General features: G+C 39.7%; 6 protein-coding genes across 20 annotated transcripts in view; 4 read left to right on the top strand and 2 right to left on the bottom strand.

The window, feature by feature from the left end:
* The window catches only part of LOC144021004 (uncharacterized), a 38,680-nt gene extending 14,587 nt beyond the window's left edge, over nucleotides 1-24,093 (top strand). For all 4 annotated transcript variants that reach the window (XM_077524964.1, XM_077524968.1, XM_077524967.1 and 1 more), the window contains 37 exons: nucleotides 1-210; nucleotides 332-370; nucleotides 449-475; nucleotides 556-582; nucleotides 738-800; nucleotides 899-1,003; nucleotides 1,076-1,129; nucleotides 1,268-1,321; nucleotides 1,986-2,039; nucleotides 3,235-3,297; nucleotides 3,383-3,409; nucleotides 3,507-3,542; nucleotides 3,708-3,743; nucleotides 3,835-3,942; nucleotides 4,036-4,137; nucleotides 4,241-4,321; nucleotides 6,578-6,628; nucleotides 6,702-6,755; nucleotides 6,860-6,919; nucleotides 7,330-7,356; nucleotides 7,452-7,496; nucleotides 10,478-10,510; nucleotides 11,178-11,297; nucleotides 11,391-11,513; nucleotides 14,468-14,563; nucleotides 14,648-14,773; nucleotides 15,337-15,381; nucleotides 15,468-15,587; nucleotides 15,676-15,813; nucleotides 16,280-16,441; nucleotides 16,723-16,860; nucleotides 16,992-17,141; nucleotides 17,247-17,396; nucleotides 17,476-17,625; nucleotides 17,741-17,821; nucleotides 19,224-19,268; nucleotides 19,633-24,093. The exon at nucleotides 1-210 is cut by the window's left edge and continues 63 nt beyond it. In XM_077524964.1, the coding sequence (XP_077381090.1) occupies nucleotides 1-210; nucleotides 332-370; nucleotides 449-475; nucleotides 556-582; nucleotides 738-800; nucleotides 899-1,003; nucleotides 1,076-1,129; nucleotides 1,268-1,321; nucleotides 1,986-2,039; nucleotides 3,235-3,297; nucleotides 3,383-3,409; nucleotides 3,507-3,542; nucleotides 3,708-3,743; nucleotides 3,835-3,942; nucleotides 4,036-4,137; nucleotides 4,241-4,321; nucleotides 6,578-6,628; nucleotides 6,702-6,755; nucleotides 6,860-6,919; nucleotides 7,330-7,356; nucleotides 7,452-7,496; nucleotides 10,478-10,510; nucleotides 11,178-11,297; nucleotides 11,391-11,513; nucleotides 14,468-14,563; nucleotides 14,648-14,773; nucleotides 15,337-15,381; nucleotides 15,468-15,587; nucleotides 15,676-15,813; nucleotides 16,280-16,441; nucleotides 16,723-16,860; nucleotides 16,992-17,141; nucleotides 17,247-17,396; nucleotides 17,476-17,625; nucleotides 17,741-17,821; nucleotides 19,224-19,268; nucleotides 19,633-19,682 (3,050 nt within the window). In that variant the 3' untranslated portion in view covers nucleotides 19,683-24,093. The remainder of the gene's footprint in view (nucleotides 211-331; nucleotides 371-448; nucleotides 476-555; nucleotides 583-737; nucleotides 801-898; nucleotides 1,004-1,075; nucleotides 1,130-1,267; nucleotides 1,322-1,985; nucleotides 2,040-3,234; nucleotides 3,298-3,382; nucleotides 3,410-3,506; nucleotides 3,543-3,707; nucleotides 3,744-3,834; nucleotides 3,943-4,035; nucleotides 4,138-4,240; nucleotides 4,322-6,577; nucleotides 6,629-6,701; nucleotides 6,756-6,859; nucleotides 6,920-7,329; nucleotides 7,357-7,451; nucleotides 7,497-10,477; nucleotides 10,511-11,177; nucleotides 11,298-11,390; nucleotides 11,514-14,467; nucleotides 14,564-14,647; nucleotides 14,774-15,336; nucleotides 15,382-15,467; nucleotides 15,588-15,675; nucleotides 15,814-16,279; nucleotides 16,442-16,722; nucleotides 16,861-16,991; nucleotides 17,142-17,246; nucleotides 17,397-17,475; nucleotides 17,626-17,740; nucleotides 17,822-19,223; nucleotides 19,269-19,632) is intronic.
* Nucleotides 24,094-25,929: 1,836 nt separating this feature from the next.
* On the top strand, nucleotides 25,930-35,905 carry LOC144020295 (uncharacterized). Of its 4 annotated transcripts, none has more exons than XM_077523620.1 (15): nucleotides 25,930-26,258; nucleotides 26,845-26,964; nucleotides 27,061-27,183; nucleotides 27,467-27,562; nucleotides 27,647-27,772; nucleotides 28,791-28,835; nucleotides 28,922-29,041; nucleotides 29,113-29,250; nucleotides 29,377-29,538; nucleotides 29,618-29,755; nucleotides 29,887-30,036; nucleotides 30,141-30,242; nucleotides 30,967-31,047; nucleotides 32,147-32,190; nucleotides 34,654-35,905. In XM_077523620.1, the coding sequence occupies exons 1-15, from the start codon at nucleotides 26,207-26,209 to the stop codon at nucleotides 34,693-34,695; spliced, it is 1,539 nt and encodes a 512-aa protein (XP_077379746.1). In that variant the 5' UTR covers nucleotides 25,930-26,206; the 3' UTR covers nucleotides 34,696-35,905. The 4 variants fall into 4 exon arrangements, 2 of the variants coding, with proteins under 2 accessions (XP_077379746.1, XP_077379745.1); XR_013283845.1 differs by lacking the exon at nucleotides 32,147-32,190 and adding an exon at nucleotides 30,322-30,472 and having other exon boundaries at nucleotides 25,933-26,258; nucleotides 34,654-34,819; XR_013283846.1 differs by lacking the exon at nucleotides 34,654-35,905 and adding an exon at nucleotides 30,322-30,472 and having other exon boundaries at nucleotides 25,933-26,258; nucleotides 32,147-32,165.
* Nucleotides 35,197-63,768, bottom strand: LOC144020294 (STE20-like serine/threonine-protein kinase). The gene is made up of 18 exons (XM_077523618.1): nucleotides 62,879-63,768; nucleotides 57,436-57,600; nucleotides 53,856-53,904; nucleotides 53,567-53,716; nucleotides 51,446-51,518; nucleotides 51,095-51,289; nucleotides 47,941-48,022; nucleotides 47,519-47,650; nucleotides 44,074-44,748; nucleotides 43,821-43,951; nucleotides 43,554-43,677; nucleotides 42,711-42,890; nucleotides 40,910-41,039; nucleotides 40,126-40,250; nucleotides 39,515-39,706; nucleotides 38,425-38,550; nucleotides 38,233-38,346; nucleotides 35,197-36,829 (listed from the first exon to the last, which is right to left on the bottom strand). Exons 1-18 carry the CDS (start codon nucleotides 63,026-63,028, stop codon nucleotides 36,683-36,685), a joined length of 2,940 nt encoding a protein of 979 aa, XP_077379744.1. The 5' UTR covers nucleotides 63,029-63,768; the 3' UTR covers nucleotides 35,197-36,682.
* On the top strand, nucleotides 63,545-72,933 carry stn1 (STN1 subunit of CST complex). The gene is made up of 9 exons (XM_077523621.1): nucleotides 63,545-64,254; nucleotides 64,369-64,464; nucleotides 64,639-64,710; nucleotides 65,461-65,631; nucleotides 70,008-70,119; nucleotides 72,105-72,255; nucleotides 72,343-72,465; nucleotides 72,551-72,623; nucleotides 72,714-72,933. The coding sequence occupies exons 1-9, from the start codon at nucleotides 64,110-64,112 to the stop codon at nucleotides 72,869-72,871; spliced, it is 1,101 nt and encodes a 366-aa protein (XP_077379747.1). The 5' UTR covers nucleotides 63,545-64,109; the 3' UTR covers nucleotides 72,872-72,933.
* A 1,574-nt stretch (nucleotides 72,934-74,507) lies between these two features.
* sh3pxd2aa (SH3 and PX domains 2Aa) lies at nucleotides 74,508-217,647 on the top strand. 9 transcript variants are annotated; one of them, XM_077524142.1, is made up of 16 exons: nucleotides 74,508-75,372; nucleotides 99,948-100,028; nucleotides 124,821-124,896; nucleotides 125,927-126,003; nucleotides 142,428-142,519; nucleotides 161,663-161,688; nucleotides 167,927-167,971; nucleotides 178,165-178,293; nucleotides 194,440-194,553; nucleotides 196,300-196,383; nucleotides 206,041-206,158; nucleotides 207,310-207,716; nucleotides 207,823-207,837; nucleotides 208,027-208,076; nucleotides 209,042-209,161; nucleotides 210,625-217,647. In XM_077524142.1, exons 1-16 carry the CDS (start codon nucleotides 75,220-75,222, stop codon nucleotides 212,626-212,628), a joined length of 3,591 nt encoding a protein of 1,196 aa, XP_077380268.1. In that variant the 5' UTR covers nucleotides 74,508-75,219; the 3' UTR covers nucleotides 212,629-217,647. The 9 variants fall into 9 exon arrangements, with proteins under 9 accessions (XP_077380268.1, XP_077380272.1, XP_077380270.1 ...); XM_077524146.1 differs by lacking the exon at nucleotides 99,948-100,028; XM_077524144.1 differs by lacking the exon at nucleotides 167,927-167,971.
* Nucleotides 217,648-225,781: 8,134 nt separating this feature from the next.
* On the bottom strand, nucleotides 225,782-262,902 carry neurl1aa (neuralized E3 ubiquitin protein ligase 1Aa). Its single transcript, XM_077524541.1, has 6 exons — nucleotides 262,612-262,902; nucleotides 252,837-253,087; nucleotides 251,568-251,889; nucleotides 238,557-239,279; nucleotides 230,246-230,395; nucleotides 225,782-228,386 (listed from the first exon to the last, which is right to left on the bottom strand). The coding sequence occupies exons 1-6, from the start codon at nucleotides 262,643-262,645 to the stop codon at nucleotides 228,145-228,147; spliced, it is 1,722 nt and encodes a 573-aa protein (XP_077380667.1). The 5' UTR covers nucleotides 262,646-262,902; the 3' UTR covers nucleotides 225,782-228,144.
* Nucleotides 262,903-288,358: the final 25,456 nt, after the last annotated feature.

Below are 288,358 nucleotides of genomic sequence, written 5' to 3'. Positions count from 1 at the left end.
CATCCAGGACCAGTCGTCTCTCCGGCTCCTCTGACATCAACATTGTTGATCCCCTGGATTCCAAATTCACCGACAGGAGTTATTCTGGTTCCACACTGACTCACTCTGATAACGGAATTGGTCTAGGGACTGCAAGAGGACAAGGAGAAGACTTGCAGAGAATTGTCCAGCAGGTGCTCAGAGCTGAACTACGCTCTGATGCTTTTAGAGGTCAGGAGTAGATATATTCATACGACAACAACAATGATATACGTTGTTGATATATTCATCTGAAATAAAAAGGTAATCATTAGTCGTGATATGATGTTAATCAAATGTCATTTCTTTATAGACTCCCTGAAAGGAGCTAAAGGAGATACTGGGATGAAAGGTGTGTTTTCAAAACGTTTTTTATTTTCACTAAATTGTTATTTTTACATGCATCATGAATCACATTATTTATTCACAGGCGATCCAGGTGTTCTTGGGCTTCAAGGTGAAATTTAAATCACTCTTAAATATTTGTGTAGTCAAATCTGGTTCAGAAAAAAAGATTTAACATCAAATTACTTGTAGGTGATGCTGGATTTCCCGGCCTACCAGGTAAGAACCTGGGGCAATTTCCTTCCTGAATTGAATAAATTAGTCACAGCCCTCCATTCTCTTGTCACGGAGTGGGTGTGTTCAAATATTAACATGCCAGGGTAGCCTTAATAAAATGAACTGTGAGCATACATCAAACATGTTATGTTGCTCAGGTCCTCCTGGGCGGGTGGGCAACCCAGGAACAGAAGGACCCAGGGGTCCAAAGGGAAGCACAGGTAATTTGGATAATGTGTGATGTCTGTGTTTTGACTTTATTTTAATGTTGGGGGTTAAGTCATGGTTTGGTTTACCTACAAAGTATCTGTATGAATAGGTGATCCAGGTCTTCAGGGGTTACCAGGTCAGAAGGGCTTCGATGGACAGATGGGCCCTCGAGGAGAGCCTGGACTACCTGGTTTTGGACCTAAAGGAGACAGAGGTAAACAGAGTTGAATCTAGTCAACATTTTTAGAGGTGTTCAGTCTTTAATATCAAAATTCAATTTGGGCAGGATCTCCTGGTACTCCAGGACCAGTTGGTGCCCCTGGACCAGTTGGGCTGAAAGGTAAGAGGTATTGGAAATGACAATGGTAAATGATTGACAGGAAGTAATAACTAGTCATGGAAATGGAATGGAAATCATTTTTCAGTTGCATAAAATGTTTGATTCAGACAGAATGATGTTCACAATAATTGTCTGCAGGTGCTCTTGGTCAAAAGGGTTCCCAGGGTGATAGTGGATATCCAGGACAAAAAGGTTCACATGAATTATAATTTTGTATATCCTCCTGACTACCAGGAAAAAAAAAATTGTACAATCATGTTTATTTTGATATTCTCCAATCTTTGTGAAGTAACTGGAATACTGCAAAAAGTTTTGAAAACAAAAAACAAAAAAAAGTTTTTATTTTTAAGCAATGACGTGTCTACTACAGAGGACATTTTTTTTTTAAACTTAAATGCTAGGCTCAAATACAGTTAAAATAATTCAAACAATACTTTAATGTGTTCATAAGAGTCTTATAGAACACATGCTAACAACATTTAAAGCCTAAATTTTTTCAATAAAAAGTATACACTTACTTTTCCTCTTCCCTAAAAAGTGCTTGCACTGAGGGAAGACATTTTCTTTTATGATGCAATCAAAGGTAGCAAAGCCCTACACATTTGGTAGGCTATCATTGTAAAGCTCTAAAGAGCACAAAAGTAGTTAATTCAATCGTATGCACTGGGTGGGAGATATTCTGGTTTTAAAAGGTCCACTACAGAGGACAAATTTGAATTGCTGGTAGTCAAAGAGGATACAGTACTTGCATACTGTGTTGAATCTTTGGTAGTTATCACCAGTATTTGATGAGAAAAGTGTATTGAAAAACTAAATACTAAAGCTTTTGTTTTATTTTAATTGATTTACACATTAGGATCACCAGGAATCAAAGGTGGCATGGGAGAAAGGGGACCACGTGGCCCAGAAGGTATGTCTCTGAGAATCTCACTCGCGAAATACTGCAAGGACCATTGTTTTTTCAGAAGTGTTAAAGTGACAGTGTGTAATCTTTAGCACCATCTAGTGGTGAACTAATAATTCATTCAATTAAAAATCCACTATTGAGTTAAATAATATGCAAAAACATATGTTCTATCACATCAACTTTTTTTTTTTTTTATATATATAATCATAGGTCTTGTAATCACTAATTATATTAAATGGCTGGAGCCTCACCTTACTAGAGGCTGGCATGTTTTGCCGCCATCTTCCTGCTATGGATGCCCAAAGGACAACTTTGCAAATGTAGTCAGCCCAGATGGTGCTGGCATCAAGTGTCAGATGAAAATGGGTGGACTACTGTTTACCTTCCACAGTTGGGGCCTGCAGATGGTCGTCGCGAGTCCCGTGGCTCATGTTGGTTGTCACCTTCTGTTTTCCTATCGCAAGCTTTTACTAGTCTTTTTATTTTATTTTTTTATTTATTTATTTTTTTTTACACTAACTTGTTCCGCTTGCCATTCTTGTTAGCCAGTCCAGCCTATGGCACGGCTAACTCCTGGTAGCCGCTCCTGTTAGCTGCTCCGGCTATTGCTAGCTCGGTCTTTCTGTGTCGCTCACCGGGCTTCACACTGGCTGCCAAGTCACCATCACTCGCCAAGATGCTCGTTCACTCACACAAAATAAGAGTGTGTGAGAGTAGTGTGTCTGCTTCGGCTCGATTCTATGATACAGCGACATCTAGTGGTCACGTATTACACATTGTCCATGTATGAATGTCTTAGGGAGGCCATTTTTGACTATTTAGTCATGAACTAACATCTTTTGAATGTGATTCAATATCTGATATCCTGCTAGCATCATTGAACGCACAGAATATCACATTTGGCTAAACAAAAATCAACTTTCTTTGGCTTATGTGTTTATAAAGGTGAATCTCGAAGAGATGGACTAAAATGGTTCCCAGGGAATTGTAGGCGAACAAAAAATGTCATCTTAAGACATTCAAACAAGCATAATTACCCAACATATTATTTTTCACTCAAGAGAGTAACTTATAGTGTTTTTCCATTCCCAGACTTACCATGTTGCCACACCTACTTTAAAGCTGCTGGGGGGAAAAAATGTTATCACTGTGCTATTTTTCTTTTAGTCCTTTGTTAAAGCTGCTGTACAAATTGCAGGTGCTGCAGGTTTAATGGGAGCTCCTGGGGTGAGCGGACGACCTGGAAATGATGGTCTTCCAGGTGCCCACACTGTCAAACATACATCTTTTCCTTTGACCACAATCACAATTTGATTCCATTGCCTTGAAAATGCATTTTTTTTCAGGTGCTCCTGGAAATCAAGGACCAGCAGGTGTGAAAACTATTCAAATATGAATCTGTCTAGTCCACTTAATAATTCCAATATGTTTTCTGTTTTGTAAATGAACTCTAATGACCTATTTCTGCAGGTGTTCCTGGACTTCCAGGACAGCCTGGTGCAAAAGGTAAAAGACAAATATTTTTGCTCCTAATATTGTGTCATTAAAGTGTGACTGAGGCATTCAATATCTTTCTATAAAAACAATGCATTCACTGTTGTACTTTCCCTTATCCAACCGTATAAATGTAAAACAGGCTTTTGGTAAAGAATTATGAAATGTGTCATTCAGGTGAAATGGGTCGAGCTGGTCAAGTCATTTCTGCAGGTAAGACTTTACTAGGCTTATTCCGGTGCAAACACAAAGAGGAATGAATTTTGTAAGTGCAAATATTGCTTGTTTCTTAATTTGCTTCTAGCTGGCTCTGAAACGGTGGCCGTTCCAGGACCACCAGGACCGGCTGGACCTCCAGGTCCTGCTGGAGTTCCTGGTTTGTCTGGTCCCACTGGTCCAGCTGGGAATCCTGGTAAAATACAATACGTGGATTTCAATTACAACAGATGAAGGAAAGATTGTGTGATTGTCACTCTTATAACACCAGTATGCTATAATCTTTAAGGTCAAAAAGGAGACAGAGGAGACAAAGGGGACAGAGGTGAGAGAGGAGAAGCTGGCCTCAGCGTCTCACGTTCAGAAACTGTCAGTGCAACACGAACTGGAAGTAAGTACTGCACTCTTTCCTTGGTTCTAGTACTACCCAAAGTCTTTATCAATATTAAAATATTGCATTTCTATAGCTAAACTCCACCATTCTTTTCCATCAGGTTTGTCTTCATCGGCTAGTGTTACGGGCCCACCGGGACCTCCAGGTCCTCCAGGAGCTCCAGGTCTTCAAGGTCCTCCTGGTAGGGTCGGAATCTCAGAGGTTGAATTCCCCAATAGTTCTAGTCATAGTTCAACAGACCTTATTTTTCCATCCATCCATCCATCCATCCATCCATCCATCCATCCATCCATCCATCCATCCATCCATCCATCCATCTTTACAGTTCTTGGCTGATTTCAGGCAAGATGCGTGGTTATAATAATTTTTGGATTTTTCATTTTACATTTGATTTCTTTTTGACTCTTTAAAATTATGTTAGTTTCAATTATTTTTTAGAACCAGATTGTTAGGGGTATATTCACTAAGAATGCGCTGCGTCCAGTAATAGCACGAAATATTGCACCACAACTGCACCGGCAGTCTGCGCCCAGTTACCCACCTATTCACTAAGGATATTGCTCTAATCATATACCGGCGCAAACACGCCCACAAAACTGACAGCAATTGGAGCAAATTTGCACCTGATTTACCACACATGGCAACGGATTTGCGCCAAGAACATGGTTGTTATACTAACAGTTGCGAGAAAGATGACATTATCAGAAAGCGAGGTTGGACCAAGAGTAAGCGTTTAGAGCGCCATTAAGCAGAGAGGACGACAACGACGTCATTCTTTCATAAAGTACAAATTATTGGTGCGATCGTGTTTCAAAAATATAGTGTATTTTCAGAGGTTGGCGTGGCCATACAGTATGCATCTGGCACGTAAAAATGATCGGAAAATGCCTCCCCGCTATTGGCGATCAGCCCGGGTTACGCGATGTGTCTTAAACTAACACGGAAATATTTCCCCCTCGCTCTCTTTTTCTCTCTCTCTCTTTCTCTTCTCTCTGCGTGAACAGCCGCGCATGTTGTGCGGCAAATGGCATGAACTGCCGGAGATCGAGGTGCGTCAGGCTAATACATGTTTTCCAAAAACGTTATTTGCCTCACGCAAACGAGGTGTGGCTATTTGCGCTGGCGTTAGTGAATTAGACGCTGCATATCAATGAGCCTCATTTGCATTGGGGTGGGCATATTTTGCGTCAAATGTATGCAAATGACCTAATTTACATACGCGCAAATAACACCGGCGCACCGTGACGCAATCTGTTCGGCAGAGCACTTAGTGACGGATTTCCCCATCTGTGCGTGTTTAGTGAATTAGGTGCTCCCTAAATGCTCCATTTTTGCCGGTTAGCGCGGTGCAAAGGCGACGCAAACCTTTAGTGAATAGGCCCCTTAGTTTGTATTAATTTTTATATTTCAATAATGCTTGGTCTTAGTTTAGTTTTTATGTGTTTTAGTATTAGTTTAGGTTTTTTTGGATATGAAGTATTTGTTGAGTGCAAGATTTAAACAAAACAAAAAAAACTTCACTACTTATGATGCAATGAAGTAAATTACATTTCCCAAATGACAGTTCGACCAACATACTTTTAAAATAAACCCCGAAAACTCATGTATGACATCAACTGACAAACACCACAAAAACAGACTACAATTATAGCAAGTTTTTATTTAGTTTTATACATGTAAAATGTAGTTTGAGTAAGTTTTTATTTTAAAATTTTTTTTTTTTTTTAGCACTGCGTCTTTTTTTCTTTTTTTTTGTTAACGATGTTGCATGTTTGTAAAATTTTATTTTTAGTTACTTCTCTATAGTTTTTGTTAACTATGACAACCTTGGTGAGTTGTGTTTAAAACCCTGGACTGGTTGCCACTCACCCGCAGCCCACAATCAAATTCAAACCTTTGGGCAATTTAGATTCTTCAATTAACCAAACCAGGCATGTTTTTAAGATATCGGAAGAAAGCCCAAGTACCTGGAGAATACCCCAAGCAAACACGCTGAGAACATGCACACCCCACACAGGAAGGTTTGAGTTGAAAGTCGATCCAAACCTCAGAATTGTGAGACAGACATGTAAACCAACACTTCACTGTGTTGCCCTTCTGGGAAAAATGCCTCAAGAATCTAACAAAATCTGGAGTCCAAACTATCATCATACGGGACTTGAGTTTAATCAATTCATGAACATCTCAAGCAGAAGCAGGTCTCCTCACCCATGGTTTGAAACGTTTCCCTCCTCCAACTAGGCTGATTCTAAAGATCAGGATCATTATCAGGCTTCTTGCTGATCAGCTGATCATATGAATCATCTGTGTTGGAAGACGGAAACACCTGCACCTGCTTTATACGCTACACTGAGGATACGATGAGTACCGTTTTTTTCATGAGCAATGGAGAAGTTACAATATAGTGATGCTGGTTCTTCTTTTGTTGTCACCATAGGTGACACAAGACAAGGGCCCCCTGGGCGAAGAGGTCCACCTGGAGAACCAGGTACAGAAAGATGGATATGAATACATTACTTTTATTATTTCATGTTACTTAGTGACTTAAAATGGGTTAACAGGTATTGGAGCACCTGGGCAAAAAGGAGAGCCTGGCAACTTTGTACCTTCATCAGGTTGGTGAAGTATTTTTTTCATTTATTGGAAAAAAAACAAACAAAAAACATACTGTACTGGTCACATTCAGCTACGATTGCTCACTTCTTTTTCTTTGTCTCAGGAACCTTCTTTGCTGGACCTCCAGGACCACCCGGACCTCCTGGGCCCCAGGGCCCACAAGGTACGCTTGACATTTAAGCCATGTTCCTAACAAGTGCTTCATTTTAGTTCACATGCAGTTCTTTGTCCTGGTCTAATCCATTGTCATTTTTAAAATGTCATATTTTGTTTCCTTCCCATTTCAATTCATCCATGAAAATGACACGGGCAACCAAATAGGGGACAGCATATGCTGCCATCACTGTTCTGTATTACAGTACTGTGTTGGGAATTTTGGTTATCTTTTTAACTTTTGATACCAAACCCAACTATACTGTTTGGCTGAAAATTATTTTATGAGTCATCTGAAATGTGTTTCAAACTTTGTTTATTGAACCATTATAATGGATGGCAACTCTATGTGGATTTTTTTTTATACTATAGTAAGATACTTTGATTACTATGTAACTTGTTTCTTATCATCATTATAAGGTGAGCGAGGATTCCGAGGTTATCAAGGTACGAAGATGAACATTCCTACTCTACCTATATAACAACTTTACTCTGAAAGTATTTCACATAATACAGCTTCTATTGAATTTGATTTGTTACAGGAGAACCAGGTCAGCCAGGTTTGGCAGGAATTCCAGGAGAACCAGGTATTAACCGTAGGGGTGTGCTCAAAACATCATTACGAGAATTTATTATTGTGGGCCTCTTTACAATACCCCATATTGATACAGAGTTATCAAAACCGATATTCACACATTCATTCATTCATAAAGTTTCCCGGCACATCTTTAAAAGCTGCAGTGCGCGCTCATTTTTAACAGGCAGCGGTGCTGGCGGTAACCGGAATCACTGCTAACATGAGAAGAGGGAAAGATATTTGCCATCCAGCATAATAAAAATAGCATTTGGATATACATAGAGTATGACTGTTTTCATAAAAATGTATAAGTAATGTAAAATATCAAGATATGTATTACCTTGAAGACCGTCCAGCGACCTGTTGTATCACAGCACGTATCATATCATGACCCGTGGCTGTGTCGTGATACACATAGTATCGTCAGCTTGTTGGCAATACTTAACACTGTTAATAGGTTTGTACAATGGAGACCTGACTTCTGAGATTTTCAAGATACTAGCCATTATTTATGTGTGTATTTATTTATTTTTGCTTTGACTTGCAAGCTCCGACTTTAGATACGAGAGCTGTATTCTGGCAGTGAACCCAATTTAACTTTACAACAGGCACAATTTGGCAGATAAAAAAATAATTCTTCAAAAAAGATGGTGTTAATAGGCGCTTTTCTGCCGCAGGAACCTTGGGAGAACTTTTCAGTTTATCTTGGTAAAATTCAGTTTGGGCGTTTTTCCACCAACAACAATTACCAGGGTAATTAAATTCCCCAGGGGGCATCCAAGTACTATCTCAGCAACAGGGTCTTGCTGAACCAGGCAGGAACTTTGAGGGGGCGGGCTACAATGACCACGGCTGATTGGTCAAATTTGGGGGCGTTGTTTTTATATCAGCTGGACTCAATCAAACTCATTTGAATTAATTACAGAGAACTCTAAGGCTGTGGAAACAATTCTAAATTCCCTGCTGAACTTTTATAACCAAGAACTCCCTTTACCCAGAACTCAAAGTTCCTGGGCTTGTTGGTGGAAAAACGCATATGACACAACGTGCAAGGGAGGACTCGGGCGCAGGGAGACAGTTGGCCTCAAAGGCTGCAGTTTATTCTCAAACATAAAATCACCTCTTGCATGGGGGGGAACACAAAAAGCTCCAAACTAGAGAAGACAACAGGGCACTCAAAAAAGGGACAACTAAAGGGGCTCCACTCAGGAGGAAAAAGGGCACAAAAAACAAGGTGTTAGGCAAGGCAAGGCAGGGGCTATGGATCAAGGACTGTAGGGCTGCTTGCATGCACAAGGTGTGACACTTCGGCACTGGGAGGTGGTGGAAGGAGTCTGTGCAGAGCAGGGGGGGCTCCGTAGGAAAGTGACCTGAGGTGAGAATAGTGGTTAGTCCTTTCAAAATACAACCAGAGATGGGTGGACAAAATAAAAGCAACACACGCCCGCTTACTGCGGCGTGACAGTTAATCACCATTTCCTAGTGATGTTTACTCCAAATCTAAACATAAAACTAGGAGAATTACAATTTACATTCTGTATTTCCATTTTCTCCTCATACAAGGAAAGTGAGAAGTTTATTTGGCACATATTTTATTTATTTTATTTGACAATTAGAGATCCAAGTAGGGGTGTGCAAAAAAAAATAAAAAATCGATACAGCAATATGTCGTTGCAGGCCAATACAATACAATACAATACAATACACATATCGATACGCTCGTTAACTTTAAAGAGGCAGTTAATGATGCGTTGTTTGCGCAGGGCTGTACAGCTTCTTTGAAGTTGCGCAGGAGAAGTGGGAGCAGAAGAGACACAGGTGTCTTTGCAGCTTGCATTGTCCCAAAAAAAAACAAAAAAAACAAAACAAAACAAAAAAAAACAGTAGCTTGAAGTTAATTACGTTCAATTAGTGCACGTGTGGCGTGCCATGAGAGGGCGGAAGTGGCTCCCTGCAGTGTCCCAGGTAACTGAATAACTGAATGCTGAGTAATTCTGAGTAACTGAATTCTGTTCTAAAAAAAAAAATTACGTGATTGGACACTGTGTCTTGCTAAGAAAAATTTAAAAAGAGGAAGAATATCAACATTTATTGACTAATAAACTTAACTTGGTACATGTTTGTTAATGTACCAATTTTCCTATATTTTGTTTAAAAACTATATAGAATGTGTTACATGAAGAAAATGCTGTTTTTATTGCCCCCAAATATTTAAAATAAGCACATTTTGGAGCTGTAATTTTAATACCTTGATATTTTTGCTCATATTGACCCATGCCTATTCATAAAATTTCCAGTGTGTCTGTGAAAGCTGCTCCTTGCTCTGCCAGTGCGTGCAAATTTAGACCAGGAATGCCGCTTGGTGGTAAACCAGAAGAGCTGCGAACAAAACCATTTTTGCGAAACAGCATCATAAACATATCCTTTAGGTATACATATGACTGTTATAATAAAATGCAAGTAAATTAATGTAAAATATCGGGATACGTATTGAGGATCTTTTATTGGGATATATATATATATATATATATATATATATACACATATATTGTGATCCGTATCGTATCGTGAGGTTGTTGGCAATACCCAGCCCTAGATCCAAGTGATTAGAGTTACAAGTGTGGTTATGGAATGAATTAAATTTGTATCTCAAAGCACAACTGTACTATATTGCACTGATTCACAAAGTGTGGTACAAATACCACGAGTGTGTGGTAAATCACACTGCCTAATGTCATAGTGGCTTTACCATTTTTTAAGCTGGCACGGGACATTTGTTAAGTACAATTCAATTCAATTTACTTTTTAAATATGATACAATGACATTGTAATATTTGTTCCTGAAACACAATTTAGGTACTGTTGGTGAGTCAGGTATTTTTGAGGTGGTACTCCGTGTAAAAAGCTCGAGAACAAGTGCTATTTTGTATTAAGTTTTCAAAGAAGAACGAATAAATAAAAAAAGCTAAAACATTTGTGCATTTCTCACAGGAGGTGATTCAGGATTCTCTGGAGTCTCCCTCGGTAAGATTATTCTAATATTTGTCTGTCGTGTAATGTCTGGTTCCATTACAGGACCATGCTGAAAAAACATCGCATTTTTCATGGAGAAATAAAAGTATTTGGTAGTAGTATTTGGATTCAATACTAAGTTTTTACTAATATGGCAACATTTTTAAGCATTCATTCTATATATTTGTGCACTGCATTATCTAGGTACTAATACAGTCTTTATCCAATTCAGTGAATGAGTAGAGCAACCAATGGGCACTAGTAGAGCAACACTAGTGACATTTTCTTCTATTGCTGTCGTTTACAGAATGATTGATGAGGACAAAGAGCACATTAGTACATAGACAAGTCAGCACAGCACGCAAGTGTGATAGTGGATAATGCTAATAAGGCTTGCCATAAACGTGCAATTGATATGAGAATGGTGCACTTGTCTTGTGAAGTGTGGAATATAAATTTGGCGCTCCTGCCAAGCAGAAAAAAAGTTTTAAAGAGTATGATGATGGCAAAAAATGTCCGACAATACCAAATGCCCAATAAAGTTACGTAGTACATAACTAGAGCTGCACTATACGAAACCATCTGAAAACGTCTGCACTTGAGCTGCGGGACAGCAACAATATACAAGGAGCACTTTTCGGCACTTTCACAAAGTTGTTTCTTTTTGTATTTGCACAAGGAAGTACATCAAGACGAGGACTGCCCGGACCTCCTGGACCACCTGGTCCACCTGGAAGAGATTGGAGTGCATCAGGTTCAAGAAGTGAAATGGGCCAGTACATTGCAGAGTACATTCAGAGTGAGATGTTGTTTATTTATTCACAATGTCACTCTATTACTATGTTAATGTTAATGTTAATGCATAAACCAATGAAACTATTTTGACATACAGATGGAAACTTTAAGCAGTACCTGGTGGGGCCCCCAGGACCTCCAGGGCCTCCAGGGGTCTCAGCGGCCTCCGGTGCGGAGATGGTGGATGATGTCGCAAACAGAGTCATCGCCTATATGCAGAGTAAGGATGGAACACTCTTGTCTTATTTCTTTAAATATTTTTGATGGGATAGAAACGTAGCCACGAGGGGGCACAGCCACAGAGGCTTGTGCCGGTCCCAAGCCCAGATAAATACAGAGGGTTGTGTCAGGAAGGGCATCCGACGTAAAACTTTGGCCAAACCAAACATGCGAATCAAATATATGACTTCCATACTGGATCGGTCGTGGCCCGTGTTAACAACGCCCGCCATCGGTGCTGTTAACCTACAGGGTGCTGGTGGAAATTGGACTACTGTTGGCCGAAGAAGGAGAGGAGGAAGGTGTGTTCGTAGGAAGAAAGAGAAGGAGGAGCACAAAGAGTCTAGGACTTAGAGTGGGGACTTTGAGTGTTGGAAGTATGACAGGAAAAGGTAGAGAGATGGTTGACATCATGCAGAGGAGGAAGGTGGACATTCTGTGTGTTCAGGAGACCAGGTGGAAAGGGAGCAAAGCTAGAAGTTTAGGAGCTTTTTTCAAACTGTTCTATCATGGTTTAAATAGGAAGAGAAATGGAGTAGGAGTTATTGTGAAGGAGGAGTTTGTTAAGAACGTCCTGGAGGTAAAAAGTGTCAGATAGTGTGATGAGCCTGAAGCTAGGAATTGAAGGTGTGATGATCAATGTTGTTAGTGGGTATGCGCCACAGGTAGGATGTGAGCTGGAAGAGAAGGAGAACCTTTGGTTGGAACTTGATGAAATGATGCAGAGCATCCCTAGAAGTGAGAGAGTTGTCATTGGTGCAGACTTCAATGGACATGTTGGTGCAGGAAACAGAGGAGATTAGGAGGTGATGGGCAGGTTTGATACCCAGGAAAGGAACATGGAAGTACAGCTGGTGGTTGATTTTGCAAAAAATAATGTAATGGCTGCCGTGAATACTTTCTTCCAGAAGAGGCAGGAACATAGGGTGACCTACAAGAGTGGAGGTAGAAGTACACAGGTAGACTACATCTTGTGTAGACGGTGTAATCTGAAGGAGATCAGCGACTGCAAAGTAGTGGTGGGTGAGAGTGTAGCCAGACAGCATAGGATGGTTGTGTGTAGGATGACTCTGGTGGTGAGGAAGACAAAGAGGGCAAAGGCAGAGCAGAGGAAAAAATGGTGGAAGCTGGAAAAGGAAGAGTGTTGTATGACTCTGGATGGTCAGGATGTGCTCCCAGATGACTGGACAATTACAGCAAATGTGATCAGGCAGACAGGTAGGACAGTCCTTAGTGCGTCATCTGGAAGGAAAGGCGATAAGGAGACTTGGCGGTGGTATGAGGAGGTGCAGAAGTGAATCCAGAGAAAGAGGTTAGCTAAGAAGAAGTGGGACATCGAGAGGACTGAAGAAGTAGACAGGAGTACAGGGAAATACAGCGTAAGGTGAAAGTAGAAGTGGCAAAGGCCAAACAAGGGGCTCACGATGACTTGTATGCTAGGTTGGACAGTAAGGAGGGAGAGACTGATCTATACAGGTTGACAAGGCAAAGAGACAGATATGGGAAGGACGTGTAGCAGGTTAGGGTAATAAAAGATAGGGATGGAAGAGTGTTGACAGATGCCAGCGGTGTGATGGGAAGATGGAAAGAGTACTTTGAAGAGTTGATGAATGAGGAAAATGAGAGAATGAAGAGTCGAAGGGGCGACTGTTGTGGACCAGGAAGTAGCAAAGATTAGTAAGGATGAAGTGAGAAGGGCATTGAAGATGATGAAGAGTGGAAAGGCACTCTATCCTGATGTACCTGTGGAGGTATGGAAGTGTCTAGGAGAGGTAGCAGTAGAATTTCTGACTGGGTTGTTCAACAGGATCTTAGATAGTGAGAAAATGCCTGAGGAATGGAGGAGAAGTTGCTGGTGCCCATTTTTAAGAACAAGGGAGACATGCAGAATTGTGGCAACTACAGAGGAATAAAGCTGATGAGCCACACAATGAAGCTATGGGAAAGAGTAGTGGAAGCTAGACTGAGGGCAGCGGTGAACATTTGTCAGCAGCAGTATGGTTTCATGCCAAAAAAAAAAAAAGAACGATGAGAAGAGACCAAGAAGGTTGAGGAGTTTAAATATTTAGGGTCAACGGTTCAGAGCAATGGAAGAAGCGTGTGCAGGCAGGCTGGAACGGGTCGAGAAAAGTGTCAGGTGTGATGTGTGATAGAAGAGTTTCAGCTAAAATGAAAGGAAAGTCTGAAGTCCTGCTTCATTGCTAAGTACTGTACTGAGCAATGCTACCCAAAAGAGATGCCGTAGCGGAGGTCTGCTTCTTGCTCAAGTGAAATAATGGTGTTCTATTAAATTGTCAGGATTGAGGTGTGGTGGTGGACCCAAATGCAGGGAAGCTGGGCAAGGAGGCAGAGGTGAAGGCAAAATGGGATTTAATAGAACAAAAACAAGGAGGTAAATAAGGTACTGGTCAGAAACAAAAAAAACTCAAACTAGGCAAAGGCAAACTAGGGAGGCACTATGGGGCAAAAATCCGGCAGCATGTCAGGAGGAAAAACAATGAATCGGCGCGGACACCGGGGAGACAAGAAACTAAATACACACACTAATTGACACAATTAGACACAGCTGGGAAAGACACAAGTGGCAGAGGATGCTGATTGGTTGACACATTAGCAAGGGTAGGCAAACGCAGGTGGCTATGACAATGCTTGACAAGACTAGAGAGGCACACAAGGACAACAAAACAAAACAGATCATGGCTGAAACTCAAAGAAACATGAGGATAAAGACAAAACACAAACTAAACCTGAACTGTGAAAAAAAGTAAGATAAAAAACTAACCAAAACCCAACCCAAACCATGATATATAATGATCAACAACTCATGCTGGTTGCACTAGTGCAGTCATTTCTGATTCAAGATCCTATGAAACTCAATTGATAAAATTCAATACTGACCTGAATGTGTTATCCAGTGGTAAAACTGTTCCAACTAAAGCATGTCTAATGATCCAGGTCAAGGCAGAGGATTGGGTGGGACTTCTGGCTCTCTTGGGCTGGCTGTTCAAAGTGGCTCCATATCTGTCGATGATCTCATCGCCCTTCTGCAGCGTAAGTCTTACGAGACAAATAGTTCAATAGTCAAAAATGTGTCACTAATACTGTTAAATAACATGTTTGATTATATGATTACAGGAGATGATGTGAGAAGATATGTTGCTGGTCCTCCTGGTCCGCCAGGGCCCCCTGGAGCTCCAGGTCATGGAAGCTATAGATTTGGAATCCAGGAGGTGGCTGAACGTGTTCTCAGTCTGATGAAAGGTATCATAAAATTCTCTGCAGTTGTCATTACACTACAACAAATAAGACAACTAAAAAAATAAAATAATTCTAAAACATTACAAAAAGCTTTATAACGTTAAAAATGTTAATTAAATTACAAGCAAAGACAATATTAGGAATGTGTTTTGGCGTCCCCTCCGCCCCTTTTTTTTCCTCTTGAAGCTGGTATCAAACAGGGCTGGACAGGCCATGTGGCAAACAGGGCACATGCCTGGTGGGTCGTTTGGGTACAATGCAGTGCATTTGAATAATTTTCCTCCATTTTACCCCAACAAACTGGTACATTAATCCATGTTGAATATAGATATCAAATTGATCCAACATCAGTGAATAGCAGATCTATCTATGGAATATTGCAGGTCTATGGTTTAGGCGGACTAATCAGAAGTCAGGCCGGGCCAGGCTAGAGGGCTGAAATCAAAATGCCAGAGCTGATTATTTTTTATTTATTTATTTTTTTTGTGCCAGTCCAGTCCTGGTATCAACTATAACATTTAAAAGTTACGCTGTGATGTCTAACTGTGATTTCTTTCTGACATTAGAAAGGGGCATGGTGGGTGCATCTGGACATGGAAATAGCTTCTCAAGTAAGCAAAAACATTTATTCACAGCATTTATCCATTAAGTAGTCTTCTTATCCTAACAGAGATGTATTTTTTTAATGGCCAATCAGCTGAGTATCATACTGCTGTTGGGCCCCAGGGGCCACCCGGTGTGCCAGGTCCTCCTGGACCACCTGGAGCACCAGGAGGTGGAAACTACTTGACCTCAGAAGTTCGTCAATACTTGCAAAGTGAGTAGAAAAATCACTTCACTCGTTGAGAAATAATTTTATCAAATACTTAACATGTGATCATCAAACATTGATGTGCTTTCCAAAGGTATTGCTGGTAGGGGTCTTCCTGGTCCACCAGGTCCCCCTGGACCCATGGGTCCACCTGGTTCGACCACTGAACTTACCTACATTGGCGGCGCCAACGGCGAGACGATCACGTCAGACCGACGGGAATATGTCAGCAGTGAGTACACGGCATTTCTGGTACCAAATATTGTCAGGATCGTGGTAGAGGTTGTGGACCCAAATGCAGAAAGACGTCCGGGAAGACAGGTTTGCTCACACAATGTTTCATAGACTAGACAAACAGACAGGATTACCAGTATAAGTGGTGACAGCAAACGAAATGATCCAACAAGAACTGAACACAAACCAGTAACTAAATACAAGCAAAGCAACAAGACAATTAGCAAGTGGCTGAGGGATTGGTAGACACAGGGGCTACAAACAGGTGGACACAAAACCATAACGAAAGACATGAACCACAAGAAAACAAGACATAAATTGAAGCAAAACTAAATCCGACACTAAACAAATATGGATCATGACAAATATGTTTGTTAATCTGTGAAGTACTTGTGGAGACGTCACCATTCTTGGATTATGGCCCCTGTGAATAATGCTATAACATTTGGGAACTGTCTGAACAGGTGACAGGACAAGGGGAGGTATGTTTGGCATCCCTGGTCCACCTGGGCCTCCTGGACCCCCAGGAGAGAAGGGAGATTCGGGTGTATCTGGTGGAATGAACTGGAACGTGGATACTGGAGACTATTCCAACATGGCTGCCAGAGTAACAGATTACATCAGATGTAGGTGACAGAAGAACCACATCACGTATGATACAATGGGGTATATGCCACAGAAGAGGCGGGACGTGATTTTGCACAACAGTTTATTTCCGGTCCGGGTTGCGAACGCGCAACCGAGGGGCACAATGTCAGAAGCACAATTATTTTTGACGCAGCCCACACATCGCAAACCCAACCGAAAACAAACTGATGTGCAAAAAACAGTCCCGCCTTTTCCGTGGCATATACCCCATAGAATTCTCTTCATGTCTTTTATTCTCATCGTCTTTGTCCGCGTGCAGCTCATGGCCTGCTCCGGGATGCTGTGAGGGATTATGGTGGTGCTGTTCAAGGGCCTCCAGGACCTCCTGGTCCTCCTGGATACAGCCAATGGTATACTTCGCAAGATAATGTTGTGGATGTGGTGGAGTACCTCAGATGTGAGTAAAAAAGTTCCCCGCAAATTTAGATGCAAACTTACAAGACTGCGGGAATTGTCACTACATTTGAAAACGTTTGGATCATCATCATCTTGATTGTGAAGCATGGGACTGTCTTCTGTAATCCTCAGCGCAAGGTCTGTTGTACGACTCTGGGAGAGATCAATATGGCCGTGCTGGCCAAGGACCCAGAGGACCACCAGGACCTCCAGGAGCGCCAGGGTCCACCCGTTGGTACGGTTCTCAAGGAAACGCAACAGATCTGGTGGAATACATACGATGTAAGTCAAGAATTTGATCACAGCCTTCCAGACTAAGCAGGTTTTGTTAGATTGAATTTAATCTTCACTATGAACACTTTGTTACCATCTCTCTCTCATTTGCAGCTAACGGCGTGTTACATGACATCATCAGGGATTACAGCAATCATATGTTCCAAGGACCTCAAGGCCCACCTGGTCCTCCAGGTGCTCCCGGCTACAGTCAAGGGTTCGGTTCCAGTGCAAATTACACCCATCTTGTGGAGTACCTCCAATGTAAGCAAGTAGTCTATCAATGGGAAACCATGTGCAAACGTTGATTGGCATCTTACATGGGGATGAACTGCTTTTCTAGCACATGGTCTGATTGGGGACAGGAGATGGAACAACTATGACCGCAGTGTTCAAGGGCCACCGGGACAACCTGGGCCTCCAGGAGCTCCCGGATATAGCCGAGTGTTTGGCTCCCAAGAAAATGTCACTGATTTGGTTGAATTCATCAGAGGTAAACGTCTGCTTTTCAACACAACACTGCACATCTTATTGCAACAAAAAAATAATTTTGGATGATTTTAAATGCACAACTTGATACAGCTGACAATGGAACTTTTTTCCTACAGTACATGGCGCCATTGTCGGAGCACCAGGGCGACCAGGACAAAAAGGGGAAATGGGATACCCAGGCCCAAAAGGAGACAGAGGTACTCATTTGACTCCAAAATAATGATACAGTACTTTGGTATTAGCTACAATCATGAATTCAGATACCATAGTAATATTAAACAGTTGTTGACGTTTTCTAAAGTTGGTTGTTGTTTAGCAGCGTTACTTAAAGAGCCTCTGTAGCTAATGTAGTCTCGCTAGTCACAACAGCAGCAACAACAACAACACGGTTGTGTTTGCCTCTCTCTGCTCCTCGGAAGAACACTCCCACTCTCAGAGTTGTACGTTGTTTGGGTGTCGGAGTGAATTTCCAAATGCACCCAATAAGTGCAGTGAACACCATGGAAAAATACTAACAGGAATGAAAAGAAAGGTGGAGAGAGAGATCAGACCAGTATTAAAGCGATAGCTTGGAATTTTTGACATTAATCTCTATGACATCCTCACCTCCAGTGGTGTGAGATCAGCACTGACTTACCCCTGACAACGTTCTGTGACACGAGTTCTGGTCCGGTGTTGGTCGAGAGGACAGTCGTCCGGCAAGTTGGCTTGGGTCACGGAAATGAAGCGTTTTTCTTCTAAAAACAATTTGTGTTCAAAAGTGTGACACATTTGCATCACGAAACTCCTTTCTGAAAAAAGTCAGACGCCATTACCGGGCACTATTTTACTGTTCATTCGTATCACTGCGTGTCGCCCTGTAGACAGCTGATCGACGCGCTGCAGACAGCTGATCCGCGCGGCTTCCGCCTTCGAAAAGACAACTTGTAGATTAGTGCGCGTCTATCAGCTGTCTAGAGGGCGACGCGCAGTGATACGAACAAACAGAAAAATAGTGCCCGGTGGTAATGGAGTCTGACTTTTTTTCCAAAGGGAGTTTTGTATGGAAATGTATCACTCTTTTGAACACAAATTGTTTTTCGAAGGAAAACGCTTTATTTACTTGACGACAGCCAACTTGCTGGACTATATTCCTCTCGAGCAAAACCGGACCAGAACTCGTGTCACAGAACGCTGTCAGGGGTAAGTCAGTGATGATCGCATAGACTAGAGGTGAGGATGAAATACAGATTCATGTCAAAAAATCCAAACTATCACTTTAAATCGCTCACTGAGTCCGTCAAAAAATGTTTATAATTTAAATAAGTATTTCAATTTTATTTTAATTTAGGCAAATGTATGCACTTTAAATGTTTTTGTAAACATCAATGTTAATAAAGTTATTCTTTGTTGTAAGATGATACTTCATTTTCTTTCCCATTCATGTTAATAAAGTCAAGTAATCTTTGGTGCAATATTATACAAAAAAATAAATAAAAAAAATCTAGAGTTGATATCATTTATAGTCATGATCCACTGCAGAGTTGTGAGTAAGTTATGGGGCATTCTTCTTGCTATTTTTTGCCACCATAAATCCTAAATGTGTTTGTCTGGCTGCAGGTGACCGCGGTGCTCCAGGGCTACAAGGACCCAAGGGAGAAAATGGTGAGTGGTCAGCCTGCCTGATGGTTGGCAGTTTGTGAAATGCCTCCAGTTTTCAATTCTCGGTGCTATCATATGTCTGACTTTTATTTGACTTTGTGAGCCTGATACACCAAAAAATAAGTGTTACATACTGTACCACTATTTCAGTTTACAGTAGCCATTGATTTAGTTTAGTCACATCTTTCTGACTTTCTGAAAATAGTTGAGTAAACTGTGTTTATACAACACAGTATAACAACATACAGTACTTTTATTATCCATGTGCTGTTTCTCACATTGTTTGACGTATTTATTAGCACAATTAACACATTTTGAGATCTGTCTGCAAAATTTGATATCAACTAAACATAATGTTGCTTTTCAGGTGACTTCTCCACGTTTTCAAGGAGAGCGAGAAGGCATGCTGGTGTCTGAGCATGAAGATGCGAGTGCCCCGGTGTTCTGATGCACACTGTTCTTTTTGCAACAATATTTTTTTGCATTATAACTGTATCTGCTTTGCTGTCAGGGATCATAATGAATATGAACTTTTTAAGCAATAGCCCAAACTTTTAGTTACTTTACAAGTGTGGATTTGGACGTAGCAACTAGTGTTATATTAAGAATGTGTATATAGTTTGTACTTATGTGCAGTTGAATGTAGCTTGAAACTAATTTAGCGGACCAACTCAACAAAGTTAGGGTTTACTTACAGGTTTCATCTGTGGAATGCTTAACAGGCGGGTGCAAAAGAAGGTATACAGCTAACCCTTGTCAAACAATGTCACTTCAATGCATCCATCCATCCATTTTCTTGACAAGGGTCGCGGGGGCTGCTGGAGCCTATCTCAGCTGGCTCTGGGCAGTAGGCGGGGTACACCCTGGGCTGGTTGCCAGCCATTTGCAGGGCACACGGAGATGAACAACCACCCACACGCACAAGCAACACCTAGGGACAATTCGGAGCGCCCAATTAACCTGTCATGCATGTCTTTGGAATGTGGGAGGAGACTGGAATTCCCGGAGAAAACCCAGGCAGGCACGGGGAGAACATGCAAACTCTACCCAGGAAGACCGGAGCCTGGACTCGAACCCGAGTCCTCAATACTGGGAGGTGGACGTGCTAACCAGTCTCCCACCGTGCCACCCCACTTCAATTCATCATACTGAAAAAAAATTCATTTCACCTACATACTATTTACCCACTTTTGCACCCCCTGTATATATACATATATGCCATGGGACTTCTGACTTTCACATATTACTGTAGATCAAAACTATTACTACATTTCTTATTTAAAAAAAAAAAAAAAAAAAGCAAGACTAAGTAGAGCAGTACTACAGAGAAAACTTTATTTACAGAAAAATGAAAATCTAGACAACAGGCCACCTGAAAGCTATACATTAAAAAAAAAAAAAAAAGCATTATTCTGATAAGAATTATTAAATTGACATTCACAACAAAATCATTTTACCTACTCAAGACTTGATTTCAAAATTACAGTTCTGGAATACTCAGCAGCAGCAAAATGTAAGGATGTAGCAGGTTTTACTTAATAGAGATAGTACTGAGTTATCATGTCATCGTGCAAAAAGGTGCACAGCACTCCACTTTGCTTTTTGCGCCTTACTATTAAATACCTTCAGTAACACTTCATAGAAAGATACCAAGAAACGAGTCGCTAAATCAAGAAAGCCTAAACCAGTCAGGCCCACATTTTGCATTAACTTCATTATATATCACTGTCATATCATATTTACCAAAGAACAAACAAACAAACATGCAAAGAGCTCAGCTTTTGTTTCTTTGAGTCCAGAGACAATTTATGCATTTCAGGATCTGTTTGCACAGTCTGAGCAGGTGATTTGAAGCTCAAATTAGCTTTTCAAAAGCATTACGGCTATTCACGAGCAACCACCTGACACCTGAAGATGAAATGTTTTATGTGGGGGATGCAGGGCCGGCCCTACATGATTTGGTACCCTAGGCGAAAATGTACATGGTAACCCCCCCCCCCCCAATCCCATAAAAAAAAACACACAAAAAAAAAATTATAGATATATTATATTTAATAGCACACCACACAATAAATACCAAATTCCACAAACAAATAAAAAAAAGAAAAATAACAAGTACAATGCAATGCAACTTTTTATTACTATTCACTATGTACATTAATAATTGTGTACAAAAAATAGTTAATGTATCAATATACAAACGTCGATATATCGTAAAACTTTGGCAATAAGGTGATTCACAGATAATGTGAACAGTGTGCAAAAAAACTTCACTAAATAACTTAGGAACTTAGGGGTGTTAAAAAAAAAAAAATCGATTCGGCGATATATCGCGATACTACATCGCGTGATTCTCGAATCGATTCAATAATCGGCAGAATCTTTTTTTCTTTTTTTTTTTTTTTTTTTTAGGATTCACACCTTGAGCATGGAGGAATGTTATATGAACGGAACATTAAGCCTTAATATTTTATTTTAATGCTGTTCAAACATGAAACAGATTACAACCTCTATAAGACTGAAATTTCAGATAAATAATACATTTTCATATAAATCTTACACTCTACAAGCTTACTGATTAGTATTTTCTAAATTTGAATGAAAAAAATCGCAACAATCGACTTATAAATTCGTATCGGGATTAATCGGTATCGAATCGAATCGTGACCTGTGAATCGTGATACGAATCGAATCGTCAGGTGCTAGGCAATTCACACCCCTATTAGGAACATAACGGCAAATACTTAAAATAGTGCACGCCGGGACCTCCTTGCAGCAAAGGCATCAATTGGTGCGTCAAAGGATAGTTGCCTGGATACTTCTTGATTGATGCTGATAAGTGCCAGTCCAGTTAGCCGTTCTTGTGACATGGTAGACCTTAAATAGTTTTTTATTAGTTTAAGCTTGGAAAAGCATCTCTCAGCTGATGCTACAGTCACTGATATGGTAGCGGCCACTCTGAGTGCTACCCACATGTTGGGATAGATTTTTAGAAGTTTTTTCTCCTCTAGAAAAGTTAAAAGTTCCATGGTTGACATATTGGATTTTGGCCAGGTAGGAAATGACTGCATCTCTGCTAAGAGTGTTTTGTGTGTTTTTTAAAATTTATTAGAGTACATATTGCACAAATAAGTAGACCCCGAGAAAAAAGCTTGTTAATTCCAGGCCTAGCAGACATGTTGCTACCCATAACAGTCATGGAGATCATAGAAAATACTAGATGTAGTCGTTTTTGTTGTGGGTTGCATTTTTATTTTATTTTTTTTGCATTAGTTAATTTGATTAAATTGAAGATTTTGTAATCTATGCATCCTATTACAACCTTACTTTCATGTTGTGAGTCAAGTGTGTATTCTACAGAAAACATTTTGTCAATATTTTGGAAATTGTTCTTATGTTTATTGAGATATTGAACATCCATCCATCCATCCATTTTCTTGACCGCTTATTCCTCACAAGGGTCGCGGGGAGATATTGAACAAAATCTTTACATTTTTCAAAGGGGGTATACTCATATATGCTGAGCACTGTACATGATGCAGCAATAGCTGATATAACTGAAATAGTCACCTGGATCTAGAAGATCGAGCTTTGTGTCACTCAAAGTACTGCTGATTGGTGCTTGACTGGCTGTTGCTTCAGCTGTACATTAAACAAAATACATCACTTCAAATTATTTTGGTGTTAAAGCAGGGAAAACAAATCCATTTGCATTATGATAGAATACAATGTAAGAAATTATGGCTGTTTGTATTAAATGCACCATTCATGCACTTACATTCAGTAGCCTTTGGTGAAGATGACACTGAAGGATTGTTTACCACAGCTTCTGCAGGTGCTTGTTGTGGCTGCAAATATTTTCTCAGTGCATCTAGTTAAAAAAAAAATGCATTCACTATATAGATTTTTACATTAAACCAGCACATAATTCTTATTTTCAATAAATTAATGTGGTTATGTGAAATAATGACTTATGCAAATCCATTTGCAGGTATCTGGACTTACTGGCTGTTTTAGTTTAAACTCAGCAAGCGTTGCCCCACTCTTGTGTGCAAAGTAGCTACTAGCATGGATGTAATGGTGCAGTAAACAAGTTACAAGCAAGCTAAGAAGCTAACGCTATTTTCGTGTTTATTTTCTAAACAATGATGATTGACTGACATACATACCTCCTACCCTGGGCCCGTTTTTCCTCCTCCTCCTTTCGCCGCTTTCTTAATGCAGCACTTGAAGGCTTGGACCTTTTCATTGTTGTCGATGTCAATGTATAAACAACACAAGTGTGCCAACCATCTATCTATCTTTCTAAAGTGCTGCCACTACACTCTGAGATGATATACGACCCGGTCGACCCCTCCCCCTACCTTTCATTCATTGTAAGCGGCAGCAGCGGGTCAGGTTCAGGGCGCCAGGACAGCAGGTCGTGAACTCACAGTCATTTATTTGAAATAGAAGTAATTAAAAAAAAAAGGAACTTAATAAAATATATTTGCTATATAACATATTTTATGTTAGAAAACACGAGGGGGCGGGGGGTATTGTGTTTGGGTTTTTTAAATTTTATTTTTTTTCCTTTCTGCAATTTGGCGCCCCCTCCACAAGATGGCGCCCGAGGCGACCGCCGAGCTCGCCTGTAGCCTCGGCCGGCCCTGGGTGGATGATTAGGAAATCACAAACGATTAAGCTCGTAGATAAATGTTCTTGTCGATGAATATGTACACATAGCAATAATAAAACGATGCCTCGTAAATTATGATCATTTTACCCATATCCGAATAATGCTGATTGCCTTACCGGTGAATAAATGCTGGTTCATTACTAAAACACAGTGGTGCTGTCATTTATGGGACACTGCATATCAAATTCTCAGTGAAAATGTTTTTTTTTTTTTAATGTGTGGTTCTATCTAGCTGAATAATAACATCTTCCTCTACCTTGTCCATTGTGTTTGCGTCAGTGAAAAAACGGCACCTGCCATTTAATGCAAGAGGCTCACACCTTGAGACCGAAAGGCATTCAGGGAGAAAAAAAAACAAAAAACGTGAAGGGCTCAATTGGAATCATCAACCTCAGAATCATCCCTACCTATCATATAATAGGATTTACTGTAGCATCATTGACTAGTCATGATTATGATTTCATCAAAACATTTGATCAATTTTGACAATATGTTTTTGAATGGTTTTCAAATTGTATTAATGGGTTTGTGCAAATGTATAAACCAGAAAAAAAATGGAGCAACACAACATACCATAATGCAGTGGTGTCCAAACTACGGCCCGGGGGCCATTTGCGGCCCGCCATCCATCTTCTAGCGGCCCTCAGCATATCAAAAAATTACTTTTGACACAGCCTGCTTTTCTAGATATACAAAGAAACTATTTAAATCTAAAACAGAAATATTTCTCTTTGTAATTTCATGAATTAAGTCAGATATTTCAGTTCCAGGAGCAAAAATGTTTTCTTCCATGTTCCACTGTCTGTGTCAAGGTCTAATTTGTGAACATATCACATTAATGATAAACTAAGATCTTCAAGTAAAAACTGCTTTAAAATTTGTCATTTTATTACCGCTTACTCTTGGTAACTTCTGAATGTGGAGATTGATTCAGGGCTGGGACGGATCTATTATTGTGGGATACAGGGGTGTGGGCCACCCCCCCCCAAAAAAAAAAATCCAAACTGTCCTGTTTAAAAATAACTTAAAAAACACACACCCACACACCCACACCCCCCCCCCCCCCCCCCCCCCCCCACACACACACACAAACAAACAAACAGCTAAACTATAGTACATTGTCCATTATCCATCCATCCATCCATCCATTTTCTTAACTGCTTATCCTCACAAGGGTCGTGGGGGGTGCTGGAGCCTATCCCAGCTGGCATCCGGCGGTAGGCGGGGTACACCCTGGACTGGTTGCCAGCCCCCTGCGACCCTTGTGAGGAAAAGCAGTTAAGAAAATGGATGGATGGATGGATGGATATTAAACACGGTGAAACAATGTACTATAGTTTAGCTGTTTTTTTAGTTATATATATATATATATATATATATATATATATATATAGAGAGAGAGAGAGAGAGAGAGAGAGAGAGAGAGAGAGAGAGAGAGAGAGAGAGAGAGAGAGAGAGAGAGAGAGAGAGAGAGGTTGTTGGCAATACCCAGCCCTAGATCCAAGTGATTAGAGTTACAAGTGTGGCCATGGAATGAATTCACTGTGTATCTCAAGGCACCGCTGTACTATATAGCATTGATTCACAAACTGTGGTACAAATACCATGAGTGTTTTGTAAATCACACTGCCTGATGTCATAGTGGCATAAACATTTTTTTTAAGATGGCACAGGACATTTGTTGAGTACAATTCAATTCCATTTACTTTTTAAATATGATACAAACAATTACATTTTACTATTCCTTTCTCAAACACAATTTAGGAACTGTTGGTGATACTTGGTGGGTCAGGTATTTTTGAGGTGGTACTCCATGTTAAAAGCTCGAGAACTGTCATGACTTGTGTCATGAAGGAGTGATGTTTTTGTCTCATGTGATGATTTTTTTTTTACAACCATCATCAAGTTTCAACTGGAGTGAGGTTTGAGTGATGTTGCTGTCTCATGTAACAATCATCATTTTTTTCTACTTGTTTTGTGTTATATGATGTATGAACTATATTAGTGTCAGGAATCTTTGGTACTGTGTGATGTATGGGTCGACAGCCAATCGGAGAATTTCATGTCATACAATGTCTTGCCACGATCTATGATGAGATCGCTAGATTCCCTGTATAAGCTGTCTGAGGCGTATGTAAATAAATAGATCAAATCTTATTTATGTCTGCGCTTGGGATCCAAACCTTCTCAGCACATAACAGAAAACAAGTGCTATTTGTCTTAATTTTTCAAAGCAGAACTAATAAATCAACAAAGCTAAAACATGTGTGCATTTCTCACAGGAGGTGATTCAAGATTCTCCGGAGTCTCCCTCGGTAAGATTATTCTAATATTTGTCTGTCATGTAAAGTATGGTTCCATTACAGGACTATGCCCTAAAAAAAAAACGCATGTAAGAATGTATATTAACATATGTTGACTTTCATGGAGAAAATAAAAGTAGATCGTTTAGATTTGGATTCAATACTAAGTTTTCACTAATCTGGCAACATTGTTAATATTTTGCACTGCATTGTCTCGGTACTACTACAGTCTTTATCCACTTCAATGCACTAGTAGAACAAATAATGGGCAATTCAGCACATAAGTGTGATAGTGAATAAATGCTTCAACGGCTTGCCATAAACTTTCAATTGATATGAGAATGACACATTTGTCTTGTGAAGTTTGGAATATAAATTCGGCGCTCCTGCCAAGCGGAAAAAACTTTTAAAGAGTATGATGATGGCATAAAATGTCTGACAATACCAAACTTCCAATAAAGTCAAGTAGTACGTAACTAGAGCTGCACTATACGAAACCATCTGAAAACGTCTGCACTTGAGCTGCGGGACAGCAACAATATACAAGGAGCACTTTTCTGCACTTTCAAAAAGTTGTTTCTTTTTGTATTTGCACAAGGAAGTACATCAAGACGAGGACTGCCCGGACCTCCTGGAACACCTGGTCCACCTGGAAGAGATTGGAGTGCATCAGGTTCAAGAAGTGAAATGGGCCAGTACATTGCAGAGTACATTCAGAGTGAGATGTTTATTTATTGACAATGTCACTTTATTACTATGTTAATGTTAATGTTAATGTTAATGCATAAACCAATGAAACTATTTTGACATACAGATGGAAACTTTAAGCAGTACCTGGTGGGGCCCCCAGGACCTCCAGGGCCTCCAGGGGTCTCAGCGGCCTCCGGTGCCAAGATGGTGGATGATGTCGCAAACAGAGTCATCGCCTATATGCAGAGTAAGGATGGACCACTGTTTTCTTGTTATTTCTTTAAATATTATTTTTGATGAGATAGAATATCACTCCAAAAGTTCTGAACTCCTGCTTCATTGCCAAGTACTGTACTGAGCAATGCTACCCAAAAGACATGACGTAGAGGACTTCAACAACACATGGTTGCACGAGTGCAGTCAGTTCTGATTCAAGATCCTATGAAACGCAATTGATAAAATTCAATACTGACCTGAATGCGTTATCCAGTGGTAAAACTGTTCCAACTAAAGCATGTCTAATGATCCAGGTCAAGGCAGAGGATTGGGTGGGACTTCTGGCTCTCTTGGGCTGGCTGTTCAAAGTGGCTCCATATCTGTCGATGATCTCATCGCCCTTCTGCAGCGTAAGTCTTACGAGACAAATAGTTCAATAGTCAAAAATGTGTCACTAATACTGTTAAATAGCATGTTTGATTATATGATTACAGGAGATGATGTGAGAAGATATGTTGCTGGTCCTCCTGGTCCACCAGGGCCCCCTGGAGCTCCAGGTCATGGAAGCTATAGATTTGGAATCCAGGAGGTGGCTGAACGTGTTCTCAGTCTGATGAAAGGTATCATAAAAATCTCTGCAGTTGTAATTACATTACAACAAATAAGACAACTAAAAAAAAATAATTCTAAAATATTACAAAAAGCTTTATAACGTTAAAAATGTTAATTAAATGACAAGCAAAGACAATATTAGGAATGTGTTTTGGCGTCCCCTCCGCCCCTTTTTTTCCTCTTGAAGCTGGTATCAAACAGGGCTGGACAGGCCATGTGGCATACAGGGCACATGCCTGGTGGGTCGTTTGGGCACAATGCAGTGCATTTGAATAATTTTCCTCCATTTTACCCCAAGAGACTGATCCATTAATCCATTTTGAATATAGATACCAAAATTGAACCAACATCAGTGTCATGACTCGGGGTCATGCAGGAGTAATGTTTGGGTCTTGTCTCATGTCTGGGGTCACGCCTGGGTTGTTTGAGTAGAGTTCATGACCGTGCGCCAGAGTTCACAAGCCGTTACGTGTCTGTTTTGGTATTGATGTAACAGCATCCAGTTTCAACTAGTTTTAGGCTATATATATAATGTCTGGACTATGTGTCAGGAATCTTTTATGCTATATAATGTTTGTTGATGTCAGGGACTATGTGGAATTACTGGGCTAACAGCCAATCAGAGATTTCCATTTACTGGTACTCACATGTCTAGCCACAACCAATGAGTTTGATTGACTGTCTATATAAGGGTCTGAGAATTGTGTGTGTTGCAAGCTATTGCTCAAGAGGGGCTTGGCGTGGCGTGATTCTCGACGCTCTTTGTTTTTAGTTTTGTCAAGTTATGAAAATAAATAGTTAAAACCTTATTTGTGTCTGCGCCTTTGGAATCCAACCTCCCAGCACACAACAATCAGTCAATATCAGTTGCAGATCTATGTTTGAGGCGGAGTGGTCAGAAGTCAGGCCGGGCCAGTTTGGAGGGTTTAAATCAAAATGCCAGAGCTGATTTATTTATTTATTTATTTATTTGTGCCAGTCCAGCCCTGGCTGTGATGTCTAACTGTGATTTCTTTCTGACATTAGAAAGGGGCATGGTGGGTGCATCTGGACATGGAAATAGCTTCTCAAGTAATCAATAACATTTATTCACAGCATTTATCAATCAAGTAGTCTTCTTATCCTAACAGAGATGTATTTTTTTAATGGCCAATTAGCTGAGTATCATACTGCTGTTGGGCCCCAGGGGCCACCCGGTGTGCCAGGTCCCCCTGGACTACCTGGACCACCAGGAGGTGGAAACTATTTGAGCTCAGAAGTTCGTCAATACTTGCAAAGTGAGTAGAAAAATCGCTTTACTCGTTGATAAATAATTCTATCAAATACTTAACATGAGGTGCTTCCAAAGGTTTTGCTGGTAGGGGTCTTCCTGGTCCACCAGGTCCCCCTGGACCCATGGGTCCACCTGATTCGACCACTGAGCTTACCTACATTGGCGGTGCCGACGGCGAGACGATCAGATCAGACCGACGGGAATATGTCAGCAGTGAGTACACGGCATTCTGGTACCAAATATGTTTGCTGATCTGTGAAGTACTTGTTGAGACGCGTCACCATCTTGGATTATGGCCCCTGTGAATGATGCTATAACATTTGGGAATTTTTTCAACAGGTGACAGGACAAGAGGAGGTATGTTTGGCATCCCTGGTCCACCTGGGCCTCCTGGACCCTCAGGAGAGAAGGGAGATTCGGGTGTATCTGGTGGAATGAACTGGAACGTGGATACTGGAGACTATTCCAACATGGCTGCCAGAGTAACAGATTACATCAGATGTAGGTAGAACCACATCACGTATGATGCGATGGAATTCTTTTCATGTCTTTTATTCTCATCGTCTTTGTCCGCGTGCAGCTCATGGCCTGCTCCGGGATGTTGTGAGGGATTCTGGTGGTGCTGTCCAAGGGCCTCCAGGACCTCCTGGTCCTCCTGGATACAGCCAATGGTATACTTCACAAGATAATGTTGTGGATGTGGTGGAGTACCTCAGATGTGAGTAAACAAGTTCCCCGCAAATTTAGATGCAAACTTACAAGACTGCGGGAATTGTCACTACATTTGAAAACGTTTGGATCATCATCATCTTGATTGTGAAGCATGGGACTGTCTTCTGTAATCCTCAGCGCAAGGTCTGTTGTACGACTCTGGGAGAGATCAATATGGCCGTGCTGGGCAAGGACCCAGAGGACCACCAGGACCTCCAGGAGCGCCAGGGTCCACCCGTTGGTACGGTTCTCAAGGAAACGCAACAGATCTGGTGGAAAACACACGATGTAAGTCAAGAATTTGATCACAGCTTCCAGACTAAGCAGGTTTTATTAGATTGAATTTAATCTTCACTATGAACACTTTGTTACCATCTTTCTCTCATTTGCAGCTAACGGCGTGTTACATGACATCATCAGGGATTACAGCAATCATAACTTCCAAGGACCTCAAGGCCCACTTGGTCCTCCAAGTGCTCCCGGCTACCTCCAATGTAAGCAAGTAGTCTACCAATGGGAAACCATGTGCAAATGTTGATTGGCATCTTACATGGCGATGAACTGCTTTTCTAGCACATGGTCTGATTGGGGACAGGAGATGGAACAACTATGACCACAGTGTTCAAGGGCCACCGGGGACAACCTGGGCCTCCAGGAGTTCCTGGATATAGCCGAGTGTTTGACTCCCAAGAAAATGTCACTGATTTTGTAGAATTCACGAGAGGTAAACATCTGCTTTTCAACACAGCAAATCTTATTGCAAAAAAAAAAAAAAAAAAAAAAAGATTGATGATTTGAAATGCAGCCGCACGGTGGAGAGTGGTTAGCATGTTCGCCTCCCAGTTCTGTGGACTCGGGTTCGAGTCCAAGCTCCGGCCTTCCTGGGTGGCGTTTGCATGTTCTCCCCGTACCCGCGTGGGTCTTCTCCGGGTACTCTGGTCTCCTCCCACATTCCAAAGGCATGCATGGCAGGTTGATTGGGCACGCCGAATTGTCCCTAGGTGTGCGTGTGAGTGTGGATGGTTGTTCGTCTCTGTGTGCCCTGCGATTGGCTGGCAACCAGTCCAGGGTGTCCCCGGCCTACTGCCCAGAGCCGGCTGAGATAGGCTCCAGCACCCCCGCGAACCGCGAACCTTGTGAGGAATAAGCGGTCAAGAAAATGGATGGATTTTAAATGCACCACTTGAGATAGCTGATAATGGATCATTTTTCCTCCAGTACGTCGTGCCACTGTCGGAGCACCAGGGCGACCAGGACAAAAAGGGGAAATGGGATACCCAGGCCCAAAAGGAGACAGAGGTATTCATTTGGCTCCAAAATATTGATGGAGTACTTTGGTATTAGTTACAATCATAAATTCAGGTATTATAGTAATATTAACCCTCTGGTTCAATTTGAGCCAAGAGTTGACACCCTCTTGGAAGTGTGATAACTAAATAATTTCTAAATATTTTTATTTTTTTTTGCTTTTGACCCCTCAAAATGTTCCGTGGCATCAGACCCATCCATACATGTATTGTTCTTATTTATGTATTTATTTATTTTAGATGCCCTGTATGGACAATAAAAGCAATATTGTTCTAAGAGCAAATCTATGATCTATTTATACTAAAAAAAAAAAAAAAAAAAAAAAAAAAAAAATTCAAATTGGTTTACAGTATTCAATATGACCAAATGAGGTCCTTGAGAATGTTAAAGTTATTGTTGTCAGTTTCGGTGTGGTGGAGATGGACCCAAGTGCAAGGAGGCAAACACATGGCAGGGGTGCTTTTAAATAAGTTTCAATTTAACCAAAACAGAGTGCAACATAAGATACAAAGAAACAAAGCGGGGAATAAAATTACTAATGGTAAACACAAAAGGCAGGACTCGGAGGCACGGGAAACAGGGCAAGAATCAGGACAAAAACAGGCAGCATGACAGCAAGAAGACAATGACAGCAACAATGAACCAACAAGAACTGAATGGAAAACAGGTGACTAAATACACACAGACTAATTGACAATGATTAGACACAGCTGGGCAAGACACAAGTGGCAGGGGAAGCTGATTGGTCGATACAATGGTAAGGGAAAACACACGCAGGTGGACAAGGTTAACAATAACCAGACCAGGGAAGACAAACCAGAAAGCAAAAACAGAAACATGACAAACTCAAAACGCCAAAAAAAGCAACAAAAACCCAAACCATAACAATTGTTTGTTGTAATATGATATTTCTTTTTATTTTTTTCATCCATATTAATAAAATCAAGTATTCTTTGGTGCAATACTATACAGTGGCGTACATAAAATAAAAAAAAATCTCGACAATTGATATCATTTATAGTCATGAGCCGCTACAGAGAGTTGTGAGTGGTGGCTAAATAACTCCTAAATGTGTTTGTATGGCTGCAAGTGACCGTGGTGCTCCAGGGCTACAAGGACCCAATGGAGAAAAAGGTGAGTGTGGTCAGCTTGATGGTTGGCGGTTTGTGAAATGCCTCCATTTTCCAATTCTCTGTGCTATAATATGGCTCACTTTTATTTCACTTTAGTGAACCTCATACACCAAAATTAAGCGTCTTCTTCTTCTTCCAGCTTTTCCCTTCAGGGGTCGCCACAGCGAATCAGTTGCCTCCATCTAATCCTGTCCTCTGCATCCTCTCACACCAACTACCTTCATGTCCTCTTTAACTACATCCATAAACCTCCTCTTTGGTCTTCCTCTCGATCTTCTGCCTGGCATTTGGAAACTCAGCATCCTTCTGCCAATATACTCACTCTCTCCCCTCTGTACATGTCCAAACCATCTCAGTCTGGCCTCTCTGACTTTGTCTCCAAAGCCTCTAACATGTGCTGTCACTCTGATGTACTCATTCCTGATCCTATCCATCCTGGTCACTCCCAAAGAGAACCTCACAATCTTCATCTCTGCCACCTCCAGCTCTGCCTCCCGTCTTTTCCTCAGTGGCACTGTCTCCAGACCAAACAACATTGCTGGTCTCACCACAGTTTTATAAACCTTTCCCTTGATTTTAGCTGAAACTCTTCTATCACACATCACACCTGACACTTTTCTCCACCCGTTCCAGCCTGCCTGCACACGCTTCTTCACTTCTATTCCACACTCTCCATTGCTCTGGACTGTAGACCCTAAATACTTAAACTCCTCCACCTTCTTGGTCTCTTCTCCCTGTAACCTCACTCTTCCACTTGGGTCCCTCTCATTCACACACAGATACTCCGTCTTGCTACGGCTAACCTTCATTCCCCTCCTTTCCAGGGCAAACCTCCACGCCTCGAGTTTCTCCTCCACCTGTTCCCTGCTCTCGCTACAGAACACTATGTCATCTGCAAACATCATAGTCCATGGGGATTCCTGTCTAACCTCAGCTGTCATCCTGTCCATTGCCATAGCGAACAAGAAGGGGCTCAGAGCTGATCCCTGATGTAGTCCCACCTCCACCTTGAACTCCTCTGTCACACCTACAGCACACCTCACCACTGTCTTACAGTCCTCATACATGTCCTGCACCACTTGAACGTACTTCTCCGCCACTCCAGACTTCCTCATACAAAGCCACAGTTCCTCTCTGGGCACCCTGTCATAAGCTTTCTCCAGGTCAACAAAAAGACACAATGCTCCTTCTGACCTTCTCTGTACTTCTCAATCAACATCCTCAAAGCAAATACAGTGTTCCCTCGTTTTCTGCTGGGGTTAGGTTCCAAAAAATACCCGCAATAAATGAAATCCGCGAAGTAGTTAGCTTTATGTTTTACAACTCTTATAAATGTTTTAAGGCTCTAAAATCCCCGACCACACAATTTATACACTTTTCTCATTGAGGCATTTACATGTTCTCACATTTCTCTCTTGTTCAAACATTGACAATGTTCAAACCTTCATAAATTTTTATAAAATGAGTATATTACTGTAAAAAAATATGCAAAATTGCACTTAAAAAAAAAATCCGCGATACAGCGAGACCGCGAAAAGTGAACCGCGTTATAGCGAGGGAAGACTGTACTGCATCTGTCGAACCCTTTTTTTTTTTGGCATGAAACCATACTGCTGCTCACAAATGTTCACCGCTGCCCACAGTCTAGCTTCCACTGTTCTTTCCCATAGCTTCATTGTGTGGCTCATCAGCTTTATTCCTCTGTCGTTGCCACAATTTTGCACGTCTCCCTTGTTCTTAAAAATGGGCACCAGCAACTTCTCCTCCATTCCTCAGGCATTTTCTCACTATCTAAGATCCTGTTGAACAACCCAGTCAGAAATTCTACTACTACCTCTCCTAGACACTTCCATACCTCCACAGGTATATCATCAGGACCGAGTGCCTTTCCACTCTTCATCATCTTCAATGCCCTTCTCACTTCATCCTTACGAATCTTTGCTACTTCCTGGTACACAACAGTCGCCCCTTTGACTCTTCGTTCTCTCTCATTTTCCCCATTCATCAACTCTTCAAAGTACTCTTTCCATCTTCCCATCACACCGCTGGCATCTGTCAACACTCTTCCATCCCTATCTTTTATTACCCTAACCTGCTACACGTCCTTCCCATATCTGTCTCTTTGCCTTGTCAACCTGTATAGATCAGTCTCTCCCTCCTTACTGTCCAACCTAGCATACAAGTCATCGTGAGCCCCTTGTTTGGCCTTTGCCACTTCTACTTTCACCTTACGCTGTATTTCCCTGTACTCCTTTCTACTTTCTTCAGTCCTCTCAGTGTCCCACTTCTTCTTAGCTAACCTCTTTTCTCTGGATCCACTTCCGCACATCCTCATTCCACCAGCATACTTTTATTATCCATGTGCTGTTTCTCACGTTGTTTGATGTATTTCTTAGCACAATTAACACATTTTGAGATCTGTCTGCAAAATGTGATATCAACTAAACATAATGTTGCTTTTCAGGTGACTTTTCAAGGAGAGCGAGAAGGCATGTTGGGTGTCTGAGCATGAAGATGAGACTGCCCCGTGTTCTGATGCACACTGTTCTTTTTGCAACAATATTTTTTTTCATTATAACTGTATCTGCTTTGCTGTCAGGGATCATAATGAATATGAACTTTTCAAGCAATAGCCCAAACTTTTAGTTACTTTAAAAATGTGGATTTGGACTTCACAAGTACTGTTATATTCAGAATGTGTCTATAGTTTGTACTTATGTGCAGTTGGTGGACCAACTTTACAAAGTTAGGGTTTACTTTCAGGTTTCATCTGTGGAATGCTTAGACAGGCGGGTGCAAACGATGATATACAGCTAAGCCTTGTCAAACAATGTCACTTCAACTCATCATACTGAAAAAATAATAATTTCACCTATATAGTACTGTTTACACACTTTTGCACCCCCTGTATATATACATATACGCCGTGGGACTGCTGACTTTCACATATGACTGTAGATCAAACTATATTTCTTATTAAAAAAAAAAAAAAAAAGACTAGGTAGAGCAGTAGTGCAGAGAAAACTTTATTTACAGAAAAATGAAAATCTACACGATACAGGCCACCTGAAAGCTATACATTAAAAAAGAAAAAAAAAAAAAAGCATTATTTTGATATGAATTATTAAATTGACATTCACAACATTTTACCTACTCAAGACTTGATTTCAAAATTACAGTTCTGGAATACTCAGCAGCAGCAAAATTTTAATGTGGCAGGTTTTACTTAATAGAGATAGTACTGAGTTATCATGTCATCTTGCAAAAAGGTGCACAGCACTCCACTTTGTTTTTGCGCCTTACTATTAAATACCTTCAGTAACACTTCATAGAAAGATACCAAGAAACGAGTCGCTAAATCAAGAAAGCCTAAACCAGTCAGGCCCACATTTTGCATTAACTTCATTATATATCACAGTCATATCATATTTACCAAAAAACAAACACAAACATGCAAAGAGCTCAGCTTTTGTTTCTTTGAGTCTAGAGACAATTTATGCATTTCAGGATCTGTTTCCACAGTCTGAGCAGATGATTTGAAGCTCAAATTAGCTTTTCAAAAGCATTACGGCTATTTACGAGCAACCACCTGACACCTGATGACGAAATGTTCTATGTGGGGGATGATTAAGAAATCACAACGATTAAGCTCATAGATGAATGCTCTTGTCGATGAATATGTACACATAACAATAATAAAACGATGCCTCCCTGAATTATGATCATTTTTACCCATATCTGAATAATGGCAAAATGCGGACTGCCATACCGGTGAATAAATGCTGGTTCATTACTAAAACACAGTGGTGCTGTCATTTATGAGACACTCCATATCAGATTCTCAGTGAAACTTATCTTTTCTTAACGTGTGATTCTATCTAGCTGAAGAATATCTTCCTCTACCTTGTCCATTGTTTTTCCGTAAGTGAAAAAAAAAAACGGCACCTGCCATTTACTGCAAGAGGCTCACACCTTCAGACTGAAAGGCATTCAGGGAGAAAAAACAAACAAACGTGAAGGGCTCAATTGGAATCATCAACCTCAGAATCATCCCTACCTAACAGATACTGGTATGTAATAGGATTTACTGTAGCATCATTGACTAGTCATGATTATGATTTCATCAAAATATTTGATCAATTTTGACAAGGATATGTTTGAGTATTTGTTTGAATATTTTCAAATTTTATTAATGGGTTAGTGCAAATGTCTAAACCAGAAAATGGAGCAGCACAACATGCCATAATGCCTACAACGTCCAATTCTACAGGCACTGGGCTGTATGGGAAAAATTTCATGATAAGAAGGTCAGACAATGTATTACTGTGCTTTAGTGACTCTGACATGGTAGATGGGGAAATTAAATGCAATAGCAAACAGGTGTTAAAGAGGGAAAACTTGATGCATCCTTGGCTGGTGGTCCAAGTAGGAGAGGAAGGCACACAGGCTCAACCGCATCGGTCCATCTGCCGTGTGGACAGCGGACGGTTGGTCTAGAAACCGGTGGACTGGACGCTGGGGATTGGGTAGAACTTGGAAATGCGACTCTGTGTGGACGGGTTAAGGCACTCGGACTCTCCGCTCATCTTAAAAAACATTTCCTGTTCCTGCAACTTCCTGGCAAACTCTTCTTCCAGGGCCTGTGGGGCATAAGAGAAAACATTTTTGTACATGTCAATAGATTTTGTGGACCAGTACTGTACATTATAATGATGTATATCACTATCAAATTTACATTCCTCAGTTTACACTCATTGTATAAACACTGCTGGAGCCTAGTGAGATTATATCTATAATTATTCCCAATCAAGTACTTATGAGCAACACCATGTTTACATTCACATTACTTTTAATTTCTCCTCATTGCTCCTCTTTAGATTTTGTGTGTTCTTTGTTTCGTCTTGGTTGAACGCGTTTTAATAATTAATACTGTATTTTTTTATTTTTATGTCGCTCTAGTCATAAAGAAGAGAAGGGAAAAAAAAATCATTAAGTCATTCAAAAACTTAAATAATAAGTCAAAAAGGAGTTGAAGTCACTTTTTTTGGGGGGTTTTACAAAAACTGAGACCAGCATCTAGAATGTGGTGGTAATGCACCAAAACTATTTGTCAACCGCCAAAAGCAAGTACGAGTAGTAGTCATGGCGACTAATATGTTACATATCGCTAGCTTAGCATGCAGAATACACCACAACAAAGATTTACTATTTACAGCACCAAAAGGTGCAATAACAGACAATATGATGCAATTTGGTTGCCATATATACAGGTTGCACCATAGTATGGACCAATCAAACTACAAAAAAAAAAAGTATGACATAGTTCAAAATATATAAGCGCATATGTACGAATATTTCATCTGTGATAACTTAATTTTTCTCACAGGATTGCCCATTATTTCCTGTATATTTCCCATTTCCCAACTTGAATGCGGCACCTAGAAAGTATTCACAGCACTTTCTCACATTTTTCTAAAAAAAAAATCTCTACACATGACACCCCACCACGAAAATTGGAATAAAGTTGTTTACATTTTTTCCAAATCTATTTCACTAAAAGATTGAGATCTCCCTTGTGCGCCAGTCAATAAAGAATGTTGTGCCTTGCAAACAAAAGCTCCACTTTTGTTTCACCTGTCCAAATGGTTATCAACCACCCAGAAACTTTGTCAACATGTAGGTTGGCAAATTCCAGTCTTGTTTTGATGGCTTATTTTCAACAGTGGTTTCCTCCTTGGTCATCTCCCATGAAGTCCACTTTGGCTGAAATGATGACGGATGTGGTGCAACATGATACTGATGAACTTTGGCCTTGGAGTTCACCTTTAAATTGTCTGTTCCAGGCTCTTTTGTTACCATTGGAATGATCTTACATTTCTCAATATGTGCACTTGTTGAGGAAGAAAATTAATTGCTCAACTGAAGCGTTGTGAATACTTTCTGGATGCACTTTGCATTGTCATCAAATGTGATGTTTTAATGAAACTTGGGGCCCACAGATGTTCTTTTTGAAGTGAAATGATCATCCGGTGTCAAGTGTTACCTTCTTTCTGGGTCGTAGCTTCTCCCTCCATTCCTTCAGCTCCACGATATGCTCCTCATCCAGCTCCTTCAGTTTCTGCGTCTCATGTTCGATCAGCAGATGACACTTCTCGTTCTGTGAACACAGCGCACAGGTGCTGTCAATGTATGTCGCGTTAATAGTCGCAGCGGAAACAACAGTTCGAATGCGCACCTGCAACTGCTGCAGCTCTCGGATGTTGGCGTCACACTGCAGCTGTAAATCTCGCATCTGGTTTTCATGTTTCTGATGCTGGTGCAGTCGCTCGTTCTTCTGCCTCTTTTCTTCTTGAATTGCAAACTGAAAAAAAAAGACTACATTTTAAAGAAGTCTTATGGGAAATTGATGTTTTAATAGCTTGTTTAATTGTGTTCTTATTTGTTTTATAGTACAAGTTGGTGTGTCTCTGGAGAGACTACACACTCAAGTGTGAGGTTAAGCAACCAAATATACATATTTGGGGTGTCAAAATTAGTGTGTTCATTTAAAGTTCCTTTAGTGCAACTAATCTTTTTTTTTTTTTTTTTTTTTTTTTTTTAATGCGCAATTAATGACCACCCCTTACTTAGAAAGCCTGTACCTAGCTTTCTTTATATGCATTTCACATTGCTCGGCACAGAGCCAGCCGCCATTCTACGTCACTACGCACAGATTGTGTTGCAACGTAAATAACAATGGCGGCGGACATCCAAATAAAGTTTCTACAAAACGTATTCAACTGGAAATGATTTTTGAAACATGAACCTCACAGTTATGCTTGTAACAACCAAATAAACAATAATGTGAAAACTTGTCATTCCAGTTGGGGTTCCTTTTAACATTTTTTTGTCACTTCTTTTTTTTTTTTTTTTTTTTTTTTTTTTTTTTTTTTTTTTTTTTTTAATTAGAGTATGAGCATTTAGAAAACAATATTTCCTGGTACATTTTATTGAACAGATAAAATTTATTTGAGATTGATCGTGAGTTAACTATTGAAGTCATGCGATTAATTATGATATTATGATTACAAATTTTAATCGACTGATACCCTTTATATATACTGTGGGCATAAGGCTCAGCCCCGGTTGTCATGGTAACAAAAGCCAGACAACCCAGTGGCCCAGCAGTAAATGAGGTGGACTGATTATACAGTTGCTCACTATTTTTAGCAGGAAAAAAAATAAAAAATGGTGCGATATAATTTTGACCAAAGCACGCCACATTCTTTATTGAAACCTCCAGAAATGACACTAATACATTTTAGTCCACATTGTTATTACCGTACCTGTTTGACCTTCTCTCTCTCCTGCTCCGGGGTGATAACCGCTCCAGTGATGCGAAGACTTTTCTTGAACATGGCCATGCGAGTCTTGGCCTCACTGCGCTGAATCTTTGGCAGTCTGGCTCTTTCCTGAGTCTGCTTGTTCTTCATCTCCTCAATCAGTCGCTGGTTGTAGCGCTGCATTTGCTCCATCTCCTGCAGGGGAAGACGTCAAAAATGGAGAGAGAGAAAGAAAACTTTGCATGTAGAATCATGAACAATATAGAGGGACATTAAGTTCATTTATTAAAGTTAAGGGTGAATGTTTTTTTTCAACACTATTTAACTTTTTTACACTTGTGTGGAAAGAATGCTATAACTATTACTACAACTATAACTACTATATTTTCCCCATTTTAACAAATTGAATTTTGCTCCAGTCCTCGAAAAACAACATAACTGTTGCCAAGCAAACTGTGTTACAGGTCAAGTGAAAACTGTATTTATTTCAATTTAATTCTAAATAAGAACACATTGGTGGTCAATCAGTGCCTTGAAACGGATCGCGCTGATCTCAAGTTCCACTATAAAATAAACATTAAGACATTACTTGCAAGTGGGCCGATGAGGCACACCTTTTCATGTCTTTTCAGCAACTGGTGTCTTTGCATGAAGTACTGGTCTTTCAGCTGCTGCTTGAACAGCTGGTGCTTCTCCTGCAGATGGCGCTCTTCCAGCTCCCACATGGCAGCCTCCCTTGCTGTGTGCAGACAGACACAAATGTGTAAAGGTCTGAGCAAAAAAAAGGGCACCAAAGACTGATTGACAGTTTGAAAATCTTATCTGATATGTGTGCAGACACCATCAAAGAGTTTTGAAGCCGTGAAGTCACCTTTTCCTAAACTACTGTTCCAGACTCCCATGACTAGTTTTTCTCAGAAGTGTTTTTGTGTGCAAAAGTCCCATTCTTGCTTCATATGCAATAACAAGATACTGTTCACGAATCAAAGTGGGAGGGGCGCCACGTGGATAGCAAGAATGTGGTTACAGAGGTCCAGTTTTCCTCCATAGAGAGGGATTACTGCTTATCTAACTGGAAGCAAATGCCACGCTGAATACCAGAAGTCACAGTAAAGGGGGGGGGGGGGGGGGAATAGCTCCTGTGGTCTATACAAGAAATGCTGGAATTGAATGAACAAAATAAAACCACTTACACATTCCCAACATTTGGTACAATTATAACGTAAGTTTTTTTTTACATTCATTTGCAAACAAATGACATAGCTAGAAAACAAATGATCTATTGTCTTTTCCTGACTTGAAGTAACGATGAAAAAAAAACAAGCCCCGATCTTCCTTCTTCCATTTGGTTCTGGCACGAAAACCACATAAGCAGACAGAAGCAACACTTATCATTACCTCGAAGAAGTTGCTGCTTGTGGTTGAGGCAGTCTCTCTCGATGGTGGCCAGCTCATGTTTGTGTTGCTGGATTATTTTCTTCAGAGCACTGTCAAGATCCTGCTGCTGCTTCTGAAGAAACTCTTGCTCCTAAGTGACGGTATAAACGATCTCAGTAAATATTGGTCATAATGCTGCCATGCTCTAAGTGTAGCCCTCGAGTTGAAGTAACCCAACATAAGACACCGATGTATACCATATATAGAAAAAGAATGGACAGTTTAAGCTGACGAAACAAACAATAACCTGCTTGTAAACCACTGCATTCTAGTCTACATGGTTCATAATACACAATAAATATACAACTATAACACAATGTTTGCTGATTGACAGCCTCCCGAACAACCTTCTAAAAGAAAGTATTCATCTATCACAGTAAAGTGTTCGATCAAATATGCAGTAAGTATTGTTATTTTAACACTGTAAGGATAAAACGTTACACTGTCAGAGTAAATTTCATTGAGTCTTGGGGTGTATCTTGAATGTTAAATTCACCAATGACCACACCCTCATTTCTGGTGGAGAAACTTTCCAATTTTCCAGGGCACTTTTGACAGGAGCCGTTTTAATTAAGAGCGTTTTATTTCAATAGCATCCAACAGTGCAATGAACTCACAAGTGTTTAATACTGACACTAGTGTAGAGTACTTTCAACACTACTCAGTGTTTACTAGTGTAGATTTTTTTTAACACCATACAGAGTTGGAGTAACACTGGTTAAGTGTGGAAAAAAGTAACCCTTTGAAATGTGTAATATTTACACTCATTGGTTTGGACATATAAACACTGTACTAGTGTTAGATTTAACACTCTCAGTGTTAATCTAACACTGGCGATTTTGTTGTATACTATATATTCAAATTGAAAACTGAGATTAAGTAAGATTGGTGTTCTGTGCACACACAAGCTAACAAGCCCATCTTAAAGCCACAACTGAATGTATTCTCATTTCGAATGTGAAAGCAGTCAAAAGAAAATGTACACAGGTGAGTTGACTTACATCCTGTACAGGTGCATTACACAGGGTACAGGAGGATAACTGAAAGGACTGAATCATAACATGGGCCACTCCCTGCGGATCAAAGTGCTGCGTTACGCTTCTACAAATTGCACTATGCACGACACACAGGTCACCACTGTACCCAACAGAGCAAACGTGCAAGTGGGAAGTTTGGAGGAGGGAAAAATTAAAGGTATATCATCAAAATAATATTTTGCATGCAAACAGTTCACGTAAGAGTTGAGAAGAAACAAGGCCGACAGTTAACAGCCCACCACAAATTGCACGCTTATTACCTCCTCAGGGCGTGCTCGTGTTATATCCTTTTTAATATGCTTCATAATAGCATTTCTCACATGCTTTGGAGTGAGGCTCACTTCCTGTTTGGCCAGGAAGGGAAGTAGAGAAATAATAACACAAAAGGTGTGGAAAGGGACAAAAGACTTCAAGATGTTGTGTTTATTATTATGTTCAGAAATGAATAGATTAGACATTACAATACACTGGCTATTTTCATTTTGTTTTTTTCCATATGACAAAAAGTTCACATTCATACCCTTTCCTAATACGAATACTGTGGTGCCTTGAGATACAAGGTTGGCAGCGCACTTAATGACGGATTTCCCCATCTGCGCGTGTTTAGTGAATTAAGTGCTCCCGGATTGCTCCATTTTTACCAGTTAGCGCCGTGCAAAGGCTACACAAACCTTTAGTGAATCTACCCCTCAGTATTGTACTGTCTTACTTGTTAGTGTACTGACCTCCTTCTTCCGGTTTTTCAGCATGTTCTGATACTTGGACAACTCTTTGTCCTGCTCAGATTTGATGCGTTTGGCCTCATCCCTCAGTCGGTTGGTGTGTTCCTGTTCCAACCTCTCGATGGTCTGTTTCTGCTGCCTCTCTAGGTTCTCTACCTCCTGGTCATACTGACGCTTCTTACTCTGGAAGCACAAAAGACTACTGTGAATAGAAACCAAATGAAATAAGAAATCATGCAAAATAGAGTGGCTGTCAATCGTTTACATTGGGGGGTGTGGTGCACATTACAAGTCACCCACATTACAGTCCATACCTCGGCTTTTGGGATACGGTTTGGTACATTTTCACTGAGTCTCTTGTGTTTAAATAAAAGTGTTTTTCTCTTAAAATGATCCCCTTATTTCAAACTATTATTTAAACAAACCTCTCTCTCTCTCTCTCTCTCTCTCTCTGTCTCTCTCTTTTTTTTACTAATTGTGTGCACATCACAAAACAGTAATACAAAATATGTACAGCAATTTCAAATATAGAAATATATAAACAAAAAACAGTAATTGTATAAGAATTTGGAAATTTAAATGTAGGTCGATGCAGAATCCCACTCTGCTGGCATGACCAATCGACAAGGTTAATTCATCAGTTAAACATTTTTGTGGTCGTTGAAATTGTACGGCAGAGCAAGGGGGGAATCAACATATAGGTGAATCAGTAGGTGCCAAACAGCAAGCATTCTGGGGTTCACTATATAAAAACCCTACAAAAAAGATCACTTACAAAAAAAAATTTAAACAAAAGATGTTGCGGTGGCGTTAACAGACGAATCGGGATACACTGTAGCAACTCACTGTGGTCTCCTGTTCAAAGCGGCGGTATATCTGCTCTTTCTGCTGGTGTAGCTTATTGCTGAGCTGCTGCTGGGCCCTCTGCTCCTCCTTCTGCAGGAGACGCAACTCCCTTAGTTCCTGGCGTCTGGCAAAGTAGAGGATCATAGGAGTGAAGTAAGAGAAAAAGACAGATATATTAAAAACATTTACTATTGTTTGTAGGGAAGGTTTTTTAAAGCAGATTTTATGTATATAATATGTGAATAATAGCTGAAGTCAGGTTTATACCTCAGGAATCTCATTTCCTCATTCTTTGTGTCATTGTCGGTAATAATCTTTGATGTAGTCACACTAACTTCCACCCCATCAACAATAAATTTGCGTGTCTTTTTCAATGTCTTCTTCTGACGCTTTGTCTCCTGGGAGAACAGGACATGAATAATCAAGGCTTTATTTATCAGTTTGCAACTTTTTCACAAAGTTTGATCATCCAAGAGTCTTACAATAAATACATATATGAATATCAATGATAATGTGGTACCTGAATGGAAACTGATCCAGGCTCTTTTGTCTTGGACAGGAAGCTTGAGATGGAGAGATTCAGGTCCACACTACTATTATCGGCAGTTGAGCTCCTACCAGAGTCTGAATTGTCATCTTTAGCCCGGTCTGGAAGAATCTTCTCATCTTCTGTATTCACCTTTGCTATAGGCTTCTCTTCATCCCGACTTGGTGAAGTCACCTTAACATGGTTTTGTGAGTCTTCTTCTGCTTGTGTGATGGACTTCTCTAGAGTAATCATTTTTTTCTCTGGAGAAGCTGCATCCTTTGGAATCTCTGGAGTAGCCTCTGGACTGGCGGGAACCTCAGCGGTGTCAACTTCCTTTTCGTTTTCAGATGCTATATCAAGTTGCTCTATTTCCTTCGCAGGTGGGATTGGCAAGGCCTTGCCAGTTTCTTCCTCTTCTGACACCTTTTGCTTTCCCCCAACGTTAGCTATAATGTTTTCTGCATGCTCTGTGGATGCAGAGGTAGTGGAACCCTCCACAAAGCTCGAGACCAAGACATGGTTCGCCACAGGGATCTCATTGGGTGTAGTGAAGGGCAGTCGTGCTTCACTTTTCTCAGGGACAGATTCCAAGATGGTGGGGGAGAGTGGAATCTTCTCATCCTCCGAACTGGCAACACTGACATCCGAGGGAGCACGTTTATGGCCCTGCAGTAGAGGGAGATTTTTACAAAGAGTTTTACAAAGTAGCACTTATTTTTACAAACCACTTGGCGTGAAACAATCTGCCTTATTGATGTTGGGAGATACAATTATTTAATCTAGCATCCATTCATCAGCAAATGAATTTCATTTTCCTATCACATTTTGAGAATTTACTATACTCTTTCTAATCCCTTAAGGCAGGGGGGTCCAAACTTTTTCATTTGAGTGCCACATACAGAAACTCAGAAGGATGCAAGGGCCACATAATGTTATGAAGAGAAATTGTGTTTAGTCCTAAAAATTGTACAAATAATTGATTTGTGCTTTTGCATATTTAGACAAATACTACAGTATATAAACCATTTTATTTGTAATATGGCAGTAGAGTTATTATAGTTTTGGAATTTTTTATTTTAGTTATTTTTTATTAGTTTTCAGGGTGGTTCTGTTAGTTTTTATTAGTTTTAGTTCTTTAATAAATGCTTAGTTTTAGTTTCAGACAGTATTATTATTATTATTTTTTTAAATGTGTATTACTTGTGCGCAATATTTAAAAAAACACCATGGGAGTGACATCATCTGAAGGTGCTTTTCTATTGGCTGCTGGTAGATGACGTCACTTCTGTGTGACATACTTTCAAACGTCAATATTCCGGTTTATATCTAAATAAATCTACAAAAAATCACACCCAAGACTAAGACGAAGGACATTTTTGCTATAATTATAATTTTAGTTAGTTTTCGTTTTTTAAAAAGCATTTTCGTTTGTATTTTATTTCGTTAACCAAAATGTTTTTTTGAATTTTAGTTTTATTTCTTTCGTTAGCTTTAGTTAACTAAAATAACCTTTAATAGCGCTTGTGTTTTTCGACACCCTCCCGTCTTACTTTGACCATCTCCAAACATTTTTGTTTTTATTTTATTTGAACAGACTCAAATGCCATTTTTAGCATATGTCGCGGGCCACTAAAAAATGGACGGCGGGCCGCAAATGGCCCCTGGGCCGTAGTTTGGACACCCCTGCCTTAAGGAGAAATCAAGCACATATGCACACCACACAGAGAAACAAATCACACGGATGTCAGAGCCAAAGGGTGTACAGTAATGAGGGTGTTCAGTGCCTTGCCCAAGGGCAGCTCGACAGACGCCGGGAGCAGACTAACATGTCTTAAACAACAAGTAGCCATTTTTACATTTTTGTCCGCAGTGGGACCGTGAGCTCCTGATTACAAAGTTGTAACAGATGTGCTACTGCCACCCCAAACGATTATCAGGGTACGTTTTTATATAAAGCTACTATATGGAGGATTTCCCCCAAAAATATCTTAACAATAGCCTTTTTATTTGACCATTTATGACTGAAACATATTCTAATAAGTAGATCAACATCTTAGCTGTTCACAATGGGTACTCCTACAAGCCTCTAGCCAATATTATTTAGGAAGTGTCCGGTCCGAATCCTTTGACTTTCCCACCCTCTGTCTGCGGGATGTGATGTCATGCGCGTCCCCATCAGTTGTTTCCTGTCGCGCGAAGATGGAACTAGTACAGATTTTCGCGGAAGGCTGCTTAAAAAAGAAAAAAAGAAAACAATGTCAAGTGCCACGAAAAAAAAAATAAAAATCTAAACTTGATAGTGACCGACGCCGGGCAAGAACGAGAGTGAACATTGGTTTGACATTTCAGCGGTGGAGAGCGTTGAGATCGGACTTGGATTAGAAAAGTGATTCACAGCTGGCTTTCTTTTTACTCCAAAAGGTAAGAAGCGAGTATCTTGACATTTAGAAGAAAATGTGTTGTTTTCAAATAGCAGTAACCTCAAGATCGATCACTTCTCGGTCGTAACTATTGGGGTGAAAGTGAGGTGGACGGCAACATTTAGCGTGAAAGGGGCGGCAAAGTTGAATGTAATAGAACAGAATGACTTTATGAAGAACAGACGTGCCATTCCGCGGCGTTTCAATCAGGCTAAATGCTGCCTTATTTTCCTCCGTGAAAAAAAGCCTATTGTAGCTACATTATGCTAACGGGATGTGAACGGTACTACTGAATGGCGATAACATTCACGGCCGTAACACACTATGTAGTGAATGGGTCGATATGTTTTTCACAATCGTCAATTTCCATAACTGACATCCCACCTTTTGGCTAATGCACAATGACGCTAGCCTGGGGGCGACATACACTAATAATGACTAGAATGAGGTTGACGTCCGTCGAGCGGGGTGACAATATGTAACTGCATATTAACATCGGAATGAGGTCCAATTAATTGACGTAATTTGCACATCGTTTTGGAGTACAGCACAGGACTGGACTTCGACCGACTAAAGCAATATGATCTGCACGTCCCGTGGACATCAATTGTTTAGTGGGGATCGAGAGTCTCATTCCGTGAAGTAGCCAGCTTTGTAAAACATTATAAAACTTCTTACCTCTGAAAACAGTTTAATTGGATATGAAGAGCCAGTCTTCAGTATTGAGGTTGTGCACGTACGAGTGCGCGCAGCAGTGTGTACGAGCGTGCAGTTTGTTTTCGGCCACAGGTGGCAGTAGCGATTTGAAATTTTAAATCTTCCATTTAGCTGCTTTAATTTCTCAGCCAACTTTTCCAATGTAGAATACATGTAACTTCACTTCCTCGTTTCAGTTCTTTCTGTCCCCTTTCATTTCTTTTACTTTAAAGAATTAAATAAAATTAAATTGAATTGAATTGATTGATTGATTAATTAATTGTGTAAAAAACTCAACAGAGATGAATGAAGTTACACACCATGTTTGGTTCTGTTTCTTCTTCCTCCTCTTCCTCTTTGTGTTCTTCAATCTCCTCAGTCACCTCAGCCTTGGCTTCGGCTATTATCTCCCTCAGAGGTTTGCTGTCCGTCACATTGGACACAAATGAATGCTGCATAAAAGACAGAGATGGATAAATAAAAAGTATGCAACTTTACAGTCTGCCATATAGATATTTATTTTTAAAATGAACAATGTATGTAATATTGTAGTGCATTGTATGCATTGTTTCATATTGGGATGTGTTTTTAATATTTTCTTTGTTTGTAGGTGGTGAAGAAAGATGTAAGTAGTATTCATGATTTCATGTACAAATATTTTTCATGTACATTTAGTTTCTGTGACAAATTTGTAACTGGGAGAAATGGAAACATGTAATGAGAGTTTTCACTTGGGGGGCACCTGCAAAAGTTGTGCTGCACTCCATCTGTTGTCCACATTTTTGTCCAGACAACGCTTTAGGAAATCATTGAATTCTGGGGACCTAAAAGAGTCAGCATCAAATAGACAATTGTTAGTCCAACAGTATAACAGCAAATCACAAACATAACTGCTGGTTTTCACCATGAAACCTTTGAAAGAGCACTGCAAGTGCAAAATGAACTCAACTCAGCTTTATTTATAGAGCACTTAAAAAAAGAACAACCACAGCTGAAACAAAGTGCAGGGCATAAATAGAATTGAACAAAAATTACACATAAAACTGAGGCATTGCCTCAGGGAACGGAGGTTCATCCCACACTGAGAAAGCCGAGGCGGACAGTGGCACATTGAATTGAGGGATAAATCCAAGTTATGTCTGAGGAAGCAGCAAAGTTTCTGTTGAACAAAGGAGGTGAAGCTCCCTGTTTGCTAGCCGTTTTTTCATCGACCATAATGATCAAAGGAAGGAATGCTTTAATTCTCTCATCCTTCTCACTCACTCTCCATATTGCCTCCAGCAAATGCACAGAGGGGACGGGAATGTTAGAAGGGGCGTAGTTCCTCACAGCTGTAGGACAGCATCGGAAACAAAGAAAAAAAGTCCCAAGCGTAGACACTCTCTGCCAGGATTATACCACAGCGAAAATGCTGCAGTAACGCAACCAATTTAGTACGACACAATGAGAATACTAAATGGTAAAAAAGGGGGTGGATGAGTACAAATAAAGGAGAACGTTTCAGGACCTGTTGTGACAGGCTGCCGCCGCATGATGCCTCTTTGATCAACTCAATCAAAAACCAGTTACAAGTGATGGAATTTGATGTGTCAGCGGTACTGCTAAGATGCAGAAAATAAACATCATCATGTCTATAATTTTAGGGAAGCCACTAGGGGTGTTAAAAAAAATCGATTCGGCGATATATCGCGATACTACATCGCGCGATTCTCGAATCGATTCAATTAAAAAAAAAAAAAACGTTTTTTTTTTTTTAAGAGCTCAGAATTGTTCATTCGGTAGTCTTACCGATTCAACGTCTTATCATCATTGCCTTTTTTTTTGTTTTTTTTGTTTTTTTGTGTGTGTGTGAATCGATTTTTAAACTTCCATTTTTAATGGAAAAATATTCAACAAAACGTCTGACTTCGGGTTAGGATTCACACCTTGAGCATGGAAGAATGTTATATGAACGGAACATTAAGCCTTAATATTTTATTTTAATGCTGTTTAAACATGAAACAGATTACAACCTCTATAAGACTGAAATTTCAGAAAAATAAATAATACATTTTCATATAAATCTTACACTCTACAAGCTTACTGATTAGTATTTTCTAAATTTGAATGAAAAAAAATCGCAACAATCGACTTATAAATTCGTATCGGGATTAATCGGTATCGAATCGAATCGTGACCTGTGAATCGTGATACGAATCGAATCGTCAGGTACTAGGCAATTCACACCCCTAGAAGCCACCAATGGCATACAACGTTAAAAGTGAGCCATATTTTGTTGGATTGAACTCATCTCTGGTGCATGACAATTGAATGTAGGTACCCATCCTGCATCACATTGTGTTTCAAACATAGCACAAACAAAAAAATGACCAGCACCAACTGTCACAGTGTGTTGAAATGACACTGAAATGATGTAAGAAACGCAGAGATGCTTCAAACAGGAGGTGCTCTGTCCGGAGTTCCATGGTACATCTAGATGTACCATGAAATAAAAGCTGAAATTCTGAACTTTAGAAACCAAATACTGTAAATGTCTTTAGTAGACAACAAAAACAAAGGAATTGAGCTTGCCAGTTGCCATAAAAAATACTTTTGGGACTGTATGTGCCACATAATATACAATTGATCTGATATTTAAAGATATTAGATAAATGCTCAACATTCAAAAATTTTTGCCACCTCTGACCCCGGGCACGCAATTAGATTCCATTCATTCGAATGGTGCAGTTTACACCGCTTGCGTGTGCGTTGCGTGTCGACTGCGTCTCAGCTGCGGCGTGCCGCAGCCCTTCCGCAAGGATAGCCTATTTTCTATTTTTGCCGGACGCCGCAGTGGTAGGCCTCCGGCAAATGGCAAGCTAGCACAAAACACATCGAGCGGGACAGGAAGACCGACGCAGTTTCAAAATAAATTTCCGGTTACCTTTCAAGATAACGTGCGAGGTGCTCATTCACGGTTTAGACACCAGCGAACATGGACGAGGAGAGGTTTATATTGGAGGTAGAAAGCCACAAAATAATAAAAGTCCACCTCTCTTTCTGCTTCTCTGTTGAGCACAGACTTTCTGTGTGTTTGTCGTTGTTTTTAATGCCACATGATCGCCGGTCATGCGGTCATGCGAGACACGGCGGGAAGTGTTTGGCGACGGAGCTGCCGGACTGCAGCTGTGCGGAGCCGGTGTGGATTGGCCAAAAAATTGACGCGTCCGGAGCACGCAGTCAAGACGCACCGCACCGCAGCCGCACCGCACACGCAACCGGTGTAAACCCGGGGTGAGGCAACAGTAGGAAAAATTGGTAATTGCACCACAAATCTCAGAGTGAGACAAGAGCAAAGATGAGCAGGCAGTGTTGTACATTTAAAGCAGCGGTGTCTAAAACTGAGTCATTGAGGGCCGGAGTCCTGCAGGTTTTGGATGTTTCCCTTCTCCAACACACCTAAAGCTCATCAGCAAGCTCTGCATAAGCCTGTTAATGATCCTGTTCATTGGAATCAGTTACGTTGGAACAGGGAATCATCCAAAACCTGCAGGACCCCAGCACTCGAGGACGAGTTTGCCCACCCCTGATTTAAAGAGTTCTTCTCACAGCTTATGTTTTCTGCATTTGGTCATGTGACGTTCGCAAGCTGAGCCGCAATTGCTCGATATCTGAGAACTGTGTAACTGTGTTGTCATTTTCAGTCGACACCAAGTTGTAAAATGGCCGCCCATTGAGATGGACAAAAATGGGTGGACTTTGCTACTTAACTCATATTCAATATTAATGATAATCAGAATATCGTCCGTCTTTAGACTAGTGGGGCTGCATAGAAGATATTATTGTAAAGACAATTTTGCGGTTGACTTCCTCTTTAACTGACAGAATTTACATGCAGGTTTTATGCTGTTACTCACCAGCGTGATGGCTGCATCAGCGTCGGGGGGTCCGACTTGGCAATTTTCAGAAGGACTCTCATGGGGTTCATCTCATGATTGGGTGGCTCGATTTGTGCCAGCTCAATCAGGGTGACCCCGAGTGACCAGATGTCGGCTTTGTAGTCGTATGGACGGTCCTTAGATGTCTCACACATGACTACTTCAGGGGCCATCCTGCAACGGAACAAGTTGCAGCGAGAAAGAAGTTGTGAAAAATATATTTGGAGTAATAAATAACATTTCTGTTACCCAGAATTAGCACACAGACATTTGTTTTGACAGAACTCTCAAAAAACATTTATATACATTATTTTCACATTTTACACTCACCAATATGGTGTCCCAATGAATGAGTCTCTCCTCTGCAGTGTTTTGGTGTTTCTAGCAGAAACACCAAAGTCAGCTGGAAGACATTTAATTGAAAATCAAAACAGAAATTAGCCACAAGAAATATACATTAATTATATACATTTAAATGCTGTATTATAGTCAGAAGAAAATGCTAAATTGAAGAGCTATACCTTTACCTTTCGCATGTGTACACACAAAACTGAATTGATGCGTACGGGTTACAATGAGTATAAATGTTCCCTGGTTATTCCTTAATTTGTTTTAAGGCATAGTGGTTGACATCTCATGACAAATAAGATATATTTCTGTTTAAATGTTTGTAGTTTGTATTGCTCAAGGGAAATATATGTGCACAGTGAGGTATCTGATCTAAAACGCCTACACTATATATTAAACCAGCTTTCTGACAACTCCATTCACTCCCAAAATGAATAAACAGCTGTTTTATTAATTTCTCTGACGTAAAGTATTAGTATTAGCTAGCGATCGAAGATGGCGGGATCTTCTGCGCATGCGTGTCGCCGATCGTGCGAGACCTGTTGCGGCTCAATATTGATCCATATACAAGGCACACTGGATTATAAGGCGCATGGTCAGCTTTTGAAAAAATTGAAGGCTCTTAGGTGTGTCTTATAGTGCGGAAAATACGGTAACTTGCCAACAAAATGAGCAAGTTAGTATTAAGGTGTGTCCAAAAAAGGAGTTGGAAAAGAGTATTTTCTAGGTAGATTCTGAGACTTGCTATTTATATCAAAGGCAGAATTTGAGCCAACAATTCTTACTATTACATTTAACTCTTACTATTATTATATTTTATTACAGTATTTAATAATATTAGTAATTGTCTACAAATATCTGTGAACCATTTTTATTTGAATCGGAACTTTGGTTATGCACAGTAAAATGACCGTAATAGTACTGAGCCCTGATGAGTCATGTGAACATAGATAATCCTCATAAAAGAAAAGAAACATACCTGACTCAGTACTATACAGAATGTGTGCATGGTAGGGGTGTGCTCAAAAAAATCGATACAGCAATATATCGTTACGGGCCTCATTACAATACACGTATCGATACGCAGGCGTCAGAATGGATAATGCTCATTAACATTAAATAGGTAGTTAACGTTTGCCTTTGCAGCTTGCATTGTACCTAAAAAAATAAAAACCAGCAGCGTCTTTGAAGTTAATTGCCTTAAATTAATGCAAAAATAGCTCACCAGTGATTGGACACTGTGTCTTGCTAAGAAAATTTAATGCAGAGGAAGAATATCAACATTTATTTGCTTATAAACTTAACGTTGCACATGTCGTAATGTACCAATTTTCGTATATTTTGTTTAAAAACGAAATAGAATGTGTTACATGAAAAAAAAATGTTTTTATTTCCCAAATATTTCAAATAAGCACATTTTAGAGCTGTAATTTTAATACTTTGATATTTTTACTCATATCGGCTCATGCCTATTAATACATTTTCCCGGTGTGTCTGTGAAAACTGCTCCTTGCTCTGCAGTGCATACACATTTAGACCAGGCATGCCACTTGGTGATAAACCAGAAGAGCTACTAACAAAAACGTTTTTGTCATACAGCATAATAAACGTACCTTTTAGGTATACATATGACTGTTATTATAAAATGGAAGTAAATGAATGTGAAATATCGGGATACGTATCGCCTGAAGATCAAGTATTGGGATACATATATATCGCGATACGTATCGTATCGTGACCCCTGCATCGTGATACGTATCATATCGTGAGGTTGCCGGCAATACCCAGCCCTAGTGCATGGTGGTATCACTGTGCATTACTGTGCTATTTCCAGAATTTATATCTCATACGCTGAGAAAAACATCTGGAGATTACTGCCAAGTGCACACATAACCCCCCCAAAATAAAAAACATTTTACTATCAAATTATAATCGATTATGAATTTTTTCCTTTGTAAATTAAAAAGAACACATAACTACAATATAGAATTATGATATTTCACATGGGCAAATTGGGCATCATTCTCTATGGGCCGTTTGCAAGAATGTTTGATTGATGAAACCACTCTCCTTGAAACATGACAAGATTTGACAAACCCTTACCCAATTTAACATCACCATCTAGAGTGAGCAGGATGTTGCCAGCTTTCAGGTCTCTGTGGATGATTTTAATGTCATGGAGGTAGACGAGGGCTTGTAGAGTTTGCCGGCACACCACCTTAATCTGTGGTTCTGTCAGAGGTCTCTCCAGTTCTGTGAGAAAGATGGCGAAAAAAAAAATACAGATAGCAACATTTAAAGAGATTAAATAAATAATGGTTGTACAGATAAAGGTGTATGTAATACATTGCATATTGGTGAAAAAAATAAAGAATGTAACAAGTGGACTCACCTAACATAACGGCATCTACAGCCCCTCCTGCACAGAACTCAATGAGAATCTACCAAGATTGATGGAAAAAACAAACAAAAAAAAACAAAGAAAAACACAAAGTTATTTTTTAGTGAATCACTGCTGAATGATTATCATTACCATGCATAAACTAAGGCTGAGTTGTTCAAACATGATTGAAACAAGAAACATGCAATATAAAGCTGATCATTCAAGTTTTACTAGAAATCCTTGAGTGATCAGATGATGATGAGCCAAGAACTTTTCCAGTTCTGGTGTATGGCACTAGACGTTTCTCATATCAAGGTAACAGTGCAACACGTGGAGGCAAATTGTGCATGATTGGATATTGAATGTAATTAATCATTACATAAACTACTGGCTTGTTTCAGACAATCTCAGCATAAACTCTGCCTACATGAAGAAATGAAGGACTCTGAGGGCTTAAAAGCCATTTAGAATCTTTCAATACGGCTGTTGCTGTAAGAGGATTGGCCCAGTTGGGGCTACATTGTGGAAACAGTTTCACACTGCCACGAGCTAGACCTCTTATGATGGGCCTTAGGCCTTCTGCTGTAAATAGGATTACAGTTTCTATGGACACAGGTCCTAAAGTAATGGGAATGTGGCAAGGTGGAGATTCTGGAGCACATTTTCTATTGAACATAAAAAAGCACTGCAAAATCAAAGCTTCTCTTTTGAGGATGGTGCTAATTTGTTACTTTGAACACGCAATATTGGGAAAAAAAGAAGAAGACACAAATCACTGATGTGAAGAAAGGAAGTAATGCTGTGCTTTGGTTTAACTACTGAGAAAAACAATTTGGTTTTATGTGTTCATTGAGGCACTAGTTTTACTTGTAGATATTTTGCATTCAAAATCAATTGTCTAAGCACAAAAACATACCCAAACTTTTTACTGAGGTTAACTGGCATTCCAAGATTGAGAGAAACTTATTAAGACTGATCCACTTACTGTAACAAAGCCCATACATGACAAAATGACTCAAGATTCAAAACAATCTTGGCTATTCAACATACAACCATTGTGCATTTTCTGTAGGCGATCAGTTGTTTTAGTGGCTGAATTGTTGAACAATGGGTCCCACAGAGTAGCCGCAACATTCATGGGCTGGGACTGTGGCTTCCTCCCAAACTTGTTTGTTTGACATACAATATGTGAATGTACAAGTAAGCAATATTTTTCTCAATTAAGGTTTAAAAGGTAGCCAAGAATGGAACTTTGACCAAAATGACCATAACAATACAACTAAAAACAAAACAAAACTGTGTGACAAAAGCTGTGTAACCTGAGACAGTGGATACATATAATATAAGGTTATCCCCATTTGCCCTGGGGACACAACTGTGTTAGAGTTTCAGCAGCAGTGGCCAAGTGGTTAATATTGTCGCCTTGCCAACGAGGGCATCGTGCTTAAGTAACCCTCTGCTCCACTAACAGTACACGTTTAACATATCCACCACTGTGATGGGTCAAATTTTATGTATGTGCCCACCTGTGATTCTTCTTTGCATGATCGGGTGTCATTTCAGTCAAGATAAATATCAACATGCGACCCCTGTGACTTGATAGCTACTGTTAGGAAATGGTGAGGAATTTAGCCTATATAAGATTAGGCACACTAAAAATAAATCTAGTGGTGTCCAAGCTCGGACCTAAAATGGGAGATGAACATCAGCTCCCTCATCAAGAAGGCCCAACAAGGGTTGTTCTTCTTGCGGCAGCTGAGCAAACTGAAGGTGTCAGCTAAGATGATGCTTCAATTTTATACTGCCATAATTGAGTCCATCCTCACTTCCTCTATTACTGTGTGGTACGCTGGGGCCACTGCTACGGACAGACGCCGACTGCAGCGTGTTGTTCACTCTGCTGAGGTGGTGATTGGATGCAACCTCCCATCACTTCTAGACTTGTACACCTCCAGGACTGTGAGACGTGCAGGTCGGATCACAGCTGACCCGTCTCACCCTGTACATGGTCTCTTTCAATCACTTCCTTCAGGTAGAAGGCTACGGTCCATTATGACCACAACCTCACGCCATAAGAACAGTTTCTTCCCCTCTGCAGTAGGACTTTTAAATGCAATTTGCCGCATTATAATTTCCCCCCCAACTGTTACTTAGTCACTGTACTATGCTCTTATAATGAAATACGTGTTGGCTTTTTGCACTGTTTCCTCGCCTTTTATATTTTACATTATCTATATAAACATTCATTGTCTGTACAATCATATATTAATTATACATTTTATAAATTTATGTTAGGACAGCACTGATCTAATCATTCAAGTAATAACAAGCTAACTGTATTGTGACTGTTAAGGTTTCAATGTCAGCAATTAAAAAGGTATATGGTGTATATGCCACGGAAGAGGCTTCCGTGTTTTTGCACATCAGCTTTAATTCCGGTTCCGGTTCGCGACGTGTGGGCCATATCCCAATACTTGTGCTTCCCACTTTGTGTCCCTCCGTTGCGCGTACCCGTCGATGGGTGAGACCGTGTAGTGTGTCTGTCAGTTGTCCGAAGCCCTGCGCGGGGGGGTGTAAGGTGTGGGGGATGCGAGTATTGGACCGCAGCCCACACGTCGCAACCCAGAACCGGAATCAAAGCTGATGTGCAAAAACACGGAAGTCGGAAGTCCCGCCTCTTCCATGGCATATACCCCATTTCTGAGTTGAAAAAGCACGTTTTACATTTTCGATCTTCATCTATGAGACTTATGAAGGATATTTTCTTAGCATTAGCAATAGCGTCTTTTTCAATTGCCATTGATCAGACACACTATTTATACATTCATCATATGTCAGGTGTCACCAACGGGGTCCTGTGGGTACCAGGTAGTCCCTAAGGACCAGAAGAGTATAGCTCCAGTCCTGTTCTAAATATAGCTAGCTCACAGTGATAGGACATTGTTTTCATGGAATGTTGTAGAAGTGAAATGTAACAACTTGCTAAGCCTTCTGGAAATAGTTGATGCACTCTGCACTGGTTCCTAATTATTGTGAGAAACCATTAATATGATGAGTGTCTTCACTCTTCACATTAGTGAAGTATTAATTCACATTAGCATTAATAGCCTTTTCAAAAGTCTATATCAAATTGGTAGCTTTCATATGAATCAGTACCCAAGTAGTTCTTGGGCCAGGTTTACATGGAGACTGTTATTCCGAATGAAGATCTGTGGTCACCAAAACAAATCAGCACATATTTCCTCCATAATTGTATTTAGTAACACCAGAGGGGAACAATGTAAAGTACAACCTAGTTAAAAAAGAAAGTCCAATATTGACAGAGATATAATAAACCTGTATGATGATTAACAGTTAAAGGCTATTTAATTCATCTTGTGAACTTTGGCCCTGACATTTGATAAGCAAGGAAGAGATTGTCTTATTCTGCAAATGCCTTTCAACATCTTGCAATGTACAAGCAGTGTGAACTGCTATATTTGGGGAAAACAAAACATGACTTCAATGGCACTGGTTTACAAATAGGCATGTTTTGCAGCATTTTGCAATATCCATTTAGGAACTAAAAGCTCAGCATAGAGTTACTCACCCAGAGTCTGCCCTCAAAATAGAAAGCATCAAGCAGCTTGACGATATTTTGGTGATCACATGAGGCCAGGATGTCAATCTCTACCATGTAGTCCTCCAACTCTTCCTCAGTTTTTGTGTCAATAACTTTGGCAGCAGCAAGGACACCTGTCTGTTTGTTCTGAGCCTGTAGAATACAAATTGAGGGTTATAAAACTTAGGAAAATGGCGTATTATGAATTGGATTAGTTGTAGTCTTCCGTTTTGGTAATGATCTAGAATGGGTATCTTCAAATGATGGACCGAGGTACGCGTCCGGATTGAGTGACGGTATCATGCGGACCCATGATCACTTGTTTTTCAATAAAGCTTCAAGGAATACTTGACTCATTGAACAATTTTCGGCTAGAAAGTTAATATTTTGTCCAGAATGAATTTCATTACTTCATTATTTTTGTGTACAATTAATACCATTTAAAAACAATTTTTCCACTTACTGTCGACTGAAGATGACATCATCTGTGCTGAGGAAGTAGGTTAACGACCAATCACGGCTCAGTTTGCTGACCAAACCCAGAAAACAGGTGATCCATGATTGGTCGTGACCTACTTCCTCAGCACAGGTGATGTCATCTTCAGTCGACAGCAAGTGGAAAAATGACTTTTTAAAGGTATTAATTGTACATGAAAAATAATGAAGTTATCAAATTCATCCATCCATTTTCTTGACTGCTTACTCTTCACAAGGGTCGCGGGGGTGTTGGAGCCTATCCCAGCCGGCTTCGGGCAGTAGGCGGGGTACACGCTGAACTGGTTGCCAGCCAATCGCAGGGCACACAGAGACAAACAACCATCCACACTCAAAATCACACCTAGGGACAATCCAGAGGGCCCAATTAACCTGCCATGCATGTCTTTGGAATGTGGGAGGAGACGGGAGTACCCGGGGAAAACCCACTCAGGCACGAGGAGAACATACAAACTCCACCCAGGAAGGCGGATGCCTGGACTTGTAACTGCGTCCTCAATACTGGGAGGCGCACGTGCTAACCAAGCCACCGTGCCGCCCGTTATCAAATTCATTCTGGACAAAGTATTAAAAAGTGCTGCTGAAAGTGGCTCAATGAGACAAGTATCTCTTTAAGTATGTGCACCATCAAACAGTGTTTTTCACTCCCCAGGTTGCTGTCACAGACTGTATGACGTGTACGTGGTTATATTCAGTATTAAAAGTAGCCCCTTTGTTGTGATCACCGGACTATAATGAGACAAATCAACCATGTGTTCCCTGGAGGAGATTTGCAGGAGAAGGAGCAGGCAGCATGGCCCGTTTCAAAATTAGCAAAGTTGACTTATAAAAAACAATTTTCATTTATGAAAGGACAGACTGCACTTTTCTATTCTTTTGGAAGCCGTCTCAAAACCGTTGTATCTTATATGTTGCTTCAAATCTTCACTGAACATGTAGCCATAACGCCAAGTGTTTAGCATTAGCAATACTTTAGCATTAGCAACACTTTGATCGTAATGTGTCAATGTCGAGACATGTGAAATGTGCAAGATCTACCTGTTGTGATTTACTTTAGTAAGGCTTAATTTGCCTGTGCAGTGTTACCAGAAATTTAGGTCTGAGAATCTTTACTTGTTTGTTTGTCATCTTTTCTTTTTCAAGTTGCAGGCATGTGTTAATTTCATTGTGTTTACAGTATTCATTAAATTGGTACTGGCCGAGTAGGGCCGGCGTCAGTGAACTTCAAGTGGTCACAGAACAGTCATTGTTAACGTAGAGTTCGGCCTGCTTAGATATTTAAGTTATTGGTGTTCTTTGTTTTTAAATTGGAATGATTTTAATAGTTCAGAACTTCAGATTGGATTTCTGTGTTTTGGGTATTTATTCATCTTCATGCATTGTTGTGCATAAGTAGGATCACATTTCTTTTTTAAATATTGTGCTACGGGGAGGCAAAATTTTTTTCATGTAATCAAAAACCTGGTATTTGCAAAAGCACAAATACCGTATTGTGAAAAGGGAAGAGAAAATGTGGCATTTCAATGCTGTTGTGGATGTGAGTGTGAGTGATTGTTTTTCGATATGTGTCCTGCGATTGGCTGGCAACCAGTTCAGGGTGTAACCCGCTGCCCAAAGCCAGCTGGATAGGCTCCAGCACATTTGGAACCCTAGTGAGAATAATCAGGACAGAACTGCTACACAAATGGAAACATTTTGACTGAGGTCCGGACATTTGCTCTGAGAAATCCTTTGCAGAATTTCAATTGTGATCTCGAAGTTGATTCTTCACATTGTTTTTATTTAGATGCTTTTAACTTTCAAGTTCAACACACTTCAACATCCATCCATCCATCCATCCATCCATCTTCTTAACCACTTATTCCTCACAATGGACTGGTCATGGGGAGCTGGAGCCTATCCCAGCTGGCTTCGGGCAGTAGGTAGGGTACACGCTGAACACAGACAAACTATCATTCACACTCACAAATACACTCAGGGACAATTTAGAGTGGTCAATTAACCTGCCATGCATGTTTTTGTAATATGGGAGGAAACCCACACAGGCACGGGGAGAAGATGCAAATTCCACACAGGAAGGCCGAAGCCCGGACTCGATCTCATATCCTCAGCACTGGGAGCCGGGAGGTGGACGTGCTAACCACACAGCCACTGTGCCACCCTACACTTCAGCATATTATTATTAAATTTAAATAGAATATCATGTTGTAAAGAAATCCGTGAAACTCAAAATGTATTCCATTTGCCTTGGCTCCTCTGCAAAGCAGGGTGAGTTAAATGAGGCTGTCACAGTGAGATGGAATACTGTGCAGCCATTTAATGCGATAATAATTAATGCGATAACTTCGTTATTTTTATTTTTTTAATAAACAATTAATACCTTGACAAACTGATTTTGACATTTGCAGTCGACTAACGATGACATCACCTGTGCTAAGGAAACAGGTAACGGCCAATCAAGGCTACGTTTGTTGACTAAACCCAGAAAACAGGTGAGCTGTGATTGGTCATTACCTATTTCCTCAGCATGCGTGATGTCATCTTCAGGGGACAGCAAGTGGAAAAATGTGCTCTTAAAAGGTATGAATTGTACATGAAAAACAATGAAGCTGTCAAATTAATTCTAGACAAAATATCAACAGTTTTTACTGCTGAAAATGGCTAAATGAGTCAAGTATCTCTTTAAGAACAACCTCAGATTTCTTGTGAAAAATGTGCAATTTGCTCTTCTTTATCAATGTGTGCAATATAACTGATCAGACATCAAATTGATTGTGCAAGGCAAGGCAGGCAGTTGTATTTCTAGAGCACATTTCATACACAAGGCAACTCAATTGCTTTACGCAACCAAATAAAGACACAAAACCTACAAGTATCAACAAAAACAACAGCTAACAACATTCAGAAGCAAAGCAGAGAAAACCACTGTACAAAACTTTAAGCAGCTAGTATGTTGACAGTCTGCTGTAGAGGAACATGTCTTCTGCTGTAAGTGTGTGTGTGCATGCGTGTTTTATTTCAGCCATTGACCCATTGTCGACCACTTATCTTGGAGCATATCCCTGCTGACTGTGGGTGAATGCTAGTACCTGGATTGGACTCTAATCAGTCACAGGACACACACAGTTAAAGACAACCATTCATGACACCCACTGTCACTGTATGGGACGAGATAGCATGCAAGCTACACGAGAGTCAACCATGTGTATCACTACAGTCAAGTTAGTATGGTGTTTACTGTTTACTTTATTTAAAAAAAAAAAAAAAAAAAAAAAAAAGGATGGTGTTTACTGCAACGTTCTTGTTTACAGTAATTGTAAATTCATCCGTTAATCATAATACTGCAATGTGCCCTCTGTTGATCTGGGAAGTAGTAGCCTATGTTTGGTCACTTGTCGCAAAGTCATTGTGCAATAAGAAGGTAACGAGGTAAAAATATTGGCTTAGAAAGATTGCCAGTAATTCTGGTAACACATGGTTTGACAGATACGTTTCTTGATTTCCCCAAAAACTTATGTGTTGCATAAAAAGTGGACGATGGATACTTAAGGAATGAAACAGACCATTGTGAACTAGTATTTATCTGGCATGTAAAGTAATGCAAACTAATTTCAAATTCTTGCCGATTCAATGAATTTTCCTGATAGATAAAAATGAGAACTATCTCCACGGTAAACAAACAATCTCAGTTCACCACTTATTCACTTACTCACTATTATGTGACAAAAGTTTTGACATAAATACGATCATACTTTTCTAAATTGGAGAACCATTTCGAATACCTGATGAATATACATATACAATGTAAAATATATCCAAAGTTTAAAAGATCCTTGCATTGTTTGTAGTGCTGTCACCAGGGGTGTGCCAAAAAAATCGATTAATAAAAGAATCGAGATTCTCATTTATTAAGATTCAGAATCAATATTTAATATCCAAAAATCGATTTTATTTAAATTAGAAATGAAGAAGGGGAAAAGGCAGTTGTAGCCCACATGCTGTTTTTGTGAAAAAAAAGGCACTTACAATACAAAATTAATACATAAAAAAAAAAATAAAAAGAAAAAAAAGACACTTCAATGTCTCTATTTGTCATTTTGTCTTGCAAAGCAGACTGGAGTAGAACATGATTTTTTGCATATCTGTAAATTGAAACAGACATCATTTGTCAAACAAATAATTTTGAATCGAAAATCGATTCTGAATTGAATCGTAGACCCAAAAATCGCAATTGAATCGTGAAACAGTCAAAGATTGCCAGCCCTAGCTGTCACTATCGAATATTTTTAGAATCAATTAATCTATCGAATTAGATTCATTTTTAAATTTGCATTAAAGTGTATTACAAAAGCATTTATTTCTGATTAACGTTTATTAACTAGTGATTGGTGTTGATTTCCTACTTCGTATTCCTATAGCGATTAAAAAAGGGGGTTGATGTTGTACTATGTTACCTATTCAGTCATTGTTTTCCATTGTTTGCAATTGTCTTATTTTGATTAAATACAGAAGATAATCAGTCTTCTGTCATGAAGGACTACTGGAATCAGTGAACAATTACTGTTAGCATGCTGAAATTAGAAGATTTGGACAATTTTAAATGAAAAAATGTATCCAAACGATTAATCGATTATTAAAAGAGTTGTCAATTAATTTGATAATCGATTACTCAATAAATTTTGACAGCTCTAGTTGTTTGCTGCTATTAGTAGTGTGAGAACTCTGTGGGAGGTCTATTGATGAGAATAGCCAATCATGTGGCATGAGAAGGTCCCCAGCAGTCAATTTGACACAGTTCTATCACAAGGTTTTTAGTGTCTCGCTTTTATGGATGGTGGGTGGGTCTCAGCTGACACTTGGTGCTAGTAGCCTTGTGGGTACAGTTACAGAAAATTATCTATATTTTAAAATAACACAAACAGTTTGAGAGGCTTACCTTGAACACTTTCCCAAAGGCTCCATCTCCCAATTCACCGATAATGGTCCATATTTCCTCCGGGTTTTCATCTCTTCGGACATGCTCATATTGTTTCTTCTTCTTCTCAGACCCCAATTTAAATATTTTACGAAAGTTAAAGAATGACATAATGAAGCATAGGTGATTCACTTAGAAATCGGCGAAAACAATGAAAGTTGAACCGCTTCCTTTTGTGGCACCATGTATAAAGCAGAGAAGTGCCGTCAAGTCTGATTACCACCACAGCTTTGAGAACAGTCCAAAACCTAGCTTAGCCTATGACTCTCGATTGACCAGTCCAGAGAATTCTGTGCTCTTTTGTACATCGCGGGTCACTTGGGTCATCCAAATGGTGTAGATTCTCCTGGACTCGCCCCGGCATCAGAAATCCACCCGAACAATACAATTCGTTTAATGCAAAGAGTACGAAGGGCTTGTACCCACTCTGGGAAACCAATGGCCCCGTGGGTTTCCTTCCTCAACCAAAACGGAAAAAAATAGTAAAGCGACGTCCTTCCAAGTAGTTCCGTGGAGTGAAAATATTAAAAACTTTTGACACAAAGTCCGTTTACGGTCCAGAAATCACGTGTTTCTAAATTAGCTAAAACATTCATCCTTCCTCGGTATGGGTTTGGTAATCTAGCGGATTTAGTATCAGTGCGCGTCCACGCGTGCGCGCGACGTCGGCTTTCTTTCTTTTACTTCACGCTCTTGTTGATAGTAGTGCGGACAACTATCGAGTCTTTTGCTGCTCTCGTCTCCAAAGAAGAGCAACGAAACAGACCATTGTGAAGAAAAGGGTTGTTGACGTTATAACAGCAGCACTAGGGAGAGTGCTGAGTTGTTGTGTTTAGCATGTGGCATTGTTTCCTTTGTACTCTGTGTGTACTGTAGACAAAACTACAAGTCCCAGGCACCATCAGCATTCCTTGAAGGCGCGTTGTTTGAAATCTTTTTTTTTTTTTTCACCCAAGAGTAAATTATACGAATTCATGCCACCTTTTAAAGTACAGTAATGCATACACACACGTATATACACTCCACTAACTAAATATAATATATATGTTTTTAAAAATAACAAGTGTGTCACGTGACCAGTGTTTTGGTAAGAGACGAAAAGCTACACGTAGCTAGCTAGCTCGCTTCCTTGCTAGAGTACAGCAGAGAAAGCGCATCAACAGTATAATAACCACCCGATTTGCCTGTCAAAATGACATTTCGGCATGAGGCAGATACAATGGATCCTGCAGAAGAGCTCCCGTCAGTGTTGTGGGGTTTGGACCCGATCTTTTCTGCTTTCGCCAGGCTACACATCACAGACATCCTCCAAATTAGGGAATCCTGTGAAGTACCAGGTAAACATTTTGCATGCATTCTACTAACTTGCTTTGGTCAATAATGCAATAATAAAAGCTCTTACACTACGCCAATCTGCTCCTTTTTTCCCCTGTCCGTTGTCCGTGTATCAGATATTTATTTCTACAAGTCACATCCGATCCACAAAGTTGATGTTCTTGGGACAGTCGTTTATAAGAGGGAAAGAGAGGACTTCTTCTGTTATGGAGGTAATTTTGCTCTATCTTTGTGCGCAGTAAAATACATGTTTGTGTGTACTTAGTATCTCAACACGTGTACTGAAGGTGTTTTTTGTTTGTTGTATGTTTCCAGTAACAATGTTAAACAACAACACTGTTTTTTGTTTGTTTCCCCTTCCACCCCGCTCCCCTCTTTATTTCCAGTGGACGATGGCACTGGTGTCATAAACTGCATGTGTTGGAAAAACGACTTGTTGAAAGAAGAAGTTGATTCTGGTAAATGTTAGACTGCATTTATGAAGTGGTTACATGATAAGAAAAAGCAAGCAGTAGTGCACGCCCCTTTTCAAGTAAATATTATAAGAAGTAAATATATATAATATATATATATATATATATATATATATATATATATATATATATATATATATATATATATATATATATATATATATATATATATATATATATATAAGTACAATACAATATACAGATGCATGGTCAGTCCAACTTTTTCTCCCCTAAAGAACAAGCTCACTTTTTGTTTTTAAAGAATCAGACTGACTTAACTTTATGAGTACTGGGAAGGGCAAATTCACTGTGGAAACAACACAACATTACATTTATTAATTGATAACATTAACGTGTATTAGTGCTGCTTTGAAATGCTTCTGATTAATAACTTTTCATCACTTTTTTTTTTTTTTGCTGTGACACGCAGTCTCGCTACATAGTAGTGATCTCTCATAGCAACACAGCTTTTGGTTTAATGCTGGGATGGGTACATCCTCTTTGTACTGTGTTTACATATTTTCACCGCACTTGCCTAGGTTCTCTTTGCAGCTTGCACTCACAATCCTAAAAGTTGCATGCTAGGTTAATTGCCAGATTATAGGGGAGTTGGCGATCAAGCCATGGTCTTGTCTACCTCTCATTTTCATCAAAAATAATTGATTACTATATTGCAATATTGGTACATAAAAAATATTAAATACCCCTGTGCAATTCATCATTTTGTATCTCCAGACAGAGGAAAACCAAGGGATGGCCTTCAAGGCTTTAATCTAGCTGTTGATCTGAAAAAGCTGAGACAGGCCCAGCAGACTCACTGCCGCCTAGAAATTGGAGAGCTTCTGCGGGTCAGAGGACTAGTGAAGACGTCAAGGCAGCAGAGAGAGATTATAGCCATCACATATTGTGAGTGAGTTTGGTTATACTTGCTATGCTCTTCTACATTTACTGTTGTGCGACTTAGTTATTAAGAGCTACAGTAGTAAGGGTGTACATCTCCATTACAAAGGATGGTACAATGCTGTATTTGCAGTCAGGTCCATAAATATTGGACATAGTCACAAACAAATATCATTTTTTTGAATCTAAACACCATGGATTTGAAGAGAAACCAACAAGATGTGTTTTAGCTGTAGACTTCCAGTTTCAATTTGAAGGTACCCACATCCAAAGAGGTGAACAGTGTAGGAGTTAGAACAGTTTGTTTATATGCCACCCAATTTTTATAGGACCAAAAGTAATGGAACAAGTGGCTGCTCAGCTGTTCCATGGCCATGTTTGCGTGTATTGCCATGCATGTGTTGCCAGTGGAACTGCTTCCCTTGTCCGTATTTTATGATGTGATTGCTGACAAAAGCATGAAGCAAGCAAGAATTCTGTAGTGTTTGGGCGAATATTATCAGAATATACCTGTGCAGTATTCAGCCAAATGCTCCAGAACTCATTGAACTGTGTTTCACAGTGCAGATGGATTATGACCCCAAATATACCGTGAAAGCAATCAAATAGTTTTAGAAGGAAAAAAGTGGAATATTATGCAACATCACTTGATCTGCATCTCATTGAGCATGCATTTCTATGGATGAAGACAGAAATGCCTCAAGAACAAGCAGAAACTGAAGACAGTTGCAGTTAGAGGCTTGGCAGAGTATTACCAGGAATGAAATCCAGCATCTGGTGATGTTAGACTTCAGACTATAATTGGTCAACTTAGTATTAAATTGTGTAAGTTTGATGATTGTTAATTTGCACCATTACTTTTAACATATATATACAAATTGTGGTAAATCCAACACTGTTCACCGTTCATATGCATGTACATACAGTTGTGCTCATATGTCTACATACCCTAAAAGGGTATGTAGACATATGAGCACAACTGTACACTCAAAACGGAAAGTCTGCAGTTAAAGTAGGGTCCGGCGGATTTCCCTAAAAAATAAATACATTTTGGTCAATTTGTTTTGGCCTGTTTGGGACGTTTCCGGGTGGAGACGCTTGGGCCCACCTACGTCTCCACTCTCCACTCCCCTCGTGTGTTTGATTCCTGTGCCTCATCTGCATATGCAAATTCGGCTGTGCGAGCTCCTGCTCCTGATTGGTGGACTGGTTCCGCGGACGTCTCCATTTCCCTGAACCGTGAGTGTGAACCGTTGAACTGATGGGAGGAGCGGCAGTTTTTAATATTGTGTTTATAAACTGCAATGAAAATCCTTGGGACCCTACCGTTAAAGGTAGTAATTATGGACCTGACTGTATCCCAGTACACTGCATGTAATAAGTTGAACACATGGACAACATTGTTGGTATGGTGTGTTAATAAAAGAAAAACCTGTAGTTGCATCAGAAAAAAAAAGTTGTAATATATAAAATTGTAAGTACCATGAAATTAAACTAATAAATATTAGACATGGTTTTGAATTGTGGTTCAACAGAATTCTTTTAAAAAACAAACTCATGAAACAGGTCTGGACCAAAATTATGGCACCCGTAGAATAGATTAAAAACAAAACAAAAAAAAACAGAACTCTCCAATCATTTAATCAATCAATCAGTCGGCCTATTTAAAGGGTGACAAGTAGTCATTCTGATGTAAAGGTAAAGACTATAACATCTCCAATCATCTTGATGTTGCTATAACTACTAGGGGTGTGAATTGCCTAGTACCTGACGATTAGATTCGTATCACGATTCACAGGTCACGATTCGATTCGATTCGATACCGATTAATCCCGATACGAATTTATAAGTCGATTGTTGCGATTTTTTTTCATTCAAATTTAGAAAATACTAATCAGTAAGCTTGTAGAGTGTAAGATTTATATGAAAATGTATTATTTATTTATCTTATAGAGGTTGTAATCTGTTTCATGTTTGAACAGCATTAAAATAAAATATTAAGGCTTAATGTTCCGTTCATATAACATTCTTCCATGCTCAAGGTGTGAATCCTAACCCGAAGTCAGACGTTTTGTTGAATATTTTTCCATTAAAAATTGAAGTTTAAAAATCGATTCACAAAAAAAAAAAAAAAAAAAAAGGCAATGATAAGACGTTGAATCCGTTGAATCCGAATACCGAATGAACAATTCTGAGCTCTTAAAAAAAAAAAAAAAAATCGATTTTTTTTATTGAATCGATTCGAGAATCGCACGATGTAGTATCGCGATATATCGCCGAATCGATTTTTTTTTTAACACCCCTAATAACTACAGTTGTATATATTATAACTGAAATGTGCTATCCACTGGACTGTAGTCAACCTTCATCGATGTGGCTGCAGGATGAAAATTGATGACAAATTGAAGAGGATAATTGGATAAAATTGGATAATACGAATGGTATCAACACAACCGAGGACAACCTCCAAAGAAATTATTGGTAAACGCCAAGGTCAAGGTATAGCACTGTCAGATTGCACCATCCATCATAGTTTGAGCCAAAGTGGATTTCATGGGAGACATCCAAGGAGGACACTATATACTTATAAATAAATAAATGTAAAAAAAAAAAAGATTGAAAAAACTAAAACGAAATCTAATGATAAATGTGGAAATGAAGACAAAAATAAATATATAAATAGAATTAAATGTCAATCAATAAGAAAAACACTCTGCTCTTATATTTATTTATTTGATACTGCAGACCCTTTTCAGTCGTCAGCATGAAAAGTTTCATGAAATGTTACTCAAATTTGTTGCGAAACTGCCTTTCAACGATCACCAAGCAGGTCAGCAAACAAGGAAGTCTCAACGGCTTTTCATTTCATTTTATTCGAAAAGGACAATGCACATTAATGAACAACAAATTAAGTTGTACATATTTCTTTATATTCTAGCAGCAGTTGCTAATTTGCATCTGTAGTCCCCCATACATAAATACATTAAAATACACATCATAAAGTAATACAAAGTCAAGATAAAACAGATAAGAGCATTGCAATAAAGCAATAGAATGTCATAGTAAGACAACTAGATAAAAACAAAACAATTTAAAAAGTTAATGGTCACCACAACTTGCGTTTTTAGTTCAACCCAAGACACACTAGGACTGCCATATAAATAACATATAAATAATAACATTGCAATAATAAATAACATTTCATCTTGACGGCGTCTGCAGCATGAACTAAATATGAGAGCAGAGCATTTTTTACTTCTTAATTGTTATTTAAAGGGATACTTTACTTATTTAGCCATTTTTGGCAGTCAAACAATATTTTGCCTATAATACATTTTGATAATTTCATTATTTTTCATGTACAATTAGTACCTTTTAAAAAACACATTTTGCAACTTGCTGTCGACTGAAAATGACATACAAGGGCTCAGGTAACCAATCACAGCTCAGCTTGTGAATGTCAAATGACCAAACCTAGAAAACAGGTGTGCTGTGATTGGTTATCTGAGCCCCTGTGATGTCATTTTCAGTCGATAGCAAGTTGCAAAGTATGTTTTTAAAGGTACTAATTGTATGTGAAAAATAATGAAAGTATCAAATTAATTATAGACAAAATATGAACTTTTTATTCCTATAATGGGCTAAATAAGTGAAGTATCCCTTTAATTTTATTTATATATTCATTTTTTGTACATTTCCATTTATATTATTTTTATTGGTATTTAATTTTTGGTTTTGTATAATTAATTAAGTAATTTATTTATTTATTTATTTATTTATTTATTTATTATTTTTGGCATTTTTGGTCCTCCATAGGACACCACAGTTGAAAATAAATCATAAAGGTCTTATAGTAGGATAATGACCTAAAACACAGCAAAAAACCTGAGACAACTGGAGCAGCTTGCTCAAGAGGATTGGGCCAAAATTCCCGTTGACAGCTGCAGAAGTCTCTTGGACAGTGAGAGAAATTGATTGCATCAGCAGTTTGTGCAGGAAAATATTAAGTAAAGATTACCATCATTGTGTCCAGGCCTGTTTCATGAGTTTTTTTCCTTTTTTCTTTTTTTTTTTAAGGCTCAGTGAGAAGAATTGAATGTTATAGTTTGGACACTTGTACGATGATTAGATAAAGAAGGTGTGTCCTAACGTTTGCCTGGTGCTCAATTCTTAACGACATTCCCAAGTTGCTGTTATGGCCAAAATCATTTGCTCACAATTTAAATGCATAAAAAAATGGGACTGTTGTCTCATGATGGATAGTTCATATACCTGACTTTGCTTCATGCGCTCATAGCCAGCCACATATCCACACATTTTTAATTGGAAGAGCCACACAGTCTTCATCTTGTGGCTATCACTTTTGTGCTGTGTGTGCCCAGATAAAGTTAACGACCCAGTCATGACCGTCCAGATTGAATGGATGATTGAGGTTTTACAGCTGTACAGAGAGTTCTATGACAAACCACTCCATCTACAAACCAACACCACAAGGTAAAGATTATAGCTGCAACAACGAATCAATAGTATTGATAAAAATCGATAGTGTATAGTGTTGGCAACAAATTTCATTATTGATTCGTCGTGTCGTGCGATTGTTACGTCACAAGGCCTATTTGGCAGATTTTGAAGGGTAACATTTGAATGTTTTTTTATTTATTTATTTTTTTGGTGGCCCATGGCTTATTGTAAAGTTTTTTTTTTTAGTTTTTTTTATACCAACCAAGTGATAAAAAAAGATAACTAATAATTTATTTAAAGGGAACGTCAATGTTGATTTCTTCACAAAAGTATGTTCTATGAGCCCCACAATATTAATTGGAATATTATGTTTAGACTAGTAGAGGCACATAGAACATATTACTGTGAAAAAATATTTGACTTGACATGCCCCTTTAAGAGCCCTGGGATGCAACCCCCCCCCAAAAAAAAAATATATATATATTTCAAACATACATATAAATTAGAGTACTGCATAGTAGAGTGACATGTTAAAAAAAAAATGTAATTTACAAATACATTATGTGTAACGATAACATTTATCTACCAATATGAGCCAATAATATCATTAACCCATTAATATAATAGTTCATATGTTCATTTTACTGAATAATACACCTTAACCCTAATTTTCCCCATTACAGTGAACTATATTCCTATTCATATATAGTATTTCTACTTCGTAATATTACCGGTATATTTTTATCTTATCTATTCATCAACAATAAACAAACAGTAATATGTGCATTCATGTTAAAGTTTATTCTCTTCCTAACCCAGCCTCTCCATACTTCTCCAAAATATGTATTTTATATTTATTTTTGAACTGATTAAATATTGGATATTGTTGTATTTCCCTATTTAGTCTCTTCCATATTTTCACCCCACAGACAGAAACACAAAAACTTTTCATAGTTGTTGAGTATTTTAAATTTTGCCTCGCCCTGAAAATAAAACCTCCCTCTCTTTCATAAAACATATTAGTACCTGGTACTGGTAGCAAATTATGTCTGGCTTTATAGATGATTAGTACAGTTTTAAATTCTACAAGCTTAGCAAATTTTAAGACTTTAAGAAAGCTGGTTTGTGTGGTGAAGAAATCTGACATTATGGCTAATTCTCATTGCTCTTTTTTTTTGCAGTATGCACAATGGTTGTAATGGAGTTTTATAAGTGTTTGCTCAGACCTCTGAACAGTATTGTAAATATGATAACAATAGCGGATAGTACATGTTGTGAAGTGAATTCTGGTTATATGCATGCTTTTCTTTTCTTTTTTTTTCCAGGACAGAAATGCTTCTTGAAAGTTTGGATTGGGTACAATATGTTGTATGTGAGGTTTCCAGCAGATTTTATTGACAATTATTACCCCAAGGAGTTTACCGCTAGTGTCATTTACTAAGAGAGCCTCTATTGATGACTCTATTTTGACTTGATTTGATCTTTCCAAATAGCCTACCATTAATTTAGTCTTCCTTAAATGTATTGCTTACTTGTTTTCATCAAACTATACAGTACTTTGATTCTGAGGTAATTCCAAAATTTGCTGCATGTTCTCACCAGAAGCCAAGATCTTCATACCATCTGCAAATAGAGGAAACTTGATGGGTTGTGACACAGTATACACATCATTTACACAAAGGATGAACCATTTTGGCCCCAACACTGACCCCTGGGGGCCACCACATATAACGTCCAAGAATTATACTCACCGAGCTTCACAAATGGTTGCGATTTGTCTCCCAATTCATTTACGTTCATGCAGCATCCGTATGTGCACTTTTCTGCTCTGTCAACTTGCAATAATATCCTGTTTTTTTAAAGGGAGACTCAGGGAATTTTGGAAATGTGTTGTGTACCGATTCTTTGATTAAAATCAACCAAAAATAATCGACAGATTAATCAATTACTGAAAGATGCTGTTTACAAACAATATCACACCTAGTTTCAGTTCCATTTTCTTCCCATCTGCTTTTCAGTGACTCTCCCATGAGCACCCTCAGTAAGGCAACACATATCATCAAAGATTTCTTCAAGCAGAAGTCTGTGAGCAAGTTCAGACCTTATGATGTTCAGGACCTCCTGCAGCCTCTCATCCCCAGATGTGCTGAAACAGCACATGCAGACCAGGTACGCCACACTATTGCTTGGCATTTGGATGTTACTAAAGAACATGATGAAGAAGTATTGAGTATATATGCTGTTTGTTATTTTTAGGAGCCTGAGGCGGGTCCGTCTACATGCCAGCAACTAAGAATGCTCCTTAAAGAAGCCTTGCAAGTTTTGCAGGATGAGGGCATTGTGTACCGCAGGGTGAAGTCCCAGGATGAAGTCTATTTTGTAGGAAACAGAATAGATGTCTTGGATTAACTCAAGGTCAGTTTGAAGAATCCTGGAGTTATTTGACACGTTTGTTCCTTGCTAGGTAACTGCACAGGATAAAGATCTACTTATGGCAGTGAAAGACATAATCAGGGAAGACTCAAAACGAGAGAAGCGTACGTGACGCCATTTGATGTCATTTCCACCTCCTGCAGGTAGAACGCTACGTGATCTTTGTTCTCACTACAGTTTTCTTGTCTCTTTAGATCGAGAGAAAGGTTGCCACATTTTGCACATCCTGTCTGCAGTAAGACAGCGCCACAGCTTGAACGTGAGCAGAGCAGTGCTTGAGCTGGTTCTCAAATCACTGGAATGCAACAGTGACATTGTCAGCACCAGAGATAACTACTTTACTATGTTTTAGGCTTTACGCTGACTATTTCTTAATTATTTGTTTTAAAAAATAAAGATTGATATAATCCTGTAGTCACGTATTTCTTCCAGTTATACATTTTACTTTTATTAATGCAAATAAAATATGTACAGTCTTCCCTCGCTATAACGCGGTTCACTTTTCGCGGTCTCGCTGTATCGTGGATTTTTTTTTAAGTGCAATTTTGCATATTTTTTTACAGTAATATACCCATTTTATAAAAATTTATGAAGTTTTGAGCATTATCAATGTTTGAACAAGAGAGAAATGGGAGAACATGTAAATGCCTCAATGAGAAAAGTGTATAAATTGTGCGGTCGGGGATTTTTGAGCCTTAAAACATTTATAAGAGTTGTAAAACATAAAGCTAACTACTTCGCGGATTTCATTTATTGCGGGTATGTTTTGGAACCTAACCCCAGCGGAAAACGAGGGAACACTGTATTCAATCATTTTTCATAAAAAGTCATAGCGCGTATTATGTATTTTTGCAGCAATTACTGTACCGCAAAGACCTTGTCAAGTGAATTCATAGATTTCTTTCAAATGTTTGAAGATAAAACACGCTGAAAACGTACAAAGAGGGACTACTTGTATGTATAGTATTAAAAACAAACATATTTTTGGATCAGTACTGGTCCCGACTAACCACCCATTCAGTTTAATGGGATAGAATGACAAATATTTCATGATGTACATGCAAACAAGAGTGCCAAATTAGTAAATATTGAGGTAATTATATGCATAACTACGGAAGTGTATTGCATTCACTTGATTTTATTTTTTTATTTTTTTTAAGGATTTTTTGAAATTTTCTGGTTTACTGAATATTTTTTTTATATATATACAGGACTGCCTCAGACAATGAGAATATTGTGATAAAGTCCATTATTTTCTGTAATGCAATTAAATAAGCAAAATGCCATACATTCTGGATTGATTACAAATCAACTGAAATATTGCAAGACTTTTATTATTTTAATATTGCTGATTATGGCGTACAGCTTAAGAAAACTCAAATATCCTATCTCAAAATATTAGAATACTTCCTCAGACCAAGTTAAAAAAAAAAGCCATAATCAATACTAAAACAATAAAAGGCTTGCAATATCTCAGTTGATTTGTAATGAATCCAGAATGTATGGCATTTTTGCTTATTTAATTGCATTACAGAAAATAATGGACTTTATCGCAATATTCTAATTTTCTGAGACAGTCCTGTATATTTTTTTTCAGTCTTTAAAAAAATATATATAAATAAATAAATATATATATATATATATATATATATATATATATATATATATATATATATATATATATATATGTATATATATATGTATATATATATATATATATATATATATATATATATATATATATATATATATATATATATATATATATATATATGTATATATATATATATATATTCATTCCGAAAAACAGGAAAAAAGCCAACCCCACACACACTTTGTTCTAGACATCTGATGTTTTGAAGTAAAATAAACGTTCATGTATGCATGATGTATTGATGTGCATGCGTCTCGAAGTGTATAGGGGGCAGCATCAAGTCAGTCATTTAGCGCGTTCACGACACGTTGAGAATGCTTGCGTCGGATTGGTCGCCGGTGTAACATCTGTCGCCACACTTACAGCTGCTCATGTCTCCGGCCAGAAAGCAGCTCATGACTCAGTGCCTGCAGTGTTCAACTGAACCGATCCGACGCGGCCTTGGAAACAACTCAATGAATCAGCGCCGTGTTTGTGGATCTCCCTCGTCTTATTCAAGACGTAACAATCTCCCGCCAAGCCCGGAGGAAAAGTTATTTTAGAGTCGAGTCGGTTCCTGCATTGATTTATCAACCGAGCTATATGTGGTCAGATGGTTTGGTTTCCCTTCGTGAGCATTTTTCCAAGTAACCGCGTGGACGTATGAGAAGCACGTCCCACTCTTTCCCTAAAATCCTTGCGGCAACTGGAATACGAGAGGCGTTTGGCGCTGGCTTGACCAGCTATCATCCATCCAAGCAGACTGTGACGTCCAGGTATGCAGAGGATCTCGTGGCCACCGAGACAGACACAAAGGGACTCTCTTGAATTTCCCCCCCGATTTAAGGTGATTGCCTTCTTCCGGCGTGCTGTGTGGGCAGCGGAGGAGTCAACATTACCCTGACGGCGTATGTCACCGAGGGTTGGCGCACAGCTTTGTCTAAAACGGACTGTGTTGACAAGTTTCTAATCGGATTGATGGTGGTTGGACGAAGGCAGAGAAGACTGCCAAATTGGCCGACAACGAGCTGACGTCTTTCTCTGAACTGTCTGGGAATCGGCGATGAATGCGGGGATTTATTCGGCGTGATTCGAGCTGCAGCAGCTGCCTGCCAGTCGCGTTTATGTATAGCTTTTGCAGGGTCAAGATGCAGGTTCGGACTGTGCTGGACGTCAAAGTGGTGGACGTGGAGAAAAGGCGCAGTCCATCGAAACACTACGTGAGTTGCCTTGCTCATCTTTGTCTGTGTGATTTCATGCCCACCTTTAACGTTGTCTCAGCAATGAATGTCGCCAAGCCATAGCTGCTGTGACAATACCACAGAGAAAAACATAAATTGGTTGTAAATTATCATCATTCAGGATCATCTGGTATATCCGTGTCCCATCAAATGGCAGCAAAATCTACAAAAAATAACATTAGTAGCCTACTATGATTGTATTTATTAATATACCTTGGGGAGGTATTAAAACCATGCTGGAAGTCAATGCATCTATTTATCTGTAATTTTGGAAGGAATTGATGAGCACCAATTGTTGAAGTTAATGTAGTTTTGCCGCTGAATTGCAAAGCATATTTTCTCTCCCTGACACGTTCAATCAACTTGTTCAACCGTTTTATTCCATTTCCCACCAGGGGCATATTTAGTTATTTTGAAGAAAGAAAGGAAGAAAACAAAACAAAAACAAAAAAAAACCTCATTGGGTCCACCAAAAATCGCAAAAACTTTGAAGCTAAAATGAGTGAATTTGAGCCAATTATCATATTTCCTGTGTACTTTAAATCCTTATTGAGAGTTTCTATCCAACAATCCAACATTGTAAAAAATTGTCTGTAGAGTTAACAGTGAATTTAACAAAATCGTGACAAAAAAAGCTGTAAATAAAACAAAACAAAACACTGAATCATTGTGTAATTTACATTAATATGTTGTAAACCCCTGAACCAAACACAACTGTGGATTTGACAGTAAGAACATTTTTAAAAAAATCACATTTTCTGGGGGGAGAATTCACAAATTAAACACAGATAAACTGTAAAACAAATAACAGTGGGATACATCATTGCAATGTTAGAATAACCCCTTTTGTCAGTAGGTTCATTGGTACATTTTGTTTATGCCAAAAGAAACATGCATTTAACAAATTCCTATTTACAGATAAGGATATTTAGATATACAGTAAACCCATGTGAATATAAAGGTTAAACTAAATGTATTATGTTAATTTAAAATTGATATATTCCATCCATCAATCCATCCATCTTCTACCGCTTATCCGAGGTCGGGTCGCGGGGGCAGCAGCTTTAGGAGGGAAACCCAGACTTCCCTCTCCCCGGCCACTTAAACCAGCACCACCGGCGGGATCCCAAGGCGTTCCCAGGCCAGCCGAGAGACATAGTCTCTCCAGCGTGTCTTGGGTTGACCCCGGGTCCTCCTGGCAGTGGGACATGCCCGGAACACCTCCCCAGGGAGGCGTCCAGGAGGCATCCGAACCAGATGCCCGAGCCACCTCAGCTGGCTCCTCTCAACGCGGAGGAGCAGCGGCTCGACTCTGAGTCCCTCCTGGATGACCGAGCTTCTCACCCTATCTCTAAGGGAGAGCCCGGACACCCTGCGGAGGAAACTCATTTCGGCCGCTTGTATCTGGGATCTTGTTCTTTCGGTCACGACGCACAGCTTGTGACCATAGGTGAGGGTTGGAACGTAGACCGACCGGTAAATCGAGAGCTTTGCCTTTTGGCTCAGCTCCTTCTTCACCACGACGGACCGATACAGAGTCCGCATCACTGCAGACGCTGCACCGATCCGCCTGTCGATCTCCCGCTCCATCCTGCCCTCGCTCGTGAACAAGACCCCAAGATACTTGAACTCCTCCACTTGGGGCAGGATCTCATCCCCGACCCGGAGAGGACACTAGGAGCTATGTTGTCTGGGGCTTTATGCCCCTGGCAGGGTCACCCATGGCAAACAGGTCCTAGGTGAGGGGCCAGACTAAGCACGGCTCAAATGACCCCAATGATGATGGATACAAATGGTCTTGCGTTTCCCTCGCCCGGACGCGGGTCACCGGGGCCCCCCTCTGGAGCCAGGCCTGGAGGCGGGGCTCGTTGGCAAGAGCCTGGTGGCCAGGCCTGCACCCATGGGGCCTGGCCGGGCACAGCCCGAAGAGGCAACGTGGGTCCCCCTTCCCACGGGCTTACCACCGGTGGGAGGGGCCAAAGGGGTCGGGTGCAGTGCAGGCTGGGTGGCAGCCAAGGGAGGAGACCTTGGCGGACTGACCCCTGGCTACAGAAGCTGGCTCTTGGGACATGGAATTGAAATACAGTCTTCCCTCGTTTTCCGCTTGGGTTAGGTTCCAAAAAATACCCGCAATAAATGAAATCCGCGAAGTAGTTAGCTTTATGTTTTACAACTCTTATAAATGTTTTAAGGCTCTAAAATCCCCGACCACACAATTTATACACTTTTCTCATTGAGGCATTTACATGTTCTCACATTTCTCTCTTGTTCAAACATTGACAATGTTCAAACCTTCATAAATTTTATAAAATGGGTATATTACTGTAAAAAAATATGTGCAAAATTGCACTTAAAAAAAATCCGCGATACAGCGAGACCGCGAAAAGTGAACCGCGTTATAGCGAGGGAAGACTGTATTATTATTTTATATATTATATTATAGACCTAATTATTAATTTATCAGTACACGTGAAATAAAAAACAAAAACATTTTTTAACTCCATCCAACCATTCATTTTCTTGACCGCTTATTCCTCACAAGAGTGCTGGCCCCTATCTCAGCTGGCTCTGGGCAGTAGGCGGGGGACACCCTGGACTGGTTGCCAGCCAATCGCAGGGCACATTTTTTAAGTGTACTCTATAATTGGCAGCTGTGGTTACCAGAGTAATTCAGTTTACAAAAAAACAAACATGCAATATAACTTTACAGAACAACTTGTATATTATATATCCTACCGAAAGCTGTAATTTTTAAAAACTTGTAAATTCAACAGTCCTCTACTGATAACAACAACAGGGTGGCTCAGTGGTAGAATTGTCATCTTGTAACCTTGAGGTTGTTGGTTCGACCCGGCGCACGTTGACTGTGACGAAGATCCGTGAGCAAGATAATGAAACTCCAGTTGTTCCTGATGCTGTAATCAGTAGATGAATGAGCAGTCAAAATGCAAAACTCTTTGAGGGCCTTGTAAGATAGGAAAGCCCTATATACAAATGAAGGACAATTTACCAAGATGCTGCTGCTTATATTAGGGATGCACGATAATGCTATTTTCAACCGATACCGATAAACCAATAATTTAGAGGTGCCGATGTCGATAACCGATAAGTAAGCCGATAATTGTTTGCAAAATTAACTTGAATACAAATATGCTTTCGAGTCCTACTATAAGTCTAAGAAATACATTAAAACATAGTATAAACTTGTGTTTCAATGTTTCAAATTTGTATGTAAGCACCATGAAGCTGAATTTTATTGATATGCGCCACAACCACAACAGATGGACCAACGTGGCATGTCTGTAATTATTGCTGGATTACTTTATTATCTGGTTTATCCGTATGAAATCAAATTGCCGATAATTATCGGCAGATTTCTCTATTATCTGGTTTATCTATTTGACGTCAAATTGGTCGATAATTGCCAGTAATTATCGGCCACCGATATTATCGTGCATCCCTAGCTTATATACTATTTTCGTTCTGTAAACATGCAGATTTTGATGATTGTACGTTGAATTATTATTATTATTATTATTATTATTATTAATAATAATAATAATAATAATAATAATTAGGGGTGTGAATTGCCTAGTACCTGACGATTCGATCCGTATCACGATTCATAGGTCACGATTCGATTCAATACCGATTAATCCCGATACGAGTTTACAAGTCGATTGTTGCGATATTTTTACTCAAATTTAGAAAATACCATTCAGTTAACTTATACATGTACACTTTAAGATTTGTATGAAAATATATTATTACCTTATAACTGTGAGCCACTGTATGTAACAAACAGGTTTAACAACATTTTTCATGTTTGAACAGCATTGAAATAAAATATTAAGGCTAAATGTTCCATTAATATAACATACTTCCATGCTTTATAGGTGTGAAAGTGAGACATTTTGTTGAATATTTTTCCATCAAAAATGGATGTTAAAAAAATCGATTCGGCTCCCTATTGAATCGATTTGAGAATTGCGTGCTGTAGTATAGCGATATATTGCCGAATCGATTTTTTTTAACACCCCTTATAATAATGTATTTATTTATTTTTACAGAATTTCTCTGGCTGCCAATTTTTTTCTGTATAAACATTTTTTTTTTTTTAACAAAGTTAATGTTTTTTTGTGTAATTGATAAGAGCTTATCTTAGTGATGGAAAGTGTCACTGTCACCCTGCACTTCATCGCTACTGCATCCTACTTGGCTAACACGGACCGCAGTTCTACTGCTACTGGCAAGACTGTCAGGCTCTTGCTGTTGTCAGTTATATGACTGTCGTGAAAGACAAAAAAAAAAAAAAAAAAGTGGTGTGGAAAAGAGTTATATGACTGTCGTGAAAGACAAAAAAAAGAAAGAAAAAAAAGTAGTGTGGAAAAAGGTTCAAATATTTGATTGTTTTGATAAAAGATGTTAAATTACCTGCGATTGGCTGGCAACCAGTCCAGGGTGTACCCCGCATACTGACCAGAGCCAGCTGAGATAGGCTCTAACACCCCCCGCGGGCCGCGACCCTTGTGAAGAATAAGCGGTCAAGAAAATGGATGGATGGATGGATGGCAAATTACTTTCAGACAACACAAAAAACACAAACATCCCTTTGAACAAATCAATTGACCGAAAAAGGTGTGGGCAGGAACACCAGGCTTATTATTGCCTATCCTGTACCAGACCTTAGAGTTAAATAAAATTACAACAAAACAAATTACAGGGTTGACGCTGGGCCATGTAACTTTTTAGCCAATGTGGCTAAACAGTATAAAATTATCCTAGGCAAATTTGAGTGTAGCGAGCCACAACATCAAAAGTTTATGTGGCGGCAGTGCCGCCTATATTGCCGCTATCTCACTACATGCACCAGTCATGCATGCACACGGCAGTGACATTGTAGTCCAACTTACAAACACACAACACTTCTGGGAGGATGGATTTTTTGGGGGGTTCTAGGCATAGCTTGATGGCTAACTGCACATTATAGTGGTAGAAATGGGTAAAGTGCTTATAATTAAAAGTGGCAACTGCATCAAATCATCATCGATGAAAGAAATGAGGGCACTTATATACTGTTACTTGGTTGCATCAGCTCATCACCGTTTTAGCCCCACGCAAAAAACAACTACCAAAATCGGGACAATAGACAGGTTGAACAAGTCTCCCAAAATACCTCAGCATTTCTGCACTAAACTGATCTCAGTCTTTGCATGTTTTTTTCCTTCCAAAATGGAAGGAGAAAAAAAAAACTACTCAGGAGTCGCAAACCAGGCACCTGCTGCTGACAGGATGAGCGCACTACCCACAACACCATTCATTCAGTTAGACTCAGCAGCGCAAAAGTTTGACTTGTAGTTTACACAAGTGTCAGCCAGAACCCCCCTCTCAACTCCTCGGCTGCGCCTAAAAAATTATGTCCATTAAGGTTACAAAATTGGTGACAAAGGGCAGCCTTGGTGGACTGAGTCCCACCCTCACTAGAAACGAATCCGACTTAGTGCCAGCATTGCGGATCAAACTCTGGCATCGGTAGTACAGGGACCAAACAAAGACAGGGACAGTACAAAGCCTGGAGCATGCGTTCCTAGTGATAACACTTACCCTTCCCTCCCTCCCACTCATTCTGCATTGTGTATGCACTTGTTCATCTTCAATTACTCATCTAGTACTACTTCACAGACAAGACATGACACATTAGTTGTACACTGTGAAAACAGTTGGATTTTGTGGTTAAATATAGGCATTTGAAGTTGACCATGAAAAATGCATGCACTGCTTTTAATGATACAGGTAGCACTGTTCGAATCTACATTTTACAGTAAGACTTTGAAAACATTGACATTAATTTTTGTTACGTAATTAGCTGTCATAATGAACATTCATTGCTTTGATGTAAAGCATTTTACAATAAAGTAAAAGAGTAATCATATAAACAAAGTCTACCTCACTACCAATGCATGATTCGAGTTAAGCAGATTTTCATAGCAATTTGTGAGTCAAAATTCTCATTTTGTGCCTCATTAAAATCCATTGAAAAGCAAAACTATGAATCAGATTTTTAAGTTTTTCTAATAATTGAACCATGGAGAAAGTCCGAAAAAGCTTTGTTGTTCTGAAAGCTATTTGGTTGATGCAGGGTCCGATGCCCAGGGGCCAGCATATTGGTGTGTTGGGCCACCAGATGCTGCAGATGCTGTCCCGAGCATTAGCCATGCTAATCATGACATGTAATCGTGAATCACCGCAATTAAGTGCTTGGTGATCGAGAACACTTTTCACAGCTGTCTGGCTGGAACTGTGTTCAAGCAGAACATATCCACTTTGAACAGCAGAATAGGAAAATGATTGTGTCTGGAGAGAAAATTATACACAATTTGCACATTTGCAAATGCTTTTCAATTTCAACTTCTATTTAATTCTATACACTACAAAAACAAGATATTTAATGTTTAAACTGATGAAGGTCTTTTTTTTTTGTAAACGTCTCACTTTGAATTTGGACACTGCAATTAATTCTGTTCTCACAGAATGACTCACCATTTTCTTGTTGAATTTGAACAGTGAGAGGCCCTTTGTACATTTAAATCTGGTAAAGATGTTCATGCTCCCCATAGATGAGACAGAAGACAAAATTGTCATCCATTGCCTTGATTGGTCAAAGCAAACGTGCAAAGATGCCACATCGTCCAATCAGCTCAAAGTATTGTACAGCAAGCCCCTCCTTTCCTGAACAACATTCAGTTGAACATTATATAGCTTGTTTTTAATAATGTAATTTGATTGGAAAATTGGTTGAAAAGGATTTGTAAATTATTGTATTCTGTTTTCTACATTTTCCACAACGTCCCAACTTTACTGGTATTAGGGTTTTTATTTATTCAGCACAGTGGCTGTCAGGTTAGAATATCCACCTCAGACTTTTGAGGTGGCAGTTTCAAATCCGGGCTCTGGCCCTTCCTGGTTGGAGTCTTCATGTTTTCTCTGGGTACTCCAGTGTCCCACAATCACGCTTTTAGGCCATGAAATAATGATTAATGGAGGACACCTCCCCCCATTATTCAGTTTAATCAAGGTTCCGCTGCATATTAAAAATGTATAACATCTCACAATTTTTCATCATAAATATTAGTTTTTTTTAGTTTTATTTTGTTTTTTATTTCATGCTCAAAATATATTGGAGCCACGCATGCCTCGATTTGTGGTCAACAAAGTCTATAGTGTATACTTTATGTTGGACATTATCCACAGTACCAGTCAGAGCACACTCATGCAGGAGAGAGCCAGAGTGAAAGAGTTGCGCGATGAGTGCTGCACCACTTGAGCTGGGATGGGATGGGAGGGCAAACAGGGCCTAACCAATTTGGCACCCTTGGACAGATTTTTATATGCCGCCCCCTCCATCGATGATTTACATATAGTAAGTTTACATAATAGAAAAACATCTTCTTCTTTTTTTTTCTTAACATTGCCTTATTTCACACAATTTAAAAATGGAAAATTGTGTTCAGTTGTGTCACCACTAGGGCAATATTTACAGGGACCTTTATAATGACACACTGAGATCGAAGATGTCTTTTATTTTGATACTGTTTCCTGTAATTTGGTTACTTCTTCCTGTCTAGCATCCATTTTATTTGCTGCCTGGTTATTTCTTGTTGAAAGCAGTTTTTTCATCTTTTTGATTTTGAAGACGCTAAAGCAAAGTCGTGAGTACAATACATTGATAATAAATGATAATAAAAGATAATAAATAGGTTAAAAAGATCGTTTTTATTCACATATATATGTAAGCATATTTCATCAGACTTTATATGAAGCTGATCTTAATATTAAAACCCATTATTATTGTCAGACAAATCATACGAGTGACTTGTTGCAACAACTAATTGGACAGACCAAAAGAAGCAACAGTTTGACCCGTCATTGTCCCATTTTCCTTCCTTTTTTTCTTCCCTCCTCTTTTTTTTTTTTTCCTTCTATGTGACATGCATAGTTTTGGTTATTTTGACATCTCTGAGGTTCTCTGGGGTCACATCAATAAATTTGTACCAACCCCCACAGAGATCGAGCAGTATAACAATCAGCCAGAGGAGGGAGTATTTGGTCGGACCATTTGTATTGGAATTCACGATAATGCTACGTATTTTCAACCGATACCGATAAACTAATCCAACAGAAAGTGCCGAATGCCGATGTTGATAACCGCTAAGTAAGCTGGTATCGTTTGCAAAATTAACTTCAATACAAATATATGTTCGAGTCCTACAATAAGTCTAGCATACAAATACATTGAAACATTGTGTAAAGCACCACAAAGCTGAATTTTATGGGGTATATGGCACAGAAGAGGTGGGACTGGTTTTGCACATCAGCTTTGATTCTGGTTCCGGTTCGCGACCTGTGAGATGCATCCCAATACTTATGCTTCCGACTTTGTGCCCCTCGGTTGCGCGTTCCCGTCTTCGGTTGCACGTGTGTCTGTCAGCTGTCCGAAGCACTTCAGAGAGCTGAGACGCTCCCGCCCATCGACATGAGCACGGGGTTGGGGGGCGCAGCGGTGGGGGATGCGAGTGTTGGAACGCGGCCCACCGGAATAAAAGCTGATGTGCAAAAACACGGAAGTCGGAAGTCCCGCCTCTTGCGTGGCATATATACCCCTGTTATAATACCTCTGCTTCAAAGACAACCAGTAACTAATTTTGAGTTTGCCAAACAAAGCAGTCATGTATAAAAAATGCAACAAAAAAACTGAAAGGGTAACATTTTGGGGAAACTAACAACTCAGTAAAGACAGCCCACACTGGTGACTGCCATGTCACCATGATGTTAACACGAGGTTGCGTGCATTATGACGTCACAAATATGCAGCACTACCATAGGAGAGGGGAGGGGTTGAGGAGTTGATCGCAACTTGAGCCACAAACCCAACAATGTGGCATATGTCTATCATTATTGGCGGATTTCTTTATCTGGTTTATCTGTATGATGTCAAGTTGGTCGATAATTGCTGATAATTTGTAGTAATATTAATTGGGCATTGCTTTAAATGTTACGTTGTTTCATGTTCAGAGTTAGTTGTCAAGTTATGTGTATGTGCAGAGATGAAAGAGATTAAGGCGAAGCAAGGCAAGTTTATTTGTATAACACATTTCATACACAAGGCAACTCAGTGTGCTTTACACAATGAAAGACAACACCTATAAAGCATCAACAAACACAGTAGTTAACAGCATTCAGAGCAAAGAAGAGAAAACAAAAGTAGGTTACAAAATTTACTAAAAGAACATACATTGACAATGTTAAAACTTTAGACAGCAAACTTTTAAAACATTTAGCGTAAGGAAGTTTTTAAAAGAATTAAAAGGGAAAAAACTTATTTAAAACCAAGGGTAGGTGAAAAAAGCAGAGTTGTCAAAAGAATTTACACTCGGTGCTGACTTCACTTCGGTTGGCAGCTTATTCAATTTGTGTGCAGCATAACAGCTAAATGCAGCTTCACCAGGTTTACTTCGAACTCTGATTTCCACTATTTGGCCCAAGTCTGTAGATCTCAGAGCCCTGCTGGGTTTGTATTCAATTAGCATTTCTTGAATATATTCAGGACCCAAACCGCTAACTGGGAGCCAGTGTAAAGCCTTAATGACTGGACTGATATGTTCTGATCTCTTCGTTTTGGTCAGAACTCGAGCTGCAGCGTTCTGAAGGAGCTGCAATTGTCTCATGTTCTTTTGAGAAAGTCCACTCAGAAGATTGTTACAGTAATCGAGTCTCCTGGAGATGAAAGCATGGATAAGCTTCTTTTGGTCTGGTTAAAGCATGCAGTCCTTCAGTCTGGATATGTTTTTCAGTTGGTAAAAGGCTGTTTTAGTGACTGATTTGATATGATTGCTGAGGGTCTATTAGCACCCCAAGATTTCGAACTTAAGTGATTCACAGAGGATTTTATCTGAATTTTATTCAGTGATCATTTTGATCAAGCAACATTTTCATTTTGTTTCTTTATTTTAATTTTAGTTTTCCCAAGGGCTTGAAATAAGCGGGTTCGTATTGCAGTTTGCTAGTCAAAATTCACATTTTGCGCCTCATATAAACACATTGAAGAGCAAATACTGCAAACAGCTGTCTATGTGGAATGTACGTGTCTCAACACGGACCTTGCTCTCAGGCACAGCCACCCTACATGGGTCCTACAAGGCTTATTTACAATGTACTTTACAAGCATAATATCCCTGCAAAGGGCTTGGTCTCTGTTAATTACGGCTACCATCAAGTTTGTGGCTTGTTTATTACCCTGGTGACAAGTACACTATACGGTAACTCGTTACATTCGTATTTTTCCGTATTTTTAAAACCAATCACGGCTGCGATTGCTCAAACTAGTTAAAAACGAGTAAAAAAATTGATAATTGTATTGTATAATTGTATAATTTTCTATTACACATTTATTTAACACAAGTCGGGAACCAAAATATGACTGTTCTTTGTTTCCCTTGCTTCCCTTTCTTTGCCTTGACAAAATGTCAATCACCTCCAAGATGTTCTTCTGCTGCTACGAATTGCCCTTCCATGCAGCTGCAGGAGTCTTCTGTGTCAATGCAAAGCAATCTAGATGGACACAAATAACAGTCTTCTTTGTCACAGAAGAATGAAGTCTACAAAACCATTTTGTCTGGCAATTGACAGAAAAATACTTCTAAAGTGATGGTAAAATTAAAAGTAAAATTCATCATACAACAATATAATGACCTAACACACTGCAAACACAACAAAGGACTTAATTGGCGGGAAAAGTGGAAACCCTTAGATTGGTCAAGTCAATCGCTGTATCTTATCCCAATAGGGTCCATCTCAAATGACTTTATGTTTGCATGAGTCGGACAAAAAACAGAGTAGACACACTCGTATAGATCATTTTGGAAGAGAACGATGTCCCAGACGTGAAATTTCAATATGGTTCAATCGACATACGGACTTTGGAACAGCTTTTTAAATGGTGGTTAAAATGCAGAGACCTCTAAGTGGGCGGACAGAAAGCAGTTTTTGTAGAAAGGTAAGGTTTATTGTATGATCATAGCGGTGGCACTCCGGTGCAGTCTAGATAGCTGCTAATTTTGCATTGGTTACTAATTTTCACGACAAAGAAACACATTGAAGTCACGATTTTTCATTTGAAGATTTTGAAGCCTACCTTTGGGCTGTTACTTTTAGTCTAGTTACTTCTGTGAAAGTGGCTTGGTGACACAGTCACAGGGGCGGCGTGGCTCAGTGGTATGGTGGTCGTCTCCCAACCCAGAGGTTGTGGTTTCGACCCCATGCCGTTGTGACCACGTCAAAGTATCCTTGAGCAAGATACTGAACCCCAATTGCTCCTGATGCTGCGTCATCAGTAGGTGAATGGGTAGTCAAAAATGTAAAGCGCTTTGAGGGCCTTGTAAGGTGGAAAAGCGCTATATAAATGAAGTGCCATTTACCATTTACAGTGACCGCTCACAACTTAGTGACACTGATCAACAAGCATGTTGTTGTGGGCATCGGTAACCTTTTAACACATCCAATAGCGCTGATACTTTATATTAATTTTCACATCTAAGCAGCAGTGGCGTCCATAGGTAAACTCAAGGTATTTTTGGTGCATTTACAATTCACCATGATGTATAATAGCTAGCATGTTGTAGCAGCTAGTAGGGCTAGCGCTGAGAAAGCATACGATAAACATAACTTCACAAACACTGCAGTTGCATTCATATTGGGTCTGTATTATCAGATGCTGGCCCATTTCCACGGATGAAGAAATGTAGAAACACATATAAGTGTCTTCGGTGACGTTTTTCGCGTAAATCACTGCCGTTTAATCGGACATGCTTGAACCCAGCGTTGACATTCCTCTGGAAAATCCCTACAATCGATCCCGGTCACAACATCGCCAGTCACATAGCGGCAGACACCAAAGCAGCAGAGGTTTGTTGTAACCATAATATGTTAAGGATATTTATGGTGAAATAGCGATTCAATTTTTGGCTCGCCTGAGTACACTTCCTCAGTCGCCTACCTGTGTTTCTTGTCAGAAAATTAACTGGCCATGCACATGCGCAGTGCGCTGTTCTAAAAATAATAGTTTGGGAGTAATTGTAAACTGCCATAAACATAGATCATGCATTTTACTTCCTGAAGAGGAAACTGAAGGGAGAAACCCCCAGAAACAAACAAACTGAAAGAGGCTGCAGTTAAGGCCTGGAAAAGCATTTCAAATGAAGAATGCAACAGTCTGGTGAAGTCTTGATGCAGTTATTGCAATAAGGGTGGTGCCACCAACAGTATTCAACAGTATACAACAAAATCAAACCTTGCAATTCCAATACTTTTGGAGGGCACTGTATGTTGATAGTACCACCACACGTGTGTAGAAGAGCTTGTTAAATCATAGTCGGAGCATGTGTAGTGTAGCTGAGCCTTTCCGAGTTATGCATTAGACTCTTAGCACACCGTTCGGTGGCCTAGTTTCCCAGGCTACCATTTCTCATGAGACAAGGCTATTCACTGTGCAAAAATAGAGAGAGGGAAGGAGGGAAAACCTGGCACAATCTGTGCTGTCCATTCAATCTCATTTGCAATGTTTGAGAAACCAGCTGGAAATGCTTATCCTTAGAGGAGGGGGCTTTGTTCAGAACGAAGCGTTTGTTGGACCCTACAAATTACGAAGTCACAAATGCATTCGCGCACTTTCGCCTTTTGTGAATGGTTCATGTGTGAGTCTGTTTGCAGGGTGTAAGGTGATGCAATGAGAAGGGTTGGTTACAACAATATTTAATCTCAGTTTCTGGTTCCTGACAACTCCCACTCCCATTACATTTTCAAGAGTGCTTCACAAAGGTTCTGCTTAGAAAAGAGTTGTTAGCTTGCACCATAAATGTCTCTCCAGAAGACTGCTCCTCACTAAAATATTTATTGGTCATTGCTCAAGAAGCTGAGGGTAAAGGTGGTGGACTGGCCAAATATATCTCCAGATCTAAACTCTTGGTCATCCACAAATGGAAGATAGATGAGCCTAAGCCAAGGTCTCAAAATTCCACCAACTCTGTGATGTCGTCATCCATGGAGCATTGGAAGAGGATTCCATTGACAACCTGTAAAGCTCTGGTGAACCAATACCCAAGAGAGTTAGGTAAGAAAATAATGGTGGCAACACAAAATATTGACACTTTTGACAATTTCACTTTGAGGTAGGGGTGGGCGATATGGCCAAAAATTTAAATCTAAATTTTTTTTCAGTCATTCCCGACGATTACGATTTTAATAGATTTTTAGCAAATAAACCCAACAAACGTTTCTTTAAAGGTGTCATTTATTAAAAAATAATTCCTGTGCAAAATTTTCAGACAACAATAACATATACTGATTCTAAATCAGTTTTAACAAAAACTTAACATTCATACTTAGCAAAATTACAACTCAATAGCATCTGGATGTAACAGAACATAAGAACAACAGCTTTTAACAATTCAGAAGACAACATTCAATTTCATGACTAAGCAATTTTTCAACGATTCAATTTTCAAAATGCGGATTAATCGAATTATCAGTAATTTGATTTATTGCCCAGTCCTACTTAGGGGTGTACTCATTTTCGTTGCCAAGGTTTTAGATTTTAATGGCTTATTTGTTTTGAGAGAACGTATATTAATGGATGTATTTGAGTTGTTTTGAGGCTAGAGTAAATTTACACTATTATATAAGCAGTATACACTGACTACTTTTCATTATTTGAAAGTGTCATTTATTCAGTGTTATCCTATGACAAAATATAATTTAATATCTGCTGAAATGTGAGGGTATACAGTACTCACTTTTGTGAAATACGGTTTGCGCTTGTTTTATTTATGGCAAATATGCTGCAATTAAAGCCTTTACTAACTTTTAATCAGCATTAAGGGGCCAAAATTGATGGCTTAGGTTGCTAGGCAGGCAGGATATTAAACTGTGTATCTCCCAGGGGATTTGGGTTATATGAGTTGGCCCCTCTGAGTTATATTGGAAGTTAGGCTGGTGTAACTTTTTAAATTACAGTGGAAGTTATAGTTATACCATCCATCCATCCATCCATCCATATTGCCAATAATGTAATTTATTTATATGTATTTCTGCTTCAAATAAATACTATATGTCATCAACAGTTTATGTGGGTGTTGGCTTCGTCTTAGTGTTCACAATCTTGGCTAATTACTAACAGGTTGTCTATGGATGGGTATGGGTCTTACATATCATACTGTACTGAATACAATGATGCATGTATATTAGGAATGTTCGACACCACTTTTTTTTTTTAGACTGATACCGATACCAAGTACATTAGTACATATGATACATAAAATTTCCACAAAAACATTGACAGATTTTTTTTTTTTTAAAGACCTACATTATAGCAAATTTCCTTAAAATTGCTTGAAATTAATGCTAATTATATTTTTTTCAATTTGCTCATAAGTCATTTTGCATAGAGCACACAATATAATGAATTTCAAAAAATAGATAAATAAAATGCAACAAATAATCCAGTGGCCAAGGAAAAAAAAAGTCCCAATCAAAATATGTGGTTGTACAACTTCTTTTTAAGGAATACAGTGAAGTGCAATGAATTTAATTCAATATAATGTACAAAAATGTTTCAAGTAATTTAGTAATATCTACCCATGTTAAGAACTCCTCAAGCTGTGTAGCGTGTGATGTTTAATTATATCTTGTTTTGAAATCCATACTTTTAATTTGGAAGGCTGCTCTGTATTTCCGTTTCCTGTTTCACGTTCTCCGTTCGTCAGTCATCTCATAGCAGTGCAGTAGTGAATGACTATATACTATATATACAAAGATCTGTCTGCACTTCAGTGATAATGACATTGTTGAGTACAACTGAAGACTTATGTGCTTTCTTATCGGAGCCCCCTGTGGCGGACAATAAAAACAAAATAACAATTTCAGCCTTTAGTTCCTGACCAAAAAACGGCCACAAGAGTGAGGGCCGATACCAGTATTGGTATCCGTCATGAGTACCGATACCGTGAAATGTGTCCTGTTATCGCCCGATACCGATCCCTAATTTGTAATTTCTATCATAGTGTACCAAAGACTGCTGGGTAAAAGAGGGCTTTTAGTAACTGGTTCCATTTAAAGAATGTTGCCACTTTCAACAGATGTACACAATCAGGTGTACAGTATGCGGAGTAATTGGTCAATAAAGTTAGTTGTAAAAACTGATAAGCCTACAAAAAGACAGCCTCCAAGTTTTTTTTTTTTTTTTTAAACATACTGACAAAGCTTTTGAATCAAACTGCTGCACATTTAATTTTATTCTAATAACGTTTTGTTGTCTGGGTCGGAAATTGCTTAGATTGTCAAGCCTTTAAACTCTTGGCAAAGTTAAGAGAAAATATAAAGAATATCTTGATGTAGTTCCATGTGAAAATGTTTAATTGAATACCAAATGAAAATTTCCAAGCTAAACTTGTGCAATAAAATCATTGATGCTTTCGTAGCCAGAGAACGTATGGGGTTTTCTCTCTCTCTCTCTCTCTCTCTCTCTCTCTCTCTCTCTCTCTCTCTCTCTCTCTCTCTCTCTCTTTTTTTTTTTTTTAATATGCTATTTTAAATATAGCAGTTTAGGCGGGGTTCACTGCATTTAGTGCGTAGCCCACATTCTCTGTTCCACCAAGTCTTGTGTCTTTGCTTTCTTCTCTTGAAAACGGAATCACTGTTACCGGCTTCAAAACTGTAAGTTATATGTCTATATTGTCTGCTCAGTGTCTTTATACTTTATGGTATGCAGTATGATTGTTTTTGGCAACTGTTTATTAAGAACTAGGCAAAAATTACACTTTTTTTCTTCTTCTTCTCAATAGCAGACAAAATGGACTATATCATTTTCTTTCTTTCCGGTATGTTGAAACAGAAAATAGTTTTTATTTTACCATACTTGTGCTTTTGCCATTTAAGAATTACTTTCTAGACTCCTTTTAACAAGAAAATTTGAAACACAAGATGTGATTTGCCTCTCATTGCATGTTAAAGATGCTTTTACCAGTAAGCTGGCAGACCCAAGCTAAAAAGAATCAGTAACTACCAGAAGGTTGACCAATAATGAGCTTTTCTCAGATTTACATTCCCTTAATTAAGAATTGCTTAAATGTCTCTTTTAATTAATTAAACATGCCTGCTGTTTTAGATACAATACTTTTACTCTAAAAAAATTGGGGAAAAAAGTGCTTACTTGTGTGGAAGTTTTGCTCCTCCCTATTATAGGTCAGTTATGTAATACAATTAAAAAAATAGAACCAACATGCAAACCAGAGAGCTGTCTGTATGTAGAAAAACAAGCAATTTTGAAACTTTTTAGATGGTAAATCAATCAGCGCCATTGCACAAATATTGGCCATAAATTAGTCATAGGTCTCAAACTCCGGTCCTCAAGGGTCGCACGCCAACAGGTTTTGGAGGTTTCCCTTCTCCAGCACAGCTGATATATGATCAGCTCATGAGTAAGCTCTGCATAAGCATGATAACGATTGGAATCAGCTTGTGTTGGAAGAGGGAAACCTCCAAAACCTGTCAGAGTGTGGCCCTCGAGGACCGGAGTTTGAGACCTCTGCAAGCATTTTGAATGTCCCGAAGAAGAATGAAAGTAGTAGTACTAGCGGTCTATGTAAAAGACGTCAAATGCGTAGACCTGACCATGGGGGCGGTGTTGTGGTTGGGGCTTGGGGGTTGTGGCAGAGAAAATCATTCATTGATGACGTTTTGAGTGGGAAAAATACCCTCTGAACACCATACCTGGTTATCAGCAATAATAAGCGAAGTGTGCATTAAGTTTGCGCATGCACGAGGGAAAAAACGAGGCTACCAACTACCCTATCAATTTGAATGGCGGAGATTAGAGTGGTGACAATCTTTGCCTAACTGTACACTTTAAAGCTTGCAAGTCAACTTCCCCGATGTCAGTAAACCACGCGCTATGCATGTTAATAAAAACAGCAACTTTCCAACTTTTTTTTCCTATAATTTATAATTTTTTCTTTTTTCATAGTGCTGTTTTAATTTAGGCATATTGGGAGATTTCTATCAGCTTTAATGCCATACCAGTTGTCTTTACAGTAAGTCCAGAATTTGACTAACAACCTAAGAGCACTTAAAGTGTAGCTGTCGTGCTTAAAAGGAGAAATATTTATGGTTTATCAAGGAAAAACTGCATCCAAACACGTTTTAGGCAAGCTTGTCATAGTTCCCGGAACATATTTGTCTATGTCATGACAGCTACTGCTAGCAAACATATGCACGGACGAGGAGTGATGCTGTGATGTCACCACATTGAATCCCAGATTAAACGTAATTTTTTTTTGCCAAAGTCAAGTCATTCTCGCAACTCTCCTGAGTCAATCAATACTTACAGAAGGTCCATCAATCCGTGACTGTTTACTGACAAACGAGATGAGACAGGAGGAGGCGCTGTCTCATATGTAAGTATTCCACTGCTGTATGAAAACTCGGGGTGGGAATCTCTGACATGAGGCCGATTCGATATGTATCTCGATACACAAGTTGCGATTCGATTGAAAAACGATTATCTTTCAGAACAGAACGGTTCGATTAAGTTTGGGAACGATACAATTTTCGATTCGATACGATTCATTTCAATATTCAAAACTTATAGTGACATTTGTTGCTTGTAAAAATTAATCTTAAAACACCACAAATTTTTACAGTATCTACAAATGTGTTAAAAAAGAACAACAACAATGTCTTCTATATTTTTATATATTGAATCAATTATTTAAATGGACCGGAACAAAGGGCTGGGCGATATGACTGAAAATGTATCAGTTTAAATATTTATTAGTTGTTATTAACAGTTATAATTGTTTTTTGTTTTTTTTAATTCAAAATAAGGATCAGGAAAACAAAAGGCTGATAATTCAATTTGAAATATAAATATTTAACCTTTCAAAAGACACCAACACAATTAAACAGAATATGTCCACATTGTGAAGTATTTCAGAAACATAAATTTAAGACATGAAATAAACCTACCGTCCAGCCAAAGAAATATGAAGCCACCTTATGGAACAATAAATCTATCAAACACATTTTAACAACTTAATATATCCAAAAATATTTCCAAAAGTGCCCTAACCTTTTTATCAACAATTTTTGTTTTTAACAATTTTTGTTTTTCTTTGCCATCACATTCATTTTTGGTTAATGTATGATATCTTTTTTTGTTTTTTTAATCTGAGACACGATGATGACCATGGAATCACTACTGTTTGTTTTGTTTTTTGGGCTGTCGTTCATTTTGAGTTTGATGACGTAATTGCGGGCACGTCTCAGTTCCCTGCTGCTCATGCTAGTTGTATACATTGACAGGGAGCCACAAACTGAGAAATGAGATACTTGCAGTGTGCTTTTAGCATAGCTGGTGTGTTGGCTGTGGGACATACCCGTGTCGTTTGAATCCATGCATTGGATCGTCACGGGAGTTATTCTTTTGGCTCGCGCGCAGTACCAACGCCGGCCCGGGACATAAAAGTGCACCGAGAGGATTCGATAGCCTATGGCGTGGGAAATACCGAGATGTACATCACCGGCTTCTGCTAACTGTCTCCACTGTTGCATGTTGTCACTCGGTGTGCGCGCGCGCGCCGTGTCGAGTCGCGAGCACGGCGTTGACGGTAGGCGGCCCCCCTCCCCCCCAAAAAAAAGGTGCGTAACGTCTGTCTTTGCGTTATGTTTACAACATCCGGGGAATGAAGCATCTCTGAGCGCTACTTCGCTCGCTCTCTGTAAACACGGAAGTGGATTGAATAGTGATGCTACTGAAATGTAAACAAAACAAGTTGAGCACGGTGCAGAACGCTTGCTATTGTTATGAAAACCATAAAGCCTCACTCGCAACCGATTCACAGCAACGCGATATCCGGTCCACAGCTTTACAAGCAATGTATCTAAGGATTCCCGGCGGATTTTGTATCGGTTGACAAGTCTGCTACCGATACGGTCGTTTAGCTCCCCTTGACGACCGATGGTTCGGTCGAATCGGTTTTTTGTCCCACCCCTAATGAAAACCGGAAGCCGGGTCAGGTTATATCCTTTACGTTTAAATAAACAATAATAAACAATCGAGTCTGGATGACAGACTTCCATCCATAGGCAAGCGATCTGGCGTCTCACTCAATAGCAACTAATGTGTGCGAGTGAGGTCCTCTCATTGAGATGATGTCACATCCGCCCAAAACATGGTGACGTGTATTAAAATTAACAAACCAAATTAATTTGGCAAATACACAATTAGACACAACAATTGGATCACCAGATATTTATTGTGATTGGTGTTTATTTCATGTTTTGTATTTGTAACATGAGTTTTTTTGTTGTTGTTGTTTTTAAGGGGATTGATGTACTATGATACCGGTTATGATACTATGATATGTTTTGGTCATTGTTCTCCAAATTAACAGATGTTTGCTTATTTTCATTAAACACAGAAGATTATCAGCCTTCTTTCATAAAGAACTACATAAATCAGTGAACAATTACTGTTGATATTCTGAAATCAGAGGATTTGGACAATTTTAAATAAAATAAAAAGTTGGCTCAAACGGTTAATCAATTATAAAATAGTTGATTAATTTGATCATCGTTTACTTGTCGATTTATTAATTACCATAATTTTGACAGCTCTAACTTGAGGTTTGAGGACATGAACTGATGGACCGATGTCCGCCGAAAGGATTTTCTGGTAGACAGCTGATTACATTGTTCCATTAATCACAGCAAGTCATCCTGAGGTAGCAAAGCAGTTCAAGACCATCAACTGCTGGCATGGTTTTCTTTTTCTCAAATGTTATGTCATGTTTACACCACAGGTAATGGGCCGGACACCTTCCTAAAAGTACCACTTTGCTTTTGTTTTCCCCCAATTTTTTACAAAAGTGACGACCCTTTGCACTCTTTTTTTTTTTTTTTTTTTTTTTTTTGCAACCGTGGTTTTCTTTTGCTTGATACCATGTTTTCCCAACGTCTGCCTTATGCTGCGTTCTCACCAAAAGTGGGGGAAGGCGTTTTGGCAGCGCGTTTGCATTGTAGTCAATGGAGTTCGCGCGCAACGGAACGAAAGTGCGTGGGGCGGCGCGGAGGACGCGTTTGGTGCGCCAGGACGCGGTGCGCAACAGCGAAAATCCGCACATTTGTGACGAAAAACCACACAATCGCATATTCTCCAAAGTTAAAAAAATGAACTTTTTCGCTTTTCGCCTGGCGGAAGCCAATCAGCTTTGAGTACGGGCTACGTCACACACAGCGTCCTCTCCATTGTCACCCTGAGCGCAACAACACGGCCAGCCGGGACAGAATTTGAGCATGAAGTAGCATTCAAGTGTTGGTAAGTCTGTTTACTTGCTAATGAACTGTACCGAGGTAGCAGCAGTGTTTACCATCCATGTCAAAGCTATTTTTAGCACAAATGCCGGCCGCCAGATAGCCACTAAAAAAGCGAAAGTGCTGTCTCAAAAAACGAGAAAATAGTGCCATGGCTGTTTAGTCCCAGGAAAGAAGTGGAAGTAGTTGGTGGTGCTCACTTTTGGTTGACTCGCTAAAGTGCTCCACTTCCTTGTTCACCAAGGGACACGCCTCCTCCGCTCCGGGGCACACGAAAGCGCGAATGAGCGGCAATCGTTCCAAAAAACTCTACGCGGTGAAACACCAACGAAGGAAGCGTTCCAGTTCGCCCTTTCGGATTTGGTGAGAACCCAGCATTATGGTTGAGTCACGACCACGGAACTGAGGTCTGTGAGGCCTGCAATTATTTGGAATGGATCTTAGTCTGTTATTTTTGGGACCTCCTGGATGAGTCATCATTGCACTCTTGGATTAATTTTGGTTGATCAACAGTCCTGGAAAGGTTTGCCCTGTTCCAATTTTCCTCATTTGTGGAAAATGAGCACTCTGATTCGTCGGAGTCCCAATAAAGCTTTGGAAATGGCATGATAAATGTTTCATGACTGATAGCTGTCAGTCACGTGAGGGCCACAGTAGGTCATCTGTAAGGGTTCAGGCCTAAGAACAGAAGGGTCACAATTCAAGCCTTGCTGTAAATTCATCCGTTTTCTGAGCCGCTTATTCCTAAAAAAAAACAAAAAAACAAAACAAAACAAAAAAACAAACAAACAAACAAAAATGTTAAATAGCTGCTATTTGTTGGAGAGATTCTAGTCTCCTTCCAGACTGCTGTTGAGGTGCCCTCGGGTAAGGCACTTGACACCCGTGTTAGCCAGTTTTGTCAGCATAGTGCTGAAATGCCCAATGCTGTTTGGTACAACATTGAGATTGCCAGAAGCAGCCAAACCTCTTGCAGCAACATCAACAAGGCCTTACAACACTTAACTTTGTTGTGGAATGTGTTTTGTCTTGTGGCTATTGCCATTGTTCTTATAACAACATCAGGGTCTTTCATTAAATGTTATTCTTTTCAGCACTGGAGTCAAGGTACAAAGGGTTTGATCAGTGCGATGGATTTCGCTGTGAGGATAAACTGGAATTGCTCACCAGGGAAACACTCTGCCTTTGTTTAATCTGTGTATGCCAGATATGCTGCAGACTCATTTAGTTCCATTCACAGAGTGAATTTCTCTTTCTCACTGGGCCCAAGTCACTTAAATACAATTTCTCAACTCTCTTTTGAAAATTTAAAGACATCTGACTGTGACTTGCTTTATGTATGGTATATAATCACAAGGAACGAAATATGAGCACACAAAAAACTATACTGTACTTGGAATGTTCGCATGAGAACCCTTTGTTTACTTCCCCTTGCACTAAATGTGACAAACGTGCTCAGAAGATGGATGGACACATTTTTTTTAAAGAACAATTTACAATATTTTATGTATTTTGATGGGTGGCACTTTGGATCCCTGGTTAGCACGTCCGCCTCCCAATGCAGAGTTTGAATCTGGGGTCCGGTCTTCCTGGGTGGAGTTTGCATGTTCTCCTAGTGCCTGCATGGATTTTCTCCGGTTTCCTTCCACATTTTGAAAAACATGCATGGTAGGTTAATTGAAGGCAAGGCAAGGCAAGGCAAGTTTATTTGTATAGCACATTTCATACACAAGGCAACTCAATGTGCTTTGCACAAGGAAAGACAACACATGAGCATCAAGAAACAGTAGTTAACATTCAGAGGAAGAAAAATAAATGAAAATAGGTTACAAAATTTACTAAAAAGAACACACAATAACAATCTTAAAACATTATTCAACAAACTAAAACATTTAACATAAGGAAGTTTAAAATAATAATAATAAAAAAACACTTAATTAAAGCTGTTTAAAAGTCCCTAATCAAAGGTATAAGAAAAAAGCAAAGTTTTTAACCTGGATTTGAAAGCATTTACACTCGGGGCTGACTTCACTTCTGTTGGTAGCCTATTCCATCTGTGTGCAGCATAATAGCTAAATGCAGCTTCACCATGTTTGCTTCGAACTCTGGGTTCCACTAGTTGGCCCAAGTCTGTAGATCTCAGAGCCCTGCTGGGTTTGTACTCAATCAGCATTTCTTGGACTTGAATTGAACGCTTTTAATTTTGCCTCAGTGTGGTTGGGAGTGTGAATGGTTGTTCGTCTGTCTTTGCCCTGTGATTGGCTGGCAACTCGTTCAGGGGGTACCCGCCTACTGCCCGAAGACAGCTGGGATAGGCTAAAGAAAATGGATGGATGGATGGATGGATGGGTTCTTCTACCTACCTGTTGTACAGACTGTTGCTCTCAGAAGTGTAGTTTGTGCAAGAGAATAAGTTCTGTACACAGATGTTTGCTCTGGGATTGTTGGATATGGTACAATCAACAAGAAAAAGATCAGACAATCTCATCCACTTCACAGATCAGAGGTTGTCGGTTCAAATGTAGACTTCGGCCTTCCTGTGTTTCGTTTTCATGTTCTTCCTGTGTCTGCATGGTTTTTCACCAGGTCCTAAGGTTTCTTTCCACATTCCAATTAGAAGCTTTCTAGGTTAACCGGGGACTTGTAAGTGTCAATGGTTTTATTTGTGCCCTGTATTTGACTGGCGAACAGTTCAGCTGGGATAGGCTCCATCACACCCATGACCCTTGTGGGGATCAGCGGTAGAGGAAATTGATTGGATTAGAATAGAAACGCTCAACATGGAAGCATGGGTGATTCGAAACTTTTGTTTTTAACCTTGACTTTTTATTTTTTTTAGAAGCTGACAATACTAATTTTGTAGTCTTTCTGACATCATGGGTTTTGAACATGTATGATTGTATTGTGCGATTCTGCTACCTGTGCTATCTAGAATATTTAAAGGCCCAGTATGCCTGTTTCACTCAGGAAAATGCACTTTTTAAATACAGGATGTACACACTTAACTTTCTCTCAGTCCACACATCTGGGTTTATGTTAATCTTTGGTGGTAATTTTGTGCTAAACCCGCACCCCCCAGCCTGTATTTTGCCATTTTGTGTTTGTTATGTAAACAGCGGGATGTTTATGTGAAAAGACAGTGTATACCCCCCTCCAGCCAATCGCAGAGCGGGGGGTGGGCGTGTCGCAAACGGGGCCGGGCGAACGTGTCGGCTGCGCGACGTCACTCTCGCAGCAATTTGAAAGCACGCACGGATTATTATTCGCACGGATTATTATTATTTTTTTCACTCACTCACTCACTTACAGAAGCTTACGTGTGTGAATGAGTGAGTGAAGAAATAAAAAAACTGTGCGTGCTTTCAAATTGCCGTGGGAGTGACGTCACGCAGCCGATACGTTCGCCCGGCCCCATTTGCGACACGCCACCCCCCGCTCTGCGATTGGCTGGGCGGGTGTAAACACTGTCTTTCCACAGAAACGTCCCACTGTTTATAAAACAAACACAAAATGGCAAAATACAGGCTGGGGGGTGGGTGTTTAGGGCAAAATCACCCCCAGAAATTAAGAGAAGCCCAGATCTGTAAATTGAGAAGTAGTTTGTTTAAATATTTAAAAAGTGCATTTTCCTGAGTGAAACCTGCAAACTGCGCCTTTAAAGAGAATAGTCAACATTGCAACATCTCATAGCAACTCTTGAACACTGTCAAAGTTTATTTGAGTAAGGCACCAAACCCTCACACAGCTCATTTAACCTCATAAAACCAACAAACAATCACTGTACACGGGAAAAGGCAAAAATAGACTCTAGCACACATTGAACAGCATACAGTTTGTCAAAGACTGAGCAATAAAAGCGAATTTAAAAAGGTCAGACAATCTATACTGGTGGGAGATTTAAGGGCAAGCTGCTGGGGCACAGTGGGAACATGGGCACACTGAATAGTAAATTTAACAGTGACATCACTTAAGTGAAACCAATAACAAACAATACTGGTGTGATAATACTCACATACCCCTCATAAAGGGGTAAAACATAATAAATGTCAAAGTGTAATTTGTGAATCCCAAGAAGATGTTAATAATATGCTGTAATAATAATGCTGCCCTTTTTCTTTTCCTTTCCTTGCCAGGTATATCTCATCAATGTCACTTACTCTGACAATACCTCCCACATCATTTACAGAAGATACAGCAAGTTCTTTGACCTTCAGGTAATCCTCTATTGCTGAAACTCAGCCACATGCCAAATTGAAACTATGTTTTCAATTGCCAAGCCTATTTCTATCACCACATTACCATTTTGAATGTGTATGCTTGTGGATAAGTAGAGATGCGAATTGGCCATTAACAACTAACATTGAATCAGAATTTTTGGATTGAGTCGGAATGGTGCATGCCATTGTCACGTCTTTAGAGTCTCTGTATGCTGGCCGGACCAGAATCAAGCGGTTAGCTCAGCGTTACCTAGCTGGTACGACACAATACAGAATGATTGTGCTACGAGGGATCCTGGAAGCAGGAGTAAACAATTTTAAACAAAAAAGCAGAGGTGGGCACTGTCAATCGTCGATTCCCGTCATTGATGATGCCCACCTTTCGGTGAGTGAACAGTGACGCAAAGCCTTGAAAAAAATAACTGAACGCCAATTCAAACAGGATTACATTTGTCGATCAGGGTCGAATACAGACGGTCCTTCTCAATCCGTCTTTTTGCAAGCCTTCATGGAAGCACTCTTTGAGAAGTGGGCGTCGTCATTGATGGGAATTGACGATTGGCGGGAATCAATGTGAGTGAAAGTAATTGGTCGGGGGGCAGGAGAGACATAGTTTGTATCCTTTATCCTGAGTGTCCCCAACCACCGGGCACAGTGCGACTGAAGAAAAAACATTTAATTGGTCATCAAAGTCTAAAATAAGTTTTTTATTTTATAAAGGAGGTGCTCCTGCCTATGCCGTTGTCAAAACGCTCATTTTGGTCATGTGATACAAGAAAAAAGTAAACCCACAGAAAAGCAAAATAGAAAACGGGAGCAGGCCACATAATGAGACAGAAAGAGTCGACAACTTCCAAGGAAAACATACGCTGGTCCGTTGAAACGTGTATGTGAATGCCAACACTGTACTGCATTTTCCTGCTCTCTATAACTCGATCAAACCGTTCTTTCTTGTTTATCATTTTCTCATCTCATCTCGGCGTTTCCCCTTAAAAAGCCAGAGAGGGGAAAGTCCTTTTAAAGGTACAAGCAAGAAATCTGTTACAACTAATTTAATGTACTGATCTTTTTTATATTCCATTGCTATACTAACTTGAGATGCTCTTAATGTAGGGGACCTTTGAAATAATGTTTAAGTCAGTGGTGTCAAACATACGGCCCGCGGGCCGGATCAGGCCCGCAAAGGGGTTTAATGAGATGATTTTGTAAAGTAAAAAAATTAAATAAAATTGGATTGTCGGGACTAATTAATCAGCCGTCCACAATCAAAACACATAAATTTGTAATTTCACAAGTAGTCCTCAGATGAGCAATGCAACTTGTATGGGGAACCGTCGTCCTGGATGTCATTATTTTACACACAACTTAAACTTACGGTTTGTTGAATTATTATTATTTTTAATCATAGACCAACATAAACGTGTTAAATACGACACAAATTCAATGACTGGTTTCACAAATAGATATGAAAAGGATTAGTGCCCTTATGACGTCATTAACTGCGCCACACAATGCATTCTGGGAACAATATATATGCAAAACAGATCAATTTAACACATCCAGAACCTAGTGTTGCCGCGTTCCATTTGCATTTGTGTTATTTTTCGGAACAATATGATGACAGTTGAGCTCCGTAATTTAGGACTGGCCCACAAATAGCGAAGATTTGCGCATCTTTGACGGCAATCGTTTCAGTTATGTACCATTATTTTACTGATGTGGCCCACTTGGTAATATATTTTCCTCCATTTGGCACCTGGGCTAACATGAGTTTGACACCCCTGGTTTAAGTTGTTGCAGCCACGCTTGAAACATCTTGACCAGAAGTCCCAGCAGACTGGCCTTTGTTTCCTACATTGCCTATTTCATACAGAGAGAATGATTGTGCGCAGGCATTTATGTCCCCCACCGCACTGCAAGCTGATATCGTATGTATACAGCACTTGAGGTCTATGGGCCGCTCGTAAATATGAAAGAGCTATACAGAGAACATTACGGGGGCACATCTCAGTAGCTCCTGTGTGCAACCCCAGCAGGAAATGATGTTTCAATCAGTGGAGGAAAGGTTTTTGCTGAAAGGTCCCATTGATAGGTGGGGCAATGTGACTCCTCTCTCCAAAAGAATAATCACAACATGGGCTGATATTCACAGGCAAAAACAAGAAGAAGCTATAAAGGTCACACTCTAAAAGCATGTGGACAATGACAAAGTTGTGGCAATTTTGCCTTGTAGCACCGTATTACTTAAGGTTCATTATGTAATATTTTTTTTCACTTCATGATGTAATAATGCCACATTATTTAATAATATCCATCCATCCATTTTCTTGACCGCTTATTCCTCACAAGGGTCGCGGGGGGTGCTGGCGCCTATCTCAGCTGGCTCTGGGCAGTAGGCGGGGGACATCCCCGGACTGGTTGCCAGCCAATCGCAGGGCACACAGAGACGAACAACCATCCACACTCACAAGCACACCTAGGGACAATTCAGAGCACCCAATTAACCTGCCATGCATGTCTTTGGAATGTGGGAGGAGACCGGAGTACCCGGAGAAGACCCACGCAGGCACGGGGAGAACATGCAAACTCCACCCAGGAATGGCCGAAGCCTGGACTCGAACCGGAGTCCTCAGAACTGGGAGGCGACGTGCTAACCAGTCAGCCACCGTGCCACCCTATTTAATAATATGTCACAGACAATTTATAATGAACTGTTATTGTGTATTGCTGCATTTTGTAATATGTTGCTTCATATTGCATCAGTGATTACAACATGCAATAGTTCCACTTTCTTATGAAGAAATAATTTGGTACATTATTTAATAAACCGGGCAGCACGATGGCTGACTGATTAGCACATCTGCCTCCCAGTACTGAGGACGCAAGATCGAGTCCAGGCTTTGGCCTTCCTGGGTGGAGTTTGCATGTTCTCCCTGTGCCTGCGTGGGTCTTCTCTGGGTACTCCGGTCTCCTCCCACATTCCAAAGACATGCATGGCAGGTTAATTGAACACACTGAATTGTCCCTAGGTGTGATTGTGAGTGTGGATGGTTGTTCGTCTCTGTGTGCCCTGCATTTGGCTCGCAACCAGTCCATGGTGTACCCTGCCTACTGCCCGAAGCCAGCTGGGATAGGCTCCAGCATCACCGCGTCCCTCGTGAGGAGTAAGTGGTTTTAAATTAACCTCTTATGATAATGGCTCTAAGTGGGCCTCTTAGATACAGTAATAAAGTTGGCTTTATGGTACAAAGCATTTTGAGATAAATATGTCTACTTCCATAAAATATGAAACCAGGACGGGTGGAGGAAGTACTACTTTTTTCCACGCACCGAATATAAGGTAGCTACAGGCTTTTGCCATCTCTCACCAACTGTGGCTGTCTTTTGCTTCCTCTATTTCCTCTGTTCTTTGTTGACTAGCCCTCATGTTTCTGTTCAAGGTCTTCTCCAATTGAACGGAATGTGGAGGAGAGTCGCTGAATGCTAGCTATCTTTGACATCTCTGCATGCCTCACACTGAGCCTTGATTAAAGAGTTTGTTCAAGGATGAGTTCCTTACCTACCTAACACATGGGCCTCATAAATCAAACAGTAGCTGACTCTGACTGTATATCTTGATCAGAAAGTATGCAGTGATGTTTTCACTGAATTGGTTCACCACATACCAGCTTGCAAGGTGAAAAGACCAAAGACAACATGACAATTTTATAGCTGCCTCTCTTATCGAGTGTGATTTTTACCTTCTGACTTTGAGGGTCACCTGCCTTTGGTATTTTTGAAAATGTTGTACTTTTCAAATTCCATATAAATGATGATTGTTATCCGTATTAAAATATTGCACTAATAATTAACAATTCAGAAACTCAGACTTTCACCAGAAGCACAACATTTTATTTTGGATTAAAAAAAAAAAAAAAAAAAAAAAAAAATCTGTATCCCTGTGTACTTTTTACACATTTGAAATTGTAAGCAGCAACAATGAAAATGAATTTATATGAATGCAATAAGTCAAAAACACAACTGAAAATCATCAAATTAACAACCTTCACCTTTTTCTTGGTTAAAAAAAAATAAAAAAGAATCACTGTCATCTGGATTGCCTTTCACCAAGTTTCTTAGCACCATAGCTTATAAGCAGCTATATAGGAAATAAGTATGACTCTGCAACACTTTATTTCTAAAAGTACCTGCAAGTGTTTACATTGTGAATTTCTCACTTTTACAACATTCCAAGGAAATTACTGCTATGTTCAGGTGTTATATCCCAAAAACACAGACACAAATAATAGTTTTGACAATTTAAAAAAAAAAAAAAAAGTTTCAACTGAGGTGATGCAACCATCCAGGCTAACAGTGTGACATGACAAAGAGAACAACGGCTCTTGCATCAGCCAGCGCTAAACATGGAATGCCCAGTAAGTCATTAACTAAGTGGTTTGCGCGAAACGTACTCACGACTAGACAAGGCAGCGAAAACTAGACCAGAAATGTCGATAAGGGATCGTGGATCAAAAGACGTGGATCTAGGTAGCTAACTATCATTCATTGGGCTGTGGAGGCAAGCAGATGAATCGGCCGACAAACAGAATGTGTCTTCCGCTGTTCCCTTTATAGTCTGTGGTCGCCTCTCATAGGCTGCTGATTACATCACGCAAAACAAAGGACACAGTCTGAGAGCGCAAACATGACAATTACAATGTCCAATCACTGGAGAGTCATTTTTAGAACCGGCCTGTAGGCTTCACATATAGTACATAATTATTTGTCCTCCTCATCACTACCTTTTTACAGTTTGGTGACTATATGTGTTATCTTGACACGAATAAACTAACACCTGCGAAAACATTTTGGCAGAGGTATCAGGTTCTGCTTATCTACAGTATTAGTGGAAATGTTATGTCCAATCTGAGCCACTGGCCTGAGCTGACTTCTCTTCAGGTTAATGGACAGCAACTGAGTAAACATACATTACATTGGGGACTTTCAGTCCAACTATTTGGGTAGAAAAAAAAAAGACAACAAAAGGAAAATCCTTCATCTCCTCTTATATGCACCATTCATCTCATGCTCTGCCCTGTCACACTCATTTTATTCATATCTCATTCCTACAATTTCCCGCTCTCAATCACAATCTCTCACCAAATATGCTCCTCTTCTGTCCATCACTGTCTCTCTTTAGAAACTGATCTTTTTTTGACCCCTCTCAATCCTTCACTGCCAACCCCTCGCTCCTATGATGTTCTCTCACCAGAATCACAACTTGCCTGTACTGGGGGACGGACAAGTGGTTGCAGATTACAGATCGCTAATGACCGTGTTTTTAAATTTCGTTGTGTCCTTCACTGTTATCTGTAAATCTGAATCAATTATTGAAATGAAATAAGTTCATTACAGAATCAAACTACCTTCATGATAAAACCTTAATTAACATTTTGAATACATTTAATTTCCTTATTTATTATTGTATCTATAGTGAGCAATCTGGTGTTCCAGCTTTGTTCCACATTCCAAAAACATGCATGTTAGGCTAACTAAAGATTTTGACTTGTTCAGTCGCGTGAATGTGTGTGTGATTCTGTTTCACCACCTGAGACAACTGTTCCACGCTTTCCTTGACTCTCTGCAGATCAGCAGAAGGTGGGAGTTGCTAATAAAAAAATGCTACCAACCTCTTTCTTCACCGATCCCTTTTTCAAAATTTATTATTTTGACTTCTCCGGTGCCTTGAACACCATCCGGCCTCTGGGACAAACTGGCAGAGATGACATGGCTTACTAACGGCTTAAGGTTGGGTGACTACATGTCGGCATTGCTGTAAGCAGCACTCCAGCATCCCAGGGAACTGTCCTCTCTCCAGTCCTGTTGACTCTATACACTTCTAACTTCAAGTTCAACTCTGAGCTGTGCCACATAGACGTTTTAGGATGATATGTAATCAAGTGTTGTATTGGGAATGGGACAGGAGGAGGAATTTAGGTCTTTAAAGGGACACAAAGCAGGATTCAGAGTTTTTGCACATTTGCGACCCCTCTGGCGAAACGTGGAATGGAATGGCCCAGCGACGTGCACACGGCCAGGAGCGTGCGCGACATTTTGGGCACGAGCAAACCTCCAAGTTGATCGAACAAACGTAAACACGGAGCTCAACGCCTTTTTCATAGGCTTAATAATGTCTACAGAGGTAAGAAACGTATTAATCTTCATGTTACTTTGTATGTGAAAGTCATTTTGAGTGACAAAAGCTTACGTAATTACAACCTTCCAAACGTCAATAGTGCATCCCATGAATCCGATGACATTGAGGAGAGCAATACGTTGCTAATATGCCCAAATTAGGAGACATTAGTTAGCGACCGTGTGGTAGTTTTATTCTGCACTGCTAATCATAAATAGACCCTATCGTATTTTTGTTACGAAGTCTTACCTTTTTAGCAAAAGGTCAGCAAGCTGTGGGTTCCGTTTCATCCCCAGGATAGCTCTAACCCCGGGTTTTCACCGGATGCGGTTGCGGTGCGGTGCGTCTTGACTGCGTGCTCCGGACGGGTCAATTTTTTTGTCAATCCACACCGGCTCCGCACAGCTGCGGTCCGGCAGCTCCGTCGCCGCCCACTTCCCAACGTGTCTCGCGGGACCGCGCGCGCGCGATCATGTGGCATTTCACAACGACAAACATACAGAAAGTCTGTGCTCAACAGAGAAGCAGAAAGAGAGGTGGACTTCTTTTGATTTAACATTTTCTTCTTCTTCTGCTATGAGATTCCATGCAGCATCCTTTTTTTGGTTGTCCTTATAAAAAGGATGTGCCGTGTCATATATTATTTTGTGGTTTTCCACCTCCAATATAAACCTCTCCTCGTCCATGTTCGCTGGTGTCTAAACCGTGAATGAGCACATGGCCCGGCGACGCCCACGTCACGTTTTGCTGAAAAGCTTGCGAAATAGGAGCTGGCGAGTGTTTTATTCTGAAAGGTAACCGGAAATTTATTTTGAAACTGCGTCGGTCTTCCTGTCCCGCTCGATGTGTTTTGTGCTAGCTTGCCATTTGCCTACCGCTGCGGCGTCCGGCAAAAGTAGAAAATAGGTCTATCCTTGCGGAAGGCCTGCGGCACGCCGCAGCTGAGACGCAGTCGACACGCAACGCACCCGCAAGCGGTGTAAACTGCACCATTCGAATGAATGGAATCTAATTGTTTGCGTCGCCGGACCGCACCGCAACCGCACCGCAACCGCATCCGGTGAAAACCCGGGGTCATAGCTCTCTCCACCTGACGAACGCTGCTCCTCTATTTATCCGCGTCCTCCCGTGAAGCTGGTCTGAAAGTTTTTTACTTCTCTTTGTCTTCCGTGGAGTTTCCATAAGAGATTGAGACGTATCGGGTGAAGGTCTCTTTAAATCCATCTTGAATTAGCTGTCCTGTCCATGAAGTTGCGCGAACAATCGCGAGAGCTAACGGGGACAATAGCGTGAATGCGCATGACTTCATGCTCAGAGCAAAAGCTAAAGTTTCCGGCCCGAACCCTCCAACAGTGCCACAGTCGTCTCCTGCCTCTTGTCCATTATACAATTCTTAAAACATGTGCGGGTGAAAAATATGGTTATTTTAACACTCAAATTTGAGTCTAATCTTTTATTAATGCCACTTTTCTATTAGCCCGGTTCTACACCAAAATGGCATCTTTTGGACCCGGATATTCGCCTTTCCATTCGATATTTTTCAAGGTTGAGCGGTTGCAATGGAACAGCTTTACAGAAGCATCTCACCGGTGGTTCTGAAGCACCGGCCGTCCGGAGCCGAGTAGGATCGTGTCGCTACTGTCATCTGATTGGCCGATAGCAATCCAGTAAACAACTCAGCGAGCGCACACATCGGTTGCTGGGTTGTCCGTTCCCATTCATTTGAATGAGAGCTCCAGCCACAGCCTGGAGCCTCTTTGCTCCCCTGGCCCATGGTCAAGGCTCCCGCCTCAGGGATGGTGGCTTTGGTGGCCGTCGAAGAGCTTTGGACACCGGAGAGTGAGGATGATGAGCCGTTGCCTCGCAGAGGCGGCCAAATGAATGACACTGAGCTCTCAATTCAGAATGAATGAGCTCTGGTGGCAACCTTTGCGTGCCGGTCGCAAAATCACGATCACAATATTTCATGCATCGTGGTTCATGTGAAATTGTAAATATATTTCTGTGTTGACGTAAAATGCAAAACGAAATCTTATGTTGCATTTGATGGGCTGTATGGGGTATATGCCACAGAAGAGGCGGGACTGATTTGCACAAGAATTTGTTTCCAGTTCCTGTTGTGACGTAATTGGCCGCGTCCCAAAACTAACGACACGACCTTAGACACCTGAACGCGCAATGGGGTATATGCCAATGGACTTCCGGTGGAAAAAGTCAATCAGAGAAAAAAAAAGGTAAAAATGAAAAAAGTGAATAAATATAAGCATATGCGTAAAACAACCACTTATACTCAGTGTTGTTGTGTCCCGTTGTGTGACGCTATCGCTAGATATAATGGCATACTTATTATTTATTTGTTTTTATTTCCCTCCGACGCGGAGACACAACGTCGGTGGCTTGTCGCCATCCGCTGGGAGCAGTTTGCCATTACACACCACATTTGCGTGTATCGTCGGCATTTTTTGAAAGAGGATATACTGGAGGCCACGTCAGAGAAAGGTCGGCGTTCGTTGACAAGAGCCATCCCTGTGTTGTTCGAATGGAACACACATATAGCTTAAATCCTTTGTCTTTTTTTGAAGCTGGCGTGGATGAATGTGCTTTTATGAATACGACTTACGTCCGACAAAGCAAGGTGAGGTAAATCGAGCAGAGAACGAGTGAAAAATAAAGCCATTTTGCTTAGATAGTGGCAACCAGAAACTGCAGTGTACTACAGTTTCTGGTTGTACAGACAATGTACAGACTCCAGTAAATCGTCTTTCAAAAAATGCCGACTACACACGCAAGTGTGGCGTGTAATGGCAAACTGCTCCCAGCGGATGGTGACAAGCCACCGACGCTGTCTCCGCGTCGGAGGGAAAAAAAAAACAAAAAAGTATGTATGCCATTATATCTAGCGGTAGCGTCACACAACGGGACACAACAACGCTGAGTATGGAAGTGGTTGTTTTATGCATATGCTTATATTTATTCACTTTTTTCATTTTTACCTTTTTTTTTTTTTTTTTTCTCTGATTGACTTTTTCCACCAGAAGTCCATTGGCATATGCCACATTGCGCGTTCAGGTGTATAAGGTCATGTCGTTAGTTTTGGGACGCGGCCAATTACGTCACAACAGGAACCGGAAACAAACTTGTGCAAAATCAGTCCCGCCTCTTCCGTGGCATATACCCCATTTTGCGACGTCATCACATCATGCAACGGCAATTCATATTTTGACTCAATAACAGTTGACTTCGCGAGACTTCGCTGTTCGAAATGTTATGGTAGAAGCGCACACGCTGCGAGTGTGCAAGCTTGGACAATTTAATTGATCCTGTCGCCATCCTGGCACACGCTTGGTGGAATGGATAACAACGGGGCTGTGTGGTGTTGTGCCACAGTGTAGTGTGGTGCTGTACCGTTATGGGCTAATGGAAAAACGGCAAGAACCACCGCGGAGATTGTTCTGAAAAGCTGTTCCATTGTAAATGTTCGGCCTAAAAAAAAAAAAGAAGTCAAATCGAAACTGACATTTTCGGCATTGAACTGGACTAATGGGAAATTATTTTTAACTCACTGCACTGCGCTATCACACACCATACTTCCCACTCGTAAAATGTTATTGCAGAATGGTTGAATGAATGAATGCTTTAACGTGATAAGTTATATTCTTATTGGAACTATTATTGTTATTGAAACGTGGAATTTGTATATGTTGCATGTAAAAAATGACAGCGAGTCAGTTGAATTTACAGAATACATGCAGGTCATGGCGCATGGTCAGGGTTAGGGTGTTCAGTACCACTTTTTTCCCTGACCGATACGCAACTTTTGAGTAGTCACCGCTACTGATACCAAATGCCGATAACCACTATTAAATAAAATTCCCCACCCAAAAATGACAGATTATAAAAAAGACCTATATATCCCAATATATTATCGTTCCTAAAAATTGCATGAAATTAATGTCAACTTTGTATTCATATCATTCCTAATTTCTAGTCCCTGATTGGAAAATGGCTGCAGGAGGTATCGGTCACTGCTGCGAGTACCGATACCTTAAAATAAAACTGGTATTAGCACCGATACTGATTCCTGGTATAAGCTGTCACCCATCATAGTCAGGATAATACCGCCTCTCTTTGAGCCAGGAAAAACCCTGTGCTTTTCATTTATGCTAATTTTCCCATCCTCACTTCTGACACGGCCCCTGCGCTTGTGAATGAAGGAAGCCTTACCAAAGAGATGTGATTCACTGACAGTGGAGACAGTATAGAAATCATGGAGCATGACATTTTCCTGAGACTTGTAAATATCATTAAAATGTCTGAAAAATATAAAACACACTTGAAATTTGAAAAGGCCACCTAACATCGAAGGATAACATGTTTTTTTTTTGTTTTTTTGTTTTTTAATTCTGCTGATTTTCCTTTATTTTGCCGTTGCTGTGAGTCAAAATGCACTATGCAGGTTTGTTTGGTTTGGGAGCGCTGTGGGCTGACTCACCTACAGGCCACTTTTTGGCACCAGCAATGGATGACTATCTTGTCCACTCTCACCACAACTTGCGACTTGAGTTGCTCAATAACTTCACACAAGTTCCTGTAAACAACAAGGTCCATTGTTTCTTTCATGTGTGTGAATTCTCCCTTGCTGTGGAACGGGCTGAGTTTGACATAGACTGACATATCAATCAACCAATGGGTGAATAGAGCAGAGCCTTTCTGTTTATTGATTGGCATTTAATTCTATTCATGTATTTATTTTTGTATTTATTGCCACAATGACTGTTATATTTATCTTTTGTTTTTGAATCGTTTTTTATTTTTGTATTCATTTTTAGTTGTACAGTGAGTCCTCAAGTTACGTCGGCATTACGTTCCTACGCTAGTGATGTAACCCGAATTTCGACTCAAGTAGAATTTTCCCATTAAAGTCAATATATACATCAAAATGATTTCCAGAAAAAAATCTAAAATACATAAAAAAAATAAATAAAAAATGCTGTACTTCTGTCCGACTGAAGCCCAATTCTTTGCCGATGTTCGTTGGTGTCTCTCCTTTATGTGGTCTTTTTATGATGTCTAGCTTCGTTTCCATGGTAATTGCTTTTCTTTTGGCTGGACCATAGAAGGTGTAGCTTTCTTCTTTGGGGCCATGATGTGGAAAAAAAAGAGAGTGAAAAAGCCAAAGATACTCCCACAAGTGCACAAGCGCTAGCACTAACTAAGGGCTTAATAGTGAACGAGGGGAAACACTGCGGGCGATATGGCGGATGAGGAGTCAAAATGGTGGATGTGGCCAAAATGGCGGACCGGGCGCATTAGGCATATATTTATTTATGTTAGGCATATATTTATTTATGTTGACAGATATTTTTTTTTGTTTTTATTTCCATGTATATTTATTTTTGTATTTAATTTTGGAATTATATATTTTATATCTGTTTGTTTTTATTTTATTTTATTTTATTTTATTTTTAATGTTGGCAATCATTTTTGGTCCTCCATAGCTGGCAGTCCATGGTGTAGGCTCCCATTTTCCCACAGCTGGGAGAGACTCCATTTTCTCTGGGACTTTGAACAGGAATAACGAGCAGAAAATTGGTTGATGTATAAATGGATTATCTGAAGACTAGTTTTGATACAGAAAAAAAAAAACATATTCAGTAACAAATACAGATTACACTGCTACGTGCGTACGTGTGTCACTGTGTATAAGATCTTACTGCAGATGCGTTTTTTTTATCTTGGGCAAACTGCCCCTCTGACTTCCACTCAATGTCTCACATGTCTTTGATTAATTTAAATGTGAAAGCTTCAAATCGAAAATCCTTTTAAAGGAAGCATTTTTCCCTCCGCAAGATTCTTAGACAGGCGTCCACTTAAATAAGAGAATATGTGAAGATGTCATTAAACAACACATTAAGAAGTTGTGTTGCCGTTTTATTTCTTTCCTTTTCCACAACCATATGGTTTCAAATACCATCTGCTGGTTTTAACCTGAGCTGGAATCAGCCCCGAGGGGGAAACAGGATCCAATTGGATGACTGATCTTTTCCAGTTGAAGCCTGTCCCCAGATTCCATATGTCACAAAGTGCTCTACAGCCTTGGATTGTTGTCAACAAGTGAGGGGTTAAGGACAGGCATAACTTGCAGCAACTGTTGTCTTTTGAAATGATGGAAATCCAGAATCACCAGGTGGGGCGTAACACCCTTCAATATTGACATCTCTACAACAGAGCTCATATTTTTAGATGACGCCAACCACTGAGAACCTCCCACAAGAAAGATATTATGCAGTTCATTATTTTGTATCATAACAAAATTACCCCACTAGATTTGAATGAACTCCTACAGTCACACCTTGCTGACATTCTAGGGTTACAAGGTAATTGTGTATTATCATTGTTGAGTATTGTGTCTATTTTGTCATTTCCCATGCAGTATTGATAATTGGCATGGCAATCAGCAAGTTCCACTATATTGACCATTTCACAACTGTGCATGTGCAGTAATTGACTGCGCTATAAAATGTTACACATGGTTAGAAATGATACTGTCCAAAGCACAACATTGTTTGAAGTGCAACGAAACAAGGACTCATTCTGTACTGTAGCTAATCAGTATGATTAGAAGAAAGAGACATAGCACAAATGCCCAGAAGTGATTATCCTATCAATTAATCCAAAAATTACGCATGTTGTCTGTCTGTCTGTCTGTCTGTCTGTCTATCTAGCGCTAGCTAGCTAGCTAGCTAGCAAGACGCGACAGCCTCACGCTCCGACATTGTAATTTTAATCAGCAGCGAACGACGAGTGTACGTCCAAATGGACACGAAGATGTATGATGTTACGGATTACGTCATCACGTCAATTTCGCGATATTTAAAATTTTTAGCACCCCAAAAAAATACACCGGAAATATCGTAGAAAGTATCATATGGAACACCCCTACTGCTCAGCACTTATAGTGATGAGACACAGACAGGAAGTTATGCTAAGTAGGGGGTGGAGGCTTGTTTGTGGATGTTGGTGTTGTGGGTGGCTGGGTGAGGAGTGCTGGGGTTAGGCGGGGACTGGGTTGTTGTCTGTGGCGGGTGTTGGTAGGGGGCAGTGGGGTCGTGGGGGGAGTGGTGTGGTGCCATGTGGGCCTGCTGTGCCCCGTTCTGCAGGAGGTTGGGATAGGGGCACCGGCCGTGTCGAGTGTGAGGTGGGGGTGTGTGCCCTGGTGCTGCCGTGGCCTGAGGAGCCCTGGGGTGCTGCGCTTGCCTTGCTGAGGTTGACAGCTCCCCTTTTGGTGGAGGTTCTCATGCTTGCCAAATCCACCACACCAGCATCTACTCAAACTTAAACAGGATTTGCTTCTCCCACTGGTCACTGAATCAGTGGAGGCTGGTGTTTGTGGAAATCACTCTGCTTCATCTATCCTGCCTTCCTTCCGTTCGTCTCTCCTCTGGTCTCTTGAGGTCCCAAAGATATGTTGGAATTCCGATATATCTGGTGTTGGTGAAAGATTCTGGTTTTGTAACTCTGTGGGTGGTAGGTGGTGTCTGGTTGATTCTTGATTACACTTTGTTTCATTTTTCTTTTCTTTGATCCTTCCTTTGGTCTCCTGACAACTTCAGGACTCTGGCGGGACTCTGAAGTATTCGGTTAAGGTGAAGGGTATGGGATTTATAGCAGGTTTCAGATTAGTTAAAACACGCACAAACACGCACGCACGCAAAAAAAAAAAAAAGAGCGATGATGATGATGATGAGGATGATGATGATTATGACGTTGACTCGGGAAGGCATCTGAGCTGTCAGAAGAAAATAAAAAGGACGTTATGCTAAGCTAAGTTGGCTGTAGAGCTTGGGCTGCACGATATTGGAAAAAACGTGATATGTAATATAGTTGTTTAATATTGCAATATCGATATTATTATATAATATTATATTTAACGTACCTAAAGAAATCACATTTTTATCATCAAAAGAGAGAATGTTTTTTTCATGTGGAAAAATAAGCAAACTCAATGTATTCTTAGTTAACTAATTGTAATTACCCTAGATAATGTTGAACTATTGGATGGTGATGCCCATTTAAGTTTGTCTGACTTCAAACTTGTCAAATTCAGATAAAAACCAACAATTCCATATGAAACTTATTGCATGTCTTTACAACATGCATATTGCATGGGCCAGCATTGTGATATCTTGTATGTATGTATACATATGTGTGTGTGTATATATATATATATATATATATATATATATATTAGTGCTGTCAAAGTTAAAGCGTTAACTAATTAATTAATCACAAAAAATTATCGCATTAATCATTGTTTTACCACAGATTAATCACACTATTAATTTTGACCGCAGATGATCCTTTTTAGCCGACAGTGGATGGTTAAATTAAAGGTAGCTGTTGGAGTTTGAGCAATAAACATAACTACCGGTACATACATTAAAGTAAAGCATTTAATAAATGTTTACATATGCCGTAGGTCATTTTTTCCCATTTTAAATTATGCAAATAATTGATTAGAAAAAGCAGGATGAGTGTGTGCAGTGGATATAAATTTTTGAAGACGACATTAAATGTCGAAAAAATTAACACATAACAGGTGCGCTTTAGCGGGCAAAATATGTTGGGAATAAAAAGCTTTTTTAAGTCAGTGATTAATCATGATTAATCAAAATTCTAAGATGTGATTAATCTGATTTTATATATATATATATATATATATATATATATATATATATATATATATATATATATATATATTAGGGGTGTGAATTGCCTCGTACCTGACGATTCGATCCGTATCACGATTCATAGGTCACTATTCGATTCAATACCGATTAATCCCGATATGAATTTACAAGTTGATTGTTAGGATTTTTTTTTACTCAATTTAGAAAATACTATTCAGTAAATTTGTACATGTGCACTGTAAGATTTGTATGAAAATTTATTATTTATTGATCTCAAACTTCAGTGTTATAACCGTGAGCCACTGTATTTAACAAACAGGTTGTAACCTTTTTCATGTTAGAACAGCATTGAAATAAAATATTTAGGCTTAATGTTCCTTTAATATAACATTTTTCCATGCTTAAGATGTGAAAGTTAGACGTTTTGTTGAATATTTTTTCATCAAAAATGGATGTTAAAAAAATCGATTCGGCTGCCGATTGAATCGATTCGAGAATTGCGTGCTGTAGTATTGCGATATATTGCCGAATCGATTTTTTTTAACACCCCTAATATATATATATATATATATATATATATATATATATATATATATATATATATATATATATATATATATATATATATATATATATATATATTACCCATACCTACTGGAGAGGCGTTAATGCGCACAAAACAGTCATGATAATTTAGTGGAAGATGCTTGGACCTTGTAAAGTAGTGATAGCACGTACACATGCTGTGATGAAGTTTGTTCAGTGTTATTTCACTTAATAGCTGTGTTGTTGTTGTTCTAAATTTCTTCCAGCTCTGCTTTGAAGTAGTAAAAAAATAAAAATAAAAATAAAAAAACAAAACATGTTTTTCTCCCTTTTCATGCTAAAGCAACCACAAACACGAAAGTGGCCAAACATTAGTTATAGTTAATACAGGTTCATCACACAAATCAAATACTGCACTGCTGGACATATAGTAATGCATGTGCGGAAAATGTGTGCTTTTTATAGCCTTTCTATATTTTTGTCCCGGTTAATTAAAGCTTTCCTTTTAATGATGCAATGTTGGTTCTGATTAAAGAGTTTGATAGTGTGGTGAACAACTTGGTTTATCATTAACTGTGTCTGCGTATTGTATATACTAAGAGCCAGAGAAATAACTTCCTTATGCCATGTCCCGCCTATCGAGAATGGGTGTGTGGCTGCTGTCGTTTTGAATGACTGAAAATCACATGGGTGCCCATGTCATGCTGATCATGAGTTGTTCCAGTTTGTTTGAACACTTGTGTGTTTATTTCTATTCTCTTTGCCCCGCTACCGCTAAGCCCGGGGTAAACCCTTGTGATCACATGACCAGCAGCAGGAAGTCAAGGGATCAATCTGCTGCCCAAGGAGTGTGCGGCATCCCTGAGTTGATGCCAACAGACTTTCACAGCTCCTTATATGGCTGCTCTATTCTTAGCGCATGTGCATGGGATGAACAAGGAGCTGCTGTTTGTCTCACTCTTAGAAGAGTCCAGCACTTGTACTCAGATTTCACTGTACAACACAGTTTACTTTAGTATACATACTACATTAAGGTATGCTATGCTATATTTTTAGAATAAGATCATATATAATCATCAGATGAATGTGTTGGAACAGTGAATACTGGTTATTTAGATCATTTTGAGAGGAATGTTTTGATAATTGACAAATGTTATATTTTTATTTAATTTTGATTGCCAATTAATTTTGAAAGCAAGTATTTGGTCTGATTGTTTAATGTGTCCTCACCCAGGATCACCATAAATGACAAGGAGCTCATTGTTTTATGGGGTATTAATGTCAAGACCAATTAAAAACTCTTGTTTGTGCTTGATTTGATTATTCCAGCACTTGACTCCTAATGACTGAGAGATTATTAGCGAATGCACACATACATGCAAACTAACAACCCCCCAAAAAAAACATGACATCATTGTGCTAGCTAACTCTGCTGTCTCTCTGATAAGAGATAAAAGAGCTGTGTGTTTTTTGTTTTTTTTACACACCTGACTCCCAACATTTCTATCAGTGGTCCAGAGCTCTGCGGCATCCTCCAATCACGTCGCTTCACAACTGTTCCTCACACGCTCACTGTGCTGGTTACCAAGGAGACAGTGAAGTTAGGTTCTTAGAAGTAGAGAAATGATTTGGCAGGAGTGTGCCTTTTTTTGTCATCAGATTTTGGGTTGCTGATGGGGATAATAAATCACCATCTGTACTCGTGCTTTTGGTAATGAAGCACTCCTGGTGTGTTTGCTGTGAAGTCAAAACTTTGTGGCTGTGTGAGTTAAGGGGCTGTCCTATCAGCTTGTGACCTGATCTAAATAGTCCCACCTGTTCTTTTCCATGACCCTGGATGGATGCACTGATTCCTCTTCTTGCCAGAAATGTGTCGACTGTAATGAGATACTGTGTAGAGCGCAATCTTGAACCTGTTAGCTGTGACTATTTTTTAATAATTAGCTACAAATTTCACATCAGAGAGGAAGGGAGAAAGTAGTGTGTCACTGAGTGAGATGTTATGCATTCGGGAAATAAGAGGTTGATTAATGTGGTTGATATGAGCTGATGTGGTCCAACAGCTAACTTGTCAAACCTCATAAGGAATAAGAGCATAAGCAACACATGACAGAGAAAATCAAAACACCTGCCTGCCAGCATTCCCATCAAACCTACTGTATACAGTATGATCTGGAGATGATGCAAGTTAACAGCTCATTCAGTAGTATTCGTCCTATTCGTCAGTGTCGAGGCTCCATTGTCTCCTTGGTACCTTTGGTAGTGATAGTCTGCAGAGAGTTGTGATACGTGTGTTGATACTTGTACCAACACAATAAGTGTCATCAGCACATCATTAATGATGTCCATACCTCTTATTGTTGAAGTAAAACAATAAAAAAAAGAGAGGCTGGTTGGAATAATGAGAAGAAGGGATGTATCGATATTGGCAATATCGTGATATTGTGATATTGAAATTGCCTCAATATTGTCGTCGTCATGTTCACAATATTTAAAAGGAATACATCTGTTAAAACCCCTCCGTGAGTCATTACCTTATCGTGGTGGGAGGGTTTGCGTGTCCCAATGATCCTAGGAGCTATGTTGTCTGGGGCTTTATGCCCCTGGCAGGGTCACCCATGGCAATCAGGTCTTAGGTGAGGGGCCAGACAAAACATGGCTCAATGACCTTTTATGATGACAAATATTGGATCACGGTTTCCCTTGCCCGGGCGCGGGTCACCGGGGCCCCCCTCTGGAGCCAGGCCTGGAGGCAGGGCTCGAGGGTCCCCCTTCCTATGGGCTCACCACCTGTAGGAGGGGCCAAAGATGTCGGGTGCATAGAGAGCTGGGTGGTGGCCAAAGACGTGAACTGTGGCGGTCTGATCCCTGGCTACAGAAGCTAGCTCTTGGGACATGGAATGTAACCTCTCCGGCAGGGAAGGAGCCCGAGCTGGTGTGTGAGGCAGAGAAATTCCGACTAGATATAGTTGGACTCTCCTCCACACACGGCTTGGGCTCTGGTACCAATCCTCTCGAGAGGGGTTGGACTCTATTCCACTCTGGAGTTGCACACGGTGAGAGGCGCAGAGCAGGTGTGGGCATACTTATTGCCCCCCGGCTTGGCACCTGTACGTTGGGGTTCACCCTGGTAGACGAGAGGGTAGCCTCCCTCCGCCTTCGGGTGGGGGGACGGGTCCTGACTGTTGTTTGTGCATATGCACCAAACAGCAGTTCAGAGTAGCCACCCTTTTTGGAGTCCTTGGAGGGTGTGCTGGAGAGCGGTCCCCCTGGGGACTCCCTCATCCTGTTGGGGGACTTCAACGCTCACGTGGGCAATGACAGTGAGACCTGGATGGGAGTGATAGGGAGGAACTGCCCCCCTGATCGGAACCCGAGCGGTGTTCTATTATTGGACTTTTGTGCTCGTCACGGATTGTCCATAACGAACACCATGTTCAAACATAAGGGTGTCCGTATGTGCACTTGGCACCAGGACACACTAGGCCGCAGTTCGATGATTGACTTTGTAGTCGTGTCATCGGATTTGCGGCCGCATGTTTTGGACTCGGGTGAAGAGAGGGGCGGAGCTGTCAACTGATCACTACCTGGTGGTGTGTTGGCTCCGGTGGTGGGGGAAGATGCCGGTCCGACCTGGCAGACCCAAACGTATTGTGAGGGTTTGCTGGGAACGTCTGGCGGAATCTCCTGTCAGAAAGAGTTTCAATGCCCACCTCCGGCAGGTGGACACCAGCGGTAAGGGATGCCGTCAAGCTGAAGAAGGAGTCCTATCGGGCCTTTTTGGCCTGTGGGACTCCGGAGGCAGCTGACAGGTACCGGCTGGCCAAGCGGAACGCGGCTTCGGAGGTTGCTGAGGCAAAAACTTGGACATGGGAGGAGTTCGGTGAGGCCATGGAAAATGACTTCCGCACGGCTTCGAGGAAATTCTGGTCTACCATCCGGCGTCTCAGGAGAGGAAAGCAGTGCACCATTAACACTGTGTATAGTGGCGATGGGGTGCTGCTGACCTCGACTCGGGACGTTGTGAATCGGTGGGGAGAATACTTTGGAGACCTCCTCAATTCCACCGACACGTCTTCCTTTGAGGAAGCAGAGTCTGGGGACTCTGAGGTGGGCTCTCCTATCTCTGGGGTCGAAGTCACTGAGGTGGTTGGAAAGCTCCTCAGTGGCAGGGCCCCAGGGTTGGATGAGATCCGCCCGGAGTTCCTAAAGACTCTGGATGTTGTGGGGCTGTCATGGTTGACACGCCTCTACAACATCACGTGGACATCGGGGACAGTGCCTCTGGATTGGCAGACCGGGGTGGTGGTCCCCCTTTTTAAGAAGGGGGACCGAAGGGTGTGTTCCAACTACAGAGGGATCACACTCCTCAGCCTCCCTGGTAAGGTCTATTCAGGGGTGCTGGAGAGGAGGGTCCGTCGGGAAGTCGAATCTCGGATTCAGGAGGAACAGTGTGGTTTTCGTCCTGGCCGTGGAACAGTGAACCAGTTCTACACCCTCAGCAGGATCCATGAGGGTGCGTGGGAGTTCGCCCAACCAGTCCACATGTGTTTTGTGGATTTGGAGAAGGCGCTCGACCGTGTCCCTCGGGGAGTCCTGTGGGGGGTGCTTTGGGAGTACGGGGTACCGGGCCCCCTGATACAGGCTGTTCGGTCCCTGTACAACCGGTGCCAGAGTTTGGTCCGCATATCCGGCAGTAAGTCGGATTCGTTTCCAGTGAGGGTTGGACTCCGCCAAGGTTGCCCTTTGTCACCGATTCTGTTCATAACTTTTATGGACAGAATTTCTAGGCGCAGCCGAGGCGTTGAGGGGGTCTGGTTTGGTGGCCTCAGCATTGCATCTCTGCTCTTTGCAGATGATGTGGTGCTGTTGGCTTCATCCAGCCGGGATCTCCAACTCTCACTGGAGCGGTTCGCAGCCGAGTGTGAAGCGGTTGGGATGAAGATCAGCACCTCCAAATCCGAGACCATGGTCCTCAGTCGGAAAAGGGTGGCGTGTCCTCTCCGGGTCGGGGATGAGATCCTGCCCCAAGTGGAGGAGTTCAAGTATCTTGGGGTCTTGTTCACGAGTGAGGGTAGGATGGAGCGAGAGATTGACAGGTGGATCGGTGCAGCGTCTGCAGTGATGCGGACTCTGTATCGGTCCGTTGTGGTGAAGAAAGAGCTGAGCCAAAAGGCAAAGCTCTCGATTTACCGGTCGATCTACGTTCCGACCCTCACCTATGGTCACGAGCTGTGGGTCGTGACTAGAGGTGGGAATCTTGGGGCACCTCACGATTCGATTGCGATTACGATTCAGAGGCTACGATTCGATTATAAAACGATTATTGATTCCCCCCCAGGCAGCAGAAAAAAAACAATGTATTTTGGTGCTTTTAATGTTTCGTACATTAGTTACAAAAATAGTACAAAAGTCCTCTCAGGCCTAAATAAACTACTATTTCAGTATCAAGTTAACAGGTCAAAACAGTAAATAAAATACTCAAGTCCTCATTCTGTAACAACAGCTTTTAAGTATATTCAGTCTTCAACAGAATAAAACATAGCATTGAGCAAAAATATATTATTTTTATCCACTCAAAAGTGCACTGAGGTATAAATGAAAGACAATGTGAACTACTACTTCAATACAAATGCCTAAAAAAAAAGAAAAAAAAAAGTGCTTTCCTGCTTTTTAAGTTGTGTAAAGATGAACATGTAAACATTAAAGTTTCTCAGAGGTACAAAAAAAAAAAAAAACTCAAGTGCTTTTCTGCTTTTTAACTTGTGTAAACATGAACGTGTAAACATTAATGGGATCGTTCGGGTTTTTTAACATGAATCTCAATTTGATCCTCACCTCCCGTGTGTGCGATCAGCACTGACTTCGGCGTTGGACGAGAGGAAAAGCTGGCTGGGGTCTCGGAAATAAAGCGTTTTTCTTCTAAAAACTTTTTGTTTTCAAAAGCGTGATACATTTCCACCACAATACTCTTTTCTGAATAAAGTCAGACGCCATTACCGCCAGCCACTACTTTTCTGTTCGTTCGTTCGTATCACTGCGCGGCGCCCTGTAGAACGCTAACCGACGCACTGCAGCCAGCTAGCTGATACTTCCGCCTGAAGTTGTTTGCCTTTTCGGAGCAGGTCTGATCTCACGAAGAGGTGGGTTGGTCAGCTCGGCCATGCTTGTTGTTGTTTTGAGTCTCGAGGCGGGTCCGTCCCAAAAGCGTCCCGAAGACCGCGCGCGCTACTACGTTTCAGTTCCGCGTACTTTTCGCTCCGGTTCACTTTAGTTTCGCTTCCCTTGGCATATTTATATAATCGGAATTTGGACGTTTGTGAATCGTTCTCGATTGTTCCACGGCCGAATCGTGAATAATCTAAGAATCGGAAATTTTGCACACCTCTAGTCGTGACCGAAAGAACAAGATCCCGGATACAAGCGGCCAAAATGAGTTTCCTCCGCAGGGTGTCCGGGCTCTCCCTTAGAGATAGGGTGAGAAGCTTGGTCATCCGGGAGGGACTCAGTCGAGCCGCTGCTCCTCCGCGTTGAGAGGAGCCAACTGAGGTGGCTCGGGCATCTGGTTCAGATGCCTCGTGGACACCTCCCTGGGGAGGTGTTCCGGGCATGTCCCACCGGCGGGAGGCCCCGGGGACGACCCAGGACACGCTGGAGAGACTATGTCTCTCGGGTGGCCTGGGAACGCCTTGGAATCCCGCCGGTGGAGCTGGTTGAAGTGGCTGGGGAGAGGGAAGTCTGGGTTTCCCTCCTAAAGCTGCTGCCCCCGCGACCCAACCTCGGATAAGCGGAAGAAGATGGATGGGTGGATGGACATCTGTTAAAAAAAAGTCAGGTTGATTTCCATTTGTGCAGTTCTAGCATCCTCTAGTGGCTATTTTATTAGTGCAATTTAATTTTCATTAGGGATGTTTTGGCCTTCTATGTTTAAAATCTATGCTAATTGTCAGATGAAGGGGAATCTAATTTGCTTGTGAAGCCATCAATGAGTTATTGCATTAGCAAGTAAGAGCCTCACTTTTATTTGAGATTGTAGATGGTTTATATGCATTGCTGTTATGAACAAAAGCACAATATTGTGTTTTTTTTTAGTATGAGCTCTTTTTTTTTTTTACAATATTGTGATCTTTTTTAAATATAAGTATTTAAGTATCGTGATGTTTGGATATCGTTACATCCCTACTACTAATCTCAGACACAGAAGTGAGTTTAAAAAGCTGTCACAGTTTTCAATGTGTTTTGTGCTAAAGTCAGCATCAGCTACAGATCAGCGTGAGGAAATGAAGGGCAGGTTCTTCATATGTGCAATGGACAAGAATACAAGATGTTGCAAGCCTTGTTCAAACAATAGATCCACTTTCACATTTTGAATGATTATAAAATACAGTAAGAAGCATGTGCTCTCCACATCCATTTTTTAAAAGACTCATTATTTACCCTCTGTTTTGCTTCTGTTTTTTTTCTTTTACTGTCTCACTAATCATGCCTCAGTTGATTGATTTATCTGACGGGCGAATATGTGTAAACACAATAAGGCCCGACTCGCTCATTTGCACCCACTGACCTCTACGGCATCTTTTTTTGTCCCTCGTCACTTGCCATTTTTTGTCTTTCTCACTTAACGACCAACGTCAGCAATTCTCACACCATGTTTGTGTCGCTGAGCATTTTCTTTCAATGACAGCTTGTTTAACTCCCACAAACTTCTGGTACTTCTCCCTTGGCCAACACTCCTCTGATTACGTGGAGGAACACACACATGGAATTCAAATGAATGTGTGTGTTCCACAATTAAATAAGAGGTAATGTCCCTTTTGTCAAGGTTATTTAATGGTAAACGCAAATGAAGTAATTGTACATAGGATGAAATAAATGATGCACAGTAACAGTTAAGGGCTGTAGTCAAGACCACACCAACCGAGACCCAGACATTATCGAGACTAGAGACTATCGAGACAGAGACCGAAACAGAGGCGTATGCTGTTCGGGTCAGGGGTCAGCGGCGAATTACATAATGAAATCATTATTTTATTATTCTTGAGACTTGAAGCCCAACCCTAGATATTTGTCTATTGACTTACAGCTCTGTAGGCTGCTGCTCACATGACCAAAACACGGCACATGGCAACCATGGCGGCAGCTCGTCTGTGCTATGGCATGCCGCACAAAGTGAAGTGGAGGTTATCTGATAATAGTTTGGCCTTATGTTTTGGATCAGACTGGATCAAATAAAAAAAAATCCGAGTTTTTGGATACGGATTGGTCCCACAATCCCACTATGTCCCACAGTTCATCATTATTACTCAGTTGTGTTGTCAGCTTGGCAGTTTAGATATGTTTTGAAAATGATCTTTGTTTGAGTTATTTTATGCTCACTGGTCACGATCCTTCATGTAAAGCAGGGGTGTCAAACTCGTATTAGCTCAGCATGGAGGAAAATATTACTCAGTGGGCCGAATCGGTAAGATAACGGTATATAACTTAAAAACAATTGCCGTCAATTATACGCAGATTTCTTAGATTTTTGGGCCAGTCCTAAATTATGGAGCTCAACTATAAATCTATTGTTTAAAAAAATAACACGAATGCAAATGAAACGCGGCAGCACTTTGCCTGTATGAGTTCCGGACGTGTTATATCTACCTGTTTTGCATATATATAGTTCCCAGAATGCATTGTGTGGTGCAGTTAATGAAATTATAATGGCGTTAATCCTTGTCATATGTATTTGTATTTGTGTTACCAGTAATTGAATTTGTGTCGTATTTAACATGTTTATGTTGGTCTATGATTTAAAAAAAAAAAAAGTTTTTTTTTTTTTTTCTTGCAGAAATGGTAGTTATTACACAAACGGCCAGCAGGTGGCAGAAGAGCGGAGATCAACCAGGGCTAAATTACTTGCAATTTTAAATAGATTTGTGAAAACTGATGAAACTTAGCTATCTTCTAATGCTAATTGCCACAAAATGGAAACAGATAGAAACATACTTTTTTTTTTCCTGATGAAAGAAGGGAATTTAATCTTTCTTTTGGTAGGTTACGTGCTTTTATAGCAATAGAACACAATATTCTCTGGGCCTTGCAAAATCAGTGAAAATCCAGTAAAACAGCCAGGAGCAAACGGGATTGCTTCTGTGAAAATGGCTGGGAGCGAATGAGTTAATTGGTCCGACATTATGATGATTTTTTTTTTTTTTTTTTACTTTACAAAGATCAGGCCCGCAAAGGGGTTTAATCCGGCCCGCAGGCCGTATGTTTGACACCCCTGATGTAAAGGCATTGAACTTAGGTCTAGTTTGCACCAGTTTTTGCAGAACCTGATTATCTATCACGACCAAAAAGAGCTTTTGACCAAAATGTGTGTTTTCTTTTTCCTAGATGCAGATACTTGACAAGTTTCCAATTGAGGGCGGCCAAAAAGACCCAAAGAAGAGGATTATCCCCTTTCTCCCAGGTAATAGCCTGCTCTCTCAACAGACTCCCAAATTAATAATGTATGCGCAGTGCGTCAATGTGAGCCAGGCACTGATGCCGGTTTGCTCTGCACATGTGTACGTACGAATTACTGCTGACAAGATGCGGCCCATGACTTGATAATCTCCCATGTGTTTGTAGCCCTACATCATCTTTTTGAGGCTCGCTTACCAAACGTTTGGTTATGCATGCATGGGTTGTTTAATCACATGGATTGGTGTGTCTGTGTACACATCCTTGCATTGATCCAACGCATGCCACACATGCTTGTCTCTTCTGTTATAAGTCACCGCCTGACATTCAGGCTCATGCTAACCCACTTGAGAGTAGCAGTGATCAATAGTGCTGTGTCGTGGGCAGAAAAGTTCAGTGGCTCTGCTAATCACACTGATGTATTGCGTCGCGTGCATCTTGAATACTACTGCTGTAAGATCATCATGTTGGTTTCTTTACCTCTCAGCGAATTAAAATGATTGCGCCTATGTGTTTTGATTAATGCTCTTTTTAATGCCTGCAGTCAAGACTTGATCCCAGCATTGACTAAATTCTTTCCATCTCCCCTCAAACTCTCCTCCTCCTTCAAGAGATTCTCTCTCTTTATAAATAAAACCAACAACCTCTTGAACTCAGGCATGACAGCAAATACAGTGACACCAATGTGAGCATAATCATGACATGATTTAGATCTATTATACAGCATTTGGACAAATTAGTTCCAGAGCACAAACTGTGGCCATCACTGAATCTTTATGGTGTTTAACTTAACATTGTGTTTACGTGGAACGGAATCTTGCTGTGACCATGGCGGCTCACAGCCAACCCTTGCTGACATCTCCTGGTGGGCCTGAGTATTACATGCAATTCAAAACGTCCACGCAGCCAAACCTGATTTTTTCATTTGCTGTCTTTTTTTTTTTTTTTTTCAAGCAAGTGATTGTGTTAGTGTTTCTCTAAACGTTTCTCTTTCCTTGGTTAAAATGCTGACCTTTGCCAAACATGCTCTCGTGCAGGTAAAATTCTCTTCCGAAGGAGTCATGTGCGAGACGTGGCCATGAAACGACTGCGCTTCATTGACGACTACTGCAGGGTAAAGAAACCTTATTGTAAACATCCTTCACTTCCCCATCTAACTCTGGGGAGTATCAACAGCCTGTGTGAGGTCAAAGTTCATGGCCCTGTTGTCCTTTCACATGCTTCAGACATAGGATATGTGGTTTGGACACAGTTATTAGTCATGGGATTCGAACAGCAAGTAATATTAAGTTGTGAGGTTACACTGAACTTTTACATTTGATGTTGTGCTGGGATCTTGAAGTGTAAGATTCATTTATGTAAACAACTGTTCAAATGTACATGTTTAAAACATTTACACTGGATTTTCATTGTGGGTCCAACTGCCCAGGTCAGATTTAATGCATCGATCCTCTTTTTTTTTTTCTTTTTTTTTTTTTTCTTTTTTTTTTTCTTTTTTTTTTAACCTTCTATTAACAAGTGACACTTATCCAATATGGCTGTGTTTACACTGACAGAACAAATGAAAAAACTCCACAAGTCAAGAACAGAAGTAATCAATAAAGCATGAATGATACTAATACTAATTTCCATACCAATTATTTGGCCTTGGCTGACTATGTCCATCCATTTTCTTAACCGCTTATTCCTCACAAGGGTTGCAGGGGTGCTGGATCCTATCCCAGCCGGCTTCGGGCAGTAGGCGGGGGACACCCTGAACTGGTTGCCAGCCAGTCGCAGTGGCTGACTATATTTAATCAGTATCTTTTGCTGTAGTTAAAGCTACACTTACACAATATCTCCGGCGGCCACGATAGACTCGTTTCAAGTCAATCAGGGCAAGTGATTGCCATGAACGCCCAGTGAGAGTTTTAAAGTGTCAAAACGTTTACCAAAATACAGTCATGTTGAAGATCATTTTTGACAAGAAATTTTAATTTAGTTTTATAGTCTTTTGACTAAACTTAAGTAAAGTTGTAGTCATCTTTTGGTATTTTAATTTTAATGCAATTTTAGTTGACAAAATAAATAGCGATTTTAGTCGACTAAATTGACAGTTTAGTTGATATTTTCAACTTTCATGCAGAAAATTATAACACACCTATTTGTAAACTAGTTTAACACGCAAGATACATTTAACACAACAGTGTCTTTAGTAAACTTTGTTACAAGCATGTTGAACTGACAATATGTTGTCCTAATTAATGATAAAAAAAAAGTGCATACAGTGGTATGAAAAAGTATCTGAACCTTTTGGAATTTCTCACATTTCTGCATAAAATCACCATCAAATGTGATCTGATCTTTGTCAAAATCACACAGATGAAACAACAGTGTCTGCTTTAACTAAAATCACCCAAACATTTATAGGTTTTCAGATTTTAATGAGAATAGCATGCAAACACTGACAGAACGGGGAGGAATAAGGAACTGAACCATCACATTTAATATTTTGTGACCCCCTCTGGCAGCAATAACTTCAACCATACGCTTCTTGTAGCTGCAGATCAGTCTGGCACTTCAATCAGGACTAATCTTGGCCCATTCTTCTTTACAAAACTGCAGTAGTTCAGTCAGATTCCTGGGATGTCTGGCATGAGTCGCTGTCTTGTGGTCATGCTACAGCATTTCAATGGGGTTCAAGTCTGGACTTTGACTTGGCCACTCCAGAACGTGTATTTTGTTCTTCTGAAACCATTCTGAAGTTGATTTACTTCTGTGTTTTTGGATCATTGTCTTGTTGCAGCATCCATCCTCTTTTTAGCTTCAACTGTCTGACAGACGGCCTCAGGTTTTCCTGCAAAACATCCTGATAAACTTTTGAATTCATTTTTGCATTAATGATGAGTTGTCCAGGCCCTGAGGCAGGTTTCATCTGTCCACAAAATATTTTACCAAAACTTCTGTGGAGTGTCCAAGTGCCTTTTTGTGAACATTAACGAGCAACAATGTTTTTTTTAGACAAGTGGCTTGCTCTGTGGAGTACTCCCATGAACACCAGTCTTGGCCAATGTTTTACATTTGTTGATGCGTGCACAGAGATATTGGACTGTGCCAGTGATTTCTGTAAGTCTTTAGCAGACACTCTAGGGTTCTTTTTTACCTCTCTGAGTAGTCTGCGCTGAACTCTTGGCGTCATCTTTGGTGGACGGCCACTCCTTGGGAGAGAAGCAACAGTGGCAAACTCTCCATTTGTAGACAACTTCTCTGACTGTCGATTGATGAACATCCAGACTTTTAGAGATGGTTTTGTATTCTTTGCCAGCTTTATACAAACCAACAATTCTTGATCGCAGGTATTCAGACAGCTCTTTTGAGCGAACCATGGTTAACCATGTTAATTGGGCTCTCCGAATTGTCCCTAGGTGTGCGTGTGAGTGTGGATGGTTGTTCGTCTCTGTGTGCCCTGCGGTTGGTTGGCAACCAGTCCAGGGTGTCCCCCGCCTACTGCCCAGTGCCAGCTGAGATAGGCGCCAGCAGCCCCGGGACCCTTGTGAGGAATAAGCGGTTAAGAAAATGGATGGATGGATGGATATATACATACATACATACATACATACACATATATATGTATATATATATATATATATATATATATATATATATATATATATATATAACTAACTCTCACTAACTACTACGATATTTTATGTTTCGCCAGCGACATTGTTCAGACGCTGTGAACGACATCGGAAGTTGATGCACACAATGATTGCTTAAATTCAGGGTTTTGTGAAAAAGGTCTATGCCTCTCACATTACCAGTCAAATTGGCCAGTAAATACTTTTTCGTCACTGTGTTGTTTTTGTTTTCATTTGTCGTTGACAAAATTGTCAGTCAATTTTAGTTATTATCATCATCTTAATTAATGGCTGCTATTTTAGTTTTTGTTTCATTTTCATCTAAAAAAAAATGTGATGAAAAATACAGTATGACAAAAAATTTTCATCAAAGAAATTATCACTTTTGCAAATGAGAAACCTCAGTAAAATGGTGTGAAGGCAACTAAACCTGCCTGTGCCTAATCAAGACGTATCAAGCAGACAGTATTTATTTCCCGATGTTACACACTTGCCGCCTACAAGTTTTCTCAAGACAAACCATGTCTTTCATGTACCTACAAACACTGTGGCATACCTAATCATAAAGCTTCCAAAAGTTTTTTTTTTTTTTTTTCTGCATGTTTTGGAACAAGATTTGCAGTTTCTCCCCAACTTTGCCGTTGAGCCCGGTAGTGGAACTTGATTCGACTCTGCAGGCTCCAAAGCATAAAAACTTCACATGAAAAGTGTGAGCACTTCATCAGAACGTGGCGGGCTGGGAAGAAACGTACCGGCATCTGTAATGCGGCCTTGGAGATGCAACTCCCGGCAGACCGTCACAGAAACCATGACAGACTGTGAGAAAACAAGAGCGAGACTTGAATAGGGAGAAAAAAAAAAATGTCCACAGCCCCACAGTGCATGATGTTTCGGGCAAACTGCCATGGTCACTGGTATCAGAGCATATCTTGCTGCCATAACGCATTTCTAAATTGTGTCACTTGAGAGCAGAAAATCAGAATTGTGTCACTTGAATAATACAGTGTAAATCCAGCCTTGGGATTGGAAACGGAGATCTTCAGATCAGAATCAGGATTCTTCCAGATGTGGTTACAAATCCGAAAACGTGAGCACAGATCATTTATATGATACTGACAACATAGGCAGCTACTATTGATGCCCCAAATATTCTTAATATAATACAGTATATTAATATTCATAATCTTCCCTTACTTGACTTGACTTAATCAAAATAAAGGAATTCCGATTATTGTCATTTTCATCGAGAAAAGAAATGTCTCCTCACTGAGTAAGGGGGGAAAAAAATCATATGTCCCTCTTTATTCCATCAATTAATCTGTTGATTATTTTGTTGATTAATTGGATTAAAGACGTTTTAATTGCGGTTCAGAAACATGACATGATTTCAAAGTGACATAAATTTTGATTCCGTTTCTGGCTTGGTTTGTAACATGCAAGGAAATGGGCAAAAATGTTGATCATTGTTTTCCAATGCAAAAACAAGCAAATGCTTTGTTTTGATTTTGCTTTCATAGAAAATCGGATAACATTTACAAGTGAGAACCTGAAATTTGAAGCATTTGTACAATTTTAAATCAAAAAGGCATCCAAACAATTAATCGATTAGCAAAAGTAATTATTGATAAAATTGAAAAGTCAGATGCATTTCAAATAAAAACAGTCCTCTGCTCAAGTTTAACATTATACGTTACATCCTTACTCATACCCAAATAACCTTAAGCACTGTTATGTTTACAGTTGCTATAGTTTTTTATTTTATTTTTTATTTTTTTATCCACCCTGTACTGGCGTGTGGCACTGTTTACGTCCTACATCCTGTTGACGAAGCAAACAGAGAGGAAGAGTAATTAGCCAGTGTTCTCAAAGCATCTGCTCTCTGGAGATTGTGGGATGCTGAGTCCATCCAGCCTTTGCTACACACTGAGATACTCACTCTTCAATCAAAACCACAAGGCGCTTTCAATAAAATAGCACACTATGACTGTAATAGGAATGTGGCTCAGATTTCAACAAAAACTGACATTCTGCATACAGTGTATATGTTGATTACCTTAGCTTTAATGTACAACAATGTATGCATGTCCTGTGTCTCTGTTGGAAGCGCCACACCATTAAATATGGATGTGAAATATGATCTCCTATTGTGGTTTGGCTTTGCCAGTGAACATACAGAAAGATATCAGTGGAAAATGAGTAAGTTGATTATGAACAAAGTTTTGTTTTGTTTTTTTTCTTCTAGAAAGCTTTTCACATTTGATTGAACTATCTTTCAGGGGAACTAAACCCAAGATGTCAAAACTTGTGGGTACATTTATTTGGCTTTATAAAATCAGGATTGTTGGGACCGATAATTGAGTTTAAACAAAAGATATTAAGTTTGCCATGCTCCAAGGTAGGAAAGGAAAAATAAGTTAACTAAGAATCATCAATTTGTTAACAAATGATCAGTGCTTGATCTTTATCAACAATGTAGCTGCTTTCAAAACATACTGTACATACATTTTCAACTACCTTTTCAAAAATGATTTCAATAAAGAACCTGCTGCTTTGAGCCCCAACTGCATGGTAGTATTAAGTGAAGTAGGATGCTAACATTGTATAATAGTCATATTAATAATGTGCATGAGATCGTTATTTGTTTAACAAAGATCAATTACACAACTTTAAAACTGTAAGGGAAATCGGTCCAATTAATTATTAAATCAATAATTGTTAATTATTAAATTAATAATCAATTGGCTCATTAATTGAAGGAGACTCAAACTTAATATTTAAATTAAGTTGAGCTTGCCTGCGGAGCACCACATCTCTTTTTGATAATTTTATCAGGATAACAGATGAGAACCTCGTTGAATCAGTCATTAAAATGAAGGTTGTGCCCTTACTACAATTTTGTGAGTTCTTTGTTCAGCTTAGAGGTCACTATAAATTGTTGAAACACACACACAGTAAACCAGGGGTTGAGTTTTGTGCACGTTTATTCTCTATCCTAGGTGGGATAATCTACTTAGAATTTAAAGAAGCAAAACTAACTACTATGATAGGAAATGAAACGAGAACTAAAATAATAAAAATAATCAAAGGAGAAGAAAAGAAGAAAAGAGAAACGGTCTTAACCAAGGTGATGGATTTCTTAAATCAAACCAACATGGGACCCACAATCAACCTAGTTTGCACCAATTTGTACTAGGGCGAAGGCCTGCAAAGTTGCACTTACAGATGGGGTTGGTCTGAGAAGCAGGACCCTGGATGGAGACTCGCCAAGCCCGTTTGAAGATAGAATGGAGAAGGTTCAGTTCAGGAGAGGGAGAGACAGGTCGTCCGGCTGGCCAACTGAGCGTCACGGGGTCAACCTGCTGGCTGGGAGAGGCCCTCTTGGTGAAGGCCTCAGCGTGCTTGGGAAAAGCACCATCCGTTGAGCCTTTGCAGGGACTAAAAGCAGCGTGTTTCGCTGCGCCTGTCGCTACACGCGATGGCTTCTGTGCGTTGCCGTGTGCTGGAGGTTAAGCTAGCTGGGCTAGCCCTTTGTCTGGCAGCCGCGCCGATGGAGGAAGGAGCCAAGGAGCAGCGAAGAAGAAGAGCCAAAGAGCAGCGGAGAAGAGGCGGAAGAGAGAGAGCAGCACGCAGGGAGTGTGCTTTTAAATTGGGAAGGCGGCGGCCTCCACACCAGGGGGGCCGGTGAGACCACAGTGGAAAGTTACCAGCTTAGAGAAGGTTTTGGTTGACTAATCAGATTGAATCTGGATCCCATGTGTGTTAAGATTCTAAGGTCAGAATTCAACCAATGCAACACGTACAATTGAATACCTCAAATGAAATGTTACCTAGCTTACACTGTTAAAACGTGCATACACATGAAAGTTTAGTGGAGAATCTGCCACTGCAATGGAACATTTTCATGACATTTCATGGAGTCAACATTTCACAAATGGCAAACATAACATTTCATAATTCATTGTTCTGTTGCAAAATAAGAAAGTCAAGTTTCTAAGAAGGCTTTTACTGTCCTGATTTGTGTGTGTGTGCGCGTGCGCGTGTCAATCAGAGCATTTGTCTGTTTGTGGGGGATGTTCTTGTCCTCCCCACCCCCCACAGTGGCATGTTCAGGCCACAGGAGCTCAATTCCTTTGGAACTGAGGTTGCAAAAAGTTACAACCGGCCGATAATCGTTACAGATCCTCCCTTTGGCGATGGAAACGTTCTTCGACAGAACGTTTCGGTCGGCACTTCTAGACGTGGCATCGGCAGGTGGACAGGTGAAGCACAACAATGCAGTTACCAGAGTACAAAGTTGGTGCAAACCCACCCCTCCCCTCCCTTTGCTAAAGCTCGACTCGGCAGTTGGCTATGATGTTATCTTTCCCTCTAGGTCTACACTACGTGTCGTGTATAGAGTGGAAGGGGAAAGTAACAGACGCAACAGGAGAAGAACACGAGAGTGAAAAATAGAAGTCCAATAGTTGTCTAGAGGCCTGTGTAGGAATGTCATGTCAATGTGACTGAAAGGGGGCACTTTCGGTTCTTACTATGACTTTGGATCTTTCTAGGGCAAAAGAAAGCTGTATTAAGGGAGCATGCAGGCCGAGAAGACGTTCTCACAACTGAGCTGTTGATGTATCAAACAGATTAGTGCAGCATGTCAAGTCTCAGCGCGGTCACACCTTGCGTGTGAGCGTGCTCTGGTTGGGACACCGAGAAGAAACAAACTGTCTCGTGGTTAGTTTGGTTCAGCTTAGCGTGATGCTAGGCAGATTGAGGACTAGCGTAGTCCTTTTGGTTGTTTTGTCGGGAGACGGTAGATTGGTCATTTGTTTGCTACGCGTTGTTCGGCAAAAGGAATCTTGGTCGTGACTCGCGTGTTTCGCCATTTTCAAGTTAACGGTGTTTGGACTAACAGCGTTAGCAGTTAAGGTTCTTATTTTAAATAAGAAGCTAATAAAAGAAGTAGCTAAAGGCACATTTCTTACCAATCACTTTAGTTGTTTGGGGAGTCTGCTGAAGTTCATTTGAGTCACTGTACACTTTCCAGGGTGTTTGTTTATGCACATGGTGTCATAAGTATGAGTGCAGGTGTGCGAATGGGTGAAGCACAAATTTAATTGGCTATTCAATGGCGTTATGGCGGTTAGGTTTGGCCCTAGCCACTTTAAATATGTCGTTAGCGCATTCATACACAACAGCAGCAAAAATGTGTTAGCCATTAGGCGCCAGGGTGTCTGAAACCACTGTTTGGAAAGGGACCGTTTGGGTCCTGCATCAGTTGGAAAGGCAAATGCACCCATAGGTGCCTGATGGGTGGGAGCTAAAAGCTCCAAGTCATCTTGGATGAACCACAGGAAGAATCACAGGTGTATCTTGTACCTGCTGATGGTGGTCAACAAAGGTGGGCGAGGTTCGTCCCTCAATTGTAACCAAGGAAGTGAGGTCATGGAGGTTGGACCTGATTGGCTGGTCCAGTCCTGTTGTGATGACCTCCCTTTGACAGCTATGTGTCATGTCATGGGCGTATGATGTCATGACCCCCCCTTCGGCTACGTGGAGCCACGAACGGCAGAGATGTGCGGTCCACGGAGGAGCAAGAAGAAAGCCCATGACAGGAAGCAAAAGGTGACCCCCAAAAGCGAATGTCTTGGCATGAACAGGTGAGCCGTCGACAGGCGAACGAGGAAGGCACGCGGCGGCGGTGAGCCACACAATGAGCAAAAGCAAGAGAAGAACAATGGACTGCAAGTTCATTGAAATCAGATAAGTGTTGTTGAGCACAAAGGCTGACAACGTGTGGCCCAAAAGAAGTACTGCAGGCGCGAAAGCGGGGGCAGTGAATGGCAGGGCAGTGGTGCGCACCATCTGCATTGCAAGGGTGGGCAGGGTGGGTAACAAATTGCTCAGAAATAGGCACAATGCGCCAAGCAGATTGCAAAGAACAACCACTGTGTTGTTTGGGTTGTTAGATGACAATTTCAAGTGCGATTTCAAGTTCAAAGTCCGCGGTGAAGCTGAATGGTTTGCTTCAAAAGTGAGGACAACGGCCTCAATTTGTGTCATACGTAGCTCAGAGGTGCAATCCAAGTCGCGTTCCGTAAGGTGGCAGAGTTGCACACCCTGAGTGGGACGTTCAACTTGGCCGAGGGGAGAGCTGGTGTTGCGAAGGTGACCTCTTGAGGGCATCTCGGGGACAACAGGCATGGTCCCCCCTTGAGTTGGGTGAGAGTCCTGGTGTGAGTTTTGTACACTCAGAACAGGTTCACAAGAAGGCTCTGTTAGGCTTAGTGCATAACAATTGGCAGTTTTGGTCAGCGGTGCTGCAGGCAGAGGTTGCCGCACCTGTGACCAGATTTTGCGTCGGTCGTAATCTATCAGGGGCTTGAAGCGGCCCAGCAGATCTTGACCAATGAGGAGCGGGACTGATTCCACAGCAATTTGTGTGGTCCAATCGTCCAGTGTAACGTTGCCATGGAGTCCAGATGGGTGTTAGTCAGTGCAAACGCACCGATCTCCAATGAGCAGTGGTTGAGGCGGAGCATCCGGCCACTGTTCTTCAGCATGGCTTGAAGTTGGTTGAAGAGCGTGTTGGACATTACTGTAATGTCAGCGCCAGGATCAACCAAAGCGTCATAGTCTAATGTTTGTTCAAGTGTCGTCCTCAAATAGAACTTACGCGATGCACCTTTAATCTTGAGGTTACCTAAGAGCTGTTTGAATGGTTGATTCGACTCGGTAACAGGTGCACTGGCAGAAGGCAAAGAAGGTGCTGGATCCAGTTGGACTAAAAGAACGGTGTTGTCCGACACCTCTGGCTCATTGATGGCTGTCGGCTGACTGTCGTTGGACAATTTGCGCAGCCCATCAAGAACTTTTGTCCAGATGTTGCTGTCAATTGAGGAGTCACCTGACGTGGATGGGGGCTCCTGAGGACTATTTGTGCGGGGAGGTTTCTTTTTGCGAGGTTTTGTTTTCGCAAAGGGTTTCTCCCGTTCACAACCACGGCTGGAGCTATGACTCAACCGCGCAGGTGCACTGCGGCCGTACTGGTGCTGCTGATGAGAACCATTTTGAGGCCGTTGTGCAGGATTTGATGGGGAAGCGGCGATGTCATCGTCGCTTTGCTGTGATTCGGACTGTCGTTCGACCTCGTCTGAACCACCTGCAACATGGTAAACAGAGGATTCCACTGATTTAGCAGCGTTTTCGCGTAAAAACACAAAGGCCTTGGATGCAAGTTCACGTAGCTCTAGGCTACTTAGCGTGCGAGGACAAGTTGTCACACCCAAGAGGCGGCTTGTGTTTGGGTGGAGGTTGTTCAAAAATAGTGTTTTGAATTCTACCTGTTCTTCCATGTTGGGTTCGTTACGATGCCCAAAGTATGCCTTGCGCAGGCGACTATAATACAGGCTGGGTGATTCCTTTCGGCCTTGTTTTACTGACCAGGCAGCAAGAAAGCTCATTGCTGATACTGGGCCATCAAATTCACGAGACAATGCGTGACACAGTGCTCGATAATCATTCAAGATGTGGATCGGCTGGCGGTCGATCCAATCACTTACTTCTCGAGTGGACGTCAATTTCATGAGGTAAATCTTGTCTTCCGTTGTTGCCTGTGGGAATCTCCTCAAATGAAAATCAAGGTCTTTGAGGTACACAGAAGTATTATCAGAGCAATCTTGTTTTGGCTGAAATTTCTGAATGTGCTTGGCAATCGTGTCTAACTCTTTTGTAGACATGCCTGGTTGCGCCACATGATGAGGTGAAGAAGCATCTGCTTGTTGAGCAGGAGAAGGAAGGTTGGCAGCAACTGGAGACGCACAAGAAGGCGTGGCGCCTAGCGGGGGTGCCGAAACAAGAAGTGTGCTTCTCGGTAGAAGCACAGAGACAGGTGGGCTTGCTCCTCTCAGTGACACTGCAGAGGGAGGGGGCCCCCGTGTGTGTTGAGCGGCAATTGGAGAAGTGCTTGCCATGGAGCGAGTGGGAACCGGAAGTGGCACAGGTGGCTGAGAAGCAGGTCCAAGATTTGCAGAGGAAGTCTGCTGCACATCAGACAACATGGCAGCGTCTGAAAAAGGAACAGGTGCGTGCACCACAAGTGGATCAAAATGCAAAGGAGAATTCACCTGAGACAGGTCCTGAACGGGGACCTCCAAAGCAGTGGTTTGGGACGGTGTCAATGGACACCTGGTGTTACCTTGTGGGACTTGCTGCAATTTCGATTCAGCCTGGGATGACTCGTCATCCCGGCCAGTGTTGAAGGATGGATGCTGCAATCGCCGGAGTTTTTCTTCCATTGCCATCAACTGAGATTTCAAGCGAAACGTCTGCCTTTTTCCTTCAGTGCGTTCATTTTTCAAAAGTCTAATCTTTTGAGTTAATTCCGCAATTTCATCATTCGCGAGAGCTAGCAAGTACTTGTCAAATTCATGCTCAGTTTGGAGATCAATCCAATGGGCTTCAGTGGGCTGATTTGATAGTTCTACAATGCATTCTTTTAGCTCACGAATTTCAGATGTGGCATTATGCCAATTTTGTTCATGCGTGCGGGCAGTTTGTGTACTCACTTTAAGTTCCTGTGTCAATTTTGTAACTTGGTTTCCCAAGTCCACGCGGTCAGATTCATGCAACCATGCTTCCAACTCGGTTAGCTTGCTGCTAACTTGGGCGTGAATTTGCTGTTCTGCTGTCAGAACGCTTTTCACTTGTTCAAGCTCATGGTCACTCAATTTCCACCTAGCCACTAAATTCACCATTAGTCGGCTGAGGATTTGTGCCATATCTTCGTGGGTTAACGACCCTTGTTGAGCGTCGCAAACGAGTTGCGCAATGTTGGTGTCAAGAATCTCTGCGCTAGCGCTGGCTGTCGCGTCGGCATAGCCTGGAATGAGATTGTTAGTCACGGTCGCAAGGGCATTTTCCAAAGCATCCATTGTTAAAAGTAGCGTTATGATATCCAAGATATGCGTAAGCTCACTTTACTCAATTTGGAAGGACTAATTGTTAGCCAATTAGACAATGCTGGAAATGCTTAATGCTTAAAGATTGGCTTTTTGGGCTCAATTAGTTGATTCAAACTGTTTTACCAAAATTCTTAAGGCACAGATTAAAGGATGGTATCCAAATATGTTACCAATTATTTTAAATGGCAATGCATTAAATAATTGAGAACCCTCAACAAAGTATTGTGTTAAGCAATTTAGTCTGCTAAATTACTATTAACCACAGCATACATTTGAGGTTACAGGTTTTAGGAAACAAAAGTCTACTAAGGACAGTCACATTAAATTAAAATTACATTTAATTCAATAGAGGTTTCCAAAAGTGCCTAAAAATTGGGTAAACACTTTTACTACAACGAGAAAAGCTATACACTACTGGTTGAGTGTTGCTTTTAATTAAAACAAAATTAAGTACTTGAAAACGGTGGTTAATTATTTAAACAAACTCTTTGGTTAGTCAATAATTAAAGTTATCAAGCGTTTTAATTTTGTTGGCAAAAGTTCCTCGGCTGCGGTACCGTGAATAGCCACAGGAGGACGCCGTCGGCGTTTAAAACGCAACGAGGCTCCTGTGTGTCGTATAGAGTCGTACTTTTGTTCGATCAATAAAGTTTTATGACTTTACCGCATAGACAAAACAACTCCGTCGCTCGTAAGTGACACAGAATGTGTCTTAAAACGAGTGTTTAAATACCTTGCACAAGTTTTAAAATCGTAGCACTTGGCAAGCAAAGTTGTTAGCAAGACGCCGCTAACGTAAACTTTGTCAATGAGTGGCACGTCACCGGAAGTTGCGCGTGCGTGTGTCGCCAGCTGTCAATCTGTCAAACACGTTAAATTCACTCCTTACGGATAATCGCGCGTGTTGTTATGCGCGGCACTGACGCCGAATTATCAAGAAGACACTAATAATTATAATTTAAATAAATCAAGGAGCGGAAACCACGGAAACGTTTTAATTCCCACGGGTTTATATCGCGATACTAGTATCCTGTAAGGACTCGCTTTGAGGGGAAAGAGAAAACTACTACTTCCTGAAAGACGGTGTTAATTCATTAAACACGACGGAATTAATGAAGATTAAAAAGTGCAAAACGTACAAAAATATTAACCCTAAACTTAATGTTAACACTTGGTGAAACAGGAGTAGGAAAAATATTATAATGTAATGTTTAAGAGTGGCGAAGACGCGTGATGTTAAATTGTCTTAAATCCAGTAAGAATCATAGGTTAGGACGGTACAGTAGTAATTTAAATCCCTCGATTAGTTTCAAATCACGGTAACTTGATTATTTAAATTATAAAGTGCTTTGAATGCGATGTTGAAGAAGGCAGACAGTAGGCTCACGGGGGGAGGGGGCTGTGATGTGTCCCTCTTCACACGTGGGTTGCTAGAAAGCAGGAGTCAACTATACTAGCTGTAGTTTGACAGCTGGCCGTGTAGCAATATGAGTATTAAGCAAACAGTACACTTTAGTGTTAATCAGATGGAAATCTAATTTCAACAATTTAAGCGAACTGTATAACTAGTTATTCAGTGCTACAATTTGGCAGAGACTGGGCTCTCAGTGGGGGGTCACGTGGAGAGACGTGATCCTCTTGGAGCCACAGTCAAATGAGGAGCGACTTGGAAGTCTGGCCGTTGGGCCCGCCCCTCAAATTAGTTTATTGGTCGACTGGTTTCAAGGGGTGGTTACCTGAATCCCAGTTAAGTTAAGGATACGCCTCCAAAGATGGCGGATCTTAACACATGTGTTTTACACAAAAGGCTAGCAGTTTTAGCACCATGTGCTTTACGCTAAACCCGACAAAAGGGAGTCAACTTAACACCTTGAGAAATGTGCTGTGACTCAAATGGTGGTCTGAATGCAGAATTTCGTGCACTAGACTATTTCCTCAGCCTAAAGGCTTGTAACGTAATCAGGTAGCTAAGCTGATTGCGCCACGTGAGGTTTGGAATGTATTTTTAACCCAGTCAGAATTCGTGACGAGCTAGAAAAAACATTCCCAGGCCTAAAAAGTTTTGCATGCAATAGAAAAAATGTGATCGTTACTCTTCCACTTTTGTGTGTGTAACATTCACATAGTCGACAAATTCATTCTCTTCTCAATAACTAGTCGTTAGACTGTTATTTAGCGCTTCAAATACACTGCTTTTATACAGCGGATTGGCTCTGGCATAAAGTTGTAGTTAGGTTGCTATGGAAACGAGCTGAAATTTTCCCAGAAGAACACGCTGCACTAAGCTGTTTTTGGATTGTTACATGTGTGTGTTTCACAAAATATGTAACATAAATTGGCCTCACCAAAGGGGCACCATTATGTAAGGGAAATCGGTCCAATTAATTATTAAATCAATAATTGTTAATTATTAAATTAATAATCAATTGGCTCATTAATTGAAGGAGACTCAAACTTAATATTTAAATTAAGTTGAGCTTGCCTGCGGAGCACCACATCTCTTTTTGATAATTTTATCAGGATAACAGATGAGAACCTCGTTGAATCAGTCATTAAAATGAAGGTTGTGCCCTTACTACAATTTTGTGAGTTCTTTGTTCAGCTTAGAGGTCACTATAAATTGTTGAAACACACACACAGTAAACCAGGGGTTGAGTTTTGTGCACGTTTATTCTCTATCCTAGGTGGGATAATCTACTTAGAATTTAAAGAAGCAAAACTAACTACTATGATAGGAAATGAAACGAGAACTAAAATAATAAAAATAATCAAAGGAGAAGAAAAGAAGAAAAGAGAAACGGTCTTAACCAAGGTGATGGATTTCTTAAATCAAACCAACATGGGACCCACAATCAACCTAGTTTGCACCAATTTGTACTAGGGCGAAGGCCTGCAAAGTTGCACTTACAGATGGGGTTGGTCTGAGAAGCAGGACCCTGGATGGAGACTCGCCAAGCCCGTTTGAAGATAGAATGGAGAAGGTTCAGTTCAGGAGAGGGAGAGACAGGTCGTCCGGCTGGCCAACTGAGCGTCACGGGGTCAACCTGCTGGCTGGGAGAGGCCCTCTTGGTGAAGGCCTCAGCGTGCTTGGGAAAAGCACCATCCGTTGAGCCTTTGCAGGGACTAAAAGCAGCGTGTTTCGCTGCGCCTGTCGCTACACGCGATGGCTTCTGTGCGTTGCCGTGTGCTGGAGGTTAAGCTAGCTGGGCTAGCCCTTTGTCTGGCAGCCGCGCCGATGGAGGAAGGAGCCAAGGAGCAGCGAAGAAGAAGAGCCAAAGAGCAGCGGAGAAGAGGCGGAAGAGAGAGAGCAGCACGCAGGGAGTGTGCTTTTAAATTGGGAAGGCGGCGGCCTCCACACCAGGGGGGCCGGTGAGACCACAGTGGAAAGTTACCAGCTTAGAGAAGGTTTTGGTTGACTAATCAGATTGAATCTGGATCCCATGTGTGTTAAGATTCTAAGGTCAGAATTCAACCAATGCAACACGTACAATTGAATACCTCAAATGAAATGTTACCTAGCTTACACTGTTAAAACGTGCATACACATGAAAGTTTAGTGGAGAATCTGCCACTGCAATGGAACATTTTCATGACATTTCATGGAGTCAACATTTCACAAATGGCAAACATAACATTTCATAATTCATTGTTCTGTTGCAAAATAAGAAAGTCAAGTTTCTAAGAAGGCTTTTACTGTCCTGATTTGTGTGTGTGTGCGCGTGCGCGTGTCAATCAGAGCATTTGTCTGTTTGTGGGGGATGTTCTTGTCCTCCCCACCCCCCACAGTGGCATGTTCAGGCCACAGGAGCTCAATTCCTTTGGAACTGAGGTTGCAAAAAGTTACAACCGGCCGATAATCGTTACAAAACTGTAAACGATGCAACAGAGTTATCGAAGTTAAGCTCTCTAAAATGATTGACCAATCGCTGCTTCATCAGTGGATTCCAATAATAGTCTTGCAACGTACAGTAATCCAAAAATCAGAATATCATGGCAACTGTCCGTAGGCTTTGCCCAACATGGATCTGTGTGGTGGTTTTCTTTTTCTTTCTTTTTTTTTCATTATTTATCTATTTATTATTATTATTATTATTATTATTATTATTATTATTATTATTATTATTATTATATATATATATATATATATATATATATATATATATATATATATATATATATATATATATATATTTTTTTTTTTTTAATACAGATAAATGGATATGTGGGAAACATATGGAATGTCAGAATTCACAGACGACCAATCACAAAATTAACAGAAAATACAAAATATATGCGGATCCACTATCTGATCGATTGGGGGAAAGTTGTATATTTAATTTAATTGAATAATTTTTAATTTTATTTAAAATGTCCATATCTTCTAAATACTGATTATTAATCCAGACAGAGTTCATAAATATTGAGCAACGACACGCTACACATTGGTCAGATGCATTTATAGAGCCAGCTAATGTCAGACATGAAACTCTGCTGACTGGCAGCAGCTGTTTTCAGAGTTCAAGCTGGTATCTGCTTCTATTGACTGCGGTCGGGTCAGCCTCCAGTCAAAAACAAGATAGCCAACACAACAATTGGTCATATTATGCATTACGGTAACAAGCCTTTATTCAGTACCCAAGAAGTACAATAACTCTCACTTGTAAAAATGTTGGGGACCCCATGGCCAAGCATATTGCTGTTTTACAGATTTTATTTTTAGGAAGTCAGTCGTTGGCATCTGAAGAACAATAATATTAAAAAACCTTTTTTAATGACAAGAATGAGTGTTGCTAATGCAACTGGTGTAGTGCAGCTTGATTATTTGTTTAATTCTAGTCAGTAATTTCATGTGTGATGTGCCAAATTTCAGACCCAAACAAAGATATGTATTTGTTTAAGATACTTGGAATGTACTTGAACGCAATTGAATAAACTGCACTGCTTATTCTAATCCTTCTCTCTCTGTTTAGGCGCTCGTTCGACTCCCCCCTCAAATCTCACAGAGTGAAGAGGTGCTACGCTTCTTTGAGACAAAAGCTGAGGACCTCAACCCCCCCGTGGAGTGAGTGTTTTATACTGTGCATGTATGCAAGCATTACATATACACGGCTATTATGTAAGATTCAGATGTTGGTTGATGTGTTTATGTGGTGGCACAGCTGAACCGAACATTATGCCAACTGGACGTGACGCGTCTTTGGGGATGTTGAGGCTTGGCTTAATCTCAGTCATCTTCTTGGGTCGTTGACAATGAATAAATGAAAGTCCTCCCCTGCAATCTCTGGCAGTTGAGGTGCAGAGACTTGTAGTAATATTAATTTTAATCATAGCAAGGATTTAAATCCGCCATTTTGGTGACATCATTTTTGGGGGGTCATGACAAAAAATTATTGAGAAGCACTGCATTAATATAACACATTCTTCCATGAATCCTAACCCTCAGTAAGAGGTTTTGTTGAATATTTTTCCGTCAAAAATGGATGTTTAAAAATCGATTCGGCTGCCTATTGAATCGATTCGAGAATTGCGAGCTGTAATATCGCGATATATTGCCGAATCAATTTTTTTTTAACATCCCTACAATTTATTGCCGTCGTGTTAAATGAAACGTTATACATCAAAAGTACTAACTGGAGGTATTGGTACTTAATATTGGTGAGAACACTCATACTGGGTTAAACATACATTTTTCTTTCATATTTTAATTTTATTACATTTTTTTGTTTCTCATCAGATTGTTGAGCTTTACCTAATGTTTTCTGGCAAAAGTCTCATCATTAAAAACCTTTAATGAGGCTTCATTAAAGTGGATTCCTACTTTGATTCAAGTGTGTATGAATGAATGCATACATACTGTACATATTGTACATATGTGCGAGTTACTCACAGTAAATGCGTTCTTGGCAAACCGATAAGGTCCACTGATGGATTCTGCCAGAATTTTGCCTTTAGTCCAATACTGTGTCATCTTTACTCCACAAATTTGTTACAAGCTCATTTAATGATAGGAGAAGCGTTGAAGGATATGAAAGTGTAAGACATTTCTAATAGCAGGAGATAGGCCCTTTGGGTTGATTTTAATTGGTCACTCTCTCCTCTCCCAACTCGAATGCCAGTATCACACTGTTCATTTAGAAAATGTTCCTGTATGCACTCCAGGCACTCCAGCCAAGTATTCTTGTTAAACCTCAGCTTGTGTCTTATTGGCCTTTTGATTGCCCCCCAAAAAAGCTTAATGGATATTCTCTCCTACTCCCTTGTCATTCCCTGTATGTTAACAAATGTATGAGACCAGCTGTAAAAATATTGCGAAAAAAAACAAACATTTTAAGAATTCATGTAAATTCTGTTTAACTTTAATGTGAGTGTGCTCTCAACATTTAGCGATTTCAAGGTGAGTTCACCTTTTCGAAGTTATATCCAAATATTCACCCAGTTGGCTTGCCTTCTTCTTTCTGCAGGCTAAAATTGCTCAGCATGCACAGTAATCACGACATGTCTGTTTTTGGCCGGTGGACATTTGTTGAGTGCTGCAGCTTCATACTCAATTATATTTAATTGATGTCACCTCTCAAGGTTACAAACACTGCCAGGAATCTCTCTTTGATCAACAGCTTCCTCTTCCTCAATGTCCATGAAATGTTCATACATATATATATATATATATATATATATATATATATATATATATATATATATATATATATTAGGGGCGTGCCATCAAAGGCACCCCACGATTCGATTCGATTACGATTAAGGGTGATATAATTCTATTATTGAACGATTATCACGATTTTCAATGCATCTTTTTTATTTTTTATTTTTTTTCCCTTTCAGGATTTTTTCTTACTTTGTGGCTACTTCATACTTTAAAGGTATACATTTGTCAGTATTCATTAATTTCATTAAGTAGCCAAACAAATTTATATCCATTGCTTTTTATTTCCAATCACCAAATGATCCAACAGGAACGATGGAAACATGCCCATACAACACAAAGCTGCCTAAGCTGCTCTTTTTCACAAGAAGGTGCAGAAACAATTGTTTCAAAGGCAGTACTTTTCAAAAATAGATTTCTCTATTACAATAAAATAAAGTTTACTCTGGTGGAATGAATTCCACATTTTCTGGAAAATATTAAACATAAAGTGCCTTTAGAAATAAATAAGACTTGTTTTAACCAAAAAATACTTTGTGCTTTCACAGACTTCTGTACTTTTACAAAAAATAAAAAATAAAAAAAATAAATAAATAAAAAACATATTCAGTGAATGCAGTTTGAATCAACAAAAGAATAGCGATACAGCAATAATATAAAGACTGCCCCTCTCTAAATAAAATTCCTGAAGTGTCCTGTGTTTATGCTCGTGCAAGGAAATTGCGTTTATCATATCAGGAGTTGTGCAAGATGAAGCCTCATATTTGGAGCATCAATAATGCGTGCATACGCTCGCCTCATAATGTCATTTATCTGACAAACGCACATTTGTTAATTCAAGACAGGTGATTCTTATTCAAATGAAATTGATTATCTAGGCTTTTAGTATCTGTTTTAAGGACATTTGAAGATCACTGAAAGGATCATTAGTAGTTCTTGTAAATTGATTTTACGGGATTATTTTGTGGTAATCCACATCTGGAAACTTTGGGGTTGTGTTTATGTCAGCACTCAAGAGACATAAATGATATGAATATTTTCAAATATTGTCCACTTTCAACACATGTGGGACTTTTTTTTTTTTTTTTTTGCTTCTCATCTACATATTTGAAGCTAGAAGAGCATATATGTCCGCTATTAACATTCGTTTAATGTTGTATGAGTGAAAAACGTCCAGCAGCCCTCACACACTAATGTGAGGCATTCAGAGACTCGCTGAACACACCGCTCTTCATGTTTCCCCTGCGGAGTGGCTGTGAATTCAAAGTAGTATTTTGCACTTGTGGAGATGTCAGCCTCAGGAAGCTCTTAACATGATGACCATGTCCGCTGCCGCTCTGACAACGATAGAACCTCTTTGTCTTTCTGTGTATTGCACAGAGATGCCATTAGTTTGATGGGTAGAAATACACAGGTGATTTGATTAGATTATTTACTACTAGTTTTTCATGAGTTATGAGCCAGTGGACTTGACCTCAGGCAAGGCTATAGTGAATGTGTCACTTTCAATATCTACCTTTAATGCATCTACTAAATTTATTATGAGTCATCTGGGAATGTGCGCGATTCAAATTCATTGTTGTAAAGTGTGCGTGTGTGCATGCGTATTTTAATAACAGTTTCTGCTAGCGCGTGTACCAAGTCCTGTGAGAAAATAAATGTTTTAAAACGTAAAAAGGATGGCTAACAACTGAGCAATATTAATCCATCATATACTGTACCTTGGTGTGGTGTCTTTTTGCTGAATTTTAATCATATAAGGACATCTGTGTGTCATGTATTTTGTAAATCATGTTTGTATATATGGGCGGCACGGTGGTAGGCTGGTTAGCACGTCCGCCTCCCAGTACTGAGGACTCGAACCAGGCTGTGGCCTTCCTGCGTGGAGTTTGCATGTTCTCCCCGTTCCTGCGTGGGTCTTCTCCGGATACTCCGGTCTCCTCCCACATTCCAAAGACATGCTTGGCCCGTTAATTGGGCGCTCTGAATTGTCCCTAGGTGTGCTTGTGAGTGTGGATGGTTGTTCGTCTCTGTGTGCCCTGCGACTGGCTGGCAACCAGTCCAGGGTGTACCCCGCCTACTGCCCAAAGCCAGCTGAGATAGGCTCCAGCACCCCCTGCGTCCCTTGTGAGGAGTAAGGGGTCAAGAAAATAGGTGGATGGATGTTTGTATATATTTTTTATGTATTGCAGTGTAATGTGAAACACCGCTCAAGAAAACACACAACACAGAGAATAATGAATAATCAACTGAAATTCTAAATGGAAATACAAAAATACAAAATGCAGTTGTCTATACAGTTGTGCTTATGGTGAGAAAAAAGCATAATGCCCATAAAACCCAAAATACTGTGACAATTATTTTGATATTTTCAAGCTTCAACTGGACATGAGTAGAGTGGTTCATGTGAATTTTTGGTGACAATTCATAGCATTTTTGTGTCATTAAAGGGGCACGGAGCAGGATTCAGAGTTTTTGCACATTTGCGACCTCTCTGGCGAAACGTGAAATGGACCCCAGCGACGTGCACACGGCCAGGAGCATGCGCGACTTTTCGGGCACGAGCAAACCTCCAACTTAATCGAACAAATGTAAACACGGAGCACAACGCCTTTTTCATAGGCTTAATAATGTCTACAGAGGTAAGAAACGTATTAATCTTCAAGTTACTTTGTATGTGAAAGTCATTTTGAGTGACAAAAGCTTACGTAATTACAACCTTCCAAACGTAAATAGTGCAATCCCGTGAATCCGATGACATTGAGGATAGCAGTGCGTTGCTAATATCATATATGCCCAAGTTAGGAGACATTAGTAAGCGACCGTGTGGTAGTTTTATTCTGCACTGCTAATCATAAATAGACCCTATCGTATTTTGGTTACGAAGTCTTACCTTTTTAGCAAAAAGTCAGCAAGCTGGGTCCCGTTTCATCCCCAGGACAGCTCTTAGCTCTCTACACCTGACGAACGCTGCTCCTATATTTATCCGCGTCCTCCCGTGAAGCTGGTCTGAAAGTTTTTTACTTCTCTTTGTCTTCCGTGGAGTCTCCACAAAGGATTGAGACGTATCGGGTGCATGTCTCTTCAAATCCATCTTGAATTAGCTGTCCTGTCCGTGAAGTTGAGTGAACAATCGCGAGAGCTAACAGGGACAATAGCGTGCACGCACATGACGTCATGCTCAGAGCAAAAGCTAAAGTTTCCGGCCCGAACGCAGCAACATTTTTTCCTTTTACAGAAAAATAGGGGCAACAGTCATTGTGCCACAGTCGTGCCTCCTGCCCATTATACAATTCTTAAAACATGTGCGGGTGAAAAATATGGTTATTTTAACACTCAAATTAGAGTCTAATCTTGCATCGTGCACCTTTAAGCGACATTTAGCTTTTGTACATGTTCAGTTGGACTCGTAAGTTTACATGAAACAACAGAATGTGCAGGTAACGGTTAATATTGTTTTATTTTATTTTATTGCAATATAATACAGTATTTAACAAACTTATTATGTTATTAACATGAAGCAAGTCCAGATTTACAAAGTAGAAGGGTTAGGAATCGGATTATATGTTTTTTTTGTGTTTTTTTTTTTTTTTTTACTTCTTCCTACTCCCTTTTGAGCATCTAACTGTGCCTAATGATGTCCATTTATAAGGTTTCTCTTTGTTTAAATGTTTTAGTTTTACCTTCTATTCCAAAATGTTTTGTTATGTGTTTATATGTTCAATACAAACAAATAAACAAAATTTCTCTTATTCGATCCTCTATTAATCACTGCAAAACTCAATTTGCTATTTTTGTGCTCAGGCCTCAACATTGTCTCATATAAAAATTATTACTTCTGTACCATCTTGTGGCATATTGGTGTCAATGACTTCTGTTGATGTGAGTTGAAGAGCTTCATGTAGTGATTTGCCACCATCTTGCGTCAACTTTGCACAAAGCACTATGTGCAAAGTGAGTTGAGCTTTGAAATGAAGAGAAAAGACTGTTAGTAAACTAAAACTTAAATGTGGTCATAAATGTAGGCTTTTACCTTCTCCGAGTGAAGGGACACAGAATTTGGCAGTGACAGCCTCCAACAGATGTGGTGAAAAAAACATACTTAACTGTGCTTACAAACAAACTTTTTATCAAAGCAGCTCTTGTTCAAACTAACTATTGTGGACATACACATAAGGGCACATATGTTTACTTTCTCCACTTTGAAACAATTCACACATGATGAAACATGGCCTTGGTTTATTTAAGAACCTCACACGCTGCTATCTGATGCTGGTATTACTTGACTGTATGCCACTACATTTCCTTATTTAATTAGGCCTCATGTTGACAAGTCAGGGGGAAAAAATGTGCCAGCGTGTGTTAATTATAAAACAGTTGAGTGGCATCAAATTCTTGAGATTTTCAGTTAATGAAGCGAAACAGAAACACAACAGTGTGGGAACATGCTGGTAACTACACAACTGTGGCCAAACATCTCAATTTCTTGAATTGTTGTCGACTCCAGCAGAAAACTAAATATTACTGCAATTGCATGTGAATGACAGAGACATTTTGGTGTAAATGCTGTCTCTATGTTGAGAGATTATGTCCTCAGTGTCAGTTGATGTGTAATGTTGAGCATGTGCCTCAGTGAGGCGCTCGAACACTTTTCTTTTATCTTCCTTTGTTCCTTCATCTTCCTTTCACTTTGTGCCTGACTACTGTTGAGAGCAGACATGTTTTGTTGATCTCCACAATAAATACGTCATACTCGGCTAAAGAAACCTCATCTTGCCGTCATCCATTCATCCGAATGCATCGTTAAGCTGCCAAAACTTAACATGTTATGGGCCCAGGAGACATTCGGAAGGAAAGTTGGTCAGTATCCACCGTGTAGAAAGTCGTGATGAACAGCGTGCTAACGGACGGCTAATTAGCAAGAAGAGCTAACTAGCATCATGGATCCACGAGGGACAAGCAGGTTGCCTCGACTGACGTTCGACGGAGATGAGAGCAAGTATGAGCTTTGGGAGACCAAAATGTTGGGACACAGGCTAGTTAAATTTGCAAGCAAAGAAGCTGTGGAAAAACAGACACAAACAGATGAGACAAATCAATACACTGATAATGACGAGGTAGACTACCTGTACCTAGGACTAGGGAAACTGAGCAGGAGGTCTATAGTAGGAGAGAAGACACTCCAGAAACAAGCTCAGAGAGATGCGCACACAATGAGAATAAAGGTGCAGTGGGAAATTAACCTGAAAGTACAAGATAACCAACTAGGGACAGAGTGAAACCTAGACACTTAAAGACTACATAATAGAAGATGAGGATTGCACTGGTGTTCATACCACAGTTGACTACTGCTACAGAGCTGTTTGTGGTGTTAGATTAGTGCTCTTGAGCTCGGACGTTATGTCGCTGTTATTAGTCCTTGCTTGGCGCCCAGCTATTTGTCCTTGCTTGGCGCCTTTCTATCTCTCTGCATTCTGACATGCGTATCCAGTAAAAACCAGTTAAAGCCATCAGGCCACACATGGGGAGGTTGAGCCGTTTGTGTGTGGGCGGGCGGCCTAGACAGTATAAGTGCAGGGACGATTTTGAATAGATCAGTTCCTCTTCCGCATACTAATAGAAGAGGGCTCCGCAGCTGTGTACTCGATCTTTCTGGCATCCAGTAAACAGTTCAACTGAGAAAATGCAGCCGTCTGGTTATTACTGTTCGTATAATATCGTGAGCATTAAGATACAAGAACCAGTGGAAGTTCCCACCCAGAACTTTACAGTGGTCTACCGGAAAATTTTGATGCAGCTATGAGATCAGCTAACTCTAAAGAATGGGTAAAAGCTATAGATGATGAGATCCACTCATTAAATGAAAACAAAAAATTTACTTTGACAACCCTACCAAAAGGCAAGAAAACAGTGGGGGGTAAATTGGTATACTCTATTAAGAGAAATGAAAATGGCAGAAACAAGGTACTACAACGTTTTGACATGAATGAGGACAATCAGGGGACAATCGCTCTTGCCAAGAATCCAGTCTACAGACAGAGATGTAAACACGTGGACTTAAAATACCATTTTATCAGGTCTACTGTGAATGATGGGAGAGTAACTTTGAAGTATTGTTCCACTGATAACATGATTGCTGATATTATGACAAAGCCGGTAACCAAGTCGAAACTTGGAAAGTTTGAAGGCATTATTTTTTGGAGTTTGAAATGTAAGACAGAGATCCACATTAATTCTGTTGTCTTTTTACTGTTTTTCTTTACATTACAACAACCTGAATACAAGTGGGGGAGTTGAGAGATTATGTGCTCAGTGTCAGTTGATGTGTAAAGTTGCGCTTGTGCCTCTGTGAGGCGCTCAAACACTTTTATCTTCCTTTGTTCTTTCATCTTCCTTTCACTTTGTGCCTGACTGCTGTGAGAGCAGACATGCTTTGTTGATCTCCACAATAAATACGTCATACTTTACATCCATTCATCCGAATGCATCCTTAAGCTGCCAAAACTTAACAATCTATCTTACACAGAATCCTCTGGCACATTTTTCTTCTGTACTTTTTCTCTTCTTACCATTACGTCTCTCGGCCCTTGACATTTCTCCTTCTCTTTTTCGGTCTCGTTACTTTCATCTCCCTCGTTCTTCATCTGTCTGTTGCTCTCCATCTGCTGTAAGTAGCAAGAGGCGACAGACCGACTCAACCTTAATGGATAAGCCGTTTCATTCCTCATGCTGGGAGGGATCGATAGCACTCACTTGAGGGACTGTAGCACAGAATACGAGGAGTGTCCAGCATGGCACGGACAGGGTTAAACACTTCAAAGCATGTGGTCAGCAGAGCTTGAGACCAGTGGGAGGTGTTTGCGAGCCTATGTTTGTAAGTGTGTGCACTCACGTGAAAGTATTTATTGACCCATCTCAATCAGAGCAGTTGCGGCTTCATGCCGTTACAATGATTTAGTTTTGTTTGATACTCAACAAGAAAGAGATCTGAACTGGTCTATGCCTCAGTGGAGTGGTTACAGTTTGAAATAGCACTGAAATAGCGTAACGATAACAAAGTACACCTCCTGTCTGTATTTGTCTTTTACCTCATCTCTGTAATGCAGTGCAAAAGTATTCACTATCTTGGATTATTATTATTTTTGTATTATTTATTTATTTATTCTTTGTGTAGCTATTGGGTTGCATAGCAAACTTTTTAGCTGATTACTTTTAAATCTGAATTATTGGATCCCTACAAAATAGTCCAAATTTTGAAGTGACATGAGAAATAGGTGCTGTATAGATTTTTTTTTCCTCAAAAACTGAAAATTGGCAAGTACATTATGTATTCATGCTGAGGTAAACTCCATTTCACTAAGTGTTACATGAGCTCTCAATAAATACAAACCTTTACTGAAAGGCCACAAGGCACACTAACCAAACACAGCCATGGTAAAGACCAATGAACGTTTCAAATAAGTTAGAGACAAAGATATTAAGTGCAAGTCAGGATCGGGTTAACAAAACAAATCCTTCAGTGATCCCCAGGAGCACCATTGAACCCATCATAATCAAATGGAAAAGTTATGGCACCGTAACAAACCTGCCAAGAGAGTGTGCTTGCAAAACGTGCTCGAGAGGCAACAGAGAGATCAAATGCAACACTGGAGGCCTTGGTCAAATCAGATGAAAATTGGACTTTTTGGCCATCAAGGAACATTTTGCCTGGTTCACACTCATGTCATCATCCCAAGAACACCATCACCACAGTAAAGCATGGTGCTCATGAGCAAAACCGTCAATGTGTGTTTTGCTGTGACTTTAACATGTAGTTATTAGAAGCAGGCTGTAAGAGTGATGGATATCAGCCTGGGTAGTGGATAGATATGTTCGCGTTATCACTTTTTTTGTGTGGAGGAGGAGGAGGAAGTAGAGGACGAGCAAAGTTTTTCTCTAAACTGTTAGGCTGCCAAAGCTCCTTTAGTTAAAATGTTTACAAATAAAAGAAAACCACGTTTGTTAGTTTATTAGTTTTCATTTATTTATTAGCATGTTTGCTAGCATCACGCTACTTCTACTTCTACTAGCTACTTCTTTACGAGATCTCCCAGAGCCGTCATTTTGACTGTTCTCAAAACTGGATTTATTGTTACTCTGTTTATATAGATCAATAATGTTCCAGGTCTTTTGACTTTTCCTCTCTCTGTATATATATATCATCACTGCACTGCCATTTTATTATATTATAAAAAGAAAAATATTTACGAGTAATTACTACTTTATCTCCACACCCGTCAGTTTGACTGCTCATTTCAATGTACAACTTTCGCGTTGCTAGGACTCACGGGGTTGCGCCGCTGGGCTTCTATAGTTGGTGCCGCTGGGCTTCCGTAGCAACTACCATTCAACGCGGAGGCATTTGGTTTTGGGTACAAGCTAGATCACGATGTTGAATAAAAAACTAAACGAGAGGGAAGACTTTACGCAGCTACATTCTGAGTATCTGACAGAGTCTAATGAATTACGATGAGTGGTCGCTGGATCGCTCAGCAGTTTCAGACAAGTCCAAACAACACCAGCCCACCCCCGATAAAAGGAGCCATGTACCGACGCAGCTGAAGGTTGAGTAAAAACTTATAGTAAAAAATGCACTCCTAGATGTAATGGAGTCATGACGTACAAGCCTGATAATCGAAATTAATACGCCTGTTTTCCACAGAAAAGCAAGAGAGGGGCTTTATTAGCTACTCAAAACAGCGAGTAATACCCATATTAGGTGATTACTATTATTATTAATAGGCGAGAGTGCAAGCCGTCAAAATGACTGCAGTGGGAGATCTAGTTGTTTTAGTAGTGCTAGTGTTAAATGGGTAATATTTCTATTGTTCCAATATTAATTAGATTTTAAGTTGGAAAAGTTTTTTTGTTTTTTGTTTTTGTGTTTTTGTTTTTGGTGGTAATTTTCACAGTTGGCATCCTGTGAGTGAACATTTTTATTAAAAAATATCTATAGCTCAGATGTGATACATTTATGGAGGACCAAAACTGCCAAAATTCGAAATAAATAAATGATTAAATAAATAAATAAATAAATGACTAAAAGTGAAAATAAAAATGAATATAAAAGAAATATAATTCCAAAATTATATCTAAAAAAATTAATATAAATGGAAATGAATCTGGCTGGCAACCAGTCCAGGGTGACCCCCGCCTACTGCCCAGAGCCAGCTGAGATAGGCGCCAGCACCCCCCGCGACCCTTGTGAGGAATAAGCGGTCAAGAAAATGGATGGATGGATGGATGGATGGAAATGAATCTGTTTTTATTTTAACTTATTATCATTTATTTATTTATTTAGACATTTATTTATTTATTTATTTATTTATTTATTTATTTATTTAGAATTTTGGCAGTTTTGGGCCGTACAGCCAAGTCGAAATGCTATTCAAATGAGGGGGTGGTCCTAAGCGTGTCTTGTTTTGGACTCCACCGTTGCAAACTGCCTGTCATTGGCCGAGTGAGCAGCTCGGCGAACAAGGAAGTCTCGCCGGCTTGCAAAGGAGCGTTCCAACAATGGACGACGATCGTGTCCACTGTCACCTCAACTTGCGACTTGAGTTGTTAGACAACAAGTGAGAGCAGACAATGGACAATGGACAATCATCGCCCATTGCTGGAGCGCTCTATTGCAAGCCGGCCAGATTTCCTTGTTCGCCGAGCTGCTCACTCGACCAATGGCAGGCAGTTTACAACGGCGGAGTCCAACCCAAGACACGCTTAGGACCGCCCCTCATTTGAATAACATTTCCACTTGGTTGTACGGCCCAAAACTGCCAAAATTAAACATAAATAAATGACGAACTAAATGACTAAATAAATAATTGATGAAATAAATTAATAAATGACTAAATAAATAGATAAATAGTGACTAAATAAATAGATAAATAAATGACGAAATAATTAAATAAATGCCTAAATAAATAAATAAATGTCTAAATACATAAATAAATGACAAAGTGAAAATAAAAACGGATTTATTTCCATTTATATTTATTTTTTTAGATATGATTTTGGAATTATATTTTTTTATATTCATATTTATATTCACTTTTAGACATTTATTTATTGATTTAGTCATTTATTTCGAATTTTGGCATTTTGGTCCTCCATATACGTTAACATTTGGGTCAAATGCAAGCATTGTTCCTGAATTCAGGGACATTTTTCTGAAATTATCATACGTAAATAAACAATTAACTCATTCAGTGATATCTTGATAATGTAACATTTAATTTTCATGATGTGAGAGAACTTTGGGGGGGGGGGGGGGGGGGAACAGGAGTTGTCTGCCAGAATCACGCAGAAAGCAATTTAAACCAATTTACCACTTGGTCAAAATGTGCCTCTGCAGGCGACGTCTTCTGAGCGCTCTGTCAGTGTTGAGCAAGAGCGCCCCCTGCCAGCAGAGCGTGTACTACAGCTCATGCGGAAGTGAACCAAACACGTCACTCCAATGTTAAACATGAAGGCTCTATGAATCTTTGTGTGCGTGTGCGTGCGTGCACGCTTTGAAAATAACCGTCTCTAGAATATGTGTGTGTTATCCATCCCTGCAACCCTGAAAAAAAATGTTATTACTGCATGGTTTTCAGATATGTACTTGCTTGCATCAAAAGTACAGTAATTGTTAAGGTCTTGTGGTGGAAAACTTGACAATCTAAATGTAAATGGCCTTGCAAGCTGCTGAATTGGTTCACTGGCTTGTCCATGTCTCTTAAGGCTTCCCCTTTTCTATAAACGTATCCGTTGTCTGGGCACATACTTTTTAAGCCTTTCTATTTTGAACCTCTTCCTTTGAGAAAACTACTTCAAATGGATTGAATTCTTTTGAATCCTCAAAGCCTTGTATATCACGTTTTTGTCTAACACTGATGAAAAGTGACTTTCTTCATTTTATCTTTTCTATAATCTTGTGATTTTTAGCTCCATCGTGTCCTGGCACGCTGGTAGGCTATCAGACAGAAAATCTACCAACTGTTATGTTGACAAATGGAACCATTAATATGCACACACTGCTTTTCAGCTGTGATAAAGACAGTGGCCACTGCCCTGCAAATGCTGGTGAACTGTTGGACACGCGTGATCATCATTCATTGTGCCCGCTCACCGCGCTTGCCATGAATAACAATCGAGATTTGACCTTGGTTCGTGCCCCCGGGAGAGAGATGGTGCAAGATGATCAGATTGTTGCCTGCTGAAATCCTAACCTTGTGTGATTGGTCATCTTTTTGACTCTTTAAAGGAGAATGTATTAAAATATAAGTTTGTCCCAGTTGATCAGGACAAATATGAGGAATATTGTATATTAGTGAGGAATACTACACGGCAAATCAGTCAGTGTTAAATTTTCCAGTGTTCTATTAAATATGCTAACACTGTTAGGATAAAAAGTTACACTGCCAGAGTAAATTTACATGAGTGTTGGAGTGGCTATTGGGTGTAACCTGGGTAGCACTACGTTGAGTTTTAAATTGACTACACCCTCATTTCTGGTGAAGGACAAACTTAAAAATTTCCAGTGGGTTGTCGACATTTCAATAGTGATACATCCAGTTGTTTTGTTGCTGTTTTGTTGTTGTTGAAAAACGCTATATAAATGAAGTACTATTGACCAGAGTAAAGTGTACACTTTACACTTATAAAACACTTATAAGTGTTTAACAGCAGAGTTAAGTGTAGTTTGGCAAAATTGAATGTTTAACACTGGCACTGGTGTAGAGTACTTTCAACACTATGTGAAAAAAGTAACACTTGAAATGTGTCAGATTTACACTCATTGACATGGACACATATACCGTATTTTTCTGATTATACGTCGCTTCGGATTATAAATCGAACCAGCCAAAAAATGCATAATTAAGAAGGAAAACCCATATATAAGTCGCACTGGAGTATAAGTCGCATTTTTGGGGGAAATTTATTTGGTAAAATCCAACACCAAAAACATACATGTCATCTTGAAAGGCAATTTAAAATAAAAATAAAAGAGAGAACAACAGGCTGAATTAGTGTACGGTATACTAACGTTACATGACTGACACGCCTGGTAATGTCAGTAACAACGTAACATATTAAGAGTTTGTAGCGAGCAGTGACGGGAGTCGGAGGCGGAGTGTTGAAGCACGGAGCCAAAGGCTGGCGTTTTATTGACATCAGCTTCTGAGGTCTTAACAGCAACTCCCCACTCAGCTAGAAGCTAACAGGCTAACTCCCCTTTTCCACATAACAAAACCTTCCCACCCGGAACTCTCCCTTCATCCCAACGTTACGTGGGTGAATTATGTTCCCATCACTACAAGTTATTCATATAACTCTAGCATAAAGAACATGCTAACAAGTTTATATTGTAAATATTGTAGCAAGAGGGGTCAGAAAAGTCACTAAATATTACAACCTAATCACTAAAAGAGCAACACTGACTGCTTTGGTAAATCAGCTCCACTTAATTCGTAGCCATGTTGTTAATGCAAAGCAAAGTCATAATTTTATTCTGAAACGTGTAAATGTTGGATGGCTTTCAGTCAGTTACATTGCAGAAAAATCCCAACCATCAGAATTGGTAAATTCTGTCGACGTGGAACTCATTCAAGACACTACTGTTGGGGAGGAATTAGTCAAGAGAAATCTACGTGTCTGGCTTATCAAAGGCGCACAACAGAATTGCATTGTGTGACTGTACATCGTCACGCATGAAAAACAATTGACCCCCAAAATACTGTACAGATTCAGAACAGTTCATGTGAACCTTCCACCTTGCTCAGTGCTTATTTATAGACTGCCGAGGTTGCGTTTACCTTTCACTTTTCACAATACTGCTGCTTTTTACAGAGCAACACATTTCAGTCACAACGAGAAATCATTTCTAGTTCTCACATCAACTGCGTTAGTAATATATATTGCAGTATGTTTTGACTCATTAGCCTTTTCAGTGAAGTCGGCAAGAAATATAAAAGGAATTGTGCGCTACATTTTGTATGGATCTATTTTAAATGTATTAAGTGTCCCAAAGATGTATTTATGTATATATATATATTTTTATGCTAGAGCATAGATAAGGCTTTGATGTAGCCTTTCAACTGCAGTGAACAGGTAAAAAAAAATGGCAGTATGGTAGTAGCATGTGGCAGCAGAGTATAAGAGATCAAACAGGGCCATGTTGAAAACAAGCTGTTTCCCCACAATTCGATACAGATTTGTGAATAATGATTAAACTTAGTTTACATACCTTTTATGGTCATTAAAAACTGTCCAAAATGTTGGAAATTTCAGCTTTAACTCATTTGTTCCGAATATTGTGTAAATACGTTTTTTTTAATATTTGTAGTGTCCCAAAGACGTATTTATATGTTTTTTTTGTTTGTTTTTTCATGCTAGAGGATACAGAAGGCTTTGATGCAGCCTCTCAACTGCAAAGAACGGTTGCAGAAATTGTAGTTATTACACAAACGGCCAGCAGGTGGCAGCAGAGCAAAGGAGATCAACCAGGGCCATCTAGAAAAAAAGCTAAATACAATTTTAAATAGATTTGTGAAAACTGATGAAACTTAGCTCTCTTCAAATGCTAATTGCTGCAAAACGGAAACAGATAGAAACATACTTTTTTTTCCTGATGAAATAAGAGACTTTAATCTTTCTTTTGATAGGTCCCGTCCTTTTATAGCAATTGAACACAATATTCTGTGGGCCTTGCAAAATCAGTCAAAATCCAGTAAAACAGCCGGGAGCGAACGGGATTGCTTCTGTGAAAATGGCTGGGAGTTGATGAGTTAATAAATAATAAATACTGTCCGTTCTGTAGTTCTGCATGAAAGCAGACTGCATGTCGATTTGTCCTGTTTTTGAATAAAGGGATTGAAATTAAAATTGCTTTTAGTTGCAGCCCTAATGTAATATAATACATTGCAAAATTAAATCAATATTTGAAGTAATTGAAGTAATATATAAAATACAATATGAATACGCGTAGTAGTTTAAAATTTAAACCATGTAAATACCACGGCTAAATGGCCATTCAAAACCATAATTTACCAAGCTTTAGTTTGAATCCATCCATGATTTTTTATTTTATAATTGCTTGGAATGCTGGAGCTTATTCGAGCTGACTTCGGCGGAGGGTGAGCAACACTCTGGATTGGTCACCAGTCAATCAGAGGCTACTTTTCCAGACAACCATTCACTGTAACTTGGTGACACTAGGTGGGCACTGAAGCCACACTGCAGCACACAAGTCAAGCAAGTTAACAACCAAATAACCACAACAGTGCAGTACTACAAAAAAGGGCGTCACTATATTATAGGGAAATATCTGTACATGTTGATTCCCTATTTCGGTTTTAGAAATTCAGATTCTTCAGTGTAATACACTGAAGGATGTTGCAGTTTGCAAGAACGTTTGTCACATGTCCACTGTGGCTTGAGATGGATGGGGTGAGGCAAGGAGTCATGTCCTAATCCCTATTTGTCCCACTTTTCGGACAATGAAACATATTCTTGTTGCAAACACACAGGGATGGGAGGAGAGGTCACTATAAAGGGTCTATTCTTCTGCTGTGGACTGATGCATCAGATCATAGGGTGATAGATGAAGGGAGATGGCGATCTAGCGAGCCGGGGCAGGAATGGAACAAATCAACAGCATTGGTAATCACCAATAAATTGTTTTAACGTCTATCATAGCTGGATGCTAAAATTAGTTATATATACAGTATGAAATGCAGGAGTTGGTTTCTCACAAAAAGAAAATAGTAAAAAAATGACTGAAAAAAATTAAAGAGATACTTCACTTCTTTAGCCCATTATAGCAATAAAAAGTTTATATTTTGTCTATAATTAATTCGATACTTTCATTATTTTTCACGTACAAATAGTACCTTTAAAAACACATTTTGCAACTTGCTGTCGACTGAAAATGACATCACAAGGGCTCACGTAACCAATCACAGCTCACCTGTTTTTTTAGGTTTGGTCATGTAACATTACAAGCTAAGCTGTGATTGGTTACCTGAGCCCTTGTGATGTCATTTTCAGGCGACAGCAAGTTGCAAAATGTGTTTTTAAAGGTACTAATTGTACATGAAAAATAATGAAAAAAAAAATGTTTGACTGCCGAAAATGGCTAAATAAGTAAAATATCTCTTTAAGTTAAAACAAATCTAAGTATAGGGGAAGTCATGGGTACCAAACCGTAAGGATGCAGGCGTCCATGTAGTATATCAGGCGCTGCACTAAGATCTAATAAGACTAGAACTGACACCCTTCTCGAGTCAGTATTCAACCTGATGTCATTTAGAACTCGGATAAGACCTGATTCTGTACTGGGAGGTTGTCAGAAACCTGAAGAAACACCCCAGCTCACTCATCCGAGTGCACCTTGTTAGCATAATTTATCAAACATCAAAACATAAAACATCAAACTGTTAGAAGTTTGATGTATTTTTTTGGAATAAAAAATGTAAGACCGGTGATGAACTGAACTGACTACCGGATGTGAACGGTCATGTTGGCGCCAGTCGTAGCATATGCAGCTACCCAAATGCAGTTGTTTGCTGTTATGTTCTGGGGTTGGATCCCAAAAGACACAGACACAAATAATGTTTTAACTCTTTATTCATTTAACATCTGAGACGCAAAGCTAACTTGGGCTGTGGCGGTGCACCGAAGAACAGAGTTAATAATCCGACAAACACATACACTTCTCAGACAGCTCTACAGACAGTGAATCGGTCTGATTGGTTGTGACTAAGTAAAGGATTAAAGATTGACATCACAAAGCTTCTGACATCACATAGCTGTCACATAACTTTTTTTTTTTTTTTCTTTTTTTTTTTTTCCTAAGCTGTCACATAACTTAAAATCAGTTGAAACTAGATGCTGTTACATCATTCCAAACAGACAATTGACCTGACGGTCATGAACCCAAACTTAACAGGTCATGAATTCAAACTTAACCCTGGCCTGACCAGACATGATATTTGCATTTTACACTACATAACTGATTTGAAGTAAAAAAAATAAAAAAATAAAATAAAAAGCTATTCTTTTTAGATGTTGTTGCTAGCCAGTTAAATTACGAGAACCAGTGTGAACCAGTGTGTGACCTGCAAGGCTCTGTGAGTGGCGCTGCACTTGAGCAAATGATTGAGTCATACCTCGGTCACGCCTTTTGTCTCTATAGTCTCTGATTGGCTAGTTTTTGCCACACCGTAAAAATTAGAGGCATGAAATGGGGCTAGAAAGGTTTGATTTTTTTTTAAAGCATTATGTTAATAATAGCCTTCCTGGGTGGAGTTTGAATGTTCTCCCCGTGCCTGCGTGGGTCTTCTCTAAGCACTCCGGTCTCCTCCCACATTCCAAAGACATGCATGGCAGGTTGATTGGGCATGCCGAATTGTCCCTAGGTGTGCGTGTGAGTGTGGATGGCTGTTTGTCTCTGGTTGCCCTGTGATTAGCTGGCAACCAGTCAAGAGTGTACCCCGCCTACTGCCCAAAGCCAGCTGAGATAAGCTCCAGCACCCGCCACGACCCTTGTGAGGAATAAGTGGTCAAGAAAATGGATGGATGTTAATAATAGTCTACTGTCAAGTGATAATAAAATAAACTGCAAACTGCACCTTTGCGAGTCCTTGTGATGTGTGTAAATACGTATATGTATATCTATACAGTTTACTTACTGTATTGACATACTTAAGATTGCATTTTAATCCATCTCATAGAAGCTCATGATGATCTTAAAGTATACTTCTCCTAAAAACAAAAAATCCCTGTCTAATATTGAGGTTTGTGTAATATGAGAGGAGATTTTTCCTTCATCATGTTTTAGCATTCTGCTTCAGTTTCACAAATGTGATCGTACTGCAGTGGGATGGCATGGCTTCATCTGAGGTGAGATGAGGGTTTTGATTGGCCTTTGGGGGATACTTAGAAAGAGGAAATGTACTCCGGGTCAATTGGGAGTGACAGAGGACAGATTGCAGGGTCTTTGCCTCTATAAATAGAACCTCGCTTCCTCCATCTCTTAACTCAATTATGCTGCCCGAGTCTAAAAGTTAGCATTGACGAAGCAAGAAGTAGGCAGCAAAGCAAAAGCCACACATTTGAGTCTGTGGCTTATCCCATGTGCTGTAATCCCATTAGCAGCCATTAAGCAAGGCATTTGAAATGGACCCTCGTTTCTAACATGGGGAGAGGTTGTTGTCTCTGACAAAGCAGTTGGAGAAAGAATTTAGGAAAACGCTGGTGGAGCCTCTTTGGGGTCACATGACAAATTATGTGCATGTTGCGAAGAGTCCAGGCGGGTGGCAAAAGTTATCCCTCCCTCCGTCCCTCCCCCAGTCTTCTCCCTGAACACATGCAGGAGACTTCATGAATGTGTTTGTATGCAAACCCAGTGACTGACTGGTCTTTGTTTTATAGGGATGTTAAAATCAGTTGACAGCATGTGTTGTTGTTGACCAAGTGACATCTCATGTCACTAACCATGTCGCTTTTGTGTTGCTTCTCCTTCAGGGACTATGGCTCCAAGCGCAAGTCAGGTAAGTCACCTCTTTTCCTTCATTCTATTATCTTCACTTTTGTTAGCTCTATTGCATGTGAGTCGCTTATCGCTGATTAGTTTCCACTAAGATTTTTGTTGGTAAATTTCCTGACTTGTTATTTATTTATTTATTTTTATAGAGCCGTGCTTAAAATTTCTATTGTATATGTTTATAATATTACTCTATTGCCACACATTCCAATACAGTACATTTGTAAATTAATACCAAAAGCCATATTCAATATGACTCGTAAAATACCAGTAGAAGTACAGGATGCCTGCAACTCTCGCTGTGATGAACTCAACCCACAAAGCATATTACAAAATTGAATTTCATTTACTTTTCTCAGAGCAAACAATAGTTTATCTTTCCTTTCAAAAATTTGTATGTCTGCCATCCTCTGCGTAGTGCTTAGTTTTCGAACATTTTATTGGCCCAATGATCTTGACTGGTAGTGAGGCTGTGGGGCTTTTATTTTTGTGGACGGTACATGATGAAATGCTGGCGTATTCTAATTTTTGTGCAGGCACAAATGGTAAATGGCACTTTATTTATATAGCACTTTGCCACTTTACAAGGCCCTCAAAGTGCCCTCAATTCGACTACCCATTCACATACTGATGACGCAGCATCAGGAGCAACTGGGGGTTCAGTATCTTGCTGAAGGATACTTCGACATGGTCACAATGCCATGGGATCGAACCCACAGCCTCTGGATTGGGAGGCGACCACCATTCCATTTGTCTGACTGCTCTGCGTCATACAGTGCTTTCTGACGATGTGCCCTTTGACATGCGTCTGGCGCATCTGACAATTTAGCCTAAACACAACTAACTTTTGCCGCATGGTGACCATTGGTCTAACGCAATTTTGGAATCAGATCGAGTTGCTGGCAGACCAGTGTGTGGTGGATGTATTGTATTTCAATCGTAGGGATGAATGTATATATGACATATGTGAACGGCATTTATTACCAACTTCTACTGTAATGGTACCTGCTTACATTGTCTGCACACTGGCCTAGATAAGTGACAATGCTCTAGTCATGCGTGGAACGCTGCGTCCTTTTCCGTGCAGAGATGTCTCCATGCAAGACTGTCAATGCGCCTGATTTAAAGGGAATGAGAGGAACTGCTTTGATTGGCGGCAAATCAAATCAGCTGTGTTCATGCCCACAGCGGCGCAAAATAGAAAACGGCTCTACGAAATTACCAGAACCCGTCCCAGCACATCTCACCGCAGTGTGACGCCACTCAACTCACCGGACTTGCACCAGTCATGAAAATACAGTCCTTAGTCTGCATATCTTTTTGTTGAACCTTAGCCTTTAATGTATTCTATCGTCATTTTTGTGTGTGTACCTAAACACAGAACAAACAAAGTTATACAAACTACCTAAACAAGCTAAGGTTATCCATGTCCTTGATTATTCAAAGTGTTAGGCAGTGGTATTGTTGTGGTCATGCTATTGTCTTTAATGCAGCCAATGAGGGACCAATTCTTGGCCAATGCCCTGACACCAAACCACTGAAGCTGTCCAGTGCTGGTCCCAAGCCCGGGTCCCAACTGCATCTGAGTGTAAAAACAAAAAAATATGGAAGCGTGAGAGTGAGAGAGAGTGAAAGTGAGTGAGTGAGAGAGAGAGAGAGAGAGAGAGAGAGAGAGAGAGAGAGAGAGAGAGAGAGAGAGAGAGAGAGAGAGAGAGAGAGAGAGAGAAAGAAAATAGTTTTAAAAACGATCGCACCAATAATTTGTACTGTATGAATGAATGACGTCGTTGTCGTCCTCTCTGCTCTGTACAGCTTAATGGCGCTCTAAACGCTTCCTGTCGGTCCAACCTCGCTTTCTGATAATGTCATATTTCTCGCAACTATTACTATAACAACCATGTTCTTGCCGCAAATTCATTGCCATGTGTGGTAAATCAGGTGAAACTTTGCTCCAAGTTGTCCGTTTTGTGGGCGTGTTTGCGCCAGTATATGATTAGAGCAATATCCTTAGTGAATAGGTGGGTAACTGGGCAGTTGTGGTGCAATATTTCGCGCTATTACCGGACGCAGGACATTCTTAATGATACCCCTCAGTGTGATAACTCGGGTGGGAGGAGCTAAAAGTTGACTAATTAAGCCATACCTTATCATGCATGTTCATGAATGGTATGAAAACAACTATGTTCTGTAGAGGAGATAAAGATGCTTCCATCCATTTTCCATACAGACGAACTTGTTGAGGATTGAAAGGGAAGCTGGAGCCTATCCCAGCTCTGTAGCCAAAGAGGCAGGATACAAGATGTACATTTACATGGTTGTCTGTCTCTATACAGTATATGCCCTGTGATTGACTGGCACCAGTGCAGGGTGTAGTCTGTGAAGGAAGTGTGTGTGTTTGTGCACACGCCTATGTACTTGTTCATACTAATGAGCATGTACAACCAGGCTATTATTTGTGCAATCATGACCTCCTGCCTGCACATAAAACATCATCTGTGTAACTGTAACTGCAGCTACTAATGTAAAGCAGTTTGATGAGACATATGTAGGCTTTGTTGCCACAAGAAATTTGGAGCGAATGTGTTTGTGCCACTGCAACTTTTCTCCATTTAAATCTACATCTGCTCTTTCATTAATTCTATCAGACATGACAGACAAAGCGAATTATACAAAATAATGAAGAAGTAATAATTAAGAAAAACCAGAAAGAGATTTGGAAAATGACTAACATTGCTGACAATGTTGGAAGAGTGAGCACCCACACCATTGTCACTATTCCACACAGTATTGTTTGTTTGCCATAGCTAGAGGCGGACACATAGATTCTGTCAGCCATTCTTCCCGCTGGCTCCGTACAGGCACCCTAATGTCATTTTTCAACGGGAACATTTACAGTCAGCAATAAATAGTTTTTCACTATCATAGCTTCACCAGCTCAACATTGTTTGAACACTAGATTAGATTTTGCCGGTTGTAAAACCTTTCAAATTCGTACAGATGCCTTTTTTCTTTTTCTTTTTTTTTTTTTAAGAGAGAGCTCAGAATTGTTCATTCGGCAGTCCTACCGATTCAACATCTTATCATCATTGCTCTCTCTTTTTTTGCTCTCTCTTTTTTGTTGTTGTTGTTGTTGTTGTTGTTGTTGTGCGTTTGTGTGCGTGCGTGTGCGCGTATGGGTGTGTGTGCGTGCGTTTGTATGCGTGTGCGTGCATGTGAATACGTGTAAATGTATACTCATTAATTAATTCACCTAAAACCTAATAAAAATATAAAAATACTTCAGAGTCTCGCCAGAGTCGTGAAGTTCAGAAGGTCAGGAGACCAGAGGAAAGGTCAAAGAAAAGAGAGATAAGTCAAAGTGAAATCCAGCACCAACTAAACACCTCCTGCTATCTACATCTGGTTACAAAACCAGAGTCTTAGGCCAACCCCAGAAACCTTTAAATTCCAACAAATTAAAACTCATTCACTGCCTTTGACAAGTATACTTGTCAATTGTATTTTTTAGAGCGGTGCTAAATGGGGGCGAATCTGAGCATGCTCCACTGTAAATATCAAACTTGGAAACAACTTTACTGATGCCCAACCACCGGTAGATGACATCATTGTCCCATTTTTTACGAAATAAACACAGTTTCAGAGTCCATGGGAGAAATGGCTGTATTTTGGCAAACCTACATTTTTCTGCTGTCAATTATAAAAGAACGGGACGGGACAAAAAGTAGGGAGTCTATTCTGTTATTTGGTAGATTCGGTTTATATATAATTATTGAATGTAATATCACGTGAGTATTGGAAATGTAAAAATTTTCTATAATGACTGGCAGTGAATGAGTTAAGGAGATCTCAAGAGACCAGAGGAAAAACTAAAGAGAAGAAGGAGGGAAGGATAGATGAAGCAGAGTGAGGTCCACAGACACCAGCACCCACTGATTCAGCGAGCAGTGGGAGGGGGAGCCGAATTCTGTTTGAATTTCAGTAGATGCTGGTGTGTTGGATCTGGCATGCATAAGGACCGCCAGCAAAGCGAGCACGGCCCCCCAGAATCCCCAAGCCGCGACAGCACCAAGGCACAACCCCCCACGTCCCCCAGGCGGATACCGGCTGGCGAGCCAACCCAGACGCCCGGAGTGCCCCCGACCTGGCCCACGGCCCGAGCCCAACGCCGCAGAACGAGGCCCGGCAGGCCCCCACGGCGCCCCACCGGCCCCCAGCCCCCTCTCCGCCCACGCCACCCACGCCCACCACCCACCACGACCCAGCCCCCGCCACCCACAGGGCCCCAACCCCCCGGAAGCTTTTATGTGTGTTCACAAGTATGGTGCACTGGTGTTGAGCATAGAGGTCTGAATGAATGAGCACTGTTATTATCAATCACATATTGAGCTGCCTGGAAGCCAATAAACATGCTTGGGTTTTACTGAGTGAGTGCCCTGAGACCAGTTTGAAACCCTCCCACTGGTGCCAACATTAAACCAAAGCTTGGAAAGCTCAGGTTGATAGTGATAAGGGATTTGGCTGCTATTCTATCTTAGTCACTGCCCACTGAAAGATGAAAAAGAGGTTTTCAGCCAACCTGGGTACTTTAAACCCTTAAATGGAGGACTGGTTTAATAAAATCCATCACCCCAAAGTAACACATAAAGCCAGAGATCTTGATTAAAGAGTTGTTTTTTTGTTGTTGTTTTTTCGACAAATCAAATCATGAGAATTGGGGGCAAAAGAAACCGGTTATAAATAAACAATGTAACAAACAATAAATACATCAACCAATGCTTGTAGTGCATACATGAATAGTTACTTGTGTCTACAGCTCACAACGTAACATTATACCTTATAAAAATGTCTCTAACCTAACATACCCTGTGGGTACATTGCTAATTTGTAACGCTAAATCTTGTTAGGAAGACAAGCCAAAGCACTTTTGTTCGTCTACTCTGGCCTCACTTTTAAGCCTGGTTCATCCTATCTTATCACGTGATGTGATGAAACAAGTATGGAACATTTAGTTTTGTATTTTAACTGCACTACATTGATAGGAAACAACGAAAAAAAGAAGACTTGCACATGGAAACTATTTAAATATGCCACAATTCTTATTACCGGTACTTTTTTTTAATGTTTGATGTCCTTACGTTGTGTTAATGAGATGATTTTGGTTGGAAATCGGCAGGATGCCTCTTTCCAAGCTATTTTGATTTTCACTGCTCAGAAAAGCCTGTAATTTTGAAAGAGCAGTTTTCTTAATATTTCCACAAAAAAAGTGTTAAATATTTATATACTGTAATATTTGCTCGGATTGGGTAGCTGTTCTCCTTAATTTGATATGGAGAACACGTTTCCTCTGATTGCTTTGTTGTTGATTATATGGCCGTCACCAGGTTTCTTCATTGTGTTGGCGCCGTTGAAAATCTGCGTGTCGTCGGTGGAATTGTGGCCGGCAGCGTGCTGCACGAGTCACCCTGGAGAAAAAACATCTCATCAATTGATTACAAACAATTGATTGACTTTTTGTAATGATTACAAATTGATTTGTTTCCTAATATTGAACTCAAATTTATGCATACATTCTATTTAGTTTTGCTAAAAGGTAATAGAAGTAAATGTCGTTGATTGTCATTTATATAATTTTTATTTTGTGAGTTGTCTGCTTACCCTTTGCACTCACATCATATTTTAATGGTCCTTTTTTTTTTTCTATTGGACCTGAAGCCACATCGCTTAATCACTCACAGGAAAAGTGGAACTGATACTATTTTGTTTAAACATCGAATATCAACCTTTAGATATACTGTATCAAATTGGCACCCCAATTGTTTTGTCAGCAAATCATTTCGTCTTGTTTTCTTCCAAGAATAGCATTTAATATCCTGTATGGGGGCTTTAATTTTATTTTAGTAAAACAAAATAAGGCAGTGGACAATAAGGGGTAATGACTTCAATTGTGGCTTGCAAAGGGACGGAAGAAATAGACAATATGAATCAAATTCATAGGATTAGAGGGAATTGCATAATTTGTGACTGAGCAATGGTGAAGAATGCAAGTTGATGGTCTTTTAAATCTTTCTATACAATATTTTGAATATGCCCTCAGATGCACTCAGTTCATTTACGGTGTAGGAACCTATGCCCTTTTTGTTTAATAGGTATGCATTACTTGTGCTTTATCATTCTATGGCCATCTTCTTTCTGTCAGACTGAATAATCTCTCTCTGCTTTTTTTCCGTTCTCTTTTACATCTGCAGTATGGATGTACGGCATTACCGACAGCCCAAGGAAAGAGGCGTCAGGTAGCTTTGTGTGTCTTTGTCAAATCAGTACGTTTGCATGACACAAACGAGCATTTACATGAAAACTTCCCAGTCTGACTGAAATTGACAGGTGTTTGTGCATAATTACATTTGCAAAAGTAATCCGACCACACCGAGATTTGTTGTTTTGTTGTAGTTGCATGACATTGGAGCAGCCTTTCTTTGTGCGTTCTCCAGACTCTACTTCAGGATTTGCCTTGAATGTTGAATAGTATTAATAGCGAAGAGGACACAGCTGAAAAAGCCATGGCGAAAAGATAAAATTATAGGTACTTTTTTTTTTTTTCCTTCCCCCTTCTTCTCTTCCATGAGTTCACGCTGCAGCAGCTGGAGGCTCAGGGCTAGCACATTAAAACTACATGAATAGCTGTAAAACTAGCATTAGTGACCCATTTAGCTCCCAACCGCCATCTTGTTTTGATACTACACTATGGGCCAAATGGAAAAGACGCACTTGCTTAATAATCTGAATATGGGGATACTTCCACATAGATATACATTTTGTATTAACCATAGCACATTTGAAACCAGTCAAGGAGAGAAGTCTAATTAAAATTGAAATATGGGGGTACCTCCACTAATGTACGCATGTGAACGTACTGACTGCTGAATGCATGCTCAACTGTGTTTATGTGAGTGTGCCCTGTTGGCTGCATCCCACATTTTGTTTAGTTTTTTCCCTTCACGCTTCAGCCTTCTCAAGACATCCGATTTACATGCGCTGTCATCAGCCTCTCTCCTTCACCCATCTGGTCAAATTAAACATTCCTATGCACTGAGTTCTCCAAAAATGTTGGCGACTGTAGCATATAGTACGTCTGCAACAAGGGAGACCAGTTTTCCAAAAGGGCCACTAGAAACTGGAATGATTATCAAGGGTCATGCCAACATGCAAACCTCAACTGTGTTCTATATTAATTTAACACATTTACATACGGTAATCATTCAATTGTGTTTTTTTCTTTTAAGCTGAAACCACATATTGCTATAATTACAAATACAATTGTTAGTTATAAGCAGTCATCAAAATTACATATATCCACATATATCATTATTTGTATTGTTATATCAATCAATATTCAGTAAAATCCTGTCTACAATGGCATTGTCTTTCTCTTCTTTTTAAAAGTCTGCTGACATTTTGAGCAAATCAAACTCAATTGTTCATATAGTCGTAGATAGGTGGGTAACTGTTATTGATGGTAATATAGAACAACATAATGATGAATTGCAATACATACAGTAAGTGCAGTCTATGAAATTGTTGCTTTGCGTATTATCAGGGCAAATCCCCTGGCCTACGTACTGTGCAGGGCAGAAGAACGTTGCTAACATGGGGACTACTGCCGGTGTTTTGAAAAGTAGTTCCTAGAGGGGTCGGAAAAGTCCCCAAGTATCGTGAAAATGTGAGTTTGCATCATTGTAGACACAGTAGCTCTCGTCTAGTCTAGCGTGCTTGTACCGTCCGCAGTTGCACGTGAAAGTAAGAGCGCTGCACTTTTATTTTGACTTTAAGAACACTGGGGCTGTACACATATTGGTGGTGACTTGAATTGGACATCGAATCAGAACGAAAGTTTGGCAAATGTGGATGCTGTCCGGATCTAAGCGGCTCGACACACGCTAGGCGACAAGCGACGGCCAATTGCGTATTGTGTCGCCTCTCATGTCAAACTGCACACACGGGAGGCGACGAGGTACTTGTCGCCACACACGGGAAGCGACAAGCAGTTGCGACGGCGGCAGCGACTGACGTCAACCTCTAGCGCGGCTTGTTAACAACAGATTTGATTGGCTATTAAATTTGAGGGAATCATTGTAAACGGACATTCCACTACATAGTTCGAGGATGAAGATTCACAATATATTACTGGAATTAACTGAACTATTGTTGCTAAGTGTCCTGTCCACGTCACGGAAATCATTGCGTGAAGTATCATATAAAACTGGATGGTCGGACTGCTAAAATTAGATCCTCCCATTTTGCCGTGTGTCGCACTGTCTAGCATGCCCTGCGTTCATTGGTTCATCAATAAAATATCTTCGCTGACAGGTTGAAGCCTCAGCGACAGCTTCGCCGATGCGACAAAAGTTGAACATGTTTCAACTTTCTAGTATCGCATCGCGGCACGTCTACGTGTATGCGCGCGATTTTTCACATACACGAATGTCGCGTGTCGCCGAGGGGGAGGGAGGAAGGCGATTTTCGCCTTGTCGCCTTGCTTCCATAGGAAAAGAATGGAGAGCGAGCGACATCGCCTACCGTGTGTCGAGCCACCTAAGAGATGAAAAAGATTATCTTGAGGAGTCCATGGACTGGTACAACACGATGAGGATAAATTTAACATGGGACCAAAGAGAAAACATCTTAGGTTTTGCCGTTGGCCAGAGTACAGCGCAGGATCATCCTGGGGGTTAAAGTAAGTTTTTTGGAAAACCAGTGGCGATTGCTCTATGACTGCAAGGGAAACTCAGCTTCGTATGTAGGCCACTGCTGTATTTGTGTACATTTCATTGACTAAGTGCGATAGAATACCTTCATCTTTTGTTCAGAATCAGCAACTTATTATAGGTAACTGACACCGCTTCCTTCTTAATCATCCGCGCAGTGCCACGGAGCTTTTACAAAGTCGGACGCTGAGTGTCCACTGCTTCGATGGGAAAGCGTAGAATGGGTTGTTCCACAGCGCAAAACTGGACGGCCATTCAATAAATGTTGGGCTTTATCCCGCCCATCAGACGGTCAGCGCCTTGGGCTTGCCCGGACACTCAGCTTCTGCATGATGATTGGATGATCTGTCTGAGGCAGAATGCCTCTTTGATTGACAGCTAAATAAGCGAATCAGCGATCATCAAGTATAAAGCTCCCTTGGAGCATTCAGAAGTTTTTTGTTCCGTTCTTCTGAACTGATCCAAAGACTTCACTGATTCCCAGAGATTTTGTCTTTTTTAAAAACGTCTAGTGTTGTATTTGGCAACTCTCTTCTGTCACTCTGAGGATTCTTTCAGCAACAAGCAGCAGCTGCTGCAGAGCTTCTCCCTCTTGTCACAGTCACTCACTCTCATAGATCCACTGTGTGACTTGTTGCTTTTTCAGAGATGGATATTGCAATGCTTCAGCTGTACAAACTATTGTCATTAGTAAAATCGATTGTAGCTACGTCTGCAGCTTCTCTTGTTTAAAGCAGCTCAAATCTTACACATGCAAAACAATAGGCCAAGGCGGTTTAAGCAGTTGAGCTCTGCTGGTCATTGAGAGGACATTGGTCAAGTCCCTGGAAAAGATTGGTACAACAGAGTATAATTTACATATAAATAAAATTTAATGTAAGCCAGGAAGAAAGGGCTTCCCTTCCTTGAATGACCAGCATCCACCACTGTTCAAAAACCTTTTTGTGGATTGGTAGTACTAGTTAGGCTTCACACTCAATATGTTTGAATAAGATAAGTGAAGATACGTATGATGATGTTTCCTTTGTTGTACTACTCGTTAACGTGAACCAGAATAGCGAGTGCTGATTATGGCCGTGAGTCCAGGCACTAATGAACACTGCAAAGGCAGTTCACAGACTGTGTACTGGCCAAATGTGGCCCAGGGATTGTAACTTGCCTTGTTCTGATCTACAGAAAACATTATCTGTGATCTTGTTCTGCTTTAGGTGCATACAAAGGAATCATAAGAGAGAAAGATTTGTTTTCTGGCACATGTAAATGAATCACAATATCACTATATTTTTCATATTTCACATTGTCGTGGACTGGACCTTTTAGTAGCCATAATGCATTTACCCTCTGACACACTTGCAGCTTTGTGAGAACAATATAGATAAGACATTACTGTGCCCTAGTGCCCAATGCAAGCTCTCGGGTTCTGTTGGTTTTTGTTGTGTTAAGGGTGTGCTCCTCGTCACCTTCTGCAATATAAATAAAATTGACTCGATTTTAAGACATATTTGCAAGTGTGGAAGGATGTTCGAGCCTTGACCATAACCCCATTAAACATATTCAGGTTTATCGTACTGTAATTGTGAGCCAGGCTCCTTCATTGAACATCAGTGACCTCTGACAACTGTTCTTCTGGATGAATGGAGGAAAAAGAAAATCCACACATTCATACCACATTTTCTAGGAAATCTTCCCAGAAGAGTGCAAGCTATATAGATCTGTTGAAATCGATTCTCAATTATTTTTACTTGCCCAATATCCTTATACTTACACACTGTGACACAGCAGAATAAACTTGATAATTCAAAATATAAATAGATTTCGTTTGGGTCAGTCAAATTTTTGAACGAAACACCGCTCTAATACAAATAAAAATAGCAAAGGCAAAGCATGTGTCACAAAAAAAATCTGTAATGCCATTGCTTCAGAGCGGTTGTCTTTGATTCCACTCTACACATAGATCTGCTATTTCATATTATCATGAGGATAAGTGGTTCAGATGATGGATGGATGGATGGATGCATGTTTCTCCCCCCTCCATTTTTTCTTTCCATTGCCTGCTGACCAAAGACAGAATTCTGCACCCAGCAGAGAGGGACTTTATGTTTGTAAGCCCTCATTGGTATTCTCTGCCTGTTTCATCCGTTCACCCATATTTATGGTCAGCACAATAAAGATCGATCTTCATCGTTAGTCGTTAAACCTCTCAGAGAGTAGGAGATGAGATTAAGAAAATAACTCAATGTCTGTATAGAAAAATGTTACTTTCTATTTTATTTTATTTTTTTGCCCCAGGCATTGCCAGGAATTGTTTTGCGGCTGTTTATACTGGACATACCAGACATTTTTTATTTCTCTATGAACTGCATGTTCCTATGACTTTACTGTGTTTCCTGTTAATGCATATAAAGATAGTTTGAACAGCTATTAAGCTTCCTGCTCAGTTCATATAGTTTGGGGTCTTTCTTCCATCTGTTTTCTATACCGCTTGTCCTCATTAAGGTTGCGGGTGAGTTGGAGCATATGTCCATTGACCTTGTGCTAGAAGCGGTCATACCCTGGAGTCAGGAGTGGTGGTCAGCCAATCGCAGGGCCTATATAGATAAACAAGTACTGACAATCACAGTAGCACCTATACAAGCCTCCAATTACCATAATTTCCGGACTATAAGCCGCTAATTTTCTCATGTGCATTCAACCCTGCGGGTAATACAATGGTGCGGCTTAACCATCAGGTCTTGAGGGGTTGCATTATAAAGGAAGTGCAAGAGCGCCAGGCAGAGCAAAACAAACCGAGCCCAAAAACAGTAGGAAAGTCAGAATGAGAGCGAGACAGTTTGCGCCCTCATTATGGAAAAGAAACGGAGAAGTGCATAAGATGCTGCATATAAGTTAAAGGCAAATTGGCCTGTTAGATTCTGACACTGACTAAGAGGAGGAGGAGTTTTTATTATTATTATTATTATAAATAAAACTTTTGCTGCTGCGTTACTGGCAAGCACTTTTAAAAACTGATTTCACTTAACCATTTGATGTTAATGCCTGGTCAAGTGCTGGAAGTTTTGTTGTATTTTACTGTACTACTACTGTAACTGCAGGATGTGCGCTGTATTATTTGTGCACCTCACGAATGCTGTTCAGATGTTAATAAATGGGACACTTTGTGGTCCTAAACCGTCATCTCTGTCCCGACAATCTCCTCTGTGGTAGAGGGAACCCTTATATACTGGTGCGGTAACATTAAAACTTATACATGGACCAATCTCGAGTATTCCCCAAATTTAGCTAGCGTGGCTTATAGTCGAGAAATTACGGTAACCTAACATGCATGTTTTGGAATTGTACGAAGAAGCCAGAGTCAGTCTAGCATTTTATGTTTCATTTTTTCCCCCCATTGTATTTTGGTCAGTTTAAGAAATGTCAACCCTGGTGCACTGCACCACACACAATGAATATCCACTGAGTATTCTGTGCTCTACTTTTCTGCAAGGGAGCCCAACAAAATGAATTTTCAGTGAGCCTTTACACAGCTTGTACTTACGAGTGGGGAAAAGCAAGAACATTTGTGATGATGAAGCTTCCCCAGAAAATTGGAAATTTCCTCTGCAGAGTTGCATTACTTGCAGTGCATAATGTCAGAAAAAAAAAATCAAAAGTTCAGGAAGAAAAGTAGAAACAATAGTGTTTCTTTGCCACATCACATTGTCAATCACATTACTACAATACATGACAGTGTTTCAAGTCGTATTTGAAGGGCCATCTGAAAATAAGATTGTTTTTACAGTGTTGTCTGTACATAAAATGCTAAGCAAAACAGTTTTCAAAATACCTTTTAGCCATTTCTAAATATGTCAAAGTGGTATGCTTCTCATAGATATGGAATTATTGATGAGCCATCCACCTGGCTGGAAAAAAAGAGTGCATGTCATGTGTGAATGAGTCATTATGGGAGAGATTTTACGATAAGGAAGCATTTTGGATAAAATGTGAAACCAGCCACGAAGAAGTCTAACTGGCCAGTGGCCACCGGTTTGTTGATTACCTTGACCTGGATTCTAAGGGTTATACTCGGTCGGGGTTAACAATTTGTTTTGTCAATGATTCAATTCCTGTCATGATTCATAGTTTCCAATTAAATTCAATACAAAAAGTTATTGGTTCATTCAGAATGATACAATCCAAAATGATTCAGTGGCTTCAAATCGATTCAGTAACTTTTACATCAAAATGTCAGCCATTGTGACTGTGAAATAAACACTTGAATTCTGGACAGTGCATGTTAAAACTCCCTAGATTCCCAATGTTTCTTGTAAGGGTATAATTAACTATGGTCATTAAATGTAAAGATTTTCCTGATGTACTTTGCAACAAGACAAAGGGGAAAACATTGGCCATTGGCCATTTTTACAAATTACTGACCATTCTAAACTGTTGGAAATAACTTGCTATCTTTGATCATACAATGTAAAAGGCTCAACAAACATCTCACTCTCACTTTTTTTTTTTCCTGAAAAGTGCTGGTTTTGGTTTTGGAAGGATTCTAACCTATTATTTTATTTATTGGTTTGGCAAGTTTGTTTTCCTGGGAAAGTGCTGCTTAATTTGCTTTATAAGGAGGTCCTTAGTAAAAAAAAAAAATGCCTCCAATGTAAGAGGTTCCTGGATCCAAAAACTTCAAGAATCTCCATTCTAAATAGTCAAATACTAACTCTTTGACCGCCAAAAACGTTTAATAACGATCAGTAAAATCACAACGTATGCCGCCATAAACGTTAAAATTACGTCATCTAAGTTTTTTATTTCTTTATTTATTTTTTCCTCAGTGCAACGTCTAAGTGCAGCGCTGCCTGGTCAATGGGTTGTGGAATCAAAACACTCTATGGCCAGCAGATGGAAGCATTGTATCTTTTTGTGAACGATCAAAGCCTTTGTCAAATTAAAGTTGTTGTTTTTTTGTTTTTTTTTTCATAACGTGTGGCAGTAAAAGAGCTAAAACAACCACAGTGTTGCCATGAGAAAAATCTTTAAGGAATAGTGGTAATACATAGATTAGGGGTGTCCAAACTTGGTCATTTAAGGGCCACATACAGAAAATCAGAAGGACGCAAGGGCCACATAATGTTATGAAGAGAAATTGTGTTTAGTGCTAAAAAATTGTCAAATAATTTATTTGTGCTTTTGCATATTTAGAAAAATGTGACAGTATATAAACCAATTTATTTGTAATATGGCAGTAGGGGGGCGGCACGGTGGACGAGTGGTTAGCACGTCCGCCTCCCAGTTCTGAGGACTCCGGTTCGAGTCCAGGCTCCGGCCTTCCTGGGTGGAGTTTGCATGTTCTCCCCGTGCCCGCGTGGGTCTTCTCCGGGTACTCCGGTCTCCTCCCACATTCCAAAGACATGCATGGCAGGTTAATTGGGCGCTCCGAATTGTCCCTAGGTGTGCTTGTGAGTGTGGATGGTTGTTCGTCTCTGTGTGCCCTGCGATTGGCTGGCAACCAGTCCAGGGTGTCCCCCGCCTACTGCCCAGAGCCAGCTGAGATAGGCGCCAGCACCCCCCGCAACCCTTGTGAGGAATAAGCGGTCAAAAAAAGGATGGATGGATGGATGGATGGATGGATGGATGGATGGTAGTAGTATTATAGTTTTGGAATTTTTCATTTTAGTTAGTTTTTATTAGTTTTCAGGGTGGTTCTGTTAGTTTTTATTAGTTTAGTTCTTTTTTTAATGTGCACATTACAATTACTTGTGCACAATATTTAAAAAACACCATGGGAGCAACGTCATCTGAAGGTGCTTTTCTAATTGCTGCTGCTAGATGACATCACTTCTGTGTGACATACTTTCAAACGTTGTTATTCCGGTTTATATCAAAATAAATGTACTAAAAATCACATTTAAAATCATCGCCAAAGGCTCATGCAATAAATTAATTACCAAAGACTAAAACGAAAGACGGTTGCTATAATTATAGTTATTTTTACTGTTTTGTAAACATAAAATGTAGTTTCAGTTAGTTTTCGTTTTTTAAAAAGTATTTTAGTTTTAATTTTATTTTGTTAACAATATTGTTTTTTGAATTTTAGCTTTTTCATTAGTTTTAGTTAACTAAAATAACCTTTAATGGCACCTGTGTTTCGATACCCTCCCATCTTACTTTGACCAGCTCCAAACATTTTTGTTTTTATTTTATTTGAACTTTATTTGAGTCAAATGCCATTTTTAGCATATGTCGCGGGCCACTGAAAGATGGAAGGCGGGCCGCAAATGGCCCCTGGGCTATAGTTGGACATAGAGAGTAAACAAATGGACAAACCTGCTCTTTTAACACAACGTGAGGCTCAAAATCAGCATCCAGTAGTTGGCGATGCGACTCGTTCTCTTTTGTCCAACAAAGTTTGCTCCCCCATACTCTTCTTTTCTCAAAGACTACACATACCGGTATATTTATTTGATGGCCTAACTTGGTTGCACTTTCAGCAATGCTCTCAGAATTTCTACTTGACACATTTTCACACGATAATCAAAATGCTTGAAAGCAAGGTAATCTAAGCTCATTTGAAAGGCTTTGACAAGGCGAATCACACACGCTTTCATATATAGTCTGCCATGTATGAATCGTATGTGTGATTTCATAGTCGCAAAATAATTCCTTGAGCACAATGATGTATTTGGATCGTAGGAATATAAATCTCTACAATCTCTGTGCATATAATTGAATGTATCATTTTACGCTTAGATCATATAGAGAAATACTGATTTGAATACAATGATCAGCTACTCCACATCTTACAGAGGTGCTCAACAAACATCAGCATAGCCTCCTGTGAATTTCATGGTTTCAGTTTGTGAAGTCGTTTAGACATGTAAACAACTCCCGGTAGGCTCTTTCAATATAACCCTCATCACTACACCAGACCCACCAAATAAAATTATTGTTGCTAAAAAACAGGGCTTATTGATTTTGATGTTGATTTCAAAACTCCCTGAATCATTTGGATTGTCGTTGACACACTCTAGTGCCATACATAATGCATACATACTTTATGCTGTATACACTTGTAGTGAAAAAGTGAGCAATCACGAAGAAGTCTAAAACAAACAAATGGAGAAAGTGTTTCTTTTGTTTCATATAAACTCATACCCAGTCTCTTTCTGTGTTCCTCTCCTGCAGTCCTCTCATCTGTTTCTATTTAAGGCCAGCATTGTCGACTAACATGATTGGTGTGTTCGCCCCCCTCCCAGTCAGGGACTGGCTTCTGACGGCAGAAGAGGGGAGGCCTTTCCTCACAACCACACTGTTGATTTTCCATTCGCTAGCCAGCCTTACCCTCAAACCGTTTTGCGGCTTTCCTTTCATTTTGTCCTCTTTATTTTAGTTTAGACCTTAATTTGGGTCCAGGCCTAAGCCCACTTCAGGTGCAAGATGCAACGTCTACAAACAACCTTGTTGGGTTTGCTCTTGTCATTTTGATCCCCCCTGATGTATCTCAGTGCTTCGCAATTGGCCGGCGGTCGCATCAGCTATATGGCTGGAGGTTTGGAACTATGCAGTCCAATCGACGGCTCATCTTGCGCTCGGCCAGGGAGGGAACGCGGTGACAGAGTGCAGGGGTCGGCTGATGGCAGCATACCGGGTGCACAGAGGCAGGAGCGCAGTTGGAAGCAGCGGGTGTTCGCCGAGTGTCAAAGCGGGAAGGTGGTTGACAGCGTGTTTCTTCCACTCAGGGATTGACAGTTTGGAGCCAATGGTACTGGAGCAGTATGTGGCTGTGGCCAACTACGAGAGACAGGAGAACTCTGAGATCAGCCTCAAGGCTGGTGAGACAGTGGACGTGATTGAGAAGAGCGAAAGTGGTGAGTACACTGATTTTACTGTACTTATACCTACTGTCGTTGGCTGTGTTTATGTGAAGTTTCGCATGCTTAATGTTGAGTGGTTGACAGTTTAGTTTGCTTCTTTCTTTACTCTAAAACTACGGACCTGCTATTTTGGCAGTGCTTGGAGATTCAATGCTGTCAATACACAATATTGCAACATATTTTTTTGTAATCATAGACTAGTGGTGCTAAACACCCAAATAGTCAAAACGCTTTACACCACCGGTCATAAAACACATTTAAGGATTGGTTCGTGGGGCAGAAGACATTTGTTCTTCTCAAGTGTTTCATTCTCCATTGTAAAGGTCAATGCATCCAAAACCTATTAGTGTTTTTTAGTAATCCCAGTTTCAAACGGTACAGAAGCTTGTCTAAACCAAGATTACTCAGCGATTTATATTCTATACTATATGTCGGGGTTAGGGAGAGCCACTGTCCTGCATGATTTCCATGTCTCCCTCCACCATCACACCTGATTCGATGAACAGGCTTCTACAGAGCTTGCTGATTAGCTGATCATTTGAGCCAGCTGAGTTGGAGGAGGGAGACATCGAAAACCCGAGGACCAGGGTTCCCATTCCTGCTGTTTGTGTGGCATATACTCAGCTTCTGTAGAAATATTTTAAACTGGACGGGAGATGTGTGAATGCTTCCGGTGGTATTGCAGTGTAGTCAGTTTTTTTTTTTTTTTTTTTTTTTTTTTTTATCAGATTATTCAGGTGAGATTGCTCTGAATCGACTGCACCAAAGTTAAACATAAACGTGTCGTAGCTTAGATACAGCCTAACTGTGGGCTTTCTTTTACAGGGTGACACAAAAAAGAGGAACTTTTTAGCAGTCCAATAAAACCAAGTGTGATGGAAGAAAAACATTTTATTCATAGTAATTCAAACCTTAAAATATGCCATTTAAAAACCAATGATGGAATGTTTTTAATTAAGTCCTGTAGATGGCGTTCTCCTGTACGAATGCATTCTTGAAATCGCTTTTGAAATTCCTTTTTGACCACTGCAACATCTCAGCTGGGATTCCATCATTGTTTCTTAAATGGCATGTTTTGAGGTTTCAATTACTATGAATAAAATATTTTTCGTCCATCAATCTTAGTTTGATTGGATTGTTAATAAGTTAATAAATTAATTAATTAATTTATTTTTGTCCCCCAGTATATTCAACTTGTTCCATTGACTCAACTGCAAACTATTTCCAAACTACTGCTGCTGTTTTATTTTCCTGACAAGATGCTCTATTTCTACCAAGTTAGTACTGGAAAAAATAAGGCATTCAGCAGACATTGCTCTGAGTACAAGGAAGCAGAGCGGTGTAAGCTCTGTGACTTGCTGTAATGTCTGTTCTACACTGTAGGCTTTTTACAGACATATGAATAAAATTCACACTACATGGCATCAAATGAGAAGTCTGTTAATTAGAATTTCAGGTGCTACACGTGGCGTCACTGTGTCACCATATTGCGCAGGTTGTTGTTCCGGATTATAGCGCTTGTCAGAGAAGATTGCACATCATTTTATAGGTGTATTCCCATGGGTTGGTTCGCTGCCAGTGATTGTACCAGACACTATGACAACATTGTTTGGTGCCTGTTGCAGGTCATACTTGGTTTCAGCTGGTTATATCTTAAATATGTACCCCACTGTGAGATGTATGACCATTTCCGTTTTTAAAAAATTTAATTCTAGTTTTATAGGAGTGTCACAACAGTAAATCAAAAATCTAAATGAGATTATCCATTGTTTAATTCTCATAATTTTCCCGATTAGAACCCCTCCTTTTTCAGATCCTTTGGTTTCTACTCCAAACATTGTGAGTCATTTGTGTATTTTTGCTGGAGCTTAGTGCTGTTTAAATGAGAGCAAAGCGTAATACACAAAATTGCATTGACCACATATGTGTTCTTGGTGTTGTTAATCATTCTTCCTTAAGTCAACTTCTTAACCCTCGTGCCTTGAAACCAGTGTTACCTTCGAAGTGTATATTTTAGCCAAATAAGTAATTCTACTTTGAGGTGTGATAACTAAGTCAATTTTTAACATATTTTTTTTATTTCAACCACTCAAAATGTTCATTGGCATCAAAACTATCCATACATATGAAGTTTTATTTTTTATTTTTTATGTATTCCCCCCTCTTAGGACAATACAAGCCCAAAGAATGGACTATGAAGAAAACGAACTGTGCTGTATACATGTATAAAAAATAAATAAAAAATTAATACTTCATATGACATAATTAGAGCTTCGAATAAGGCAATAAGTTACAACAACAATTTTGTCAATGCATGCCAAATTTTTTGACAATGGCAATTTAACTCCGAAAAATCGCCTCGCGATTATTTTAGCCAAATAAGTAATTCTACTTTGAGGTGTGATAACTAAGTCAATATTTAATATATTTTTATATTTAAACCACTCAAAATGTTCATTGGCATCAGAACTATCCATACATATGAAGTTTTTTTTTTATTTTTATGTATTCCCCCCTCTTAGGACAATACAAGCCCAAAGAATGGACTATGAAGAAAACGAACTGTGCTGTATACATGTATAATAAATTAATACTTCATATGACATAATTAGAGCTTCGAATAAGGCAATAAGTTATAACAACAATTTTTTCAATGCATGCCAAATTTTTTGACAATGGCAATTTAACTCAGAAAAATCCCCTCGCGAATATTTTAGCCAAATAAGTAATTCTACTTTGAGGTGTGATAACTAAGTCAATATTTAATATTTTTTTATATTTCAACCACTCAAAATGTTCATTGGCATCAGAACTATCCATACATATGAAGTTTTTTTTTTTTTTTTTTTTCTTTAATGTATTCCCCCCTTTTAGGACAATACAAGCCCAAAGAATGGACTATGAAGAAAACTAACTGTGCTGTATACATGTATAAAAAATAAATAAAAAATTAATATTTCATATGACATAATTAGAGCTTTGAATAAGGCAATAAGTTAGAACAACAATTTTTTCAATGCATGTCAAATTTTTTGACAATGGCAATTTAACTCATAAAAATCTCCTCGCGATTATTTTAGCCAAATCAGTAATTCTACTTTGAGGTGTGATAACTAAGTCATTTTTTAATATTTTTTTTCTTTCAACCACCCAAAATGTTCATTGGCATCAGAACTACCGTTGGGAAGCTGCACGTCCCCCGCGACTTTCAGGGACGTGCTCATATGTTCGTTTATGTTTATTTTGTAGAAGTACTTACTTGCCAACTTGCATTTGCAGCTTTTTGTGTCTCCGATCGCCGTTCTTTTACTTAGATCCAGGAAGCTCATGCCTCTTGCACGTTAACCAAATGTGTTGTGAATACAAACTAGCCGAATAAAAATCGAAGCTTAGCACTTTCACACGTAGAAATGCAACGGCCAGATAAGATAACCGACGAGGAATTCATCTCGACAACCGTTACATGTTACACTTCATAAGTTGCAAAAAAAAAACGTTTTTTTTGTTTTGTCTTATCCCTTCTGCTTATTGTTTTCACCGATCCATGCTCCTTGCCATGTTTTGAAGAATGCACGAAGGGAAATACGTCACCTCCACGTTGGACGCACGTTTGGCCACAATGGCACGCCTCCCCCCTGCAGGCGCTCCGGAGCAAATAGCAATGGTCGACTGAAGTTCAAAATGGATGATCGAACTGCGCATGCGTGTGGAATATGCACGCTATCAATTCTAAAGTTCTAAAGTGAAGAAAGAGAAAAAAATATAAATAACAGCCTTCACACACTGAGGAAAACCGCTGTATTGCAACGACGCCCCCCTCTAACAGTGGCTCATTTTGGGGACACAACAACGACAAACAGCATTGCCATTCGACCCCTCCCACTAGGGAACGTGCCTCCCACGTCCATGCAGACAAACAAACAACATATCCCAACACGAAACATAAGTCAATAGCTCGCAATACCTTTTTCTGCACAAAAATATAGGTGGCGCGCATGTACGCGCATCCACGAACACGCACGCGCGCCCACTAACGTGCACGCGCATCCACTAACATCCTGTCGAATGCACAATCAGTAAAAAGCACGAAGAAATAAGTCTGTGTGGAATATGGCGTGCTGGAAACAGTGCGGTGTTTGCAAGGAAAATCATTAATTGGCCTCTACCGCCACCTGGTGGATTTGGGGTGCGAAATCTTTCTCATGGCCATGGCACCGTCGAGGAATGTCCATAGAAGGATTTCATGCAGAAATCACGGAAATTGCAATAAAATACATGCAGTGTCCAATCGGTCCAAAAATGTCACTTATAATGTACATTAATGTTACGCGGCTGGCTAACGTATCTTCCAGGGATATAAAATGAGTAATCTCCCTCATGCAATGGCTGAGAAATGTCGGCACACTCGCATTTTGACGGTCCCCCAGTTTTCCAAAGCCGTGGCTCATTTTTTTTTTTTTTTTTTTTTTTTTTTTTTTTTTTTTTTTTGTGTTTTCCCCCAGCACAATCAACTCCCAATTTACATATTTGGTAACACAATGGCACGAGGGTTTTAAAGATTCTATTATGTTTTGTGGGTAATTGTCCTATGGCTGTTACATAGGGTACAAAAAATATCACATCTGAAAGATGACCAATAACTCTGCAGATAATATAGCCTATATACACAAGCGCAAAGTTTGATTCTGAGTCTCCTTATTGTTCGGTGATGTTTGAAGAACACCAAAGCGGTCTCCAATGTTTCTGTCTTGACTCTTATGAGAGGACAGAAGATTGACAGAATAAAGCAGCTGCACATGGAAATTGCTGCAATGATGTGGCTTCGTCTGGGAAGTTAATGTATTCTCAAGGATGACTTCAACGATGGAGGCATCATATTTCTTTCTCTCTTTTAGTTTCCTTCTGTAAGAGTTTTTAAATGTGAGGTTGTCCTTGCTAGTCTGATCTCTGGCAAAAGTTTTCATTCATTTACGTACTTCCCATGTCATGCACTTTGTTTTCAGACAATAGATGCAACGATGCAAATCACAAGAGCCACATTATACATATGAAAAGTGAGCACTGATTTACAGGCATCATAAGTGAACACAAGTGCTTTAGTGATTTTCTGGAAATTGGAGTAACAGTGACGATGACGAGTGGATGACAATGTCAAAACAAAGATCTTGCATAACAGGCATTTTCCTCTTGCAGGACAAGCAGTGTTTTAATCCATGTACACGGTCTTCCTTTGCAGCCTGTCTGAGAGCTTACTTTCTTCAAAAACATGTTATTAGTAGGAGTGACATGTTATCTTTGAAGCAGCTCTAGGCAATGCAAAATATATTTGTACCACAATCCAGATTTTTACTGCTTTGTTCAATGCCGATTAGCATCACACGTCGGATGAACAGCTCAATCTTGCTTTGTGACAAAAAGCCTCAGCTGCTTCATTCCACAGTGTCAACAAGCGCTTACAACACAGTGAAAGAATGAACCTGGAACTGTGGGTGAAGAGGAAAGTCTGCTTATGTGGCTCCTCCTGAGTCAATTGTATTGTGCAATTTATGAGGTGCTGTACAAAAAAAATATACCGATTTATGAATCATCTTGAGCGAAAGCTTTTTACTTTCTACACATGTTCTGGCGAGACATTGTCCCAGTTTTCCTCTTTCTTGGCATGAGAAATATAGAAAAATGTCTGGCAGGAGGAATTCGGCAGAATAGATAGATTAGTTGGTGGGTTGACCTGCTGTTGCTTTATTAGCTGATATCAACTCGCATTTGTAAGTGAATGGGTGCGGGGAGCGGTGCTTGCCACTTGTGAAAATAATTTCCCAAAAGGTTCACTGTCTCATCTCTTGGTACATATGAAATTGTAAATAAGGTTAGGTCTAGTTGTAAAACACAAGATGTGAGTAGTGTATATTATGTACTGTATATTTGTCTTGTAGCTTGTAGCTTTGTTTTTATTTATTTTTTTCTATCATGTTTACTGTTTTCTTTTAGTGTTTAAATGTTTTCATTTGGTAGTTATTAAATTTTTAGCTCCAGTGTTTTCTCATGGGGGAGCCTCCACAGTGGGAGGGATGGCTGGTCTTCATCCATCTCACTGTGGATTAACTCCTCCTGGGTGCCTTTCCTTACAGGGTACTTCTGTGCCCCGCCATGTTGTGGTTTTCACGTGTTTGTTGGGTTTTGGGTGTGTCTGTTGGTACGATCATTTTCTTTTTTTATTGTATTATGGATGTCAAGCACTTTGAGTTGCATTTTGAATGTATGAAAGGTGCTATATAAATAAAGTTGATTGATTGATTGATTGTGGCAGGTGTCTGTGTCAGCTGAAACTGAAAAAGGATTGTTTGTTTGTGCGAAACATTGACGGGCTATGATTTGCTATGTTGCCACATCATACTATGTCAAACTTTTCAAAGGTTTGGCTTTTAACCACAGGCGTTTCAACAGGTGGAGATGAGCTCATTTACTTGCCGGTTGAGTAGAAGCACCTGTGGCTAAAACACCTGGGGCCTCGTTGATAAAGATCGTGTACGAACTAAATAAGTCCAAAACTTTATGTATGAACTGTTCTTTGCCAAAGATGGTATTTATAGAAAACAAACGTAACATGAAACTTTACGCACCGCCACGTCTAGTACCGTACGCAGTCCATACATTCTGTAGATATGGGAAAACAGTGACTCACACAGATTTGTGGTGTATTTCCATTCGTCAAATGCATTTATGCTGGATGTTGGGTCACATTATTGTTTGTTTCACTCCAGACTTGGTCCGTCGTCACAAGCACACCGCGGGGCAGAAAGCATGCCCATCTTCTCTCATTGATCACCTATCTTGAAAAAGCCTCATGCAACAAATCATATTAATGACAACTAATGTGGACATGTAGTGCACGCATTACAACATAGCGCCGCACAACAATATGTGCCTACAGTAATTTCACCCGCCCGCCGGCACAAAAGTCATCACAGTATAAGCATTTAGGGTAAATAAAACTATTATATTGACACAAGACAATAGGATAGAAATGAGCTGAAAAATACAGTCTGGTACAAGCATCTTTGCTGTTCAGCTTGATGTAATTGTAGGCTTTTTTTTTGCAGCTTGATGTAATTGTAGGCTTTTTTTGTCCTGCAAATAAATAAATGAAAAAAAATAAGTCAGAAACGTTCATAATATAATCCACACAGCCGTGATGATGTTGGATGTAGATCCATAAAAAACACATTGGGAAAATTAATAAATACTAATAATAACAATGTGTGCCCTGCGATTGGTTGGCAACTAGTCCAGAGTGTCCCCCGCCTACTGCCCAGAGCCAGCTGAGATAGGCGCCAGCACCCCCCGCGACCCTTGTGAGGAATAAGCGGTCAAGAAAATGGATGGATGGATGGATAATAATAACAACAATGATTGGGCCTATTGATCACCCAATTTTTGCCTCTGCAGTAAAATTATTAACAATAAATTATTATTAGCAATAAATTATTTTTTTATGCTTACCTTTGTATAAGGCCCCCCCCCCCCTTTTTTTTAAATTGCTTTTAAAAAGAAATGTTCTGTGTTCTGATTATTTCCCTGTTGTGCTTACTTTGCAGAAAGGCAATGTGTTATTCTGAAAAGCGGGTCCTGCATTACACTCGAGAGTTTTGTCCTAGTTAGAGGCTGAAATAATAGCTTGTGGGTCTTCCCTTGTGACATATTTCTGTCAATTGTCATTGGCAAAGATGAGCAAGGAACAAGTTGACGATCCTCAAATGGGAAGGGAAGTCAGAGTAATGCTCCAGCCAAACATTACTCTTCTATGTTCCTTTCCAAAGGCTTTTTAGGAAAACTCTCTCTCTATTAGCATGGCCTACATTTATTGTTTCCTGAAAATGCCCTTCGATGAAAGCTTCTCTCAAAGCCATTGATATTACTGTATAAAAGTATGTTAAGTTTGTTTTTCTGTGTGTGCTCAGTCACCGAAAGGGGGAAAATCATACAGCAATTACCTGGCAAGACACACTGGATCATATAATAATAATAATAATAATAATAATAATAGTAATAATAATAATAATGATAATGCATTATATTTAAATGAGCCTTTCTTGGCACTCAAGGACACCATGTACAGTATGTTAAGAGAGGACAAAAAAAGTGACATTTAAGTAGGGTATGCAGTTTTAAACAGGTGTGTTTTGAGTTGAGCTTTAAATTGTGAAAAAGAGTCAATGTTTCTGAGGTGGTAATGAGTTCCAGAGGCGGGGAGCGCAGCGGCTGAATGCTCTGCTCCCCGTGGTGGTAAGACGAGCGGAGGGGAGAGTCAGGTGAATGGAGGAGGATGATCTGAGAGTGCGGGAGGGAGTATGTACTTGCAGAAGATCAGATAGATACGGGGGGCAAGGTTGCGGATGGCCTTGAATGCAAGCAGGAGGATTTTGAATTGGATGTGAGTCTTAACCGGGAGCCAGTGAAGCTGATGGAGGACCGGGAGGTTGTGTTGGGTGGAGGGAATGCGGGTTACGATACGGGCAGCTATTTTCTGGACCAACTGGAGTTAATGGAGATATTTCTGAGGGAAGCCAAAAAGGAGAGAATTGCAATAGTTTGCAATAGACGGGAGGTGACAAGACTGTGGACCAGGATGGCAGCAGTGTGGGTGTCATGACTCGAGTCATGCAGGAGGTATGTTTGAGTTTTGTCTCGAGTCATGCAGGAGTAATGTTTGGGTCTTGTCTCATGTCTGGGGTCACGCCTGGGTTAGGTTTGAGTTCATAACCTGTTAATCTAGTTTCAACTAATTTTAGGCTGTGTGATGTTTGTTATATGATGTTTGGAACTCTCTGTAAGAACTACGTGGAATCTTTAATCGCGTTACTGAAGAATCCTTTATGCTATATGATGTTTATTGATGTCAAGAACTATCTGTAATTACTGGGTTAACAGTCAATCAAAGAATTCCATGTCAGTACTGGTACTCACATGTCTAGCCACAAGCAATGAGATTGATTGACTGTCTATATAAGGGTCTGAGAATTGTGTGTTTTGCCGGATTATTGATCACTATCCTCTGTGCTACTTCGCAGCCCAAGGGGGCTTGGCGTGTCATGATTCTGGATGCATTCTCGTTGTTATTCGTTTAGTCGAGTTATGTGAATAAATAGTTAAAACCTTATTTGTGTCTGGGTTTTGGGATCCAACCCTTCAGCACACAACAGTGGGGAGTCAGAGATGGCCGAAGACGGTTGATGTTGCATAGGTGGAAGTATGTGGACCAGGTAATGTTATTGATGTGGGATTGAAAAGATAGTGTGCTGTAAAAACTGGCTGTTTTTGAGAGGGTGGTTTTGGTCCCGACTTGAGTTGGATGAACTGAGTGCAGCAGGAGAGGTAAGATGAAAACCAGTTCAACTTGGTGTGGGTGATGCCAATGGAAGAGTGTCATGACTGGGTCATGCCAGGGTTAAGATTGGGTCATGCAAGGGTTAGGTTCGGGTCATGACAGTGAGGTCAAGTGTCTGTTTTGAACTGATGTAACTGGCATCTAGTTTCAACTGGTCTTAAGCTATGTGATGTCAAGAATCTTTAATCTCTTTATCTGGTCAACAGCCAATCAGATAATTCCATGTCAGTCTTGTTACTCACATGTCTAGCCACAGCCAATCTGATTGATTGACTGTCTATATAAGGGTCTGAGAATTGTGTGTGTTTTGCCGGATTATTGTTATATTCACTGTCTATACAAGCCTAACTGAGAAGTGTGTGTTTTGTTGGAATATTCCTCTGTCCAGCTGGCCACCTGCTCCTCCTTTCCTCGTGACTTCCCGTTGTTTCTGGTCAAGTCAAGTTAGTTCCACGCCTTTTGATGTTATGTGAATAAAGTGTTAAGACTTATTTGTGGGTCCAAATCCAGAACATAACAAAAAGAGCCTGTGGAGAAGGATGGTGTGACTGATGGTATCGAGGGCCGCGCTCAGGTCAAGAAGGATGGGGATGGTGAAGAGTCCAGAGTCGGCTGTCATGAGAAGGTTTGTTTTGGGGCTATGGAGTGGGCGGAAACCGGACTAGAACTGTTCATACAGTTGATTGGAGGATAAGTGGGAATGGAGTTGAGCGGCAACTGATTTTTCTATTTGGCATCTATTGGCAAGTATTTTGGATATGAAGGGAAGGTTAGAGATAGGATGGTAGTTGTTAAAGTTGGAGGGGTCAGCGCCAGGTTTTTTCAAGATGGGAGTAAGGGTAGCAGTTTTGACTGATATTGGTACAGTTCCAGTGGTAAGGGAGGAGTGAATGATAGCAGAAATAAGGGGCACAACAACACACTAAGCATTTCCAGTGGGAAGGTCATGGGACGCAACAGTTTCCCCTGTCAATGTTTCAACTTACTGGAACCAGGGGTGAAACTGGGCCGGTACTACGCTCCGGTAAAAGATTCGGGATCGGAACGAAGCGGAATGGTGCGTCAGTCCTGAAAATATGATGGCTACGCAACTGTAAATAAAAAAAAAAAAAAAAAAAAAAGTGTTAAATAGCCTGCCAGGCTGTCAGACACGCCTCTAACGTCAGTCTCATAAATAAGTCTGAATCATTCCAGTGTCCTTCCATTGTGTAGCTAAATCGTTTCCACCAATATTTATTATTTTTATTTATTCGTATTCCACGGAGTTCTGTCCACCAGCTCCGTCTCTGTGTATTTGAGTGACGTCATGTCGATGTGTGCATGCGCCCCAAACCAACCACCACGCTCATGAGGACGATGATGCAAATGTTTGTTGACAACGCACAGGAATGATGAAAAAATCAAGGTAACCCAGACTCACAGCAGGGGGAGTCACCCTGCTAGAAGAGACAGCAGGACCCTCCCAACCACATACAAGTACAGACTATGCTGCTAGCCCTGCTGTCTGTGTGGGGTTAAAAAAAAAAAAAAGCAATTCAGGCAAAATAAAATTAATAGCAACATGATCAAAATGGTTATCAATCTAGGCTGCACCTCCTCTCATAAAGTGAAGCAACTCTGTGTCCAAGCATTTAAAAAAAAGTCAATATCTTCAAACTATATTCCTTCTCAATGTACACAATGTAATTTTTTGGCCTTATTTTTGTTAATATATGTTGCTTATTTATATCCTTAAAGTTCTAATGTTATGTTCTAAAGTAGTTAAAATTGAGGTTTTGCATTTCTATGTGAGGGAAAATATTATTCGGAGTTTGGGATTACTAGTGTTTTTGTTAACCACTATTTTGCACATGATTGAAAAATTAAATTCTGAATAAAAATCAGTTTCTTATTTATGGTTTGTTACAATCATGTTGCACAGTAAGTAATACAGTAACTTATGCATGTGTAAGACCTGTTGTGTTTTATTGTGTGTACCGTGTAACTGTACCAAAAGGAGATTTTTTTTGTTTGTTTGTTTTTGGCATGTCGGTGGTTTGCGGAGGAATTAAACCGACATAATAATAATAATAATAATAATAATAATAATAATAATAATCGGTCAGTGAGGGAGTTCCGGCAAGAAATTCTGACCACTTTCACCCCTGACTGGGATGCAATCTGATGTTAAAAAAAATAATTTAAAAAAAATAAATAAATAAAAATAATAATAATAAATAAAATAAATGGGCGGCACGGTGGATGACTGGTTAGCACGTCCGCCTCCCAGTTCTGGGGACTCGGGTTCGAGTCCAGGCTCCGGCCTTCCTGGGTCGAGTTTGCATGTTCTCCCCGTGCCTGCCTGGGTCTTGTCTGGGTACTCCGGTCTCCTCCCACATTCCAAAGACATGCATGGCAGGTTAATTGGGCGCTCTAAATTGTTCCTAGGTGTGCTTGCTAGTGTGGATGGTTGTTCGTCTCTGTGTGCCCTGGGTGTCACCCACCTACTACCCAAAGCCAGCTGAGATAGGCTCCAGCACCCCCTGCGACCCTTGTCAGGAATAAGCGGTCAAGAGAATGGATGGATGGATGAATAAAATAAATAACATCCTTCATTATAAACATGTGATAACCTGGGGTTGTAGTAAAAGGTATTCAATAGTTTGGTGCTGTTACTTTTTGCAGTCAAAATGGTGTGCCGCCCACACTTTTCAGCAAGTCATCTCAACTGAGTTTTACCACATTTCTCAGTGGCCCAAAATTACGAGGAATATGTAAAGTATATATTAATATTCAAGACAATTTCACTATGATTAATACAAGTGTCGTCCGTCAGAACTACATTCCCGCTGTCTGCTGTGTGGCCGAGCCAGCTATCCATATTTACAATCATGCCTGCCTCTCGAGCTGTTAGAACATTGATCCTGCCGGTAATATATGCTTGTCAGCGTTATTTCATTATTGGTTGTGTTTTATGTATTCATAACCCCACTTTTGTTGTATCTACACAATAAATTGGCAATGTCCAATCTTATGTGCAGAACTGTGTTTCAGCTGTGTTTCAGTAATGTAGTGCAGTAAATACAGTTGAGCTGAGTGTCTGCAAGGTTAGCTAAGTCTACCTGTAAATGCACATGAAGTTGTACAGTGAAATTGCAAATAGCTCATTAGAACATAGATCCTTTGATCACTTTGCTGTTACTTGAGTAACCGTAGCAATTATGTTAAAACTCATGACACCATTAAGTAATTCAAGTAAGCAGCAAGTGAACGTTGACGAGTTTGATGTCATTATTTCTGTGTTTTGCATTTATTGGGTGAATTTAACACACCACCTGAGTCAATTTAATTCAAAACTCCAATTAAAGCCCAGCAATACAAAGCATGATAGTCATCCTCTCTGCACTTGCTCATACTAAAAAAAATAGATATCCTTGATTGTTAAATATCCATCCATCAATTTTTACCTGTTTTCATTATGGTCGTGGGTGAGTTTTTAAGCCTATTCCAGCTTTATGCAAGTAAGCCGCATTGTTAACGAATCGAGGATTGGTTCATTTTGAAAACCATTTCCAAGTTATTTGATTCCGAGGAACCATTTATTTGCCTGCCTGCTGTTTCTGCTTATTGATTCCTCTTATGTTGCAAATGAGCAACGACTTAACATGCAAGAAGTGTATTTTGGCAGGATTCGACTGACTTCGATTAACTGTGGCCACTATGCTGCTGTGTCAGCCAGGCAACTACCCAGCTTCTGACACTGGCCCCACTGGAGCCGCCCAAATTTCTGCAACATGGTCACCATTTGGCACATTTTTATTTCTGACAGAAAGACCTCAATCACCGAAACAATCGTAGAGTTGCAGCACATTTTCCACATCAATTATTGAATGTCATGATGCAACCAATGTCATGCCTGGTAATAAAAAAGCAGGCGTGCCATAATGGGCTGATTCACAAAACGTTTCCCAGCCATATGGCTTTTTGTACATTAAACTGATTCAATCACATAATTGCTATGTGAAGACTGTAGAGTGAAAATACTGCATTGCGAGCATGTATTGCATTTTTTCCCCCTATTAGTTATTTACTGCCTTTCGAACGTCTTAATCACTCCTGTAAACACATTCAAGACTATTGACTCAGAAAATGAAACTTACTGCGAACTTGGTGGATGCAAATTTGATTCCCTGTCAGAGTCTTTGCGAACATAAGGTAATGCAAACATTAACCTCAATAATCCAATAATCTAGAAATTGAACTACATAACTCCATGGCTTCACTACTCACGACGGCGCTGCTGGTATTGATTAGGTGACTCACACAAGAACCACACAAACAGAAGACAGTTACATAGTGACAGATTTGTTAATAGTGCACTGGCCAGTGTTGGGAATGTTACTTCATAAAAATAGTAACAATTACTAATTACTTGCTCTAAAAGTAACTAGGTTAGTAATTGAATTACTTCTTAATAAAGGTAACTCATTACCAGTCAAAATAAATACATCTTCACATCATTTTCAAATCTTAAAAATTGTTTTATATCAATTTAGTTTAAACAGTTTTCAAAAGACATTTGAAATGAGTAGAATAGGCAGGTAATTTTGAGAATTGTATTGTGTTGTGGTTAACGGTTATTCAGAGGGGAAACAAGGGGGGTACAATTTTGCAATATATATATATATATATATATATTTATATATATATATATATATATATATATATATATATATATATATATATATATATATCACTTTATATACATATTTTAATCTTGCAGCTGGAATCGACAGTGGGCAGAAACTGTCGGGCCATAAGCGGAAGTTACGTAGCAACCTGAGTACATCCAGCCCCTTCTTTTTTGCTCAGAAACATTAACATCTACGGCACATTTAAAACCGTCAGAAAAATGTAACTCTGTATTTTATATGGAGACAAATGATTGAGGTGAAGCGAAATGTTCCATTAGCGCTGTCGTAATGTGACATCATCGGACGGTGCTTGGGACCCATTCGGATGCAATCTTGCAGGCACGGTTACATAACGCGGCCAATGTTCGTTTGTTGCTCCCGCCACAGGTAAATCTGTATATGTATTAAACACTGCAGCTGTAATGTCTTATTTTAAGAGCCAATCAGGGATACCATTGATCGATCGGTAAATTAAAGACGTTGCGGCCACAAAATTGGCATACAATGCAAAATATCAATCAGATCGGTGTGAAGTCTAATTCATACAATATCCCTTAATCCATCCATCATCTACCGCTTATCTGGGGTCAGGTCACGGGGTCAACAGCGGAGAAGCCCAGACTTGCCGCTCCCCAGCCAATTTGTCGAGCTGCTCCAAGGGGGATCCCAAGGCTTTCCCAGGCCACCCGAGAGACACAGTCCCTCCAGCATGTCCTGGATCATACCCGGGACCTCCTACCCCTGTCGCATGCCTGAGCGAGCTTCTCACCCTATCTCTAAGGGAGAGCCCGGACACTCTGCGGCGGAAACCCATTTTGGCCGCTTGTATCTAAGGTCTTGTTTATTTGGTCACGACTCACAACCCACAGCTCGGGACCATAGATGAGGGTAGGGATGTAGATACATACAGTATATGTGACATGTTTACTTTCACATCATTATCAAGAAAGAATGTGTGTAGAACACCACTTAGCACGTTTAATGCTACCGTCACAATAACCAGCGATCTCTTTCATTTATTCACACCAACAATCATTTTTGTTAGGTCCTGAGGTTGGATCCCAAAAGCGCAGACACAAATAAGATTTAACTCTTTATTCGCATAACATCGAGAGGCGTAGAACAAACTTAACTAGACGAGATACAATGAGAATGCATCGAGAATCACGAGACGCCAAGCCCCCTTGGACTGTGTAGATGCACAGAGGAACAGTGGTAATAATCCGACAAACACACACTTCTCGGTTTGGCTTAAATAGACAGTGAACTGATCAGATTGGCTGTGGCTAGACATGTGGGTAACAGGACTGACATGGAATTATCTGATTGGCTGTTGACCAGAAAAAGAGATGAAAGATTCTTGGCATCACATAGCTCATGACATCACATATCTTAAAACCAGGTGAAACTACATGCCGATTACATCAGTTCAAAACATCAGTTCAAAACGGACACTTGACCTCACGGTCATGACCCAAACATGACACTTGCAAGACCCAAACTTAACCCTGGCATGATCCAGTCATGACAATTTTCTACTACAGGATGAACACCATGTTTAGATATTACGTCCTTTTTTTTTCAACTGCAATACAATTTGCCTTCCTTAGTTTCCCACAGTTTTCAGTTTCTCTAACTTTTACTGGAGGGCTAAAGTAGCGCAAAACAAAAATAAAGGTAGTGAGGGCGTGAAGCAAGTCAATATTTCTTTGATAATTTTGTTGTCAATTCTCATACTTATTTAACCCCGAGACGGAAGCTGATTTTTTATTCATTGGACAACATAAAATGTGGAAATGAATTCATTTTAAAAATCAAAATCATGCTACAGTATTTGTGAATTTGGAAATACTGTGGCCAAGCTTTCATTAAAAATGATTCTGCTTCATGCTGTGTTATGGTGTATCTGTCAGGCTGTAGCAGATCTGCTACTCGGAAACTTGCTGTTGGCTAATGCAAAACGAAACAAGGAACTACTGTCAAATAACCATTTATGCCTCCGTCCATCCTAAATTCGATGAACAAAAGCCAAACTTAGATGGTCATTTCTTACTTTTGTTTTCTTCTTCCATCTCTTTCAAGGTTGGTGGTTTGTCAGCACAGCAGAGGAACAGGGGTGGGTGCCTGCCACATATCTAGACTCCCAAACTGGAACCAGAGACGATTTGGATTTAGGGACCTCCAGGACAGGAGAGGGTATGTGCAAAGAAACAAACACAACACGTTGTGGGATAATCATCATTCTGTTTGCATTGTGACAAATGTGCATCAACATCATTTCAGAATTTCACATTTCAACTTCTGGCTGAGGGCAAGAACGAAAAAAATGCATAGCAAGATAGTACTAATGTGCAATCCCAGCCACATTTCCAGTTGCACATTAGGAACCTTGCAAACTACAGCAGTTGCATCATGGTGAAATGGCTCCTGACCAAAATGTTTTGCACAGTTTTTGGCACTGTAGCAAATGCCTTTCAACTCCCAGGAGGCGGCAAATCTTGCAAGAGGCTCATTTTTATGTGACCTTTTACTCCTTAATGTTTAGTCTGACTGCTGGGATGGACCTTTTCATCATATGCCCCTTCTTGCTCTGAAACTAAAGAAAAGCTATAAATGATGTTCAAAAACATAACTATCGGCACATGTGGTGATGGATGTAAAACATATACATAGTTTATCTACAATACTGTGAAGGATGTATGTCTGTATATAAGTGCTATACTGGCACATGCAACTGTCAAAATTTTTGTTATTAAAATCTTCTACTATTGTGTTTTAGTTACGGAACAATTCTAGCCATATATTTTTTTTTTAATTATGACATAAGATACAAATGTGTTTAAAAAATAATGTAGTTACCTTTTTCATTTGGCTGGGTAATTTTGAGAATTGAGAAATATTACCGTATTTTCCGCACTTATAAGGCGCACCTTCAATGAATGACATATTTTAAAACTTTTTCCATATATAAGGCACTACAGTAGAGGCTGGGGTTACGTTATACATCCATTAGATGATGCTGCGCTAAAGGGAATGTCAACAAAACAGTCAGATAGGTCAGTCAAACTTTATTAATAGATTACAAACCAGCTTTCTGACAACTCCATTCACTCCCAAAATGAATAAACAGCTGTTTTATTATTTTCTCTGAGGTAAAGTATTAGGATTAGCTAGCGTTCCAAGATGGCGGGATCTTCTGAGCATGCGCGTCACTGATCGTCTAGGGTCACCGATAGTCTCTTGTCAGCGAGACCTGTTGCGGCTCAATATTGATCCATATATAAGGCGCACTGGATTATCAGGCGCATGGTCAGCTTTTGAAAAAATTGAAGGCTTTTAGGTGCACCTAATAGTGCGGAAAATACGGTAAATGCCACCATTTAATATGATGAAGTAAGCGGTGGAGCAAAACTCAGAGGAACAAAATCATGTGAATGGGCAATGGCAAAGAATTATGATACATATTATATTCCATTATTTCTCAACAATAGCATGCATCGGTGTATATTTGTTTTTGTTGTGCAACCAAGATAGAAATAGCATTTAGGTTGTGTATTTATGTATGGAATTTTTTTTTGTCCATGTTGAATTTTTAATGTATTCTGCCAATGAAATATGGTCCAAACCAGCTAAATTAGACACTTTTAATCATGTGAAAGGTGATCTAGGTGGACAACAGAGTGGAATGTGCTAATTTTGTTATGAGATTAAATTAGATAACCGTTCTTAGTCCCACCATGCAGAAATTTGCAACATTATTTGCACTGCATAACCAGATTGAATTTTGTGCCTGGCTATATTGGTGAATGTAAAAATTTGACATTTCTGTTGATAACCTCATGATTGGCTGGCAGTTGTTAATTTGCTCACTAACAACACATTTCTTTATTTTTCTTTTTACCCCATCCCCTTTTTGTTGCTCATCATCATCCTCATCATTAGTGACTAAAAGACGCAAGGCCCATCTGAAGAGGCTTGATCGTCGATGGACACTTGGCGGTATTGTCAACCGCCAGCAAAGCAGAGGTGAATTTTCAGACACAGCTGATCCCTCACATGCAAATGCTTTGACAGCTGCACTGAACTGTGTAATTCCATGGAATATACAACCTGTACAACCATCCATCCGTTGTATATCCCGCTTTTCATTAGGGTCGCAGGTGAGTTTATTCCAACTGACTTGGGGCAAGAATTAGGGTTGACCTTGAAATGGTCACCAATCAATCCTAGGGCATAAACAAACAACTGTTCACACTTACATTGACACCAGTGAACAGTTTGGAGTCTTCAATGAACTTTCCGAGAGAACATGCAAACTTCATTCAGTAAGGCCTGAGATGAAAATGGGAACCAGAAACCGAGGCATGCATGCTAATTTATTACCCAACCACCCAGCGACAAACATTATTTTGAGGTTTATCACCAGGTTTGCTCACATCACTGGAGGGATGCTGGTCCATTAAGTTTTAAAAATCCTCTCCAAATCCTTCATATTTGAAGGCTGTTGCTTGGCAACAGATTTTCTACACAGTAAGGTTTGGACACGAGATGGGCTACTGTCTTCTTGACCGTCCATTTTGTTGTCTTGGCCATGTGTTTTGGGACATCTTCAGCGCTCTGGTTGAGGCAACACAGTTGTCTGTAAATATTTTACAGTGTATTGCACCATCCATCTGGCTGTCAATGCACTGATGTTGCCCTCTACATTTTGCAGAGAAATAACATCTTGTAATCTCTATGCCAAAAGGTGGGTTACTTCTTAGGGTCACAGAAATTCCTGCAGGAAGACTGAGAGGGTATCTGAAACCTGTCCTGAAAGAGTCAATCCGAAATGTTAAAAAAACAAAACAAACAAACAAACAAAAAAATTATGTGTAGATGATCACACAGACACCTTTAACCTTTAAAGGGTCAGTCATTGTGCCTACCAATTACCACCAGGAGGAGGACAAACACCTTTTGAGGTCATTTTCTTGAATTCTTCAATTGCTCCACCACTTTTTCCAAATTTCATCCCATGTATCTACTAACTCAGCCCACTATTATTTCTGCTAAACTTAGCATGATGCATATAATTCAAGTTGCTTTGGCAGACCCTACTAATGACTTTCAAGCATTATTTTTGTTTTTATGTCCTACTGTTTTATAATTAAAGCTGTCAAAAATTACATTTTTCAAATCAACTTTTTTATCAACATTTTTTGCCCGCCAAATCTGAAGAGCACCTGTTATGTGTTTATTGTTATGTGGATGTCTTCAATATATATATTTTTTTAATCCACTGCATACTCTCTATTTTTCTAATCAGTTAATTACTTGCATAATTTATAATGGAAACAAAAATGACCCCAATATTTTGCAGATGCTAAGTTGCTAAATGTCAGGGTTACCTGTTTGACATTTATTAAACACGACACAAAAAGGAGAAAAGACACTCAATTCAGGGATCGCGAGGAGAGAGGAGACTGATGCAATTCACTCCTGCACTCTCTGAAGATTCCTCTCCTCACCCGTTCCTATTTTTTTGGTTTTCCACTCCCTTTCAACGCCCCTAGTTACATGGGTGTCCCAACCCTAAAAATGCAAATGCAAGGCATAGTTGGAACACAGTGTACTTGTTTGTCTATGTGTTGTGCATGTGAGTGGAAGATTGCTGAGTACGTGTGGTCAGATTTGATATCATTTCTTAACAGAAAAAAGGCGACCTCAGCAGTCTGGCTCGATCCATTCTGCTGGGTGAGATGTTGTGGTTCTTCAGCTTTCGAGTCATATTCAAATAGCCAGGCTATGTGAATGTAAGTGGGAACAGAGCAAAGCAGTCTTCGTTGCAAGCAGAAGCAGTCCTTCATGGCAGCAAATATATGATAACATATATGGCTAGGCTATGTGAATGTGAGTGCAAATCATTCTTCATTGCAAGCAGAAGCAGTTCTTCATTGCAGCAAATGTATGATAACTTAATATTTATTTACAATTATTCCTACACTAATGTACATAAATAACACTACAAGACTTGCATGAAACTGCTAACTTCGGTTGAATTTTGACCACACATAAAGGGGAAATCAATAAGTATTGGACAAACTTGTAAATCCTTTGTATGATCAGATTTGGAAGCACTCTGAGGGGGAATTTGATGTACCAGCCATTACCAAGTTGAAAATAAGCACTATTGTTGCATAGGCAACAGTAAAGTCTTCCAACCTGTCTGTCTTGTGCATGTATATCATGTGCTTTTGTTGAGAGATTAAGTCCTCAGTGTCAGTTGATGTGTAATGTTGCGCTTGCACCTCTGTGAGGCGCTTGAACGCTTTTCTTTCATCTTCCTTTGTTCTTTCATCTTCCTTTCACTTTGTGCCTGACTGTTGTTGAGAGCAGACATGCTTTGCTGTGCTCCACAATAACTACGCCATACTTGGCAAAAGAAACCTCATCTTGCCGCCATCCATTCATCCGATTACATCATTAAGCTGCCAAAACTTAACAGGTTATGGGCCCAGGAGACATTCGGAAGGAAGTTGGTCAGTGTCCACCGTTTAGAAAGTTGTGACGAACAGCGTGTTAAGTAGCAAGAAGAGCTAACTAGCATCATGGATCCACGGGGGACAAGGAGGTTGCCTCGACTGACGTTTGATGGAGATGAGAGCAAGTATGAACTTTGGGAGACCAAAATGTTGGGACATTTCCATCTAACAGGGCTGAAAGAAACTGTGCTGGAAGAACCAACGACCGACGCTTGCAAGAGCAACAGGCGAAAAGAAAAATGCTGACACATGATGCTGACAAATGATTCAACTCCTCAATGACAAAAGCCTCTCATTAATTATGATGGATGCACCAGATGACGGAAGAAAAGCTTTCAGGATATTAAGGGAGTATTATGCCGGAAAAGGTAAACTTTGCATAATCAGTCTGTACATTATGCTTACTTCACTGCAAAAAGGAGACGACAAAAGCATAATGGACATCAGAGCTAAGGCCGCCATCACAGCATTGCGAAATGCAGGTGAAACGTTGCGAGATGTTTATTAATAGCCATGGTCTTGAAGGGTCTCCCTGAAAGCTTTAAGCCATTTGCAATACATGTGGCACATGGAGAGGATGACATCAAGTTTGCAGATTTCAAAACTAAGCTGAGAAGTTTTGAAGAGAAGGAAAAGATGAATGCAGCTGAGTCAAGTGACAGAATAATGAAGATTCAAGGAAGAACTGGACGTTGTCACATCAAAGGAAATGCACGAGACCGGAACAAAGAGAACACAGAGATTACTTGCTTCAAGTGTGGCATCAAAGGGCATCGTGCGAAAGCACAGTGAAGACATGGTACAGTCGTTGCAAAAACGACACACACAAAGTCGGCACATGCAGGCGAAAGGACAAAGACAAACAGGATGGTGCGAGTAAAATCTCAGCGGATGACGATGGGACGGACGGTCTGGTACCCAGGAGCAGATGGCGTGCAACATCAAGGAACGAGGTCCGATGGTGGACATGGGGGCTACCTCTCACATTGTTACCAACGCCACCAAGTTCAAGAGCTTCGACAGCACGTTCTGACCAGAGAAACACTGCGTTGAGCTGGCAGATGGAACCCGGTGCAGCGGAGTCGCCCAGAAAAAAAGGTAACGCAGAGTTTTACCTTCTAGATAGCAAATGACAGCGACGCAAGGCGACATTAAGGGACACACTTTTCATACCGACCTACCCCCAGGACATCTTTTCAGTGAAGGTGGCAACTGCCAGTGGAGTTGCGGTAATCTTCAAAGAAGGAGAAAACATACTGACAGCCAGACACAGTACCACATTTGATATACATGTGTATGACAAGATGTACTATTTGCATACCGAGGGTGAGTCTAATGAAAAGTTGAACACATTGCATCAGATATTAGGCCAACTGCAATTATGATGATGTTCTCAAACTGCAGAATGTAGTTAATGGTATGCAGATCAAAGGCAAAACAGCTAAGCCTGAAAAAGAGTCTGAGGTGTGAACAAGAAATACAAAACCCAGATACAAGAGCAAAGGCTTCGTTACAGTTGGTACACACAGACCCCGCAGGTCCAATATCTCCAAACTCAAAAGATGGACACAAATATGTACAGTTGTTCATTGACGAATACTCAGGTGCTATATTTGTATACTTTCTGAAACAGAAAAGGGACATTGTACTAGCCACTGAAAAGTTTTTCGCTGACATATCCCCTTACTGGAAAGTGGGGTATATCAGGTCCGACAATGGGACTGAATACATGTAGAATGAGTTTCAAACACTGGGGGGTAAACTCTATTAAGAGAGATGAAAATGGCAGAAACAAGGTACTACAACGTTTTGACATGAATGAGGACAATCAGGGGACAATCGCTCTTGCCAAGAATCCAGTCTACAGACAGAGATGTAAACACGTGGACATAAAATACCATTTTATCAGGTCTACTGTGAATGATGGTAGAGTAACTTTGAAGTATTGTTCTCCTGATAACATGATTGCTGATATAATGACAAAGCCGCTAACCAAGTTTAAAGTGAGAAAGTTTGAAGGCATTATTTTAGGAGCTTGAAATGTGTAAGACAGAGGTCCACATTTATTCTGTATTTTTGTTTTTCTTTACATTACAACAACCTGAGTACAAGTGGGGGTGTTGAGAGATTATGTCCTCAGTTGATTGTTATGTATTCAGTTGTGTAATGTTGCGCTTGTGCCTATGTGAGGCACTTTTCTTGTATCTTACTTTGTTCTTTCATCTTCCTTTCACTTTATGCCTGACTGCTATTGACAGTGTTGCCAGGTGTACGATAATTTGACCTCTGTACGATGTACGATCAATAATCCTAAAAAATGCAAATGTACGATAATTTGACCATTTCATATTATTGTCGGCGAAACTGAAACTGCCAAATTCTTTCTTTTTTTCGAACCCTGAAGGCATCTGTTGTCATGTGACATAATAACAGCCAATCGCACTTTGCTGAGCGTGAGAAACGAGTGACGTCCATGCATTGATTGGCTGAATGGTAAGTGCCCGCCCCCAGGAGAAGCTCACAGACAGGAAATCGCGCAAGACTTAAATCACCAAAACAACATGAATGAGAGCCAAAAGAAGAAGACAGAGGAGAGATAAACCGAAGAAAAATGAATTCCATTGAAGGTGATAGTGAGGAGGGACGGGAGACAAGAAAGATAAATAAGCAAAGCCACTTTGCCGGTTGGCTGAAACCTCTTGTGGGCTTACATGGTAAACCTTTTCCCTTGTTGCAACACCGAGCTGTTGGCTGAATTAATGGTTTAAAAAAATGTGTTGCTTTGAACACCCCTTTTTCTTTTATTAGTTTTTATTTTGTTCCTTAGACCCCAATCTTAGATCTGGCAGAGGCATCTTTTGAATTACAGTTATATTTCTTTAATAGAAAATATTTCTTAAATTGTTATATTATTATATATTATTATTATTATATATCATTATTATTATTATTATTATTATTATTATTATTGTATTATTAATATTTCTTAAATTTCTTATTTGGGAGTAGTAATATGGCGGCCTCGCGGCTTCAAATGTCTTGGCCTGGCTATCCAGTAATATATACAGATCAGTGACGTTAACCCACAACGAAGCTCTGAGTGCCTGTAAGCCGCGAGCGCTTTTAGATAAACACAAGAACGACTATATTTGACTGTCGCGAATCAGTGTATTTTGGTTATGACGGGTGTACGATAATTTCCATCAAAATACGATAATTTTGAGTCTATGGTACGGTAATCCTATATTTCCCACCTGGCAACACTGGCTGTTGAGAGCAGACATGCTTTGCTGTGCTCCACAATAAATACGCCATACTTGGCTAAAGAAACCTCATCTTGCCGTCATCCATACATCCGAATGCATCGTTAAGCTGCCAGAACTTAACACCTTTTCATCAAAGTGAGTGTGAATTCTCTTGGATGGAAAGTTTACAGATAAATTAATTTAATTTTAATGTATCTGTACTCGCCATTGTAGTACACCAACGCAACGCCGCTACTTTCTTGTCCGAGGGGGGCGTGTTTGTGGAATAGTCACGGGACATATGGATCTCTATTCACATAATATCCCGCCATGGGACTTTTATTGTTCAAGAGCATTATGACAGGTGATGGTGGTGAGTTCAGGCCATTGTATGCCCTTTGTGTGATTGAGGTCACATGTGGTCAGTTTGTCAACCTGATGTAACTTTGTAGTCACATGGGTTCAAGAGTCAATTTGTGCTTAGAGGCCACCCACTCTAATCTTGATGTGTTAGAGCAGGGGTGTCAAACATACGGCCCGCGGGCTGGATCAGGCCCGCAAAGGGGTTTTACCCGGCCCACGAGATGATTTTTAAAGTAAAAAAGAATTTGTAATGTTGGACCAATTAATCAGCTGGCCACAATCAAAACATATGAATTTATAATTTCACAAGCAGTCCTCAGATGAGCAAGTCAACTTGTACGGGGAATCGTCCTGGACGTTATTATTTTACACACAACTTAAAGTTCCGATTTGTTTATTTATTTATTTCTAAATCATAGACCGACATAAACGTGTTATATTCATTTCTAAATCATAGACCGACATAAACATGTTAAACACGACACAAATCTTTTACCGGTAACACAATAGACATGACAAGCATTAACATCCTTATAACATAATTAACTCATTTGCTCCCAAAAACGTATAAATATGTTCTATTTTAAATTTTAAGTGTTCCAAAGACGTATTTTTTTTATGATAGAGCATACAGAAGGCTTTGATGCAGCCACTGAACTTATTAAGAGAACTGTTGAAGCAATGGTAGTTATTACAAAAACGGCCATCAGGTGGCAACAGAGTATAAGAGATCAACCACAGCCGTGTTGCAACAAGCAACCCCTGTGTTAGAGCTTAAGGGTGTTCAAAAACAGCAAAGTGGTCATTTGGGCTCCTCAATTATCTTAATTGTTTTTGCATCCACTTGGACAACTAAAATAGAAAATTGTGAAGTCATTGTCTTTTCCTTAACCACCTTGTCCCTACTTTACTATGTAAATGGAGGCACCACTGTTAATGCATTGCAAGGTTAGTGACAAGGCGGGCGAATGTGGTTTTAGAGCTCTGTGCTGGTTTTAGAGGTACAGTTTGATTTAGTAGTACTGACAAAGAAGAAAAGGGAAAACAAATCACTTAGATTTATGTGCTACAAGCAATTTGTTAATGGAAGAAAACCGTTGTGCTCTCCAACACACACCAATACTTATACTGCAAGACTGATGTCATTTCATTCTTGAATAACAACAAGAAGTATTAACCTTGACAATAAAACAAGGGGCCGTCCTATATGAAAATGTTCCTAATCATCTTATGGCCCTTTAGAGGCATGCTGATTTGCTACTGATGTCCAAGTGACCTTGTTGTATATTCAAGGTTCCAAGGTGCAATGAGAGCCACCCTGCTTGTGTGTTGGCAGGCAGCTTTGTATTATCGCAGAGAGCTATTATTGACAGCAGGTCCCTAATCAGATTTATAGAATCCCGCTGAGCACCTACTCAACTTGCTCTGTTGCTCTATTTGTGTTGTTTTGTCCTTATCTTATTTAAGTGGCAGATTACTTTCATATACATTGTGATTGGCCTGAAACAAGAAAAATAAATTCCTCTCTCCAGCTTTTCGTCAATATGAAAGGATTTGTTGACTCACGTCATGTTTCCACAACGTTTCATGGAAACGAGTTTTTGCGCAATCATTTTAACAGACAAAAATCAGAACAATGGCTCTAAATCTCAACTTTGGAGGAGGAAAAGAGCAACTGCCTTGAGCTAGAAATACACTACACTCACGTCCATAAAGTGCAATGAAAATACATACACACACTTCCATATTGTCTTTGTCCAGGGTCTAGTCTGCTCCATATTATTGAACTTGACTGCATGCAAGTAACATGAAGGTGAGGAATATTAAAGTCTACTACTTAACATTCCTTATCTAAGAAAAACACCCTTCAAATATGACTCATATTTACTCGAGAAATCTGTCCGCCATCTCAGATTGCATAAAAAAAATGATCCCACCTCTCAAGTAAATATTAAGACTCCTCTACCTCTCCAGGTTCTTCATTTTGACATCACTCTTTGGATTGCAGATATTTATCGCTAAAGTTATTACATTGCATATTAAAGGAGCTTCCCATAATAATTCAATGGAGCCACTAATCATCAATCTGCCACACTTCCAGAAAGTCCAATCTATCCTACCCTTGCCTCTTCCTCTGCTGCCTGCTATCACCATCATTACAGTATATATATGTACACGTCCAATATTCTGCAGTTCCTCAAAAAATGCAAACTATGGTAAAGAAAATTAAAAAAATGTGTACAGTTTCCTTCAAAGAGTGTTCCAGTGTAAGACATCTAGGTTATTTGAAGGTGGACACTTTTGTTCTGAAGAGCATTTGCGACCCGCAAAAAATTTTCTTCCACATTCTACTCTGTGTCAAGGTCCAATTTATGAACATTAATGACCCTCAAATAAGTGTTTTAAAAAGGGTCAACTAGCTACAATTTCCTCCTTTTGGGGGGTTATAAATGTGGCCATATGGATTTGGTGGCTGTTCATTGCAGGGGTGGATCGAGTCCAGTGGGATACACCCCAAAATTTTGAACATCCTGAACTATTTGCCTTGTCACCTTGAACACAAAGCTGTTTTGTAGCATTTTTTTTTTTATAGCTAGAAAATATTAAAGTCCCCGTCTGCTGGTTTCACTCAGGAAAATGCACTTTTTAAATACAGGATTTAAACAAACAAACTACTTCTCAGTCTACACATCTGGGCTTATGTTAACGTTTGGTGGTGATTTTGTCCTAAACCCCCACCCTCCCAGCCTGTATTTTTTTTTTCACTCACTCACTTACTCACAGAAGCTTACATGTGTGAATGAGTGAGTGAAAAAAAAAAAAATCAAATTTTTTCATCATATATTTCATAATACATGTTCTATGAAGTATCTTATATTGAATAAGTTGCAAATATATGTGTTTTGTCATTTTAAATACATTTTCACAGATTTGGGTCCAAAAGTCTGGTTCCGGAACTATAGACAAGTCTTTTTTTCCCCCCATTTTAAAGTGGGTAAATACATTTTATCTGTGTATAAAAGTAGCTTATATATTTTTGATAGTTTTTGTTGTTGTTGGAGAAAGCTTTATAATATCTTTAGCTAAGACAGGTGGTTGGAGCGTATCCTGAAGTGTTTTTTTTATTTTTAACTTGCAGATAATGTAAGAAATTTCCGTTTTTTATTTCATATTTTTGGACCAAGTTTATATACGATATAAACATATTATCTGAGAAAAGACTTTCCGTTTTTCTGTATGCGGCCCTCAAATAAAGACGTTTGTATACCCCTGAGTTCGATGAATGCTGCATCAGGGTCTAAATGCCTCTCAAGTCCCAGACACAGAAGTGATTACTGGGAAAGGTGCTGTTGGTTATCTGTAAGGACAAAACTGAGAGGATTGAGTTGTGATGCAACAGCATGTTGAAATAGAAATTAAACACGGTAAAAAAAAAATTAAAAAAAAGTTAATTCAAACTCTATTAAATAACCAATAAAAGACTGTTAAAGACTAAATTTGATTTCACTTTGTCCTTGTTTTCCTCTTCCTCAACCCCGATTTGTCTTCAGAGGAAAAATATGTAACAATACAGCCATATACCAGTCAAGGGAAGGATGAAGTCAGCTTTGAGAAAGGGGTCACCGTGGAGGTTATTCAAAAGAACCTTGAAGGCTGGTGGTACATCAGGTAAGGAAAATGTTTACGCATACATGCATTCATATCATGAATCTGAGTGTATATGTGGCAAATCAACATGAAGATGGTGTGTGACTCTTCCTCAGACAGTTCGTTCTCATCTCCTTCAGAAACAGCTACATTGTCTGCATTGTAGTCTGCGTCAGGTTGACATAAGAATTGAACATCTGTGGTTTTCTGTCAGCATGCTTATCATCACAATTCAAAACTCATCTTCTTCAAGCTTTATTATATATATCCATCCATCCATCCATCCATCCATTTTCTTGACAGCGACAAGGGTCGCGGGCAGTGCTGCAGCCTATCTCTGCTGGCTCTGGGCAGTAGGCGGGGTACACCCTGAACTGCCAATCGCAGGGCACACAGAGACGAACAACCATCCACACGCACAAACACACCTCGGGACAATTCGGAGAGCCCAATTAACCTTCCATGCATGTCTTTGGAATGTGGGAGGAGACCATATATATATATATATATATATATATATATATATATATATATATATATATATATATATATATATATATATATATATATATATATATATATATATATATATATATATATACATACACCAGAAATAATGTGAACAGAAAGATGGCTTCCTTTGCAGTCAATTGTTTGTAGTTGCCTCTGTTGAGCTGTAGGGATGTAAAGATAACGGCAATATCGTGATATTAAAACTGCCACAAGATTTAAAAGGAACACATCTGTTAAAAAAAAGTCAGGTTGATTTCTATTTGTGCAGTTCTAGCACCCTCTACTGGCTAGTTTATTAGTGCAATTTAATTTTCATTAGGGATGTTTTGGCCTTCTATGTTTAAAATCTGTGCCAATTGTCAGATGAAAGGGGAACCTAATTTGCAATGTGTGCTTGCATTAGCAAGTAAGTGCCTCAATATTGTTATTAGAGATTGTAGGTGGTTTATATGCATTGCTCTTATGTACAAAAGCACAATATTGTGCTTTTTTTTAGTATGAGCTCTTTATTTTTCAAAATTTTATGATCTCTTTTAACCCCCCCCCCCCCAATATATATATATATATATATATATATATATATATATATATATATATATATTATTTTTTATTGCTGCGTGGCTCTTCTGCTTGCACTGAAGCTCTCCTGTTGCCCGCAGATATTTAGGGAAAGAAGGGTGGGCCCCTGCCTCCTACTTGAAAAAGCTAAAAGACGACTTCTCCCCTCGCAAGAAGACGCTGTCAGGCCCAGTGGAAATCATTGGCAACATCATGGAGATCAGCAGCCTTTTACAAAAGAAATCAGTCAACGAAAAGGACATCCAGACAGACGGCGAGGGCAGCACCACGCCAGAGCGCCACATTTCCAAGACCGAGATCAGCTTGCCTATGCCCTTTAGCGCCGAGATCAATGCTGAGACGGGCAGGAGGTTGAGCGCAGGCCGCGATACCAACAGTCCGTGCCTGGGAATTGCAGCGGCGAGCTCTGCCCGGAATGAAGCCAAAGTGAGAGGCGAAGCGGGTTCGCCGGCTGTTGCCAGAGTAGCGCCGCACAGAGTGGAAATTGGTGAGCAATATTTGAGCTCAACAAAGAATGTGTGGCATTTCATGGAGTGTAGATTTTATTTCTGAATATGATATATCTTAAGTGAAGTCATTTTCCTTCTGTATAGGCTTTGACTCCATAGGTAAGCTTCATTGGTTCTCTACCTAATGAAAACTTAACCTGTGAGAATGTAGCGGGTTTGTTGTCTAGAGTTCAATTCTGCTCACACACTAAATACATTCATGTGGTTTGCTTCTCTAGTCTACTGAATGTTGTTCTAGAACTTTGAGTCATTTATAATAATTATCACTTTTATTTATTTATTTTTTAGGGTCTCCAAATCTGAGACAAAAACCTCCTCCAAGGAGAGAGACCAATTTGGTAAGCCATTTCACGAAGTGTCTTTCCTGTAGGGTGGAATTGTAGCATGTACTAGCTAACACATCTGAGTTTGTATTTTGATTTGGGGGTTTTTGGTGTGGAGTTTTCATATTGTCCTCCAGGTTTATGCAGGTTTTCTTGAAGTATGTCAGTAAACCCAACTCCTCACCCTCCAATCCAAAAACACATTTACAAAACAGATTAGTTTTATTGAGGAGTGAATAAATGAGAGTATAGTTTCTGTATCTGCCCTTGCGGGCAGTCATGGATGTGTCCCTGCAATACTCAAGTTGTTTAACCCTGTTATAAAGTAGAATAACCGCCTCCATGCTCAGTACAAAGAATTAAGTAGCACATAAACTTGCATGGAATAACTGACTTAATATACAGGACTGTCTCAGAAAATTAGAATATTGTGATAATGTCCTTTATTTTCTGTAATGCAATTAAATAAGCAAAAATTCCATACATTCTGGATTCATTACAAATCAAGTGAAATATTACAAGCCTTTTGTTGTTTTAATATTGCAGATTATGGCTGTTTTTTTTTTTGTTTTTTTTTTGTTTTTTTTATACTTGATCTGAGGAAATATTCCAATATTTTGAGATAGGATATTTGAGTTTTCCTAAGCTGTAAGCCATAATCAATAATATTAAAATAATAAAAGGCTTGCAATATTTCAGTTGATTTGTAATGAATCCTGAATGTATGGCGTTTTTGCTTATTTAATTGCATTACAGAAAATAATGGACTTTATCACAATATTCTAATTTTCTGAGACAGTCCTGTATGAGCAATAGAAACATGATATACAAATACAACTGCCACAATTGCAACACTTTTCTTAACCTCACTGATTAACTCGTTGAAGTGCTTGTATTCTTTGTTTTATTCACTCTGAAGACATTATCAAACAAGATATGTTATCGCCACCAATGACAAATTGATGTTCTTTGCTTTTAAGGGGTTGCAGTTGCCTAAGCCACCAGAGCCACCTGCTGTGGAAGCCGAGTATTACACCATTGCAGATTTCCAGTCCTCCATTTCTGATGGCATCAGTTTCCGTGGAGGGCAAAAGGCTGATGTGAGGGGCCATTAACACATTATTAGTCATGATGGTTTTTTTGTTTTTGTTTTTTCAGACTGATACCAGTACAGCCCTTGAGTAGTCACTAATACAGATACAGATTTTTGCAACAATAAAACAATGACAGATAATTTTAAAGAAAGACCTAATGCATCCCACTATAGCATTTTTCTTTAAAACTGCATGACATTAATGGCAATATTCTATTCCTTTTAATGTCATTCTAATCTCTCGTTTCTGATCGGAAAATGGCCACAAGAGGGCAGCCAATACTGGTAGGGGCTACCGTTGTAAGTACTGATACCTTGAAATAGGTTGCAGCAGACAAAAATTTAAATCCACAAGACTCATTTTAAAAGATGAAGATTATTCAAATTCCGCCAGGGTGTCTAAAAATTGATAAACGTGAATATTTTTTAAGTCGCATGTTGTTGTAAACAGTGCATATTTCAATTCTTGGGCCACAGTTTGGTATATTTTTGGTACATGTTTTGTGCATTTTGTGCAAAATGATCTCCTTATTTTAGTTGTCATGAAAAAATGCAATTTGCAGTGTACTGAGAGAAATAAAATTTTTCAAACTGTTATTTAAGCAACACAACTCTTTTAAATGGGGAACTTCATAAGAATACAGAAATATAAAATGTGTATAACAAGATAAAACTTACAAAAATGTCAACAAAAAAGCCTTACCGTATTTTCCAGACTATAAGTTGCTCTGGAGTATAAGTCGCACTAGACCAAAATGCATTAAGAAAAAAAAAAAAAAACATACATAAAGTCGCAATAAATACACTTTATATATATATATATATATATATATATATATATATATATATATATATATATATATATATATATATATATATATATATATATATATATACATATATATATAAAGTGTATTAATTTATTTATTTTTTTCAAGTATAAGTCACTCCGGAGTATAAGTTGCAGGAACAGCCAACCTATGAAAAAAAAAAGAAAAAAAAAGTGACTTATAGTCCAGAAAATACAGTACTTAGAAAAACTTGTAACTGTTGGATTTAGCGATGGTTGGGTGGTGAAGCGTGCACCCCACTCCTGACCAATACACACAAGCTTAACAATTTGAGTTGGGCACTTTCACAAAGTGACCAAACCACACAACTTTGGCCACAGAAAAAGGTTGCAATTCATTAGCCATAAATGCTCCCCTCCCTAACATTTCCAGCTTGTGTTATATCAGGATGCGAACCCAGCAGATGCTTCGTCATTCTGCATTTTATTCCCCTTAAAAGTGCACACAAAATCCACACCAAAGACGTGAATGAATCTTCAGAATTTTATCTCTCATATCTTCAATTCATGCTAGTTGTTTTATGTGTACACACAGTACAGTATACCGTGACATCCATAATAAGGAGTCAGATAAAGAAAATCAAACTGCAGTTTTAAAGAGTGTCTTCTTTGTTGTGTAGGTAATAGAGAAGAACCCTGGAGGTTGGTGGTATGTGCAGATTGGAGAGATGGAGGGCTGGGCGCCATGCTCCTACATCGATAAACGCAAGAAGCCCAACCTCAACCGTCGAACCAGCACCCTGACCAGGCCCAAAGTCCCACCCCCAGCCCCGCCTGTGAAAAAGCAGGATGCTGAGGAGGCTCCCATTCCTAAAGTAACAGACCCAGTCAAAAGATCTGTATATGAGGAACCTGAATATGATGTTCCTGCAGTTGGCTGTGAAGGTGAATCGGATACAGATTCTCTAAAAAACGAGCGTTCCCTGGATGTTAAAATTAGCAATGTAGTTGGCAACAAGTACCGCAGTTCACCACCTTCTAGTAAAGCTTCCCCTCCTGTCTGCAAAAAATCCCCAGTTTTCACCCAACGAAGGGCCTCATTCAGATCTGTCGAAGAAGTTCCCAACGAGGAATGTATTTATGAAAATGATGGCTTTCGCCCGACGAGTGGGAGAGACGGAAAAACAGCCGATGTGTCCAGTGAGCCCAACTCTCCAAGGACCTACCATTCTTCAACAGTTCCACGCAAACCCTCTGGATCTTCACCATTGCCTGGTTACTCTGCAAAAACCATTACCCCAGAGATGAATAGGAGAAGCCAGACTCTTGGTAGACATATAGACATTCACTTTCGGTCCCAGGAGAACAGTCCCCATTCCTCATCAGACGAATTGACTCGAGTGTCCAAGAAATGCACGGGCATTAGTCAAGATGTGGAGCAGAGATTAGGTCAGAGCCCTTCTACTAGACCGAAGCCACAAGTCAGACCTAAACCACTCTTAACGAAATCAGAGCCTCAGAGTCCCGAGAGGATGGACATCGGTTCCCTGAGACGCCAGTTGAGACCCACAAGTCACGTCCGACATGGACCCAAACCTTCTCGAGGAGAAGACTCTGAAACAGCCTCTGTCATATCATCTGAGGAATCGATGTGTTCACACAGCACATCAGATCTTTCATCTGTTTACTCCAAAAGTAGTTATGGAGACTCCGACGCAGCGGGATCCTGTCTGTACCGCTCCCTGGATGCCTACAAGAAAGTGCAAGAGTCTGAGATCAGCTTTCCAGCTGGGGTGGAGATGGAGGTTCTGGAGAAGCAAGAGAGTGGCTGGTGGTACGTGCGTTGGGGTTCTGAGGAGGGTTGGGCTCCATCATACTTTTTGGAACCTGTCAAGCGAGCGGGCGATGCTGCGAGGCGAGAATCAGATGGACATGGTAGTGGTGGTAGTAAGTCCAATAGCCTTGAGAAAAATGAAAAGCACGTTATGGCTCTCAATAACGTCAATATTCAGGGTCTGACCCAGCAGCATCAAGGACTGAGAAGGAACACTCCTCCGATTCCGTCTAAGCCTCCCGGTGGCTTCTCAAAGCCATCTGGGGTGGTTAATGGAAGTGTGCGGATGCGGAATGGGGTACGCCAAGTGGCAGTGAGGCCCCAGTCTGTATTTGTAACGTCAACGCAGCCAGCTAAGGATACACATTACATGACGGGATCTCTGAGACGAAACGAGTCACTTGGCAGGAGTGACCACTATGGCTCAGGTTCTGCTACACTTGGTGTCCACCGAAATGCCTCCTTCAGCACAGTGCGGCCGCATGTGGTCGTCGAAAGTCAGACAAGACCTGCCGAGCGCTCCAACCTTGGGTCCTCGGTGAGCGCATTCGGCTCAAGCGGTGTCCAGGATCCTCTTGGAAGATTTAGCCAGCGCAACGGCATCCCCGTGTCCACAGTCCGTCCCAAACCCATAGAGAAGAGCCAGCTGATCAAAAATAACCTTGGCAGGGATGTGTATGTATCCATCGCCGATTACCGTGGAGATGAAGAGACTATGGGGTTCACTGAGGGCACCTGTTTGGAGGTCTTGGAGAGAAATCCCAACGGTTGGTGGTACTGCCAGGTGCAGGACAGCCTGCTACCTCGTAAAGGCTGGGTCCCATCCAACTACCTAGAGCGCAAGAAATAAAAACCACTTCACGAATACGTTTCATTGTTGATGTCCCTGAGGAAGTGGGTGACATCATCCCTTAAGAATGTTACCCACAGTCTCCCACAAGCAATACGTCCTTGAATATAGCCTCTCATAGAGAAAAGACAGAAGGACACATTAAGTGCTGGGTTATTAAAATATATACCAAGAGGAGTGAAGTATTTTACCTGGGAGAGAAAGCAAAGGATTGGCCATATTTGTTAAGGACAACCTTAAATCATGGTACGAACAGCAGTTTTCTATATTTCCATCACGGGATGTGATGGTTGACAAGTGCCTTTTGTATTTCACCTAAACAGAAGTACTAAATTGTGGATGGCAAACTGTTACACCAACCTAATCTAAAATGTGCCATACATCTTTGAACACCACCACTTAGTGGCTCCACTACCAAGTTGAAACAGCTGTTTTGGATCTTTAGTGCTAATCATACGGAAGACAAATGCATTTGATTGGCTGGGAGTTTTATCATTTCAAGTTCCACTGATCAAGCAAAGAAAAATATGTATTTGTATGTTTGTGTTAAATGTCTTGATTTGATGAATTCCTTAGATAATTATTTCTGCTTTCTTGTGACATCTCTTATCTGCCAACAGCTTATGTTATAAAAGTAGAAGCTCTTTCAACGCTCTACAATAGCAAGTGAAACTTGCAAATCTAGTCTGAGTCGCCAAGTGTAGTGTTGTCAATAATCAGTTGCGTTTTTGTGCCAAATGTTTTGGCCAAGGTTAAAAAATGAATAAATAAATACATTATCAAAACATCTAATACATCAAATTCCGAATGATTAAATGAGTTAAATCATAATTGAGTCATGACTTGACCTTGCAAGACGGAGCCACCTTTTTGTGGGTAGTTCAAAAGTTCTGAAGAGAAAGTTATTTCCTAAACGATTAATAGTTGTTTTTGTTGTATTGTATTTGTCGTCTTTCACAATATTATACTGCTGTTGTGCGAATGCGTTAAATAAGGACTGGAAAAGCCGTGAAATAATTGAATTCCAGGAACATACTGTATATATGCCCTTGCATTGCATTTAGCCCAAAATGTGAGAAGGTACGAGTAATCAAAAGGGTTCCGCAAAGAATAACATTTTTCAACTGAAAAACATGAAAACCTGGAACAGCTTGATAATAAAAGTAGAATGTGTAGGAGCGATGGAAGTACTGACACCTCTATTTGACCACTGACCTTACTTGCCTCAAAGTGCTTTAATGCAGACTGTTTTGTTTCCACTGAGCTCTTGCCATCGCCATTTTGAACAGGAATGCGAAATTTCAAATTGAATTAATCTTTTTATACCCAAATTACAGCCGACACTTGGAGCTGCTCTGAGAAGTCCAAATTTGATCAAGCATCTACTATTTTTTTTTCTTTCTATTTGGTAATTTAATAACAAATAATAATTTCATATGATAATCAAGAAATTTTTAAGCCTGAAAATATAATTTTGATTCAAGAGCTTCTACATCTTGGTCTGTTAAATATTACAGAAACAACACAACTTAATTTAAAGCATGTCTGCCTGCTATCAAATATCACAAAATGATATGTGTTGCGCACTGCAGATGAATCTTAGCATATGGTAAAAAGATTTTAAAGTAATAAATATGATTTTCATACACTACATTTAAGAGTTTTTACAGCTCACATGGCTGATGTTCAAGACTGCTGAAATACATTTTCTAATGAACAGTGCTAACTTTATTATTATTTGTTTTCTGCTGGACAGTATTATTATGTGTTTTTGAAATACCTTATCTGCTAGATCGCAGTTATCTATTTTGGCAAAACTATGTGTGCTTTATTTTAATTTAAATGTGAATGCACAACTACAGTAATGAGGAATGAAGTGGCTCTGTTTTGTTGATTGCTGCACGTTTTGACTGGGCATTAATTTGAAGGTTCAGTGAACACTCAGCATACGTTATCATATTTTATCACCTCGAAATAATGCTTTAACATTAGATTCCCTTTGTGACTAAGTGTACGATTATTTGACTTTTTTTTTTTTTTTCAATCTTAATTCATGAGTAACTTTTTCCTCGTGCTGCAACTTCAACAAACCATGGACACTTCCTTCATCTTTGTTGTATTTTACATAATGCCTGATTGAGGTACATATTATTTATTGTAAACAGTTTCATAATTTATTGGTTTGACAATCACTTTTATCATCGACATTAAAATAAGCAATTGTGCACATAAAGGGGGGGGGTTCAAAATGTTTGCACAGCAACCACAAAAATTGTAATGCGACATGGAAGCATATTGCGATTAATGGATGAGAAAAGTCACTCATGGACCAATGATTCAAAACATCCTCTCTTGCCTTAAGGCATAACAAGACGAAGGCATTATGTAAATGTGCGTCACGCTTTATCATTTTTGCCAAAGCGAGTATTATATAGTATATCATGTTTTGTCTTTTTTTGGGTTTTTTTTTTTTTTTTTTTTTTTTAAATCAAGCTGAATTTACTTGGCTTATTGCAAGGGAATTGTTTATGTCATTGTTTTTATTCTCAAAATAATAATAATAATAATAAGCCCAAGAGAGAATGTGCAATAGTAATGTAGAGGAACATGTTTGCAAGGCAAGAAAATAATAATAATAAAAAAATAAAAAATAATAACAATTATTATAATAACAATATGAAGGCGATTACATGTTGGGTGTGGATATTTGCTGCCACCACCACTTTCTTGGGCTTTCTCAATGATTTCAAGTATGTCATATCTGTATTTGTCTACTAAAAGAGCAAACATGATGACCCATCACATTTTCATCCAATTAAAATCCATGTTCATTGGACCAAAGCAATTGTATGTAACACCTTCTATTCTTGTACCTTGGTGGACTTGACATATACGAACATGTATGAGAGTCTGTGCTCATCCTTCATGGAACTATCAATGGACAGAAAGACAAGACCAAAAACCATTGGCTTTTTTTTTTTTTTTTTTTTGGCTGATGACATTGTTGCCACCTGGGTCTTCTTCGCAGATGGAGAGTTGTGGCATCAGAGGCCTCCTCTGAGATGTCACCTTTGTGCCTGAATGGAATTTTGATATCTGCGTGGTTCGGTTCCCCCCATCTTTATACCCTTTATGTTGTCTGCTTGCCTTCATGGATGTATTCATTGACATTTACAGTTTTGTTCCTAGCCAGCCTTAATAACATTGGATTACTGTTCATGGTGGCGAAAAGGGCCACCCACAAAAAAAGTCACTTTTAGGGTGAGTGTGTAGAGAGCAGATAAAACTTAATCTGCAAAGTATGTCTAATATATATATATACAGTATATATTTTTTTTTTCTCCACTCACTCACACAAACACACACACAAACTTACATGGTCTCCCAGGTGGGGAAGTGAACCCACGCCGACCGGCACCGAAGGCAAGTGACGGTTCCACTTCTCCACCTGGAGTCCAGTATGTCTAATATCTGTTGGACCAACATTGAGTTCAACATGAATCCTAAAACGTTTTGAATTTAAAATATTTTTCACGATCACCAGAATGTATTTCTCAAATGGTCTTTAAAACATAATCCATTTAAAAATTCAAGCATCATGGGGTCTTGACCACGAGTGGGGGCAGGATGGAGCGGGAGATTGACAGGCGGATCGGTGCACGGGTGCAGGGTCTGCTGTGTTGCGGACTCTTTTGGTCCATTGTGGTCGCTTTATCAGTCGATCTTCATTCCTTCGTACCGTCCCCGTTGATCCGTTGATGCAAGCAGCCAAAATGAGTTTCCTCCGCAGGGTGTCCGAGATTCAGGTGATGGTGTAAAAAAAAAATAGATTTCACTGTTGTCAACTTTACAATCAACTGATGAACAAGCTGAAAGTTGCTCACAATGAGACGTCAAATGTGTTCAACGCAGCTACGCTTGTGGAGCTAGCATGAAGTGATTGTTTCACAAGTGTCCTACGAGTGGCAGTTAACGCGAGGTGTAGTCAAGTCAACTTCCTGGTGAAAAGGGTTGCTGGAAATGAATGGATAGATGGAGTTGTCAAGGAAGCATTCATGTACTGTGTCTCACCACAGAATTACTGAACAAGTGATTTGTGGATGTGAATAGGTTTTGTTCTCAAATGGGTATAGCATTGAAGGATGATGAGACTGAAATGGATCCAAATCTGTTGGAGTCATTTTTTATAGTATTAGTAGTGTGACGAGCGAGTGTCATAAGTAGGTTCTGTATACATGTGTGACAGTTTTTTTAACTACTGCATATTTTTGGTTGTAGGCAAAAGGAGCAAGTAAAGCTTTTGGGTGAAATGATCAAGCATGTGATGTCTTGGAATTTTAGGCTGGCTGTCGAAATCTACTCTCAGATGACCAACATTAACGGGTTCCTCCATCAAGGATAACGTGGTGACCTTGTGCCTCTGGTACCACTGAGAGCTCAGATATGTCGTGGTAAGAAGTGAGCTGTCAAATGTGACTTATATTGACCGACTGCTGGAAAGTGGAGACGATTGATGCAATTGTAGAAAAACAAAACTGCTAACACATAACTTGGTTTTATATATTCTGATTTATCATGCAAGTTAACACATCGATCACCTCCCTTTGTGTTGGACTCATTGGTGCCCTTCTGGTTTTTGTTTCGTTTTGTTTTCGTTTGAAGCATAATTACACAAGTACTTGGAAACTCTTCAAACTTTGGCTGAAGTCAAAATGTATTTGTCTGCAAATGTCAATGAATCATCCAGTAGTGAGTCATCAGGCGCCAAAACAAAAAAACTTGATCTGTCTTATGAAAATCTTCTAACCTTGATCTGATGAGGACAAATATGAAACTGAAGCAAACAGTGACCCCTTGCGATTGGAAAACATTCTGCACTTGTGCGATCCTTTGGAAACGCCATTTTCTTATCTACCATTTCACTTTGATGAGTCATTTGCCTTTTTTTGTAACTTGTACATGTTTACATTGTATCTTGCATTGCCCAAAAAAGATTAAATGTGTTATCTTGGTTGTTTAGTTCTTTCTTCATTTCTTTAGTTCTTGCACCTGCAGCCACATGTTCGAACAGATATGGAGGAGTTATCTTGCCTCTATATTTCATTCACATATTTGTGACAGCCCAGTTGCATATAGCGACGGCAGTTTACCTTTATTATAGCGAGCTAGTGTGAGTTTTATTTATGTAGACCAGATCAATGCAGCCAGACATACATACAGTTGTACAGTTGTTATCATAAGTACCCGAGGTGTATATAAATACAGTTTATATATATATATATATATATGTGTGTGTGTGTGTATCAGAGCTGTCAAACCATTAATTTTTTTAATCAGATTAATCACACTTTAGAATTTTAATGAATCATGATTAATCACTGACTTAAAAATGCTTTTTTTCCCCAACATATTTTGCCCGCTAAATTTGTAGCGCACCTTTTATGTGTTAATTTTTTTTACATTTAATGTTACGAGGACGTCTTCAAAAATTTATATCCACTACACACGCTCATCCTGCTTTTTCTAATCAATTATTTGCATAATTTAAAATGGGAAAAAAATGACTTATGGCATATCCATCCATCCATCCATTTTCTTGACCGCTTATTCCTCACAAGGGTCGCGGGGGGTTCTGGCGCCTTATGGCATATGTAAACATTTATTAAATGCTTTACTTTAATGCATGCAGTTATGTTTATTGCTCAAACTCCAACAGCTACCTTTAATGTAACCATCCACTGGCGGCTAAAAAGGATCATCTGCCGTCAAAATTAATAGTGTGATTAATCTGTGGTAATACAATGATTAAGGTGATAATTTTTTGTGATTAATTAATGAGTTAATGCTTTAACTTTGACAGCACTAATATATATATATATATATATATATATATATATATATATATATATATATATTCTGTCACTAGATGGCATAATTGCATTTGTAAGACGGTGGAAGCTCAATGAAATGAAATCATCTACCGCATGTTCGAAAGCAGGGGTGTCAAACTCCTGTTAGCTCAGCGCCGCATGGAGGAAAATATATTATCAAGTGTGCCACATGGGGAAAATAACGGTATATAACTTAAAAACAATTGCCGTCATTTATATGCATATTTTGCGAACCAGCCCTAAATTACAGAGCTCAACTGCGATCATATTGTTCCGAAAAATAATACGAATGCAAATTGAACACGGCAACACTTTGCCGGTATACGTTCTGAATGTGTTGAACCTGTTTGACATATATATTGTTCCCAGAATGCATTGCATGGCGCAGTTAATGATGTTATAAGGACATTAATCCTTGTCATATCTATTTGTGTTACCAGTAATTGAATTTGTGTCGTATTTAACACATTTATCGGTGTACGACTACAAAAAAATAATAATTAAACAAACCATAGTTTAAGTTGTGTGTAAAATAGGGATGTAACGATATCCAAACATCACAATACGATATTATCACAATAAGAAGGTCACGATACAATAATTATTACGATATTGTGGGGTGGTTGCTGATATTTAAAAATGATCACAATATTGTGCTTTTGTACATAACAATGCATATAAACCACCTACAATATCTAATAACAATATTGAGGCACTTATTTGGTAATGCAAGCACACATTGCAAATTAGGTTCCCCTTCATCTGACAATTAGCATAATTTTAAACATAGAAGGGCAAAACATCCCTAATAAAAATTAAATTGCACTAATAAACTAGCCACCAGAGGGTGCTAGAACTCACAAATGGAAATCAACCTGACTTTTTTTTTAACAGATGTGTTCCTTTTAAATATTGTGAACATGACAACAACGATATTGTGGCAGTTTTAATAGCACAATATCACGATATTGCACTTATCATTACATCCCTCGTGTAAATTAATGACATCCAGGATGACAATTCCCCATACAAGTTGCATTGCTCATCTGAGGACTGCTTGTGAAATTACAAATCTGTATGTTTTGATTGTGGCTGGCTGATTAATTAGTCCGACATTACAATTTTTTATTTTTATTTTTTTACTTTCCAAAATCATCTCGTGGGCCGGATTAAACCCATTTGCAGGCCTGATCTGGCCCGCGGGCCATATGTTTGACACCCCTGTTCTAAAGCATAATCTCATAATGGAGATGTTCTATGATTTTGTTTAAATGTAAAACAGTTGCCGGGTGTGTCCTAATAACAAGTTTGTGTGTGACATGGTTTTGTCAAACAACCTCAAGGCAAAAGCACATTACCGGGTCATCCATGTCAGCCATTGAGGATATTTGGAAGCTTGGGATCAGTATAGGGCGGCACAGGGCGGATACGTGGTTAGCATGTCCGCCTCCCAGTTCTGAGGACTCAGTTTTGAGTCCAGGCTCCGGCCTTCCTGGGTGGAGTTTGCATGTTCTCCCCATGCCTGCGTGGGTCTTCTCCGGGTACTCCGGTCTCCTCCCACATTCCAAAGACATGCATGGCAGGTTAATTGGGCGATCCGAATTGTCCCTAGGTGTGCTTGTGAGTGTGGATGGTTGTTCGTCTCTGTGTGCCCTGCGATTGGCTGGCAGCCAGTCCAGGGTGTCCCCCGCCTACTGCCCAGAGCCAGCTGAGATAGGCTCCAGCACCCCCTGCGACCCTTGTGAGGAATAAGTGGATGGATGGATGGATGGATGGATGGATGGATGGATGGATGGATGGATGGATGGATGGATGGATGGACGGACGGATGGATGGATGGATGGATGGATGGATGGATGGATGGATGGATGGATGGATGGATGGATGGACGGACGGACGGACGGACGGATGGGCGGATGGGATCAGTATATCCAAGTGTTTGAGTTCTTGCCACTATTCAGCAACTTGATGCAACACTATTACTACCACTATTTTGTGTACATAGAAAAAGATGTTTGACTTAAGCTCATGAAAAATGAGATCAAAAGCAAAAAGTGTTGCCTTGATATTTTTGTTCTGCATCATTCAGAAACAAGCTCATTTCAAGTAACCTGCATGTCAACTGTTGTCCTGTAGATGTCGCTCTTGAACCAGTTCTAGATTGTGCAAACCTCCCGCTGGCATGGCCTGTGCTTTTCATATTAAAAGGAGATCTCTATTTTATAAATTTAACGCTTTAAAAATTGAATTTTCCAGGACTTTTAGCACTTGTCTACATTAATCTTTTCCCAGGATTGATATTCTTATTATTAATCCAGCACATAAGACTATTGAAAATCGGTTCCTCGCATTGAGTGTTAAGTTTTGAAGTAGGTCACTTGTACTTGCGAGCATATCTAATGACCTTCGACATTACAATTATATTAACAGTACGCTGGCGTCCTTCTAACTTTGAACCCATTCAGCAGAGGATACGTGATACAATATAACACACAACTCACAACTGTTGCTCCGGCCGAACAGCGATCGCTGTGAGTTGCAGCTAGGGCTGCTCGATTATGGAAACAAATAATAATCATGATTATTTTGGCAATAGTTGAAGTCGCAGTTATTCATTTATTTATTTTTTGGTACAAGACAAGAAAATGTTTAAGAATTTAAATTAAAAATATTAAGAACAATTAAAAAAATAGATTATGTAAGTTCCTTTTGGACCAAACTGAATGTATTTATTTATTTATTTATTTATTTATTTATTTATTTATTTATCTAATGTATTTGTGTTGGCAAAAAACTTGAAGTTGGAGTGCAGCTTGTGCACGGTGCAATAGACAAGCATTTATTTATTTATTTATTTATTGGGTACAAAACAAGAAAATGTTTAAACGTAAAAAAAACAAATAAAATATTAAGACAAATTCTTTGGAACACTATAATTATGAAGTTCCTTTTGGATGAAACAAAATTTCGACAATCAGTTATTTTAAAATTTAAAAAAGGTGCAAATGTATACATTTAAACAGCTCAAAAATTAGTATTAATAATCTTTTTAACGATGATGTTATGAATTTGTAATTGTGGAGTGTAATAATTGAAATTGCAGTTGAAATTCGATTAAAATGCAGAGCCCGAGAGGTCACTATTGTTGATGTTATCATTCTGTGATTGAATTGCATTTTTCCAAGGCCTAAAAATGCACGAAAACTCACAAAATTTTGCACACTCAGCTGGCCTGACGAATATGTAAATATTTTAAAGTTATCATGTACATTCACAAAACAAAAACGAAACAAAACAAAAAACCTAGGCCCTGAACATGTCTGGGTCATCGAGTCCCAGTGGACCATGTTCCATGTCTCCATTGTCATAAATATGGACAGGATATTGGTGCAACCAAGGCGCTGACGGGGGTCTATTTTGGTGACCACAATATTATGTTGCCGAGGATGTTTGATGGCTTCATCAAGCCACAATCTTCAACTCTCACTGGAGCGATTTGCAGCCGACTGTTAAGAGGGTGGGTGAATATCAGCGATTCCAAATTTGAGACCAGGTCCTCCAGTCGGAAAAGGGTGGAATGTCCTCTCCAGATTGTGGATGAAATCCTGCAGCCTGTGCAGGAGCATCTTGGGGTCTTGGTCACAACTGAGGCGAACGGCTTCTGTAATTGTTGATTTCATACCTACCCTGTCACATCATTTTAGGGCAGGGGTGGCAAACTGCGGTCCTCGAGGGCCGGTGTCCTGCAGGTTTTGCAGATTTCCCTACTCGAAGTGCAGCTGATTCCAATTAACAGGCTCGTTATCAGGTTTCTGCAGAGCTTGCTGATGAGCTGATCATGAATCAGCTGTGTTGAAGAAGGGAAATATCCAAAACCAGCAGGACTGCGGCCCTCGAGGACCGGATCTCGCCACCCCTGTTTTAGGGTTTTAGAAGCAAATATTTTGAACTAATTGTGCTGAACGTTTACGTATCACGATACGATATTATCACAATATTGTGTGTGTGGTTGGGGGGGGGTATTTACAAAAGGTCACAATATTGTAAAAAAAATAAAAATAAAATAGCTCATACTAAAAAAGCACAATATTGTGCTTTTGCACACAACAGCAATGCATATAAACCACCTACAATCTCCAATAACAATATTGAGGCACTTACATGTTAATGCAAGCACACATTGATCGCTTCACAAGCAAATTAGGTTTCCCTTCATCTAACAATTAGCGTAGATTTTAAACATAGAAGGCCAAAACATCCCTAATGAAAATTAAATTGCACTCATAAACTAGCCAGTAGAGGGTGCTAGAACTGCACAAATGGAAAACAACCTGACTTTTTTATTGTTTTAACTCATTCACTTCCAGCCATTTTCACAGAAGCAATCCCGTTCGCTCCCGGCTGTTTTACTGGGTTTTGACTGATTTTGCAAGGCCCACAGAATATTGTGTTCAATTGCTATAAAAGCATGGAACCTACCAAAAGAAATATTAAAGTCTCTTCTTTCATCAGGAAAAAAAAAAGTATGTTTCTATCTGTTTCAGTTTTGCAGCAATTAGCATTAGAAGAGAGCTAAGTTTAATCAGTTTTCACAAATCTATTTAAAATTGTAAGTAATTTAGCTTTTTTTGTAGATGGCCCTGGTTGATCCCCTTTGCTCTGCTGCCACCTGCTGGCCGTTTGTGTAATAACTACCATTTCTGCAACCGTTCTTTGCCGTTGAGAGGCTGCATCAAAGCCTTCTGTATGCTCTAGCATAAAAAAAAAAAAAAAAAAAAAAAAAACACAAATACGTCTTTGGGACACTTACAACAAAAAAAAACATTTTACATGTTATTGGGAGCAAATGAGTTAACAGATGTGTTCCTTTTAAATACAGTGGTACCTCTACTTACGAAATAAATTGGTTCTGGAAGAAAGTTCTTAAGTTGAAAATTTTGTAAGTAGAGACGCATTTTCCATGTAAATGCCCTAATCCGTTCCGAGCCTCCCAAAATTCAGACATAAATGTTTTATAAAGCATAAAAATGCATCAAAACATGTAACAAATACATGTTACAATTAGATTATTGCACAATAAATGAGAGTTCTGCGTAATGTAAAAAACAAAGAATAGAGTAAAGAATAAAAATGATGGTCATTTACCTTTTTAACTGCTGTCCTCATAGTTTTTTGCCCTCTTTGGTTCATGTTCTCTCTCAGAAGTAGGGGTGTTAAAAAAAATCGATTCGGCGATACATCGCGATACTACATCGCGCGATTCTCGAATCGATTCAATAATAGGCAAAATCGATTTTTTTTTTTTTTTTTTTTTTTTTTTTTTTTTTGGGATTCACACCTTAAGCATGGAAGAATGTTATATGAACGGAACATTAAGCCTTAATATTTTATTTTAATGCTGTTTAAACATGAAACAGATTACAACCTCTATAAGACTGAAATTTCAGATAAATAAATAATACATTTTCATATAAATCTTACACTCTACAAGCTTACTGATTAGTATTTTCTAAATTTGAATGAAAAAAAATCGCAACAATCGACTTATAAATTCGTATCGGGATTAATCGGTATCGAATCGAATCGTGACCTGTGAATCGTGATACGAATCGAATCGTCAGGTACGAGGCAATTCACACCCCTACTCAGAAGTGTTTTTTCTGCCTGGTGTTTTGCAAAGAACTGATCCAAGGATGTTTGTTTTTTTTTTGTTTTTTTTTGTTTTTAAACAATGCTTCGTAAATATCCAAGGCAAACATCATCTTAGTGAGCAAACACCCGACTGGTGAACACTTTTTCTGGCCGATTATTTTAAACAAATTCTGAAACGTCATGGAAACTTCCGGTATGGCGAGGCATCTCCCCCCCCCCAAAAAAAAGGCCCGTCTCGTCGTAATTAAAAACTTAGTGTCTTCATCAATCACCAAGTTTGAATTTTTGCACAAATTCGTTGGCCGTTAGTTCATACATTTACGAAAAACTATCAGAACACTTCATGGGCCGCAGGATGAATGATGAGGACGCTGTATAGACACCGATCTAGTATCTAGGCTCATAGATACCTATGGTAAAAGTTCCTCTTAGCCAATGGGATGCCAGAAACATGCACAAACACACGATCTAGTATATGCTCATACCTATGGTAGAGGTTCCTCTTAGCCAATGGGATGCCAGAACGATGCACAAACACCGATCTAGTATTTACGCTCATAGGTACCTATGGTAGGAAATAGCTATAGCCCAAAGTATGTTGCGTTCGGTAATGTATTTTTACCTTCGTATCTAGAAATTTCTTTCGTAACAAGAGGCAATATTTTCCCGTTGAGGCGTTTCGTAACTCGAAAATTTCGTATGAATGTCACGACGAGGTAAGGTAGGACCCAGACGCAGGATAAGGTAAGCCACCAAGGCAGCAGGTTTATTTCCGGCCAACCAGCGTCTCCTCTCAAGCTGAGAGGAGAACGGGGAAGCAAAAAAGTGGAGAACAAAAAGCGCTCCACTAGGGAGGAAAAAACAGGCAAAAGGTACTGGGGACAACGAAAAGCGCTCCGCTAGGGAGGAAAAAGGGCACAAGGCAAAAGGGGTAACAAAAGGCGCTCCACTGGGGAGGAAAAAGCACAAAAACAAGACAAGGCACAAAAACAAGGCAAGACAATAATGTACCGGGAACAAGGACTCGAGGACTGTGGGACGCTTCCATGCACTGACTGTGTGTGTGACACTTCGGCAACGGAGGGGAGAATGCAGGTGGTTTTTATTGTGGCTTGATTGGTGGTAATCATGGGCGGGGACCGGTAATTAGGGAGCGGCAGGAAGGGCAAGTGACCTGGGGTGAGAGGAGAGTTAGGATTTTCAAAACAAAACAGGAAACATGAACACAAAAATAAAAGCATGGGCCGTCACGCCGGTGGCGGCGTGACAATGAAGAGATGTTCGTAAATAGAGGTTCCACTGTATTGTGAACATGCCGACGATGATGATATTGTGGCAGTTTTAATATCACGATATCACGATATTGCCCATATTGTTTCATCCCTAACAACTGTAAATGTATAAAAGCTATCCATCCATCCATTTTCTTGACCGCTTATTCCTCACAAGCGTCGCGGGGGGTGCTGGCGCCTAACTCAGCTGGCTTTGGGCAGTAGTGTATAAAAGCTAAACCTCTGAAAATATCACCACAGTATTTTGGATTTTCAGAGCATTGCGCCTTTTTGTCACCTTATTGAAATTCAATACCACAGAAACCACCTCTCTGCCAAACATTTTTCACAAACGTATGTAAAGTTTATTGAACACAATCATCTGACTCACTGAATAGAGCTTACAAGTGTGAACTGAAAGAAACGGGTTTTTACAAATACTTCAGAATGCTGTGTCACAACTCAACTATGGCAAAACTGAAGAATAAAGATGCACACTCACCGACGCTCGTCTACAGTTGGTCCTGAACTTACATAAGGTCAATAGATCAGTGACACAAAATCTATATTGACAATCTCTAATTCTGGTGTTGTAATGTACACACATCTCATACAATAGCAATGAATAATACTGCACACATACAAAGCAAAATTGAGCAAAACAAGTTCAGAGGATTTAGCCCTCCCATCAATGATGGATAATAACCACATTACAGGGTCAGCAACATTCAAGGAGCCTTTTGAACATTTTGAATGCAAACTTATCAGCTAAAATGGTACCAAAAAGTTTCAGTGTGATTTGAAAATGACTGTAATGCAAATGTACTTGCAAATGGGTCAAGTGTATATTTGGTCAGAGTGCACAAAACATGCCATGACTGAACACAGGCCTGAACATTTCCAAATGTACAATCAATTGCTTAATAAAGTGACATTTATCACCACCAAACGAGTGATACACAGTGATGGCTTTCATACAATATTGTAAGAGCTCTATGTGGGATGGATGTAACATGAGTTTACACATAATATCTGATCAATAAGTCACAGAGGGGAAAAAAATAACTTTGAATTCATGGATTGTAATAAGTCTAATAAATTATATCCTGCAACTCTCAATGGTGCAATGTACCACAAATCATTTGTACTATTACAAAACTAGAATACATTTCATTTTCATTTGATATTAACAAAACAAAGACTCTTATTTGAACAATTTATCCACACAATAATAGGAAAATAAAAGTAACCCAAACAGTCCTACAAACAACTTTTTAAAATTCAACCACAACAATAAAAGAAATATTTAAATACATAAATTAACATTCAAATGTGATTCAACAATTCAAGCAGTAGCATATGAAAATTGTGGAGGGATGTGTGGACCACGCTAACTATTGTCAGCAATTACAAGTACAGTAAAGGACAGCTGGCAAATGCAATAGCAGCAAAGCTTTGAGCCCCGTTTAAATGATTTGACATGGAAATCGGAATGAAATTGTGAGAGGCATCACTCAACTTAAGTCAACTTAATTTCTATAAAGGGTCTTTACTGCTGGTGAAAAGATTAGAAAACATGTTAATATGGGAATTTTGGTGGTTTTATAAAAATAATTATTACTGTGTGCTTTTTTTTCCTCCACTGAGTGAAAAATGTGACAGCTTTGTGTCACACAAGAGTATTTTTGGTTAATTTTCCTTCATGTAGATACCATCTACTTGGAACAAATGCTGGTTAAGGCAGCTGTGTCATAACTGCACTGCCTTCAGAATACCATGGCAACAAGCCCCCGACTTCACATGTTCTTACAGAGCTATTTCTGAGGAGCTGTGAATGTCAGGATTACTCACAGTGCACAAGGCATGGTTATGACCAGTTTGGGAAAAAAATAGTCTTTACGGTACATCTTAAATATAAAACAAAACAAAAATACTGGCCCTGAGAATCCACTCCGTTATTTATTTATTTATTTTTATTTTTTTTTCATGAATTGTGAGCGGTTGATTGTTTAAACCCACGAGTGTCCTTTAATGGTCTCATGGTTTTGGGGCATTTCCACGAAGATGCCGATTTCAGTGCAACATACCACATTGTAGCGCAAGCAGCTAGCTAGCTAGCACAACAACACACGGTACCTACCACTGACGTTTGAAGTAGAATTACCATAAAGATACAGTAGATTAAACGAGTACAAGAGGTGTTACACCCTACTTAGTCAGCACCGTTTCTTAACATGACAGATGACACTCACTGAATACCTTTCATCAGTATACGTTGCTGGACTCGTCCATTTCCCAGTACAGCTCAGCAATCCATAAAAACGAGTTGTGACATAGTGAGATGATACAATACATGATGTGAGTGTGCTTGTTTTCACTGGCATACTGTACATATCTGGTTGATTGAGTTCTATGCCAGGTCCAAACATTCAGCCTCAATCAGACTGCTTCAGCACAGTCCCTGAAACATGGCTCAACAAATAAAAGCTTGGATCAAATTTTTTTCGTTGTCTTCTGAGGGCGAAGGAAACTTCGCGTGCTGCCTCTGCGTGAGACCATGTATGAGCAGCACTGTACCTGAATTACTTGTAGTTAAGATTCAGACTCAACCAACACAAAATCGAATACATTATCAAAGGATCAAGATTTTCCTTGAACGCTTCCCTCATCTCTGGGAGTTTGGCTTGTCCCATCATGTGCTTTTATGTACTTTTGTAGGTTTTGATAATGTCTTTAATCTGCCTTCTGCAGATGGGACAGCAGGCGTTGGACATTTTCTTGAGCTTCAGGCCACAGGTATAGCAAAGACACATATGTCCACAGGCATAGATGACCGTGTCCACCGGGTTCTCGTAACAGATGGAGCACTCATGAGAACGAGGCCCACGGTCTGATGGGAACGTAGGCGACTTAGGCAGGCTGACTGGAGAATTCGGGGTTGTTCCTGAACAAAAGTAGAAATGTTCTGTTAAGATTAGGGAGGTCAGGTGAATAACATTTTTTGTCATAATTAATCGCATGACTTCTATAGTCAACTATGATTAACCCTTTAATCACACATCTGGTCTAAATGGACAATAAACTATATTTTTTTGATTTTTTCATACTCTTGTTAACAAAAGTGGAAAAAATTATCAAAACTAAGAAAATGGCTGTCTTTTATTCACTGATACAGTAATTTCATAATTCATAAAATTTTGTTAAAATTACAGCTGTAAGGGCAGCACGATGGATGACTGGTTAGCACGTCCACCTCCCAGTTCTTAGGACTCGGGTTCGAGTCCAGGCTCGGGCCTTCCTGGGTGGAGTTTGCATGTTCTCCCCGTGCCTATGTAGGTCTTCTACGGGTACTCCGGTCTCCTCCCACATTCCAAAGACATGCATGGCAGGTTAATTGGGCACTCCGAATTATCCCTAGGTGTGCTTGTGTGCATGGATGGTTGTTCGTCTCTGTGTGCCCTGCAATTGGCTGGCAACCAGTCCAGGGTGTACCCCGCCTACTGCCCAGAGCCAGCTGAGATGGGCGCCAGCTCCCCCCGCGACCCTTGTGAGGAATAAGCGGTCAAGAAAATGGATGGATGGATGGATAAAAAGCTGTACTGTACTGTCAAAAACAAGTGTGATATTGATGTGTGTTGAGGTAATTTTCTGCCTCTTTGGCATAATTGTATTTGTAAGACATTGGTGACAGCTCACTGTATTTTTCTTTTCATCTAAGAGCTATCTAATCTTTAACATGAAGTAACTTGGGAAACTCTGCATTTTTAAAATTGTAAAATACAACTTGACCCCAGTCTCCACAAATATATGCGTTATTACTGAATTTATTACTGCAAAATTTTGATGTGGACGTTTCTGCTGTGTTGCAACTGGAATTCCCCCATTTCAGACTTTCTAATTACGTAGGCAGTAACGTGACCAGTTTTTTTTTTATTTTTTATGGTTCTGACCAAGTCATTTCAAAATAAGATGCTGCCTACGGGTAAAGGGACGGTTATTAATCGTGCGTTAAAAAATGTAGTGGCGTTAAAGAAGCTTTAAATTAATGCACTAATTTTGACACCCCTAGTTAAGATACACACTTAAGATCAATTTCATTATAGAAGTAATCCTTAGTAGGGGTGTTAAAAAAAAATCGATTCGGCAATATATCGTGATACTACAGCATACAATTCTCGAATCGATTCAATAGGCAGCCGAATCGATTTTTTAACATCCATTTTTGATGGAAAAATATTCAAAAAAACTTTCACAACTTAAGCATGGAAAAATGTTATATTAATGGAACATAAGCCTTAATATTTTATTTCAATGCTCTTCTAACATGAAAAAAGGTTACAACCTATTTGTTAAATACAGTGGCTCACAGTTATAAAACTGAAGTTTCAGATCAATAAATAATACATTTTCATACAAATCTTACAGTGCACATGTATAGGTTTGCTGAATTGTATTTTCTAAATTTGAGTAAAAAATCACAACAATCGACTTGTAAATTCATATCGGGATTAATCGTATCGAATCGTGACCTATGAATCGTGATACGGATCGAATCGTCAGGTACGAGGCAATTCACACCCCTAATCCTTAGTATATAACTGGAGTCTGAAGGTTACACGTGTGTAAGTATTACGTGAAAGAAGAAAACACGCAACATATTGCTACATCAGGCAGCTGATGAAGCAGCAGAGGGTCTGTTCAGTACATGTCTTTGTTTACTACAGTACGTCATCCACTCTCACTATTTCCTAATGCATTCTACCCGGTCGCCCGAGGGCCGAGTGGTCGTACGGGTTGACCTACCCCCTGCTGAGCTGCAGTAAGCGGCCGAGCACATGCCTCTGTTGAGGACGGGATCTGAGCTACCGCTGCCCAGGGCACTTGGAGTGTGCGGAGATGAGGAGGGTGAACTGGGGTTCGACTCGGCCCGTGGATCTCCAAAATGAGTGGAGCCTACAGAAGATAAAAGGAACAGTGTCAGCAAAACGTCCAGTTGCTAGTTGAATTAGAAAAGGAAATGTGTCATCTCATCTACCTCCCATTTCAGCCTCTACATGTTGCTGTAGGCAAAGTGTATGATGCAATACAAAGGAGTGCCTTGGTGACTCAGGTAGGAGAATTGATCTCCATCTTCTGCTCCAATGTGTCAGAAATGTCCTTGAGCATGACACTAAACCTTGAGTCAACGCCTGACAGACCATTAGTGCACTCCCGCTCATGTCAATGGATGAATGACAAGCGATATTGTGAGGCGACCAGAGACCAGTGAAGGTCAGAAAACATGCCAGCATTTTGTAATGCAATAGATGGTTTAGAAAAAGGAAGTTGCAATAGAAAACTGATGCCAGACAATAAAACGACAATAAAATGTTTTGCTGCTATCCTCAGCAGCCGCTTAATAAGTGTGAACAGAGGACTGATATCTAAATTTTGGATTTTTTTTCTTTTGGGGCAGGACCTTCAGAACCGAAAAAAGGCAATTCCTCCGGACACAGCCAATCCATGAAACATAAAAGCAACGATGACAAACAGAAGAAGACATAACACGTAGCCTGGTGGGTCGCCAAAAACAAAACAATGGGGTACAGTATATGCCACGGAGGAGGCGGGCGTCCGACTTCTGTAAGTCACACACCTACTCTGTTTCCACTGTTGCGACATAATAGGCCGTGTCCCAATCCTCGCACCTCCACCCTTGTACCCCTCAATTGCGCGTTCCCGTTGAAGGATGAGCGTGTAGGCTGTCTTAGTTCTCCGAGTGCGTCTCAGAGTGCTTCGGAGAACTGGGACACCCTACACACACCCATCAATGGGAACGTGTATTTGAGGGGCACAAGGGTGGCAGTGCGAGTATTGGCAGTTTGGGACACGGCCTATATATCGCAACAGTAACCGGAAACAGCGTAGGTGTGTGACTTATGGAAGTTGGAAGTCCGTGGCATCTACCCCAGAGGAAGGGTGTCATGTTTAAGGTGTGGTTGTGGACCCAAACGCAGGGAAGCAGGACGAGGAGGCAGAGTTTAATTAAACAGAACAAACGCAAACTCCAAAAGACAAACGTAGCAAGACACGGGACAACAAAAAAAAAAGCAGCAATATCGGGAGGAAAACAACAATGAATCGACACAGACAGAGGGGAGACAAGAGACTAAATAAACTCACGCACACTAATTGACACAACGAGACACAGCTGGGCGGGACACAAGTGGCAGAGGGTGCTGATAGGTTGACACATGAAGAAGTCAGGCAAAGACAGGTGGGCAGGACAAAGCTTGACGAGACAATAGGAGACACACAAGGAAAGCAGAACATAACAGAACAGAAGAGAAACTTAAAAGGAACATGATGACAAACTCAAACAACACCCACTCAAAACTAGAACCCTGACAAAAGCAAAAAATAAATAAATAAAAATAAACAACCCAAACCATGACAAAGGGGGTGAGAAAAACGGCTCAAGCTCAAAGGAGGCATAGTGTGAACCTGGGAACACATACCGCCACATAATAAAACTTGTTTTGTCAACCCAGACATCCTGACCAACAGCCTTTCGCATCCACAGCACACGTGGGCCAACACAGGGATGAGGACAGTATGGAAGAGACAACAAAAAGCAGTAATAACGGGATTGTGTATGCAATGTATGATCATACATGCATGTGCAATCTGTCAAAATGTCCCAGTATTTGCTCTTTCTTGATAATCATGGCAATTGGAAAAAATATCATCCTAATTTACCCAATGAAACTTGACCAGAACACACCTGGGCTGGAACTGGTCAGAAATGAGTGATTGTCTCTCATTCCTTCCCCTGAAAAGTATTCTAGAACAATGATGCTGTTACCAGTGGAAGACTCATACAATCTGCAGCACTGGCTGCAAAGGGCAAATTGATAAGATGGGAGTCATGCAATTGGTTTTGTAAGTCAAAAAGGAGATGATAAAGTGTGAAGAATCTGAAGCAACTGTCACAAAAAGGTGTGTTTGGCGTGCAGCAGCATGTGGTGCGCTGCGAGGATCTGACTAACAGCTGTCTGAAACCCTCTTATCTACGTCACAGCTTCAACATGAGGCAGAACATATGTCATAAGCCCCTTGCAGTTTGGAAATTCACATTGTCAGCAGTCCCTAACAGCTCAAGTCCCATTCTTGTATTGGATGTACAAATTGAACTCAGGACTTTACAATCTTGGTCCCGGCGGGCACTGGGATTTTTTTTTTTTCCAAAACCACAGCAGGCTATTATTGTCTCAAACCTACATAGGAAACAGAAAAAGTTAAATAAGTTGTAAATATAATATTGTGCCTGTATACAATTGTTATACTGTGCATCCATCAATCCATCCATTATCTGGACGGCTCATTCTCACAAGCGTCATGGGTGTGCTGGAGTATATTCCAGTGGTCTTCGGGCATTTTGGGGGGGAATATATTAAGAAGAGAATGAGATTAAACAACCAAAAAATCAGATACTGTTTAATATCAACAAGACTTTGTATGTAAAATGCAAGGCTCTCTCTATTTAGTCTCTTACACCTTCTGCCCATCCTCCTATTAATCCCACAGACAAGCACCTCCCATCTAGACCAGCTGAGTTCGGAGAAATCTGCTCGTGTGCGATCCCGCGTAGTAAGCGCCAAGATTAAACTGACCTGTGTAAACAGCTAGGAAAGGCTTCTCTGAGTCCAAAGTCCAAGGACTTACTCCAGATTTTCTTCACTCCACCCAACTGTCAGGCCTGGTTGTTCATACAACTACAAGAAACGTTCTTGTGCAACCAAACAGAAATGTTCGAGGAGGCCCAACTGTTTTTTATATGCAAGTTTAGATTGGATGACAGGACAGGATCTCAGCAGGCAGTACATCAGGGTCAGGACTTGGCCTCCTGAATTTATTGTTCCTACTTTTTAAAAGATTTTTGGGGGGAGGACAGAGAGAAACATTCCCTTGTTGTGTGAATTGCTTGTTAAGTGAAGTGGGTGGGGTACTGTTACACACTTTTAAGTAAACAGCGTGTAGAAAGACAGATGGTGGAATTTCAAGCCGCCCAGGCCAATAAATAGATATAATAAAAAATAGTTTCATTGCGACAGTGCAGATGGATGAATAATAATGTAAAGTATCATCATCATCATCATCATCATTACTATTTCATCATGATCATTATCTTATTATAAGACAGCATGGTGAACGAGGGGGTTAGCATATCATCTTCTGCACAGTTCTATAGTTGATGGCTTGAATCTGGGCTTTTCCATGAGAAGTTTTCATGTTCTTCCCGTGCTTGAATGTGTTGTCACGATACCAAGGTTAAATCTTCTGGCTATTGAAGATGATCTTGTCCTTAGATGTGAATGTGTGTGAATGGTTGTCTCTATGTTTCATAGGATTGGCTGGTGATCAGATTATTTTGTTTTATTTTTTTTAGTTATTAAATCTGTTGTGGGCGGCACGGTGAATGGATGACTGGTTAGCACGTCCGCCTCACAGTGCTGAGGACGCAAGATCGAGTCCGGTCTTCGGTCACCCTGGGTGGAGTTTACATGCTCTCCCCGTGCCTGCGTGGGTCTTCTCCGGGTACTCCGGTCTCCTCCCACATGACAAAGACATGTCAGATTAATTGGGCGCTCTGAACTGTGCCTAGGTGCACTTGTGTGTGTGGTTGGTTGTTCGTTTCTGTGTGCCCTGCAATTGGCCGGCAACGGTGCCCAATGCCAGCTGGGATAGGCTCCAGCCCCCCCGCGACCCTTGTGAGGAATCAGCGGTCAAGAAAATGGATGGATGGATGGATGGATTGATGGATGGATTGATGGATTGATGGATATGTTGACTGCCATCTCCCCTGTGCCTTTAGTTGACATGCAGCCCCTTTATGGTCAATGACTGTGGAAAGTTGCATGTTTTCTTCAAGCAGTTGTTGTCACAGAACGGCACCAGGTGTTAAGCGTGGCTTTGGTTTGACATTTCTGAATGAAAATCCCACTTTTGCGCAAAATTGAGGCAAAAGAGGAGCAACAGCGGAGAGAAAATTTATCTGTCCGTATCATTAACGCAGAACATGACTTTACTTGGAGTCTTTGTAATGAATGCTTAATCTTGTCCTCCAGAAGCATGTTTAACATCCCTCAAATCTGGCTTGAGTTCAACTTTATTGAAATCTTGATTACTCTCCTGTCAACACAAGGCAATACATCAGCATCAGACGAGGGAAGTTACATGTTGGAATGCAAAGAATGTCAAAAGATTACAGTTGCAGATATCAGGGTGAAAGCTAGTAAGGAGACCTACTGTGTGCTTCTGCTGCCAAATAAATAAATAAATAAATAAATAAATAATAACAATTTCTGGTTTTGATTGAAATGCACACCGAAAAATCAGGCCTGCTGCTTTGGGAAGTTATCCAGCCAAAATATCCAATTTAACAGCACAGCAAATATGTTGTCTATGAGTGATTACTGCTTAACCTATTGTGACATTGTAATTGGGCTTTAGTGAAAAAAAACAAACATGCACAGAAAAAAAAATCCTCAAAACGTACATACAGGACATGGATAGATTTTCTGAACGCACCATCACAGCAGTTTACCGTACACTGATAAAGCCTCGACACTTACATGGCAATAAGTGGGTCAAGCGAGCTTTGGATAAAATTAGCTTGGGGTGAAATATTCATCATACAGTAGCTATTTAGAGGCACTGTTAAAATATCATAAGGTTAAGCGGAAGTTAGAAGTAGTCGCAAGGTGCTACACTTACTCCGTTAGTTACTCAAGTAACTCTTTCTAAAAAGTGTACTTGAGTAGTTTTGCAGTTTTTTCAACTGTTTACCCACAATTTTGAAAACAGGGTTCCTTTTTCTTTTTTTTTTCAAAGTATTGATTATCCAAACACCACACTAGCGCCCGCTTCCATCATCGTCAGTCTGCCATTTTTACTGTAATCGTATGTCAGTCATTTTATTTTATCCGCGCTTCTGTCATCACTTAGTACCCCCTTTTAGCGCTGACCGACAACATTCCGTCAGTATTTTTTATTATTTTATTTTTTTTGATAGCTCAATATTATCATCGCGCTTTGTTTTTTATTTGCGTGTGAGTGTATGTGTGTGCATGCTTGCATGAGAGTTTGTGCTCTTTAATTCACCAGAAACTTGTTAAAAATCCCAAACCCTTCACGTTAACTAGATACTTCAGAGTCCCGCCAGAGTCGTGAAGTTGTGAAGAAACCAGAGGAAGGATCAAAGGAAAGAAAGATAAACAAAGTGAAATCGATGACTTAGTCCGTTATATGAATGGCAACAGACTGATACACACAGGTTGGTTTTACCATTTGCAATCCAATTGAAGAGCAGTTATTTGTTATGCTTGTCACTATATACCACTAGGATAAATAGAACAATAATACAATAATAATAATTAGCTGTGAATTATCGACATAATTCATTTTTCTAAAACTGCATACTGAACTGAACTGGAAACTGTGAGCACAAAAACAAACCATGGATTTTGTGAACCGTTCCACGCCTAACAGACACCATGACTCCACAAAGTAATAAGTTGTCGCTTTTCTTCCAAATTACAAATTAATTTCCCATAGCTGCTGATCGTTAAGCTTGTTTGTATTGGTATGCTGTCACTGTAGCACTTAGCACCAGATCATTGCTAACTCCGGGGAGTAAATAAATGATGCAAGCTCAAGTAGAAAGCATGGCCAAACGAATATCACTCTTCTGATCCCTGGGGAAATCGTAGAATGAGGGGGATGTTTTTAACAACACAGATTTCTCTATAAGTTAAAGTATGACTTCAGAGAATAAAGGTGTCCTTTCCTCCAGACTTAATCTGGACTTTATAAAACACAGTAGACATGCATGAATAGGTGGGTTTTTCCAGCAAATAGCTGTAGATGAGCTTGAATGGGTGATTTGTGAATAGTACAGCTCGACTATGCAGGGGATCGAATGGTCTGTAGACTGTAAATGCCTAGTTTCAACTAATATATACAAATTTATTATTGTTAAATAGGGATAAACAACAATGTAACATAAGTGAGATAACAAAATTATATTGCATTTTCCTGAAATGTTTTAATATCACGCTCTGGCAACATAGAATCAAACTACAAATTCAGTTTTCTTACTGTAAAGGATTTTACTGTTGCTCAAGTTTCTTTTTTTTTTAATTATTAGGTGGCATTTACTGTACCTCACCATCCATCCATTTTCTTGACCGCTTATTCCTTACAAGGGTCGCGGGGAGTCCTGGAGCCTATCTCAGCTGGCTCTGGGCAGTAGGCGGGGGGACACCCTGGACTGGTTGCCAGCCAATCGCAGGCCACACAGAGACGAACAGCCACTCACACTCACGAGCACAACTAGGGACAATTCGGAGCGCCCAATTAACCTGCCATGCATGTCTTTGGAATGTGGGAGGAGACTGGAGTACCCGGAGAAGACCCACGCTGGCACGGGGAGAACATGAACATGCAAACTCCACCCAGAAAGGCCGGAGCCTGCACTCGAACCCGAGTCCTCAGAACTGGGAGGCGGACGTGCGAACCAGTCATCCACCATGCCGCCCACTGTACCTCACATATAGTTGTAAATATATGTACACACAGAGGACCAGATTACACACTTGCAAGCACGCAAGAAGAGATTCAGAGTGAAAGTGACATGCAAAGAGTGCTGCACCTTTTGAGCGGAGGGGAGGGGACGGTGCTTCGCTCTCGGGCATGACACCTCGGCAGTAGCTAGCAAGCAGACTAAAATCTCTCAAGCTACTGGTTGCGAATTGGACATTTTTCATCATCAGTGGGAGTCGAACTGTGGCCTTTTGACTTGAAAGCCCAGGTCCTCACAGATTAGTGATGGGCATTACAGTTCTTTTAGGTGAACTGAATCACTAGAATCAGTTCATTTAAAAGAACCGTTGAAAAGATACGTTCACCAAATCGTTCACAAAAAAAAGGAATGTGTGTGTGTTTTTTTAATTTTTTTTTATGAAGTTACTTTTTAAATTCAACTGTAATAATTTTAACAATGATAATAATGATGATAATAATAATTACAGTAGACGACACCCACAGTACACAGAGAGGATAATAAATCCATTAAAGATATCCCCAACAAAGTCATCTCCCCGCTGCTGCAGCGCGGGGCACACCGTCATGTGCTGGTGAGAGAGAGAGAGACTGTAACTTGCTCTATTTTGTTTTTATGCGCTTGCCCCCAGCCAAGTACGTGGACGGACACCGCATTAGCCGTTAGCTTGGAGAAACACATAATGAAAGCTTGTCCCCGCCAGCACGGAAGTAGTGGCGTTTCTGTGAGTAGTTCCATCCTTGGCAAATCGTGAATCACTCGTGGCAAGACTACAATCACTCACTCACTGAACTGGTATGGCAGTATGTTCACTCAATGAATCGTATGCGAACGGGAAATGGAGGTAGCACGTTCACTCACTGACTCGTTCGCGAACCGGAAATGGTAACAGCCGCAACACTCATTCATTGAATCGTTCGTTCCTGAACCGGAAATGGCAACGTGTTCACTCACTGACTCGTTCACTTACTGATCCATTCACGAACCGGAAACGGCAACAAACTCATTCACTGAATCGTTCTTGAACCGGAAATGGCAACACGTTCACCCACTGACTTGTTCACTCACTGATCCATTCACGTCTTCGCGAACGGGAAGCTTCCTCAGTGACTCGTTCCTGAACACCAATAGTGAGGCTGCATGTGTAGTAAAGTCCCGCCCACGTCTGACGCTAGCTTCTGATTGGTCGCTCGCGAAGACTGATGGCATGAGCGTGGCTGCTCTCAAATGAACTGAGAAGAGAACGAATCACTTCAAGAAGTGACCCGTTCACTCACCTTCACTGAAAAGATTCGTTCTAAAGAACGAATCGGTCGTGACCGACACAACACTATCACAGATATCGCTGCCATTAGTTGAAAGCCATTAACTGCCAGATAACAAAACCCCTGCAGCGTAGTTATCCAAGGTTCACATCATTGTAAAAGCTACCCTCAGGTTAGCACACAAACAATATAGCCTAATCCCTGTCTATCCATGTGTTCAATGTGATTGCATGAGTTTCCTGCTTACCTAGAATTCTCAGTTGAGTGACAGCACCATGTAGACCAAAGAACATCCAGAGCGGGCGTGAGTTGTCCACACAGACTTGCATGCCAACATTGGTGCCATTGTGGCTTAAGATGATCTCCCCTTCTTGGTTGACCAAGAAGCCTAGAATGTCGCTGCTCTGTAGAGGAGTGGGCACACGACACACTGCCCAAAACTCCTTTCTGTCCACTAGAGCCTCTGGATTATATGGCAGGTCACTGGGGCGCAGCACAGCTGGGTCACATGATGTCACACCATAGGACAAGGAGCCCGAGCGGGCTGGACTGGACTTGGTGATTTTAATGTACACGCACTCTCCAATTTGTAGGGGGCGGTTGGTAAAGACAAGCGTGCGCTCTTCGCGTGAATGCTCCGATCTCGCCACAGTCTGTTCATCTAGAGTCTTAATATGGGCGCCACGCAACTGGTGAAAGTGGAGGTCACTCTCCAGGACGGACGGCAGTAAAGATGATTGCTGTGAGTTGAGGGAGTTTTGCGGGATGGGACAGGTTGAGGAGGCCGACGCCAGGTGGAGCGTGTGATGTTGTGAGCGATGATGGGAGTTGCTTCCGTCTTCCTGCTGAAGGTTGAGGTCACACAGGCTGATGGAGAGACGGGAGTCGTCTGCCTCACAGCGGAGGGAGGCGGAGCGCACTGTTGTGAAAGAGCGTGGGCGCAGGCAGTCAGGAGGAACAATCTCACTCTCTGAAAAGAAATGGGAAAAAGCTATTTAGATCATTTACAGTCATGTAATACTGTATTTTTGTTCAGAAATTCAGTTTGTTGTTAGCTAAAGCCAGGATGATAAAAAGACACCCCAAGGGACACAAGTTGTTTAGAATATGGCGACGAAACGTCGGTTTGACAAAGATTTTGAGCCATGGGTCCCGAGTCCTGGTGGATTTCTCCAATCCCATTGTTTTGTCTCAATGTAATGTGCCTTTTATTTTATAGTATTTATTTATTGTTTTTTAAAGTGCTTTATAAATAAAGTTGGATTGAAATGTCATGCAGGTCTCATCCCGGCATCTCAGTTTTAGTCTTCAGTTGTATGTCAATCACAGTCTCTTTGCTTGCTATTTAATTTCACATTAACGTTTGCCTTTTCATTCTAATCCACATCTAGTCACTAAGAATCACTGGCAATGTAATCCTACGATCCTTTTACTGCAATTGCCACTCGTCAGTCAGACCCAAAGCAAGCTGAACTTTCTAGTGGCATACTTCCAATGTGCGCAAGGTAAATGGCACAGCCAGATTCCAGTGCAATTACTTTTTTAGAGCTGTTGACCTGTCAACCTAAATAGCATTTAGCATTAGCCTAAGTAATAACCAAAAAATATTCCCTCACGACACCATTGACAAAGACTAACTAGCGATTCAATTTTGTAGTTTGAGTTTGGAACTAAGTGCACTGTGATTCACATGCAACCAGTCTAAGGTGTACCCATGTGTCTTGCCCAAAATCAGCTGAGATAGGCTCAAACTCTGATTATAAGTGGTATGGAAAAGGGATGGATGTACATGTAAAGCCAATAATTTTCAACTTTTGTAGTGCTGAATCAAAACAAAATTCTGCAATTGAGTTCAGTTAGAAAACATATGTAGGCCTATTCATGTGAGCAAGTATACGTGCTTGGGCTAGCCAGGGGTCAGCAACCTTTACTGTCAAAAGAGACATTTTAGGCCAAATTTCAGACTTTCCAGAAAAAAAAAAAAAAAATGAACGATGTGCATCATGAGGAGATGATTTAGACAAATGCTACAACTACTACTACTACTACTACTACTACTACCAATAATAATAATAATAATAATAATAATAACAATAATAATACTTTTTGCAAAAAAAAAAAAAAAAAGACTTATGCAATTATTTTAAGAGGGTGACGATTTGAAGATTGTGATGAAGGAAACAGTGTGCTAGTGTTAGTCTAATGTACTGAGGGCCCAAGAGCTGATTAGAGGTGCACGTTAACAGAAAAATATGCAGCATCTAATACGTAGAGATACATTTTCTTCTACCTTTTGTCATCTGTTTTTGGATGTTTTATTTTTATGCAAATTTTTATACATTTTTAGATTTTTCTCCCTTTTGGTCAAATTTCTGACATTTTTTGGCAATTTTATGGACATATGGTAATTTTCTGCCTCTTCATTTTTGGACGTTTTTAAGTTATTTAAAAACATTTTCATCTCCCCTTTGTCTCATTTTCTGACAACTTAAATTTTTTTTTGACATTTTTTGAATATTCAATTAGTCATTTTTTATATAATCATTCATTCATTTAAATAATATTTTATTTTACAAAATTACAATATAAAAATCATTTTCTACTTTTTTTTTTTTTTTTTAAGAGATTTCCTGAGAGCCAGAGGAGAAGGACTAAACAGCCACGTGGCTCCAGAGCTGCAGGTTGCTCATCCTAGAAAGTGACATGATTGCTCAAAATAAGTCTGTATGTGCCCTCCTCTACCTCCTGCCCAGGGGTGAAGTTAAAATTAGCCTGGTGTACAGATTAAGAAAACTAGGCAAGACTTATTTATGTGCCGGAAGTGGTGACCTCTTCTCTCCCCCTAAGCAGAAGTTTCGATAGATAGGAGGAGGGATCCTCTTTTGAGAGCAATTGAAGCAAGAAAAGAGGGCAGGAGGCCCATGTCTGTCTCTGGAGAGTTTCTCAGTACTGGACGTGGTCTGGGTTCCTCTATCTAACTCGGACCTAAGTGTCTGGCTCCAGATAAAGCTCTTGGCTTCAATTACCAGGGTTGTAGGGCAGGCCACTGGCCTATAAACAGCTGCCAGAAAAACAAAACAAAACAAAAAACACACTAGCCCATTAATGCCACAGCCAAATGGCACATTCTTGTTTCAAAGTACTTAAGCCCCACGGAATAACGAGCAAAATATTTTTATTTATTGAATAGGAATCTTTTAGCTGGACTAAACACAAGTGGCAAAATTGTTAGATGTGTTAAGATAAAAGATAATACCATTAATTGTATGTGTGTGTGTGTGTGGGGTGTGTGGGTGTGTGGGTGTGTGTGTATATATATATATATATATATATATATATATATATATATATATATATACACATATATATATTATATACATATATATTATATATATATATATATATATATTAGTGCTGTCAAACGATTACAATTTTTAATTTGATTAATCACACTTTTTAATTTTGATTAATCACGATTAATCAGCTAAATTACTTGCGGAATATTAAATACAAAATACCGTAATATTTTGACATTAATGCATTTTATTATCTGAATGTCATTTGCAAACATTGATTAAATGCATGGACGCAATTGCATCCATGCGTGTATTGCTCAAAACATAACAGCATCATATCAATTGGGTGCAATTCAGCAATTATATTGCAAAGAACGTGCTTAATACTGATGAAAACTTGGTAACAGCAACATATCAACTGGGTGCAATTTAGCAATTATTAATTAATTAAATGCAAATTACTTTTGTTTTACCTAAAGTTCCATCGAGGTGTTTTTGAAAGCGAAATTTACCACCGAGCACTCCAACTGGAGTCACCCCGCTCATTTTGGAACAACAGGCGTAGGAAATGCCGTGCATTGACCTAATCACTGACCTGCGCAGCCTTCAGCCTTCAATGTAACCATCCGCGGTTACGTTCAAGACTCAAGTGCGGTCCAAAAAAATAGTGCGATTAATCTGCGTTAATATGTGATTAATTTAACTTTTTTCTGTGATTAATTAATCTATTAACGCTTTAACTTTGACAGCCCTAATATATATATATATATATATATATATATATATATATATATACATATATATATATATATATATATATATATATATATATATATATATATATATATATATATATATATATATATATATATATATATATATATATACATATATATATATATATATATATATATATATATAAATTAGTTGTCAAAAAGATGTCCAAAATTATTGGGACCTCTTCTTATTAATACAGGCATAACCAATATTCTAAATGTGGAACAGAATGTGAAAATACAGATTTACTTCAGAATGAGAAAGGTGGCACAGTGGCTTTACACTCATTGTATTATCTTGGGTTCAGACATTTTGCTGAAACTATGGCTGAATATCTACTTCCAGAAAATGAACAAAATTCCCATCCCTGGTTTGCCAACAACTGGGCAAAAGATTAACAAAAGAAGCAACACAAGGAGGAATTGGACAGATCCTGATACAAATCAAGGGTGAACAATGGAGTTTAGATGTGAAGGGAACCACAGCTGAGACGATGCAGAAATGATGCAAAATTAGCAACATTTTTGCTCAACGGGTAAATTCATCACCTCATTCAGATTTATTAATTGTGCATTTTTTTAAAACAAAAACTTCAAACCGATAGCATAGTGTCATCAAACAAATAAGTCATGCTACCGCTGTAGCAGCCATAGCAAACATTGGCTTGTTTCCAGCGCATGTTGAATGCATACAGTGCACATTTCATGCACGTGAGGAAGGCTTTAGCAGTAAAGCCAGGAAGAGTAAAAGGTCTACATGTAGATTCATGTTGAAAGGAGATGGGACAAGGCTGCAAATCATCTCGCTGCAGTATTTGGCTTAATATGAGCAGTGTAATTCCTTTCTGCAACAACAAACACCAGAAAGAGTGTTTGACAGCTACTGTATACATGCATACCTACATACATGAGATAACCTTGTGTTCATGTTTGACGTCATATGTCATTCTATTATTTTGATACATGTTGACTTTGGTTTCATTCTGATGAGTTTTAGCTTGTATTCCTGTTCTAAAATAGTCATTATTATTATGATTATTATTTAGATTTTGTAAATGAGTATTTATAAAGAAAGGTTCCAACGTAGAACCAGTTCCAACGTCAATGGAATTGTTATCAATTCCATCATAATGAATACGTTTTTTCAGGTTCTGTATTAATAGCACATGCTTTGAGTTAAAAAAAAAAAAAAAGGAGGAAACCTCATGAAAATCGGTTGTGATTTTTATTTCCATTGTACATGCATTGCCTTTGAGCGAAGCGTTGCCCCAACCAACATGGTTGCATAGGCACGCAACTTAGCCAGACCGCTACAGCACACTTGCGTATCTAGGCAAGTCTAGTTTATTTGTATAACTGCAGAGTTCAAATATAAGGTGACAGAAAGTGCTTTAGATGCACTGATAGTGATAAAATCTTGTCTGTCAGCACGCCTTGCAAATGAGAATCTCTTCGCTTGCCTTATATGGATAAATAAAAGTGAAATCCCACTTCAAAACTCATTTGTATTATCTCTTTCCCTCACCCAATGGCAATCGATAAGCTAATCAATAAGGAATCTGTTAATGGAGGGACAGCTAAATCCGTAATTCCCACCCCTAGTGGTAGTCAGATTGTGATCCTCCAGTTACTACGTAAATGTCCCTACAGATGAGCTATTCAGACTTCAGGCAACCAAACTGGAAAGGATATTCATCTTCTTGTTGAAAATGATAGCACTGATAAATACGAGCGAGCCCTTGAAAAAAAAAACCTGCATGTAATGGCTGTGATTCCTGAATAATGAATGCTGTATTTTTGTGAACCCTCATAAATTGAGACAATGCTGTAAAAGTCATGTACACTTGAAAAGCTATGTGTATGTGTTTGTTTTGTTCTTTTGTGGCATTGCCAGCTGCTCCGCATCAATGGTGGTGCACCTGCCTTTTCAGTCAGTGCAATCCCATTGTCCTATTGGCCCCTGGCCTCTTTTAAATCGCCCAATCACAGAGTTCCTATTGGTATTCAAGCTAAAATTGTGCAACCATGACAGTGTGCGTAAGTGTGCATTCGGTTACACGTGTTCCAAGAGAAGATGGATCGATAGACTCAATCAGGCTTTCTTTTAAGCAACAAGTACGTAAACCCTTTCATTGTAATAAGTATTTAAAGCCAGTTGGCTTGTGATTTTTTTTTTCTTCTTCCCAGCAGACCGTTTTTTGATTAGAAGAATAAACCACCTGGCAGGCTAATCTGTTGTAAGCACGACACATAGACACAAGGGCCGAGGTTGATGGAGGAGAAATGCAGCATGTCTATTTTGGCCCAAACTGAATTTGGCTCACATAGTAAATGTTCTTGATTAGGGAATGGCAAGCTAATGCAGTACATGGGGAGGTGGATTGAGGGAGGGTTGGCTTAGTAGAGCTGCTCGCCAGGGCAGATGAAACATGCCAGGAGTGTGAGCCAGCGTTGGAGCTGGGTGGGAGAGGGGATTTACTCTGTCACGCGCTTGCGCCCGTACAATGGGGTTATCTTTATCCAACGTCTCGCGAGGGTATTATCTGATGTCAGCAAAGGTGAGGACAGAGATGAGGAAGATGAAATGAAACGCGAGATATTGGGAAATTTAAAATAAGATAGGACAGGTTATACCACAACAGAGAGGCGATGTAAAGGAAATGGCCCAGATAAATTCAGCTTATGCGCAATTGAGATCAGAATGAAGTTTTTGGTTCTCAGCAGTAAATCATGGAAATATGACAAAATATACATTATTAAAGACAGCAACATTTAGTCCATTTACCAGGCTAGGCATTAAGTACCCATACAATGAGCCAACCAATGTGTGAGAGGTGATATAAAATGACAGGCGGAGGGCTAGTCAGGGGAATTTGTCCTAGATGCTTGCGATGTTCTTTATTCTTGGCAAAGACCAAGTCCACATTCTCTCATCAGGCTACAAGGCTTTGAACCCTATGCTTTTGAGCATCAGGATTCTGACACGTGGCCATACCAAAGAGCAATCCAGATACTCTTTCCCTTTAGTCATCATCAGAATTCAGCATCGTCAATGTTCTTTGCCAATGAAATGCCAGGACGTTAGTGATAATAACATCCATCATAAGCTACTTTGATGAAAGCCCCTTGTATGCAGGCACAATAAGCAAAGAAGCAACATCCACCATCCACAGATAACACTTTTTTTTCAGGTCTCAATCACAATCACGTTATCGGAGATTAGGGGTGTTAAAAAAAATCGATTCGGCAATATATCGCGATACTACATCGCGCAATTCTCGAATCGATTCAATAGGCGGCTGCATCGATTTTTAAACTTCCATTTTTAAAGGAAAAATATTCAACAAAACGTCTTACTTCGGGTTAGGGTTCACACCTTAAGCATGGAAGAATGTTATATGAACGGAACATTAATCCTTAATATTTTATTTTAATTCTGTTCAAACATGAAACAGATTACAACCTGTATAAGACTGAAGTTCCAGATAAATAAATAATACATTTTCATATAAATCTTACACTCTACAAGTTTACTGATTAGTATTTTCTAAATTTGAATGAAAAAAATTGCAAGAATTGACTTATAAATTCGGATCGGGATTAATCGGTATTGAATCGAATCGTGACCTGTGAATCGTGATACGAATCGAATCGTCAGGTACTCGGCAATTCACACCCCTATCGGAGATCATGTCATTTTCAGCCGATTGGAATTGGGGGTGTGTGTGATGGTTTCCAGTAACCTTAGTCTCGCAAGATGGATATTTGTGAGTTCACAAACTCCGGAGAATACATCTTGTACCGAGCCCGTTGATTTTCACCGATGGTTCGGGTCAATCACAGAGCGACATTGTGTTTGGGGCGGGACATGCAACTGTGACGAAACCAGGAAGACAGCCTCGACCCCAGGGATAACAAACAAACCTAACATTGACGAATGGACGCTACAATTGATTCTTTTCTTGCAGAATTACTCACTTTTTCCTTGTTGAATGTTGAACAGCGAGGGGAGCTTCCTGCATTTCTAGCTGGTAAGATTCTTCTTTCGGCAAGAACGAAGACGAAATTTCCATCCATGGCCGTGATTGGTTAAAATAAACACGTAGAATTATGCATCGTCCAGCATCATCAGCTTGAATTATTGTGCCGCCTTTCCTGACCAAATTACTGTGGAGAGGTACCAGATGGATATTGCGGAGAACTCACTAAACTGAAGCGCAAATCCATCTGGCTATTGCCAGGTTCGGCACTTTGGGCAAATCGTTAGTCTTTCCATTTTGTCTCCCTCTATTGGTTATTGCTAGTGTTGTTCCGATAACATATTTTGGCCCCCGATACCGATTCCGATACCCAGCTTTGCAGTATCTGCCGATGCCGATACTAGGGATGTCTCGATAAGGTCAATATCGTGATATCGCGATATTAAAACTGCCACAATATCATCGTCGTCATGTTCACAATATTTAAAAGGAACACATTTGTTTAAAAAGTCAGGTTGATTTCCATTTTTGCAGCTCTAGCACCCTCTAGTGGCTGGTTTATTAGTGTTATTTAATTTTCATTAGGGATGCTTTGGCCTTCTATGTTTAAAATCTAAGCTAATTGTCAGATAAAGGGGAACCTAATTTGCTTGTGAAGCGATCAATGTGTGCTTGCATTAGCAAGTAAGTGCCTCAATATTGTTATTAGAGATTGTAGGTTGTTTATATGCATTGCTGCTATGGACAAAAGAACAATATTGTTCTTTTTTTTGTATGAGATCTCTTTTTTATAATATTGTGATCTTTTTTAAATATCCCCAACGCCCCCACAACATCGTGATAATTATCATATCGTGACCTTCATATCGTGATAATATCGTATTGTGATGTTTGAATATCGTTACATCTCTAGCGATGTCATACCGATACCTAGGTTTTTTTTTCTCAACATGAAAAAGCTGTCCTGCCATTTGTTCAGAGCATTCAAGGGCCAATAGGATTTCTTAGATCGGCATGCAGTGAACATGTCACGTATCAGTGAATGTCGTGCACAAGCAAGACACAAGATGCTGCATCCAAAGTCCTACATTCGTGTCAGAAATAATGGTATCGGCATGTTACTTGTTAGTACTCACTGATACCGATACCACTGTTTTAATGTAGTATCGGGGCCTCTGTCGATACCAGTCGGAGCAACACTAGTTATTGCTTTTCATTTATGTATGTTGCATAACTCTGTTCAATTTTGTTGCACCTTGTGGTACAATGGCAATGAAGGTATTATCAATTTATCTGTTGACGTCTGAGAATTAAACAAAGACAGCCACTTTTAAAAAGCCAGAAAAAAAACGAGCGCTTGATAGCAAGAGAAAAGGTCTCAGATGTGAATGTACTTCAGATGGTAATGCCTAAGGGCTTATCAGCAGATGGGGAGGATTTGTTCTCTACTGTTCTGGAGACAACTTGAAGCAGCTTCTGACTACTGTGGAGTATGAATTAAATACAATAAAAAATTGGTTTGATATGAACAAACTATCATTAAATTTAAATAAAACCAAGTTCATAGTTTTTGGCACGAGACAAATTACTAAGTTAAAATTATGGTGAATTCAATTGAAATAGAAAGGGTGTATGAAAATAAATTCCTTGGAGTAGTTGTTGATGATAAATTATGTTGGAAGCCACATATAGAAAATGTCAAAAATCATCGGGATACTCTATAAAACTAAGGATGTCCTGAACATGAAATCATTATATATATTATATAGTTCATTATTATTACCATATTTGACCTATTGTGTGGAAATCTGGGGAAATGCATATAAAACAAATACTAATTCTGTTTTCAAATTGCAAAAAAGAGCCATAAGGATTATTAATCGATCAAAATATACAGAATCAACACATCCATTATTTATCAAATTAAATACAATGAAATTTTATGACTTAGTTGAGTTTAAAATAGCACAAATAATGTGCAAAGTATACAACAATCTACTCTGCCACAGTACTCAAAAGTTGTTTGAAATTAGACACTGTCCTTATGAGATAAGGGGTACAAGTGTGTACAAAAACCCCAAAACAAGAACAAATATTAAGCAAAGGTGTGTCTCCGTTAAAGGAGTTAATTTGTGGAATAACTTGGGAACTGACCTGAAAAGATGTAATTCACTTGTTGAATTTAAAAAAAATGTTTAAAAGCAAAGTTCAATATTATTTAAATCAGACATGAGTTAAAAAAATTGTAGAAATGATTTATTTATTTACTCACTTTTCTTTGATGTATCAATATGAGTGTAATGAGAATTGTATACATGAGTATGTTGATGTGTTGTATATGTCAGTCAGCCCACAATAGAACAAGAACCATTCTTTCGTGGCAGCCCTGCATCGACTTCTACTGTGTAAAGATTAACCCCGTGTTTACTTGGAAAGATGTAGTGCTAGAACGTTGTTTCCCTTCCACTGATGCAAATTTACTAGCTATTTTATTGCTAGTTTGAAATGATATTGAAGAGGGAGAAATGACGGAATGACATTGTCGCCCACATGCTGTTTTTGTGGAAAAAGGCACTTACAATTAGGGCTGGGCAATAAATCGAATTAATTCGATACACTGTCATTTTAAAAAATCGAATCGTTGAAAATTTGCTAAAACGTGAAATCGAATTTTGTCTTCTGGATGATTAAAAGCTGTTGTTCTTATGTTCTGTTACATCCAAATGCTTTTATGTGATGTAATTTTGCGTTAAAACTGATCTAGAATCAGTTTACGTTACTGGTGTCTGAACATTTTGCACAGGAATTATTTTTGAATAAATGAAACCTTTAAGTAAACGTTTGTCGGATTTATTAGGTTAAAATCAATTAAAATCGTAATCGTCCTGAATGACTGCAAAAAAAATCGAGATTTTATTTTTTGGCCATATCGCCAGCCCTACTTACAATACAAAATTAATAACTGTTTAACCAAAAATAACGCACTTTAATGTCTCTTTTTGTCATTTTGTCTTGCAAAGCAGACTGGAGTAGAACATGACAATGTTGTGCATATCTGTAAATTGAAGCAGAAATCATTTGTCAATCAAACAATTTTGAATCGAAAATCGTTTGAATCGAGAATCGATTCTGAATCGAATTGTAGAGCCAAAAATCGTAATCGAATCGTGAGACAGACAATTAAAGATTCCCAGCCCCAATATTTACTACTAGTTATAGATGCAAAAAAAAAAAATACGCAACCTCTTCAGTATTATTCAACAACCGTCTTTTTTTTTTTTTTTTTTTTTTTTTTTTTTTTTCATGAGGAGTGCGTCTAATCAAGAGTGCTACAGCCTATAGCAATGAACTTTTGCTCACTTTTACGCCGAACAACACGATTTTAGCAGAACAAACAGGACCTTTTATTTTTTTTTACCATTGTGCACCTATGGTCTGAAAACAAATTTCTCAGAGTGGACAATGAATTCTAGGAGTGTAGGTGACAAATGTTAGGTCAAGTGTGAATGCAATCAGCTCACTTGATAGCGCCATCAAATGTAGTAGGGAAGTATTTTCACTGGATATTACTTGAACTTATGCAAATGATCAACACTGTTGTTTTCATTATTTATGTTTTTTTTTTTTTTTTTTTTTTTTTTTTTTTATCGGTATGTCACTGTTTGTGGCTTAATAGATTTACATGCCAGTAGGGGAAATTGTAGTCCTCAACTTACGAACACAATGGGTTGGTTCCATGAGGTTGTTTGTAAGTCAAATTTGTCTGTATAAATCGAAATATAACATAAAATTTTGTTTCACAATGAAATTATTTTTTAAAATAAAATATTAAGAATGTGCAAAAAAAATCAAATAAAACATAAAAAAAAAAAATTATATACCGTACTGTTGGGGTGGCCAAGTTCGGTCCTCGAGAGCCCCTAGCCAGCCTATTTTCCATGTCTCCCGCCTTCGAATCTAATGATCAGCTGATCAGTAAGATGTGCAGAAGCCTGATAACAATCCTGATCATGAATCAGGTGTGTTAGTGGAAAGAAACATGGAAAACAGGCTGGATAGGGGCTCTCGAGGACCAAACTTGGCCACCCCTGCCGTAATGTATATACTTTCTATACAGTAGATAAATTCAATGAAACAATACATTAAATTACATCATCCATCCATCATCCGTAACACTTTTCCTCACAGTACCGGTACATTAAATACAATTTTTACATTGTACAATGCAATAAATACAAAATAATTATCCTTACTGTACATAGATGGTGGAAGAGTTATTGAGTTGAGTTCATGTGAGGCTGCTGAAGTGGAAGGCATTACGTATTGGACGTAACATTCTCAGGAAATTATGTTTTCCGACTGTCCATGAAGTGCACATGAATGTGATTGGTGTGTTTGATGAGTCAAGATGGTGACCGCCGAGTCACATTCAAATGATTTTGAAACTGAAGAGTTATTGTACGTTTTGCTACTACGCCGATAAAGGAAGACGACGACTGAGGGCTGCGACTCATGATACATCCTCCACGAGAGCCTCTGAAATGTACTCACAGTGTGGCGCCAATATCGGGTGCATCAACACTGTTGCCAATGGCCGTCGCTCCTGTGCCATTCATCGCCGGACAGAGAGGTAAGTAAAGTAAGTTGAAAATGCGCAAATGGTGCGGTGCTGCTTCGGCGGGGTTGTGGCAGAGGGGGGCAATACACTAGAATCCTGCACCATAATGTATGATGTGGCGTGCACTTAAAAATATTAATTTCCACCACAAATACAGCATTTATAGACATCCGTCAGCCTTTGTTCTAATCTGCGGATGTATGCTACATGCAGCAGACAGGGTTAGGGTTATTAAGCATAAAAAATTCATTTAAAATGGGTGTAAAAGTGATTGGCTTTAGGTAGAGTATTGACAACCATTACAAACTAACTTCTATGAGTTTTTTTAATCTACCAATATTAATAGAGTAGTTAGTAGTTAATTAGTAGAGAATAGTAAAGTTTGAACACATTTCAGGGGTCTATCTGTCTGTCGATATGAATCCATGCAAATGAATAGCACAAGATTAATAACTGACATTTTCAGATGGGTTTTTGTGTGGGTCTAAATCCACCACAAATGAGAAACATAGTACAAACTTTTGAATGTAAAAAAAAAAAAAATGTGGCAGATGTATGTTAGTTGGTAACTGAGCTCAACCATCTTACCTAGCAGCTGCACTCCACGGGTCAAACCGTAAACATCAATAAGGGCCCAGAGGGGTTCAGTGGTTCGTACTCCGCTGAAGAACAGCATGGGGCTGGATTCGTTTATGCGGTAGAAAACACGGCCCTTCTTGTCAACCCAAAAGGCGACGATATTCCCCTCGTTAGCAAACTCTTCAGGTAGAGCCTTCGCCCAAAAGCCACTTTGAGACACCAAGTCTGGGCAGGCGTACTTCGGCAAGTTGTCTGGGTTTATCCTGCAGGGGTCTTTGGAGGTGAACCCCAGGCGTAGAGCTCCACTCCAACAACACTGCTTTTTAATAATCTGGGGGGGAAACAATGTGTTTTCAAGTTAGTGATTTTTAAGTGGAACAATGAGTTAACCAACAGATTCAGTCAATATGATGATTAGCCATGAAAAAACAGATCTGAGACACCATCTTGGGATGAACTTGCTTTGAATTGCCTCAGAGGGGCTCCCAGTTCAATTAGTAGTTAAAAAAACAACAACAACTAAGTAATCACTCCCCCCAAAGGCTACACTCTTAAAATGGTACTCAATTTTATTTTGTACCGTGGTTGCACAAAATAAAATAAAAAAAGAAATCTTTAAATCCACTTAAAATGTGTTTCTGGAGCCAGATGATTTTGATGTGTGACAACACTTGATGAAATTAATTTGAGTAAATTCATCACACACATTTTCAGTTCAAACTAAAAAAGTCATTTCACAGTAGATGTTCGATACCAGATTTTTTTCTGACCAATACCAGTATGTGCCTCATGGAGTTTTCTTGTATAATGCTAGTTTCCAAATCAGTAAAGGAGATTTTGGGCAAATGCTTGAGATAATGTACAATATACTCTGTGATCCATCTTGCTTTCTAGCACTTAATATAAGGACCGGAAGCTGAGCTTCACAGCGATGACATATTTTTCAGTTTTTGCTAAAAAGATCCATTTGACTCAAATTTAAAGTTAATTCAAGCGCTCTCTCAATTGTCGCTGAAACGTTGCAAACATGTTGCAAAATGGCAGAGAAGAACTTCATTGTGAATTGAACATTCACTACGTTCAACAACGTTTGCCTCTCAGTGGGATACAGCCTTAGAGTGACTGTAAAGTTTCTGTCAAAGTCACCGGTATCCCATGACTATTGATTATACAATTAGTTTTATTGTACTGTACACATTATAACATAATCAACAATTCAGTGAAAATTAAACATTGTAAAACTGACTTATCATCAAGCGAAAATATTGAATGGACTACCTTGAGGCGGACTTGCTCATACAGGGTTATGGGCCTGTTGCTGAAGGTGATGGCATTGCAGAAACTCCCCTGCCTCTTGACTATCTTCTGGGCAAGGTCCATGACAATTTGGGAACCCTTAGCATTTGGGTGGAAGAGAAGTGGGCTGGCTGGAAGGGGGCCACAAACACCACCACACTGGATAGGCAGACATCTCTTGTGTTTATGGTGACAGCGGTGGGATGTGGACGGCAAGGGGCCACGGAGGGAATCTGGAGGCAAAAGAAAAAACACTAAATCTATGCACATTATTTATATGCATGTAAATACATAGTGCATGGCACTTTTCATATGGACACACATGATCTGGTATATCTAAATGTAAGCAGCACAGTAAATTGAAGACAGAAATACGGTACTTATTTGCATATTGTGAAATCAAACCTTTAGTTTGCTAAAGTCATGTTTTGCATTTGGCACTCTGTATTCAATAAAGAAGGTATGGGGCTTTCTTCCATAGGAGAAATTTGTGTCGAATTTTTAACTTGTATGATTTTTGGTAAATTTGCTGGCTAAATAGCTTGAATGTTACATTGGACATTTTTAAACAATTAAGCTCCAGTAGTAAAAAGAAATTGTTTCTGCAATTTGTTGTGGCGTTAGGAAAAACGACTGATGATGAACAATGACAATACATATTCTGATTGATGCCTCCTGTCATAGCTGTACTGGAAATAGGTGCTACAAATTAGGAAAAGTAGGGCATTGTTATCCTCAAATGTTGGAACACTTGGAAATTAGCTGCTAAAATGTAAGGGTAAACATATTGACCAAAGTTAGTTAGCAAGTTCATATATGTGAAGATCATCATTGGACTTTAACAGATCCTACGTAACGTAGTAGATGTGTTCAGTGTTTAAAGCATGGCAGTCACAGATGTCATATATAGCCCTGATGACCATTAAATTGCTTGGCACTCTCACTTTCACTGATTGTGAATTTCTTCTCCCATTTGTATTTATTTAGTAAGGACCCTTGCACTATTTCATCCTGCACGGGTATCACTAAGCGCTGATGTGGCCTTTTGTCTTAGGCCCAGCCACAGGAGAGCAATTGAATTTGGGGCACATGGTCCAAGGCAAATTGAGCTGAATGCATTACCGAGTTCTAAAGAGGCGCAGCTGCTATGTGTAAATTCATGTTCCTTAGCAACCGCTTGTATCTAGAGGTCCTGCACCGCATTGTACAGCAATCGGATCCAGTCAAAACATGCCTTTTGTTTTACAGGACACAAACAAGAAATATATCTTTTCAACCTCTTAAATGGAAAAGAAACATCTTTGTCTCATCTTTGCACTATTTTAATATCTGTCAAGCTTTATTTGTATGTCACTATATATGCATATTTTCTGAATGAATTGTAACTATGGCATACTCTTGACTATCGATGAGATTGGCCTCAAATCTTAAATGAATCAGTGAGCTCAATATTTCAACAAGACATCAAGGGGAAAACCACCACTTGGATATTCCGCAAGACTGGTGACACAAACTTATCCTGATCATCATCATTATGTTGAATCGGTATATGCACAACCACTGCAAAAACATGCAAAAGCACTTCCTACTCTCCCAACTGAACAACAGCCAAGTGCAACTAAAATGTCTAACAATGTCTTTTTTTTTTTTTTCTTTAAAGGCGCTGTCTGCCAGTTTCACTCTGGAAAAGGCACTTTTTAAATACAGGATTTAAACAATCAAACTACTTCTCAATCAGATCAGGGCTTGTCTTCATTTCTGTTGGTGAGTTTGTCCTAAACCCGCACCCCCCACCCTGTATTTTACCATTTTGTGTTTGTTTTGTAAACAGCGGGACGTTTCTGTGGGAAGACACTATTTACAACCCTCCAGCCAATCGCAGAGCGGGGGGGGTGGCGTGTCGCAAACGGAGACGGGCGAACGTGTCAGCTGCGTGACGTCACTCCCGCGGCAATTTGAAAGCACGCACGGATTTTTTTTTCCACTCACTCATTCACCCTTTTAAGCTTCTGTGAGTATGAGAGTGGAAAAAAAATCAAAAAAATCCGTGTGTGCTTTCAAATTGCCGCGGGAGTGACGTCACGCAGCTGACACGTTCGCCCGTCCCCGTTTGCGACACGCCACCCCCCCGCTCTGCGATTGGCTGGAGGGTTGTAAATAGTGTTTACAAAACAAACACAAAATGCTAAAATACAGGCTTGGGGGGGGGGGGGTTTAGGACAAACTCACCAACAGAAATGAAGACAAGCCCTGCTCTGTAAATTGAGAAGTAGTTTGATTGTTTAAATCCTGTATTTAAAAAGTGCCTTTTCCAGAGTGAAACTGGCAGACAGCTCCTTTAACAAGATGTCACCATTGTGCCACCAAAGATGACAATAGGTGATGTTTAGGCTAAGTTCGTGTTTACATGTATGATGTAACATTTGTCTTCAAACAATCATGATAATTCATCCATTGCCTTGCGCAATATGGCAGCGTACATAGCCAATGATTGTGGAAATAAAAAACAAAAAAAAAAAAAAAACAAAAGCAAAAAAAAAACAAAAAAAACATTTTGCTTAATATCATATTTGGAAGAATAATAAAGTATACTACTGATTTGAATAGTTATAGTTGTAAAGCCTCAAAATTATGTCATTTTTCAATTACGTATATGGCCTGGTATAAACACTAACAACAATGATGCCTTGTGTTTTGGATGGAACTAATAGCACTTACACTGTGTTTCTGTGTCAAATGCAATTTATGAGCATTTTCATCTATAAACACATTTTCCCATTTACCTTTGTGGATGTAGATATGCAGCGACTAGGGATGTAACGATATCCAAACATCACGATCCGATAATTATCACGATATTGTGGGGGGCGTTGGCGATATTTACAAAAGATCACAATATTGTAAAAAAAAAAAAAAAAGCTCATACTAAAAAAAAAGGATAATATTGTGCTTTTGTACATAACAGCAATATAATATAAATCACCTACAATCTCTAATAACAATATTGAGGCACTTACTTGCTAATGCAAGCACACATTGATCGCTTCACAAGCAAATTAGGTTCCCCTTCATCTGACAATTATCACAGATTTTAAATATAGAAGGCCAAAACATCCAGAATGAAAATTAAATTGCACTAATAAAATAGCCACTAGAGGGTGCTAGATCTGCACAAATGGAAATCAACCTGACTCAACCACGTTCCTGACAGAATTCTGTCAGGAACGCGGAAGTGTGGTGGTGGACCCAAATGCAGGAGGCGAATGAGGCAGGGAGGCAGAGGTGCGGAAAAAATAAGTAAATTTAATCCAACAAAAACCAAAGTAGCAAACAGGGCTGGGTGGCAACGAATACAAAAATACCAGAGGGAACTATACATGAACAGACGGAAACACTGGCAACATGAACGTGGGGAAACAAGAATAATGGACCGACAAGCACTGACACAAAAACTGATAACTAAATACACACACTAATTACACACGACGAGACACAGCTGGGCAAGACACAAGTGGAAGGGGTTGCTGATTGGATGGAACATGAGGATGGGCAGGAAAACACAGGTGGACATGGAAAGGCTTAATGATACTAGGAAAAACAGAAAATCAAAACATGACAAACTAAAAACCCAACAAAAGCAAAGCAAAACCCACCCTCAACAGAACCAAAACATGACAAGAAGAGCAGGTGCAGGTGGGTGGAGAGGTGCAATGATACAGTTTGTGGTGTGTATTGACTGAGTGCCAGTAATATATGGCTGAAGGTAATTGTGTGTGTGTGTGTGTGTGTGTGTGTGTGGGGGGGGGGGGGGGGGGGGGGTGCAGCCATAAATGTGACCTGAGGTTCAGAATGAAAGACAACTTTGCACAGATCTCTAACCAAAAGGGTAACATGCGAGTGACTGTGCTATTTTTCACTGGATACATCGGTGTCCTGTGAAGGGATCTTCCATTTACACATTTATGAAGTTGACAGCTGACTGGTTAGCACGTCGCCTCCCAGTTCTGAGGACTCCGGTTCGAGTCCAGGCTTCGGCCATTCCTGGGTGGAGTTTGCATGTTCTCCCCGTGCCTGCGTGGGTCTTCTCCGGGTACTCCGGTCTCCTCCCACATTCCAAAGACATGCATGGCAGGTTAATTGGGCGCTCCGAATTGTCCCTAGGTGTGCGTGTGAGTGTGGATGGTTGTTCGTCTCTGTGTGCCCTGCGATTGGCTGGCAACTAGTCCAGGGTGTCCCCCGCCTACTGCCCGGAGCCAGCTGAGATAGGCGCCAGCACCCCCCGCGACCCTTGTGAGGAATAAGCGGTCAAGAAAATGAATGGATGGATGGATGAAGTTGACATGCTGTCCAAGAATATGCTGTCAAAAAGCAGAAGTCACACTTGTATGACAGTGACACTTGTGCTCCACAGTGCCATCTGACCTTGAGACATATGTTTCTGTCACACCCTAGCAACTGTTGCATGCTGATTAAAGTTCTGTATTGCTTGCTCCTGCTCACATACTGTAAACAGGCAAAGAAATTGATGGAAAACACGCATTTATCAATAACAATAACCCAAGGCTCATCACCATGTCTTTTTACGAGGGCTATAAATCCAAAAATGGTCATTATGATTTTGGCTTCTCACAATTCTAAAACCTTTTTAATTGCAGGAAAACATTTCATGTGGGCTAGACTAATAATGAATGAAAGTTCTTGCGTTGTGAAAGCCCCCTGAATATGCCTGTGTTTCTTGCAGGACGTGTGTCACACGTCACGTATTTTTTATTCTGACCTCCATGAGCATGTTTTAAGCGGTTTAATGACGCCACAGTAGAGTTTACTGTAAAACTAAATCCACCAGCCAACAACACATTTAACCTACCTTGAAGGAATCTCCATTCTCGTACGCTTTGATTGGCTACTAATAATTAGGGATGTAACGATATCCAAACGTCACGATATATTATCATGATATGAAGCTCACGATACGATAATTATCACGATATTGTGAGGATGTTGGCGATATTTAAAAAAGGTCACAGTACTGTAAAAAAAAGAGCTCATACTAAAAAATAGCATAATAACATTGTGCTTTTGTACATAATGTCAATGTTATTATTATTATTATTATTATTATTATTATTATTATTATTATTATTATAGTGTTTTATTATTATTATTATTATTATTATTATTATTATTATGTTAATGTTATGTAAAATGTTATGTTGTTAATGTATGCAGACATTGAGTTCCTCCACATATTGACTTCACAGGTATATTACGTTCCCCTTCACCTGACCATTAGTGTGGATTTTAAACTTAGAAGGGCCAAAACATCCCTAATAAAAATTAAATTGCATTAAAAACTAGCCACACACGCTAGAACTGCACAAATGGAAATCAACCTGACTTTTTTTTAACAAATGTGTTGGTTTAAATTATCGTGAACATGACGACGACGATATTGTGGCAGTTTTAATATCACAATATCACGATATTGTGCTTATCGTTACATCCCTACTAGTAACATCACACATTCTCAGACTCGCTATGTGTATTTTTGGTACTCGTCTATTACCAGTCTTTTTATAATTGGGGAAATTTGAAGAAAGTCTTTATACAATAAAAATAAATCAAATTAACTTTGTTTTTATCTATAATGGGTGTCAAAATCATCAGAGGGTTGTTCTGATGATTGTTAATAGTGTTAAGAGTAAAAATATATATTTATATTTTTTTAAATTAAAAAATTTAAAACCTAATACAAATCAGAGTAAATTACTTTCCATTATAGTTTTCTGCTCCATGCTTTACATTGATATTCTTTTTCAATCCAATGATGTCAATGATTTCATCATTCAAATAGCTGCATTTGCCCATTTCCTGTTCAAAAAACAGACAGCAAAAAGCGAAGAGCGGCTGCAAGAGGCATTGCGCCTGATGTGCCTCGAGTGACTACACACACATTAATTGAAAGAAAGTTGACATTTCTGTTTTCTTTTTATGTTACCAATATACGTTTCATCACATATGTACTGCACATGACGATGTTCACATCCAATATCTTTTAATGAATGTGTGTGACACGTTTAGCCTTTTGGATCTGCCATAAAGGCAAGTGAAAATTCACTGGTGGAGTCCAGAAAGTAGTGAATTATTAAATATTAGTTTATCTTGCCATCAAATTTTTGAAAAGTCTGAATTTTGGCACAGAATTAAAAGCTTTGAAAACAAATGGTTTCAATTCAGGTCAAGACTGAATTATAGGCTAATTTTCTTGACCGCTTATTCCTTACAAGGGTCGCGGGGGGTGCTGGAGCCTATCAGCTGGCTTTGGGCAGTAGGCGGGGTACACCCTGGACTGGTTGCCAGCCAATCACAGGGGTTTATATATATATATATATATATATATATATATATATATATATATATTAGGGGTGTTAAAAAAATCGATTCGGCGATATATCGCGATACTACATCGCGCGATTCTCGAATCGATTAAAAAAAATCTTTTTTTTTATTTTTTATTTTTATTTTTTTTATTAAGAGCTCAGAATTGTTCATTCGGTAGTCTTACCGATTCAACGTCTTAACATCATTGCCTTTTTTTTTGTGTGTGTGTGTGTGTGTGTGTGTGTGTGTGTGTGTGAATCGATTTTTAAACTTCCATTTTTAATGGAAAAATATTCAACAAAACGTCTGACTTCGGGTTAGGATTCACACCTTGAGCATGGAAGAATGTTATATGAACGGAACATTAAGCCTTAATATTTTATTTTAATGCTGTTCAAACATGAAACAGATTACAACCTCTATAAGACTGAAATTTCAGATAAATAAATAATACATTTTCATATAAATCTTACACTCTACAAGCTTACTAATTAGTATTTTCTAAATTTGAATGGAAAAAAATCGCAACAATCGACTTATAAATTCGTATCGGGATTAATCGGTATCGAATCGAATCGTGACCTGTGAATCGTGATACGAATCGAATCGTCAGGTACTAGGCAATTCACACCCCTAATATATATATATATATATATATATATATATATATATCCATCCATCCATCCATTTTCTTGACCGCTTATTCCTCACAAGGGTCGCGGGGGGTGCTGGCGCCTATCTCAGCTGGCTCTGGGCAGTAGGCAGGGGACACCCAGGACTGGTTGCCACCCAATTGCCAGCCAATCGCCGGGATATATATATATATATATATATATATATATATATATATATATATATATATATATATATATATATATATATATACATATATATATATATATATATATATATATATATATATATATATATATATATATATATATACATATACATATACATATATATATTTATAAGGACTGAGTGACTACTTCAACAGTCATGAAAGTCACTGTACTTTACTGCTGTGAGTACATGCAAATGAATAATTATTATTGAATCATTATTACATACACACAAAAATGAACATTTAGATGTAGAATTATTTGTGATGGATGTTTACATTCCAAATAAGTTGTCCTGAGTTGTTTAATACATCTAGATGTAAATAACTTTAAATAAAACCTGGAATTTTTAACGTATGTCTCATATTCATTGTTTCATCTGAAATCCAACTGTCTTTAACACAACAAAAACATAGAAATAACCTTGTCGTTCCAATAAACTAGGACTTGTAACTACTTTTGAAATCATGTCAATGTTGAATTTGACACCTGTGCTATAGGTGATTGCACATATCATGAAAGTAGTTTAGAAATTAACTAGTGGTGATGGGAAAAAGAAACTTCGTGAACTACTTGGAATACGTTGTATTCCTCTAGTCTAGATGGTGCTCTTGGTAAAAAGATAAAAGTTAGTGCAATAATCTGATTACATTTCCACTGCATATTTAAACCAACAGCACCATCTAGAGGAGTAAAAAATATCACAATTGGTTCATGAAGCTTCATTTGCACATCGCCAGAAGATCCATCCATCCATCCATTTCCTGAACCGCTTATTACTCACTCTATTCATGTAAACACAGGAGGGAAGTTACATCCTGCTCAGAAACTGAATAACTGTTTACTAGGGGTGTTAAAAAAAATCGATTCGGCAATATATCGTGATACTACAGCACGCAATTCTCGAATCGATTCAATAGGCAGCCGAATCGATTTTTTTTAATATCTACTTTTGATGGAAAAATATTCAACAAAACGTCTAACTTGCACACCTTAAGCATGGAAGAATATTATATTAATGGAACATTTAGCCTTAATATTTTATTTCAATGCTGTTCAAACATGAAAAATGTTGCTAAACCCGTTTGTTACATACAGTGGCTCAAAGTTATAAGATAATAATACATTTTCATACAAATCTTACAGTGTACATGTACTGTATAAGCAACTGAATGGTATATTATAAATTTGAGTAAAAATATCGCGACAATCGACTTGTAAATTTGTATCGGGATTAATCGGTATCGAATCGAATTGTGACCTATGAATCGTGATACGGATCGAATCGTCAGGTACGAGGCAATTCACACCCCTACTGTTTACATATAATCAAGTCAAGTACTCGCATACTAAGACAGAGGATTTCACTCAGGTGCTTGCCCTTGATCGCGGTGAGAAGCAGCTATATCCTCCTTGGTCTTAGTCTGTCCTTATTTAACTAATTGGATTAATGTTGGGGCTTTAATTAGAATGATCAGGTGGTGTAAATGTACACAAGCTGCAAGAGGTTCAAAATGGAGCTGTTTATTGTTACAGTTGTAGTGATCAGAACATAATTCACCCACGGAACGTTGGGACGAAGGGGGAGTTTGTTGGGATGAAAGGATGAAAGGATGAAAGGATAAAAGAACAAAATGTTGGTAGGTCTGTGAGCCTCGCACAGAGGGAGTTGTTGTTGCTGTTAAACGCTGAGAAGCTGCTATCAATAAATCGCCGGTCTTTGGCTCCGGACTTCAACACTCTGCCTCCGACTCCCGTCACTGCTCGCTACACAGTAATCATTTAAGAATTTGATGCATGACAACAATAGTGTGTTAGCTTTGTGAACATTACACTGTTAAAAAAAACAAAAAACGATTGATTGGTTTGGGGTCAAATAATAAGGGGCAGGTGAAGGCTGGGAGGTTGAAAAGACAAAATAGTAAACGTTCTTGTTTTATACAACATGTTAGCCTAGAATGGCCAAGAAACTTATTGTTGGCTTTGATAGTATGTCCTACTTTTGGGGAAGTGATCCCTATAAAAAAAATAAATAAATAAAAAGACACTGTGTCTCATATAACACATGATACATTATAAAAAAAAATATATAAAAAAATACTTCTGCTTTCACGCCCACCTAGTGTTTTGCAATAGAGTCGAGTTGATCGCCATCATATTGGGAAAGATGGATGTTCCCACCTCACTGTTAACACTGGATAACGTCATATACTCTTTAACAAATCAAAATATTGACGTCCCAGAGCACAGTTGCCCTTTGTTTTATTTATGTTTTATTTTTTATTTTTAATGAGGAGAAACCACAACCCATCACAAGGTAAGGGGAAACACCACAACTTCCCCGTGGCCCCACTAGACAAACACTTGAAATCACCTTTAAATATAGCCATTAATAGAGGGGAATCTCAGCTGCGAGAGTCCCATTTTTAGCATTATCTTTACAGTGTTAGGGCGCTACCTCACAACACCCTTGTAATACCGCTGCATATAGTAACGTGTTATGAGGAAACCGGCATTAAACAGTGATTCCTTACCGTATAAAGCATTTCGCGTTATCTGACCACCCATTTCTGTATGCTTCGGAGCCGCTTATCGCCGCCTTGTATTGTTACGCTGATGCTCTCGTGGCAAGGCCGGGCGCTCGTGACATGATTTCATCCAAAAGGTACCTTTCGCCTCCCTCGCTCGAACAGATGCAAACACAGCTAAGGGCAGAGCGACCCACACCTCCTTCTTGTGAGCGTCGCTACACGTCCATGACGACAGCTCCCCCTCATTCAACGAGACCTCTCCCCGCCTTGAGTCGCATCTGTCACACGTATTTACATAAAAGGTGGAGACTCCGCACTTAACACTGTCACTGCCGCAACCGTGACGCTTCGAAAGGCACACGCAGTGGAGCCTCGTCAGAAAGATCATAATGTGTATGTACACAATTACTCACCGCACTCAAGTATAATATGGAACAACCATTATATACTATGTAGAAACAAGTCACTGTTTTATGAAGATTGGATGAATAAAAATATATGGTCTATTGTACATTTGATGAACACAGATGGTACTATGCTGAGCTATGAGCAATTTTGTGGTAAATATAGTTTCTATCATCCTAGAATTGAATTTGAACGGGTGGTGAAAGCACTGCCTAAGGAAATTGTTTTTCTTACAAAAAATATACTTGATCATCTATGTGTCAACCCACAATTGGGTACCATTAATATTCAAGGGATTTCTCTCACTGACAAAAAATGCACAAACAAGTTCATTAGACAGTGTCTTACTGGAACTCTTTTCCCTGGTAAAAGCAAAAACAATAACATCGGAAATAAATATGATAAATCAGACATTACAAAGCTAAGGTCACTTTATTTGAAACTCCCTATTCCACCAAAAGTGAAAGAGACACACTTTAAAATTTTGAATGCTGTTTATCCTGCTAAAGATTTACTCAAAAAACGATTTAAAACATGATAATAATGCATGTGCTTTCTGTGAGAATGGTGTTGAGACTATAGACCACATATTTTTTGAATGTACTAAAACGCAAGTATTTTGGGATCTTGTGCAAGACTGGATTCGTAGACATTTTGGAGATCGACTTATAACAAGAGACATTGTAATATTTGGGACTTTCCTTGAAGACAAGAACAAAGAACTGCTATAATTTAATTTTATGTTTAGTCAAATTCTTTATTCACAAACGAAGACTTCTTAAATCGCCTCCCATCTTTACTGTTTTTCTGATAGAATTTGAGTTATATTTACAATCCCTTGATTGTATCAAGTCTGAGCGATATGAAAACATTTATGTATTATTGTCGACTCTTATATAAAACCGTGAAAGTCAATTTGTTTTTGTTTTGTTGAGCTTTGTAGTCATTGTTTTGTATTTGAAAGTGTGAAATGAGTAACAAAAAAAAATAAAATAAAAGGAAGATCATAATGTGCCAAATGCTTATCTGAAGCGTACTTGTTGTAGGCGACATCACGTCATGTCTTTTGTCTTTTTCTAATTACAGTCGTCTTATGCACAGTTCTACGATTGTCATTTCAGAAGTGTGGGGCGCGAGATATTTGCAACAGCTCTGAAGAGCAAACTGTCAACTCTGAGATGCAGATATTGCTCTCAGTTTTGTCTCAATAAACTAAATAGAATAACACAACTGTGGTTTTGTTAAAACACAGTAACAGTAACGCAGACGCCAAAAATAAACAACCAATGACATCACTGAAAACAAAAATTCACTAAAATATCAGCCATTCATGCTAGCAAAACGTATTTATATTTTCCAAAATGGAAAGGAACTAAAAGGTTTCGGAAATTTACACTTATTTAATTAATTAATTGGTTTCCAAACTACGGCCCGGGGGCCATTTGCGGCCTGCCGCCCATTTTCTAGCGGCCCCCAGCATAAATATTGCACAGTCATAGGCGGTTTTAGGGGATGGCAAGGGGTGGCAGCTGTCACCCTCACCAAATCCCTTGCCTTGTTACCAATGACTCTATCAATACTAAATTCTAAATGGTATTCCAAATGTTCTTTATAATCTCGCCGTAGTATTCATAAAAAGTGTTTAGCGTTTTATTGCCATTCTGACGCCCTGCTTCTTCCAAAAAGAAATGTTTTTTTGTCCACTGCTGCTGTCAGTACCAGATGTGATCAGCCTGCCAGATCGTATTGGGGTTGCCTACCGATGATGTCACACGACAGGAATGGCTGGAAATTATCCAGTTGACGTCAAAACTTTAGAAAGAAAATGTTAGAAATGAAATTTAAATAAAATGTATGAACAGAAATTGTAAAAAGGTAAATAAACCAAAGAATATAAAATCAGGATACGACTCGTGAGGAACAAGTGGTTAAGAAGATGGATGGATGGATGGATGGATGGATGGATGGATGGATGGATGGATGGATGGATGGATGGATGGATGGAAGTTAAGATTGAACACATAATAAAATAGATTGAATACATAGTAAGATAAAATAAAAATAAATAAATATAAAAGAATGGAGATAAAATAGCACATAAATATAAAAGCTAAAACAAATATTATTGAAACGCTGTACTCACAAATTACTCATTCACTCCCAGCCATTTTCACAGAAGCAATCCTGTTCGCTCCCTGCTGTTTTACTGAATTTTGACTGATTTTGCAAGGCCCACAGAATATTGTGTTCAATTGCTATAAAAGCATGGAACTTATCAAAGGAAAGATTAAAGTCTCTTCTTTCATCAGGAAAAAAAAAAAGTATATTTCAATCTGTTTCCGTTTTGCAGCAATTTACATTAGATGAGAGCTAAGTTTCATCAGTTTTCACAAATCTATTTAAAATTCTAGGTAATTTAGCTTTTTTTTTCTAGATGGCCCTGGTTGATCTCCTTTGCTCTGCTGCCACCTGCTGGCCGGTTGTGTAATAACTAACATTTCTGCAACCGTTCTTTGCAGTTGAGAGGCTGCATCAAAGCCTTCTGTATGCTCTAGCATAAAAAAACAAAACAAAAAAACGTATAAATACGTCTTTGGGACACTTAAAACATTAAAAAAACATATTTACACGTTATTGGGAGCAAATTAATTAATTTGTTGTTGTCAAAAATAAATAAATAAATAAATTTGTTGATATGGGACAAATATAGGAATAAATAAAAGTTTAGTTGGGCGGCATGGTGTATGACTGGTTAGCACATCCGCCTCCCAGTTTTGAGGACTTGGGTTCGAGTCCAGGCTCCGGCCTTCCTGAGTGGAGTTTGCATGTTCTCCCCGTGCCTGCGTGGGTCTTCTCCGGGTACTCGGGTCTCCTCCCACATTCCAAAGACATGCATGGCAGGTTAATTGGGCGCTCCGAATTGTCCCAAGGTGTGCTTGTGAGTGTGGATGATTGTTAATCTCTGTGTGCCTTGCGATTGGCTGGCAACCAGTCCAGGGTGTACCCCGCCTACTGCCCAGAGCAAGCTGAGATAGGCTCCAGCACTCCCCGCGACCCTTGTGAGGAATAAGCGGTGATTTGTGAACAGCTAAAAAATTAACCAAACCAAAGTAAACACATCTGACACGGGCATTTTGTTTAAGTAGTGCTACTGTACTGACATCATCGGCAGTACAGGGCGATGCTGTCCTGACGTCATCGACAGGCGCGAAGGAGACCGATACATCTGGCAGGCCGATCGCATCTGGTACCGACACACCACCTATAGACACCAAAGAAGAGACAGAAAAATACAGAGATGACTGGGAAGCAAAACACATGGGTCAAGAAAGTGTGAGAAGATGACTATCAAGTACTGTCTGCTGGAGCACTTTTACAATGGTGGACTGACTGACCTCAAGCAATGCTTCCAGTGGTGCAGGACACACATGCCGAATACTGTACAAGGCACAACTAATCTAGGAGAGCCAGAGAAAAAAATGTTGTCCACCAGGCAACACTTGCGATACAGTATAGTATGTAAAGAATGGTTCTTTAACCCTCTGATCAAGATTAATATGGAAATGTGCAATGAATGTCTGTTGAATGGAAAACATAGTTGATTGACAATTATGTTAAATAAATACATTAACGTAATCATTGACGAATAATAGATAAATACAAACAGAGCGGTACATTTATTACAAGTTCAAACATCCATCCATCCATTTTCTTAACCGCTTGCTCCTCACAATTGTCGCGGGGCCTATCACAGCATGCTTTGGGAAGTAGAGGGTACAGCCAATCGCAACAAGTTCAGACAGTTACGTATAATTTTTTACTGTACATGCAGTTGATATATATAGCACTAATTAATAAATATACAGTAGAAAAATAGTATTTCTATTTTACAGGCGACTGCTATAGAGGTAGCCCATGTCTATCACACTGTAAGCATGGTTTGAGATATACCTTAGCTGACTGTGCTAGAAATCTGATTCTTAGAACACTGGATGATAATGATGAAACATAAATGGCAAAATAGGACTGTCTCCACAAAATGTGGCATTGAGCTGTTCATAAGTTACAGATGAATGTTTTGCTGATTATTTGTTGTTTTATATAAATTTACACAGATAAGTGAAACAGGAAAGGTTTCTGTTAGAGATATTTATTTTGACCGATGCCAGATGGAATAGGCTCCAGCAACCCCGCGACCCTTGTGAGGAAATAAGCTGGTCCGAAAATTGATGGATGGATGAAAGTTAATATTGTTAGTTTGTATTAAAGTTCGGTATCGTAACTTTTCCATGTGTTTATATCATTCAAAAATATGCATCCTATTCAACTCAGGTTTAAATAGTCAAAAAATTGTTTAACCTAGAAAATACAAAAGCTAAAAAAAAATAAAAAAATTCTGCCAACAAGGTTGAAGGCACTCAGGTCGGCCATCCTTGTCAATGAGGTGTCCCTTATTTATTTTTCAGGCAACCCTTTTGTGACTACTTTAACACTTTATCAAAGCAACAGCTTAATAAAATCCAAAGTAGTTGATAAACAAACAAAAGTGGTTTAAAACAAGTTCTCCCATCACAGACAAGCTGTGATAGGATGCTACCATTTTCAAGTTGCGTAAACACGACGTCACTATGCGTTTATGTCAAGATCGGACACAGCCTGTCTATTGACAATTCTGAACATCCAGGCAATTCTGATACTTCCCCAATGTCATGCTTCCTTTTTATGGTGAAAACAAACGGCAAATTGTATTGTTTTTGCCTGTGACTAGCATACAAACTACACAGATTGTTATAGTTACAAGGATCCAAAGTCTAACGCTTTTCAATGAGCGGAGAGATTTCATTCACCAAATTGACCGCCATTTTGACTTGTGACGTTATCTTGGAATTGCCAATTCCAATTTAACTGTTTACACGACATTTGTTTGGATTGGCAAAAGGAATGTAAGGAATGTAATTCCTTTCGGATTCTGCCTTTTTGTTCTGGTGTTTATAATCGGTTTCAAGGTTATTTGGAATACAAGGCTCCATGAAAACTTGACTACTGTATGTGAGTTTTGTTTGATGTTGCTGGTTGTCAGTAATGTTTGTAGTGGCTAACCATAAAAAGCAAATACAAAAAAAACAAACAATATGGGTTGGCTATTTACTGTATATATCCACTGACTGTCCTACATGGATTTTTTTTTTTTTTTTTTAGAAAGAGTGGGATAACCTTCAGTGATGACAATCACTAACAAAGCGTCACGAGCAAGTTAGTTCAGGAAGGAAGACTTAAGAAACAACAGTTTCTGTTCATTTATTTATTCACTCTGTCAAAAGAAAATGCAATGACCACAGGAAAAGCACACATGGCCCAGACAATTTGTAGGAAAAAACATCAGCGCCTGTTTACTGCATGTCATTTCGCCTCGAAGGTGCACTTAGGAGGAAAAGTCTTAAGTAAACTGTGCTTCCTGCTGTTGCCTGCCTTAATGTTAGTGTCCCCAACTAGCCACTTGAATGTCCTTACTTTTTACAGTACCTTTTGCTTCCAGTCTTAGTCACTCCACCATTGAATTTTTTAATATTAAAGAACCCTCTTTGGCCTGCAGCTCTCCCTGCAATAGACTGAGACTCATCACTCAGCGTACACAGAATTGTGTTACATAACAACACAAAGTGCATTGCAGCACATGGTTCATTGCACTTCAAATGAATGTATCAGGACGTTCAGAACAGCTTTGTTTGATTTTTATTACAAGGCATGGGTCAAGGAAGACTCCATTATGTTTTGATGAGGAACCCAGATAAAGGTAGAGATAACTGTGTAACTTTGCCTTATTCTGATACACACACTTAAAATATTGTTTATTGAGACCCTACACATGAAGATAAAAAAAAAATCCATTAAAATAACATTATGAAAATTCCCACATTAATAGTCTCCTTTCAACTCACTCAATGCTGTTTTCGAAAAGGAGGCAACTGGCGAACATGGCAACACAGCCTGCTTCCAGCTTATTGTAGGGTTCTGGAGATTTGATCTATATTGTTGCTAAAGTGGCTCCCCACTTGACTTTTCTCTGCTAATGTGGTTCTTCCATCCATCCATCCATCCATTTCCTTGACCGCTTATTCCTCACAAGGGTCGCGGGGGGTGCTGGCGCCTATCTCAGCTGGCTCTGGGCAGTAGGCAGGGGACACCCTGGACTGGTTGCCAGCCAATCGCAGCGAATGTGGTTCTTGTGTAAAATAAATAAATAAATAAGTAAATAAATAAATAATGCTGTAGGTCAACACATTAGGTTTTATTTTGTTTTCCAAATTGTGTTAAATAAACAATAACAGAAGATCAGATAAAGGCTCATTTTTCAATTTCCAGGTTTGAAATGAGACGGCTCAATGAATACAGCCATACTGCCTCCTAGCGGATGGAGGAGGGATGGCTTTTTAGCACATGAACGTTTAGAACTGTCAAAGTGACTGTGGAGGGGCAAGTATGGGCTTCCCTGCTAAAGCTGTTGACCCTGTGACCGGACCCAAGATAAGTGGTAGAGCATGGATGGATGGATGGATGGATGGATGGATGGATGGATGGATGGATGGATGGATGGATGGATGGATGGACCCGGCATCCTTGATTGGCTCTCAAAATAGGAAATTACAGCTGCACTGTATCACACATTCACATTTACCCTTTTTTCTCCCTTCACAAAATCTCGATCACCTGTTACTTAATTCAGGGGAGAAAATTGGAGGAGTGTCGTTTGCGGACGCGTTGGACTAAATCACCTCCCGTCTGATACATTCACTCTTGTGTGCATTTTGGGTCATGATGTCTACCATTCATTCTTTTGTTGGGTGAATCTGCTTTATAAATTTGATTTGCAAGTATTAACTAGCAGCATTGTGGACTTGGTCACTTTATTTTTTATTGTTTTACTCATGACTGCCACCTCTGCCCTAAAGCGCAACTGCAGCCTCTGTGTAAAGCTCATGCATGGGACCACTCCACCCTCCCCCCCATGAAGAAACGGTGGCGTGTTCGGGACGAACACTCTACAATGAAGGTACTAGGAATGTAGCGATATCCAAACATCACAATACGATATTATCACGATATGAAGTTCACGCTACGATAATTATCACGATATTGTGGGGGAGTTGGCGATATTAAAAAAAAGGTTACAATATTGTAAAAAAAGAGTTCATACTAAAAAAAAAAAAAGAAAAAAAAAAGCACAATATTGTGCTTTTGTACATAACAGCAATGCATATAAACCACCTTTAACAAATGTGTTCCTTTTAAATATTGTGAACATGATGAGGACGATATTGTGGCAGTTTTAATATCACAATATCACGATATTGCCTTTATCGTGACATCCCTAGAAGGTACAAGCTGTCTTTTTTTTTTTTTTTTTTTTTTTTTTTTTTAAACGTCAGTGCTCATTGTACTCATCTGGGCATTAGTGGAGCATGCATGTTGTAGAAAAAGCTTTAACATTAACATTCTCAACTCCGCAATGCACCTTTAAGTTTGGACTCATTAGGCCTACCAGAAGTGCAATGTGGCCCAGGCTGATCATTCCTGTTAGCCAATTTCTTATAAGTGCTGAGAGGGCTTGCCGCCCCCTATTTCTTTCAGTCTGTCTATGGTGCATTCTGATTTTTCTCCATACATAACTCGGCTGCAATATTTACACTTGTCCTGAATAAAAATCAAGTACAGAAAATGGGTCTTGATACCGCTTTAAAGGGTATGTCAAGTAAAAAAAAAAAAAAAAGTGGGTCGCGTATATATATATATATATATATATATATATATATATATATATATATATATATATATATATATATATATATATATATATATATATATATATATATCATTATGAAAATGTACAATGTTCTACGTGACCCACTAGTCTAAATAGCATACAACATTCTGATTAATATTGTGTTTGTGGAATATGAATTAAGCAGCAAAATCCACCTGTTTTTAACAATGTCAGGGTGTGGCCATTTTGCCACTTGCTGTCAACTGAAAATGACATCTGAGTGCCAAAGGGCTCAGTTTGCAAATATCACGACCAAACCCAAAAAGCAAGTGAGCCGCGACGGCTGTTAACTGAGGTCGGGTCCAATAGAACACGTATGTAGACAATACCTTTGTCAGACAGAGGCAGTGAGGAGGTCATTAGTAACTTTCACAAGCACTATCTCATTACTATGGTGTATTCTAAATGTAGACTGATTGTCCTCATATTGCTGTTTTGTGATGTCATGTAATTGTTTGGCAACTGCTTTCTTGAGGATTTAGACAGCAACAGAAGAGTAGATCTAGATCTGCAGTTGGCTGAGATGTCCAGGTCAAAGTTTTTTTAATTTTAATTTTTATTTTTTTATTTTCTAAGTTTTGATAACAGCTATTTTTACTGACTCAGGTATATAGCATGCAGTAGTAAGTGACCATGTTAAGCACAACTATATCAATCATCTGTAAAGCATCCTTAAGTAGACGAGTAGGGCCTGGGTCAAGTAGTCAAGTTGAGATGAAAAGGAAATCGTAAAGACTAACTTGGAGACAAATTAGACAAAAAAATATATAAAATGAACATTGAACAATGAACATGAACATACTCCTCAGATGTTACTGTGTTTGAGGAAGTTGATGGCAGGAGGTGAATGATTTTCTTTGTATAGTAAGCTGTATAGTATTTGTAAGTTTATCATCTGAGAGGAAGAAATGGATGGCCAGCCTGTGACATTTAGTCAGCTAAATTACAGTACAAAAGATAATAATAATAATAATAATAATAATAATAATAATAAGTATTATTATTATTATTATTATTATTATTATTATTATTGTTATTATTATTATTATTATTATTATTATTATTAATAACTCATTCGCTCCCAGCCATTTTCACAGAAGCAATCCTGTTTGCGCCTGGCTGTTTTACTATTTTGACTGATTTTGCAAGGCCTACAGAATATTGTGTTCTATTACTATAAAAACATGGAACCAAACAGAAGAAAGATTAACGTCTCTTCTCTCATCAGGAAAAAAACCCAACTATATTTCTATCTGTGTCCGCCAAGTTTAATCAATTTTCACAAATCTATTTAAAATTGTAATTGAGCTTTTTTTTCAACATGGCCCTGGTTGATCTCCTTTGCTCTGCTGCCACCTGCTGGCCGTTTGTGTAATAACTACTATTTCTACAACCATTCTTTGCAGTTGAGAGTACTGTGAATCAAAGCCTTCTGTATGCTCGAGCATAAATTAAAAAAACAAACAAAAAAAACAACAAAAAAACATATATACGTCTTTGTGACATTTAAAACATTAAAAAAAACATAAGTTATTGTGAGCAAATAAGTTATTATTATTATTATTATTATTATTATTATTATTATTATTTTTGTTGTTGTTTTTGTTGTTGTTGTTGTTATGGATTCTGGTGTTACTGTGGGCCTTTCTGTACATATTAAGGCTCTCTTTCCATAATGGACAATTGTGTAATAGAGTAGAATGACATTTCCTTTCTAATTTGTGTAATCTTTAAATTTGTGAGCGTGTCTGTTGTACCACAGGGCTGGTTTGTTTGTTGTCGTTGTTGCCTCTTCAGTGTTAGAGGCACGATTGACTCCATGGTAGTCCACAAGGAGCCAGCTGCACCATCGACAAACTCATCAATTTGAGCGGGGGATCAAATTCTCTATCCTGCATGAACCATAAAGTAGCTTGTATAAAACGTATATAATAAAAACAAGTCACAATGTCCATGCAAATGTCTTTTACACAAAACTGGACACTCTGTGAGGAAATACATCATTCATAAAGACTTAAACTACATAGTGTGAATATGTCTACAAAAAAAGGTTACATAGTTACTCCAAAAGCTTTTAAACAAAATCTAATTGTGCTGACTATTTTTTAAGTAACACAAAATTCATAGCTTATCTGTCATAATTACATCTGCAGTATATTTAAGCAAATTGATAACAACCCCACAGTTATCCATCCATCCATCCATCCATCCATTCATCCATCCATCCATCCATCCATCCATCCATTTTCTTAAAACCACTTATTCCTCACAAGGGTCATGGGTGTGCTGGAGCCTATCCCATCTGGCTCTGGGCAGTAGGCGGGGTACACCCTGAACTGGTTGCCAGCCAATCGCAGGGCACACAGAGACAACCACTCACACTCACAAGCACACTTAGAGAGAATTCAGAGCACCCAATTAACGGGCCAAGCATGTCTTTGGAATGTGAGAGGAGACCGGAGTACCCGGAGAAGACCCACGCAGGCACAAGGAGAACATGCAAACTCCACCCAGGAAGGCCGGAGCCTGGACTCGATTTTGCGTCCTCAGCACTGGGAGGCGGACGTGCTAACAACCAGCAGTTTTGAATCGCTAATTAAATGACACGAATCTTCTCATCCAGATGTTCTCCAGTGAGATGCCATTTCCACAAATATAGCAGTCATGTAGTTGCAGATTACCAAACACTCTTCCAGGATGCTTCTGTCTTTTATAACAGGAACAACACCAGTTTAAAGTCTCCTTTAATTAAATGAGATAAAATGGTTAGGAACAGTGGCATGCAGTTACTTATTCCGAATCAGAGCAGACAAGCAGTTAAATGATAAAATAGCAAATGGAGGTTTAAACAGTGTACAAGTATACAAATCCACAAGGGCAACATGGCATCCTCAATAGGGTCTGGCCGTCTGATATGATTTGTGTTGAAATGAAAGAGAATCTGGCAGCAGCTGCTGGTTAGAAGTGGGGTAAGCACAATAGGTTTCCTGGGGTTGGTGTTGTCTGACAGTGCAGCTTGGCACATGTGTGCAAACAAAATCAATTCAGTGTAGTCCCAAAAGCCCAATCACATGGCCGTTTGCAAAAAACAGAAGTGAGGATGGCAGAGATGTAGCAAAACTGTAGCTAACAGTGACTTATGAAGTTGTATTGGGAAAGGCACAAGAGCCCTCTGTTAAGAACGCTGACATGTGACATGCGGCTATAATGATAAAGGATGAGAAAGGAACTACAAAATATGTGCCTGTTACAAGTAGGAATTTAACGATATCCAAACATGATATTATCACGATATGAAGGTCACGATACGATAATGATCACGATATTGGGGTGGGGTGGGGGGTGGGGGATATTTAAATATAAATATAAACCTCTCCTCGTCCATGTTCGCTGGTGTCTAAACCGTGAATGAGCACCTCGCACGTTAACTCCAAGCCCGTCTACGCCCACATCACGTTTTGCTAGCATGCTTGCGAAATAGGAGCTGGCGAGTGTTTTATCTTGAAAGGTAACCGGAAATTTATTTTGAAACTGCGTCGGTCTTCCTGTCCCGCTCGATGTGTTTTGTGCTAGCTTGCCATTTGCCGGAGGCCTACCGCTGCGGCGTCCGGCAAAAATAGAAAATAGGTCTATCCTTGCGGAAGGGCTGCGGCACGCCGCAGCTGAGACGCAGTCGACACGCAACGCAACCGCAAGCGGTGTAAACTGCACCATTCGAATGAATGGAATCTAATTGCTTGCGTCGCCGGAACGCACCGCAACCGCACCGCAACCGCAACCGGTGTAAACCCGGGGTCACACGTTGCACTCGTCCAAAGTAAAGGTGTAAAAAGTAAAGCAAAGAAAAGGAGAAAGAAGAAAGCTAATCACAAGTAGGGGGCATTTGCACAGCAAGTGTTAGAATAATGATGGTCTCCTTTCATGAGGTGAGCCTTACTGAAAATCCCCTTCTGCCTATTCTCAGACATGCACTCAGCAGGCCTCCCAGATAACTACATATTCCGATATTAGCAAAGGTGAAAGTTATTTTGAGGGCAGAAGGTCCTTGGTGTAATGTGTTGCTTTTGAGAAGAGTTGGAGAAGAAAAGTGGAGAGCTCCTAATTATATCTTTCACCATGCGTTAATATCTTTGACCCATTCAGCCTTGGGCTGATATTACAAAGAAATGCCTTATTGTCTCTGCGGGAACTTAAAATTTCATTTTCGTGTCTGTTACGGCTACAAAATGCACCGGGGAGGAATGATTCCAGGGGTTTGAGTTTGGGGGATGATTTGGGGGTCAGTAGAAAGTCATGCAAGTGGGTTGGTATGATAATGATGCTAAAGTACAGTATTTTTTTTTTTTTTTAATTTTCTCACTATCAGTAAAAAAAAATGTGGTAATTTTATATGCTACAGCACACATGGTACTCTTACATTATTGTCAAGACTCCTCCTGTCATGTCTTTGTCATAGTTGCTGGTTACTGCTATATTTGTGTAGCTCATACTACCAGAGACAAATTATTTGTGTGTTTTTACATACTTAAACAATAATAAGATTATGATTCTTATCAGGTATGATGCAAAAGGGGCATTTGTCTCCTACTTTGTCTGGGAATGCCTCAAGCTCCCCTCAGAATAGTTGGACGAAATGGCTGGGTAGTCTCGGCTTCCTTATACTTTTTCACAATTGTTAACACACAGAAATCTAAACTTTGGCACAATTGGCACAACCTTAACTTCATGTACCAATCGCTCGATCCAAATTATCACTACTTCACACTTCCTTATGACTCCCTTAGACTCTGACTTTCCTTCTTTACACTCTGACACCAATTGCAAATCACCTTGTTGTCTAAACACTACACACAATGTTGAGTTGCTGCACACACCTCTCATGTAAAAGCTCAACGCTTCAACCTGCAATACACTCTGCAGTCAATTGCACATTAACTTGTTGTCAAAACACTACATACAATATTCTGTTATACACACTTCTCATGTGACATCTATGTGGTATCAACCTACAGCACACAGGTGTTCAGTACTCAACACATTCATGTCTGGTGGGCAATTAGCAATCAGGACTGCAGCATATAAGTGTCTTGAGCCTCCTCCTCTGTGTTTGGTGAACGGAGAACCTTGACTAGAGCAACCTGAGAAGGAGAAGTGTAAGAGTGAGAGGAGGAGCGTGAGGAGAACAGAGAGGAGCATGAGGAGGATAGAGATGAGGAGTAGTAAGTAGACGGAGAACTATTATATCCAATGAGATTCGGGCCACTGTGATAGACCATGTGCTGAACCATGGTGTGAGCATGAGGGAGGCTGGCTTGAGGGTCTTGCTGCTGGCCTTCCTTGATGATCTCCACAAACAACTTGTTCCACCAGATCACATTGATGATCCATAAAGATTTGCTGAAATTATGTTGTCATCTGGGATAATGCGTTTCCACTGAGCTCTGCTTGTACATTAGTGGTTCCACGACCACCCACATTTTAGAGTGTTATTCCTTCCGCCATACACTCCATTCCTCCACCCCATAGAGGAGTTCTTTTCTGCTTGGAGGTGGAAGGTGTATGAATGAAACCCCCAGACCCAAGTCCCACTTGTCCAGGCCATGGAAGAAGCCTGTGGTGACGTCAGCCTCGAGTTCATTCAGGGACTCATATGCCACTCAAGGCGGTTCTTCCAGAGATGTCCAGATAGGGAGAACATCACCTGTGATGTGGACGAGGCCCTCTGGCCTGACAGAAACCGAAGGCATGATGATGCTTGATCAAGATTATTCCTCAGTCAGGCTCAAAAATAAAACATTTTTGGCTGAAAAGTTGTGTGCTGCTTTAAGTTTGTTTGGTGAAAAAAGTAGGCTCCATCAAGTCATTTTTACAAATGGAGTAAAATCATATTTTCCAAAATCATTCTCATTCATATGGTGTGTTCCATTTTACAATAGTGTTTTCAAATTTGCACTACAATGTGCTGTAAATACTTGGTAGTGTGCAGCAAAAGCTTAATTGTGTGTGCTCAATGAATGCTATGTGTCATTGGAAAACATGACTGTGTGTAGCAAATGAAAACATACGTTCCATATTGTGAACACAATATAGAAATTTGATGGCAAGAGTCTTCTTGCAAAGGGAGTGTGAGGTTTAGCACTTTGTGTGCGCAGTATTGAGAAATCTGTTATTGTATTGAGAAACGTGTGTTGACAATCGTCAAAAACGGTAATTCAACTGCTGCCCCTGAAAAGAATTGATCACTTATGCGACTTGTATGTCTGTAAATATTACCCTTTATACATCATTGACATCTGTTACGCAATTCATCCTAATCAATGCAAAACTAAATTGGAAGAGCACTTATCTACAAATCCTACAAATCTACAAATCTTTTTCTCTTACTCTGATGAACTGGGACTGGTTGTTTGACAAATGAAAAGCATTGTTCTCCTCTCTCAAATGCTTGACATGCGGTTTTAATTTCTCCCAGAGCAGAGCACTGCAACTGTTATACTGCAATTATGATCATGATGGGGTGTTTATTTTTCAATTGGCTTGGTTTATATGAGGCAGCTGCTGCATGGGGAAACAGCCAGTGACTTAAGGGTTGTGAATCAACCTCTGTCACAGTTGGCAAAAGGATACGTCAAGACACTAGGATACATTACTGGATCTTAATTTATTCAGTCAAATGGCTTTCACTCCATTTTTCTCTAATGTATCACATTACAACATGAGAAGTCTTCTCCCTCAGTTCCACTGCATTTAGATCAAATGAAGTTTTGCTGAAAGTGTTATCCCATGGAGCTGGCAGAATGAAAAATGTCCTTCTTCTTTTTAAGTAATAATCACTTTGATTAGACACAGGAGAGGCCACCAAAGATATTGCTCAAGGCTAATCTGCTTCTCTTCCCATGTGGGAACTAAACACAGAAGAGCAGAATTGATTCATTTAAGATTTTACCATTTTTTCTAGTACCAACAGCCCAAAAATGGAGGCAGGCTATTTCTGTTTTGACAGTTTAAAAAGATCAGCTAAAAGTCAACATTGATATAATAATAATGTAATTAATAATTAATAATTATTAATAATAATTAATAATAATAATGTTTTTCAGACCGATACCGATACTCAGACCCTCAGTACTCACCGATACCGATATCAACTGCCGATACCAGTAGTACATTTTGGCAAATAAAAAAAAAATCACTAAAAGATATTTTTAAACAAATATATTTCCTTTAATTTTGACAAAAAAAAACAAAAAACAGCACAGTTACTCTTCAATCGTCTTAACGCTCAAAATAAAACACAAAATTGCTCTTTTAGTTTAAGATTCACAATTTTGAAGTATTTCCAAACCGGTGAAGTTTTGGTGAAAAACTGCTGCAAGCTAGCGCCAGTTACAGGCAAGGAGGACTCACTTAACGTCTTCCCCCTCTGCCATCGGTCGCTTGTACTCATCTGCGTCACGAGTACTTGAAAAAAGGCTGGATACCTGGTATCGGTACTCGCCCATCCCTAATAATAATAATAATAATAATAATGATAATAATAATAATAATAATAATAATAATAATAATAATAATAATAATAATAATAATAATAATAATAATAATATAATAATCATCATCATCATCATAATTCTAATGATAATAATAATCATAATAACTGAGATAGGCCGCAGCACGACTTCAACCCTATTGAGGATAAGTGGTTCAGATAATGGTTGGATGGATAAATAATGATAAATAATGTTGCTATTAATGCACTTTGAATGATTGCTCAAATGCTAGCTTGCTAATAGTCGTTAGTCTAACACAGGGTTGTCCAAACTTTTTCATTTGGGGGCCACATACAGAAAATCAGAAGGACGCAAGGGCCACATAATGTTATGAAGAGAAATTGTGTTTAGTCCTAAACATTGTACAAATAATTAATTTGTGCTTTTGCATATTTAGAAAAATGCTACAGTATATAAACCAATTTATTTGTAATATGGAAGTAGGGTTATTATAGTTTTGGAATTTTTCATTTGAGTTAGTTTTTAATTAGATTTCAGGGTGGTTCTGTTAGTTTTGATTAGTTTAGTTCTTTAAAAAAAAAATGCTTAGTTTTAGTTTATTTTGTTAATTGCAGTATTAGTATTAGTTTTTGTTTTTTGTTTTTTTGTTTTTTGTTTTATTAAATATGTATTACTTGTGTGCAATATTTAAAAAAACACCATGGAAGCAAAGTCATCTTTTGGTGCTTTTCTATTAGCTGATGCTAGATGACGTCACGTCTGTGTGACATACTTTCAAACGTCATTATTCCGTTTTTTTATCAAAATAAATCTACTAAAAATCAAATTTAAAATCATCCCCAACGGCTCATGCATTCAATTAATTACCAAAGACTAAAACGAAGGACGTTTGCTATAATTACAGTTAGTTTCAGTTAGTTTTGTCAACATAAAATGTTGTTTCAGTTAGTTTTCGTTTTTTTAAAAAGCATTTTCGTATTTATTTTATTTATTTGGCAACAATATTGTTTTTTGAATTTTAGTTTTAGTTTTTTCATTAGTTTTAGTTAACTAAAATAAGCTTTAATGGCACCTGTTTTTCGATACCCTCCCTTCTTACTTTGACCATCTCCAAACATTTTTGTTTTGTTCATTTAATTTGAACTGAGTCAAATGCCATTTTTAGCATATGTCGCGGGCCACTGAAAAATGGACGGCGGGCCGCTAATGGCCCCCGGGCCGTAGTTTGGACACCACTGGTCTAACATATTGCAGGATAGCATCTTGAGGGAAACTCCCGTAAGGGAAATGCTGCTACATGCTAAAAGCTGCGGTCCTTGAGGCAGCATGGCTCAGGTAGAAAAGTAGTTGTTATTGTGTAGCCCTTGTGACCGTGACAACGTGTCCTTGAGCAAGACACTAAACTCCGCGTTGTCCTGTCGTGTTATCAGTAGGTGAATGAGGAAACTGTTAATTGAGGAAATTCAAGTGTTTTGAGGAGACGGGGGTCAGACTTCAACGGCGGCGATCCAAGAGGTGGGATGCCCACGAGCCTGCGGTGAACGGTGAATACCACGTTTCTCACGCCCTGCGAGCGGGGCCGCCACAACCCCAGCCAGCCTCGTCCGGCCTCCCCACCAGCTCCGGCAGCATCCACCGCAGCAGGGGCCGTGGGCAAGCGTCCTCGGCCTGCCACAGGCATCACCGCTGTCACCAGCCGCCCGCGCTAGTCATCGCCCGTCGCCCACCAGCCAGCCAAGCCCTGGCTCCAACCTGCGTACATGGCTGGGTATACAAAGCCACGGTGGAGTTCTTGGAGAAAAGTGGGTATGGTAAGTCTGCATGGGTGTGTGCTTAGTCTGCAGGGGGCAGTATGGCGGTGTGTCCTCACTCGTGCGTGTATGACGTACATGAGTGAGGACCCAAAATTGTTTTTTGGGGGTTGGGAGGGGCTGGTGCATCTAGAGCAAGAATGAGCTGGAATGTGCAGAGATTGGTGAATGGAGGAAAACACCGCTTTGGTGGTGAGGAATTAGCATTTTCATATGGCTAAAAGATCAAATAAATTGATTTATCATGACATGGGCCCTTTTTTACCAGAGTGGGCAACGTCATTGACTGGAATTGATGATTGATGGAAGTGCCCACGTTTTGGTGTGTGCTTCAGCAAAATGCACAGATTGAGCACCAAGTGAAGAAGGATTACTTCTAGCGACCGCGGTGAGTACACAAGGTCCTTCTCAATCCGTTACGTCATGATGATGACATGACTGTCCAAAATGCCCAGCTGTACTTAATGCAAAAATATTCATAAAAAGTACTATGAAATCATAATCGCTCAACATAAAAAAACAAAACATGTTTAGGTCATTAAAATAAATTACATTTAAAATAATTTTAGACTGTTCTTTAAGGCTCATTTATTGCCTGACTTTATGCATGTGACATAAACATGGTCTCCCAGGTAGGGAAGCAAACCCACACCACCTGCACTGAAGGCAATTGACGGAACCACTCCACCACCCGGAGGCATCTAAAGCATGTTGCCCTCAATTTAACAACAGCTTAGTCATGTACCAGCCAAAATATACATAAATACCTGCATTAGATAATTAAACAGATAACAAAATCTTGTATTCAAAAAAATAAATAGTCATACATTAGTTTTATCACAGAACATCAAAATTAATACGAAATTGATTAAAAAATATTGATAGCAATAATATTGATATTAAAATCCCTGTGACGACCAAAAAAGTCACGTTGTCCATGATCCAAATGGGGTCATAATTAGACGTCCAAATAATGGACTTAATTTGCACGTCGCTTAGTAGTCTAGAACTGGTATTCGACTGACCGACGTAATATAGACATGATCTGCATCCCTACTAGTAGGGATGTAACAATATTTCAAAATATTTATTTTAACAATAGGCGATAAGCGCAATATCGTGATATTAAAACTGCCACAATATCGTCGTCGTCATGTTTATGATATTTAAATGCAACACATCTGGTAAAAAAGTCAGGTTGATTCCATTTGTGCAGTTCTAGCACCCTCTGGTGGCTAGTTTTTTTAGTGCAATTTAATTTTTATTAGGGATGTTTTGGCCCTTCTCTGTTTAAAATTTACACTAATTGTCAGATAAAGGGGAAAGTAATGTGCTTATGAAGCAATTCAATATGTGGAGGAACTCAATGTGTGCGTACATTAACAACATAACATAATAATAATAATAACATAATAATAATAATAATAAAAAATAAAATAAAATAATAATAATAATAATAATAATAATAATAATAATAATAATAATAATAATAATAATAATAACAACAATAATAACATAACATTGATGTTATGTACAAAAGCACAATATTGTGTTAAGGATGAGCTCATTTTTTTTTTACAATATTGTGACCTTTTTTAAATATCACCAACCTCCCCACAATATTGTGATAATTATCGTATCGTGATAAATCTTATCGTGACATTTGGATATCGTTGCATCCCTAATATTTAGTGGATAGTTTTCTACTGGTGGCACATACAGACAGTTTTAACATCCATCCATTCCTTTACTTCTACTTATGGGGTTGGGGTTTTTTTTTCAAATCACTGCAAACTCTCTTTAGGTGACCAAACCACACATTGTTGACACAGAAAAGAGTTGATGAACTTTTGGAATAAATGCTCCTCCCATTGTACAGATTATTTTCTTTAAATAGTTTTTAAAAGTTTTAAATGGCCTAACACTAACTCTAACTATCATGTGTCAGTGAAGTGCTGTGTCAGGGGTGGACATAAAAATGTAGTGCGGCTCTCAAATGAGCATGAGAGGTTGCTGTTTAGTTTTTATTTTTTGTTGTTTGGTGCTATCATTTTTTGCCCTGCTCCACCAACCTCATGGATGAACGTAAATACTTCTCACTCCTTAAATTATTCAAAATAAAGGATTTACGAAGTATTTGGCATTCACCGAACACTGAACACTTTCTTTTGAATCCACAGCTTAAGGAAAAGGATGCCTCACCAAATGCATGAAAAGAAGACAGAAGGACTTTATATTTTGTTGTGTATGCAAAGGGAACAGGGCTGGCTAAATGTGACACACACACACACACACACACATTATTGTTGTTTGCCTTTGAGATCTTTACAGTTTTTATCATTTACATTAGCACAAGTCTCAAGTTCTTCTGACTTGAACTTCACATGGACCTCAAGCTCCTTTACTATGCACTGTGGAAAAAAAAAGAAGCACAAAATGCTTAGTACGCAAATGCGCAGTGACATGCTTGAATCTGCTTCTCAATTTAATGTGAGCATGAGCACCAGTTTTTTTTTATACCCACTCACACATGTGGCCTACTTCTTGTAGGCCACATACATGGGCCTCTCCCAGGCAGAGGATCAAACCCACGCCAACCGGCACCAAAGGCAAGTGACGGTTCCACTCCTCCACCTGGAGCCCACTTGTGCACCAGTTATGTGCACCTCTGGCAACGTCTGTCAGAATTCAGTACACAGCAGCTTGGTTATATTACTTGCACAAAAACAAACACGCACACACAATTGCAAAACAGTGGTCCATACGGGCATATTGCGTTGTGCAGAATGTACCAAATCATACTATGTTTTGTGGAGTAGCTTCCCATCCCGAGTGTATACGTTGACAAATCAGTTTCCCTCGTTTGTGGTCTTATTTTGTATTACAGTATGCCATGTAAAATAATACCGTATTTTCCGCACTATAAAGCGCACCGTGTTATAAGGCGCACCTTCAATAAATGACACATTTTAAAACTTTTTCCACATATAAGGCGCACCTTATTATAAGGGGCACCTTCGATGAATGACATATTTTAATACTTTTTCCATATATAAGGCGCTACAGTAGAGGCTGTGGCTACGTTATGCATCCATTAGATGGTGCTGTGCTAAAGGGAATGTCAACAAAACAGTCAGACAGGTCAGTGAAACATTATTAATAGATTACAAACCAGCTTTCTGACAACTCCATTCATTCCCAAAATGAATAAACAGCTGTTTTATACATTTTTCTGAGGTAAAGTACTAGTATTAGCTAGCGATCCAAGATGGCGGGATCTTCTGCGCATGCGCGTCACCGATCATGCTGGGTCACCGATAGCGTCTTGACAGCGAGATCTGTTGCGGCTCAATATTGATCCATATATAAGGCACACTGGATTATAAGGCGAATGGTCAGCTTTTGAAAAAATGGAAGGCTTTTAGGTGCGCCTTATAGTGCGGAAAATATGGTAATTTTGTAACACAACTTGAATTTTTCCAAATAAATCTGTGAGGTGTTGTTTTGATGTGTGCACTGAATTTGGACGGCACAGACAGAATATTTAATTTGTGACGTTTGACAATATAACATTGTAATTATAAATTGTACATTTTATTGCTGGAAAAAAATATCCCACATAGTGCTTTGTACAATTTGAAAGTATTCAGCTTGTTTTATGATGTAAATATTTACAGAAAAGAAAACAGCGTAAAGGGAGCCATTGCACCATGAAACATCATCCTTCTCTTTAACCGAGTCACAAAAGGTTCCATCTTTCCCGCTCTCAGCAGTCAATTTAAATAAAGCTCTTGCAAATGTCCTGTGACCTCACTACAGCTGGCAGATGGTTAAGGCGGGATGAAAACTCCCCAAATAAATATGTAATCCTCTCCTCACATGGGCTGCACATCCCATCCGCAACATTATTGCAGCTACACTCAGTATTATGAAAGAGCAAAACTTTTTGTCTATAAAATTATATGAATAAATTTTTTGTAATGTATGAGCAACATTATGTTAATTTGTTGATGTACCAATTTGCCACAAATATTACACATAGCCCCTTGCCCAAGAGCCGTGTCTTGGCACGACAGACTTCCACATCAGGAGTGTAAGCATATGCAATTCTCTTGACCCAACGTCACCCAGACAGTGTGGGGAATAGTGTAGCTTTACCAGTAAAGATACATTTGGCAAACAAGAAGAAATTATTAAGATTTATACCACGTTACATTCAGGATCCATTGATCTATCTACATTTAACTTAACATTGTACACATGTTTTTGGATTGAGGAGTACCTAAATAGACAGGTTCTGTTTATTATGTTATGGGTTATTATTAATAGTTATAATTATGTGACTGCTGCGGCTTTGCTCCGCAGCTACTGCTTGCAAAGCAGTCACATATTACTATCCGAGAAAAAGGCGTTTATTATTGTACCGGCACAAATGAGGTATCAAAAGATGCGGCCCAATCTGACTCAGCGGGGAACCTTTTTTTTTTTTTCCAGAATTACGAGTTACCATGGCGACGCAGTTTCCCCCAAAAAACGCCAAAAAGTCCCATAGGAATGAATGGAGAAGCGGGGAAAAGATCCACAAATTCAGCACCTTTTTCCAGGCCACGCTGTGCGCACATGCATTAACCGACCGAGATGATTTTTAGCTCATTTTGTTGCAATTTTTCCCATCTTTAGCTAGGTGTCGAATTTTTTTTTTTTTTAAGGAATGTAAGCTCTCCCTCCTGTGCGGGTTCAAAGAGAGCAAGCGAAATGGAGAAAAAATAAGTAAATAAAAAAAAAGGCTTTTTACATTGGTGTGTATTGCGTCTGCTAGAGTGGGGCAATGAACGACAGAGTGGAGAGACCAAAAAAAAATATTTCGAAAAATCTCACTTCAACTCGTCACCGTGGCCACAATATTTGCTCACTAAACATCAAATTTGGACATTTTGTAGTCACATGGGTCTTCTTTCTGACAAACCCACTTTTGTGTGGTAAAGGTGTCGTTTAGTACCTTTTATTTGACTTCAAGCGAGAACAAGTCACATTTTTCGGCCATTCAACCCCATGTAATTTTGGCCGCTTTTTTCTTGTCATTTTTTTAAAACAGTGAATGAGTTAAGTCATTAGTTACAAAACTGTCACATGAAAAAAGTGATTTGTCATTTACTGAGTTAGGAAAAGAACAACATCAACCAAGTGTGCCTGCGGTGTTGAGAGTTGGAAACCATCTATCTATTTATCCATTTGCTACACAGTTTATCTTGTACAGAGTTGTGATGAATGAGCTGGACTCTGTCCCAGCTGACTGAGGACAAGAGGCAGGTTATACATCCTGGTGAAATTACATGGCTGGAATAGAACTAGACAACTGTTCACACAGACAACTGCATCAACTATGAGTACGGTAATCAAAACACATTAGTCATCAATACTATTGTAAAAATCATGCCCCAATTGTGTTAAAAAAACAAAACAAAACAAAAGCAGCTATACTTGCACGTTGGGGTACTGTCACATTGGACAAAAACCCTCTATAACACAGAGTCCAGAGTCCACGGAGTCCTTTTTTCGGGTTTCCCTAATACAACACACCTGATTCCATAATCAGGATCATTATCAGGTTTCTGCAGAGCTTGCTAATGAGCTGATCATTTGAATCAGCTGTGTTGGACGAGGGAAACCTCTGGCCCGTGAGGACCTGACTTTGACACCTGGATGTCTAAAACACAAATATGTTTGCAAGTCTTATGTGTGTACAGTTTCATGAGTAGTCTATTCATTCAAATATGACTGTGTAAAAGGCCAAAAATGGTGCGCAATTCCCAAAATAAATTCAAAATGGCGGACTTCCTGTTAGGTTTAGCATATTGCTGCAAAAGACTTTTTTTAGGCCTTCGACTGATGCCTCACAATTTTCACAAATCTTGGTGAAACATATTGAGAATTTCAGGGTGGGGGAATAGGAGGGAGGAGCCAAATGCAGGGAGCAACAGAAGCAAGGCAGGGATGCAGTCAAAAAAGAGGGATTTAATTAAGAAAAAAGGCTAACAAGGTACTTGGCAAAAATAACAAAATCCATCCATTTTCTTGACCGCTTATTCCTCACAAGGGTCGCGGGGGGTGCTGGCGCCTATCTCAGCTGGCTCTGGGCAGTAGGCAGGGGACACCCTGGACTGGTTGCCAGCCAATAGCAGGGCACCCAGAGACGAACAACCATCCACACTCACAAGCACACCTAGGGACAATTCGGAGCGCCCAATTATCCTGCCATGCATGTCTTTGGAATGTGGGAGGAGACCGGAGTACCCGGAGAAGACCCACGTGGGCACGGGGAGAACATGCAAACTCCACCCAGGAAGGTCGGAGCCTGGACTCGAACCGGAGTCCTCAGAACTGGGAGGCGGACATGCTAACCACTCGGCCACCGTGCTGCTTAACAAGGTCCCAAAACAAATGAAAACAACCAGAAACAAGAGGACAAGGCATGGCAGTGGCTAGTTTATTTTTTGCAATTTAATTTTCATTAGGGATGTTTTGGCCTTCTATGTTTAAATCTATGCTAATTGTCAGATGAAGGGGAACCTAATTTGCTTGTGAAGCGTAAGTGCCTCAATATTGTTATTTGAGAGTGTAAGTGATATATGTGCATTTTTGTTATGTACAAAAGCACAATATTGTGCTTTTTTTTTTTTAGTATGAGCTCTTTTTTACAATATTGTGATCTTTTTTAAATATCGCCAACGCCCCCACAATATCGTGATAATTACCGTATCGTGAACTTCATATCGTGATAATATCGTATCGTGACGTTTGGATATCGTTACATCCCGAGTGGTTACACATACCGAGACAAGGGAAGAAATGAGGAATACATGACAAAACCACCAACCACAGAAAAACACACCCAAAAACACCAAAAGAAAACAAAAACCCACACAATCAAAACGTGACTGGGAATGTTTTGTGAAAAACTTGTATAGGGTGCTTATTGAGACATTTATTGAAAACTGCACAAGAAATCTTTAAAATATCGATGTTCATGACAAGTCTGACGCGTGCGCAAAGTTTCATGAGTCCATCCATTTTTAGACACTCAAAAACAGCGTCAATTTTCTTTGTAAACAGTGAAATAAAAAGCTTTTAACTTTTCATTTTAAACATCATAAAGATGAAACGCGGAAAATTTGAAGACGAGCTGCGAAATTCTGTTGAAAGAGTTCATTAAAATATGACCTCTAGAGAAGGCCCCCAAAAATGGCGAGAAATAAAAATCTAAATAAATCAAAATGGCAGACTTCCTGTTCGGTTTAGGATATGGTACCCAAAGACTTTTTGGCAGGTCAAGGTCTGTTATTTTTGTGGCTCTAGGTCAGGGGTGTCCAAACTTTTTCATTTGAGGGCCACATACAGAAAATCAGAAGGACGCAAGGGCCACATAATGTTGTGAAATTGTGTTTAGTCTTAAAAATTGCACAAATAATTTATTTGTGCTTTTGCATATTTAGAAAAATGCTACAGTATGTAAACCAATTTATTTGTAATATGGCAGTAGGATTATTGTAGTTTTGGAATTTTTCATTTTAGCTAGTTTTTATTAATTTTCAGGGTGGGTCTGTTAGTTTTTATTAGTTATTTAAAAAATGCTTAATATTAGTTAAGTTTGTTAATTTCAGTATTAGTATTAATTTTTTTTTAATGTGTATTACTTGTGCACAATATTTAAAAAACACCATGGGCGCAACGTCATCTGAAGGTGCTTTTCTATTGGCTGCCTGTAGATGACGTAACTTCGGTGTGACATACTTTCAAACGTCATTATTCCAGTTGATATCAAATTAAAACTACTAAAGATCACATTTAAAATCATCCCCAAAGGCTCATGCATTAAATTAATTACCAAAGACTAAAACAAAAGACATGTTTGCTATAATTATAGTTAGATTTAGTTAGTTTTGTAAACATAAAATGTAGTTTCAGTTCTCATTTTTAAAAAATCATTTTTGTTTTTATTTTATTTCAGTAACATTGCTTTTTGAATTTTAGTTTTTTCATTAGTTTTAGTGAACTAAAATAATAATAATCTTTAATTGCATCTGTTTTTCGATATCCTCCCTTCTTACTTTGACCATCTCCAAACATTTTTGTTTTGTTTATTTTATTTGAACTGAGTCAAATGCCATTTTTAGCATATGTCGCATGGCCACTGAAAAATGGGC

Source organism: Festucalex cinctus, chromosome 6 (genome assembly GCF_051991245.1).
Source record: "Festucalex cinctus isolate MCC-2025b chromosome 6, RoL_Fcin_1.0, whole genome shotgun sequence".
In the NCBI taxonomy this organism is placed as follows: Eukaryota; Metazoa; Chordata; class Actinopteri; order Syngnathiformes; family Syngnathidae; genus Festucalex; species Festucalex cinctus.
This window is presented reverse-complemented; position numbering and strand designations above follow the sequence as displayed.

Coding starts and splice junctions, on each gene's coding strand:
- LOC144020294 (XM_077523618.1), bottom strand. CDS start 63,028: ATGTCATTCTTTAACTTTCGTAAAATATTTAAATTGGGGTCTGAGAAG. Junction 43,952..44,073: donor CTGGATCAGTTTCCATTCAG/GTACCACATTAT, acceptor CTGTTCTCCCAG/GAGACAAAGCGTCAGAAGAA. Junction 36,830..38,232: donor AGCTACGACCCAGAAAGAAG/GTAACACTTGAC, acceptor TATGCCCCACAG/GCCCTGGAAGAAGAGTTTGC.
- neurl1aa (XM_077524541.1), bottom strand. CDS start 262,645: ATGGGTGGTCAGATAACGCGAAATGCTTTATACG. Junction 239,280..251,567: donor CCGTGGAGTGCAGCTGCTAG/GTAAGATGGTTG, acceptor ATTTCTTTTCAG/AGAGTGAGATTGTTCCTCCT. Junction 230,396..238,556: donor CACTCAACTGAGAATTCTAG/GTAAGCAGGAAA, acceptor TATCTTCTGTAG/GCTCCACTCATTTTGGAGAT.
- sh3pxd2aa (XM_077524142.1), top strand. CDS start 75,220: ATGCGGGGATTTATTCGGCGTGATTCGAGCTGCAGCAGCTGCCTGCCA. Junction 167,972..178,164: donor CCCAAGGAAAGAGGCGTCAG/GTAGCTTTGTGT, acceptor TCTTCCACTCAG/GGATTGACAGTTTGGAGCCA. Junction 209,162..210,624: donor GTGGAGGGCAAAAGGCTGAT/GTGAGGGGCCAT, acceptor TTTGTTGTGTAG/GTAATAGAGAAGAACCCTGG.
- LOC144020295 (XM_077523619.1), top strand. CDS start 26,207: ATGTGTGCATTTCTCACAGGAGGTGATTCAAGATTCTCCGGAGTCTCC. Junction 26,259..26,844: donor ATTCTCCGGAGTCTCCCTCG/GTAAGATTATTC, acceptor TATTTGCACAAG/GAAGTACATCAAGACGAGGA. Junction 28,836..28,921: donor ACATGGAAATAGCTTCTCAA/GTAATCAATAAC, acceptor ATGGCCAATTAG/CTGAGTATCATACTGCTGTT.
- stn1 (XM_077523621.1), top strand. CDS start 64,110: ATGACATTTCGGCATGAGGCAGATACAATGGATCCTGCAGAAGAGCTC. Junction 64,255..64,368: donor GGAATCCTGTGAAGTACCAG/GTAAACATTTTG, acceptor TCCGTGTATCAG/ATATTTATTTCTACAAGTCA. Junction 64,711..65,460: donor GAAAGAAGAAGTTGATTCTG/GTAAATGTTAGA, acceptor TTGTATCTCCAG/ACAGAGGAAAACCAAGGGAT.